General features: G+C 44.2%; 3 protein-coding genes across 4 annotated transcripts; 1 reads left to right on the top strand and 2 right to left on the bottom strand.

The window, feature by feature from the left end:
• Positions 1-81,150: 81,150 nt before the first annotated feature.
• Positions 81,151-101,696, bottom strand: ppp4r2b (protein phosphatase 4, regulatory subunit 2b). The gene is made up of 9 exons (XM_084316769.1): positions 101,577-101,696; positions 100,677-100,755; positions 100,111-100,281; positions 96,243-96,336; positions 96,090-96,127; positions 95,751-95,825; positions 95,292-95,432; positions 83,634-83,920; positions 81,151-81,849 (listed from the first exon to the last, which is right to left on the bottom strand). The coding sequence occupies exons 1-9, from the start codon at positions 101,611-101,613 to the stop codon at positions 81,437-81,439; spliced, it is 1,335 nt and encodes a 444-aa protein (XP_084172895.1). The 5' UTR covers positions 101,614-101,696; the 3' UTR covers positions 81,151-81,436.
• A 9,670-nt stretch (positions 101,697-111,366) lies between these two features.
• Positions 111,367-167,965, bottom strand: gxylt2 (glucoside xylosyltransferase 2). The gene is made up of 7 exons (XM_084317180.1): positions 167,563-167,965; positions 145,673-145,868; positions 138,396-138,527; positions 130,725-130,976; positions 127,550-127,673; positions 114,504-114,676; positions 111,367-112,963 (listed from the first exon to the last, which is right to left on the bottom strand). The coding sequence occupies exons 1-7, from the start codon at positions 167,856-167,858 to the stop codon at positions 112,778-112,780; spliced, it is 1,359 nt and encodes a 452-aa protein (XP_084173306.1). The 5' UTR covers positions 167,859-167,965; the 3' UTR covers positions 111,367-112,777.
• Positions 167,966-168,173: 208 nt separating this feature from the next.
• On the top strand, positions 168,174-270,551 carry shq1 (SHQ1, H/ACA ribonucleoprotein assembly factor). 2 transcript variants are annotated; one of them, XM_084317449.1, is made up of 12 exons: positions 168,174-168,297; positions 169,622-169,807; positions 171,538-171,602; positions 190,325-190,453; positions 194,982-195,142; positions 196,985-197,097; positions 205,744-205,835; positions 223,490-223,647; positions 231,694-231,747; positions 247,233-247,356; positions 254,944-255,064; positions 269,501-270,551. In XM_084317449.1, the coding sequence occupies exons 2-12, from the start codon at positions 169,665-169,667 to the stop codon at positions 270,219-270,221; spliced, it is 1,881 nt and encodes a 626-aa protein (XP_084173575.1). In that variant the 5' UTR covers positions 168,174-168,297; positions 169,622-169,664; the 3' UTR covers positions 270,222-270,551. The 2 variants fall into 2 exon arrangements, with proteins under 2 accessions (XP_084173575.1, XP_084173576.1); XM_084317450.1 differs by lacking the exon at positions 231,694-231,747.
• The last annotated feature ends 17,807 nt before the right edge of the window (positions 270,552-288,358 follow it).

Below are 288,358 nucleotides of genomic sequence, written 5' to 3'. Positions count from 1 at the left end.
CGGTGATTCTACGTCTACTGCGCAGGCGCACCAACCGACCTGTAGGAGTCGCTGTCCACAACGTCCGATCCCCACCCACCAGCTTCCCACCCCCTAATACTGCCAATTGTATTAGTATGAACGACCAGTCAAGCTGGTAGCAACGCCGAATACTCATGATTACCTGACTGTTAAACTGACACCATAGTTTTCCTGTTCTGGATGTTTTGTTAATGGCTTCAATGAAGACAAAGATGGCATATGTCAAAACACATTGTTGCATTATTCCGAAGTGTGTGTGTGTGTGTGTGTGTGTGTGTGTGTGTGTGTGTGTGTGTGTGTGTGTGTGTGTGTGTGTGTGTGTGTGTGTGTGTGTGTTAGGGCTGAGCCCAAACGTTCGAACCTTCGTTCGTTACGTTCAACATTCGAATTTGTAATTTTTTATTAAAAAGATAATTAAGATATATATATTATATATATTTTTTTTCATTCTGGTTTTTCTTCACAGTTGCAGATAAAGATTAGGCTACACTAATATTATAGTATTAAAAGAAACTGATGAGTTATATTCATTAAAGAAAGTTGATTTAATTGATTTAGTTGGCTGGGGCATCTCCCTGGGCTGGGTCTGGGGCTGGAAAGTTGATTTAATAAAAATAAAAAGACTAATTTAATCAGATGAATCACTTTATTCAAATTGAGGATTTAGTTTGAGGATATAAAAAAATATATATGTATAAAAAAGAAAATGTGATTTTTTTTGGAAGTTTTCTTTTTTTATTAAAAACGAAGGTTCATTCGAAAAACCCTGACGAAGTTCGAATCCCAAAAACTGGCTTCGGGGACAGTGTGTGTGTGTGTGTGTGTGTGTGTGTGTGTGTGTGTGTGTGTGTGTGTGTGTGTGTAAACTTGACTGTCAAAGCCATCAAATATCCCATGGTTGAAGTTGTCACACATGTGTCTGGCTACGATGTTGTAGGCCTAGTGTTGTTGTTCACAATAGCCCTAAATTGTGAGATGAAAAAGAGAAAAGATAATTGAGCTGAAAAAACATCAGTTATTTATTTGCCTTCACCTGGCTGCCATCTTTATTTTCAGAGATCGCTTTGAACTCATTACAATGAATGACTCAACACATGTCAGTCAGGTAATCATGAGTTTATAATTTTTAGTTTATAATTCCAATAGTGTTATTCTACCTACTGTTTTCACTATTTCGGTTCTCAAAGTGGCATGTTTTAACACTGAAGTGAATGGGCATTTGTTTTAACACTGAAGTGAATGAGGTAGTCTTAGCTTTACTTTGACATGACTGGCCTTGGCCCGCATCACGATAACAATTTACAAATCAATACCAAATAGGCTAAAGAAGGCATTTTCTATCGTTGTCATACCAAGACAGTAACAATAGTTAAAGGTGCTATAGATAATATGCAGCCACTAGATGTAGAGCTCCAGCTTGTAATTTATCCAATCAGGTGCATTCCATGTGGGGAAATGGGAAGTAGGGAGGGGATACATGCCTGCAACATGTAAACATTTTAAACAACATTCTTTTTTTTTTGGTTTTCCAAAAAATATATATTATAAATTCATTGATCAATAATCTTTTGAGGGGAAAGCAATACTTTTCTCTATGTATTATAGTAACTGTGCCACACACCAACTTAGTGGCTTTTCTCTATTTATTATAGTAACTGTGCCACACACCAAATTAGTGGCTTTGCTCTATGTATTATAGTAACTGTGCCACACACCAACTTAGTGGCTTTTCTAGGAGCTCTCCGACACAGCGACACAGGCGATGATGGTACAAGCAGACTGCTTTATGTTTACAAGCCAGAGCAGATGGAATATTGTCGTGATAAATGCTCTCTCCTATGTGTGTGTGTCTATGTGCAGATGGGTGATTTAACATGTGCTCATCGATTGCTCTGATGCACAACAGGTGCGCAGCCACTCTTGCTCCTGGGCCCAATTAACTCCACTCAAGACAGGTGTGGCTGCTTGGGTTTCACAACATGTAATGCAATTTGTTTTTACTACATTTTGCAGTAGCTTGCTGGCAGTTCAAATAAATTCAAATGAGTTGTTAATTACTTTTTTAACTGGAACTACAAACTGACATCTTGATTAAAAGGTCAAATGTGTTATTTTCACTTCAAGTTGCATTCGATTCATCATGGCAGCACCCAGTAAACAGACACATTTTGATAAGTTGGACCAACTTCGGGGAGTGTTTGACAAATAAGTGGCCCGGATTTTGTGTTTAGGTCATAAATGCTTCTGAGTAAGTATAATTAAATAACATGACATACCGTTGCATGACATGACATACCGGAGATGAAGCAAGCCAAACGTAGCGTACATATACAGCCGTGAATCAGCAAGTGAAGACTTGGATTACATCAGGTTAGACTATTTAGTGTTGGTTCATACAACCTCTTGATTTTGGTGACCCCTATGACCTTTCCTCTAGCACCACCATCAGGCCAGACTGAAAACTTACAGTCAGACTACCATACAATTTGCTGTGAACATTCATGACCACCAGAGGAAGAAACCTATTGATTTTGGGGACCCCATGACCTTTCCTTTATCACCACCACCAGCCCAAACTTCAACCTTTCAAATGAATTATCTCCTTACAGAAATGAGGAGATAACGTTTGACAGAAATGATAGACAGAGATGCGGCTGCTCAACCTATTTGCCATGAGGACCTACTGTATGAAGTCCACCACACAATCTCACCACGAAGTACAGCACAAGACGTCCCATCCCCGTCCCCCCCCCCCATATCACACAAGGCCATCTCGTCTGATCAAATGTCCCCGAAAGCACAGTGCAGTCAGTACGGTACAGTATAGCACAATTACCATGCCATCTCTAAAAACATACAAGTAATCATAACTAGCCAATGGCATGGTGAAAAATATACGCCACCAATGCGTTTACCTGCTATTAACCTCAGGGCCATCACGGTCAAACCAAAGCAGACCTCCTCTAAAGAAGTCCAACAAATAAAATTAGCTTTCCTAAATGTCAGATCACTGAATAATAAAACATTCTTAGTAAATGATCTGATTAAAGAAAATAACTTAGATTGCATCTGCCTAGTAGAGACATGGCTAAATAATGACACAGCTACATCAATAATGATAGAAGCTTGTCCACCAGACTATAACTTTTTTCAAATACCCAGAAAAAATAAAAGGGGCGGAGGAGTTGCAGCAATCTTCTCCTCAAAACTCTTGTTTAGAATCACAGAACTAGGCGAGTTCATGTCAATGGAATATCTTGCCATTGAACTAAAAACAGAATCAACTATTATTGTCACAATATACCGCCCGCCTAGACACTCACCAATATTTATACAGGAGCTCTCTGAACTGATCTCACTATGTGTTACCGGATATGATAAGGTGATCCTAAATGGAGACCTGAACATCCATTTTAATAAGAAAACAGACTCCAAAACTATGGAACTAAAAAATCTACTGGATAGCTTTGACCTAATACAGCATATAACAAATGCAACTCACCGGCTTGGGAATACACTAGACTTAGTTATAACAACAACTGGGCTAAGCATAACAAATATCTCAATAACTGAATTACCTCTCTCCGACCATCACTGTATATTTTTTGATACTCAAATAACCCTTACTAAAACAAAAAAAGAAATCATAGTTAAAAAGAGGCTCCTAAACGACAAAGCTGAATCAAAGTTCATTGATCTTATCAGACTACATGAACCACACAATCATGACAGCTCTCTAAATGAAATGGTAGAAAATCTCAATGATGCAATGTCATCTATATTAAATTCTGTCGCCCCATTAAAAACGAAAAAGAAGAAAACTAGAGCCTCGCCCTGGTTAAACTATAATACGGTCAACAAAGAAAAAAGGAAATGTCGTGCAGCGGAGCGAAAATGGAGAAAAACAAAAACCACCATATGCTGTGATATATACAAAGATGCTTTAACTGCTTATAATAAAACCATCCGCTTAGCAAGGAAAGATTACTTCTCTAAAATCATTACAGAAAATGCTGGAAACTCCAGAATCCTCTTTTCCACTATTAATGTACTACTCAACACTGCCCCTACACCTCCTCAGTCATCAACGGTTAAGTGTGAAGAACTTGCACTATTCTTTAACAACAAAATAACCTTGATCAGGGCCAGCATTACTCATGATGGAAATAAAGTTGATTGCGGCAAACCGTGCAATGTAACCATGAGAAGTTTCACATGCATCACATTAGATGTACTCTGCAAAACTGTCTCAGAATGTAACTCCTCCACCTCAGACATTGACCCTATACCTACAGCTTTCTTCAAACGGGTATTTAATAGTGTTTCAAGCCCTGTGCTAGATATCATAAACACTTCCCTTAGGACTGGTATTTTCCCGGATGCCTTTAAAACAGCAGTTGTAAAGCCATTACTAAAAAAACCTAACTTGGATAGTAATGAAATGGCAAATTATCGTCCAATATCCAACCTACCATTCATTAGTAAAGTACTTGAAAAGATAGTTTCAGTTCAAATAAATTCCTTTCTTGAAGAAAACAACATCTTAGAAGAATTTCAGTCAGGATTCAGAAAATATCACAGCACTGAAACTGCCCTCACCAAAATAATCAGTGACCTCAGACTAAACTCTGACGAGAATAAGATCTCCATCCTTATCCTGTTGGATCTCAGTGCAGCATTTGATACAATCGATCATGATATTCTAATCGATCGTCTTGAAAACCATGTCGGTTTCTCAGACCATGTGCTGGGCTGGTTTAAAACATACATCAGAGGGAGGAAATTCTATGTTAAACTAGGAGATCACATGTCTGATATATACGACAACAACTATGGAGTTGCACAAGGGAGTTGCTTAGGTCCTTTACTCTTCTCCCTTTACATGTTACCGCTGGGTGATATCATCAGAGAACATAATGTAGATTTCCATAGCTATGCGGATGATACACAACTGTACATATCTGCTGAACCAAATGATACAGCGATTAGCTCCATTACAGACTGCTTACTGTCAATAAATAAATGGATGAGTAAGAACTTCCTGAAACTAAACGAGAACAAAACTGAAATTCTAATTATCGGCTCCAAAACTAAAAAAGAAACATTAATAAAGAACCTGGGGGGACTAACCCCTTGGATCAAATCTGAGGTCACTAGTCTTGGGGTTATCATAGATTCAGAACTGAACTTCAATTCTCATATTAGCAAAGTGACGAAAACATCGTTCTTCCATCTCAGAAATATAGCAAAAGTACGACCATTTATTAATCAGAACGATGCTGAGAAGCTAATTCATGCATTCATATCTAGCCGGTTAGACTACTGTAATGCACTTTTCACAGGTCTCCCTAAGAAAACCACAGAGAGGCTTCAGCTAATCCAAAACTCTGCAGCCCGACTGCTAACTAGAACCAAAAGGAGAGAGCACATTAGTCCAGTCCTAGCCGCTTTACACTGGCTTCCCGTAACATTTAGAATTGACTTTAAGGTCCTTCTCCTTACATACAAAGCTCTAAATGGACAGGGACCTAGCTACATCGCCAACACTCTAATAAATTACACACCAGCAAGAACACTGCGATCATCAGCTGCTGGACTACTAGAGGCTCCCAGAAGCAGTCAAAAGAGGATCGGTAATGCAGCCTTTATCAACTATGCCCCAAAACTATGGAACAAACTACCCCAAAACATCAGGGAAGCCAACTCGCTAGACATCTTTAAAAGACAGCTTAAAACCTATCTCTTTGCTCAGGCATTTCACTGATAGTTATCTGCTACCACCTAGTGGCAAGAGGAAACATCAGGGATATCCTGACACAACTTGTATTTATTCTTACCCTGCCTACTCTTTTACACTGCCTATCAAATTCATGTGTCGGTTACTGCACTTTTTACTTCTTACTGATGACTATTTTTAAACTGAATCATTTTAAACTATTCTTATTTATTGCTAGATCCAAATGTGAAACACTGCGGGTTGTGACGCACACACACACAGTCACACACACACAGTCACACACACACACACACACAATCACACACAAACACACACACACACCGACATACACACATACACACACACACACACACAGACACACACACCGACATACACACACACACACACACACACACAGTCACACACAGACACACACACACCGAGTTGTAGTAGCGTTGTAGTTGTAGATCTAGGTTAACTGTGTCCTGGTAGAGTAGTAGTAGATCTAGGTTAACTGTGTCCTGGAGTGGTAGTTGTAGAGTAGATCTAGGTTAACTGTGTCCTGGAGTAGAGTAGTAGTAGTTGTAGCGTTGTAGTTGTAGATCTAGGTGAACTGTGTCCTGGTAGTTGTAGAGTAGTAGTAGCTGTACACACACACACACAGTCACACACAGACACACACACACCGAGTTGTAGTAGCGTTGTAGTTGTAGATCTAGGTTAACTGTGTCCTGGTAGATCTAGGTTAACTGTGTCCTGGGGTAGAGTAGTAGTAGGTAGTTGTAGAGTAGATCTAGGTTAACTGTGTCCTGGAGTAGAGTAGTAGCGTTGTAGTTGTAGATCTAGGTTAACTGTGTCCTGGTAGTTGTAGAGTAGTAGTAGCTGTAGTAGTAGTAGATCTAGGTTAACTGTGTCCTGGAGTGGTAGTTGTAGAGTAGAGTAGATCTAGGTTAACTGTGTCCTGGAGTGGTAGTTGTAGAGTAGTAGTAGCTGAAGTACAACCACACACACACACACACAACACAATAAACACACATACACACTAAACAACGATGCATACAGGATTATTTATGACTATTTTTAAACTGAATCATTTTATTCTTATTATTTGCTAGATCCAAATGTGAAACACTGTGATTATTTGTTCATGAACTACAGGAGTATTACTGAATAGAGAGCCTATTAAGATGCTAGATCCTAATGTGAAACACTGTGATTTGCCATATCTTGCTATGCTCGCTCATGCCTGTATTTTTTATGTCCGTTCTATTTTATAATTTTTTGACTATTTTTAAACTGAATCATTTTAAACTATTTTTACTATTTGTGTTACTGAAAACTGTAAGCGGAGAGCCTATTGGGATGCTAAATCCTAATGTGAAACACTGTGATTCTACCCATCTATCTTTTTATGCTCGCTTATGCCTGTATTTTTTACTGTTGTGAAGCACTTTGAACTGCAACCTCTGTATGAAAAGTGCTATACAAATAAAGTTATTATTATTATTATTATTATATTGGATTTTCCGCTATTTTGATTTTATTGTTCCACAACAATATTAGTAGAGATTGTAGTCTGTTCTCTTGGGTGTAGATTCATCTCTTCTGGCTTATTTTATTATCTTTATTTTAACTCATTCAGCGCCAGCTATTACCCTCATCCCTGTCAATGCGCCAGCTATGGAGACATAGCTATACAGTCACTGTCACTACAGTAACTATCTCTCGTCCAACATGTAAAAAAGAGTACATTTTTTAATGTATACGTTTGCATGTTATCACGTGGTGAATATTGTATAGTTTCAGAGTGATCCTGGCTAATTCCTGAAAAGCTGAGTTATGGAGCGCTATGTGAATTTTGCTTAAGTCGTTTGCGTCGCTCGCCTGGACATGTTACTATTTCAAAATCAAAAGGTATATAATAGGTTGAATAAAAATAAGGAAGTTCCAGGCAATCTTCTTGTATATAAAAAAGGCTTTAATAAATAGCTTAGTTCATATTAGAACCATTAGCACCAACATGTTTCGGCCTCTCTATCGGCCTTCTTCAGGGCATACAGACATACAAATGAGTAAACAGAGCTATATACAAGGTGGAGGCTGTGCTGATTGCTCTATTGAGCTCAGGTGTGTGTACCTAGTCAGCCTGAGGTCTAGCTGTCACAATAGTATGTGCCTCTAGAGGTCCTCAAACATCTAGAGACCAAAACAAGCATAAATCATCATATATACAATTTTAAACTAGAAAGGCAAAACACCAACACAAATTATTCCCATATTTACAAAAAGGACACCATATATAGTATCATTTATCCCTGGATATGACATGGCTTTAAGTCTATATATCCAGCGACTCTCTAGTTGGTTTAGTGCTCTCTCCCTATCCCCTCTTCGAGGATTGAGGGGGGCATGGTCGATTCCTAGAGCTGTAAAATAAATAGAACTGTCAGCATGTTTATCCATAAAATGTTTAACTATAGCATAATCACAGTTTAGAACCTTAGCTGCATATTTATGCTCACTGAGGCGGTCCTGTAAACGGCATTTGGTGCGGCCAACATAGAAAGCATCACATCGAGAACAACACAATATATAAATAACATGGGTAGTTTTACAGTTTATAAAATGTCTCGTTGTGTATACCTGCTGTGTTCTGGGATGGGTAAAGCCCTTACATTTCACTACAATGTCACACTGTTTACAGTGGCCACACTGAAACGTTCCATTAGGGACTTTAGGTAGCCATGTGGTTCTTTCCTCAGCTGGTAAGTGGCTGTGTCCTAATCTGTCCCCTAGAGTAGGAGCTCTCCTAAAGGAACACACAGGGGGCTCTGGAAATACTTCTTTCAGCGTTTCATCACATTTGATGATGTCCCAGTTCCGTTTGATAATGTTCCGTATAGCGGGAGCCTCTGTACTGTATCTAGTGCAGAAATACACCTGGTCATTCTTAGGGCTAGGGGTGGGCTTTCTGGTTAAAAGTGATTGGTGTTCTAGGGTGCTGGCCTTGGAGAGAGCTGAATCTAGGATCTTAGGGGAGTAGTTACGCTCCCTAAAGCGGGTATACATCTCTCTGCTCTGAGTTTCGAAATCCCTGTCATTGTCATTATTCTACGGAGCCTTTGGAATTTTCCAAACGGTATGTTCTCTATCAGACTATCTGGATGGAAGCTATTAGCATGGAGTATGGTGTTTTGTGTGTGTCTTTGCGATAGATAGTAGTGTGTAAATAGCACCTAGTATCTTTACTGATTGTAAGATCTAGGAAGTTGATTTTATTTCTATCGTATTCCAAAGACAGTTCCACATTGCTATTTGTGCTGTTCAGATACCTATGAAATAACTCCTCTGTTCCATCCCACCATAAAATCACATCATCTATGTAGCGAGCCCACCAGATTAATTTGTCTCTGTATGGATTACGTGGATGAAACACAAAATCTTCTTCCCACTTGCCAATATACAGACCTGCATAGGAAGGACTAAAACAAGCTCCCATGGCACATCCTTTCACTTGTTTGAACAGATTATCCTGAAATAAAAACACATTGTAGTGTCCATTCTGTGAGGTTTACAAGGAAATCTGTGGGTGGTTCTTGTGGCTGTGGGCGTTTGTCCAAATAGTGTCTTAAGGCAGCCAAACCTTGTCTGTGGTCAATTGATGTATACAGCGCTGTGACATCCATCACCGCTAATAATGCATTCGGGCCAATGTTGTTATGTTCCTTGATTTTAGTAAGGACGTCCGTAGTGTCTTGTATATAAGCCGGGAGGGATGGAAGCAACGGCTTGATGTAGAAGTCCACATACTTCGAAATGGGCTCTGTGAGGGAGTCATTTCCAGAGTTGACAGGTCTTCCTGGTGGATTTGTAAGGCTCTTATGGACTGTGGGTAACATGTAGAAAGATGGTATACAGGGATTGGGTTTAAAAAGGAACTTAAACTCCTGTTCCGAGATCAAATCTCTGTACCCAAAAAATCCAAGCCTGCTTGCCTCAACGACTACCGCCCTGTAGCTCTCACCTCCATAGCCATGAAGTGCTTCGAGAAGCTAGTAAAGGGCTACATCTGCTCCTCCCTCCCCATCAACATGGACCCCCTGCAATTTGCATACCGCCCCAACAGGTCCACGGAGGACGCCATATCCCATGTGCTGCACACAGCAGCATCACACCTGGACAAGAGGCAGGGGAACTATGTGAGAATGCTATTCATCGACTACAGCTCGGCATTCAATACCATAGTCCCCTCCATACTCATAGCCAAGCTCAGGGACCTGGGCTTGGGCTATGACCTCTGCCAGTGGGTCTTGGACTTCCTGACTGGCAGACCCCAGGTGGTGAGAGCAGGCAACTGCACCTCCTCATCCATCACCCTCAACATAGGGGCCCCCCAGGGCTGTGTTCTGAGTCCCCTCCTCTACTCCCTGTACACACACGACTGTGTGGCTCAGCGGAGTAGCAATACAATCGTCAAATTTGCTGACGACACAGTGGTGGTGGGCCTGATCTCTGCCAACGACGAGAGGGCCTACCTGGAAGAGGTCAAGGTCCTGGCGGGATGGTGCCAGGAAAACAGCCTCTCCCTGAACGTCAGCAAAACAAAGGAGATGATTGTGGACTTCAGGAGGTCGGGGGTCAAGGACTACAGCCCCCTCAGCATCGACGGGGCACCGGTTGAGAGAGTCAACAGCTTCAAGTACCTCGGAGCCTACATATCCGAGGACTTGACATGGACCACACACATTAACAGTGTGGTGAAGAAGGCACGACAACGCCTCTACTTCCTCAGGCGCCTAAGGAAGTTCCAAGTCAGCCAGAAGATCCTTAAGAACTTCTACTCATGTACAATAGAGAGCATCTTGACCGGCAACATCACCTCCTGGTTTGGGAATAGCACTGCAAAAGACCAAAGCAGACTACAAAGAGTGACACGTTCAGCCGAACGCACAATTGGAGGGGGGCTCCCCACCCTCCAGAACATTTACTACAAGCGTTGCAAGGGCAAGGCTAAGAGAATCATTAAAGACTCCAGTCACCCGAACAACTGCCTCTTCGAACTGCTGCGGTCAGGCAAGCGATACAGGAGTCTCAAGGCGAGCACAGAAAGACTCAGAAGTAGCTTCTATCCCCAGGCCATCAGGCTGCTAAACGAACAATGAATGAACACTACACAACAACAACCACCAAACGCACATAGCACACACATCCACACGCACACACTCACTTTAAACAAACACACTGTAGCACCCACTCCACACACTTTATAGCACACACCCACTTTAAACAAACACACTGTAGCACCCACTCCCCACACTTTATATTTATGGATGAAGGATTGCACTACAACTCGTACACCTTACTGTAAATTGTACCTAAAATTGTACCTCATCCCATTTCTGCTTTGCACTAGATAGTACTGTACATTAGTACACTGCATAGTATTGTGTATTGTATATTATATGGTAACTCAGAACATTGTACATATGTCTATACCGAACACTGTGACCTCATTTTCTTCTTCTAAATTCATGCTATATTATGTTATTATGTTATTTGATACTATCTTGTCTAGCACAGTCTCTGGAGCGTAACAGTAAGAAGCATTTTGTATGAAAGTATTCTGTACTTCTGTATGACAACTATTAAAGAACTTGAACTTGAACTTGAACTTGAAATCTTCTGCTTTGGCTATAGAAAGCAGCTCTTTTAGTTCACCCGTTAGTGTCAATAGGGGATTCCTAGCTAAGGGGAGGTAATGGGTAGGTGTTATGTTTCATCATGAATGCATCAAAGGAGGGGGGGTCATTTTTTGAAGCTCTGATCGTCAGCAACGGCATACGTTTTGGAGTACGTTACATATGATCGTTGCGATCGATGTTAAATCATTGTTGGATCAAAGTAGGATTGATGTCATATAGTCCTTACCTTTACTAGGATGTATCCCAAAAAAATTATTCCAATTGTCTGATTGCGATTTCCAGTATTGATGTCCATCGGGTCCCTGACATGAAACGGCACAAAATATGCATGAAGTGTGCTGAACGCGTTCCAAAGTGCTCAGATGAAGCGATGCACTTGGCTTGGTCTAAATTCTCCGCCCGGACCATATACAATGTAACACACAGTGTGAAATAAGGTTTCAAAGGGTAGGCAATACTGCCACCTAGCAGGATTCGGCCGGTATTGCACTCTCTGAGTCTCAGAATGAGTTCCAATGATACACCGAGATCCGTGAGACTGTATATGATATTAAAATCGAAAAATAGGAAAACGGACCAAATAACGTATATATAAGTTGTAACTGAGGGGTACAATTCCCTGACTGTATTAATAAGTATGGTATCATTAAACCACTACTGTCTTATGTACATTACTACTGGCCATACAGTACACAGGTATATGATGAGAACACCTCCACAATGACACGGTTCCACACAAAACTGGGTTTAAGAATATTTATTAGCAGCAATGATAGTACATAATATACTTTACTTTGGATGCGCTTATAAGGCAAAGGAATGTGCGTAGGCAAATCAATAACGTATGTCCATTCTCATATTACGCAGGAGATAATAATACAACCTGAATCTTAGGAATTATATCTATGGTACTCTGGTAAGATAGCGGGAGATACTGGTAGGGTCCCTCCGGTCGTAAGCCAGCAAGGGGAGAGGATTTGTCGGTAGTAGAGTCTGGGTCAACGATGAATAGAGAGACTCCAAGTACAGGAGACGGTGCAATAATCTCTTGATCCGCAGACGAATAACAGCTGTTCTCCGTGGCATGCAGCTCCGCATGGAAGAAAGCTAGCCGGCCTCAGGCTTCTGAGAGGCGGGCTCGACGTGGCTCCTCACAGGGTAAATCCCACACAATTGTGGGTGTAGGCGATTCTCCGCTCCATCAATTACAGGACCAAAAGCAAATATAATCCAGCCGAAAAGGGCTATGCAGTCGTCGGTAGGTTATCCAGTGTACATGATCCACACGGTCCTCGTCTAGGGCTCCTCGGGTGAAAGCGCCAGGGTAAGCAGCCCAGCCTGGATAAGCACACTAGCTGGTACGAGGAAACGTTGGTGATGCTGGTCACTGTAGAACGGTAGCCGCACGATACACTATACACAAATAGACTATTACTGAATTAATAGAATAGGTCGAACTCGACGGTACAGCGTTAAACTCTGATACTTCAGTTATTAATTCGCACGCGGTCTCAATGCTCTATTTGGGGCCAAACAGGCCTTACTTCACCGCACGTTGTATCGTGGGTGAGGCTTCACTTGGGTAACTCGAACTAGGTTAACTAACTGCTGTATCCACCTGCGCCGTATTTATACGTTAGGTGAACAAACTAGTACCAACCCTATTTCTGTCTCGTATTCCTGGGCAAAGCCGGGCATGTACAGACAAGTCTGTGGCGGTGACTTTGAACTCGGCATTGGGGGTATGGCCGTGGCGCCTAGGGGACCGCTGTCCAATAGGAGAACGAAATATTATGGTCTGTACTAGGTTAAAGGGATATTCCGTGTATATGTACAAAGAATACACAAGGGATATCAGACGATATACAAATATTATGCAATATATATCAATCAATAAATATATATATTCGGTTTAATCTGATCCTTCGTAACAGCCGCCTCCTAATTAGTCCCACCTAATTAGATAAGCAGAGACAGATTAACCGCACTGTCCACTACTCAATGTCTGTTGTGAGGGTAGGCAGTTCACAAAGTCAGGGGGTCATGGTCGTCATCAATAGTGTCGGGGAGCCTTGGCAGCTCTATCAGCCTCGCCACGGGCCGGGTGTATGTCCGCCCTTGGACGAGCACTTCTGCCGCTCTGACCTTTCCGTCGGCACCAGTGGTCACTTTGCTTACGCGGCCGGCCGGCCACGCAGCTCGGGGTAGTGACTGGTCTATGATCATGACGACTGGACGGGATGAAGGGGGGTTTAGGAGGAAGCGGGCCTGAGACTGCTTTGATCTGTGCTTGGCTGTGCCTCCTCCTCCTCCGTCTGTTTCTCTTGTTTGCTCTGTACCCCGTCTGAGGAGGGGCCGGTTCCGGCCGCCCCGTCAAGGAGTCGCTTGGGGTGCTAGGTTCGAGGTCAGCTACGTCTGAAGCGCAGCTGAGGGGGGTGGAGTTCCGAACTCCCTCTTGTGCCCACGGTTCTCTCACAGGCCTCTCGCTTAATGTCAATAGCCTCTCAACGGGCTGTACGAGGGAGTGGCCGGTGTCGCTCGCCTTTGTGTGTAGGCAGCGTGTAGACGTGGGTTGACTGTCAAGTCCGTAGAGGGGGCCCTGGAGCGTCCATCCCAGTCGTGGTCTGAACCGCGACTGGGCATCCTTTGGGTCCGATGTGGGCCGCCTCAATTGGGAGAATGAGGTCCGCGTGGTCGGAGCCGATGAGCAGGGTCGGTGTGGCGCCGTCGATAAGCGGTATAGGTAGTTGACGTAGGTGCACATACTTCGCCATCAGCTGTGGGATGGGGTAGGTGTACTGAGACAGACCTATGTCGTGGCTGGTGAAGACGTTGGTTATACTATACTGCTTCTCGGGCTGGTCCACCGCTGCTATCTTGAAGGAGACCTTTTCACCTTTTATGGTCTTCTGGTCCCTTCTGATGGTGCGTATGGTCATGGTACCTTTGGCACCCCGCAGGCCCAACTGGGCTGCGGCGGAAGCGAGGAGGAGAGTCTTTTCAGACCCATCGTCCAGGACGGCGTAAGTGTCCAGGACCTTGTCCTCGTAGCTCAGGAGCACTCTGACCACTTTGATGAGCACTCGGGGGGTTCCGCTATGCTGGTCAATGTGGAGCACTCCTGTTGGTCGGTTGCTTTGGATCGTCTGGGGTGGTGCCGACTCGCGGTCGTCCGAGTAGCACCGTGACTCCCAGTGTCTGCTGTAGCAGTCGGGACACCAGGGAGCGGTCTGGTGGATCTTTGGTACTGGTGCCACCGCCTCGGCATGGTACATTACCGCGACGGGCCCACTCTGTTGTCCTGGCTGACGCTTGTTGATGTCATGCAGGACCTCCAAGTGGGTGCCGCCGCACCTGCCGCACTTCTTCTTCAAGCGGCACGCAGCTGCCATGTGGCTGCGCGCGCAGCGGAAGCAGCGGCGGTGGTCCTTGATCCACTGACTCACCTCATCCGTGGTCAGCTTCTTGAAATCGTCGCATTGATACAGCCAATGTCCCCCTTCACAGTACTGGCATTCAATCTTCCACTCCTCTTTCGTCGAGGGGGTGTTGTGGTTCTTGTGCTGCGGTACTGATTCGGCTTGGTGCATAACGTCACCGACCGGCGGTTATCATTTAATCCCCGAGGTCCTGGTCTTGGGCTTGGTCCACTCCATACGAACGTGTCCAGTCATAAGCTGCTGACCTCCCTGGTGAGGAACTTAGACAGGTCTAGGAGGGATGCCTCTGGGCCGTTGGGGTCACGGTGGTCTCTCTGCCGCCGAAAACGCTCTTGTCGGGCGGGAGGGAGCTTCTCTAATATTCTCTCTACATTAGAGTTAGCGTACAGTTCGTGTATCCCTTTTTCCTTTTGGGACCCCAGCATCCCTACCAGGGACTGTACCTTGATAGAGAGGTCATCCAATGCTCTGTTGTCTCTGGCTGGGGGGAGACGGTCAATGTCTCTTATCTCCTGTATCACGTAGTCCCATATGCGTCCATAACGTTGGTCGAGGGCTACTAGAGCCGCGGTGTATGGGGTAGTAGAGTTGGAATATGCCAGCGCTATATTGTGCGCTCTGGGCACCTTCAGGTGCTTGAGTAGGATAGCATACTTGTACGTTCCATCCGGTACATCGGACATCATTGTCTCTAAGCACATTCGTAGCTCTGTGTACTGTGCTCTGTTCTCGTGTGTGAAGTCCGGGAACGTCGGTGTGCCAAGGTACGATGCCATGGATGGCTGGCACATCGGTGAGCGTTGGGGGAGAGGCCTCCTGGGCGAGTCTCCCCGTGCGTGTCGTCTTGGGCTGGTACTTGGTGGGTACCGAAGGTCGGGTACCCAGGTGCTGTTCCTCGGGGCTGGCGGTGCGTCAAACTCACCCGTGAGTTGAGTCTGGGGTTTGTAGCGCAGTGCCTCGGGGCTGACGTCTGGGCTGTACTGGACCTCCTGGTCCAGAGTACGTTGCTGCTGGTCGGGGCTGTACTGGGCCTCCTGGTCCAGAGTACGTTGCTGCTGGTCGGCTTGACATTCCTCCTCTTCCTCTTCCTCTGCTAGGTCCTGGAGTCTTCTGTTCAGTCTCTCGGCGTGGTCCGGTTCTTCCCGGTTGCTGGGTCTCGTATGGACCGGCCGGGGAGGGGGTTCGGAGACGTGGACAGGATCCTCCTGTTGGCGGGGTCCCGGGTCGCTTGGTCGGGTAGGGGAATGTGTCCTAGACCCCTGTCTTGACGATCTCCGGGAGCTCCGTGCGGATTGAGGGGGTGTCGCCATGGCAATCAATTTGTCCATCAGCTGCGCCTGCAGCCGGTCGCGCTCTCCCTTGCGCTGGGCATGGGCGGCGTCGCGCACTGCTTCGCGCTGGGCATTGGCGGCGTCGCGCTGCGCATTGGCGCTGGCATGGGCTGCGTGGAGCTGTGCATTGGCGGCGTCGCGTTGTGCATTGGCGGCGGCGTGCTGCGCATCGGCGCGGCTTCTCTCAATGTTCTCTTCCGTCTGGAGGCGTCTGGTCTCTAGTCTTATGCGGTCGTCTTCACTCCTTTGTTGCGCCTGGAAGCGCTCTCGCTCGGTTGTAGAATGTTCGCGTTCACTGAGGGCTTGCACTTGGAGTTGCGCGTGAAGGCGCTCTCGTTGGTCTGCAGCTTGTTCGCGCTCGCTCGTCTGTTGCGCTTGAAGTCGATCGCGTTCGGTGGAGGCTGCCAGGGTGGCGATGAGTGCCTGCGCCAGCATCTTGTCCGCTTCGCTGGGGGAAGACACAGGCGGAGGTGAACGGCTTCTGGCAGTGCTCGTTGGAGATCCGTTCTCCTGTCGCGCTCCGAGGAGATCCATCTCCTGGGTGTGCGTCTCTTCTGGTCGTGGGTCAGGTTCCGTCCCTGGAGCGCTTTCTTTATCCTGGAGCTCTCCGGGGACTACCTCGTTGGCGTCGGCGGGGGGTAAAGTCATGTCAGATCCCTCCTGGTCCCCCCCGTGAGCTTGGTCAGTTACGTTAGAACCCACTAAGGTCTCTACTGGCGGGGTCGCCTGGTCGTTAGGGTTTGGCATACTTTTACTATCCGCTTTAGTTACTTTATCCGTATTTAACTTCCTTTTAAAGCTAGGTATTGGACTGACAACGTAGTCCTCTAGGTGAAGAGGTGGCTGCCGTCTGCGCTCCGGGCGATCTAGCTTAGGAGAACCGTTTGTGGAGTGTTCATCATCGGCCATGTTAATATTAATATTATATTAATATTACGCTAATTCTTATCCGGGGCTCGAAGGACCAATTGTAACTGAGGGGTACAATTCCCTGACTGTATTAATAAGTATGGTATCATTAAACCACTACTGTCTTATGTACATTACTACTGGCCATACAGTACACAGGTATATGATGAGAACACCTCCACAATGACACGGTTCCACACAAAACTGGGTTTAAGAATATTTATTAGCAGCAATGATAGTACATAATATACTTTACTTTGGATGCGCTTATAAGGCAAAGGAATGTGCATAGGCAAATCAATAACGTATGTCCATTCTCATATTACGCAGGAGATAATAATACAACCTGAATCTTAGGAATTATATCTATGGTACTCTGGTAAGATAGCGGGAGATACTGGTAGGGTCCCTCCGGTCGTAAGCCAGCAAGGGGAGAGGATTTGTCGGAAGTAGAGTCTGGGTCAACGATGAATAGAGAGACTCCAAGTACAGGAGACGGTGCAATAATCTCTTGATCCGCAGACGAATAACAGCTGTTCTCCGTGGCATGCAGCTCCGCATGGAAGAAAGCTAGCCGGCCTCAGGCTTCTGAGAGGCGGGCTCGACGTGGCTCCTCACAGGGTAAATCCCACACAATTGTGGGTGTAGGCGATTCTCCGCTCCATCAATTACAGGACCAAAAGCAAATATAATCCAGCCGAAAAGGGCTATGCAGTCGTCGGTAGGTTATCCAGTGTACATGATCCACACGGTCCTCGTCTAGGGCTCCTCGGGTGAAAGCGCCAGGGTAAGCAGCCCAGCCTGGATAAGCACACTAGCTGGTACGAGGAAACGTTGGTGATGCTGGTCACTGTAGAACGGTAGCCGCACGATACACTATACACAAATAGACTATTACTGAATTAATAGAATAGGTCGAACTCGACGGTACAGCGTTAAACTCTGATACTTCAGTTATTAATTCGCACGCGGTCTCAATGCTCTATTTGGGGCCAAACAGGCCTTACTTCACCGCACGTTGTATCGTGGGTGAGGCTTCACTTGGGTAACTCGAACTAGGTTAACTAACTGCTGTATCCACCTGCGCCGTATTTATACGTTAGGTGAACAAACTAGTACCAACCCTATTTCTGTCTCGTATTCCTGGGCAAAGCCGGGCATGTACAGACAAGTCTGTGGCGGTGACTTTGAACTCGGCATTGGGGGTATGGCCGTGGCGCCTAGGGGACTGCTGTCCAATAGGAGAACGAAATATTATGGTCTGTACTAGGTTAAAGGGATATTCCGTGTATATGTACAAAGAATACACAAGGGATATCAGACGATATACAAATATTATGCAATATATATCAATCAATAAATATATATATTCGGTTTAATCTGATCCTTCGTAACATAAGTGATTGGCACTCAACGGTTGGCGAGCAAACGCGTATATATACTGTATGTTAATGGCACAGAAAGTGTTAATAAACAAGATGTCAGTGACATAACACCTGTTCCCTTTATCAGGTTAGTCAGTTCAGAAAACACAAAACCAATAGTCAAATTCAGTGAAGAACATGAGGAATTTTTTAAGCAACTGATTCTATAATCATAATACTATTCTAATATGTAGCAATGGTACAAATCCCCCAGATTTAATCCCAAGGCAAGAGAGTATCAAACCAGCATGAACATAATAATCCAACGAGAGGCCCCTCCCCTCCAGAGTTGAGCATTTCCAGGGTATGGGGACGGGGTCAGCGACCCAAAGCCACAGGGACTGTTCGCCAGTGTGTTCTCAATATACTGTAGAAGACTTGGGCTGTTTCTGTTCTGGTCATCACATGAGTACCTGTGTGTGGTTAACCCTTTCACTGCCACACTATAGAAGGTTAACCCTTTCACTACGGTTAACCTTCTGTAGTGTGGTATGATATGATATGATATTAGCATTTATAATGCGCCCCCCTGCCAATTTTTACATCGGTCCGGGGCGCAGCCCGGGGAAAAAAAGAATACGAATAAATGGACAGGACAAAGAAACAGGGAACCAGGCAGACGGATAGACAGAGAACATAAGAACACATCAGACACACAACACAACAGCAAAATAACTAGTGATCATCCAGAGCGAAAAGGTGGGTTTTAAGCAAGGCCTTGTCTGTACGGTGTTGGCAGACTTGATCTTGAGGGTGAGCTTATTCCACAGTGTCGGCGCCATCACTGCAAAGGCCCGGAAACCCTTTGTCACCAGTTTGGCCGGCGGGACCCTCAGACACAGTTGGTCATTTGATCTGAGGGACCTGGAGCTGATGTGTTGGACCAAGAGTTCCTCAATGTAGGCCGGAGCGGGACCATCGAGGGATTTGTAGGTGAAAAGCAGAATTTTGTAATTGATTCTCTTCCTCACTGGGAGCCAGTGGAGAGAGACAAGGACTGGGGAGATGTGGTCCCTCATTCTGGTGCCTGAGACCAGCCTGGCAGCAGCATTTTGAATGCGCTGGAGGGGGAGGATGGTTTTGTCCGGGAGACCAGAGTAGAGGGAATTGCAGGAGTCCAGTCGTGAGAAAATGAGCATGGTGATGACTTTATGAAGGTCGCTGGCGGAGAGGAAGGACTTGATTTTTGAGATGATGCGCAGTTGGACGAAACAGGACTGTACTACTTACTTGTTTATGGAAATTGAGATCAGAGTCAAATAAGACCCCAAGGTTTCTCACATTGGGTTTCACCAAGGAGGAGAGGCTTCCCATGTTTCTGGAGCTCTGAGTGACTGTGGTGGGGGTGCCAAACAGAATGATCTCACCCTTGCTCTCATTTAACTGTAGGTGGTTTTGTGACATCCACTCCTTTATATTGCCTAGGCAGGTCTTCAGGCGGTCTAGGCCGGTGGAGTCAGCTGTTGTGAGTGGGAGGTATATCTGAGTATCATCGGCATAGTGAAAGGGTTAACCGTCTGTAGTGTGGTAGTGAAAGGTTAACCTTCTGTAGTGTGGTAGTGAAAGGTTAACCGTCTGTAGTGTGGTAGTGAAAGGTTAACCTTCTGTAGTGTGGTAGTGAAAGGTTAACCGTCTGTAGTGTGGTAGTGAAAGGTTAACCTTCTGTAGTGTGGTAGTGAAAGGTTAACCTTCTGTAGTGTGGTAGTGAAAGGTTAACGTTAGGTTATGTATATAACCAAGTTCTGTGAATGCTAGTGACGCTCAGCGTCATATTGCATATATCTCGCTTCAGCGTATATAGGCCTACACTGAATACATTTCAAAATTTCATCTGGCCACACCCCCATCCGCTTACCTACATAAGCAGGGGTGGTGCCACACACTCATCTCCTTCCCAACAAATTTCACCACAATGAAAAATCAAGGGCTGCAGCGGCGTCTAGACGCTGAGCGTCACTAGCATTCACAGAACTTGGTTATATACATAACCTAACGTTCTGTTTCATGCTAGCTGCCGCTCAGCGTCATATTGCATAGCAGGAGCTGAGCGGGAGCTAGAAGCTCGACAAATGTACCCCGCTGAGGCCCCCCACAACCATCAGACCAGGGAGGACCGAGCCCCCCCGACCCTCCCTAATGGAGGATACCCCCCCTATTGGAGGTTCACGGGGGGGCGACGGATCCGACCGTGCGAAGAGGCACTCAAGCAACTCAACGCACAGGGTGAGCAGACCGTGGCTTGACCCCACGACTACACACACGCACAACCCGCATGCCACCCGGGAACGAACGGAAGGAACAACCTCGTTACTGCCCCCAGAAATCACGGGGTCAAGAGCAAACCCAACCCCATGGCAAGGCCGTAGCAGCGGAGCGCGAAGGAAGACCCAGACCCACTGAAGGGACTGGATCCCCTGGAAAACGGGGGCCCGGAGAGGTCAATGACGCCAGGCATCAAGACCCCACCAGGCGGTCACTTAGTGACACGCCCCCCACATCGCCAGCGTATTTGGATAAGGCCCCTCCAAGAGCGGGCCCTTTCCCCCCAATAGCACACCGCCTGGCACACTGACCCTGCAGAACAGGCAGTCAGCATAGCCGTAAGCACACAAAAAAGGTTAACCAACGGAAGCAGGCAGCGCACCGGGGAAACCAGGCAACAGGCTGTAACCTGAGCCTGGAGCAGTGCGGACGAGACAGGCGCCAAAGGAGTCAGCTGAAAACAGCCCCCCCGGCGGAAGGGGCGTATGCTGGCGTTGTTGCATGACAAAGCCTCCATTAAAAAAAACCCATCCAGAGGGGTTGAGGCAGAGAAGGCTGACATGATTGGCAGACGTCATGAACGTGCAGGGGCACACTCAACCGGGTAACCCGGGAGTTGACTCTGCTCCAACACACCAGGGAACCAACCACCCTGTCGTTACCATATGCGGTGGTTGTTCCTATAACCCCTCAAGAAAAAACTCCAAAACACACCTGCGGGCATACACTGGCTATACCGCAGTACAAGTGTTTCAGTTTTCAAAAAAGGGTTATCCCCGGCCTACGGTATCAACAAAACTTTACTTCAGACCGGGCCCGGCGGCACGGGAAGCACAGGGTTACCAGAGGAGGTCCAAGACCACCCCAACAGCCCCCTCTTCGCCATGCGTGAGAGAGGAGCGAAAAGAATGGAGAACCAGCCCTAAGCACACCGCACTTGGTATTCCCAGGCGGTCTCCCAACCGAGTACTAACCAGGACCGAACCTGCGTAGCGTCCGAGATCGAACGAGATCGGGCGTGTACAGGTTGGCATGGCCGTAAGCCATTACGATAGTGCAGAGTACAACATGTACCCAACAAAGGGTCTCCATAGCGCCTAACCCTGTGACACCCGGACCGACCTGGCATTTTTCCCCCCGAAAAAAGCACAAGTCCCTCAGGGTACCAGAACAGCAGATCTGCATCCCCGGCGGACAACGGGTTAACTGACCTGGACCAGCGTGACCAGACCAGTCCCATGTCCTAACCATGCCGACATGCCCACTCCAGGAGAGGGGGTAGGTATGCGTGTCGATCTAAAACATGAAAAGAGGGCGCCACCCAGACGGTCCCCATTTAGACCGTGCTCAGTGGCCCACCCCAAGGGCGTGAGACCCCTCTGCCTGTAGCTGTTCCGCAACTGTAGCTATTTCCGGGGTAGGCCTGATTGGCCCCGACAGGCACGTGACCGCCGCGGCCACGCCCCGCGGCAGCCCCGCGACGCGGCAACGAGGCTGCTGTGGTTCACAGGCGCTTTCCGCCTTCAACGCCGCCCGCAGCAGAAGGAGTTTGCGGCGCCTTTCACTGTCATCAGTCATAATAATATCATCAGTCATCTCTAATAATATTAATCACTGTTCAATGTACTAATATACAATACGGCTCACTTTTCCCACTTCAATGACAGAGCCGCTGTTTAATAATATTGTCGCGGCGGAGCTCCGTCGCGGCAGCATTATGTAGCAGTAATCCCCCCTTTTTTACCATTGACAAACTAGCTCAATTGGTAACGCTGCTTGGCTGTGGATCCTAAGTTTGATTCCCTTAAGTTTTTTTTTTTTTTTAACGTGCATAGCGTATTGTATATTGTATATTGTATGGTACAATTTACAGTAAGGTGTATGCGTTGCAGTGCAAATGCTTCTTACTGTTGCGCTCCAGAGACCGTTACTGTACCATACACGCTATAGTGCAATGCACGTTAAAAAAAAAAAAAAAAAAAAAAAACTTAAGGGAATCAAACTTAGGACCATGGGATCCACAGCCAAGCAGAGTTACCAATTGAGCTAGTTTGTCGATGGTAAAGAAGGGGGGATTACTGCTACATAATGCTGCCGCGACGGAGCTCCGCCGCGACAATATTATTAAACAGCGGCTCTGTCATTGAAGTGGGAAAAGTGAGCCGTATTGTATATTAGTACATTGAACAGTGATTAATATTATTAGAGATGACTGATGATATTATTATGACTGATGGCGTTGAAGGCGGAGAGCGCCTGTGAACCACAGCAGCCTCGTTGCCGCGTCGCGGGGCTGCCGCGGGGCGTGGCCGCGGCGGTCACGTGCCTGTCGGGGCCAATCAGGCCTACCCCGGAAATAGCTACAGTTGCGGAACAGCTACAGGCGACCCCTCTACCTATGTTCAGACCTATTCCGTTAACATCCCCCAGATATGAACGAGAATTCATCGAGACAACCTAGTAAACTGGCGCTCGGAAGAGACAAAACTCCATCCCAGTTGCCCTATAAAAACGCTGTTTTAACAAGCAACCAAGGCGCACTTAGCCCCTGTGTGATTCTGTCACAGAAACACACCTGAGCCAGCACTATGTATGCGTCGAGACCCAAACACATCAATGGATAGTCTAGCAAGACACCAAACATTGTTCCTCCACGTCGCCTGGGAGAATGACACGGAGCCGTCGTGCTTCATGTACCTTCCTCTTTTTAATCAAAAAAGAAAGAACACAGACTGACATGAATCCCTTGTGACGCCGCTGGGGGTAAAATGTTTTACATTTTTACATCCCACCACCCTCCCATAGGGAGGAGACGGAAATCCCCAGAGAGACTTCCCACGCGAGCTGTATAGATTGAAAAGAATATATTGCAACATTGAGCCATGTAAAATTTCGGGTTAGGGCTCTCCGAGGAGGAGGCACTGAACCAATACACACTCAATAATCGAATTGAATCGAATACACACACAATAGAGCAGGAATCCTTTTTGAAGTTCTACTCACCTTGACAATCTGAGGAGGAGGCTCTGAACTCTGAGGAGGCTCCCTCACAGGGAAGGAGAGTCCTAACTCACAGAAGGCCCGAGTAGGAGCTTCGTGAGGAGGAGCCCTGACCACTCCCTGAAACAGATCCATCATATGGACCTGAACAGCTCACGGAAGTCTTACCAACAGAGACGCGCACAGTGACGTACTCTATGGCGGGGGCATTTCTGCGGTGCACACGCCCAATTTTCCAGGGCGTGGGACCAGGAAACCCCCCCCCCTCTTACCCTGTAACGTGCCGAACAGCAACGTGACAGGAACCTTGAAGGACAGGAGGTTGTAACCCCTGCCCATCAAAAGGGGAGGAAAGGATTACCAGTTCACCCCTTTACGACCCCACACCCATGATACGATGTAATGACAAAAAAGAGCATGACACAGTCACAGTCACCTACATGAAGTGTCTAACAGCTTCACACAGCTCATGTGCTAACCTGCTATCTGATTTTTACTAAGGAAAAAACACAGAATAGAGAGGGCCCCCTTAAGAGCCCCGGTACCAGACTTACACATGTGCTTCTGTGGCCAACCTAACCCAGTTGTAGATCACAAGACACACCCAACCCTTTATCACCACAAAAAATGGCAAATACACTCTACAGAGGAACGCCGTTTTTCATAATGAGAGAATACACAATTCTCGATTAGTATCGGCCACAGGCCTTGCTAAGCACACACGAAAAGTGACCAAACAATCTTTTCTTTAGGAAAATATAGTTTCTCAAGCTGTTTTAGCACAACCCCAGCAACCAAGCTAAGGGTTACATCGTATCCCACAACACAGTGACACAATATGTTGTAAACAACATGTCTGAGAGGAGGGTGGGGAAGTCCCCAGGGAACCTTAATACGGCCAGTTGAACAGGTAAACCTGTTAATATGTGAACACACTGTTCATTGTCATTACAGGCTGAGAAAGAAAAAGAGATGTCAACACAGTTTACAACGGTGATTTTACCAGACATCCGGCGGAGCCAGCACAAGTCCCATCTGGGTTGCAGCCGACTTAAACATGGATCTTCCGATAACGAACATCCATGCCCACATTTCCTCGTTAGGGTATACTCTCATTTGTATATGAAAGATGGGGCCTACACGGTGACAGAGAAGCATCCACTCGTCCAGAGAATCCTGGGATCACCAGTTCCTGGTCGTGGCCCACTAGTTGACTATAATGGGCTTCAAACCAAGATCCTCCGCCGTCGCCTAAGAGGCTGAACAGAGGACCCTAATCTGGGGCCGGTTTTCGTAAACATTGTCAGCTAGCCCCCATAGCACTAACAGACAAGTGGTGCTCGCAAGCAAACATTACTCACCCAGGCTTGAAAACCAAAAGTCCCTCACAACAGACTTCCACAGTCCAGCTGCATAGCAGGAGGGTCGAACCCATCCAGGCACAGCACAGGAGGACTGCAGTTTGGGGAGTATATTAGCGACGCGAGCCCCTAATACAAAAAAACGGTGGAGGTTTTAGAATGATCATCATCTTCCAGACACTCCAGTGACGAAGACAATATCGCCGTATTTTCTCGAAAAAATAGTGAGAGAGAAAATAAAGATATGATGTCAACGTATCTCCTTGTTCTTCCTTTCCTCAGAGTCAATATTTTTCTCCACGTCAAGTGGCATGTGAGCAGCACGTAGCTTGTGGATGAAATTTGAGAAGGAGATGAGTGTGTGGCACCACCCCTGCTTATGTAGGTAAGCGGATGGGGGTGTGGCCAGATGAATGCTGGCATGTAAAGGTACATTTTGAAATGTATTCAGTCTATATACGCTGAAGCGAGATATATGCAATATGACGCTGAGCGGCAGCTAGCATGAAACAGAACCGTCTGTAGTGTGGTAGTGAAAGGTTAACCGTCTGTAGTGTGGTAGTGAAAGTTTAACCTTCTGTAGTGTGGTAGTGAAAGGTTAACCGTCTGTAGTGTGGTAGTGAAAGGTTAACCTGTTAGGATCTCTGGGTAACAGTACTGTATATTTGCATATCTTTATATGTCACAAATGTAACAGTACTATATACCTGTATGTCCCTATGCCATAAATGTCATGATGTCATGTATGTTGTGTATGTCAAAATGTCACTATGAATTGAAAATGGGGGACCCTGATGTAAACAAGACAAACGTCTTTCTCTGGTCTGCATCCCCTTAACAATTGTGTGTATTGAGTCGTACTGTATTGTACGCATTCTGCAATCTGTTAAATAAAGTTTTCATTCATTCATTCATTCATTCAACCTTCTGTAGTGTGGTAGTGAAAGGTTAACTGTCTGTAGTGTGGTAGTGAAAGGTTAACCTTCTGTAGTGTGGTAGTGAAAGGTTAACCGTCTGTAGTGTGGTAGTAAAAGGGGGAAATTCTATGTTGGATTTTAAATAGCTTTCATTGTCATCAGGGTCATGGATATTTGCCGCTAAAGGAGGGCCAGTGGATACTAAATGAAACAAAGAAAGTATGAACACTTTATTGCATTATATCACACGAGACATGCATCATTTTATTTGTATATTCTTAGCTTAATGCATCAGTACTTAAAATCATGTCATGGCACGTGAAAGGGAAGGGAGATGGGTAGGAGATGAGTAAGAGCTGGGTAAGAGATGGGTAGGAGTTGGGTAGGAGATGAGTAAGAGCTGGGTAGGCAAATGTTCTGTCATCTAGTGCCTCATTTGACTCCATGTAGATAACACACTGATGTTTGGACTTGATATCTGACTTGATATCTGATTCCCTGCAGCAGGACAGAGGGACGCTACAATGTGGCGTGTTATTTGTCCCCTTCACAGAAGGCCTACTACTATACAGTACTAGTTGTGACACTGTTTCTTTAAAATCAAATTTACTTTTATTATGAAATGGTTAACATAGTGTGACGAGCCTGGTGGTGTTCAGACTCGTATGAGGTAACAAGGGTAACAAGGGTAACTGGGTAAAACCCAGTGTCATAGACGTGAAGCTAACTGGTCTCACACAAAGACTATGGGCAGATTGACTAACCGTGGGCGAGGTAGTGGCATTGCCAGTCATAGAGGTGCTGCTTGGACAGGCGGGGAAAGCTGGCATGAGGCGACCCACACACAGGGTAATATCTTTTTACCTCGCTGAGGTAATGGTCTGTGTGTCTGACAGAAGGCTCAGACCATCTGTTAAGAGACACCTGGTCCCCTCACTCCCATATGATCTTGCCATTAGCGGCCTCATTACTGGGGGACAAGAGCAGTTCAGTCCTTCTGCTTTAAAGGTCCAGCCAGTGATCCAAATGTCAACAAATAGGTAGCCCCGTCACCAAAAATAAGAAATAAGAATGGAGACATATTTTCATTCTCTAGTTGATTGACTGAGCTGTTGATACTAATATACAGCAGGGAAATATGCATTTCTAATTGTATTTGCTGTGTTTTGTGGCTGTAAATGGTTGATTTACATTGATAATGTTTGTAAACACTGACCAATAGAATAGAATAGAATAGAATAGAATAGAATAGAATAGAATAGAATAGAATAGAATAGAATAGAAAAGAAAGCTTTATTGGCATTGTACCAATACAATGAAATTAGGAGTGCTACTCCCGATCAGTGCAGTTAAAAACAAGGTAAACAGGAGGACAACTACTGCTTCACCCCTCCATAATAAACATATCACTAACACCGTACCTATAGTTCCTCACAATACACATGCCATTGCTAAAAGTGAGTAGAAGTGCAGGTCAGTATAAAACAGTGCATAGACAGATATCAATATATATAAATATTTAAAAAATATATATATTTTATATAAAAAAACATCGAAATGTTTTATTTACAAAGAAGACATTTCTGATTATATTATTTTCCATCTACAGATCAAACTCCTTAACAATGTATGTGAATAAACCCCAAATATATATGGTTTAAAAAAATCACAGATTGGGACTTTAAATCTTTCTCTTGCCATTTTTACCTCTCAGCAAAACTATCCATTGACTTCATAAGAGGATAGCAGGTGGCGTTCGGATGCATTGTGCGCGTTTATTCATTCAGTTGTGATCCATTCCGTTACTATTTAGACTGATCAGCATGTTTTTCAGATTGCACACTCCATTCAGTTTGTTATATGCAGTGTTTCTAACATGAAACACTGGAAAACCAGTGTCAATACGTGCCAGAATTGGGCTTATGGGGATATTAGGCATGCAGTGGAGGGTAAATCCACCTGAACTCAGTTTAAACCCACGTTTATAAGAGCTGTGGCCCAAGGGAGAGCCTCTTGGTCATTAGTGTTGGGGGAACGTTGTTGATGCACCAGCCAGTGGTCCAAAGCGCAATTCTGTCTAGTTTTGCATCAGAGGACATGCACGACTAGAGGCTTTTAAATCGCTGCTTAAAACGCACCTTTTTCCCCTGGCCTTTGACCTGCCACCTGTACATTACGTTTGCTGTTACTCTGGACTTTTTATCTATTTTTCTTGTGTTTTCTTAGTGTACTATACCTTTTTCTATAATTTTAGTGTATTTTATTTGTTACTGCATTGTATGTGTTTTTTATTGTGTCCTACAGTACCTGTAAAGCACTTTGGTTGGCTTTTAGTCATTGTAAATGTACTATATAAATAAAGCTGACTTGACTTGACTTCAGCCAGCTGCTTTGGACAAATTTGGGGACAGGAATGCTCATTTAGCGAAAAGGTAAATTGTGCTAATAAATCTTTCTGAATGGCTTCTAACGTTTTATCTCATAGGGTGTAGTTTTATATAGAGACGCAGGGGACAAAGAAATTACAGAGTGAAAACTGTTTGATTGATTGATGGTCCCCCATTTTCAATTCATCGTAAGTCAAGTCAAGAGTTTTATTTGTCACAGCATACAGTGAACTGCGGGAGGTCATGCCTGCAGCGATTGTGCAATAATACAGTAAGTAATAAGAATAGGAATGCGAATAAGACATTTGTGCAATAATACAAGTAATAAGAATAAGACATAACAGGTATAATGTACATAAAGTTTACAAAAAGCATGGTAAGACATGCTAAGGTCCTGCGATAGTGCAATACAATGTTAGCTACGGATGAGGCACTGGGTCTTATGTACACTACTATACAATGCTATACAATCTAGTTATACTATATATCCTTATGCTATCTTGCTATATCCATCTATTTACTATACAAGAACCACTCCTGTTCTTTTTTATTAAGATAGAAATGCAACCAATTTACCAGGGTAAATTATTCCTAAATCATCAATCTCCATAAAAAACAGTATTGTTTCAATTGAGTGCTTGATTTAACCCTTTCACTACCACAATACAGAAGTTAACCGTCTGTAGTGTGGTAGTTAAATAAGAACGATATTCCATTTGTTCCATCCAGTTTAATAAAAGAAGAAAACAATATACAAACAAGTCTCGGACGATTGCAGGTGTATTTACAAGTAGCGTCTCAACTTCCTGTTCCGGTCACTGCGCTACTGTGCAGGACCGTCTGTTATAGAGGCGCTGTCTAGATATTCTCTATCTCCCCCAGAGTCTTTAACATACTGTGTAAAGGCTGAGAAATAATAATAAACGAACACACAAAAATGTGGACAAATACCTGTATAACCCACACCCAGGTTACGTAACTATAAATCATGTGTCCATTATGTGACTAGCCCATGGAATAGTCCCTGTGCCAGGCAGGCACTCTGGTCGCCCTGGTGGATCGGCGTAAGTCCGCCCTAGGTGCAGGGGACGACACAGTGGGCCCCGGTGGGGGATCGGCTCCCGGGTCCAAAGGGGCCGGTGGTGACGCCTGAAGGATCGTGTGCGAAGCAGGCGCCGGGGTTGGCTCGCCAACGTGAGTACCGGTGGCGATGTGGGGGACACAAGGTTGCAGTTGGGGTCAGGCAGACGTGGTGTCACAACGAGTGTTGGTGGTACGGTGACACGGGTCGCCAGGTCGGCGTAAATTGATCGAGGAGGTGGAAGGTTGTTGCGAACAGGGCTGAACCTGCGCAGGAACCTCCTGTTCCGAAGTGTGACTCTGCCCGAGCCGTCGATCTTGACCACGTATTGGTCATGCTGGCGTACCTCCACAACACTGCCTGTCCTGTCCCATTTGTGTCTGGTTCTGTACACGGACCATGTCCCCTACCATGAGTGGCGGGAGGAGTTTTGTGTGCTCCGCCCAGGCATCCGCTGTGCGGATGTGGCGTTTGCGGAGAGCTTCCTCCCTTGCCATCAGTGTCTCACGCCAGGTCTTGTGTGGTTTCAAGTTTCAAGTTTCTTTAATAGTTGTCATACAGAAGTACAGAATACTTTTATACAAAATGCTTCTTACTGTTACGCTCCAGAGACTGTGCAAGACAAGATAAGTATGAAATAAAATAACATAGTATAGCATGTAAATTAGAAGTAAAAAAGTTAAAAAAGTAAAAAAATTAGGTCACAGTGTTCAGTATAGACATATGTACAATGTTCGATACAGAATAGACGTAACTGAGTTACCATATAATATACAATACTATGCAGTGTACTAATATACAATACTATATAGTGCAAGGCAGAAATGGGATGAGGTGCAATTTAGGTACAATTTACAGTAGGTGTACGAGTTGTAGTGCAAATCCTTTATCAATAAATATAAAGTGTTTGTGTGATCTAAAGTGTGGAGAGTGGGTGCTGCAGTGTGTTGTTTGTTTAAGTGAGTGTGTGCGTGTGGGTGTGTGTGCTGTGTGCATTTGATGGTTGTTGCATAGTGTTTATTGTTCGTTTAGCAGCCTGATGGCCTGGGGATAGAAGCTTCTTCTGAGTCTTTCTGTGCTCGCCTTAAGACTCCGGTATCGCTTGCCTGACCGCAGCAGTTCAAAGAGGCAGTTGTTCGGGTGGCTGGAGTCCTTGATGATTCTCTTAGCCTTCCCCCTGCACCGCTTGTTGTAAATGTTCTGGAGGGTGGGAAGCCCCCCTCCAATTGTGCGTTCGGCTGAACGTGTCACTCTTTGTAGTCTGCTACGGTCTTGTGCAGTGCTATTCCCAAACCAGGAGGTGATGTTGCCAGTCAGGATGCTCTCTATTGTACATGAGTAGAAGTTCCTAAGGATCTTCTGACTGACTTGGAACTTCCTTAGGCGCCTGAGGAAGTAGAGGCGTTGTCGTGCCTTCTTCACAACACTGTCAATGTGTGTGTTCCATGTCAAGTCCTCGGATATGTGGGCTCCGAGGTACTTGAAACTGTTCACTCTCTCAACCGGTGCCCCGTCGATGCTGAGGGGTCTGTACTTCCCAGGTACAACCGGGATGAAGTCACGTATCGGGCGGCCGAAGACACACATTGCCGGAGATATTTTTGTGTCAGGGTCAGGTGTGTTACAATATTGCAGGATCGCTCTCTGCACAGCATCTGTGTCAAGCTCCCCCTTTGGGCCGTTGTTGTCAGTGATAAGGCGTTTCATTGTCTTTACCCCAATCTCAGCGCGGCAGTTGCTGTGGGGGAAGGCCACAGATGAGAGGCGGTGGTGTACGCCCCATCTGTATAGAAATGACCTGGTCTCGGTGGAGGTGAACTCTGGGCCCCTGTCCGATGTGAGCTCTTCTGGCGTCCCGTACGTCACGAAGGCCCGACGTAGGTGATTTATGAGGCCGGCGGCGCCCCCCGTCGCCTTCGAGATGATTGGCCAGTTTGAGTACCGGTCCACCGTCACGAGGTAGTGCACGCCCCTGTGCATGAAGAAGTCTGAACACACCGCCTGAAAGGGGTAAACAACTGGGATCGGCGGGGTTGGCGGCGCTCCAGGCTGTGAAGGTGCCATCCGGTGGCAGTGCTCGCAGTTCCTCCGAGTGGCGCTGATGTCAGCCGACATGCCTGGCCAGAACACAGAGGATTCTGCGCGGGCGGTCATCATCGATACGCCCTGGTGGGCAGCGTGTAGGGCGCTCAGCACTTCTCTGCGGAGTGAGAGTGGTATAATTACCCTGTCCTTGTACAGGACCACCCCATCAGTTGATGTGATGTTCTCACGGTACTGGTGGAAGTCACGGATCGTCGTCGGCATCTCGAACGCCCATAGCCAGCCGTGCGCCGCCCGGTGCAGACGGGGGAGCGTACTCCTCCCTGTCTGTCGATATATGACGCTGGCGTCATATTGTCCGTCCTGATCAAACACCGTTTGAGGACCAGAAGGACCGCCTTCAATACCAACACATTGAACGTAGCGCAGACCGGGCAGCATGGCTTGCCAGCTGCCCCCTACTGCGTTGGCCCGACGCGTCTCCAGCAAGGGAGGCGTCGGTGAAAAACGTGACGTGTGACAGCCTACTGCCCATAGGGACCCCCCTGGTGAGGACCCCAGGCCCTCCCCAGGGGGCGAGGTCCCCCAGTACTGACACGGGAACCTTAGCCGCTTCGACTTGCCTCTCACCGGGTCTATTTCCATACTGGGAAAAAAACCACCTCCGTAACCTCCTCCTGGGGTGAAGAGGAGGCCAAGAGGGACCATGGAATGAGCAGATGCCATCATACCGAGCAGGCGTATCACGGACAGCGCCGTAACCGTCCTAGGACGGAACCGTCCTAGGACGGAACCTCCCGAGCGTGTCGATAACACGCTCTGAGAGGGATGCCCATAGCACTCCACCCGTTGACTGGGAAGAGGAGTACTCTACTTCCAGTCTACAGCAAACGCCAGGCTGGTAGGAATTCCACCACCTGCCTGGTATGAGACCTGACGATCCACCTTGACCGCCAAGGACCAGAACGTTGTCAGGGCAGAATACACTTCGTAACCCCCGACGACGCAGAGGCCCCAGTGCGGCCTCCACGCACTTGGTGAAGATGCGGGGAGCCAGAGAAAAACCGAACGGCAGCCTCTGGTACTCATACGCTAAACCCTGCAAAGGAAGTGTAGGTAAACCCTAGGATGGAAGATCGGGGATGCGAATACGCATCCTACAGGTCTATGGAGGAGAACCAGGCCCCCACCTGACAGTGTTCAACAGGTAGGAGACGATCCAAAAAAATGCTGAACCTTCCCATGGGACAGGTCCAGCATGGGTCTGACACCCCCCCCCTCCCGATTTCTCGGGCAGCTGAGAATACCGGGAGGAAAACGCCACGACGATGGCTTGCTTCGTCCACAGAGATTGGATCTCGTTGACCAGAGCTGTCACTGCTGGTGACCCTGACAATAGGGTCTGTACCAAACCTGAAAACGGGTGGGGTTGTGTAAATACAAGTCCCCGCCTCAGCGTTCTCTCCATCCACTTCGACATATGGCACTGCTGAAGCCATATGTGATGATACTCCCAGAGCGCACCCGCCGCCATTCGGCGCTGGTCCGCAAGGAACTGTAGATAGGCGGCCCGGTCCCTCCCGCTGTGCGTAGCCAACTCTGAACCCGCCAACCGTGCAGGCAGGGCGTTCCGTGGATACGGTCCCTGATACAACCCACGAGGCAATCGCACCCAAGGGGGGACCCCGACAGAAAGGGCCGGTTTGATACGGGGGAAGCTGACATCAAACTAGGTGACAAAAGCTCCCCCACTGAACACCCCTCCAGAACATGCTGAGGAGTTGTTCTGCAGCTGGACATGCAAGGTGTGAGGCCCCCATGGGTTCCTACACACCGTAGCCCTGCAGTGATATTACTACCACCCAAATCACGCGCGCCTGCCAGACCACTGCCGATCTTGCGGGAGTGGGAGGCAACAACGTGACACCCGGCCTGGCGAAGGCGAGGTCGGGGAAGCCCGCACTGTTTGCCTCAAAAAGGTCTCGAGCCCCCCTGCTGACAACACTTGTAGTTGACAGACGTAACACCAGGCTCAACCAAACACAGCTTATGGTGTGGGAGCCGCTTGACAGCACAACATTCTCATGGACAGACCCAGGCTCAGCCATCAACTGGGTGTCAGCCCCTGTCCCCATGAGAAGCGAAACGTGGGGCCGCATGCGCTTCAACGAAGGCTCGCGGCCCGCAGCCTAATAGGAAACAAATCAGAGCCCCTTTTCCGCTGGTGTTGGGGAATGGAGTGATCGGAGAGCGGGCTGCTCGCGGCAGGACGGCGACGGTTTCTCAGGCCGTGCTCATCCAATATGGCCGATCCCTCGGCCGCCAAGGCTGTCGGCCTTGTGGACACCTGTTGACTCAACGCCCAGGTTACCTCTGGCGGGGAAACATGGCCGCCTGTCGAGGGCCTCGCCACAGCCGCTGGCGAGGCCGTGCTCTCACCTCTGGCTGCGCGGCGTGAGGCGGTGTGGGGCCTAGGTCCAAAACCGCCCACGCTCCAGCGGAAGACCAAAGATCCTCTGCGGAGAGGGGAGCCCTGAGGAGGGAAAATTTATTTTTAACTTCTCACCCCCTCAAAGGGAGACTAATCCAACCAAGATGTCTGTAAACAACCGTTGACAGCATCCTAGCCCTCCCTGCGGTTATAGCTTGTGGCTAGGTCAAAGCTAATAACGTCAACAACCTTGCGCGATGTTTCGACGTCGGCTGGCCTTCATGGCCCCTCCACCAGACACCATTTTTGACAGAAAAAAACAGCAAGTCGAACAAAGTTACTAATTGCTGCCAATTCCATACCGTGGCGGTACAGGCTTAACACAGCCCACCAGCCACTCGCTGGGCCGACCCACCTCATGGCGTCGGCCGGGCGGGGCACTGTTTCAACATGCCAGAGGCAAAGGACTGATGCTAAACACGGAGCACCAGTGGTGGTTGCAACCAGTAACCTCCACTGTGGTGTGCACCATGAAGGGGTTAATGAATAAATGAACTAAAAACACCACCAATATACTGTAGAATGGGCTAGCCCATACACACAACGTTAAGGGGATGCGGACCAGAGAAAACCAGTCCCGCATTCATTCATAATATTCACAAACAGCACACCAGCCCTAGACCTCAGCCCATTCACCCATGAAAAGGTAAACAAAGCCCCCCGCAATACTCCCACAGTAGACACCGATTGACCGTCAGCATGAATGGTTAAGAGGAGGGAAGACTTTAGACAGACATCCCTCAGCGGGGAGACAAACAGAAACAGTAGCCGCGCGCTCCAGGGTAACGGGGAAAACAACAACGTTTACCCAGATATCCTGCCCCTTGCGCCAATACACAACTCGGTTGTCTCACAGGACAACAAGCAGTATTATTAACACCAGCGTCAATGCCTGATGGCACAGATCCTACCTGAGTGCGAGGTAGCTCGATAGCTACACATCGCACGCTGTCCCTCAAGCTGCTGTAAAAGACGAGGAAACACAGGACAGGCCCGATGCGGGAATGCATCAAAACGCATCCAGCTGCAGGGCCGCAGAACCCATACGGCGCCGTTGGAACATGCCGAAGATTCCAGGGGCTGGAAAATCTCCGGGATTGTTCAATTTATCTTTACACTTCATACTCGCTATCACTAGTTACACAGGGTGCAAGCATCCGCCATGATGGAAAACGAAAAAGAGGAAGGGTGAGTGGTGACCACGCCCGGTGTCTTATAGTAAGCCACTGGGGCGGGGCCTGGTCAAGTGTTTGGGTGTTTTGTTTTCGTTCATGGAGTACAATAGGTACAGGAGATGAGGTATATCTCGATATGGCTTAAGAGCGGGACGCGATGCCAGTACGAGTATATAACTTTATTTATTTAATCCCTTGAACCATTTTCTTGGGAACTATTTTGCACTTTCTAATTTAAGCCTAAATAAAATACAGCTGGAGATACAATTGGAAATATGTCCCTTCAACCAGTTCATCTCCAGCTCCACAAATAATTAATATCTAAAACTAGTCATAAGTCATAATTATCTTGGCCACGATTAGCAAATCCAATAATTAGGGACAAACCAAATAGTCTGTCTGTCTGCCTAAACTCTACTTGGGAGGAGGGATAAAGTGAAAGAGACTGAGGGGAGGAAGGAGAGGAAAGTGGAATTATATTGTAACTTGGGAAACGAGATTGGAAGAGGGGAGGAGGAGCATTGTTAAAAGAAATAATAATAATTCAATCGAATTGTCTTTCTGCATTATCTTTATCACATTGATTTGCATCGGGTTGCTTAAGTACTGTAAGTTGAATCAACTTAATAGGAGTGATATTTCAGACAACTCGATATTTTAGATTCAGCAAGATGACAGCTGATGGGAAGATGGGTAAATGGGGGAGAAATCGCCTGATCACGCCCCGTAATAATAACACACCATCGTTTCTAGTTATTTGTGTTGAGTTGACCCACCATAGATCGTTTGTTGTCATTTTAATTTATAGTATAGATTCGGATTGATGTAAATTGCATGAAAATATGGTATTTTTCAGGAAATAAAACGAAATAATACTATTAAAATATATTTGTATAGTGGCGATTGCATGATTGCGATAATCTACTGGATAATAGTTTTTCCACCTTTTATTTTATCACTGTATCTGTATCACTGGATATTACGTACGTTTTGTTGAAATGTCATTAACTGTTAATGGCAGGAGTTTTTGTACACTGTTGTGTAGGAGAGACAAACAGGTTGTCATGTCCACACAGCCTCAAGACCACTTTCCTCAATGATAGAACTGGAATATTTGCCAAATCGGTCAACAATAAGTATTTTATGGATTAATTTCCATCATTGTCCATTCAAATATATATTCATTCCTATTGCCCCCTTGAGCTTGGAGCCTGTTTCTAACATCCTTCCTATGCTTCTTATCATCCTTCCTATGCTTCCTAACATCCTTCCTATGCTTCCTAACATCCTTCCTATGCTTCCAATCACCTTTCCTATCCTTCCTGACATCCTTCATATGTTTCCTAACATGCTTCCTATGTTTCCTAACATGCTTCCTATGTTTCCTAACATGCTTCCTATGCTTCAAACCACCTTCCTATGCTTCCTATTACCGTCTATGTTCACATGCTAACGCTAATAACTACAATTGGAGAGTGGTCAGTGTGTCTGTCTGTATGTGTTTTTGTGTGTCTGTCTGTGTGTGCCGCCTGGTGGAGATTTGCGCTCTACTTAAGCATTACATCACGCGCAGGAGTGGTTTGTGAACAATAAACCATGCCTAGGGGTGGTCCTTAGACCCCCCTAGGCATGGTTTATTGTTCATAAATCACGACTGCAAGTGGTGTAATGCTTTTATACAACTGCCACATTCATCCAACCTTATTGCTATACAATAAACACACATTAATCGAAGATTTATTGAAAAAACCACCCGCCAGAAAAAGTTGTTCCCACAACAACAAAAAAGACAATTTGCCTCCATGTGGAAGCAGCTCGGAAGTGCATCCAACCAACTAACACATCCAACTGTGTGTTATTGGAATGATTGAGAGAAGTTGCCTCATGTGGAAGCAGCTCGGAAGTGCATCCAACCAACTAACACATCCAACTGTGTGTTATTGGAATGATTGAGAGAGGTTGCCTCATGTGGAAGCAGCTCGGAAGTGCATCCAACGGATCCAACAAACTAACACATCCAACTGCCTTTCAACTAAGGCATCCAACCAACTAACACATCCAACTTTTCTTTAGTTTTTAATTATGAAGTTAGTGGTTATTGGAATGATTGATTGATTGATTGATTGATTGATTGATTGATTGATTGATTGATTGATTGATTGATTGAACATTTTATTACCAGATGCAGAATGGGTACAATACAGTACGGCTCAATACACACAATTGTTAAGGGGATGCAGACCTACTTTCTATAGAACTTCATTCTTAGATGCTTCTATTGAAAGTAGGTAAAAAAAAATAAAAACAATTGCAAATTAATCAATCAATCAATCAATTCGCACGATTTTTATTTTGTTCTACAATGACTCATGACCCATCAATTACATCATCCAACATTGTTTAAGCAACTAAGACATTGTGTGTGTGTGTGTGTGTGTGTGTGTGTGTGTGTGTGTGTGTGTGTGTGTGTGTGTGTGTGTGTGTGTGTGTGTGTGTGTGTGTGTGTATGTGTGTGTGTGTGTGTGTGTGTGTGGGTGTGTATGCGACCGAGTGAGTGTGTCTGGAAGCCAGACAGTGTGAGAGTGAGCTCTGGCAAGGAAGGGGAAGAAAAGAAAATAGCAAATTAATCAATCTATCAACTCAATAGGCCATGCTCACTTAGAACAGCGCAGCACTCAGCTGCTTCTACAGTCTGAGGCTGCGGTTAGACTTTCGTTTCATTTTCGTTTCATTGTCAGATGAGTTTCACCGCAACGTAGCGGGAGGCCAGTCACACTTTCGTTTTTGTCACCTGAGCACAGTGATGTAGTACACTGCCAAAGCAGTAGGTGGCAGTAGGTGGCAAACATGAAGGCAATTTTCAACCAATCAGAACTTGAATGTGCCAATACACTTCCTGCAAAGAAAATGTCAACAAGGCGGGCGCCACCATCTTTGCCTATTTACCCAATGCAGCACTTCTTTTTCAGCAAAGTGTAATAAAAGTGCAATAAACAAAACGGATACATTCACTGTGTGTTCTGCCTCTCATTTGTTGAGAAACAAAACTAACATCAACACAAGTGACCACCAAGAGCGGATAGTTTAGTCTCAAAAAAGATTGTGACGTTGTTAGCTACATTGTTAGCTGCATGCTAACGTGGATGGAATATGCCATTATAACAGTATAGCATTGTGGCTAGAAGCTAATGTTAGCTCACGCTAGTTAGCCAGCACCAAACTGATGATATCGGGAGCTATCAGTAGCTAGATAACATTAGAGACAACGCCGTGTGTATTAAACAAAGGTGAATAGATGACTGGGCCATTTTGTTTAATGCTTGTTAAGTTGAAAGAGGAGCTTTGAGCTAACAGGGTCTGATAGCTAACGCTAGCTCATGTTAGCCAGTGGCAGTGCTCATGCAATCGGTAATGCTAGCAGAATGAATGGATGTAAACTTTATTTAACATATTGCATAATGGGTACAATACAATACGGCTCAATACAAACAATTGTTAAGGGAATGCAGACTGTTGTAGCTTGGACTGGGGTCCTTATAACAATAACTTGACAACACATGGTAGCTGCAGCTATTTGGGACAGCTCTGTCCCAAACACACACACACACACACACTCTGTTGTCACCGGAAGGGCACGCAGATGGTATCTACTGCGCATGGGCGTTTTCGCAACAACGGCTCCGTGCAAATTACACAACTCTTGTCGGCGAGTTTTGGCGCTACTCCAAAACGGAAAACACAATTTAGCGTTTTCAGTAGGGCCACAACGTATCCGCCAAAAAACGCATTTCTGTGTAAAAGGGACAGCAAACGTATTCAAAAACGTATAAAAACGAGCACAAAAACAGTCAGTATAACAAGCGCCTGACTCTCCCCCGCCGTTGCAGAAAGGAGTGTGTGTGTGTGTGCGTGTGTGCGTGTGTGTGTGTGTGTGTGTGTGTGACTGTGTGTGTGTGTGTGTGTGTGTGTGTGTGTGTGTGTGTGTGTGTGTGTGTGTGTGTGTGTGTGTGTGTGTGTGTGTGTGTGTGTGTGTGTGTGTGTGTGTGTGTGTGTGTGTGTGTGTGTGTGTGTGTGTGTGTGTGTGTGTGTGGGTGGGTGGGTGTGCCAGGCAGTGTCAGGGGGAAGGAAGAAAAAAATGTAAAAGAAAATTGCAAATAATTGTGTAAGAGACTAAGACATTCGCCGTGACAGAATCTGTTTATATTTAGTCGTTATGACGCTATCAACATATCCATTTGTAGAGATTATTGTCCCCTCTCATCTCCTCCCCTCTCCGCTCTCCGCTCCCTCTACAAAGTCGAACAGCGGAGTGATGTGATTCGGTTGTGGGCGGGTCCTGGGACCAGGAGCGTGGAATTGTGAAGAATACATACGTGTAAAATGACTGTTTCAGCCAATCAGAATCGAGACATTTGCATGCCGTTGTATAATTAGTAAATATGCACCATTCCATGTTAACCCTTTCACTACCACTACCAAAGGGTTAACCCTTTCACTGCGACAATACAGAAGGTTAGCCCTTTCACAACCACACTACAGGTTAACCCTTTCACTACGGTTAACCGTCTGTAGTGTGGTAATGAAAGGTTAACCTTCTGTAGTGTGGTAGTGAAAGGGTTAAGATGATACTCTTAAATGTAAATAATCCAATATAATTTGAATACTGTACTCTCCGTCAGTGTCGAGCCGACTGTGTGGAGCCAACACTCATGCAATATTACCTTCAGGCTACTTATGGTCTGATCGACTTGGCCATGGATTCATGTTGGAGGAGCTACTTGCTGGTGGTGTCTGGGTATCAGTCTGACTCTGCATCTTAAAGGGGAATGATTATTATAATGAGAATAGCGAAGGCTGCATACGCTCAGTCTCTTCCAGTGTGTCCGCTAGGATATAATTGATTGCTCCTCCTTAAGCCTGAGCGAGCCAGAGCCCCGTGATTTATGTCTGGGTACGAGGCTTTGTACACACTCCTTTAATGGGAGATAACAATACAGCATGCAACGCAAACAAAAATCTCTTGCAATCAATTCTGGGATGACCCCAACCCAGCCCCCCCCCCACCCCCCTCCTTCTCCACATGGCTTTGTAGCTCCCATGTATTTTCTATTTATGTATTCTTTATCTTTGGGATTAAAGTGTTTGTTACCTAGCCTTGTTCTAGCCTGTGCCGTGTGTTTGTGCCGGAGAGCCGGGTCCATCTCTTTAAATGTCAGTGCAGAGAAATGGCTGACATTCCAGTGGACTCATCCACTGATAAGGTTTCCCTGCTCCGCGGCCTTGAAGCCTGGTGTTGTTTTTACCCCTGAGTGGAGACTGAAGAGTCCACTGCGGAGCCGCTACCTGTTCCATTCTATCTGCCGCCTAATATATGGGCCACATTAGCGAGCTGAAACCTTCTCAGGAGTAGGCTACATATTGAGAACTGAACCTTCGAACAATGATGTCGTAAAGGCGACTGGCCGACTGGCCGTAGACCTGGGGAGTCAAGTCACCGCCTGGTTAAGGACACATTTTTGCCTATGGTTTTTTTTACCATAGGCGTTTCTCAATGTAGATGGTTTATATATGGTTCCACTCATTCAATTGGTCTGACATTTGACGGGAGCATAATTGAGCATAATTCAATGAAATCTGCGTTTTTACATTACACATACAAAAAAAAGTGCAAGACTGTGTACCTAATGCAAAACGCCATCAGAGAGGATGGCGGAATCAAAATAGTCAAAACAATAGACATAATACAATATTGGAATTATATACTCATGATTATCTGACTTTTTTGTTTCAAAAGGCAGTCGTTTTCATGTTTTTTACGTTTTATTGATGTCTAGAATGTCAGATTAGTTTTGCTCTTGTGATTGGTCAAAGATTGGCAAGGCATGCCGAGGCATATGGGTACTGTAGTAGTTATAGAAACAAGTAAAGATTACAATATAAAACACATTTATTTTCTCAAAGATTAAGTTAAAACATTTACTTTTTATTGGTTGTAACAGTATAAGAATGAAATAATCTATACCTCCATCAAAGATTATGAACCTACACAATACGGTTTGGCTGTAATACCAGTATTTATAGTTTTGATCTTCAATGGGTGGCTACAATGTGGGGAAATCACAGGTGGAAACTCACTCCCTAGGTAACATAAACATAAAGGGTTAGCTTTTGGCGGTCAAAATATACGATTACGAATAAAGCTTTGGAACTCAATAACGTAGGATCTTCACAGATTAAACGTCACCACGCTTTAAATAACCAGCCGTCCCAAATACTTGGTACTATCAGACGGAATTGTTTCCTCCGAAACCATTTGACCTACATTTAAATGACTTGCTGCAGCGAACCCTTCAGGGACCGCAGACCGATTGATGGTTGAAACGAGGGGTTCAGCAGGTGTGGAAACTGTGTTAGCTGATCTTAAATCAGATTAAAGAGAACAAGCTGCTGGATAAACAAAAAGAAACGCTGATATTCATCTTCCTTCTTTACATCAGCCCTCAGTTTGTCGCTCAACATCGATCAAAGGAGCACAGAAGACTGAGATGTGGGGTTGCGCCCTCTGAGCTTCTCAGAATGTGACCTCCAATCTTTCTGTAGCCTATTTGCAACTTATTTATCTTCCTCCGTGTAGCTAATGGGTTGGTCTTTGCGCTCATGTCTGGCATTTTGAGTTGTTTAGGTATCCAGGGTAAGCCTTGTGACCTTGACTTAATCAGTTGTATTAGTGAACAGTTTTTAAACAATCCCTGGCATTAAGTCTGGGAGGTTTTGACCGCTAAGGATTTGTGTTTTCACAAAATATCTCTTTTTTGCCCTGAGACTAAAATAAATTCCATTCCAAGTATTTGTATGGATGAAATTAATGACTGGAAGTGTTTTTTGTGTTTTTTCATCCTTGCATCCCTGCATGCTCATTTTACGTACATTATATAAAGTATTGAGGACCTATTTTATGTGTGAAATAAATACTGAAACATTCACACCTCAGTCTCTGCAAAACCAATAACAGAGTCAGTAGCATTCTGTAATATATCAGAAGGATATAGCTGATACCAACTATCCTACCAAGGCAGGGATCACCATAGATTGAGTTACACACAACACATATCTTGTTCAGCTTACCCAGTGTGTAAAATTATATTATTATCATTTGTATCTCGAGCTACTTCATCTTACCGTCCGTAGCGTTGAGCCTGACATTTCTATGACTCCGGAAGAGACTAGACTACAGCAGTATTCACCAGCGTGTTGTCGGTCTTATTTCAATTCAGGAAAAACATGTCACTATGGGCATCATTCTTGACGAGCAGGATGGATGAGCACGCCTACACAGGTGACTAAATATATTACATACATAAAAATGAATAATAAAACCAGGACCATATTCTGTGTTATCACAGGCGAGAAGTGGAGACGTGACAGTGATTAATCTGGCGTGAGAGCGCGAGGGCGTCGCCGGCCACTCCAAGATTACATTTGAGCCTGCGACGTTAAGAGAGAACATCAGGACCCTGAGTGGTTTTGAAATTCAAAACACCACAACCCAACGGCAACAACTGTCCATCACAATATGAGCTGGAGTGAAATGTCAGCTGTTGGTATTTCAATATAATTAACTCTGCCGTTGTTTATGTGCCATACGAGAGCATGTTGCACCTTTTTAATCATAGAATGACACAGTATGTCACAATTCAATTAAATTTGATTCTAACTAAATTAACTGGAAAAACCCATAATTTAAGATAATGTCAGATTCATCACTAATGATAGATACGACACTCATCACTGTGTCCTTTATGAGAAGGTTGGTTCGTTGGTCCTCTCTCACGGAGAGGCGTAACAAACACTGGTATTTGATCATTTTTAAGACCCTTACTAGTAAGCTACCTCCTACTACATCATTATTGGAATGGAATTTTGGAACCTATGGAACCCGTTCTGTGACTGACTGGTCCAGAGTTGCTATGATGTCCCTAGCTCATGGTCATGGAATGAACTCCAACAGTCCATAAAGCTTGAGATTCTCAAGTCAAGTCAAGTCAAGTCAAGAGTTTTATTTGTCACGGCATACAAGTATACAATGAAATGCGGGTGGTCTTGCCCGCAACAATGTGCATAATACAATAGTAATATATAATAGAATCCAATAGAACGACATTGTGCAATAAAACAAGTAAACAAAGTAGGGCATATCGGTATATGTACATGAGTTATTTACAGAGCATGGTATAGGACATGCTAGGTCCTGTGGTAGTGCAATACACTGTTAGCTACGGATGAGGCACTGGGTCTTTATGTACACTGCTATACAATGCTATATTATACAATCTCAAGTTATACTATACTATTCTTAAAGTGACCTTTCCTTTTGTAAAGTGACCATAAGTGTGAGCGTGTGCAGCATGAGTGTGTGTTTGCTCATGTTAAAGTGGCTGCTAGTGTGTGAGCGTGTACAGTGTGTGTGTCGTGTGTGTGCTCATGTGTGCTTGTGTGTGGAGAGTTAAGTGTTCAAGGCTCTGATGGCCTGGGGGAAGAAGCTGAGCCGAAGTCTCTCTGTCCTAGTAGCTGGTGTACGCAGGCGTCTGCCTGACCGCAGCAGCATGAACAGGCTGTTGTTGGGGTGGTGAGGGTCTTTCATTATTCTGCAGGCTCTGGATTTGCACCTCTTGTTGTATAGAACCTGCAGGGATGGTAGTGCAATACCCGTGGTACGCTCGGCTGAGCGCACCACTCTCTGTAGGGCCTTCTTGTCCTGTGCCGTGCTGTTTCCATACCAGGCAGTGATGTTTCCAGTCAAGATGCTCTCTACAGCTCCGGAGTAGAAGGACTGGAGTATCTTCCCAGATACTCTGAACTTCCTTAGCTGTCTCAGGTGGTAGAGGCGCTGCTTCGCCTTTTTTACGACTGAGTCTATGTGTGTTGTCCATGTCAGATCCTCTGAGATGTGGACCCCCAAGTACTTAAAGCTGCTCACCCTGTCCACGGTAGCCCCGTTTATCCTCAGTGGTGTGTGTGTCTCCTGCTGTCTTCTCCTAAAATCCACGATCAGTTCCTTGGTTTTACCAATGTTCAGGAGCAGGCTGTTGTCCTGGCACCAGCGTTCCAGTACCTCAACCTCCTCCCGGTAGGCCTTCTCGTCTTTGTCCGAGATCAGCCCCACCACCACTGTGTCGTCCGCAAACTTCACTATGGAGTTGGAGCTGAACTTGGCCACACAGTCATGGTAGCACTTTATAATAACACCCTGTTATAATACATTTATAAGGTATTTGTAGATAATGAACTAATCATGAACAAACCATTTATAAGCAAGGGAGCTGCCTAGGACCACTCCTATACGCCATCTTCACAAACGACTTACCATCAGTTCTGTGTAAAGCAACTGTACAAATGAATGCTGATGATTCCACATTGTACTATGCTGCAAAAACTGTCAGTGAACTGGACAATGTTTTATCAGCTGAGTTAAATATGGTGTTTGATTGGATAAAACGGAATAAGTTGGTACTAAACATCTCAAAAACCAAATCAATTATCTTGGGTTCGAGTCATAAATTGTCATCAATACCAAAAATGAGTTTGAACGTGTCTGACAAACCCATAGAACAGGTAAATAAAGTAAAATTACTGGGCATAATAATTGATAGCCAGCTGTCGTGGGCAGAACACATTGATACCATAGTGAAGAAGATGGGGAGTGGTATATCCATGGTGAGGAAATGTCTTTCTTATGTCCCTACATATATTGTGGGACAGGTGGCGAAATCTTTAATTTTATGTCACCTAGATTATTGTGCACCAGTATGGTCCTCTGCATCCAAAGGTCAACTAAAGAAATTGCAAACTGCCCAGAACAGAGCTGCACGGTTAGTTTTACATTGTTCCATGAGAACAAACACCATCACTATGCACCGGCAACTCTCATGGTTAACGGTAGAGAATAGACTGGTTTTCAACACAGTTAAATTTTTTCTTTTCTTCTCAACCTGTTTTCTTATACAAACAAATTGTCAGATGCAGTCAGGTTCATTCTTATTTTACTAGGTCAGCTGATGATGGACAGATTATGTTACCACGTCCAAAATCAAATGCTTTAAAGAGGACTGTTGTTTATCGTGCCATCAATCATTGGAATAACTGCCCACTGAACATAAGTAAATTAAATAGTAAAGTGTCTTTCAAATACCACCTGAGAATGCACTACTTAAATATGTGAGCAAAATATTCTGATGTTGATAATGATGTCTACAATGTTTTACTGTTTTTAGATTATCATTGTTAATTGTGATTGTCATATGTATCTCATGTTATGTTTTGTGTTTTCTGTTGTCTTTCTGTGTGGACCCCAGGAAGACTAGCTCGCCACTTAGGTGACAGCTAATGGGGATCCTTTTTAAACAATAAACAATAAACAATATATACATTCATAAATGATTATTAAATCATTTATAACTATATTTGTATACCATTTACAAAGTATTTATAAATTATAACGCATTAGTGGATAATGAACTAATCATGAACAAACCATTTTTTTTTTTTTTTTTTTCTTTTTTTTATTATTGCAAAACAAAACTTATTAAAAGTCAGTACTCAACACACAATGTATAATGAAACTTTCAGTAAAGGTGGTTAAAATATATGCAAGTACAGAAACAGGATAAAACAAAAATAGTCAATAATAACATTTTAACCGTATACAGTGTATATCCAGCGAAGTTACAATTATATAAATGTTAGTATATAATATACCCCTAATACCTATTTTCTAAAACCCTACACACATATGCTCCAGCTCAAACCCCCCCCTCCCGGACCCCCTCTTGGATAGTGCCTCCATTATCCCTCACTCCTAACCAAACATCACCATTATAGGCTAGCTTTTATTCTCTCCACCACTTCTAACCACATTGACATTTTGGATTCATTGAGCCCCAGAATTCTTGCTGTAGATATTTCTTGATATATCACATCGAGATATGTAAGAAACCACACTTTCCGGCACATTTTTTCCGGTTGAAACCAACGTGATGCGATCAGTTTTTTAGCTACTGTGATACCCGATAAAACCAATCTTTTTAGTTGTGGATTCACTGCAAACTCAAAAACATCATTCAATAGCAATACCGCGGGGTGTACAGGTATATTCCAAAATACGAGTATTGATAATTGTTGGGACACATCTTTCCAGAATGCCTTAACTGGTGGGCAGTCCCAATACATGTGCATAAATGTTCCTTCGTCCCCATTTGTACATTGGGAGCATTTGGAGTCTTGTATAAGCCCCATTTTGCACAGCCTTATAGGAGTCAAGTATGTCCTGTGAATATAGTTCAGATTGATTTGTTGATGATCCGGGTTCCTTGATGTAAGTCGGACATTTGCCCAGGCTCCTTGCCAATCAAAGTCATTTTCCAGGTCTGGTATATCCCTCCTCCAGACATTGTCTAGTTGAAGGGTTTCATACGAGGACGTTAGTAATTGATAATAAAAACCTGATACAAAACCTCCCAATGTATCTCTTTCATAGAAAAATTTGTGGTATCTGTGGTGTTCAATTGGTATGTGTAATGGAACACCGTGAGATCTCATACAAAGTCGTAACTGTATGTAAAAAAGCCATGTGGACTCGGTGAGGTTAAACTTTATGCATATTTCGACATAACTACAGAGGCCCTTGTTATTAAAAATATCCCCTAATGAGTGTATGCCTCTTTCTTCGCATACAGGGAATCTTATAGGTCGTTTTCCCATTAAGAGAGCATTGTTATTGAATATGGGAGTGTGATTATGCCATACTTGAGGGTTAGGAAATTTCCTTTGTGTTTCCCGCCATGTCCTGATTGCATGGGTTATTATTGGGCCAAATTCTCGCTCACAATGCTTGATTGAAAGTTTAGTGTATGCTATGTCTTTCAATCTCTGTGGGGCTACTATGTTTTCTTCTAATTTTCTCCAAGATACCAAAGCCTCGGGGTCAAACCATATCTTCTTCAATGGTCTTAATGTGAAGGCATTAAAATATTGTAAAAAATCTAGGACTGCCATGCCACCGTCTGCTTTATTTCTCTGTGCGGTGGATCTTTTTATGCGAGGTGGTTTAAACAAACCATTTATATACATTCATAAATGATTATTAAATCATTTATAACTATATTTGTATAACATTTACAGATTAGTTCTACATTATTTATAACTCATTATCAACATTGTTTGTACTTGATTTGTTCATCATTAAATAATGTTGTTTAATGTGTAGTAACACATTTGTAGATGCTTTGAAAAATGGATATGAAAAAACGACTATAGTATATCTATTTATTTTTCATGTTCAACAAATGATTTGTTAAGACATTCATAAAACATCTATAAATCATTTGCAGATGCTATCGTGGGGGCCAATCTAAAGTGAAGCCTATTCATCATTAACAAGTGTCTAATACAGTTAATTATTTGTTTACTTTTTCATCACATGTTACAAATGTTGTAGGCAGCTTTCGGATACACCCTTCTTTGTGACATCAAACAGTGACAGAATTAGGACTAAAGATAAATGCAATTTTATTAACATATAAAATACATGTGCATGACATATAGTGTAACATCGGGGGCACTAGGACCCAGGAGTACCCTGGCCAGGTATTGAAGAGCATAGATATATGTATCTAGAGAGGAAGTCTCACGCGAGCGAGACTTGACGTCACGTGTGTTGCCGTCTGTTTGAATGGAAGCACAAGTTATCCGTGCTGCGTCTATACTTTCGCTTTTAATAAGGTATGAGCAGGTTAAACACCTTTTTTTGTTGGTAAATCTATTCCATCATTTCCGACCTACAAACAACTCTTATATGTTGTGTAGACGTTCGTGTAGATGTGGTGGCCGCTAACGTTACATTTGTGTGCTCAGTGTGCTCAGTGATGATGACACGACACAAATAATTATTACTCTTGTGTGTCGTGTCGTCATCACATACATACTGAGCACTGAGCACACAACATATTGTTGTTTGTAGGTCGGAAATGATGGAATAGATTTACCAACAAAAAAAGGTGTTTAACCTGCTCATACCTTATTAAAAGCGAAAGTATAGACGCATCACGGATAACTTGTGCTTCCATTCAAACAGACGGCAACACACGTGATGTCAAGTCTCGCTCGCGTGAGACTTCCTCTCTAGATACTCTTCAATAGCTGGCCAGGGTACTCCTGGGTCCTAGTGCCCCCCGCTGTTACACTATATGTCATGCACATGTATTTTATATGTTAATAAAATTGCATTTATCTTTAGTCCTAATTCTGTCACTGTTTGATGTCACAAAGAAGGGTGTATCCGAAAGCTGCCTACAACATTTGTAACATGTGATGAAAAAGTAAACAAATAATTAACTGTATTAGACACTTGTTAATGATGAATAGGCTTCACTTTAGATTGGCCCCCACGATAGCATCTGCAAATGATTTATAGATGTTTTATGAATGTCTTAACAAATCATTTGTTGAACATGAAAAATAAATGGAGATACACTATAGTCGTTTTTTCATATCCATTTTTCAAAGCATCTACAAATGAGTTACTACACATTAAACAACATTATTTAATGATGAACAAATCAAGTACAAACAATGTTGATAATGAGTTATAAATAATGTAGAACTAATCTGTAAATGTTATACAAATATAGTTATAAATGATTTAATAATAATTTATGAATGTATATAAATGGTTTGTTCATGATTAGTTCATTATCCACTAATGCGATATAGATACTTTGTAAATGGTATACAAATATAGTTATAAATGATTTAATAATCATTTATGAATGTATATAAATGGTTTGTTCATGATTAGTTCATTATCTACAAATACCTTATAAATGTATTATAACAGGGTGTTATTATAAAGTGCTACCCAGTCATGTGTGTATAGTGAGTACAGCAGGGGGCTCAGAACACAGCCCTGGGGGGACCTGATGCTCAGGGTGATGGTGTTGGAGGTCTGACCCCCCACCCTGACCGCCTGGGGCCTTTCACTCAGAAAGTCCAGTATCCCAGCTCGATCAGCTTGTCCACCAGTCTGGTGGGGACTATGGTGTTGAACGCTGAGCTGTAGTCAATGAACAACAGTCTCACATAGCCCCCCTTCTGGCTGTCTAGGTGAGAGAGGGTGCTGTGCAGTACTAGGGAGACCGCATCATCAGTGGACCTGTTTGGCCTGTATGCAAATTGCATAGGGTCAATATCACTGGGGAGGGAGGCACAAATGTGATCCTTGACCAGCCTCTCAAAACATTTCATGGCCACAGAGGTGAGTGCCACCGGTCTGTAGTCATTGAGACCTGTTGGGGAGGATTTCTTTGGTACCGGGATAATGGTAGACATCTTGAAGCAGGCAGGGACCACTGACTCCGCCAGGGATCGATTAAATATGGTGGTGAACACAGGGGCTAGCTGGTTAGCACAGGACTTAAGTATGCGTCCTGTTATTCCATCTGGGCCAGCAGCCTTTCTGGTGTTCACCTGCACAAATGCTCTTCTCACACTGTGTTCCGTCAATGTGAGAGCGTCCACGCCCCCCCCGCGGATGCCCCCCCCCCCCCCCCCCCTCCACAACAGCCGGCGCGCCAGTGACGTCACTAGCCGTTGAGCTAGCGGCGCCACTGTTTACACCAAACCGAGCGTAGAAAGAGTTGAGTTTGTCCGCGAGAGAGGCGTCGTCGCTCCCCATTGAGGGGGTACAGATCCCTATCTGTTGACCAGATTTACTCATGTGTAATGCTCAGTAGATTCTATTTCATTTGATAAACATGACTACTGTTTATGTACAGACTGGGTTTGATGTGCAAACCTTATCAATCCTTTTGTACAACATGTTTTACTATGAAATAATCCCTGTATGTAAATGCTATATCCACCTTTGGGCCCCGAGGCAATAAAATATGAGTTTGAATTAGAACTCTGTTGTCTGACTGCACTAATTATTCCTCTCTGGCTAGGCCAGAGGGGGACCTGTTTCTATCATTCTTCTTCTTCCATCCGGTTAGCAAAACCTGTATGCACTGTAAATTAACCTTAGAAATGTATAGAATATACGACACAGTGCTGACAGCAATGAAGGGAAAGTTTTTCATAATTTAGATCTCATCATGCTTTGAAAACAATGTACATACAGTAGCTCTAAAAAGTTTCCACGATTTGATGAACTCGGACTCTCATCATGTCCTCTTAGAGCAGACCTGGGCATTGTACGGATGATTCTGACCGGCCGGCGAAAGATTACATGATAATAATTTTATTTATTTTTTTATATATATATATATATTTTTTTTTTTACTTTTTTCTTTTCATGTCAACGTTCACACGCACAATATACGCTTACCTAGGATTTGACTTGATTCAACAACAAAGCAGTCGGGGCAAGCCGAAAACGGTCGAAAGTGTGGTTATTTGAAGTTTGAATTTCTTTTTTCACAACTGAGGTACTGTAGGTAGATTACATTTTTTGAGACTAAAGTACAGAAAAAAGGTACCGTTGGGTACCGGTATCGATTCACAGGTACCGGTACCGTATCGGTTCAAATGTGAACGGTACCCATCCCTACTGAACACACAACTGCAGGGCAAGGGCATTTTTGCTCATGAAATGCATAGCCATGTGAAAGCCTTCATGACAAAGTTGCAATTAATTTCAAGGCAACTAGGCAGCAACAATCTCAAACACATGAAAACCCTGAAAGAAGTCAAACCATCAGCTGATCACCGGCACAGGTACTCATCCATGTTGGGAGCACTGCATGATGAATTTTCAAGGCGTTTTCAAGATTTCAAAAAGGTTGAGGATGAAATGCAGCTGGTTTCCTCTCCCTTTACCTGCAGTGTTGATAGTGCACCCACTGATGTTCAGCTTGAACTCATTGACCTGCAGTCTGATTCACTACTGAAAGAGCACTTTAAGTCAGCATCACTGCTAGAGTTCTACTCTGCTCTCAAGGAGGAGAACTTTCCAAACATGAGGAGACATGCTCAGAAGATGTTGGTTCTCTTTGGATCCACCTACATATGTGAACAGACATTCTCAGTCATGACGTTTACCAAGTCCAGGTACAGATCCTCTCTCACTGATGAACATCTGGCAGCTGTGCTTCGCATCTCCACCTCAGACATGCAACCTGACTTTGATGGACTTGTTAAAGCTCAACAGAGACTGGATTTCTCTCACTGAATGAAAAAAAAGAACTGAAGAACACTAAAATGTGGAAATATAACAAGTGAAATGGGACACATGATATTTCTTTTTCTTTTTTTTGCACAGTTCTGAAAACATTAAATGTTTAATATAGGCATGTAAAGTAAAAAAGGCTACAAAACTGGGACACTTTTCTTTACACAGTTCAGTGACATGTCTTGTTTATTTTTGCTATAAGATGATGTGATGTCTTTAGAAAGCTAAGAAAATCCTTGTTTCAATAGTATATGAAACTCAAAATGCCCTTTGTTATTAATGTTTCACATTTTGTTTATAATTTTGGAAATAAATTATATTTGAATAAATTATATTTTTGAAAGCTAACCTCACCTTTTAATTGCCAAATAAAAACATACACTCTTACCAGGGGTCAAAACAATGCCATTTACTGCTTTTTATATAGAAATAAAATGTATATTATGCATAATTGAGTTTGGAATTTTGGCCCGGCCCCCCAACATATTTTCAGTTGCTCATTCGGCCCCCTGGGAAAAATAATTGCCCACCCCTGGTCTGACCGGTGGCAGTGGTTCAAGTGCATGTACTGTATTCATAGTGTTCTCATGTACAGTATCCATAGTGTTCTCATGTACTGTATTCATAGTGTTCTCATGTACTGTATTCACAGTGTCCTCATGTACAGTATCCATAGTGTTCTCATGTACTGTATTCATAGTGTTCTCATGTACTGTATTCACAGTGTCCTCATGTACAGTATCCATAGTGTTCTCATGTACTGTATTCATAGTGTTCTCGTGTACAGTATTCATAGTGTTCTCATGTACTGTATCCATAGTGTTCTCATGTACTGTATTCATAGTGTTCTCGTGTACAGTATTCATAGTATTCTCATCTACTGTATTCATAGTGTTCTCATGTACTGTATTCATAGTATTCTCATGTACTGTATTCATAGAGTTCTCATGTACAGTATTCATTGTATTCATAGTATTCTCATGTATAGTATTCATAGCATTCTCATGTAGAGTATTCATAGTATTCTCATGTACAGTATTCATAGTATTCTCATGTACAGTATTCATAGTGTTCTCATGTGCTGTATCATGTGTTCTCATGGCTGTATTCATAGTTCTCTTATACTGTATTCATAGTGTTCTCTTATACTGTATTCATAGTGTTCTCGTGTACAGTAGTCATAGTGTTCTCGTGTACAGTAGTCATAGTGTTCTCGTGTACAGTAGTCATAGTGTTCTCGTGTACAGTATACATAGTATTCTCATGTACAGTATACATAGTATTCTCATGTACAGTATTCATAGTGTTCTTGTGTACAGTATTCATAGTGTTCTCATGTACAGTATACATAGTATTCTCATGTACTGTATTCATAGTATTCTCATGTACAGTAGTCATAGTGTTCTCATGTACAGTAGTCATAGTGTTCTCATGTACTGTATTCATAGTATTCTCATGTACTGTATTCATAGTGTTCTCATGCACAGTATTCATTGTATTCATAGTATTCTCATGTATAGTATTCATAGCATTCTCATGTAGAGTATTCATAGTATTCTCATGTATAGTATTCATAGTATTCTCATGTATAGTATTCATAGTATTTGTATGTACAGTATTCATAGTATTCTCATGTAGTATTCATGGTATTCTCATAGCGTGTATATGGCCATGAGTTGTCATTTAAAGATAATCCATTTGATTACAATCACACATTTGCCTACTGTATACCAAGATGTATGTGATGGAATGTTAATGAAAAGCTCTTTCTTGGCCTTGAGATTGATGATGATTGTGTCCCTTTGGCCCCTGGTTGTTTCTCTGGACCTTCTGTGAGAGTTGTGAGGGTCCTCCTGTGTGCTAAGAGAGTAGCGGGCGTTACTCGTGACCTTTCCTTTGTTGACCAAGAGTAAACCACACAGGGTCACAGAGAGGTCCACCAGTGATGGAAACACTACTTGATTCCATTGTGATCTAAAAAGAGACACACCTAAGAAGCACGTGTTTGTCATCAAAAGTCACGCATGAGTAGATTTTCCTTTTTATTTTTAAGTTGATAATTGAATCCTTGCACTGAAGAACCATATAAGTAAAGATATTAGCCGTTTTAAAAATCAATCCAAATCACTTGGAGTGTGAATGTGATATATCACCAGAAAGTACACAACCTCTACTGTCTTCAACTATGAATGAACACAACACTCTAACTTACCATCTTTAGATCATAAAGTACTCCACCTCTACTGTCTTCAACTATGAATGAACAGAACACTCCAACTTACCATCTTTAGATCATAAAGTACTCCACCTCTACTGTCTTCAACTATGAATGAACACAACACTCTAACTTACCATCTTTAGATCATAAAGTACTCCACCTCGACTGTCTTCAACTATGAATGAACACAACACTCCAACTTACCATCTTTAGATCATAAAGTACTCCACCTCTACTGTCTTCAACTATGAATGAACACAACACTCTAATTTACCATCTTTAGATAATAAAGTACTCAACCTCTACTGTCTTTAACTATGAATGAACACAACATTCTAACTTACCATCTTTAGATAACGTTTAGTTTGGAAAGGTTGTTCCTTTGAAAATGTCAAACGGACTTATATGGTTCTCTGTCTGAGGTACTCAATTCTAAAGGTACAATGGTAATGGCGCACGTAACATTTGTTGCATATAGTGTGTTTGAAATAGGTTAGACATGACCTAAATGGTATTAATTTACCTTGTCCTACAGGATGCTTTAATTAAAATAGCATCACATTTATTATTTGATCTGAATATGTATTTTCTCTGAATAACATTGTCGCCTTTTTAGTGTCTGTTCAAAACTCCCAGAGTTCCTCCGTCTCTTCATTATGTAGTGTCTCTAATTTTGTGACCCTCCCCAGCCTATCGCAGAGTTGTTTACACACACCTGCAGCTGTCACCCAGCCTTTGACTGTTCTGCTTCATGTATTACATTACCTTACCTCTGTGATGTATGTATCATGTCTCTTTTCTATTTTTATTTAATTTAATATTTTCATCCCCTTTCCCTGTTACCCTCCGAGAGGCCCCTTTGTCCTCTTGCCAGGCCGTCATTGTAAATAAGAATTTGTTCTCAATTGACCTGCATCTCCTCCTCTCTGTCCATATTTCCTGTCACTCTCTAATGCAATGGGTCTGCTGAAATACATGTATATATTTCTTTTTTAACAGACCCACAGCAGAATAAATTTAATATATTATTGTGAAGGCTAAGAGGACAAATAATAGATCTTGCTTCTAGACAGCTGAAATACTAGCCTAGTGTTTTATTCAACATGTGTTTTTCACTCGAGGGGAGCTTTGGATGATGCTTCCGGAAAAGACGCACACTTTGAAAAACACTGCATGTAATTGCTTTGTCATAATTGGGAGAAATGAAGTGATTAAACATTTGAAATGATTAAAGAACATGTAACATGGTTTTATTGCCTTTATTAACATGTCATAAAAAAAAGTGGACGTTGACTCAGAATAGCAACAGTATTCAACACATAAACACATAGGCATAGTTTTATATAGGGACGCTAGGGACATGTTGCTACCAAAGCCACGAAAAAACACCAATTGTCCCTATCAAAAACATTGCAGAGTGAAAACTGTAGTTTTAGTATTATAATTCACAACATTGCGGTCTTGCAAACCAGAGCCTTTTTATCTGTTATAGGAAAGTGTAGGTCGACAGCTGCATCAAGAGCAAGAGCAAGAGCAGGGCTATAAGGCAGTACCAGCGCCTCCGCTAGGTAAATCAGATCACGACGCCATATTTCTTTTACCAAGCTACAAACAACGAGCCCGAGAGGCTGTTGTGTCGCGAGAGGTGAAGCAGTGGTCCGAGAGCTCAGAGGCCACGCTACAGGACGCACTGGGGGGCATAGACTGGGGGATGATACAGTCGAGCTCCAGTGACGTCAGTGAATATGCTGATGTTGTTGTTAGCTTTATAGCAACATTAGCTGACGGTATTGTCCCCACAAAGAAGGTGCAGGTTTTCCCAAACCAGAAACTGTGGGTGGACAATTCCATCCGAGTGGCCCTGAATGTTCGTACCGCTGCTTACAACTCGGGCCGAGCATCAGGAAGTATGGAAGAGTATAAGGTAGCAGCCTATATGCTACGCAAGGAGGTGCAGGCTGCTAAACGGCGATATGCAAACAAGATGGAGACACAGATGGCACAGAACGACACGAGAGGCTTATGGCGGGGAGTACGAACGATAACTGATTATAAAGTCAGTCCCCCCTCAATAGTAAGTGCCGACGCCTAGTAACATGGACCCACTGCAGTTTGCATACAGGGCAAACAGGTCCACTGACGATGCGGTCTCCCAAGTACTGCACAACACACTATCTCACCTTGACAGTCAGAAGGGGGGCTATGTGAGATTGCTGTTCATTGACTATAGTTCAGCTTTCAATACCATAGTCCTCACCAGACTGGTTGACAAGCTGATCGATCTGGGTCTCCGCCATGAGCGCCTGGATCCTGGACTTTCTAAGTGACAGGCCCCAGGCGGTCAGGGTGGGGGGTCATACCTCCAGCAAAATCACCCTGAGTATCGGGTCCCCCCAGGGCTGCATTCTGAGCCCCCTGCTGTACTCACTGTACACACATGACTGTGTGGCCAGGTTTAGCTCCAACTCCATAGTGAAGTTTGCGAATGACACGGTGGTGGCGGTGGGGCTGATCTCTAACAATGACGAGAAGGCCTATCGGGAGGAGGTTGATGAACTGGCACGCTGGTGCCGGGACAACAGCCTACTCCTGAACATTGGTAAAACCAAAGAGCTGATCGTGGATTTTAGGAGAATACAGCAGGGAGGGGACACACACGCCGTTGTGGATAAACGGGGCTATCGTGGACAGGGTGAGCAGTTTCAAGTACCTGGGAGTCTACATCACAGAGGACCTAACATGGTCTACACACATAGATTCTGTGGTGAAAAAGGCGAAAAAACGCCTCTATCACCTGAGACAGCTAAGGAAGTTCAGAGTATCACTCCTTCTACTCCGGGGCTGTAGAGAGCATTCTGACTGGAAACATCACTGCCTGGTTTGGAAACAGCACGGCACAGGACAGGAAGGCACTCCAGAGAGTGGTGCGCTCAGCAGAGCGTACTACGGGTATTGCACTACCACCTCTGCAGGACTTATATAACAGGAAGTGCAAATCCAGAGCCTGCAGAATTATGAAAGACCCTCACCACCCCAACAACAGCCTGTTTAAGCTGCTGCGGTCAGGCAAGCACCTACGGTCACACGCTGCAAGAACAGAGAGACTCCGACTCAGCTTCTTCCCCCAGGCCATCAGAATACTGAACTCTCCACTCACAAATACACATGAGCACACACAGACACAACACTCATGTGGCAACCGCTAAAAAAAATCACTTTAAACTAAATGTCACTTTAAAAAATAGAATCTTTAGAAACACTTTAAAAGAAGGAGGTACTGTATAGTTTAGATACAGTAAGAGTTAACATTGTAAATTGTATATTGCATAGTAGTGTATATAAGAACCAGTTTCTCAGGAACCTAGCATGTCTTTTTTTTTACCATGCATATCTTGTGTCTTATCTATTTAATTTTTTCTATGCCTATTTTATTATTGTATTTTGCACAATCAATGCGGGCAAGACCACCCGCATTTCACTGTATGCCCTGGTATGTATGTGACAAATAAACCTCTTGATTCTTGATCCTATTATCTGCAATATCCAAGACTTTCCTCCCTCCCTCACCTCTGTCCCAGTGAGTGTGTGAATATTTACTCAATTTAATGCAAAAAAAATCTTCTAATTCAAGTGCCCCTACCAAAGCTCATCAAATCAAACCTACGTCCCTGACATAAATGTCTCTATTAGACTCTTGAACTTAGTATGGTCTTGTTAAAGTTCAAAGGTCTCTGTGGTTGTGCTCTTTTGCTGATGGTCTGGTGAAGTCATAACTCACCGCACTCTGCCCTCCCATGTCTTCTCTCTCTCTCTCTCTCTCTCTCTCTCTCTCTCTCTCTAGCTATTCCCACTGGGTCATATCATACTATGCCTCTCTTTGCATAGATTTACTGGCTGACAGCTAATTTATCCGCTCTTACACATTCCAGATTATAGGCCTGGGTCAACTGGATGAATGCAACAGAACAGGGAGAGGAAAGGGAGGAAGAGAAGGGAAGGGGGGGGGGGGGGGTGGACAGGCGGTCATTCCTCAAATACCACCCCACCCCCGTATCACTCGTTCTGGTGTTGGGCATATCAGTATTGAGCTTCACTCTGTAGAGCGTGATCCGGTGTGGTGATCCAGAACACCCATTTCATGAGGTGTTAAGAGCCGTATTGTCTTGAGTTACCGGACAAGCGGATAAATAGTTATGGATGTGTCTCGTCATGCCCAGCGTTTCCCAAACACTATATTATAGCCTGAAAGAAACCCTGTGCCCCAGGGCTGTCTCCAGACTGTCCTGCCACCAGCCACAGCCCACTAAACCAGAGCCAGAACCCCACTAGAGCCAGTCCACAGAACAGAACAGAACCGAGCCAAGCCCCGGGTCCTCTGGCCGCAGGCTGTGTGGTGACAGAACTGTCGGGTAGGTGAGAGGGCCAGGCTGGTTTCCTCTGGCTGTCTGCTGACAGTACACTGTCTTCATGGGCCAACGTCAGCAGCAGACTTCTACTTTATGTACAGAGACCTGAGGAGCTGGCCCTGTAGCCAGAACCGCAGTCCACTGAAACTGTGTTCCAGAGAGACTGGTGTGTGTGTGTGCGTGTGTGTGTGTGTGTGTGTGTGTGTGTGTGTATATACTGTATAATTGTGTGGTTAACCTGAGGGCCCTATAGACCATTATCACTCTACTAACATCCCTCTAGAGACTGAGGTAAGGTTGACCAAAGCACCACACAGTTAACTACATCCCCTCAGTAAATCCAGACTCTGGCAGGTTTTAACATTTCCCTTCCACCCCTCCGAGTGCCCTGCTTGTAACATGCATGATGTATGCGCCATTACGTATCGCCCCATAATGATATTGCTGGTCTTTTAATATGCTGATCTTTAGAGCTCTTTGGCGCGACGACAGATATACCGCTCTGTACTGAGCAGGGAGCAGGTTGATTTAGGACACAACAAGCAGCCCCTAAATGTGACACCGGGTCTGTGGTTGGTGTGAATTATCTGGTCTCATATCACACATTCTTCTTGGAGGTCTCACCCCCCCCCCCCCCCCCCCCACACACACACCCCTACCTCCAGAGCTACAATCTCCATCCACCCGTAACATGTTCTCACAAGCTCACGTTTCAACTTTATGTCCTCCTGAGAGAGAGAGAGAGAGAGAGAGAGAGAGAGAGAGAGAGAGAGAGAATCAAATCAACGCAACTCAAGTGGGCCGGCTAAATAGACTTAGATAGGCTTTCATCATAAGCTCTTTTTATTCTCTTGAGTCCAAGTGTGATTCATTTCTAAAATGATAACAAACAAATATTAAATATGAGGTATTATATATTATATTTGTTGTTACTGGTTCAACCAAGACAGTAGCTAAAACAATAGCCCTTTTTAATTATTTTTTTTCTTTGATCATTTTAGGAATTAATCACACTTGGACTCAAGAGAATAAAAAGAGCTTATGATGAGGGTTTAGTCCCAGTGATGTAGTGGATGATTTTACAATACAATATATATATATCGAATTAAAGCCATATTTGTTGCCTGTCGATAGCCGTTTGAGGTGACAAAATCCATTCAGCGGTTCTTGAGTTACATGCCGATATGTGAGGTGTGCGCCAAGTAAACGGTATTGCGCAAATACCACTCCCGACTCTCAAGCCTCTACCTCCGTCAATCAAATTTGGCGATCTCGAAGATTATTGGACATGGTTGTAACCAATGAGTAGGGCTTTCCAATGGTACCCGCGGTGGGAATGAGCGAATACGGGATCTAGGTGAAAAGTCACGAGCCAAAACGGGAAGAAAATTCTCTGTCGAATGCATTGAAGTCTATGAGGAAATAGTTTTCTGAGCCCTCTCACCTTTTACCAAAACCACTTCTAATCACTCATTTCTGAACGTCTTTTCAACCATGCCAATGTTTTTGGAAATACTACTTCTGGACTACTAACGTGAGTAACAAGTTTTTCAAGTTCAGACCTATGTTACTCTATTTCATTATAGCAATAAAAGTGAGTTTCCTTTATTGTACCAGAAACTTCAGAATGGCATCTTTCAAAAGAGACCAGGCTCATGCATATAAAGTATAGTATTTTGGTTTGCAAAAAAGTATGCAGTCCTCAAAAACTAAAACTAAAATGGCCAATGTTGGGGGGCGACCCGTTCTGGGTGCTATAGTAATTAGTACCAGACTGATAGAGGTTATATCAGGGTATTCTAAGGGGAATCAAAGGTTCATCGTTTACCCCACCCTTTTAATTGACCACTGCATGACTCACTGTGGTATCACAGGGTAGAGGGGCCTCTACTGACCCAGTGTGCCCTCGTCATTATAAAACATCAACTACCCTCCCTCTCCACCGGCAGGACACACATGTACACAGTCACACACCAGTATCACACAGATCCGCTCTAATTGGTCTTTTATTAGCCTCCCGTTCACACTTTTTCTTTTTTTACAACCCCAGCCCCCACCCCTCACAAAATGGCCCCTAAAAGCCTCGGCTGTGTTCTAAACAAGACCCTTCAGTACCATTAGGCTGAACGAGAGAAAGAGAGAGGGAGAAAGAGAGAGAGAGAGAGAGAGAGAGAGAGAGAGAGAGAGAGAGAGAGAGAGAGAGAGAGAGAGAGAGAGAGAGAGAGAGAGAGAGAGAGAGAGAGAGAGAGAGAGAGAGAGAGAGAGAGAGAGAGAGAGAGAGAGAGAGAGAGAGAGAGGATTATGCAGCAGATGCTTAACAACACACTCAACTAGTGTGTTTCATTAGACTGTAGTGTCGACTCCAGGAGGCCATAACATGGACAAGCCCCTTGTTAATCAAGGGAATTAATTAAAGTTTTCATTTAAAAGGTACACGATGTGGAGTCAGAGAAGTGAATAATTTATATAACAAACTGTACTCAGAGGATAATTGGATTTCTGGGACACTGTTTGAAGCTAGATATTGCACAGTGCACTTTATTTTCTATACATCTGTTTAGTTGCATTTTTTATTTACAAACTTTATACATTTTATTTTTTTTAAGAACAGAAAATGAAACATAAACACCCACAACTTGACTCACTGTGGACCCTCTACTGATCCAGTGTGATTTGATTTACAAAACAAGTAAACCAACAAAAGAGATGACAAAATACAAAGGACAAACCAAACAAAACAAAACAACAAAACATCACTCTCACACTTTCTTTTTCTTTTGACCTCGCTTTGCCTGGAGACTTGTTTTGAGCAACACAGGGGCAAAAGGGGTGAACTGAAACCAGCCGGAAAAGACTTGTTCACACCATGTCACCCATGGGGTTGTGTGGTTTTGCAGGATATGCTGGTAACAAAATATTTCAAAATAATTAATCTCTAGCTGAGGTTAGGTGTGAGGTCACCAGGAAAGTTAAGGTTAGGGTTTAGTTTGCAACTGCCGTCAAGGCCAGATGGCATAATTCCCAAATTTGGTATCCTCTTTTAAAGGATTTATACAATGGTTTAAAAGATGGATGACATTGACAGCAACCCAAATGCTGTCAACATGTCTTCCCTCTCTTCCTCTCTCTCACTTTCCGTCTCATGAGGCCAGTCTGACAGGCAAGTGGAAGTTCAAACAACAGCTACCTGATAAGTGTTCCACCCCCACAGATTGAGGAACCGCAAACCAAGCCCCGGGTCCTCTGAGCCTGGGCATTGGGGGGGAAATCCCACCCCTCCTCTCTCCTTCAGAGCATTTCAGAATATTACACAGTATTTCTCACCATGAACCCTCGCCACTAGGCGGCTCAAGTGAAGTCGTAAAGTTGTACCATCCATCTGTCTGCCTGGGGCTTCCTCTTCTGCTGTCGTCTTTACGCTTTCCAGGTGCGCCTGGTGTCCGTGAGGGTGGAAAACAAACACTTCGCTCTCTCTTTATCTGTCTCTCTCTCTGTCTCTCTCTCTCTCTGTCTCTTTCTATGTCTCTGTCTGCCAAGAGAGCAGACAGCTCCCGCCCACCAGAGCTACTTGCCATTTGTCGGTGTGGTGCAGAATGTTTGACCCTGCTGTTTGCCAGAGAACTTGACATTGACCCAAAGAAAACAACCAAACAAACAAAAAAACGGTGTATGCTCATGCCTGTAATTCTCCACCACAAAGACACTAGCATGCCTGCTTGTATTGCCATTCTGACAGCGGAGGTGGTTTGTCATGTTTCCTATTCATGTGCTCCACACCATTTTTAGACACGGCACCAAAGGGGAGCGTATTAATCATGTTAATATAAGCTTTCACCCTACCTAAATGAATGAGTCACACGAGAGTGCGTCTTGAGGACTGAGCTGGATCAGGTCAGCATGTCTGCCTGCGGTTTAAAAGGAGGGTGTGTGCTGGATGTGTCATTCATTCCTCCTATCAGCGGCAACATCCCGGGGACTCGGTCTGCATTCTGATTTCGTGTCTGGCTGGGAAATTAGACAGTGCCCTCTATTGGATGACACAGAGATTGCACGTGGTGGTGGTTGACCCTGAGAAGGAGGACCTGTTGTCAATGCTGTTGCTGCTGCTGTTGTTGTTGCTACTCTGAAGTCTAGACACTCTGCACCGTCTGTGACCTTTTAGTCCTTTTCCAACCATTCACAGAGAACTGCAACTTTCCATCACTGTCGAGTGTTGAGAGAATTCTGCTAGAGGCCTGGCACAGAATGTTTGTGTAGTTTTCTTTCTTCCAGTATAGCTGCCTGTAACCATTGGTAACCGCTTTCAAAAGACATTACCTCATTTCTGTGCAGTGGTAGAGTAGGTAAAACACTGGAAAAGCATGGTATTACTGTTCTATTGTGACTAGTAATAAGACACCAAATTAAAAAAAATTGTATGTTGATGTATTTTTATTTTTTTATTTTTTGCACAACCGTTGTCTCTTCCTTTATACAAAACAATGGTTGCTATGTTACAGGCAGCCATGCTGGAAGAAAGAGAACTACACGAACATTCCATACAAGGCCTCTATTAATTTTTTTTTATAATAATAAATAAATGAAAAAGAAAATATATATATATATAATTGAAACTCTTCATATGTGACAATATGTGATTAACCGTTTTCTAATTTTCTCATTTTGTTCTGTCTGCATAAATGTCAAAGCCCCACAACACATTTCATATTCATATTTACTTTGAAATAGAACATTAATTGTAATTGTACATGTATTGTACATTCTTACAATTATTTGTCATCATATATTCATATATCTTAAACGTCATCATAGATAGTTTGAATAGTAAATAAACATAAGTCTAGAGACGATACGTCTTTTAATAGTAAATAAACAAGTCTAGAAAATAAGTCTATGTAAATATGTTTTACAAAATCGCGGGCCCTGTCATTGTAAATAACTGAAACAGTCACCCCAGTCTGACTCCAACTTTGTGTATTCAGTTTTGATTCAGGGATTTTGTGTAGTAATTTTTTCGACTTCTCTTCTGAGTTGAGCTTTAACACCGTAGCCTCCGCTGCAGTTTCCATACTGTAGAGACAGGCGAGCCTGTTCAGGCAGACGACAGCAGTTCAACACAACATCATCATTCTTATTTACCTCTGTGCATTCGGTAACCTTTAAAATGGTCTTATATAAATCACCTGCAGTGTCAGAGATATGTGGGGCAAGGTTGATTGTGGAGTGACACGTATATTATGTGTGGCTTTTGTTTATGGAAGATGATGACTGGAGAGCCCAGAGAATGCATATGTGGTGTCCTTGAGAGACGTATTTAGCTCAGGCTTTCAGTGTGTGTGTGTGTGTGTGTGTGTGAGAGTAACACGGTATCAGTGTTTCTGTTAGAATAATTTTTTTTGTCTGATAGGCAGGCTATATAAAGAATGACATCCTCAAGGCATGTAGATTTATAATATTTTAACTTAAAACTAGGCTACTTTTGCGTATAAAGTCATTATATTCCAAATAAAATAAGTCCCGAGTCGAGACTCCGTGCTGCTCCCATTGCAAACAGCGGGGCTGGATGCTGGATTTTGCTAGAAGCATATGTAGCTGCAGAGCCGCAGAGCCAGGGGCGCTTTCAGGTCTGGTCACAGGCCCGCTCAACAGCGCCCCCCCCACCCAACGGCTGAATTGCCAATGGCTGAATTGGAGTATTGCACAGTGCAATACTCCAATTCAGCCATTGGCAATTCAGCCGTTGGGTGGGGGGGCGCTGTTTGACGGGCCTGTGACCAGACCTGAAAGCGCCCCTGGCTCTGCGGCTCTGCAGCTGCATGCTATTCGCAAATCCTCTGCTGCAGCCGTCGTTATCATAACACTACACACATATCGTAATGTTTACAGCAAACTGTAGTTGATCACCAGGTATGTTTTATTAACACTTTGGTTGCCTAAGGTTAAATTCATGATATACCATAGATTGCCAGCGCTATTTGTCTATGGAGAAAGTCCCCTTCTTTGCAGGGCTATAACTTTTTAAATTCTATTGCTACATTGCCATTATTAGGGCCCATTCAAAGTCCTATATGTATTGTTCATTGTGTAGCAACGTTAAACTTTTTCATTCACATATTCATAGTAAAGTATGGTCTAATGTATAAGTATGTTTTCATCTCTTTCTGCAGCTTTCTCCAGAACGTGATCTATAGCCCCAAATACATTATATTGATGATGCAATACAGTTTTATGGCAATCAGCGCGATATAAAAAATTACAACTAGACGTACTTCTAGAAGTTACTACACGTCATCTGATGTTGACCGGATGGGCTAGGGGCCGTTTATAATTCCGTGGGCAGCGTTATACCAATCATCTAATGTGGGTCAAATGTTGATAATAGCAGTTAGTATCGAAGACGGTAACGTTACACGCTGAAACTCACCCCAGTCTCCGCGCGCCGTTGGCCGATCATCGTAGAGTTGAAATCTTATCATTATGGGATGTAAATTTACCCGGTCCATCTCCAGCTTGTATAATGGTATATACGTCCAAATCATGTTGTTTATCGAGTTATTGGCAATCGATCACTGTGTAGCGTGACGAGCCAGAGTCACGGGACCTATAGCGAGCGCCCGGAAGTACTACGGACGTAGCACAACCTCTATGCCACTTCCTGTTAAAGCGATTGCGCCGATCGGCCACCAGATGGCGCTCCTGAACCGCCAGAGAGCTCAGTGGGTCCTGCTGGTGGATCTCAGGCCAGCGGAGGGGACATATGAATCCGATCGCAGATTTTTGAAATATTGATATAAGGACGCTGTACAGCGTCCCCCGGCAACTTGAGCATGGCCAGCAATGACGTCAAAACACGTTTCATGGCAGTCAAAGTGTTAACGTAGAATAATTCATATAAGAAAAACGATAGGGAAATCTCTTACCTTTCTCCACTGGTTAAAAATGCCAGGAACTGAAATTGAAACTTGCTGTGCGGTGATATGTGTTTATTATGAAATGACAATTGCGTGTTGACACGGCCACTGCGCGAAGCCTCCTAAATAACTTTTTCTAGTTTGCACATATCTATTATCTATGACTAATTCTATCTATTTTTAGGGGCAAATGCGATTGAAATAGTCGCGCTGTGGTTACATGACGTCATTGCTATTTTAGAGCTGCTCTACTGGTTACACGGTATAGTCAAAATCCATACCGTAGAGCAAATTAATACCGTTTATACCGTATACCGTTTATACCGTCCACCCTGTATGTGTGTGTGTGTGTGTGTGTGTGTGTGTGTGTGTGTGTGTGTGTGTGTGTGTGTGTGTGTGAAAACAAAGAGTATCTGAACAAAGGGTATGTTACATAAAACTTTCAAAAAACACAAACCGATTATATCACCACAAATTAAAAACTACTGAAGCCAGAAGCCTAAGCCTGCTTAAAATGAAATTAACAGAGATCTCTGCTGTTTTGCTTGGTTCTAGTGACACGCAAAGGTTGGATCAAAGACCGGCTTGTCATTTGCAATCAGTGGGTTGGTTACTTTCCACTTCATCCCAGTTAAGAGTCATGCAAAAATAAAAACAAATTGCTTTTTTTAATTAGCCTACACAATGCAGGAAGCAAAAACTCTGAAATAACAGCAAGGAGTGAAATTCCTAACATCAATAAACTAATATAGTTGATTATTATACTTCACATCCCCTCATTAGATGATGTGATCAAAAGCATTAAGAGTTGTGCTTTTCTGAAAAATATGGCGAGCTACAAGGAGGACTGCTGGGCCTTCCGTGTTCATTGAAGCCTTTGTGATGTATTTTGTTGGTTCTGTGAGAGCTGGGTGGTAATAAAGCCTCCTCTCAGTTCTGACAATAAGGCTGGTGGGATATTTACTTTATTTCCCCCCACGTTTTATCCCCAACTAATGAACGCTGCTCCCCTGGGATCAAAACAACAAAGAACCAATATATCAAACATAGTCTTGGATGTCGGTGCAGAAATAACGAGGAGCATCCAAAGCAAACTGTTAACAGCATGATGGCAGGAGGAGATAGAGGTAGAGAGAGAGGTCGACTAATAATCAAACAGGTTTGATCCTCAGGTATTCCAGTTCTGGGCTTGTGGCTGGAGGGTGGCTGGTGTTACATCTCACCACCATTTCTGCCAAAGCCTTAAAGGAGCTATAGGCGGCCATTGATTTTCGGCAGAACTTCCTTAAACCAAATTCCACAATGGAAGGCTCCTAATCAGAATGCATCAGGAGACACGTCCCTGCAAAAGCCACGCCCTGCTAGGTAGCTAGCAGGCAGCTATGCATTAGCAGCATGCCTTGTGTATATGTGCAACTGTTATGCGCATAACAAGCGTCTATGGGTTTGATAGACAGCTTGCTCATTCCAATCATTTGACTTGGGGCGACAGTGACTCAGGAGGTAGAGCAACCGTCTGGTAATCCGGAAGTTCCCGGTTCGATTCCCGCTCCTCCCGGGCAGCAACCCCTAATTGCTCCCGATGAGCAGGTTGGCTCCTTGCATGGTTGTCTCTGCCATCGGTGTGTGAATGTGTGAGTGAATGGGTACAAATGTTGTAAATTGTAAAGCGCTTTGTATAAAAGCGCTATATAAAAATGCAGCCATTTACCATTTACTTGGTAGTTTGTTTGATTAGATGTCGTTGTTTTAGCTCGTGCCCCTTTTATTTAGCATTTTGGTGTCAAACATCTTATTATTTTCAGTACTATCGATTACTGTCAAGATATAATAAGATCCTTGATCTTTTGATCCTTTAAGCAAGGCACTGGACCTAACATGACTGCTCTCCATGGGCAACACTGTGCTCTGACTGCTGACCTCTTTGAATTGTGCAGGGAACTGTATCTATGTGTAACTAGGAGGGATACGCGAAAAGACACACGTTTCAATTGCCATGGGTACTTAAGTATTACAAGGTGCAACTGGGAAATGCTGGCTTTTGGCGAAGAGCTCTTTGTGGGTCACAATTTCTGCAAATAGACACTGCTTTTGAGTTTTTCATTTTGCCCTTTTGAGCGTCACAAACCAAGTGCCATTCAGCTCCAGTATCGGAGTGACGGCAGACATCTCTTGATTAATTGATTGACTACGTTATTAATAGATTGCAGAATGGGGTACAATACAGTACGGCTCAATACAAACAACTGCTAAGAGGATGCAGACCAGAAAAAGACTTTCATCTTGTTTACATCAGGGTCCTCCATTTTCAATTCATCAAGACATTTATGACATACAAATACTATACTGGATAAGAAAAATATATCATAAAAAAATATATACATCCGAAGGGGAAGAAACTGTACATTGGAGGGGGTTGGGTGGGGGGGGGGGGGGTTTGGACATTTACCGGGGCCAGTTTATAATTGCAGTCACCTGTAGGTGCTCTTTGAGAGCGGTTTTGAAGGAGGGTAGGGATTCACATTCCTTTACGGCTGTGGGTAGGGCGTTCCACATTATTGTGGCATAATTGCGAAACATGTTTAGTCCCTTGTTTGAGCCGAATCTGGGTTGAACATGATTTGTGGAACTCCCTCTGGTGTTGTGGTCGTGGAATTCACTGACCGCTGGGAAGTATTTCGACATGTACATGGGTATCTTAGTGGTGTAGTGTATCTTGTAGACCAGGCCCATTGCAAGTTGCTGTACTCTGTCGTCTACTCTAAGCCATCCTAGGTGAATATCTCCAAAACTAGGCGAATCACACCGAAACTATCTGGACGGATAGGTAGCACTCTGGGTTTTTCTTTTTTTGTGTGAACTGCCCATTTAAGAAACCCTGCTCAAAAGGCCTAATAATAACCTGAGCCATGGAGCAAAGGAGCAAATTAATGATTAATTTTGAGTTCAAGCTGCTCTTAATTCCCCTGGTGACCGCTGTTTTTTTCCAACGAGACGAGACATCAAAGACCACAGTTTAAACACCGGCTCCTGTGGAACAGAGCTGCCCGGTCCTGGATATCTATGCAATCCGCTTTTTATTTCCTCTGAGAGCTCGGGCAAATATCAGCAGCCAAAAGACAGTGGTGACACACAATAATTGTAAGCTGACATACAAGAGGACCGTAGGGGCACAGATCTTATTTAGTCTAGAGAAAACCTCTGCACGCATCGCTCCTCAGGGAGTACTAACGTACACCACAGTTCACAAATCTGTGAAATTGGCGAGATCCTACACATGAGCCCTGACAACACTAACGTGCCATTTAAAACACAACTCCTTTTGGCGAAAAATCTACTGCGATTATTATGAAGTATGTGGTCTCAGAGGTTCTCTCGAGTAAACGACCACAAAATATATACGCATTGGCCTGTTTGATAGGATATTGCCCCAGTGACCCCCATCTGAGCAGATTCTTGTTGTTAGATGTGACTTAGTCCTGAATCCCACAGTGGTCTATATTGTAGGCTGGGGAGATAACACACACAGCCATTCATAAAACATTCTTCATTGGTAGAACTTCTATTCAATTAAGAAACAGTTACATTTAAATATTCCCCAGTTTTCTTAGGGACCCCCTGGAACATCCCTCAAGGACTCCTAGGGGACTCCACGTTGAGAACCACTGCTCTAAGACATATTCCTCATCAATTTGACCAGATTATTCAGGGAGGCACACAACAATAGTATTTCATTATGGATAGAGCTTACTGACAGAATGACATGTTGCAACACGGAGAGACCTAGGTTACAGCAATGGGCCTTATCGCCTAGAGCTCTAAGGGCGATCTAACAAAGTATTCACTGGATACAAGAGAGTAGACAAAACTAAGTGGTACCTTGACGTACGATGAGATGGCCATGTGGATGTAAGTGTGTGTGTGAAAGAGGGAGAGAGAAAGTGTGTGTGTGTGTGTGTGTGTGTGTGTGTGTGTGTGTGTGTGTGTGTGTGTGTGTGTGTGTGTGTGTGTGTGTGTGTGTGTGTGTGTGTGTGTGTGTGTGTGTGTGTGAACATGGTATGCACAGAGAAGGCTACGTGGATGTGAGTGCGTTTTATGTAAAATATGTGAAGGCTATGTGGATGTTAGTGAGTTTGATAGAGAGAGAGAGAGAGAGAGAGAGAGAGAGAGAGAGAGAGAGAGAGAGAGAGAGAGAGAGAGAGAGAGAGAGAGAGAGAGAGAGAGAGAGAGAGAGAGAGAGAGAGAGAGAGAGAGAGAGAGAGAGAGAGAGAGAGAGAGAGAGAGAGAGTGTGTGTTGGCAAATGTCCATGTTGGCACAATTATATGATAGATTATACATTCTTGTAATCCAAAAAACGTTTCTCCACTTTTAAAATATGCTATAATAACAATTGTGTGTCGAGCACACAATTGAGCACATAACAATTCATGTTGATTAGAATCTTAATTTGTGAAAATCTGTATTTGTTTAAACTAGGGCTGGGACTTTATCGCATTAATTTCGATTAATTAACTACAGAAAGAATTCAGTTCAAATGCATTTAATCGCATGATGATTACACAATGTTACCTTTCAAATGAGACCAGACTCATGCGAAACTCAAGTATAAAGTATAATAAATCGCAAATAACTTTTTTTCTTAGTCTGGTTTGTTCATAAAAAAAAATTAAATAAGAGAAATTGAGATCAATCAAGATTACATTTTTTTCAATTGTCAACTGTTCTGGAATGTACTTGAAAGTACTGCGTTTAACTTTTACCTCGAAAGTGCTTGAGTTTACAAAAGGTCCTTTGCGCTATATATATATATATATTATTCCTAAAATTGCTGCACTTTGTTAAAAATTGCATTGATCTGTTGCTGCTTAAACGTATGTATAATGTATATTCATTGATTTACTCGTATACCAAAATTCATTTGAATTGAAAATTTTTGCTTTTCGCATCTATTATTGATATGCGATTAAAATGTGATTCATTTTAATTAATTAACTATAAAGTCTCAAATGAATTGGATAAAATGTTTTAATTGAGTCCCACCACTAGTTTAAACGTTTGAGTGAAATGTCAGGGATCACGTGAGCTCACAGTGAAAAAGTGTGGTACATATTTGCAGTGCCGTCTGGGAGAAATGCGAGGCCCCTTGCAAGATTTAAACGCGAGGCCCTTTTTTAAAGGTTAAAAAACAACGTTTTTTTATTTATTTATTAATAAATATTAAAATAATTTTGCATACAGTCAACGTATTCTTAAATAATAGCGCTGCCCGAGGCTGGGTATACAGTCAACGTATTCTTAAATAATAGCGCTGCCCGAGGCTGGGTATACAGTCAACGTATTCTTAAACAATAGCGCTGCCCGAGGCTGGGTATACAGTCAACGTATTCTTAAATAATAGCGCTGCCCGAGGCTGGGTATACAGTCAACGTAATATAAAAAATTGCAGCTGTGGAACACACCCAAGTTTGACAGAAAGTAACGTCAGCTAGCAGTAGCTGGCAGTCTCCATCCCCCCTGGCTGAGCTAAACACAGACTGGGAGCTTATTAAATTAAATAGTCGAGCTTATTAAATGACGTCTCTCGAATGACAACCTTGTTAGCTTTCTGTATCATAACGTTAGCTTTCTGCATCATAACGTTAGCTTATTAAAGGACTAGCTCACCTGATACCTTGTTAGCTTTCTGCATCATAACATTAGCCTTCTGTATCATAACGTTAGCCTTCTGTATCATAACGTTAGCCTTCTGTATCATAACGTTAGCTTATTAAATGACTAGTCTCACCTGATACCTTGTTAGCTTCAATTCATCATGAGAGAAATATGCAGACGCACTTGGTTGGCTAGCGCTGCTAGCAGTGTGTTAGCATTCGGGTGGCTAGCAGTAGCAGCAGAGCCACTTAGCCAGTTAGCTTTCTGTATCATAACGTTAGCTTTCTGCATCATAACGTTAGCCTTCTGTATCATAGCGTTAGCCTTCTGTATCATAACGTTAGCCTTCTGTATCATAACGTTAGCTTATTAAATGACTAGTCTCACCTGATACCTTGTTAGCTTCAATTCATCATGAGAGAAATATGCAGACGCACTTGGTTGGCTAGCGCCGCTACCAGTGTGTTAGCACTCGGGTGGCTAGCAGTAGCAGCAGAGCCACTTAGCCAGTTAGCTCCCACTAGCGATTTCTAGCACTGTAGAATACGGCGATTCCACTCAGAAAACATTAGCGTTTAAATTGCACAAATTGCACTTTCCTTGAGTTGACTGTCGGCATCCTCCTGATGTGTGTATCTCCCTCCGCCTCGGTCTCACCTTGACGTTGAATCAACCACGCCACGCGGGCACTTCTCTATGCGTTCCATATGGAAACGTCTGTCCTGGCGGTGCCCGTCCGGTATAACGCTGATTCCAAAAAGGATGTCCCAGTTATTGATCGCCATCTGGTAGATCGATATGTCCATTGGCTGATGCTATATTCCTTTACTGCATACTGAATTCAGCGTCGCAATAACTAAGTATTCCATGGGGCTGGGGGCAGCCCTGGTGCTGCTAGCTTCTTCCCCCCACGAGGCCCTGCTGTGGCTGTGGCTGCTTCGGTCGGGTCGCTGTTTTTTGTCATAAATTTATCCAACGAACCTCTCATCGAGTTATTGAACACTTCTTTTTTCTTTGACTTCTTTCGTTGTAAATTCCCGGAGCCAAATTTCCACCATTTATCGCGTTCTCTCGTCGACATTGTGGGAAAAAAAATTAGCACCACTCTGACTCAGTCATCCTACTCTACACACCTGTGAGTGACCACCACTGCCACCCTTCAGATAGATGACGCACGCATCACGCTGCCTGTCGCAGGCATAGTGAGGAGTCTAATGTGAAATATATAAGCATGGATGTAAGTCACATTAGACACCTGTAAGCAAAACTAGATTTACGGTCTGTGATGGAAAGTGATTGTTAACATAATATTTATTTTTATATAAAAAATTTAAATAAAAAAAAGATAATAATTTTTTTTTCTTCTCTTCTTCTAGCGAGGCCCAGTGCGGTCGCACTGCTCGCACACCCCTAGCGGCGGCCCTGCATATTTGGTCATATTCCATACAAACCAAAGGTCTCTTACCATTCGGAACTGTTACATCATTGGTGCCTTAAAGGGAAAGTACACCCTAAAACAGAATCTACATTGTGATCTTAAAGGAGTACTTTGACATTTCAATTTCAGTTGATTATTTTTCTTCATTTGATGCTCGTCTCACTGGAGGGAAAAGTTTACACATACAGTATGTTTTTCAGTTTCCCTTAGAAATGGCATTCATCATTGAAACCAAGGGACACAGCTAGCTGCGTTATGCTAGTATGAACCCTTCGTTTCAATGAGAAATGCTAATAAACAAAGTACTCCTTTAAGACTGTTAAATAACCATGGGTACCGCCAATGTCCTGGGAGTTGTTCCGTCATTTACCGTCTATGAAGCATTTCCAGGATTTGTCTCTTAACACTTTAACTGCCGGAAGACGTGTTTAGGCGTCCTTCCCCGCCATGCTCAAGTTGCCGAAGACGCCGTAACTCGTCTTTGATATCAATATTTCAAAAATCTGTGATCGGATTCATATTTCCCATCCGCTGGCCTGAGACCCACCAAAAAGCCCCACTGAACCCTCTAGCGGTTCAAGAGCGCCATCTGGTGGCCGATCGGCGCAATCGCCAAACAGGAAGTTACTTGGACGATGTGCTGTTCAACCATATTACTTCCGGGCACTCGGTATATGTCCCGGCACTCTAGCTCGTCACAATACATAGCGATCCGTTGCCAATAACTCGATAAACAACATGATTTGGACGTATATACCATTATACAACCTGGAAATGGACCGGGTATTCCAACATCCCATAATAGGAAAATGTATACTCCACGCTCATCGCCCAACTGCGCGAGGAAGATACGGTAAGATTCAGCGTTATTTTTCAATGTCTTCTATACTAACTGATCTGATGAACATTTGACCCACATTAGATGAATGGTATAACGCTGCCCACGGAATTATAAACGCCCCATCGCCCATCCGGTCAACATCAGATGACGTGTAGTAACTTCCAGAAGTCCGTCCAGTTGGATTTTTTTAAATCACGTTCTGGAGAAAGCTGCAGAAAGAGATGAAAACATACTTATACTTTAGATCATATTTTAGTATGAATATGTGAATGAAAAAGTTTAACGTTCATACACCCTGAACAATACATATAGGACATTGAATGGGCCCTAATAATGGCAATTTAGCAATAGAATTTAAAAAGTTATAGCCCTGCAAAGAAGGGGAACTTCTCCATAGACAAATAGAGCTGGCAACCTATGGTATATCATGAATTTAGCCTTAGGCAATCAAAGTGTTAACACATTGTGTGCCGGCAGGGGGTGCGCTATTTATCGCTTGTATGCCAGCGCTTTAGTCAATGAGAGGACGGGGATATTTGCGAACGCATAAACTATATCTTAAATTATGGCTATGTGTCTAATACAACTGTCGCTTATCAATGACTTGCTTGCAGTCAACATGTACGAAACAGATTTTTTCATCCCGTTTTTTCATACCGTTTTGAATACGAGTATAGTTTTTAAGATTTCTAGTGATTCCAGAAAAATCCGCAAAAATCGCCCTTTACTGGAATACACAAAACACGTTGTCATTTTTCGGCCTATTTATGAATCGTTTTCAAATAAACGCTTGATTATCGATAGTATATGTGTACTTATGCACGCTAGAGAAGCGGGCTGAAAAATCAATTATCTATGCCCTGCCTGGCGCTAACGCCACACACACACACATATGAGACACGTTGTGAAATGTGAAAAAACATCGGATTACCCCAAGACTGGTAAAATAAAGTCCTTACCTCACATCAGATGTTCTGCAAAAAGATTAATCCAATTCCTGATCGCCATTCCAAATATCGATCGCGTTTATTGATCCAACGTTAGACCTCGAAACAGATAATCCATGTTGCTTTCGGTTGCCTCAATGAATGCAATAGTCTCAGGTTACATGGCTCAGAAGTAAAATGTGGAATCCGGAGTTTTTTTTTCTCATGCATTTCCATTGACTCCAATCCAATGGGTGCAATACCATCCGGGAGACGATAGGGGGCGGTATTTGCCCTTTTCGAGGTCAGAGCCAATCCCAATGATAATGTGAGGCTGGATGGATGAAAAATGTATGGATATCGCTAATAAAAGAAATAACAAGAAAACTCGTTGTTGGCACTCAATGCATGGCGGCCAACAACGAGATTTCTCGTCGTTGGCAGCCAATGTGTTAAGCTAGCTAAGTGGTTAAATCCTCAGTTGGTTTCTGTGCCACATGTTCATATAATCTATGTAGCACGTGCAGGAACATTCACCCTGAAATATAATTCACATGTTATTTCTATACTACTGTAAGGTCAATTTTGATTTGTGAATCAGTTCGAAGAGACAAGATTTTAGTGATGTCATTAACACTTTCCGTGCCAGCCATGTGGTGCCTAGGAACCCTGTTGTGTGCCACCACCCACTTCAATGACAGAGCTCTCATATTTTCGAACACATAAACTATATCTTAAATTATGGCTGTGTCTAATATGGCTGTCGCTTATCAATGACTTGTTTGCAGTCAACATTGTCGAAACGGATTGTTTTTTTTAATCGGTTCATTTCCGTTTTATACCATTTTGAAAAATGCTTGTTTTTTTAAAGTTTCAGAAAAAATTAAGATTCTGTGATAAACGCCCTTTACTGGAATACACAAAACACGTTGTCATTTTTCAGCCTATTTATGAATCGTTTTCAAATAAACGCTAGATTATCGATAGTATATGTGTACTTATGCATGCTAGAGAAGCGGGCTGAAAAATCAATTATCTATGCCCTGCCTGGCGCTAACGCCACACACACACACACATATGAGACACGTTGTGAAATGTGAAAAAACATCGGATTACCCCAAGACTGGTAAAATAAAGTCCTTACCTCACATCAGATGTTCTGCAAAAAGATTAATCCAATTCCTGATCGCCATTCCAAATATCGATCGCGTTTATTGATCCAACGTTAGACCTCGAAACAGATAATCCATGTTGCTTTCGGTTGCCTCAATGAATGCAATAGTCTCAGGTTACATGGCTCAGAAGTAAAATGTGGAATCCGGAGTTTTTTCTTCTCATGCATTTCCATTGACTCCAATCCAATGGGTGCAATACCATCCGGAAGACGATAGGGGGCGGTATTTGCCCTTTTCGAGGTCAGAGCCAATCCCAATGATAACGTGAGGCTGGATGGATGAAAAATGTATGGATATCGCTAATAAAAGAAATAACGAGAAAACTCGTTGTTGGCACTCAACGCATGGCGGCCAACAACAAGATTTCTCGTCGTTGGCAGCCAATGTGTTAAGCTAGCTAAGTGGTTAAATCCTCAGTTGGTTTCTGTGCCACATGTTCATATAATCTATGTAGCACGTGCAGGAACATTCACCCTGAAATATAATTCACATGTTATGTTATTTCTATACTACTGTAAGGTCAATTTTGATTTGTGAATCAGTTCGAAGAGACAAGATTTTAGTGATGTCATTAACACTTTCCGTGCCAGCCATGCGGTGCCTAGGAACCCTGTTGCGTGCCACCACCCACTTCAATGACAGAGCTCTCATATTTTCAAACACATAAACTATATCTTAAATTATGGCTGTGTCTAATATGGCCAGGGCCGGACTGGGGAAAGAATTCATACCGGGAGATATAGCGCAAAATATAGCCCCAATCAGGCCACTTTTTAAGCGGGGGGTCTGGGGGTCCCCCACCAGGATTCTTTTTGTTACAAAGACTTACTTTCCTGCATTCTGGTGAATTTTAGTGCATGTGAATCACAAACTAATGAGCCAACAATTGCTTAGTACAATGTACTGTTATGGACCTCAAATAAAACTGTTGTGGCACTAGCAATGCTACTCTCTCCACCTTCAAAAAGAAAAAAGCAAGAGCACAACATATTTTTCTATTTACTATTATAATACAGTTAACCACTCTCTCCTGTAAGGGCCTTTCTTTTTCTTTGTTTTATCCATCTCTCCTCCACCCTTTCTCTTTCTTCCACTGTCCATCTTGACATCAACGTTAATTGACTTTCGCTCTACTGTATCTCTCCCGAGTCCCTCACAACCCCCTCCAATGTACAGTAAAAATGACCAAGTATGGTCTTGTCAATATCCCAATGTACAGTGTTGCTTGTACAGTTGTACAGTGTCCCCCACCCACCCCTCCTACCCAACCTCCCCCCACCCACCCAACCACCTCCAATGTACAGTACCCCCCCCCCCCCCCCACCTACCCTACCTCTTCCAATGTATAGTTTCTACGTCAAATGTATATACTTCTTTTCTGGACTCTTTTCGTATCACAAACAGTACTGTATTTGCAAATCTGGTATGTCATAAATGTATAGATGTAGCAGTACTGTCTATCTGTATGTCATATATGTTACGATGAATTGAAAATGGGGGACCCTGATGTAAACAAGACGAAAGTCTTTCTCTGGTCTGCATCCCCTTAACAATTGTATGCATTGAGCTGTACTGTACTGTACCCATTCTGCAATCTGTTAATAAAGTTTTCAATCAATCAATCAATCAATCAACCTGGCTCATTGCCTGGCTGTTATTCTGCATCTGAGTGCCGTCTGCCATTCCATTCGCCGCCTCCGCTGTCAATCAGTTGTATCGCCTGGTCCCGCCTCCACCAATCACAAGCGGCAGCACGGCTCCATTGTGATCCACGTGAGGGAGAGAGTCAGATAGTTCTCCAACTCTGTCGCAGACAGTGAAATCCTGGTTGTTCCCCACCCACCTAGGTTATCTACCTATCGCGCCGCGCCGCCGCCACAACTAGAAACAATGGCCTGGCAAAAAAAAATAAAAAAATACAAAAATTATAATAATTTTTTTTTTCTTTTATCTGTGCAGGCCAGGCCACCGGGAAAACTCCCGGTGCTCCCGATGGCCAGTCCGGGCCTGAATATGGCCGTCGCTTATCAATGACTTGTTTGCAGTCAACATTGTCGAAACGGATTGTCTTTTTTAAATCGGTTCATTTCCGTTTTATACCATTTTGAAAAACGCTTGTTTTTTGAAAGTTTCAGAAAAAAATATAGATTCTGTGATAAACGCCCTTTACTGGAATACACAAAACACGTTGTCATTTTTCGGCCTATTTATGAATAGTTTTCAAATAAACCCTAGATTATCGATAGTATATGTGTACTTATGCACGCTATAGAAGCGGGCTGAAAAATCGAATATCTTATTTCCTGATCGCACACACACACATGGCACACGCTGATATATAGGTGAAAATAGCTCTGATTATCCCAAGACTGGTCAAATAGATTCCTTACCTCAGATCAGATGTTCTCCAAAAATATTATTCAAAATATCAATCGCGTTTATTGATCCAACGCTGGGTACTGGAAACACATTCTCTGCTGTTCTGGTGGTGGGCAATGACTTGGATCGTCTCCAGTTACTTGTCTGACAAGAAAAAAGGTGGAAGCAGGACTTTTTTTTCTCTATGAGTTTCATTCAATCCAATCCAAAGGGGTGCAGTACCATCCGGAGAGACGATAGGGGGCGGTATTTTCCCTGTTCGAGTTCAGACAGATCCCCACTGGTAACGTGAGGCTAGATTGATGAAAAATGAATGGAAATCGATAATTAAAAAAAATAACGATTAAAAACGAGATCTCTCGTCGGCTGGCACTCAACGGTTGGCATGAACTAACGAGCAATCTCGTCATTGGGACTGAAAGTGTTAAAGTGACGCTCTGCATCTTCTGGCCGCCTTAGACCTACTCCTATCCAAGCTCCAGGAGGGTCATCAAAGAGAAGCCGCCTATTCTGTCCTTGCCCCACAATGGTGAAATGAACTACCTACCCACCCCAGTTAGGACAGCCGAATCCCGTCCAATCTTTCGCCGTCGACTAAAGACGCACTTCTTCAACCATTATCTGAAATAAAATGATTAAAAAAAATCGAACCCTAACTAACCTCTGTCATGCACTTGTCCTAATAAACTAAACTACACTGTAACACGCAACATTTTGATGAATATTGTTACTCAGCTGATAGAGTTGTATCCTTCCTGATGACCTGTCGTACAGAACTTGTAAGTCGCTTAGGATAAAAGCGTCAGCTAAATGTAAATGTAAGTGGCACTACACCAATAAACAATGTATTTATTTTGCACATAATCTCACATTAATATAGTTAGTTATTGAGAGTAAACCAGTTTGAATATGGCAACCAGTGATGTCATTGGGGGCATTGAAAGTTAATTATATTAATTACTGCTACCTTGTAATTTCATTGAGCTGCAAGATTTCAATGTCTCCGATGCCATCACTGGTGGTGGCCATATTTAAACTCAATTATTCTCAATCGTCAAACTAAATTAATGTTTAAGGATGTGTGTAAGATTATGTGCCAAATAAATCATTGTTTTTTGGTCAAGTGCCTCTTTAACACATTGACCGCCAGCAGCAGGGAGCGCCGATACCCCATTCATCGCCAGGTCTTTATTCAATGGATATAGTTTTAGACTGACATTTGAAAGTGCTTAAAATATATCTTATATTATATCTATGGGTCTAATAACGCTGTCGAGTCTCAGTGAGTTGCTTCTAGTCAACATGCCCTAGACGGATTGTTTTTTCATCCGTACATTTTAGTTTTATACCATTTTGAATAGAGTATGGTTTGGGTGTTTTTCAGTAATTCCAGGAAAAATATGAGAAAAAGGCATTTTACTGTAATCCAGTCATCACGTTGTAATTTCTCAGCTGATTATCTAATCATCCTGAAATCAACGCTAGATCATCATTATTAGGTCTCCTCGTCCATACATGAAATGACCGTCGTAGCGTAATCTGATAGGGGAAGGACATTCAGAACATAGGCAGAGTAGCCTTTCACACCAGTACAGAAAATACTCTAGGACGCCTTGTGGGCAAGCAAGCAAGACCACCACACGCATAAAAATGTTAACATTTATTGCTTTATCTGAATACCGCATTGAAAGCAAAAAGCATTCAGAGTCAACACAGAAATTATACAATTATATATGGTTTTTCACAAAGGCAGTGAACATATACCGTATTACAATCTACAAAAATCTACTTTACAGAAATTTAAAATTCTAAATATCAAAAAGTACAGCTGCAGAAAACGGGTGTAGTAGAACTGTTCATCCTGTTAACTGCCCTGGATACCTGCCAGTGAAACAACTTAGGTGACATCACAATACAAAGAAAGCGGAAGTCATCTTTGTACTTACAGCTGGTTTTGGAAACTAGAACTGGCAGACAGGGGGAAAAAAGAAAAAGGAAAAAAATAATAATAAAAAGAAAAAAAACTCCATAAGAACTTGAAGTCATTCGAGTTGAAATTAGGGCCGGGGCGATATGGAAGAAATCAATATCACGATAATCATAACAACCTTTTCTCGATATATCATATCGGCAACGTACGCAAAAAAATTAACCGGTTATGCAATCCAGTTGGGTGTTAATCTCATTGAACTGTGTGGTAATGTAAAATGTGACATAAAAACCCCAAAACTGTAATTTTCTAAACAACATTCCCTCGAATATTTCAGATAAAATTTTGTGACCAATATGTGCTTGTTATCATCAATTCAGACAACAGAATTGTGTATCACAATATCTGATTTCAACCACGATATGATCCCACTGTGAGAGACCATAAATTATCATATTGAATTATCGCCCGGCTCTAGTTGAAATGATCATATAAATTATGGTGGTTCAATGCATCCAAAAAGATATAATCTTACATTTCAGGACGCCTCTAACTAAAAGGTAAAGGTAGCATTTCATAGTATTCTTCAGTGGGTAAGGAGGGGGGGGGGGTGGTAGTGTATCATAGCAAAGAGTATAAAGTACACAATGGAGAGAGAAGAAAAACTACATCAATGTAGTTTAAAAAGAAAAGGGGGAAAAGACGTATTTTCTCCAGTCAGGTGGCAGTTGAGCAAACCCATAGTGGTGGCGGTGGGGTTGGGGGTTCAATGCTCTAGGTGTGTGCTTCAGTCAAAAAAAAACAGAAATGATGCTAGCAGCCTATTCATCTCTGGGATGAGCACATTAGTAACGAGTGGCTGGTCTGGCATTGTTCTGACCCTGGTGGTGTGGAGTCGATAAGCCACTGAAAACATGAGGCTGAAGTGGGTACGAAACACAGGCCTCTATCATCTCCCCTGTTCAGATGGACAGAACCAGAAACACAGGCCTCTACTATCTCTTGTCCAGGTGGACAGAACCATAAACACAGGCCTCTACCATCTCCCCTGTTCAGGTAGACAGACAGAGAGAACCAGATACACAGGCCTCTACCATCTCCCCTGTTCAGGTAGACAGAACCAGATACACAGGCCTCTACCATCTCCCCTGTTCAGGTAGACAGAACCAGATACACAGGCCTCTACCATCTCTTGTCCAGGTGGACAGAACCATAAACACAGGCCTCATCTCCCCTGTCCAGGTGGACAGAACCATAAACACAGGCCCCATCTCCCCTGTCCACATGGGACAGAACCATAAACACAGGCCTCCTCTCCCCTGTCCAGGTGGAGAGAACCATAAACACAGGCCTCTACTACTATCTCCCCTGCCCAGGTGGAGAGACAGAACCAGATACACAGGCCTCTACCATCTCTTGTCCAGGTGGACAGAACCAGAAACACAGGCCTCTACATCTCCCCTGCCCAGGTGGAGAGACAGAGAGAACCAGATACACAGGCCTCTACCATCTCCCCTGCCCAGGTGGAGAGACAGAGAGAACCAGATACACAGGCCTCTACATCTCCCCTGCCCAGGTGGAGAGACAGAGAGAACCAGATACACAGGCCTCTACCATCTCCCCTGCCCAGGTGGAGAGACAGAGAGAACCAGATACAGGCCTCCATCATCACCCCTGTCCAGGTGCAGAGAAAACCACAGCATCCTAAACAGCATCTTCAAAATACACCATCTCTTAACCCCTACCCCCCCCCCCAGGTTTAATCAAGGCTGGAATAACCCCCCTTTGGAGACACACACAAGCCTTCAGGGAAAACTTAAAACAATAAAATTAAAGGGTAATAATAAAAAATATTCCAGTAAAAAAGAAAAAAAAAAAAAACTTCAATTGAAAATATAATGGTATGCCCACATCAATGCCAGGTAGCCGGTTTGGAGGAGTGTCCAGAAGCGAGACAAGGCGTTTTATCATTAAGTACGAGGTGCAGGTAATCCCTCGTCCCCCTTGCGACGGTCAAGCTGGATTCTGAGGACAAGGTGTCTTGTTGTGGTCACAGATGGCTGCGGAGGCCTTCAGTCTAGTCCTGTTCCATGGGCTCCTCACTGGTCCCAGTGTTCGAACTGGCGCTCTCCCCGGCGCTCTCTGTGGGGGGCTCCGGTGTACTGCTGGAGGGTGCCGGGGCAGAGTCTTCTCTGGACACCGCTGCGCTCTCCTCACTGCTGCTACTGCTGCTGCCGTGGCTGCTGCTTCCACTGCTACTGGTACTGCTGCTGCTGCTGCTGACGGGGTCACTGGCGCTCTCCTCACTGTCCCGGCTGGTCTCGGGGCTCTCCAGGGTCCCGGTGGGGGCCTGTTGTTCTGACTGGTCCATGTCGTTGCCCTCCTCCTGGGAGCCGCTCGGGACCTCTCTCTCTGCCTGCTCCTCGTCCTCCTCGTTGTCCTCCGCCTGGCCCGGGCCTGCAGACACCTCGGCCTGTGTGCTAGTTGGCTCTGTTTGGGGACGAGGAGAAAGGAGTTATTGAACTGGTTGAGTTGCCCGAGAGTAGTTTGATTTAATTTACATATCAAATATATATATAAAACGGGTCATACACTACAATACATATAGGGTACTGACGGAGAGGCGCAACAACACTGGTATTTGTTAATCTTTAAGGCCCTTATTTATTAGTAAACTACCTCCTTATACTGCATTATTGGAATGGAATTGTGGAACCCGTTTTTGTAACTGGCTTGAGATTCTCCCTTCTCTTGTGGAGTTTAAAAGTCCTTACTTTTGTCTCGCCTTGTTGACCTGAGAGAAAATGTCAGTTATTAGCTAATTTCTGTATGTACACTCAACGTGACTGTAAATGAGGGAAACCTCAGGTTGCCTGTCAAGTTTAAATATTTTATCCACACACTCGCAGACAACCAGCCACCTCCACACACCCGACAAAGCGGCCACTCCATTGGGTGCACCCAGCCTAAATGAGGTGGGGCTGTCCTCAGGGGTTGGGGCAGCGGTGGCCTAAAAGTCGCCGGTTCGATCCCCCAGACCGGCAGGAAAACTATGGAAGGGAAAGTAAACGAATAACACTCTCCTGCCCCTCAATAGCAATGGCTGAAGTGTCCTTGAGCAAGGCACTTAACTCCCAAATGCTCCAGTCGACTAATAGTTACTGGATTTATCAATTGTGATTTAAGCAATCACACCAGTCTTAGATCTAGTTAATTGGGAGGAGGTGTGGCTGTGCACCGGTTGTGCATCAGAGCAATCAGATGTGCACAGGTTAATCACCCATCCTCACACAGAGAGCTTCTGGCATGACATGTTTCCATCTGCTCTTGGCTTCTACCATCTTGCCACCTCTTCAATAAACTAGTCTGCTGCTGTTTACACCATCTGCCTGTGTCGGAGAGCCCTGTAGAAAGCCAATTAGGTGGTGTGTGGAGGGGCAACTGCCACAATCAAGTAATGGTTCAAGATCAACATCTGTATCATTTGAGTTTCCCCACATTCAGCAATGCAGAAGGACCTCTTCACATCTAGTGCTTACCTTAGATGTGCCTATTTTAAATCTAGTGCTTACCTTAGATGTGCTTATTTTAAATCTAGTGCTTACCTTAGATGTGCTTATAATTTTTCAGTGAATAGTTAATTCAGTGTGGAATGCTTGGATTTTGAATGGGTTAATGGCAACAATTAATTGAAAGAAACAATTATGTAACGGATGTCTAGCTGCAGCACCAAAGTCAAGGCTGCTCATGGCTGATGCTTCCCAAAGCTGCCACACAATTTCTCTTTAACAAGCAAACAGACATGGCAATCATTCTCATATTGTTCGACTTATGTTTGGTTCTCAGCTTTCAAAGAAAATTAAAGAACATACAGGTGGTTGAGTTGCATACAGTGTTGTACAAGGGCTGAGCAACAAACTGAAAATGTCCCAATACTTTGCGGTATTCCTCCACTTAATTCTGTGCCCCTTTAATTCAAATTAATTAATGTACAACAACAACCAATCACAATCAAAGAAAAACATTACAAACATGTTGACAGAGCGACTATATGTCCTTGTCTGAGAAGAACCAATTTTCAAAAAAAGAATTGCACTATCATTTCTATAATTATTACATTATTGTGCTAATGTAGGCAACTCTTTGGGAGTGGTAAACAAAAAGCATTCAAATAGTGATTTTGGCAGCTTCAAACTATTCCAGCCAGCCCTAAACTGAACTGTATTTCTTTTCATAGCTAATCAGTGTAAAATGAAGCAGCGACCCGCCCTGACCTTGGTCTTCACAGATTCCAGTGCTGCTGGCAGCCTCGTTCTCCTCTTCGTCGTTCTCCTTCTCCTGCACCATAGCCTCGGCCTCCTCCGACAGGCATTCGCCATGCGAGGGTCTGAGCGCGTCCCCCTCCTGCTCATCCTCGTCCTCCTCCTCCTCTTCGTCATCCTCATCGTCGAACTTGAGTTTCTTCACTTCGTGCTGCTCGGCCTCCATGTCCTCCTCCTCGTGGTGTTTGTTTTTCACGGAGCTCCCCAGCGCACCTGCTCCACCCGACGCAGACACCTCGCTGGAAACAGAACCAGGGGGTGGAGGGAGAGAACATTGGTTTGATTAATCATTCATCACCGTTGGACCAGAGAGCCTGGGCGATAGCAGTGGGGGAAATAACTAAAATCCAATTCTAGCTTTCGCCGATTCTGCATCAATTTAAATAATCGATTTTCAAAGTCCAGTTTACTGGGTCTTTGGATGCGTTTATTCTCCAGGCGAATTTAAACCCTCATAACAGTAACTGAAGTAAATTCAGTATTTGATTGTTTTTATTCACAAAGTGCAACAACTATACTTAAAGATACTGTACACTAGTGAACTGGTGTAGAAGGGAAATCACTGAATGGGATTGAAACAGAGATTGTGATTAGGGCTGCACGATTAATAGATTTTAAATCGAAACCGCGATTTGGAACGATGCAATTATATAAAAATAAAAAAAAACGCAATTATATTTCTCATTTTACTTCTTTTTAATTTTTGATTTATTTAACCAGGAAGTCCCATTGAGATACAAGATCGGTTTGGGAGAGGGAGGTAAGGGGTTTTAGATTGTGTGTTGTGAAGTTTAGACTTCAGAGAGGGAGAGTAAAGTACAGGAAAAAAAGGTACCGTTGGGTACCGGTATCGATTCCCAGGTAAAAAGAAACATTTACAGCTCGGTGTCCTGAAAAGACCCACCGCGTAGGCCAGATGCAAGCCGCATTTTACAATAAACCTCTGTGGGGCTTAATCGCAAATTTAATCACAATAGCAAAATTAGTCAGAAAAATCGCAATTAGATTAATTCCCAAAATCGTGCAGCCCTAATTGTGATGCACCAAGAATTGGTTGATAAAGGAAACACAGCCCTAATGAATGAATGCATCTACCAACCAATCCAGAACTAAATTATGAGCCATCCATCATCAAATCGTGAGTAGGGCTTAGCCCAAACGTTCGGACCTTCGTTTGTTACTATAACAACGATTAATATAGCGACTAATTTATTATTATATGTATGTTATGATACTGGAATATCTTAATTTCCATTAACTACCTTGAAAAATATCAATATTAAATACCATTTTAGATACCACAGGGCCTTATCTTCCCATCTTCTTCTGTTCAGTTTCTTACTTGAAATACAGCTAGTAGTGCGTTTTAATTGCGGGTTGATTCTCCTCAACTTCTCTCTCGTAGGCTAACATATTATAAAAGAGAAATATCACATGTAGATGTTCGAATCTAATATAATCCAAATTAGAATAAAATGAACATGTAGGCTCAGGCTGTAACATTCTTGCTATATTATAGAGGTGTACTGTGGGGGCTGGACGGTATGGTCTAAAATGTATATCACGGTATAATTTGAAGTATAGACGGTAACAGTATATATCACGGTATATTAACTTACCTTAAAATATCTATATAAATGCTTCTGAAGGGGTAAAACACTGTTATGGCAGCTATTACTATACTCTTTTATTACTAGGACATATTTCACATAGTACAGAGGTATTTTAAGAAAATTTATTTTGCACAAGTGTCTGCTGGCAGGTAATGCATATCTTGGATCGTGTTTTGACCATGTCTTTAAAGCCCTTTCTATCGACAGTTTGAAAAGGAACCATGTCCTTACACAAGTAAACAGTGACAGCGTTTGTTATGTCGGTCCACCGCTGGCTTTTTTTTGTCGTTGTTGAAACATAATAAAAATATTCTGTTACAGCTGCTGACCTATAGCTAATGTCCATCAATATATTCCATTGGAATGAAATAGGTTCAAGAATCAAATCAGGATTGTTAGCAGAGAGAGTGAGAGAGAGAGCTGCAGTGCTAGGAGTAGCCAACGTCAGCTTGCTGAGGCTACATCAACAGGCTGCTAGGAGTGGATCTAACGTTAGCTTTCTGAGGCTACATCAACAGTTAACATTACTTAAGATTTTAGCGCGACGTGGGCATTCCAGAATGGCGAGGATGCAAAGCATGTTAGACCATTGGATCCGTCGCAGAGTTTACATTACACATAGAAACTGTGCGACTCGCGAGAGAAGACGTTGTCACACAGCTGTGTGCAACACAGGGCTGAAGAGCTCGTTTGCTTCTAGAATTGAAGGTCCGCTCTGTTCCGTGTCTATTATGAAATGACAATTGCGCGTTGACACACCCACTATGCAAAGCCTCTGTGCTCCACACTGTGGTTACGTCATTGCTACTTTAGAGTTGCTCTACCGGTCACAAGGTATAGTCAAAATCCATACCGTAGCGCAAATTCATACAGTTTATACCATATACCGTCCACCCCTTGACAGTATGACAACATCTTACAAAATGTATTTACTATTGAACATAGTCAAGTATTTTCATATCTATTGCAACGCGTTCTTATTTCTCAGGCCCGATAGCTCTGAGGTATTAGCTCATCGTTCTGGGACATCTTGTTTTAATGCTTCAGTGATGTTGAAATAATTTTCTAGACTAGAGAAAATGTCAGTTATGAGTATAGACAACGTCAATGAGTCACCCTGACCGTATTAGTGAGCCGTCCATCCTTCATCAAATCATAAGGGCTGTCCATCCTTCCATCATCAAATCATAAGCCGTCCATCCATCATCAAATCATATGCCATCCATCCATCATCAAATCATAAGCCATCTATCCATCAAATCACAATCCATCCATCCTTCCATCATCAAATCATAAGGGCTGTCCATACATCAATCATCAAATCATAAGCCGTCGATCTATCATCAAATCAAAAGCCGTCCATCCATCATCAAATCATAAGCCATCCATCCTTCATCAAATCATAAAATGTCCATCCATCAATCATCAAATCATAAGCCGTCCATTAAGACTGTCCCCGAAGCCTGTTTTTGGGATTCGAACTTCGTCAGGGTTTTTCTAGCAGACGTTCGAACCTTCATTTTTTATAAAAAATTTTTTAAGAATACATAGTGATTAATCTGATTAAATTAAAAAAAAATTATTAAATGAACTTCCCAGCCCCAGACCTAGCCCAGGGAGAAGCCCGAGCCCAACTAAATCAACTTTCTTTAATGAATATAACTCAGTTTTAATACTATAATATTAGTGTAGCCTAATCTTTATCTGCAAATGTGAAGAAAAAACCCATTGGTTTAAACAGAATGAATAATATATATATATTTTTTTTAGGGCTGTCAGTTTATCGCGTTAATTAGATTAATTAATTACACAGCAAATTATCGCGTTATGAAAATTAACTCAAAATTAATTACAAAAAAAAGTTTTTTTTTTTTTTTTTTTTTTTTTTTTAAATAACATTTTTTTTTATCTCATTCATTCCATAAGAACGTAGAATACACATTACAGACTTTTTTTCTATATGGTCCATTTGCATGTTCTTGGTATCTGATTCTAGGGACATCTATGGATCTCAGGGAATGTATTCCCAGTGTCAGAAATACTGTGTCTGTTACTAGGCTTGAGTAAATTGTAATGAACCAAATGAGAATATCAATAAAAAAAAAAAATTATCTTTGACTGAATAACACTATGCTCAAATTGACCAGACCTGAAAAATCTAAGCAAATTAATAGATGGAAGATGAAGGTTTTGTAGATACAGTACTGAATTCTGCCATCCGGACACATGCAATTTGAAATATGATTATAGAATATAGAATATCAGGCATAAAATGGTTATGCGATTAAAATGCGATTAATTAGATTAATTAATTACAAATCCTGTAATTAATTAGATTAATTTTTTTAATCGCCTGACAGCACTAATTTTTTTTTAATAAATAAAAAATTCTAATGTTGATTTAGAATTGGAATGCCAACGTAACGAACGAAGGTTCGAACGTTTGGGCTCAGCCCTACCGTCCATCCATCATCAAATCACAAGCCATCCTTCATCAAATCACAATCCATCCATCTAGTCCTCAGTGAGTGAGAGCAGAACGCTCACAAGAACTCATGTAACTAGGGTTATAGGATAACCTTCATTACATTTCGTTCTTGCTTCACGTTCTGCTCTGCTGGGACACAGGAGCGGAGCAGGACACGGAGAGCCCGACAAATGTACCCGCTGAGGTCCCCTTAACAACCATCAGAACATTGGCCTTCCTAGTGAGGGGTGGGGGGACAGGACACAGACTGTGCGAAAAAAGGTGACAGCACCCAAAAGACGCACAAGGTGAGTAGACCGTGGGAAAAAAGGACCCGCGTCTACACCGCTCGCTACAAGGGACGTACGCAAAGCATAAGCTTGTGTTACCGCTCACACACCTTGTGGGGTTGGGGTCATTAAACCCAGACTCTGCCCAGAGGCGTCTCGTGGGAGAAAATGGTGGTTTTCTCAATGTATATTTGGTTATAAACTGATATAAAGAGACGCTTTAAGAGGGTAATATCATTATCATCACGGGATGATATTGACGGTGGTGGAACCAGTGGTTTCACAGGCACAGGCCGCGTCAGCGAGGGTGTTTGTTTTGAATTCCTTGTAAGAACAAAGATAACGGAGCGGTACAGAGCGAGGGAGAGGGGTGACCTCTTTAATGCAACAGTGAATGAAACGTTTTGAAATGTGTGTAAAGGTTAAACGCGGTTGTCATGACAGCGCGTCGCCTGACAACCAGAAGAGGGGCGGGGCTATCGTTTCTATGACGAAGATCCTATAAAGCTGACAGTGCAGGCCTGTACACTGCGATGATATGATCGCAAATTGCCCCCTAATTTGGTCCGTGCGAGTTTAAAATAATATCTGGGGGCAAGCTTGCGAGTGGTGATTTCAACCCTTCATTCGCATTTCACTCCTAAATTAATCCATACAAATTGTAGTAAAACATTAGCCTACAACCAGGGCTGTACAGTGCAATATAATGTTGCGGTTGTAATTTCATTAGACAGACCAGCGCGGACCTTTAATAACATGCAATTTAATTGACACGAGCAATGAGCTAACGGTAGCTTCTAACCAAGGTCTCCATTAGGATTATGCTAAGCTAACTAGCGATCTCTGCTAACCCTGGAAAACGGTCAAAGCGGACTCCACAAGACTAGTTCCATTCGTGAGGAAAGGGGGTGGGTTATATTGACAACGCTTGACAACAGAAGTTTAAACATAACTTCATATTTATTGGTTATTCGTTTCTGTATATCATTCAATTCCCATCTCCGTGTGTCTCCATCTCTTCCTGTTTACATTCGAGTGTGACGTCATCACCTACGGCAGCTTAGACGATCAAAACCCGAAGGCTCTCTCTCTCTCTCTCTCTCTACATTCAATGATTTAAAGTAGCCAAATGTTACACACAGTATAAATACTAACTGGATAGTTGATGATAAACATTTAATTTCATTATCTGAAATATTCTAAAATCATTAAGTCTGTGTGATTATTATTTTCTCACAGTAGTGCGTGTATATATATGTGTGTGTGTGTGTGTGTGTGTGTGTGTGTGTGTGTATATATGTGTGTGTGTTTGGCTAAAGTGGATAGAAAACACAGTACTGTGTAAAAGGCACCCAAGAGTTTTTATATAAATTGTCTTAGATGTAAATAATTTTTTTTATTAGTGTGTCAGTAGACTACTCTTAGTACATTTTCATTAAATTATTTTTTAAAGCATCTTCATGGTTTAATAATGCAAACATATGTTGCAGGGACTTATTATAATCATCATATTGGCGTGACTGTATGCATCAAAGGGTTCAATCAAGCATTTTTAAGTGCTTTAGAGGAAATGTCAAAATATCGCGATATCATTTAGAGGCCATATCGCCCAGCCCTACTATAATGGTAAAATAGTTATTTAAAAATGTGCCCCTAAAAAATATTCTTTGCCCCTAAATTTCTCATTTAGGGGCAAGTGTGCCCCTAGTGAAAAAGCTTAGCGTACAGCCCTGCAGTGGTTCCGGGTAGGGCAGACTAAAAGCTGACTGAGACTAAGAGGGAAGAAACAAGAAGAGACTCTCTCTCCTCTCATCACGGAGGGGGGGGGGGGGGGGGGGGAGAATGACACATCATCATTAGCTTCGGCTACCACGAGGATGGTCTTGGCTAACGACCAGGCCTGATCACCATTGGACTGAATAGCAAGGACGATACAATTTGATAACATCTGATTATGAGGTTTCTGTTTATTGAATAAGCGTACGCTTCTCCTTATAAGGTATTTCACGTTGTCGAAGTGTCGAATTCTTACGGAGGTGGAGAATTATTATGGTTTGCGGATCGTACTAACGGGGAGAGATAATGGATTATATTCAGCCAGTATCTGAGACGTCAGGACCATTAAAAGTACACAACGCAGAGGAATTGGATGGGGAGCCAAACAGACGAAGACGTGATACTGGCTAGATTGATCAGGATCTAACAGTTGGTTGCCGATGACAGCCGGATTTGCAAGAGTTTTAAAACAACGGAAAAAGACTTTTTCAATAATGGGCTCACAGTGAACAACAGTCATCGTGTGTGGGAGAATCATGATCTAGCAAGGCCGGCCAGCCCTGGGAGAGAGCGTCGAGTCGAGCGGTCATGAGGCGAACCAGCGCTGTAGGAGAAACAGGGCTTAGGAGAAAGATGAGAGTTCACTGTGCACACACGGTTGTTTTGATCTTTTAAGCCAAATAAAAACGAACAGATAGTGCATCCGTAAACATTTCTAGTTTGACACAGAGAGAATGCCAGCTGTAATAATATGAGCAGAGAGCCATGGTAAAAATCGAGGGTGTTATCTATAGAGTTGTTCCGATAGCGATACTGGTATCGGAAATGCCGCCGATACTGCCTAAAACGCTGGTATCGGTATCGGCGAGTACACGTAAATTCTAGCCTCCGATCCCATGATGTAATTTATCTCCTGCCGAGTCCTGCGGAGAGTGAGGATTATAAAATGAACATGTTTTAAAGTGTGATGCTGTGTCATTTTAACAGCAGATACACTTTCTTAAATTCCATTGTCCCCGACAGTGCGGTGTGACGGGGAGCTCGGACGGGAATCGGGCTGTGTTTGGCTGGTGTTATGATAGCATTAGCTGGAAAGATAGCTAGTTGGAACAACATCCGCTTTTAACGTTACATCAAATCAGATGATCGCCTGTCCTTTCTCCAGGACCTAACACTGTCCGTGACCGTCTATCAACAATAATGCACCCACGGTGAATTGTATTTAAGTTAAGTAGCTACGGACTAGCGTTAGCTGACTATTACTAACGTTATCAATGCGGGAAGACGCGCTAGGTCAGTTAGCTTAGCTTGATAACGTTACCGTGTCTAAAGTTGGTGCTATTCACATAATCCAGCAATAATGGCTGCAGACCTGCAAGCAAAGTACAGCAAGTGCCAAAGGATAAGAGTCTGAGGCGGAGTTTCAAAAGAGAATGTTGAATATTTATTTTGCATCAAAAACCACAACATGAACGTTCTATCTGCCACTAGCTTACAGACTGAATAGGGTATATCTGCAGAGCCACTGAGTAGCGAGTGCAACACCGTTTAATGTCCGTGTGGATCATTGGAGTAGGGTATATCTGCAGTGCTGCAGCCCATACTCATTGATTAATGATACTAATACAAATCTATACAATCACCTGTTGTTGAATAAATACTATACGTTCTAGTTATTACTAAAAAACAGTATAACAGTATCTGAAAAAAAAAAAAAAAAAAAAAAAAAGTATAATTTATATAATTTTTTTTTTATGCACTGGTATCGGATAAATATCGGTATCGGCCGATACCCAAAGCTTAGGTATCGGAATCGGATCGGAAAGGGAAAAATGGTATCGGAACATCTCTAGTTATCTACAGAGAATGAAAAGCAAACGAGGCAGGCTGCACAGTTTTGGTTTGCGGATGGTACTAACGGGGAGAGATAAGGATTTTATCAGCCAGTGTCGGAGACGTCAGGACCATTAAAATGACAACGCAGAGGAATTGGATGGAGAGCCAAACAGACGAAGACGTGATACTGGCCAGATCGATCAGGATCTAACAGGTCAGGGTACCAAACCCTGACTCCGCCAGCAAAGCCTTAGCAGCGGGGAGCGGAGGAGGCCCCAGCCCCCTGGACCACTCAAAGGCAGGCCTGCCGCAGAGTCCAGGAGCTAGGACCTGACCAAAGTGACCTGGTGAGGTCAACGAGGCTGTGGCATCGAGACCTCTCCAGGCATTTACTCGCGACACCACCCTTTACACCGCCAGCGCACGGAGAGGACACAACAGGTGAAGGCCCTTCTCCGCCTGGTACGGCGCGAGGACCCCCTGAGGAGGAGGCTCTGTGAAGAGGCTCTCTCTGAGGAGGAGGCTCTGAAAAACTCCCAGAGGAGGCTCTCTCACCGAGGGGGAGGCTCCGAAAAACTCCCTGAGGAGGAGGCTCTGAAGCTCTCAGAGGAGGCTCTGCCTCATAACCTTGTGGGGTCAGCTGGCATACCGGGGGGGAAACCAAGGCCCTTCGGGTTAACAGAATATATTGTACGAGCAGCACTCGCCTGTGACCCGGCGGACACCGGGTTGAACTGATCCGGCGCGACCAGGATGAGTACCGGGTCCCCAACGCCGCCACCCCTCTTTAAAAAAAAACGTTATTGGCACGGGAGGTACACGTTTTGATAATAAAAAAAAACACAGGAGGCGCCACACAGACGGACTGTCCTGGTTCGAAAAGGAAAAAAGAAAGTGGTCTCTGCTTGGCTGAGGCTCTCGTAGCCGCGGCCCTGATAACAGCGCTAGACTCGTAAAACCTGCGAACGGCGTTGGGCAAATTTCAATAAGAACCCCAACCCATAGTCTCTCCCCTCTATTTGGGTAAACCGGGGGGAGACCAGTCCTCGCAAGGATCCTTGACACAGGATTTATACACAGAGCCTGGGAAAAAAAACACTGTCACTAATTCTGCTCTCACGAGAGGGGAAGAAGCCAGTTTATCCCGCAGAGACCCCACTCGACAATGCGAGTTGGAATCCAAACCATGCAAGCCCCAACTCACGGGCATTGTGTAAAAACGTGTCCACATGAATCCCAGTGGCTCAATTTCACAAGCAAGAATTGGCGCCCGCCATTTTTTTTTTTTTTTTTTACTTTTATTTATAGCATTTTCAGCTTTTTCTGGCCACGCAGGACCGATAGAGGGAGAGACAGAGAGGGAGAACGGGAGGAGAGGTAGGGAAGACATGCGGCAAATGGTCGCCGGGACTGGGAAATGAAGCCGGGACGACCGCTTCACGACTCAGCGCGCTATGTGGTGTGCTACTGGAGCGCCCCGCGCCTGCCATATTCTAACTGTACCAGAAAGAGGCAGCAGGCCCTCATTGTTATTCCGTACGAGGTATACACAAAACACATTTTCGTGAAATGATAACACGTTGTTTCAACAAAACTTGCCACTCTCACAGAGGGTCTTTTTATTTGCAAACATAGTATTTTGGAGGGGGGGGGGAAACAGGGCGTTAGGTGAAGAGGAAAAAAGGGGTAGAGGGAAAGGGAACACAGGCACAGCCTAAGCCTAGTCCTGCGAGCGGCGTCCTCGCTTGCCCCTCGGGGGGACGGGTCGGGGGTGCAGCAGGAACTTGCAGGTCCCTACCTGTCCACCCGAGCGCAGGGTAGGTGGAGGTACCAGGCCGGGCTCTCCCCCTCGGCTGCGGCGCATCTTCTTGTTGGCGCTGGCGCCCCGGGAGGCACTTCAGGACCTGCTGGCTGCAGCCTTGCGGCGCCGTGGGTTGGGATGCTCCCTGGTCCCCGACACCGGGAAGTGGTGGCAGAGGACCGACCGCTGCTCCTCCATCTCCCTGCAGGCCATCCTCGGAGAGGGGGGCCAGGAGGAGGGGCAGTCTCTTCCGCTCGTCCAGCGATGCCTGTTCCAGCCACAGGTGCCGCTGGATCAGGGTGGCCAGCACTCTCGTAACTGTCTCGATAATGCAGTGTTCCCTGTTACAGACCGGTGTTTTTTTTTTTATGAATGAATGGACTTTCCTGTTAGCCTGAAGCTATGCGTGTAGCCGATGGCCTGGAATAGCTTTTGGGACGCTGAATTCAGTATGCAGTAAAGGAATATATCATCAGCCAATGGTCATATGGATCTACCAGATGGCGATCGATAGCTGCTCCTCCATCTCCCTGCAGGCCAAGGTCACCTCCGAAGAGGCCATCCTCGGAGAGGGGGGCCATGAGGAGGGCAGTCTCCTCCGCTCGTCCAGCGATGCCTGTTCCAGCCACAGGTGCCGCTGGATCAGGGTGGCCAACACTCTGAGCTTCCCCGCAGCTATGGCCTGGAGCTGCGACAAGTGCAGGGTCACCCCCAATGCCTGGGCGAGGATGTGACGCTGGTCGGGACCCAGGTCTCCCCCACGCGTCATCAACCCAGACTGGAAAGCCACCAGCTGCGCAATGTTGGTTGTGGCCGCCAGGCTCTGCGTCGAGGCGATGTAGACCTGGTCGGACCATATCGGCAGCTGGCAGGCCGACTTTCCCCTCGGCATTGGTTTTTTCTTCGGCTCCCACACCATATCCGGGTAAAGGACGGCTGCCAGCGGTTTATCAAGCCACGGCACACCGCCCTTTAAGCCCCGGACCAGACCCTCCCCCTGCGTGAACGGCAGGTAGGTGGAGGTCAGGCCTGTGATGCGGGGCACCACCTGTCCCTGAGCGAGCCACGTATGCTCGGCCTGCTCAGCAGGTACCGCTGGAACACGTAGCATATGGCATCGGGAATAGGTGTCGGCGAGGGCGTTGGCAACGGAATTCCATTAGCCAGCGCCGCAAGCTCAGGGAAGAGCGAGCAGCTCCAACTGCTGTTTCTCTTCCTCCGCGCTCGCATCTCTTGTGTTCGGGGTGCTGAACCCTGATGCTGCCAAAGAGGAGTCTTGCCACGGAGCTGGGGAATCTAACAAAAGAAAACTATACCGAACAAAACACTGTGACCCAAAACCGCAATACGAACCGAACCGTGGATTTTGTGAACCGTTCCATAAGCCATCCATACTTCCATCATCATCAAATCACAAGCCATCCATCATACTTCCATCATCATCAAATCACAAGCCATCCATCAATCATCAAATCATAAGCTATTCATCCTTCCATCATCAAATCACAAGCCATCAATCAATCATCAAATCATCATAAGCCATTCATCCTTCCATCAATCATGGTGAGACATCTATCAGTCATTAAACAGTGAGTCATCCATCCACCAGTCATTAAACAAAACAGTGAGCCATCCATCCATCAGTCATTAAACAGTGAGCCATCCATTTACCAGTCATTAAACAGTGAGCCATCCATCCATCAGTCATTAAACAGTGAGCCATCCATCCATCATTCATTCATTAAACAATGAGCCATCCATCCATCCGTCAGTAAACAGTGAGGATCCAGGTGATTCCCATCTGAACATTCAGTGCTGCAGACGTACCTGGACTCTTTGTCATCGTCTTGCTCCGTTGAGGGCTCTTTGTCGTCTGTGCTGTCTGGCAGACCGTTTGTTGCTAGCGAGCTGGCCAGAGACACCTTTGGTCGGTTCAGTGGTCGAGGAGTTCCTGGGCCATTCACTTTCCTGAGAGAAAAAAAAGGGAGGGGGGACAGAATTAAGGAAGATGAGTAAAATAAATCAAATTAAAAAGAAAAAGGGGGGAATCATTTTAAAACAAATATTATCCAAAGCAATTTGTCTTTATAACTTTACCCTAGTTTTACAAAATTATCAGGGGATGACCGTGGCTGGGAGAAGTAAGCCAGGATTAAAGGCAGAGATATCCTACTTTGGAGTTGGCTAGTGTGACACCCTTGACGGTTAACCCTATAGGTTAATTAAAATAGCATACAGTGTGAAAAGCCCGATTATGTGATGGACTGAATCTGTCTGCAGAGGTACCTGTCTGTAAAGGCAATTGCATTCCCAGGGAGCATCACACCATTCATTCTATTTACACCACTACATCCATTTTTCCTGCAAAAGTGAGACATGTTCAGAAAGATTAGAATGCAATTAAAACTAATTCAATAGCATTTTTACTTTACTGGGCTGGGTGATATGGGCAAAATCCATAAAATATTTAGAGTTACACATTACACTATGGTGTGATATCTTCATGTCTTTTATAGTAGCAAAATTGTCCCGGTGGGGCTTTGAAACCACATGACATACCTTAACAAGAGTTTTGAATGCAAGTACAGTTCTATGAATTCAGTCCTACATAGAAACAACACTTACTCTGAGGTTGGATGCACAGAGCTAACCACCATTACATTCTATGAAAAATAAGAAGAAACAAATATTTTCAATTAGACGACAAGTGTTTCAGGAGTATTATAATGTCAAACTACTTCAGGAGAATTAAGAAAGGCTGTCCTGCTCAGTACCCACCTTCTCCACCCCTCGCAGAAACTTTTCTGTTCCCGTGTAGTTCCTCTTGGGCTCTGTAAGCAACTCACACAAGCGCTGGATCGTAAATGGGATCCTGAGACAGAAAAACAAAAGAAAACCCACAAAAACAGACTTACTATACAAACACCAGCAGGAAGAATTAGGCTGCCATTTTACACATGGGGTCACAAATAACAGTCTCCTTGCACCCCCCCACAACATTAAGAGATAGTGCAATTATATATTTTTATATTCTATACCCCCCTGTTTTATTAATGTTATTTACGCCCCACCCTGTTTTTATGTTTTTATATTTAACACTGTTTAGGACTGTTTTTATTCTTATTTTACTAGCACCTAGGGTTGCATTTTTAATTTCGTTGTAACAACTGTAACAATAAAGATCTATTCTATTCTATTCTATTATTCTATTCTATTCAAGTCATTCTCACTTTGACAGTTCACTTTAAGACTATTGTTGGACCAGCTTGCAAAATACAAGCGGGGGTATTGAAATCACTTGTGTGTGCTAGGGCTGTCCCCGACTAAGGATTTGTATAGTCGACTTGTGGTCCAAATGGTCCGATAGTCGACTATTATTATTTTTTTTTTTTTTTTTTTTTTTTTTTTTTAATATATATATATTTTTATCATTCCATTTGGGCTGTGGGGGTGCTTAATGTCTGAAGGAGTCGACGGAAGGCTTCTTGTTCTCTGCAAAAGCATGCAATTGGTCCACTGATTCTGAGTCTAGCAGGGGTCTCAAACTCAATTTACCTGGGGGCCGCTGGAGGTAGAGTCTGGGTGAGGCTGGGCCACATCAAATATTCCACAAAAAAAGGGTTTCAAGTACCGTATTCCAAAAAAAGTACAACTGATCCAATCTTCTCAATCTTTAGCAATAACATTTCAGAACATGAACGGTTCTTCAGAACATGGGCTTCTCAGTGGTGTCAGTGGACTCATCCACAGCTATGGAAATGCACTGTGCATTTTTTTATTCTATCACAAAGCTGTTTAATCAAATCACCAGCCAGTATTTCAGTTATTCTGGTTGCTGTGCTATCTGAGGGGGATTTGCTTTTGTTTGCCTTCAAACATGGTCTCCATCACTTCAGTCATACATTATTTTATTATGTATGCATCAGAGAGAGAGAATGGCTTCTTGTGTTTAGCCAACACCCATGCACTGAATTTTGAGGAAAGGTTGCATTAAAATAACTTTTGTTTCGTAGTGGCATTTCAAATTGCCACCCTTCACAAGAGCTACCGTTTCTTGGCATATTAGTCACATTGGGTTGGTGCTGGGACTCAGGATGAACGCATATGTTTCAGTCCATTCACCTTTGAAGTGCAGTCGACTTTTCTTTTACTGACCATCTTTGAACATGCCATATTTTTCTGCTGGCTGCCTGCTGGCAAAACTAGGCTACATTTATCTCACAGAGATAAAACTGGGAGCGAGGCTACTGTAGATGCGCTGTCAACTCTGCTCTGACTCGGACTGTTTAAAACCCGCCCTACTCCCCTACTCTGCATCTGATTCGCAAACTGTGGGTGGGGGAAAAAACGCTGACGGGACGCTGAATGTGATTGGACCAGAGCAGAGTACTCGAGTACACAGACGCAGACAGTGTGGCAGTGCATCAGGACATGCAGAGCACTGCTCGCAGAGGAGATAGCGAGGATGCATTTTCCTTCCACTTTACTTGGCATCACTCCTGGAATCACGTTTCAACCAAGTCACTAACGTAACGTTGCTGTCATGAGCCTGCGCTATGGTAGCCTACATGTGATAAAATAAATAAAACGTCCAACTCTAACGCAACGGCTCGGCAAACAGTTGCGTGCGGGCCGCACTAACACTAAACTTTGATGGCAAGTAGGGGGCCGCAAAATATCATCCAGCAGGCCGCAATTGGCCTGTGGGCAGCGAGTTTGAGACCCCTCTAGTGTGTTCATTAGATGGGTGAAATCCTCTTTCAGTGCCTCTGTGGCTGTTTTCTTAGGCAGTTAGACTCTGGTATGTATGCATGCCATTAGGGTTAGCCATGCTTCTAGGCCTCTTTTCTTTTGGAAAGAATGATACAACATTTATTTATTTTTTGCATTCGACTAAGATGTTGGCAGTCGACTACGGCTCCTTTCGCTGCTTGGTGGGGATGTGAGCGTGGTTGACACAAGGGCTAGTTAGGCAACATAATCAGGGTTTCCGCTAGAAATAAATTGGTGCCGATCCACATGTCCGAGAAGATTTCAATGTCCCAGACAAATGGGAGAAATTCCAGTCAAATATGATCGGTGTTTATCAGCTTGTTTTAAGAACGGCAGATTTCTTGAGGAAAAAGTGTTTTGGTACAGCCAGGATGTCTCGTGTGTGGGTCCATGCTAACCACGACCTAAGCGCATCAATAGTCTATGAACTCTAAGCAAAATGTTGTAGGCACAATTTGGGAACGCACAAACACAAACCATTGTTTCCATCTTTTAGATAATGCTATGGTAGCTGTATTCCAATGCAACACACGTTTTGTGGCAACACTCCTCTCCAGTCTAATGCTTCCAACTTCCACTGGTCCGTTTTCACACCCGATTTCAGAGCGAGTGGCATAAAAAAGCACTTTTAGTGGACATACATTACAGCTAACCAAATTTATTTTAAAACATTTTAATAAGAAAGGGAATTCACCGGACACATTATGACCGGATTTTCCCGGTAAAAAAGCGATAATTACAAGAGAATGGAAACCCTGATAATATTTATAAGTCTGCTTTGTATTCTCCTACATGCTCATGACTATCTATCAACTGCAAACTCCCCACACTGGACTCTATACACAAACACCATACCATCACATGTGCAAACAAAATCATCAGTGACCCTCTGCACCCAGCTCACCACCTATTCTAACGCCTCCCCTCTGGTAGGAGGTTCAGGTCACTGGGCAGTCGAACTGTGAGGTTCAACCAGTTTCTTCCCCAAGGCCATACAGCTGCTCAACTCCTCCTAATCTTCACCCCATGCTTGTTATGTTCTCTGGTTTTTTGTTACGTTGCACCTGACGTTTGTATTTTTTCGTACTGTACTGTTCCGTTGTGTATTTTTTTGTTGGTGTATTTCTGTACTGTACTGTTCCGTTGTGTCTTTTATGTGGTGTATGAATTCCACTGGCCTAGTGGCCGTGTGGCAATAAAAGGAACTTGAACTTGATGACTGGGGGGCAGGTGTACAAGTCGACATGCGCTCTAATATTGGTATTGCATCTCTGAGTACCATTCTAGCTCAGGAGGTAGAGCGGTCTTATGGTAATCGGAAGGTTCCTGGTTCGATTCCGGCTCCTCCCGGCAGCACATTGAAGTGTCCTTGAGCAAGCCCCCAACTGCTCCCAATGAGCAGATTGGCACCTTCCATGGTTGCCTCTGCCGTCAATGTGTGAATGTGAGGAATAAGTAGTAAAGTGCTTTTGGATAAAAGTAAATGCAGTCAATTTTCTATTACAGGGATATTTGGCAGCCATTTGGTACAGATACATAAATTAGCCCATTGTTAAACTGAATCCTATTGTTCTGTCCTCTTCAGAACATAATGACTAAAAGCTTCTTTTAAAAGGGGAAAATAAAACAAATGATCACAATTATACAAAAAGGTGCGAGTGTCAAATATGGTGTCACCAAGCAGTCACCCATCACTGCACAACATGCAAAATATTGGACATTTGGTAAAGCCTCTCCAGTAGATGGCGTTATTGAGTTAAGGTGGTGACAACAACCACCATAATGATGACCTTTTATGACAGTATCACATGACTGGAGGGGAAACAGTTAAGCCTGTCATACAGAAACAAAACGGCTGTAGCTGGATATCTACCCATTGTAGCCATTCACTATCTTCAGTATCCTCTCCTTCATGTCTTCGTATGGGATTGACTCCACGTTGGGATTAGCTGGAACCCTTTGCTCGGGTGCCGAAGCGCTGAAGTCATCCATCACTTTCTCCAGTTTGAAGAGGAAGTAGTTTTTAAACTGAGACCACTGAACCCTGGAGTAGAAATGACAAACGGAAAAAAATACATTCTTCAAAACTGAAACTGCAGAAGAGCTCAGGAGATGGCAGTGAATTTAGGTTAAAGAAAACTATGGTTAACTGACAAATGCAAGGGGCACAAACGGCAAGCACTTTAGCTGCATGTGTGAAAATGCAGATACAGCAACACCTACTTACACAAATCAATTAGAGGAGAATAAATAAAACCAATTATATTACACATTGTAGAATGTATGCAAGAAAAACGGCAAAAACGCAATTGTGATCAGAAGAAGCATCACATGTATGTAGGCTTCCTTATATAACCATAACTTTATTTCCCATTGTATTTTTACTACCACTACTTGACAACTGCACGATAATGGCCAGTATCTTGAGGGTCAACTTACAGGGTCTCTCCAGTCTTGGCAATGTGACATAGAAACTGCTCCAGAGTAGGAGAGGCCTCCTTCTTCCCTTTATCAAACTCTGATGAGAAAAGAAGTCGTTGTCAGGAGGCTCAACAGAACAGAGTATAGCCTGTCTAGCCTGAGACACTCATGGGCTTCGGTTCACTCAATTAGGAAGATACATCTTATGAAACAAGACGGGATGCCAGCAGAGAAGAACATCTTCTCGGCTAAGCTAGTCACTCGACCTGGTTATCGTTCAACACATCACACTGTGGCTAAATAACGTTAACATAGCCATGTGTTACATCATTATGAGGCTGGCTTAAGACATGTTGTAGTAGCGAGCTTCAATTAAGTTATCTGCTCATTTTAGCTGGTTAGATTAAGGCAATCAAATGGGTTGTTAGTTTTAACAGTTGTTAACTTAGCTTGACTAACGTTAGTAAATGTTGACCCAAGTCCCGGGTAAGATAACGTCAGCTGGCAATAGTGGCCAATTTGACCAAATGACAAGTGGTTATCGTTGTGTCTAAACGGTGAAGGCAGTTAAACTAAATTAAGTGACGTTAACGCCAAGCATGATAAAGACAGCCAAGCAAAAACATTTACGCCAACATTAGCTATAGCGTTACTTAGCCTGGTGGGCTAATGTGTGTGTTGGATAGCTAACGTTAGTCATTTCCGTGAGAGAGAGAAAAAAATGCTTGCAAGATTAGCATTCGCCGGCTACTAGCTAGTTAGCTTAGCTACGTAGCAGGAAGCTAACGCTAACGTTTAGTAACGTTTGCTCGCGAAATACAATCAACGTATTTGGACAGAATTAACCACCGTACGAGAAGGAACACAACTCGCTCGTCTCAACGGACATACTGAGATATCAATAAGAAGTTACACGACCTTTGAGCGCCTCTTGGATTGAGTCCATTTCCATCATGTCGTTGCTAGAGGCAGACTGGCGGCTAGCTAGGTAGCTGGTTGTGCCTCCTGCCAGTGAGAGGAAGGAGCATTTTAATATGGCGCCCATGAGGTCACTGCCTGTTGGGTAGACAGACAGACAGGGGAGAGAGATGTTTATTACCTGGCTTTTCCCACCACATTGTCAATGTAGATCATAATAGCTGCTAATTATCAAGTATATATTTGTATTCTAGTCTAATGTATTAGTAAATTGCTTGCTGTTGAAATGAAGACACAGAAAGAAGAATCACAAACATTTAGAGGGCCAAGGGCCAAAGCATTTTGAAATTGATATACAAATGTAACAAGTAAATGACAATAGCTTAGGTCTCAAAATATGTGTTCCTTGTAATAATCAAGTTACTTCAAAATAAAAGATAAAGAAAGTCCATTAGAGAGTACCAAATCTGAACTCTTATAATTTCCTGGAACCCTTTGGAGGCCAAAATTAATGTAATTAAAAAAAATTGAAATAAAAAGCATGAAGAGATGAATGAAGACACTGTTATGTATGATTCATTGACCTATATATAGCTTGATGAAAACGGACTGACCTGTACATAATGAAAGCAATCCTATTTCTAATCCACTCAGCGGTATACCCCGCCCCCCATTCATATTCCCAGACGTATTGATTACATCATAGGTTCAAGTCATAGTCATGTGGTTTTTAGCTTTGGGAAAGTGCTGTTAATTTTCACAATATTGATTGAATTGTCCTAGACCTTAACAATAACAGGATATAAACTCTTAAACTGAATGACACCCCATTAAGTATCTGCTTTTATTATATCACAATTATATTTATTATATTTAATTACACTTAATCTGAAATATGGTTTCTGTCCTCATATCTGATACAAAATGCAGTTAGAATTCAAAAGGGTATCTACTGTGGGAAATAGACAAACACCATTCGCAGTGTAAATGGATTGAGAAAAAAAAGTTTCACCAAAGTGATCCATCTTCAGACTCTTTATAATAATATATAATAATGCAGGACCTCTTTAGAGGTCTTTATTCAGCATGGTGTTTTCACTTTTAAAGGGGACATATTGTCTACAGTATGTTAATATTTAGTTGAACACAGTGTTTCTGGTAGGCGTGATCACATTTTAAAATAATTATTTTCTTCCCTGCTGGCTACCTCACACCCAAGAGTGAAAAAACATTTATAAAATGGGCAGTACATTAGGTACGCAGTGTTCCTGGCTCCAAAAAGCACAGCTAATTGAGTAATCTAATTCATCCCATTGTGATATCATCAAGGGATAAGCAATTCTGAACAGCTTGTTTAGGCTTGTTAATCTTATTTTAAGACTTCAAACCCTGGCCAATCAAGGAGTACATGTTATTTCCTCCAGCACCTATAACATCTCAGACTGCCAAATCCATACTAAGCAAAACCCATTTTCCATAATATGTCCCATTTAAACTTCCACTGCAAGCGTGATGACCATGCATTTATGCATTCACATCCACACACAAGTATGTTGCTACTATTACTATAGTAATATAGTGTGGTTCAGCTTCACATAGGGCACGCTTCTTGCTTTCAGTTTGTAGTCCTTGACACACTTAGCATGAGACTATCTAACTTATGTAGCCCAAAACAGTCACGTCCACATTGGTCAAATTTAAACATTGATAAGCTCTGTATTGGGTGTGTCTTTGCAGTGTTTTACACACAAAATGAAGAGTTAAAGGTAGAATCTGTAATGCCGTCAAACAGCGACTTCTAGGCAAAAGAGCCCTGCTTGGTATTGCGCTTTGTTGACTTTCTTATGTTTTGGTCTGTTTTATTTATGTAGTTGTTAATTTTTATTGATGTATGTTAATGTTTTTTTTTTTTTTTAAACTTAAATTTTTATTGAACATTTATAGACAAACATCACAACATATACAATAACATCAACAACACTATTAAACAGACATAAATAATAAAGAAAAAATGTAATACCCAAAAGACGAAAAATAAAAAATACTGACTTAAGCAAATATTCACATACATAAATAATGAAGTGGAAAAAACATAAAACAAGTCATATCTTAAACAAAATAAAATTAGAAAACATTAAGTGTGTGACATGGGTTCAGAGACCCTCTTTGAACCTCTTTCCTCCTTTACCCTTCGCCCTCTTGTGATGTATTTGGTTCTTCCTCTGTGATGTCGTTTTCGTTCCCCTTGTAATCCTCCCACTTTCCCCATCTTTCTCCAAATTTCTCTTCCTGTAACCTCAGCATGTGTGTTATCCTCTCCATATCCTGTATCTCTTCCACTATTCCTACCCATTGTGCTATTGTCGGTGGGTCTTCTTTGTACCACAGTCTTGTTATTGCTTTTCTGGCCGCTATCAACATTATCTTTATTAAATATTTGTCCCCCCCTTGTATTCCCTCGTGTGTCAGGTCTCCTAAGTAAAGCACCAGTCCTGTTTGTGGTAACCCGTATCCTAATATTCTGATCATTGCCTCCCCTATCTCCTCCCAATACCCCTTCAGCTTCTGACATCCCCAGAATATGTGCGTGTGATTTGCCCCCTCCTTCCCACACATCCTCCAGCATGCTCTTTGTGTTGGTGCATATTTTCCCTTCAGCTCTGGGGTTATAAAGAATCTGATTATGTTTTTCCATCCAAACTCTTTCCATATCCTCGATCCTGTTGTTGAATGTTGCACCTCGCATATGTTCCCCCATTCCTTCCCTGTTATTCCTATCTCTAGTTCTCTCTCCCATTTCTCCCTTATATAATTGGTCGTGTGTCCCTTGCTGGTCATTATAGCCCGGTACAGTGCTGATATTACCCTTCCTTTCCCTCCTTCGTATGCCCTTACTATCATCCTAATTATTCCATTCTGTTCTTCTTCCTTGTCCCCTCTTATTTCTTTATTATAGTAATCTATAATCTGTAGATATCTGAAGTGGTCCTTGTTTTCTAGTCCAAATTTCTCCTTTAATTTTTGTAGTGTTTGCATTTCCCCCTTCTCTATCATTTTGCATATCGCTGTTGCCCCCCCCCCCCCCCCCCCCTCTCCCACCTTCTGAATCCATGGTCCAGCCTCCCTGGTTTGAATCTCTTGTCATGTGCTATCCATCTCAGAACCCCTGACTGCTTCTCTAATTTGTGTGTTTTTACTACTCTGTTCCATATGGTCAAGGTGCATTTGGTGATAGGATCTAACAGTCCCTCTTTTTCTTTGAACAGTTCCCTATCTCCCACCAGAGCTTGTACCTTGTATCCCTCCCCTTCTTTTTCAATGTCTTTCCATCTTGCCTCATATTTGTCGTTACACCAGCACGTCACTGCTCTCAGTTGCGCTGCATAATAATAATCTTGTAGGCTGGGTACTGCCATCCCTCCCTCTTCCTTTGGTAGTTGTAGTGTTTTATATCTGACCCGTGGTCTTCTCCCCGCCCATATGAACCTCGATATCAGTCTGTCCCACTCCCTGAATTGATTCTGTGGTATTTGTATCGGTAGTGACTGGAACAGGTACAGTAACCTTGATAGTATGTTCATTTTAATGACCTCTATTCTTGAATTGAAGTCCAAGGGCATTACTGTCCATCTCTCTAAGTCTCTCTTGATGTTCTGATTTATCTGTGTATAGTTCGCCTCAAACAGTTTCCCCACCTCTCGTGATGTTCACCCCTAAGTATTTAATCTTGTCCATGTCCCATCTTATCCCGTACTGTTCCCTAATTTCCGTCGTTGGGGTATAGTTCCATGCTAAGGTCTGTGTCTTTGTCACGTTTAGTTTGTATCCTGAGTAGTGGCCATAATCCTTCAGTAGATCCATCAGTGCCGGGAAGCTCTTGTCTGGTTGCCTCATGTATACTATCACGTCGTCCGCAAATAGGCCTAGTTTATATTCCGTTCCCTTTATCCTTACTCCCTTAATGTCCTCGGTCTGTCTGATCAGTTGCGCCAGTGGTTCTATGAAAACAGCGAAGAGCGTTGGTGAGGGTCTGGTAGCCCTCTCTAATCTGATTCTATCCGTCAGGCTGCCATTCACCTTAACCCTCGCTGTCGGTTCTTGATATAGCGCCTTGATCATCTTCATCGCCCTCCCGTTCAGTCCGAACCTCATCAATGTTTTATATAAAAATGTCCAGCTCACACTGTCGAATGCTTTTTCTGCATCTAGGCTAATCAGTACCGCGCTACCACCTTGTTTTTGTATCTCCTCTACTATGTGTAATGTCTTTCTCACGTTGTCCTGTGTCTGTCTCCCTTTAATAAATCCAGTTTGATCTTCATCTATAATGTCTGGCATAAACGTCTCAAATCTCTTTGATATTATCGATGTATACATCTTGTAATCCACGTTGAGTATGGACACAGGTCTGAAACTACTACATAATTCTCTATCCTTCCCTTCCTTCGGTATCGTGGTGATTATGGCTTCCTTCCACGAGGGGGGCATTTTGCCCTCTTCCATCGTGTGTCTGAACGCCGCCCCTAACATGGGTGCCAATTCCGTTCTAAATGTCTTGTAGAATTCCGATGGGAATCCGTCGCTCCCCGGAGATTTGTTGTTTTTAGCTCTACTAATTGCCTCTTCCAGTTCTCGTTCCGTAATTATTTTATTTAATTCTTCATTCTGTTCTTTCCCTATCGATGGTAACTCTAGCTTCTCCAGATATGCTTCTATTTCCTCTTCTCCCGCTGCTTTTGGCTGTGTGTATAGTTTCTCATAGTATTCTCTAAATGTCCTCTCTATTTCAGCTGGGTCTCTCAATATTTCATTAGTCTTTGTATCCCTTATTGTGTGTATCGTGTTCAACTTCTGTTGCGTCCTAATTCTCCTAGCCAACAGTCTGGTCGCTTTTGGTCCCCCTTCATAGTACGTTTGTTTCATGAACCTCGCTTTCTTTTCTATTTCCGTCAATAATTCCCTATTTATCCTGGCCTTTACTTCTTTGATTTCTCCGAGCGTTTCCTGTTCTTTTGATATCTGGTGTCTCCCCTCTAGCTTCTTCAGCTTCCCTATCAGATTGTGATATGTCTCCATTCTGGCCTTCTTCAGCATTGCTGTCTTCTCCATCAATTTCCCCCTTATCACCACCTTCAGTGTGTCCCATAGAATGTTCGGATCTACCGCCCCGTTGTCATTTTCTTCCTTATACCTGGCTATCTCCTCCTTGATCTGACTCACCACCCCCTTGTTATTTAATATTCCTAGATTTAGTCTCCAGATCGTGTTCCTCCGTCTCCCTTCTAGATCTACTGTCAGATATATGGCACTGTGATCCGATATGTCCGCTACTCCTATTCTGCTCTCCCGTACCCTGTAACTGTCCCCCGTCGTCATCAAAAATGTGTCTATTCTCGCATATGTCACGTGCGGGTGTGAGTAATGTGTGTATTCCCTGTCCATGGCGTGCATCCCCCTCCAAACATCTGTAATTCCCATTTCCGTCATCTGAATATTCATATATCTACCGATTGGTGCCCGTCCTTTTCTAGTACTCGTGGTGTCTAGGTCGTGATTCAGTACTACATTAAAATCTCCCGCGCATATCAATATCCCTTCTAGTTCCATCACTATCATATCAAAAATGGTCTCATATAAATCCCTCTCACTCTCTGGGGGTGCATAAACATTCACTAACGTAATCATTTGACCCTCCATTTTTACCTTCACCAGAACAAACCTTCCCTCCTCCTTGTCTCTTATTTCCTTGATCAATTCAAATTTGACTGTGTTTTTGATTAACGTGATTACTCTTCTCCTCAGGTTCCGTTTAAAGGAACTATAGTATGCATTTTCATATCCAAATCTCTTCAGTTTCTCATGATCCTGTGCTACCAAATGTGTCTCCTGCAGAAAAATCACTTCCATCTCACTTTTTTTACATTTCAACATCACTTTGCCCCTCTTTATCGTATTATTCATTCCATTAACGTTTAACGACATAATTTTTATACCTTTAACCATTGTCATCTTTCTTCTTCTTTCGTCTGTCAGTCCCCCCCATGTCACATTCATTCCCCCCTCCGGTTGTAGCCTCCGCTCTCTTCACCGAATACATATGATGATTAACATAAATAAAAAACATAAACTTTACATAAAGTGCTCCCAAGTGCACTTTATGTGACCGCTCGTCATATTTGTCCAGCCTTCTTACTGTTTTTATTGCTGTCGAGCTCCTGGTCAAAAGCGCTCTGTCCTTCATTCTGATCAAAGACCCCCATTTCCTAGGTCCCTCTCAATGTGGCTCCTATGTTCCAATGTCCCTCCTTCCTCCCAAACCCCTGTGTGGTGTCTTCTGTGTACCCCTTCTTACTTTCTTTTCCTCCCCTCTATTTTCTATGTGATGTCCATTTATCCCCTTAATCCCTTCCAACTGTGTTACTCGCAGCGTGTGTCTATGTATTTGTTTCAATATGTTCTGTGTTCCGTCTATCATACCTAATTATATTTCCATTTATTTCCTCCATCAGCATGTGTATTATGTGTCCATGTATATGTTATGTTCGTTCCTATATCCTGCCTCTACCTGGGAATGTGTGTTTATGTATATGTTATTTCAGTTTCTATATTTTGTCTCTATTTGGATAGTTTTTTCAATCTCTTGTGAGTGTACTCATCCGTTCGTCTCCTCCCGCCTCCTCTCCCCTCCTTCTCCGTCTCTGGCCTCCTCGTCCGTCTCCGCCTTCGGTCTGTCACGTCTCACCTCGGCCTTCTCCTCTCTTCTCCCTCCTCTCCCGGGTTTCGATCTCCTACTCTGGTCCATCTGTGTGCTTTCTCCAATCTCTGCTGCAGGCTCAGCGTCTGGCCCTCCTGTCCCCTTCCTTCTCCGTCCTCCGCCATCTGCATCCCCGTCGCCTCATCTCCTCCGCCGCCTCCCGCGCCGTCGCGTACGTCACCGTCCCTTCCTTCCAGTGAATCCTTAGCGAGGTCATGGGTGATTGGAATTTCATTCCGTTTTCTTTCAGAATTCTCTTCAGTCCCGCGTAGGACCTGCGTGTTATTGCTACCGCTGTCGAGTAATCGTGATCAAACGACAGTCTTTTCCCCTCGATTTCTATCTTCTTGGTCCACGCGGTTCTGAGTATCAATTCCTTAATCTCAAATCTCAGAAAGTTAATAATCACCGCCCTCGGAGGTCTGTCCGGTTTCGGTCTCGGAGCCAACGCCCTGTGGGCCCTCTGTATCTCCATTTTTTCCAGTCCCGTCTCCTCCAGTTGTTCCTTGATAAGCTTTTCCACATATTGGATCACCGATTCCCCTTCGACTCCTTCTTTCAATCCCCATATTCTGATGTTATTTCTCCGTGACCTCCCCTCCATGTCCGATATCTTTGTCTCCATCTGTTCTTGTATCGCACACGTTAACACCTCGTGTATCTCTGTGTTCCATTCCTCCGTTTGCGCCGTTCTAGTCTGTAACTCTGTTACGTTTCTGTCCTGTTCCGCCATCTTCTCATCCACCCTTTTGAGTTCTGTATTCATTTCACCTCTGAAGTCCTCCTGTTCCTTCCTCAATTCCTCCCGTAACTTCCCAATATCGTTCCTTATCGTGTCCGTGTTCAGTTTTATCGTCGCTGTTATGGTCTCCAATATCCCGGCCTGCATGACCACGGCCCATCCTGGCATTCCCGTGTCTGCCTCAGCGGGACCTCCCCCTTCTTCCGCCTGTCCCTTCTCGGCTTCGCTTCGGGGGCTCCGTTTCTTCAAATTCTCCTCTTTCCTTCACAATCGTTGTCTCTTCCTTACTTCTCGTGTGCATCTTTTTATTTTTAATCACTTTTCAGGTCTCTATTTATCCGTTTTTTCGCTCATTTGACCAGGAGCTCTACCGCACGTGTGTTACCCGTCTGCTCTCATACCGGAAGTCGTTAATGTTTTTTATTAACATTTATTTAAAATGTTACTTGAAATGGAAACTATTAGAGTCCTAAAGTGGTTCTACTCATTTAGCAGTAATTTATAATGACGAGGATTCTATTTTGCACGATTTCAAATGTGAAAAATACATTCAAATGAACTACAAACAATTACAACCCTCATTCTTACTGTCTTTTACTATTATGTACTATGCTACTATGTCTATATAGTCTTTATCTACTATGCCTATACTACTACCTACTATGCACTCAGAGTGAAGCACTCAAGTTCGGCACTGCTTGACAAACAATACCACTTACCATTAGCCGCCAGAGGTGTACCCCTCCTGCTGACTTTTTAGTGTCGGATAAATTACTAAATCTAAATGTAAAATACGTCTTTAGCAAAATCCCATTCAACTGATAATGTTCCTGGGTCCACTTCCTGGAATTTCCTAACATGTTCTACCTAACTGAATTTAAGCTTATTTTTTTTTTGATCTACTTTTTCTTCCATTTTTCAATTTTTCTCCCATCCCAATTTCGTATCGTCCAATTCTACCCTCCCCTGTCTCGAACGCTGTTAGGCCATGCCTCCCACAAGCCGGCTGCAATGTGGATGAAGCCTTACATCACGTGTCCCCTCCGGTACTCGAGGAAGCAGCCGTCGCATCTTTTCACCTGCACAGCGCGATCTCTCAGCGGCGGGGGTCTGCGTGGGAGGGACACGCCGCCCCCGTCGCTTCCTGATTCTGCTGCGCAGGCGCACCAACCGACCTGTAGGAGTCGCTGTCCACAACGTCCGATCCCCACCCATCAGCTTTCCCACCCCTAACACTGCCAATTGTGTTAGTATGAACGACCAGCCAAGCTGATAGCAATGCGGAGAGCTGGGCTCGAACCCAGCGTCTCCTGCATTGGTGGCAAGCGCCTTGCCCACTACACCACCTAGCCGCCCCCTGAATTTAAGCTTTTAAATATATTATTCCTATGTATACAGGTGTTTGCTCTGTGAGAGTTAACATTCACTGCTGTATCCCATAGCCAGAAACAAGTGAGGAATTTAATCCCACCCACTACCATCTGATGAATGCTGGCTGATGGCCAAACTGGCAGCATTATCTGATAAATAATTAATTAATTATGTGTGCATGACACATACAAAATACTGCATTTGACTTTCATTTGCTGAACAGTCGGGCTACATAAATACATATATGACTCCGCTGTCCCTAAAATAATCTCTCATAATAGAGTTCAGCAATTTCACATTTTTTTTTTTAAAACTTTGACCAGTCGGCTGGTTCTTTTAGCATTTATCGCTTTTTCTGGTCAAGCATGACCGACAGAAACAGGTTGAATGGGGTATAGATCGGGGGAAAGACACTCTGAGAAAATACGGCGAGTCCGGGAGTCGAACTCGTGTACCCCAGATCCGTGACGCGCACGGTTGTCCCCGACGCCGAAATAGCGTCCGAGGTACGCGGTGAGCTACTGGAGCTCCCCAATTTCACACTTTTTAATTGTACAGGTTAATTACAAGTGCAGCCTATAAAATGTGTGTCATAGTATGGATCTAGTAATTCAGGGCAGCTGGCAAAGTTAGCAATGAAAACCAGTCCTTCTTTCTTATAGTGATTGCTGGTATCCAGGTATTCAGTACGCTTGTGTCGACACTCCAAAAGAAACAGGCAATCAAAATAAGATGTATAGCCTACTTGCTGTGTGTCTGTGAACAGGGTACAAGGATATATCGACTTCCAATTTTCCTTCCTATTAAACTCTATCAGCATAGTTAATAGGCAGCAACATTTGTCTGACTATCTCTGAGAACAATAGCATATATTGTCCATTGCCATTAGGAAAAACTAAAGTCACGTAAAAACCAGACACCAATACATTGCATTTTCTTTATTTATAAACAAATAAGTCACTGATATGCATGGTTATCTGCAGGCCTACAGTAATTCTCAGCCTCCAATTCAGTTTGAATGATTTGATATAATATGGACCATCTCACCACATTCACTGTAAGATAAAAAAAAAAAAACATATTGCCCTCGAGTTTACACCACCTACCTTACATAATATTAGCAGACAAAGTTTTTCATACTCACAGGACTCCACGTCATCCATTTTCTTAAACATCATCACAGCATGTGACTATGGCACAATTCATTATTTTCTTTTTAAGTGCTAGCACTTTTGGTTTTGATTCACTTGTCAAGTGTAGTGTAGCATCTACATTGAACATATCGTGTACAAACTGTCATAGTGTTCTAATTTGCAAAGGTTTTACTACATCAGTCCAAAAGTGCATTTTAAACATTCAATTAATGTTTTCTTTTTCTTTCTGCTTTACTGTCTGTACACGTATGTACTGTAATACTGTCAGTGGCATTTGGCAGCTGCAGAACGGACAGAGGTCTACTCAAGACTTTCTCATTCACACATGTAGGCTACATATTTCAAGTTATTTCTTGGTAAAAACATTCACATATATTCGTTTTGTTTTTAGTAATTTTCTTTTTTTAGAAGTGGCTTATTATCACGCCATGTCAAGTTGTATTATTTTCCAAAGCCTGCAAATCGACTTGCTCAAAATAAAATATTTCCAATTACGGTCTTCACCAAAGGCAGAGGGGACTATTTATAAAAAAATATTAAACATTAAAAAAAAAACAAAAAAAACAAAAAAAAATTCACAGGGAAAAACAAGAAAAGAAAAAGCCTTTTGAGCCACATTCTCATGCATAAAAACTTGGTTAACAAATAATATCTTCACCTAAAAACTTTACTAGTCCCACATTTGACCGCAGATGCTAGAACAAGTGTTGGCAATAAAACATTTCATACTCTCTTTCAATAAGGCTAGCTTTCCAACATTCATTTGACACGTCATTCTTTTTTTTTCTTTGACCTGTAAATCAGGTTATGTACAACATAAGAAGGTATTTAAGGCAAACGTCTCCAGCATCACTGACCAGCACTGTATGCATTGTCCACCCCGTCCAGGACCGTAACCCATACCAACTTTTACAGCGTTGTAATACTGGTGACAGCATTCCGAAGAACCAGAGGTCTCATTTCTGACCCGCTATGTGTTGAATCGTAGAAATAGAATTATTCTATATCCATGTCTTGAATATACTGTAAACACGTTCCGATTCTACAGCTTAATTCCCGGAGCCACACACGTCATGCTGGCCTGGGAGCTCCTGATGTGTGGCGCATGTCATCCATAATAATAATAAAATAAAAAAAATGTAAAGTTCATTTTGAGTCACTGAGTCCATTTCCTCCCCCATCATGCCGGATGTTTGCGTGACTTCACGTGACGGACTACCTTCTTCTCGTAGATGTTCCTCATGGTCTTCTCCACCTGCTTGAGGAAGACCTGAGGGATTCTGCCACAGAGTGTGTTGACGGTGTCCAGGAACTTGGTCTGGAGTGGGAAGAAGAGGGACTGGAACAGGTTGTCCTCGAAGGGAAACTGCAAAAAAGAATTTTTTTTTACAGTACAGCAAGTTTCTTACTGTAGATTTAACACTGCCAAAAGAAAACCTCCCAACAGGTACGGTACCTCAAATATTATTTTCTTACAAGATTCAGTACAATGAAAAGCACATTTTTCAATCTTTACAGAAGGTATGCTGCCCAAAATGTTAAAGATGTTGTTGTGAAAATTAAGCCCATTGATTTCTATCCCCCTGGATATCAACCAAATCAAGCCATTTCAGATATCCAATCTGCTTCCTCTGAAATACACACGGGTTACTCTGATTGGCCCATCAGTCACATCTAGGCAAGCATCTATAGGGAGGTGTAGCCTGATGTCACTTTGGACCGTCCGCGAGGTCCACCCGTATAGGGATTTATCATTGGGAAAATGGATTATCGGCTATTGTAACAATTCTGCCTCATGAACATTGAAAAGCTTTCCATTTTTGCACTAAATGAGTTCCCTTCTATCACTAACATTATTGTTTAAGCATTTGTGGTTGAAATAAAATTTGGCGATTTATTTTTACAATTAATTGTGAATATTTTCATGTTGAGCTATAGATTGTGGATGAATATGCACATAAAGGTACACCATGCAAATGTTCATGCTTTATTTGTTTTAAACGAGACAATTTAGAAATGGGCAATGGGAAAATACATTGCATTTTCAAGATGGTGGACCGGCCGGAAACAGCAATGACGTAACCACTACACCTCCCTATAGTGGACAGAAGGCCACACCCCCTCAGCCTACTGAGAGTTGGCTGTGCTCAGAGAGGGTGACCTAAACACTTATAACAAATCAAATTATACATCTGAAGCTGAAGAAATTACACTCATAACATTAATAGTCCAAAATAAGCAATGTATGACTGTATTAAAACATCATTGTACTGGATCTTTAATAAAAGTGAAGAAATCTGCCAATGGGGGTATAGTAAAATAATTTCACTTGTTCAAATACAAATTAACTTGTTACAAGGATTTGACCTAAACAAGCTATATTATCTTGAAATGGAAGGAGTGAGTGACCTGCTTTATTCAAGATATGTCACTTGTTCAAAAGTCACTAATTCATTGTCAATGGACCAATTACAAAAAGCGCCACCCGATAAAGACATGCATGGTAGGCAGGGACTACAGATGAAAACTAGCTCATTAGCTACTTCTGGCACATTTACATTGATGTGGAAACTGAATATGTTGATTAATGTGCACTGTCCCTGGGTAAAAAATTAATAAATAAACTTAATTCCAAAAAGCGACACCCGATGACATCACAGATCCAAGATGGGGGGGGGGGGGGGGGGGGCAGCTCAAGTTTCAAGTTTCTTTAATAGTTGTCATACAGAAGTACAGAATACTTTTATACAAAATGCTTCTTACTGTTGCGCTCCAGAGACTGTGCAAGACAAGATAAGTATGAAATAAAATAACATAGTAAAATAGCTGTCTTTGTTAATAGATATCGACTGAAGTGTCTTAAGATCATTAGAACAACACAATGGATTTCATGGTGGCTCACTCACCTCGTGTATTGCATCGTAGACTACCTTGAAGGCGGGCTGCTTGTCATCGTGATACACCCCCCGGTTACCATGGAGAATGGACACGCCCTCCTGTTCAGCGCCTTTGCAGTTGCTGCCGTACATGCAGTGATCAGGCCTGTAGTTCCACTGGCAGGGGAACGTGAAGAGACACTCTAGAGACAAAGAGGAGGAGAGCATTATTAGTATATACTCAGTGTTGCGATGCTCATATCAACACTGGTTGCACGCATGCTAATGATGCCACGTGCACGCGCGCTCCCAGGCGCGTGTGCGCGCTCCCGCGCATGCGCATAAATGTTCCCTCGCATAAGGACAGACTAAAAACAGTGCCTAATTGCCTCTACGAATGGAATGCAACACCTGACGACCGGCGCTATTGATATGCAAAGTAGCCAGGTGGGTACTGCGAGTTGGCGCATCAGTCGAGTGCAGCGCATTCCTGTGTGCACGCGCGTGCACATCCGTGCGTGCACGCGCTTCTGCTCACAAAACCTTCGTTGCACGGAGTGCAACCTCGTCCCATGAGCAACGCATCACTGTATATACTGCACCTGTGTAGTTTACTTTACTTACTCAGATTCTAAGTGTTTTATTGCCCATATTTATTGTAACGTATAATATATCCGATAGGACATACAGACTCATCTGCACCTTTGATTACACAGTTTACTTGCTCATATCCTTATATTCAGAGTCTTATATTGTTTACACTGATTATTTTTACTATAATCTTCTTGCCTATATTTGTCTTTCTACTATTACCCTGCCCATACCTGTACCTCCCCTCCCCCATGCTGCTATGACGCCCAAATTTCCCCAAGGGGATCAATAAAGGAATATCTTATCTTTTTTTTTATAAATGTATTTATTAGTTGTCAAAGGTACAGTGGAATACAATACACATTGAATGGCACATTTGATATCCCCCCTCCAGGGTTCCCACAGACATTGCAAAATTGTATTCAAGGACTTTCTCATTTTAAAAAGGATACAGTTCACTTTTAAATGCCGTTTTCTATAGCAAAAAAATAAATAATCGGATCCAATATTTATGGCTCAAAGCCAATCTCAGACAATTAGCCACACCTTAATAAAAAAAATCTATTTCTTGATTCAGTACAATTCTATCATGGATGAACAAAACCCTCAATGTGAATGGCCGATTTGAATTTCAAGGACTTTCCAAGCACCTTGTAAAAAAATAGCTGTTTTCAAGGAATTCCAGGCCTTGATATTTTTTTGTAAAAAATCAAGCACTTTAAGCACTTCAAGGACCTTGTGTGAACCCTCCCCCCTCAGGGCTCCAGACTAACTTTTTACATTGGTTGCACCAGTACGCCTAACATTTTCATTTAGGTGCACCAGCACATCATTTAGGTGCACCCAAACATTTTCACTGCGCCTTTTGCTGCTGCAATAATACATCTTAAGCGTTACCTTTACCTTTTTTGTCAGTTCCCATACACATTAGTAATTTGTTAAGATGTTATGTAAATGATTGTAAACAGGAATAAGACGGGTACAAGCATGCAACATTTTTCTTTACAAAAAAATTATCTATAGTTCTCTTCATTTTAATTCAATTACGAGCTTGTAGCTACTAAGTGAACTTGTGGTGTCGCTCAATGAGGAGTGGGCACGGTTTCAGGTTTCACAGTTGCACATGGCTATTTTGTTTACCCCGTCATTCAGCGAATAAGAATGTCAGGGTGATGATCAGCGCCAATCAAAGGCAGAGCGGAGCGGGTCTTTGCAGAATGCACATGGCCATGGCCATGGGGGGAAAAAGACGTTACACATACACACTAGGGGTGTAATGGTACACAAAAACCACGGTTCGGTACGTACCTTGGTTTTTAAGTCACGGTTCAGTATGGGTTTTCGGTACAGTGGGGAAAAGTTTGGCTTTCCATGTTCCACTCAGGGGTGATGTAGTGTGCAGTTACTGTTAAGTAGGGCTGTCAATGAATATTCTATATTCAAATTAATAAATCGACTTGACATTTTTTATTTGATCTCCGATGAGACAGCCCCTTCCACCTCATGCATGAGAGAGAGAGAGGGTGTGTGTGTGTTCGCCACACTATGAGGCTATGAAAGCTCTCAGTGTTGTGCATGGGTTGAACGAACACCTGGCACTTTGCGCAAATAATATTTTGGGAAGGGGTGAACTTGGGAGTTTTGAATAAAATTCTGCACACAAAAAAAAGTTCTGCATGTGTGTTCCGCTAATGTACCGTTGCATTTACTCAGTACACAGCGCTGGAATCTGAGGTGCACCGGTGCGAAAAAAGAAAATATTCAGTTGCACTCTGGAGCCCTGCCCCTCCCATTCTCCCTACCCTGTCCTACCCAATCCTACAAATACACAACAGAAAACAGAGAACATACAAACGCATATCTCTCTCACTCATCCTTCCTTCTCATTGTCCTATAGTGTCTTTAGCTTGGCTATGTAACCAGTAAAAGGGCCCCATACTATTTCAAACTTTTCGCTAGACCCCCTTAGCAGTCACTATTTAATTACGAGTGGTAATTACAGAGCGAGCCGTGTATTTCCGCCATTGGTGTCACAGCGCATGCGCACCAGGCAGCTGCGCATGCGCTGTGACACCAATGGCGGAAATACACGGCTCGCTCTGTAATTACCACTCGTTTTGTAACAATGATTTAAAAGGTTTATTAGCAACTCCGAGCTTTCAGACCCCAGCGTTTCACTGTGTTAAACCCATATTGTACGCTGGGTATCTTTGAAATTCATATCGGATATATTTTTGACCCACCCCCAGCTCAAAAGCAGCGCTTGGTACTTAATATGAGCCTGGTAGCAGCATAGCTGAGAGTGACTGCGGATACAAAAAGCCCCTGGCTTGCAGATCGCAGTCACGTAAGGGGCTACGTTTTACCATCTTCACCAGTGGTAATCAAAGTGTTAAGGACCTCTAGTAGATACCCCCACTCCACCCTATCAAATGCTTTCCCCGCATCCAAGAAGCCCACCACCTCTGGTGTCTCACCGGATGCAGGAGAGTGAAGAATAATTAGAAGGCACCGGATATTAGAGAAGGAGTTGCGGTTTTTCATAAACCCAGTTTGGTCTGATGATATGATACCTGGCATAACCGAATCTAGTCATTATTTATTACATGTTGCGTTACAGCAGACTTCTCACACACGTCTGAAGCAGCGCCAGTGGACTGCAACACGGGCATGTTTTAGATGGACTACTTGGCTACTAGCCTGTTCCGAGCCCTAGTCCCAGACACTCAGAGCGAGACGTGGGTGCTGTGATGGGAATGTTATCTATACATCGGTGTTAAAATACATATTCTATCTTTGTACAGCTTGACTGGTTCAATATGACCAACTAGTATAAACAGCCCAGACACTAGGATAGTCTGTGTGTGTCTCTTTAAGGACTCCAAGGTGCCAAGGTTATTTCTCTCCCTAGCTAAGCCGCCCATAACAAAGGCTATTGAGCCAGTATTGTTATTGATTTCCCTAACTGGGCCCATTTTGTTTACCTTTCTGTCATATCTGAATGTCTAGTGTTACGTCATTTCAATTGTGTATTAATGTACGTCTGACCAGACCTCTTGGTCACTTTCTGGTCAGACGCTCGTGTGTGAACATGACGTGTCTTTCTGTAAACTGATCACTTTTCACTGTGGCCACAGATGAATAAACTATGTTTCTTTTTTTAATAACTCGACACAGCGGCTCATCCTTTGTTTTTAATAATTTCCACAACAGTGCCAAGTTGAAAAAAGTAAAACATCCGCATTGAAAAATGCAGTAATGTCGAAGTGATGCCATTTAGACCAGTGGTTCTCAAACTTTTTACACCAAGTACCACCTGAGAACGTAGCTGGCTCTCCAAGTACCACCATATGACCGGCGTTAAAATACAATCTATTCAGCTATGCACAGTTCACGCAGGAGGCAAATGTATTCCTAATACCATTATTTATTGTTAACTTTTGTCAGACACAGCCACAATGTACAAAGGGATAGCACTAGAACTAGCAAACGCTTCCACACAACTCATACAATGCAAGCGGCATTGAGAACATAATAACTAACATTCTCACATAGCAAGTGAGAAAATTAAGAACAACTGTATTTCAGCAAATGTACTTAATTCTCTCTCTATCTCTCTCTATCTCTCTCTCTCACACAGCAAGCAATTGTCCGTCACACACACACACACACACACACACACACACACACACACACACACACACACACACACACACACACACACACACACACACACACACACACACACACACACACACACACACACACACACACACACACACACACACACACACACACACACACACACACACACACACACACACACACACACACACACACACACACACACACACACAATTATTTTGTTACAAAAACTTAATTTCCTGCATTCTGGTGCAGGAATTTTTGAATTTTTACCCTTTAAATGCCAGTTTGTGTGATGGCATCACAAATTATTGTTAAAAAAAACACAAAAAAGTTAAATATTTTCAATATATCAAATGCAAAGTACATTTTTCTGGGGGGGATTATTACAGGCTAGGCATGTGTCAATGATTAGCAGCAACACAGATTTTGATGGATTTTTTGTAATGTCAGATTTAACACCAACTCTTTTCAGAAAAGTGGGAGTACGGTACTTCATTTTTTATCTGACATTACAAAAAATCTAAAAATAAATGGTTATGATCAGGGCTGAAGTTGAATTAAAGATTTATGACTGTTTAGACTGCATTACTCTGTCATAGTGATCTCCTGGTTGTTCCCCACTTAGGTTATCTAACTATCGCGCCGCCGCAACCAGAAACACTGGCCTGGCCTGCTTCTAAGTTCAGTGGCCTGAAGAAAGAAAAAAAACATATTTTTTTTTTGTGTGCTTTTTTGGAAATGTTTTCAAGTACCACCAGCAGTACCACCAAGTACCACAGTTTGAGAACCACTGATTTAGACAATACGGGCTCACTTAAATCTACAGTACCAGTCCCCATCAAAATATATACAGTATAAACGGTGTAAACAAATGATCAAAGTGAAAACTCCATGCCAGTTGCTTTGAACTGCATTTAGTTTGTAGATGGATGAAAGCATTCCCTTAAGCTCGAGGAGAGACCAAACAATGCAGGGATTGACTGAGTCTTCTAATCTACAAGACACAACCACACGAGTCAGACAGACAGACTCACACAATCACAGTCAAGGGAGAGACATTAAAGGGATAGTTCTTATTTTCATGCCCCTAACTCTATTTCTTAACTACCAATGATGACGTTGAGTCCTTTTTCAGCGCAATCTATGTTGTTCCTCATACTACTGTAGCTCCAGATAATTAGCCACAAACCAATGCAAAGTCAATGGGGACAAGCACATGCCTATACAAGCTAACCAAGGTTCACTGAAGTAAACCCCATTGACTTTGCATTGGTTTGCTATCTATTTATAAAGAAATATATAAAAAAAGAAAATCTGAGCACAATAACACAGAGCGATTGACACACTACATGGTTGTGTTTTTCCATTTGTTGCAGCTTCAGGGAGTGTATGTTGTCAGACAAACAATGGCACTGCCAAGTCTGCCTATAGCTTTGAGCACTTAATACCCATGTCTGCACATTACATGGCACCTGGCACCCAGTCTGCTGCCCACCGCCACCAGCTCTAGGATCTATTTACCAAACCAGCTACAGTACATAACCAGAACCCCACTTATAGAACATCACACGTCTAAGATGAAATACTTAGGGGTGAACATTACATTTACATTTAGTCATTTAGCTGATGCTTTTATCCAAAGCGACTTACAAGTTCTGTACGACAAGTCATCAGGAAGGGTACAAGTCATCAGGAAGGGTACAACTCAGCTGAGTAACAATGTTCATCAAAGTGTTGCGTGTTACAGTGTAGGTTAGTTTATTAGGACAAAAGGGGTGGAGAAATTCTATAATGCAAACTATACACAGATCGATCAGAATATTAACTCAATTCAACGCCATAGCCAACGCCCATCTCTGCTCTCTGACGCCAGCTTTCCATTGCCTATTTTCACGACATTTCACGATCTTTGCGGATCTATTGTATATTCTCTATATGGAGAAAATAGTCTGGCTCATTTGACAGACACTATTTGTAGTCCAATATAAAAAAAAAACTGTACATTTTTTCATGTATACATTCGCGGTTAACCGCTGGTGGCCAATCACGAGTATACTCGTGATTGGCGCAGAAAGTGTTAACACATTGACTGCCATCTTTGTAATTAGTGTGCCAGCGCTGTAAAGTATAGGGATTTTCACTGTGCGTTGTGGTGTTTGCAGGGCTATATCTATATTCTATATTATAGCTATGGAGACAATACTATGGCTCATTTGACATTAACAATCCATCGTTCAACATGTGAAAAAGAATAAATTTGTTCATGTATATGTTCGCGCGTTATACCGTGGTGAATATTGTATAGTTTCAGAGTGATCTTGGCTAATTCCTGAAAACGGCGCTATGGAGCAATACGTGAATTTTGCTAAAAGCTTTGGCGTTGCTCGCCTGTACACGCTACTATTTCCAATTCAAAGGTATATAATAGGTATTATGTTTCATCATGAATGCATGAAAGGGGGGGGGGGGTCGTTTTTTGATGCTCTGATCGTCATCAACGGCATTCATTTTGAACACCACACATGCTGATCAGCTGGATAGATATGAAATCATTGTAGGATCAAGGTGGAATTGACGTCGGATAGTCCTTACCTTTGATCGGGGGTATCCCAAAAAGAATATTCCAATTGTCTGATTGCGATTTCCAGTATTGGTGTCCATCGTGTCCCCGACATAATCCGGCACAACACATGCATCGAGGGGCAAGGATGCGTTCCAATGTGATCGGGTGAACCGCTAGGCTTGCCTGTAACAAAATTCTGCGCCCGGAGGGGTTTAGATGTAACACACGGTGTGAAATAAGGTTTCAAAGGGTGGGAGATACTGCCACCTAGCAGGATGTGGCCGGTATTGCGCTTTCCTATAGTAACACAGAGGTTTGCGAAGATATAATGAATAAAAAAAATCGAATAAAAGAAAAAACTACCAAAACCCGAGAAGTCTCGGGTCTGGCACTCAACACATGGCGAGTTAACCCGAGAAATCTCGGGTCTGGCAGTCAATGTGTTAAGAGGGATTTAGGGGGGAGCTCCAGTAACGGAACGTAGGCCAAGTGCGTCCACATTTTTATAGGATTCTATCACATTTTCATAACAATAGCACCCTGCGCCGTTTTCATTGAGGTTTCTTACAAATTAACGATGCTTTATCTTGTCCTTTATATGCCGATTATCATTAGAATCTTAAATTGTACCATATGTCCCCCTTTAGACAACATATGTAATGCTACCAGCGCACTTTTGTTAAGATAATTAGTTGGCCATTCGCGGTCACTATACCGAGGTTGCAGTAATAGTTTAACGCTGTTCAGATCACGTCGGAGAATATAGACCCATCCCAGTGACCTGCGACCTGTGCTAACGCTCTTGGGAAATGCAGTGTTGTAGTTCTCAACATTTTCAGCCTTTAATTTTAAACCAATGCTGCCATCTACTGACAACAAAAAAGTGTTGTCTAATCGTCACCTTGAGAGCTACTTCCGTATACAGCGCCGCCCCAAACCCATTCTAGAGATTCCCACTTTTTGCTGGGAGTGGGGCGTGGCCGTATTTGGTCCCAGACAATAAGAGTGGCTGCAATTGGTCACCGTGACGTTAGCTCACCACGTACCGCGAGTGCTATTTCAGCGCCGTGGACAACCGTGCTCGTCACGGATCTGGGGCTGAGCGAGTTCGAATCCCGGACTGCAGCCGTGCCTTTCCCAGAGTGTCTTCCCCCCCATCTGAACCCTTTCAGCCTGCTTCTGTCGGTCGAACTTGACCAAGTATAAATGCGATAAACGTATAAAAGAGCCAGGGAAATGGCCAAAGTAAAAAAAAAAAAAAAAAGAGGGATTTAGGAAGGTGGTCAGTACTCCCCCTGGACTTCAGCTCAAGGATTGAAATAGTTAAAATGAACATATTGCCACGGTTGTTGTACCTCTATCAATATTTGCCCATACCAGTACAATAAAGGCAATTTAGAGAGAGGGATAAATTGATTTCAAGGTTTATTTTGGGGTGAAAGAAGCCAAGGACTAGATTCGTGACTCTGCAGATACCCAAGGAGAGAGGAGGAATGGCAGTGCCCAGTCTCAAGGATTACTACTACGCAGCACAGCTCAGACCTGTGTCATGTTGGTGTAAGCACTAGTAGGGGATAAGAAATTATTTAGGAGACAGGAACATTTATTAGACCCATGTTGGCATTACAGCAATATGTACGATGGTAGAACAAGGGGAAATGCAGAGTTTTCAATATCTGAAAGATAGGTTTGATTTGGAGAGAGATCATTTTAGATACCTACAAACTAGGGATTACTATGAAAGGGGGAAAAAAACTGATATGACCAATGAACAAAATGGGGTAATTAAGGTAATGAATTAACGTAATGGTTAATGCATATGAAGGGAGGAAGGGTAGAGTGATCTCAGCTCTTTATCAGGCTCTGGTGGGGTGTAGGGGTAATTCAACAATGTGTATAAAAGAAAAGTGGGAAAGAGAACTTTGGATCGGGATGACGGAGGAAGAATGGTACAATGTATGCAGGGTGCAACACTCAGCCACTGGTTCAAGGGTATGGAGGGAGTTTGGCTGAAAAATATTATTAGGTACTTCATAACGCCAGAGATTATGGGGAGATACGCACCAGAACAGAATGTATGTTGGAGGTTGTGCGGTCAGGAGGGGGCGGATCACACACACATATTTTGGAAGTGTCAAAAGATAAGGGAGTATTGGGAAGGAGTATGGGAAGTATTAAAGGGGATATTGGGTTATGAAGTGCCTAAGACGCCGACGGGCTTGGTCTGATCTGGGGAATCTGACACAGGAAAACATACAAGGAGGGGACAAATACCTGGTAAAGGTACTACTGGTAGCCAGTAAGAAAACCATAACAAGAGCATGGTACAAGGTGGATCTACCTACAAAAGAGCAGTGGCTGGGTGTAGTGGAGGAAATATATGACATGGAATGATTTACACACATATTGAGGGTGCAGGGGGAGGAATTTGGGTCAAAATTGGAGAAATGGGTTGAATATGAAAGAAAAGTGAACGACACCGGGTTGTAATCAGAACATGATGTCACATTTTAAATAAGGGAGAAACATGTCACCATGTTACTGTATTGTTTTGCTTTTGTCTTTTGTTTGTTTTTGTTGCATGCTTGTTTTGGTTCAAGACAAGCTTTGTGGGCCTTTAATTCGATTGTAATTTACTGAACAAGTGTTTTATCATTTATAATACTGTCAAAGATTTCTGAAAAAAAATAAAATAATAACCTCACATTTATAGAACTGTCCTAGACTAAAGAAGTTCTCCCTTGACCAGCAGTAAGTCATGGAATTTGACGACTAATCAAATTTAAATCGACAAATCGCAATATTCTGTTTCCCACATGCAGAATGAACTCTTAAATCTAGAGTTTACGAGAAATATCTTTCAGGAAATACCTCGTTCATCATGAAAAAAAAAGGATAAATTTACTAACAAAGTGTCGGTCGACTAAGATCAAACTGACATTAGTCAACCAACTCGGCAAAGCGGCAGCTGTAATTGGAAGATCAAGAAGAGAGGGACATAGGTCAGTTGACTAGGAGGGGGCATCCCTACACATGTCTGCCCTGCCTGGTCGACAGAGAAGGCATTATGCACTGATAGTGAGTCACTGTTAGAATGTGATACATGCACTGATAGTGAGTCACTGTTGGGATCTGATACTATGCAGCTAAAGGCATTCGAGCTGCAAACTACACTGTATTTCAGAATATGTGCCTACGCAGGTTTAGATGTTATTTCCATGTCTTGTTCGTATGTTCCAGTGTTTTGAGCACATTGGTCCTCATTCTCGAAGGGACATAGGTAAAAGTTACCAAGGAATTCCTTCGTAACTCGATTTACGTACTTATTCGGCATTCTCGAACGGCTTCGTATTGTAAATTCTTTTTAGGATTTACGAACTCGGAAAGGCAGTCGTAAGTCAGACAGACCGGTGTGCGCCCGTGTTTTCAACAGCTTTCTCCGGGACAAGTCATTGGGGATTGCAGATACTAGTACAGACATCCGTGGAATTAAATAATTATAATGATAATTAATACGACAATATTTGTATCATTAACTCATTCAGCGCCATAAACTGTCCCCATCTCTTAAAATTGTAATTTTCGCGGTGTTTCACAATGTTTGCAGAGCTGTGTGTGTGTTCTATATTATAGCTGTGGAGACAATGGTGTGGCTCATTTGACAGACACTACTTGTAGTCCAACATGGAAAAAAAGAGATTGTTTCTACACACTGTAGTTTGTAGTTTATTACACGCTAAACATCGCACATTTCCAAGATAATCCAGTCTTTTTCCATAGATCGCGAGATAAAACGCGTTATATGAAATAAGCCCAAACCGTTTTGGTTGATCCCCTGAAACCACAAATACTCCCAAATCAAAAAGGTATATACCATGTACACATGTACCTTCACAAAATCATCAAGTGTGGGGGTCGTTAGAAAAACATGTTTCAGGTTCGGTAAAATAGACATAGAATATACCTTACCTTAGCCAGGAGGTATTCCAAAAAGAATAATTCCAAGTGATCACATCGCCATCGTGATTACCAGTGTATAATGTCTATACACGTTTTGATGGGAAATATGCTTCGGCAACAGAATTTCGAGGCGATCGCTGTGAATATCTGTTCAAGCAGGAGGAGGAGCCCTTAAAAGGTAGGCGATACTGCCACCTGGTAATATTCGATCAGCATTGCAATTCCAACGTAGGCAAACAAGCCAGGGACGGCTAGAATGATCCGGATGATGATTTAGAACGGGGATCAGAGGAAAAAGATCAAAGGATCTAAAAACGTATTATTACGTTTTGGCACTCAAGCGTTGGCAAGGAAACACATAATATTACGTGTTTGGCACTGAATGAGTTAATAATTACGTTTTGCATTACACACACACACACACTGCAAACGAAGAAGAAAGAACTAAACCGATCGCTGCGGATATAGCTACTGTATAGTGCAATATACTCTATTAACACTGGTTCGGTTCATTTCCGTTTTATAGCATTTTGAAAAGCCCTTATTTTTCAGGAAAATATATAGATTCCGTGATAAACGGCATTTACTGGAATATTCTGGAATACACAAAAAACGTTGTCATTTTTCGGCCTATTTATGAATCGTTTTCAAATAAACGCTAGATTATCAATAGTATATGTGTACTTATGCACGCTAGAGAAGCGATCTGAAAAATATATTCTCTCATTTCCTGATCGCACACACACACACACATGGGGCACACGCTGATATCTCTGTGAAAATAGATCCGATTACCCCAAGACTGGTAAAATAAATTGCTTACCTCAGATCAAATGTTCTCCAAAAAGATTATTCCAATTCCTGATCATCGCCATTCCAAATATCGATCGTGTTTATTGATTCAGCGTTGGGTACTGTAAATATGCATTCCACGCATTTTCCGGCTCGCCAATCACTTCGGTCTCTTCAGATACCTCGCCAAAGAAGTAAAATGAGGAGGCTGGACCCCCCCCCCCCCCCCCATCAGTCTAATCCAATGGGGTGCAGTACTATCCGGAGAGACGATAGGGGGCGGTATTTTCCCAATGGAGCTCAGAGAGAGTCTGCAGCACTAGCGTGATGCTCGATTGATGAAATATGAATTCAAATCGCTAATAAATTAAAAAAAACGACAAATAAACGCTATATAGCGTTGGTGGCATTCAACAGTCGGCATGAACTAACGACAAAACGCGCCTGTGGCACTCAAAGTGTTAATATACCATATACTGTCTTCTTCCCTATGATATTATTTATTGTTGGTTTGATGTATTCCTATTGCTAAACGAAATAAATGTGTGGAGAAACGGCTTAGTGAGGCAGCTGTATACGTGCAAAATTAATCGTTCCAGCAAAGTAGGCTTCTTGTTACAGCCACAGCCAGAGCCTTTCTCTCACCTGTCTGTCAGCAGGTCTCCACGGCTTTATATGGGTCTCTTCCTGTTCCCGCCTCACTCTGCCTACCTGGGCCGGCCTACACACCTGAGAACCCTCACATCATCACAGAGCCAGTATACGATTAATTTAGCACGTATACTGTACGTGTGTGTGTGTGCTCGCGCACTGAGGCTGCCTCACTAAGCCGTTTCTCCACGCATTTATTTATGGAGCATTTATTTATCCACTCTGGTTGGATGGTGTATTGTACTGTATAATAACAATACATTTGAATCTAATCTCATTTTGAGATCAGTAGCAAATCGCTTCCGCGCTACCTGTTGAATGGATCAGCATGGTGCCGTACAATGCCGAACCTCTGCTGTTTTGCACATGCCTCATTCGCCTTATAAGGAGCTGTCGGGGCGTGTCTGTATGCAAATTCAATGAACGAGAACGTGCATTTCAGTTTAAGAATGAGTGACGTATTTCATTCATGGGAACCCACCTGCGAAGATTTTTACCAGTTAGACCGTTTCACACGTTCAGGAATCCCGAGGATTTCCGTAAATCTGTTGGTACAACATTTTTACCAAGATATTTACAAAGGCACTTACATGAACATGTTCGAGAATGAGGACCATTATTGTCATGTGATATTACGATGATATCATTAAGTTTACAAAGTACATATAATCTTACAAAATACTGTATTTTACAATATAGCTACCCTTATTTTAGTCTGGGATGAACACAGATAAGTGGTTTGTGACTTGAATACTTGTACAGTATATTTACAGGAGCAGGAGTTATGATAAATATCGAGAAACGGACTGTACTTGGGTTGTAATGGAAGATGATGTTGAGCAAGTCTTAACCTAAGAGAAACAGACCGTACCTGGGTTGTAATGGAAGATGATGTTGAGAAGGTCCTGATCCCCCCAGGTTATGTGGTTCTTGTACTTCTGGTAGAGTGGATGTAGGAGGTCTTCCCACGACAGACCACCGGGTATCATACTGTTCTGAAATACCAACAAGTTTAATTTCTCTCTACAGCCAGAGGACTAGCATTTTTTTTAATAATTTTCTTTTTTACACGCACGCGCACACACACACACACACACACACACACACACACACACACACACACACACACTTCTATCCCCAGGCCATCAGGCTGCTCAACGAACAATAAACACTATGCAACAACCATCAATTGCACATAGCACACACACTCACACGCACACACTCACTTAAACAAACAACACACTGCAGCACCCACTCTCCACACTTTAGATCACACAAACACACTTTATATTTATTGATAAAGGATTGCACTACAACTCGTACACCTACTGTAAATTGTACCTAAATTGTACCTCATCCCATTTCTGCTTTGCACTATATAGTATTGTATATTAGTACACTGCATAGTATACGTCTATTATGCATCGAACATTGTACATATGTCTATACTGAACACTGTGACCTCATTTTTTACTTCTAATTTACATGCTATACTATGTTATTTTATTTCATACTTATCTTGTCTTACACAGTCTCTGGAGCGTAACAGTAAGAAGCATTTTGTATAAAAGTATACTTCTGTATGACAACTATTAAAGAAACTTGAACTTGAAACTTGAACACACACACACACACAATCAAAGGGGACACATTTACATTTTAGCTTCATCTTGCAATTCCCTGCTCTTTACGGAGTGCTGCTGGAGAAGTGCTACATTGAGTTGTGAAGGCTGAGAGCTGTGAAGGCTGAGAGCTGTGAAGGCTGAGAGCTGTGAAGGCTGAGAGCTGTGAAGGCTGAGAGCTGTGAAGGCTGAGAGCTGTGAAGGCTGAGAGCTGTGCTGGTGGCATGGCAATCAGCAAGCTTCAATCAAAGCCCACTCAGGGCACTCTGCCTGTTGAGGCACACTGACTCAGACTCAGTGTTCTAATACAAGACTAGGCACTTTTGACTTGTGTCCTGAAATGTTGCAGTTGTGGAGCGTTGCCATGGATACTTGTGGTTTCACTTTGCTTTTAGTTGTAGCTAATATTTGTATACGTGGAGGGAACACAGGAAACATTGGCGGAGCAGAGAAACACAGTTGGGAGGATGGTTGTTACCATAGAGACAACAGAAAGAAACCTTCGCTAAAAGCATACATGAGAAATGTTGAGTGATACTTGAATTCCTGTTGAGCGAGCTAGCATAAAGGAGCCTTAACGGCTCTTTGTTTGAAATGGTCGGATTCAGAAGTGAAATAGGTATTTTGGTACTTCATAATAATAGTTAATATCATATTAAATAATATATAATAATTAGGGGTGGAACGATACGCATTAGAACTGTACACCGTCCGATATGACCTCCACGGTTCGGGGCATGTGTGTTTTGTTCGGTTATATAACGTTAGCCTCGAGCTAGGCTAACGTTACGTTAGCTATGAGCTAACCAACTTTAGCAGAGAGCTAACTAACGTTAGCCGCAAGCTAACCGTGGAAACGCTCACAGCGAAGTGACTCCACGACACCAGTTCGATTAGTGGGGAAGGGGGATATATTGACGAGGCTTGACAACAAAGGTTCAAAGATAACGGTTTGTGTTCAATAAGGAGCCAGGAGACTAGAGCGTGCGTGTCGACTGCGTCTGTATTGCCAACCCATAACATCCTGGTCCCTGGCACGTACCAATTCCACACACGACTGTGGGGGGGTTTATATTCTCCATTCCCTTACAACATTCCTTATAAATTATAAATTATTATTAATACAAGAAACCCCATAAATGTCCTTATTTAAAACCCTAATCATCTTTTCTGTGACTAAACTTTTTTTTGTATCCACTTTTTCTCCTCGTTTTAATTTTTTTTCTCCCATCCCAATTTCGCTGTGCCAATTCTCCCCTCCTCTGTCTTGAACGTTGCTCGCATATGCCCCCCACTGGCCGGTTGGAGGGAGGATAGACGCCTTGCATCACGTGTCCCCTCCGATACACGAGGAGGCAGCCTGTCACATCTTTTCACCTGCGAGCGCGGACTCTCATTGGCGAGGTGTAACGTGTGGGAGGCTCACACTACCCCCGCCATTTCCTGTCTCTGCTGTGCAGGCGTCCCCCAACCGACCTGTAGGAGTCGCTGTCCACAACGTCCAGATTACCACCCATCGACTTCCACCCGCTAACTCTGCCAATTGAGTTAGTAAGACGGCCGGCCCAAGCCGGAGGCAACGCTGACAGCCGGATTCGAACCCGGTGTCTCTTGCGTTGGTGACGAGCGCAATGTCCGCTGCGCCACCCAGCCGCCCCATTGACTTTTACTTTTTGATAAGAAAGTCTAGTGCTGGTTGAGCATTATGCATACTTTATGTTGGCCTTTGTCTATAATGTGGCCACAAAAATGGAAAGGTTTAATTATTTTGTTTGTTTGCACTAAGTTAATACTTTGACAAATGTTGCCTATATTTTTCAGTCAGTTCTGTCTTTGTGTGCCAAACATTATTAAAGGTAAACTTTTCTTTTACCAAATAAATGAGAAGCATGTTTAAATCAGCAATGCCTCCCCTCTTGCTGTACCAAAATCTCTCCTAGCTCTAACCATGCCTGATGTCAAATGGCCTCATTCTTTCAGTTTTTGCATGACAACGTCCTTGAGAATAACTGAAAAGTTGGATTATTTTTAGGCTATATATCTTATGTATGGTATTTTTAGAGTGTTAATTTGTTTTTAAATAAAAAACGTATACCGAACCGAAAACCGTAAACCTAAAACCGTGATACGAACCGAACCGTCGATTTTGTGAACCGTTCCACCCCTAATAATAATATATCATGCCAGTTAGGGTACCTTGTGTATACTGCACCTTGTGTATACAGTTTACTTTTACTCATACTCATAGTATATATATATATATTCAGATTCAAATTCTTTATTGCCTATATTTATTTTAACGTATAATATAACCAATAGGGCATACAGACCCTCATCTGCACCTTTGTTTAGTTTACACAATACATTTTTTCTCTCTCATATTTTTATAAAAGATGAACGGTTTTGATCGAAAATGGCTCTCACTTTGAACAGCTGGCCGCGGATCCTGGTTAGGTTCATGAGCATGACGCCGGAGTTGACCCCGGTGACGCCGTAGAAGGGGTGGCGCGCGAAGCGGCTGTACCAGCCGATCTTGGGGATCTCGTGCTCCGGGGCCATGGCCGCCAGCTGAGTGGCGTTGAAGTCCTTGAGGAAGGCCCAGATGTCGTCCATGGGCCTCAGGAACAAGACGTCCGTGTCCACGTAGAGCAGCGAGTCCACCTCCTTCAGAATGACCTGGCGGTGTAAGTGGGTTAATGTTACTTCACTTAGCGTATAGGAACAGGCGTGGAACACGTGTGTCGTCCAAATATTTGAATACAAAATCAAATACGTGAATCTCGTAACAACGTAAACACTTGGTTTCAAATTATTACTTGCGTGGGGAAAATAATCTGCCGATTGAGGCTGGATTGCATCATCGCTATTGATTGATTGAAAACTTTATTAACAGATTGCAGAATGGGTACAATACAGTACGGCTCAATACAAACAATTGTTAAGGGGATGCAGACCAGAAAAAGACTTTCGTCTTTTTGACAGACTGATTACTTTCAGGCAACAGAAAAACACCAATGGATTTTTTCTTTTGCTCGTTACATTGTCAGCAAGCCATTTGTTTCTTCAAAAGAATGTCAGGAGAGACAGAAAATCAATGGATGGACACAGCCTGGTCTTAATGAAATTATCGGATTCTGTGTCTCTGGGGACTGCTTGTTCATGAGATGTCACGGAATATGCGTAAAAACATCAATAATCATGCTAGAGTAGAGTAATTGATTATAATCATACATTGCAAGGAAAGGGGCAACAAAAGACTATTTACTGCAATTACTGGAAATATACAGACAACCAAAAAAGCTGCCAAGTGATGTACATACGAACAGGTTAAAGCCCCAATCTGTGATTTCTCTTTTTTCTTTTACAGCCACACAGCAAATACAATAAAAATAATATTATCTACCTGTTGTCTGTGAAGTTACAGCACTTTTGTTGATAAAGCTAGTTTTAAAGCAAGGCTTCCTTTGCACCATGTCCCTTCAGCACAACTCATCTGGCCCGGACGAACAGTATCAATAGCAAATAGAGGATAATGATGGACTTTGATCACGTCACGGTCGCAGCCATTGTCTTTCAGTCTCTATCGATCTCAAGATGTCTCTGCAGTAACCTTGCCACGGCACAGACAATGGGCCTCATTCACGAAGCGATAATAAGAACAGATTTCCTCTTATTTTGTTCTTAACTAGCATTTCTTCTTATTTTGTTCTTACCTGGGATTCAGCAATGTTTGAGTGGTCGAGAGCACACATAATAAACTCTTACCCAGATAAAAAGCCTACCATTGGTCAATTGCCCCCAAATACGACTTTAAAACCCCAGAACTTTTCAATAATAATAATAATAATAATAATAATTATTATAACTTATTGCGTGCGTTCTGCTTCTGAAATGGATTATATATTGCTGTTAGAACAGTTAGATGCTCTGGCCGCCCAGGCCGTACGCATAGAACGCATATTTAGAGTAGAGATGTTCCATTTTTTCCTTCCCGATACCGATACCGGAGCTTTGGGTATCGGCCGATACAGAGTACTGATCCGATACCAGTGAAAATAAATCAAATAAAATGTAATATATATATATTTTTACAGCTACAGATACTGTTTTAATATACAGTTTTTTAGTAATAACTAGAAAGTAATGGTGATTGTATAGATTAGTACTGTGCTCAATGAGTTAGGGCATTTGCCATGTTGTATGGCAAAACACATCATGGGAATACTATGACTAGAAAGAAAATGGCGCCGCTACGTCCGGCTGCCTGTCTGTGCGCTCCGTCGAGATTGTGCTTACTTTTGTTAATATTTATAGTTTTAAGAGTTTTGTCTGTACCAACAGTAGGTGCATTTAATGTGTATGACCGTCAGTCACTTATAGACATCGGATTACGGGAAACTTACCGACTAGATTACTCCCTGGATCAGCTTTCTGAACCGCAGCAATGGCCTGTGGAGATTCGGAGGACAATGGGACCAGATCCTGACCCCAGGAACAAAGGAATCATCAGGCGGAGAGGGAAGAGAGCTGGGATCCGTAATAGACTGAGAACCAGACGACACCGAACGCCACTACCCAGTATATTGCTAGCCAATGTACAATCAATTGACAATAAACTGGACGACATCCGAGCAAGGATTCAATTCCAGAGAGACGTTAGAGACTGCAATGTTCTCTGCTTCATTGAAACGTGGCTGTCGCCAGGAACCCCAGATCACGCCATCCAACCGGCCGATCACTTCTTCATCCACCGCAAGGATAGAACAGCAGAGTCCGGCAAACAGCGTGGAGGAGGTATCGCCTTCATGTTTAACAACAATTGGAGCGATCCAGCCAACGTGAAGGAATTATCGAACCACTGCTGCCCCGACCTGGAATATATAACCATCAAGTGTCGTCCTTTCTTCCTCCCGAGGGAGTTAACGGCGATCATCCTGGTCGGAGTGTATATTCCACCGCAAGCCAATATTGGTGCCGCGCTCTCCAGACTCCACGATGAGGTAAATAGAATCCAAGCAGCGAACGTTAACGCCGCCATTGTAGTAGTGGGTGATTTCAATAGCGCCAATCTGAGAAAGGTTTTGCCTGACTTCTATCAGCATGTGACTTGTAACACCAGAGGCGGTAACATCTTAGACCACTGTTACACGCAATTCAAGGGTGGCTACAAGGCTCATTCTGATAGTGGCTTTGGTAAGTCTGATCACGCGGCCATCTTTCTTTCACCAAAATATAAACAAAGAATCAAGAGCACTCCTGTAGTCTCGCGAGAGGTGCAGAAATTAGATGTGGAGTCGGGGGATACGCTCCAGGCTGCGTTTGAGTGCACAGACTGGAGCGTGTTCCGCGACACAGATAACATTAATGTCTACACGGAGACAGTGCTGGACTTTGTTCGTACTTTGGTAGAAGAAACAATCCCCACTACCACAATTAGAGTTTACCCAAATCAAAAACCCTGGGTAGACAAATCCGTCGGTGAAGCTCTGAAAGCGCGCACCAAAGCATACAACGACGGCCTGGTGGCAGGCAACATGAATGACCACAAGGTGGCGCGATACAACGTAAGGAGGACAGTGACAGAGGCAAAACGGCGCTACAGGGATAAAATTGAACTCCAGTTTGAACAGGCTGACTCCAGAGCTATGTGGCAGGGGCTCAAAACGATGACAGACTACAAAGGCACCTCCCTCAAACTGAACAGTGACATCTCCTTAGCAAATTACCTCAATACCTTCTATGCGAGGTTTGATGCTGGTAATAACAACACCAGCCCACAAGCCACGGCAATGGGGGGGGGGGGGGGTCTGCTGCTGATGGAGACTCAGTGTTCAGGGTAACAGAGCATGAGGTGAGGCGGACCTTTAAAAAAGTGAATATCAGGAAGGCAGCAGGACCGGACGGCATCCCTGGCCGCGTCCTAAAAGTCTGTGCCGACCAACTGGCCCCGGTATTCACTGACATATTTAACCTGTCCTTAGAACAGGCTGTCATCCCCACCTGCCTGAAGAAGTCCACTATTATCCCTGTACCCAAAAAATCCAAGCCTGCTTGCCTCAACGACTACCGCCCTGTAGCTCTCACCTCCATAGCCATGAAGTGCTTTGAGAAGCTAGTAAAGGGCTACATCTGCTCCTCCCTCCCCATCAACATGGACCCCCTGCAATTTGCATACCGCCCCAACAGGTCCACGGAGGACGCCATAGCCCATGTGCTGCACACAGCAGCATCACACACCTGGACAAGAGGAAGGGGAACTATGTGAGAATGCTATTCATCGACTACAGCTCGGCATTCAACACCATAGTCCCCTCCAAACTCATAGCCAAGCTCAGGGACCTGGGCTTGAACTATGACCTCTGCCAGTGGGTCTTGGACTTCCTGACGGGCAGACCCCAGGTGGTGAGAGCAGGCAACTGCACCTCCTCATCCATCACCCTCAACATAGGGGCCCCCCAGGGCTGTGTTCTGAGTCCCCTCCTCTACTCCCTGTACACACACGACTGTGTGGCTCAGCGGAGTAGCAACACAATCATCAAATTTGCTGACGACACAGTGGTGGTGGGCCTGATCTCTGCCAACGACGAGAGGGCCTACCTGGAAGAGGTCAAGGTCCTGGCGGGATGGTGCCAGGAAAACAGCCTCATTAAAAAATAAATATATATATATAATTCTTTAAATTTTTTGTGCAAAATCAACTCTGCCTCTCTTTGTTAACTCATTGGGGGCCAACAGCTCCCTCTGCTGATGGCCCTTCGGTGCCAGTGCTTTATCCAATGGAGGATAGGACTTATTAGCGAGTGCTTAAAACATATCAAATATAATAGCAATAGATCTAAATAACACAGTGATCGTCAATGAGTCAACATGCACGAAACAGATAATTTTTTCATACATACATTTCCATTTTATACCGTGATGAATATCACACATTTGAGTTTAAGAATGAGTGGGATTCATCATTCAAGACACCTGGGTAAGAACAGATTTGGACGTTAACACTTTGAGTGCCGACAACGTGTATTGTCGTCTTATCATGCGCCCCGTTGAGTGCCGACGACGTGAAATGTCGTTTGATTTCTTTATTAGCGATCTGAATTCATATTTCATCAACCGAGTCTCCCGTTGGTACAGCAGCCCCTCTAGGAGCCCCGATGGGAAAATACCGCCCCCTATCGTTTATCCCTGTGTAACTGGAGGTCATTCGATTATACTGCTGGATCCCTGTGGGGGGAGCCTACTGGCTCCATTATGCTGGCGAGCCGTCTGATGAACATGGAAGTGATCGCGAGATGGAAAGCAGCGTGGAATATATATTTACAGCAGCCAATAATCAATCAATAAACGCGATCGATATTTGGAATGGCGATCAGGAATTGGAATAATCTTTTTGGAGAACATCTGATCTAAGGTAAGGAGTCTATGTTACCAGTTTTAGGATAATCAGAGCTGTATTCACTGAGATATCAGCATGTGCCGTATGTGTGTGTGTGTGTGATGTTGAGGAAATTAAAGAATAGATTTTTCAGCCCGCTTCTATAGCGTGCATAAGTACACAGACATATACTATCGATAATCTAGCGTTTATTTGAAAACGATTCATAAATAGGCCAACAAATGACAACGTGTCTAGTGTATTCGAGAATATTCCAATAAATGCCGTTTATGGGGGAATCTTTCAATTTTCCGGAAATTTTCGAGAGAATGATAGCTTTTCGAAATGCTATAAAAAGGATATGAACCTATTAAAAAACAATCCGTTTCGACAATGTTGACTGCAAACAAGACATTGATAAGCGATGGGCAGATTAGACACATAGCCATAATTTAAAAACATAGATTATGCGTTTTTAACGCTAACATTGAAGTGGATGATGGCATTCAAGGGGGTAAATAGGAAAATACGGCCGGCACTGATGGTGTTAAGAACGGGTTGATGAATGCGGCGGTGACTTTTCTTATTTTTTCTCTTAAAGGGGACATGTACTATAAACGTCATTTTTCAGTCTCTAGCATTGTATTATAGTAATAGGAGTTCGTATCAATGTGTTTTAGTGTCTAAATACCATATTGGCGGATTGCTCTGATTCAGCTCAGATCATTTCCTTCTCCAGTAAATTAGGCCATCCTGATTTGAAGGCCTGAATGACGTTACTCAGGCTCTGGGTAGCAGACAGTGATGTGATTGGCTCTGTGGTTGTAGCTAATGCCCGCCCACAATCTACATAGACTGACTGTACACAGCGAGTGAAAACCACTTCCTCATACTCTGCATGCACTAGTCTGGAGGGAGAGAGAGAGAGAGAGATAGAGAGCATTCAGGAGCACTTGGGGGGGGGGACCTGCCGCGCGGAGGTCCGCGCGACACATACCTCCGAACGGGAGAGTGATAGAAAGAAAAATAGGAAGAGAGAGGGAGGAAGGGAGGGAGGCCCCCCCCCCACAAGCTGCCCCGAGAGGCAGAGAAAAAAAGAACGGCCTCTCTCTCTCTCACCCCCTCCCTCTCACCCCCTCCCCAGGGTTTCCGCTAGAAAAAATTGTTGCCGGTCTCTGTGACCTGCAAGATTTCAATCTACCGGACAAATGAGATTAATTCCGGTCATAGTTTATTGAGCTTTAAAACAATTGATAGGCAGGCTATATAAAGAATGTCATCCTCAAGGCATGTAGATTTATAATATTATTACTTAAAACTAGGCTACTTTTGCATATACAGTCATTAATATATTCCAAATAAAATAAGTCCCTCGATACTCCGTGCTGCTGCTGACTTGAAATAAAATAGACCGCGTATGTGGGCAGTCGGTGACGGTCCGACACTAAACAGCAGTCTGTTATAATCACATTTTTATGAGCTAACGAATTCCGTTATATTGGACATTTGTATTAATTATATCAAGCGAAGAACTGAGAAAGCAGAGAGACGGCAACATTATCGTGGTTTGCGTGACGACTCTCTCCACCTCGCAACGACTTATTTGCAAAGAGTATGGCGCTGCAGAGCAGCTGATTCAGCTGTTATTGGCTCTTTTCTGGGAACCGCACAGCAGCGCCCCCCACCCAACATTGGCTGAAAATGGCTGAATTGGAGTACTGCTGGAATACTGCATTGTGCTGCTGCTGCTCTGGCTCTGCAGCTTCACAAAAGTTCGCACACCCAGCACTAAGCTCTCGCTGACAACGTCGTTGTCATTATTAGAAGCAACGAGGAAACAAATGTAATGATCGTTTCGTTCATCGCATAGGCTATTTAATTTTAGCCTATTTTAATACAATTCAAATAATCAAATTGTGCTTAGACTCAGGGAATTATTTTCACCGGACATTAAGACCGGAGAGATTAAATATGTCGGACTTCAACAGATTTTGCCGGTCAAATACCGGTAATTACCGGCTAACGGAAACGCTGCCCCTCCCACTCCCTCCCTCCCTCTCTCTCTCTCTCTCTCTCTGTCTACCAGTCGCAGACTGTGTGGACTGACTGTCACTCAAAGTGCTTATGGGCGGAGCCAGGCCATAACAGCCTGAAATCTTGAAGCTGAAAAATGATGGTTTTGAGTACTTGATTAGAAATATAAAACAATGCATTTTTTTTTTTACTTTGACCAGTCAGCTGGTTCTTTTAGCGTTTATCGCTTTTTCATCGCATTCATACTTGGTCAAGTTCGACCGACAGAAGCAGGCTGAAAGGGTTCAGATGGGGGGGAAGACACTCTGGGAAAGGCACGGCTGCCGTCCGGGATTCGAACGCGCTCAGCCCCAGATCCGTGACGAGCACGGTTGTCCACGGCGCTGAAATAGCACTCGCGGTACGTGGTGAGCTACTGGAGCTCCCCCAATGCATTTTTTTTTTAAAGAAACGTACAGATGTCTTCAATACACTCACAGGAATTGTGTAAAGTTGCCCAAATAGTGCTAGGAATAGCAGTACATGTCCCCTTTAACAGACGGTTAAGAAAAAATATAAGAAAAATAATAAGAAGAGTATTGGTGAATGAGCCCCATTGACTTTATGATGATATACTGATGTAAAAATATTCCCTAGTGGCTGCTTTAAATGAGAACATTAGAGATACTGTAGAACTGCGGCCTTACGGGGAGGAAGAGTCTCTGAGCGGCACAAGGCTTGAAGAGCTTCTTCCATTCCTCTGCGTCCCCGACGGAGAAGGTGATCGGATAGACACTGTACTGGAACTTGGTTGAGAGAATACGAGGCCACTTGCCCAGCTGGAAGATAAACGATACAGTGTTAGCCTACACATCATGGCCATTGGCTGGCTTTTGCAGACAGCATACCGGGGTGAGGGGGCATCTTTCAACGTGCCCCTTACTATCAAGGACTTCAAAGGAAGGTAGAGTCAAGGAGATGGGTTGGAGAGGGATCAACGACACACCAAGCTGAAACAATCATTATTCTGAATCACAGGCAGCCAGTGAGCTTAGGTCTGTGGTGCTATGGAGAGAAGATGGCACACTGCAGCCTTTTCAGCACAAATAGCTACATTTTAACAAGTAGACAGGAAAGTCTTGACAATTCAATTGATTGACTCAAAATTAGCATCAGCTTGGCTGGTCGTTCATACTAACACAATTGGCAGTGTTAGGGGTGGGAAAGCTGGTGGGTGGGTCCTGGTCGTTGTAAACAGCGACTCCTACAGTTCGGTCGGGGCGCCTGCTCAGCGAGGATAGGATCTAAGGGGGGTAGTGTGATCCTTCCACACGTTACACCCTCTCAGTGAGAGTCCGCGCTGCCAGGTGAAAAGAAGCGGTTGATTGGCTACACGTGTGTCGGAGGAAGCACGTGATAGCCTCCACTCTCCCAGACCGACTGTGGGGAGTAGGTGCGCAGCGACCAGGAAGGGGATTGGGAATTGGCATAACGACCAACATTGGGATGGGAGAAAAACGGAGGAAAAAGGAGGGGGAAAAATATATAAAAAAAAGAAAAAAAAAAAAAAAGAACAACAAGACAGCAGGAAGGGTACAACTCTATCAGCTGAGTAACAATGTTCATCAAAGTGTTGAGTGCTACAGTGTAGGTTAGTATATTAGGACAAGTGCATGACAGTAAGGTTAGTTAGGGTTAGATTTTTTATTTTATATATTTTTTTTAATTTCAGATAATGATAGAAGAAGTGCATCTTTAGTCGATGGCGAAAGATTGGACGGGTTTCGGCTGTCCTAACTGTGGTGGGAAGTTCGTTCCACCATTGTGGGGTAAGGACTGAGAATAGGCGACTTCTCTTTGATGACCCTCCCGGAGCTTGGATAGGAGTAGGTCTGAGGCAGCCAGAAGATGCAGAGTGTAGGGGTCTTGAGGGTGTGTAGTTAGAGACCATTGACCGGAGGTAGGCGGGAGCCGTTCCCTTCGCCGCACGATATGCCAGGTCTAGGGCCTTGAAGCGGATTTCTGCGGCAATTAGGGATGAGATAGAATATTCGAATTTTCGATGCCAGTCTCCACATTCGTTTTTCATGTCAGAGTCGATTTGAAATATAATTAAAATATATATATATATTGGCGGCTAAGTGCCGCAGTGGGCAAGGCGCTCGCCACTAATGCAGGAGATGCTGGGTTCGAGCCCAGCTCTCGGCGTTGCTTCCGGCTTGGCTGGTCGTTCATACTAATACAATTGGCAGTATTAGGGGGTGGGAAAGCCGGTGGGTGGGGATCGGACGTTGTGGACAGCGACTCCTACAGGTCGGTTGGTGCGCCTGTACAGCAGAATCAGGAAGCAACTGGGGTAGCGTGAGCCTCCCACGCGTTACTCCTCGCCACTGAGAGATCGCGCTGTACAGGTGAAAAGATGAGACAGCTGCCTCCTCGTGTACCGGAGGGGACACGTGATGCAAGGCTTGGTCCACATTGCAGCCGACCAGTGGGAGGCATGGTCTAACAACGTTCGAGACAGGGGAGGGTAGAATTGGATAATACGAAATTGAGATGGGAGAAAAATTGAAAATGCATATATATATATATTTAGGGCGGCTGAGTGGCACAGTGGGCAAGGCGCTCGCCACTAACGCAGGAGATGCTGGTATCGAGCCCAGCTCTCGGCGTTGCAACCGGCTTGGCCGGCCGTCATACTAACACAATTGGCAGTGTTAGAGGGTGGGAAAGCCGGTGGGTGGGGATTGTACGTTGTGGACAGCGACTCCTACAGGTCGGTTGGGTGATGCCGGTACGGCGGAAACAGGAAGTATCGGGGGCAGCGTGAGCCTCCCACGCGTTACTCCTCGCCACTGAGAGTTCGAGCTGTTGCGGTGAAAAGATGCAACAGGCTGCCTCCTCGTGTACCAGAGGGGACACGTGATGCAAGGCTTCTATCCTCACTACAGCCGACCAGTGGGAGGCATAGTCTAGCGACGTTCAAGACAGGGGAGGGAAGAATTGGAAATACGAAATTGGGATGGGAGAAAAAATAGAAAATAAGGAGAAAAAGTGGACAAAAATATATATATTTATTATTTATTTTTATATATAATTTTTTTTTTTTATTGAAGCAAACCACTTATTTAATTCCTTTTTATATTTAGAGGCAGCCTAATTTTTATAGCCTAATTGATCTAAAAGATGCACATGCTACCGTTTCTGTTTGTTTATTAAAACCGGTTGATAGGCCAATGCAATGCTGTTATTATAGGCTACGATGGTGAATGGTGTCATTTGATTTATTGTCGGTCAGCTGAGCCGATCAATGTTCTGAAGGATTATCTGAACACAATAGAGAGCATCCTGACTGGCAATATCACCTCCTGGTTTGGGAATAGCACCGCACAAGACCGTAGCAGACTACAGAGAGTGGCCCGTTCGCGTGAATATTAAAGGCAACCAACTTGTTCAGCCTTGCGTTCAGCGTTTCTCTGATTGGCCACACGGCCACGTGACCGCGCGGCAGAGAGTTGCAGCGGCCGTCTTCCGTTGTAGTATTGTTTACATCAGGGTGAACGCTATTGTATTCGCAAATATGAGAGCCAGCAAATACGCAGCTCCAGTTAACCTAATTTATACCGCAATGAATAATTAAAAAAATATACCGTTAACTGGAATATGTTGTTTCTTTACACATATGTTGGGATTATGTAATTGGTTTGTCATGACAAAACAATAAAAATCGCTACTTCACATCAGGGTGAACGCCGTTAGTAACGCTGCCACCACCCACTTCAATGACAGAGCTCTCATATTTGCGAATGCATAAACTATATCTTAAATTATGGCTGTGTCTAATATGGCTGTCGCGAAGTCATTGATAAGCGACAGCCATATTAGACACATAGCCATAATTTAAGATATAGTTTATGCATTCGCAAAATATGAGAGCTCTGTCATTGAAGGGCTTCTACAACGGAGCACGGCCGCTGCTGCGTCAAGCCGGCGCCGGTGCACGGAAGCCGGGGACGCACCACCGCATCGCCCCGCTGGCGCTTCAGCAGCCTCCACGGGCGAAATAACATATAACGTTACAGCGTACAGTTCCACACTGATGTACAGTGACACCCAGAGTTTCTAGTTACAGTAGTGACGCGTGAATCGAGATAGTCCTAACAGTGTTTATTATTAAGAGTCAGATAGTCCGCACAGTGTTTATAGTCCTAGCCGGGGACAAACCACCGCATCGCCCCGCTGGCGCTTCAGCAGCCTCCACGGGCGAAATAACATATAACGTTACAGCGTACAGTTCCACACTGATGTATAGTGACACGGAGTTACAGTAGTGACGCGTGAATCGAGATAGTCCTAACAGTGTTTATTATTAAGAGTCAGATAGTCCGCACAGTGTTTATAGTCCTAACAGTGTTTATTAGTAAGAGTCAGATAGTCCCAACAGTGTTTATTATTAAGAGTCAGATAGTCCTAACAGTGTTTATTATTAAGAGTCCTAACAGTGTTTATTATTAATTAACGTCATAAACCAACTACCAGATTTATTTTGCACCAGGGAACTTGAAGGTTCCTGCCGCTTGCGCTCGCGGCAAAAGGGGGCGGGCTAGCGGCGTGGGGTCGTGGCCAATCAGAGAAAAGCTGAACACAAGTTGGTTGCCTTTAATATTCACGCGGCCCGTTCAGCCGAACGCACAATTGGAGGGGGGCTTCCCACTCTCCAGGGCATTTACAACAAGCGGTGCATGGGCAAGGCTAAGAGAATGATCAAAGACTCGAGCCACCCAAACAACTGCCTCTTTGAACTGCTGCGGTCAGGCAAGTGATACCGGAGTCTCATGGCAAGCACAGAGAGACTCAGAAGAGATTCCCTCAGGATGCTCAACGAACAATAACAATATGTAACAACCATAAAATGCACTCACAGCTCACAGCACACACATCCACACGCACACACTCACTTTAAACATACAACTCACTGCAGCACCCACTTTAGAACACATAAGCACACTTTATATTTATTGGTAAAGAATTTGCACTACAACCCATACCTCATTACACCTTACTGTAAATTGTACCTAAATTGTACCTCATCCTTTGCACTGTATAGTATATTGTATGGTAACTCAGTTACTTCTACTCTACATTGAGCATTGTATATATGTATATACTGAACATTTTTGTCTACGTACTTGACTTCCATTTTATACTTGCTATACTTATTTTATACTTATCTATTTTTGCCTAGCACAGTCTCTGGAGTGTAACAGAAAGAAGCATTTTGTATAAAAGTATTCTGTACTTCTGTATGACTAGGGCTGTCCCCGACTAAGGATTTGGATGGTCGACTATGATTGGCCAAAATTTGCCGTTAGTCGACTATTGGTCGGCATTTTTTTTATAAAATATATATAATATATATATTTTTTTTTTTTAAGATTTTCTTTTTTTGGCGTTTTATCGCTTTATTTCTACTGGGCAGTCCAGTAGGGAGAGACAGATGAGGAATGGGAGACAGAGTGGGGGGAAGACATTCGGCAAATAACGACGGGTTCGGGAGTCGAACCCGGGTCGGCCGTGTCGCGGCTGAGCGCGCTATGTGGTTCACCACTGGGGCGCTCATATATAATATCTTTAATATTTTTATTTTTATTTTTTTTATCATTCCATTTGGGCTGTGGGGGTGCTTAATGTCTGAATGAGTCGACTGAAGGCTTCTTGTCCTCTGCAAAAGCATGCAATTGGTCCACTGATGGATACATCTTGATATTTGTCTAGTCTAGTGTGTTCATTAGATGGGTGAAATCCTCTTTCAGTGCCTCTGTGCCTGTTTTCGTAGGCAGTTAGCCTCTCGTATGCGTGCCATTAGCGTTAGCCACGCTTCTAGGCCTCTTTTCTTTTGGAAAGAATGATAAAAAAAATACAAATAAAAAATAAAATTATAATATATATTTGTTTATATTCGACTAAGAGGTTGGCCAGTCGACTACGGCTCCTTTCGACCAATTAGTCGACTAATCGACTAATAGGGGTCAGCCCTAATGACAACTAATAAAGAAACTTGAACTTGAACTTCAGATTCTGAAGTGCCTATTTATGTGCAATACCCTTTGATTTTAATGATCCATTCTATTAAAAAGAATAACTGAATTTAACTGAAACTGAACATTTTAACTGAATTTAAACTGAAACAGAAAATAACAATATATTTTTATATAATAAATTAAAAAAAAAAATATATATATATATATTTTGGGGGTGGTTGGTTGGGGGCGGGGGGGGGGGGCGGGGGGTCGAATATTTGAATATTTGGTCTTAAGAACCAGAGATTTTCGAATAGCACTTTTGCTAGAAAGTCCCATCCCTAGCGGCAATGGGGAGCCAGTGCAGGTCCCTGAGAAGTGGGGTGACATGGGCTGACTTCGGTAGGTTTGAGATCAGACGGGCGCTAGTGATCTGTTCTGCATGTTTTTCCATTAGGTTTATCATATTGGAAGGGGAAACTCGCGAGCACGGGGAGAACATGCAAACTCCACACAGAAAAGCCTGGGAGATACGATACCCCACCTGAGTTCCTGGCAACCCGGTCCCCAAGCGGGAATCGAACCCAGGACCTTCTTGCTTTGAGGCAACGGCACTACACCACGTGCCACCACGTTAGAGTGTTCTCAGTTCTGAAATAGAAATGATCTATACCATCTTTCTAAATTCATCGTCTATGGAGCAGACTTAATACCTAATGACATTATAAATTAAAGTTTTAGCACTCTTGCTAGCTGTTCATGTTCACTAATACTTTTGAACCGTCTTAGACCACATGAATAACGTGTATGAATTCTTAGATTGGGCGTAGTCCTGTCAAAATAAAAAAGGCTTGGAAAGTCACTCAATATAAACCAATGAAGTCATGTCTTGCAGTACTGCAGGGGTGTCGCACACAATGCTACCAGCTGTTGCTATAAACACAACATTGACAGTGAAACTAAACAATGAGAGAGATAGAGCCTAAGGCTTTTACCCTCTCAAAGCCTGCAGTGTATCACTGAAGCCTGTGATTATCTGCTCCGTTAGGCGCCGAAGCCCTCCATAATAGTCAGCATTATTAAACAATTTGGCTCGAGAGAGTGAGAGGGCAGCATAAGGAACTGGCAGGGTTTGTGCTGACAAGGAGGAGAGATCAAAGAGAGCCAGATTGCGGCTAACGCAGCCCATCTCCACACAGCCCCTCCTCCAACACTCCCAACTACTGCAGCTGGACAGGAGGTTCTGGCCTCGGCACATGTGCGGTTAGTTTAGGCCTAACGAACACAAGTTCCTGCATACCACGAGGGCTTTATCTACGTCTGGGCAGATTCCCACACACATTATGGTGAGAGAGGATGCAAGCATAGCGATTTAGGGTTTTGGATTTAACGCTTCGCGTTGCCGTTAATTGAACCGACACTTAATATATTGGTGTTAATAGAGCAACGCTGTGCCAGGTCTCCTCGGGTTCTGGGAAACATTTGTCTCCATGGCTGTAGCCGGTGGGCAAAAATTTATATTAGTTACGGTTCCCCGGATCGTTAAGTAGCAGCACATATTGGGTCCTGTAGCTGTGAGCCATTACGATATCAGTGGAATAAATCAAAGGCACGCAAGGCTGAAGGCTTTGCATCACATCTGCAACGGTGACTTTGAAGTGATGCCTGGTAACGCAGAGTAAAGCAGAATGTCTGGGTGATCTATGTGCTCACCTTGAGATAAAAGGTTCAAATGCCTGTAAGATGTGAGAGAGGGAGTCTTGACAGGGAGGAGTCAAAAATAAGCTCTGATCTAAGTCTTGTCTAATACAGAATGATCATGAAACGTTCCATCCACTGATGCTCCGGGAGCGCCATTACTCCTTTGGCCTTTGGATTTACCTCTAATAAAAGTAAAAAGAAATAGCCATATATTGTGCAATTAGTCAAGTGTTGTGGAACCGGATGCCTGCAGAGGCACTTACCCCTTTTTCAAACTGCGGAGACAGGGGGTCCTCAGCAAATATGTGAAACTTGATCTTCTTGATGCTGAACAGGAGCGCCGACTTGAGCATGGTGAGGGTCTCGTCCAGTCTGTTCCCACAGGCCACCACAGCCAGGTGCATGTACTCCTCCACGCGGACGCGTTTGGACACCGGTCGCCCCGCGTCGGCCCTGGGTCTGTGATTAAAGAGGAACACACACAGAGATGAACAAATCTCAGTATAAAGCACATTTGGGAGACCGTTTCAGAGGAGAAAGCCACGTTGTAGCGCTGCTTCATGGACACATCGACGGAAAGGCATTAAAGCCCCAATCTGGAATTCGTTTTGGCCATATGCATACAGTACATATGGGATATATTTACATTAATTCTTGAAGAGTCTGACAAATATATTCTTTCCCCTGAACATTCTTAATCCCATTCCAGTGTTTTACAAAGATTGCTAATGTAAACAAACTTTTTTACAGACACAAAATACTAGCCTGGAAGCCAAGCACATACTTTTGCACTTCCATGCTAATAAAAATACAGCAAATACAATTAAAGACTCACGATTACCTATTGGCTAGTGTTAGTCCTTGTGTCAAGAGCTCAGTCAACCAACTACATAATGCACATTCTCTATTCCTATTATTTTGTAGCCTAATGTTTGGTGCTAGGGCTAGAAAGAAAAACTCCCCCACACGCTCTTTAGCTTCCAAATAGGACTGTTTTCATGAGGAAAGGGTCTTCTTACAGGTCTCAAGATGCACAGGGCTACCCGTGTGTTTACGTGAGGATTACAGATTGGTCCTTTAAGACGTGGAAACATGAGGCAAGGCAAGTTTATTTATACAACACATTTCATATACACTGAGGCCATTCACAGTGCTTTGCATAAGGAATGAAACAGATGAAAAGAAATTCAGGGAGACCATAAAGACCATAAAAAAGATAAACAAATAATAATAAATGAAAGTCGAAGTGCAATTTAATATAATTTAATTAGAGGCAGTGGTGAACAGAAGGGTTTTTAGCTCGTCAGAGTTGGGGCAAATCTGAGATCTTCTGGAAGTCTGTTCCAACTACGTATAGCATAACAACTGAACATGGGGTCGACAGTGGAGGTAGAGCAGTCGTCTGGTAATCGGAAGGTTCCGAGTTCGATTTTGGCTCCTCCCAGCAGCATGTCGAAGTGTCCTTGAGCAAGACCCTTAACCTTAATGTGAGGCATAAGTTGTAAAGCGCTTTGGATCAAAGCTCATGGCATTTTTCATGAGTGCAGGAGGGATTAGTCATCAACAATGGGCAAATAAACTATCTATTATTATGGTTTTTTTGTTCATGAAATCACTATCTCTCTCTAGATGTAATTGAAATTGGACTTTTTCTGTGTGGTTCCAGATGCAGCGTTTCTACACAGTGCTTTCTGCTGGCTGCAGACACATTCCTGCTACAGCACTTCATCATTCCCTCTCTTCTCCCCCTGACAGCTAGCCAAGGTGCACATCCAAGCCCTCCTCAGACATCTCTGGCTGTCTGTATCCCCCCCCCCCCCCCCCCTGTCTCTCCACATCTCCTCTATATACTGTAGTTCTACATGTTCCCCCACAGGCTTTGTTCTCCCATGCTCAAAGACGAGGAGTTTCTTTATCTGATGTAAGAGGAAAAAAATGTCTCTCTCTGCAGAGGCAGGACTGCTGTTGAATTCAAATCGACCTGGCACCACAGAATATCTTACATTATGAAAAGGGAAACTTTTTACCGTAGGTTGGTAGGTAGTCTAAAAGCCAGGGCCATTTTGATTAGCACATCCTCTACTTCACAGCGGGTCTGGTTTTAATGACACGTGAACATGTCAATGTTGGCACAGGCGTAGGGAGAGAATACTGTTACCTTATTGTCAAACCAAGAACAACAGGGTCTTTTGTATCCACCGTCTGAACACTACCCCAAAGGAAACTATTTTGCCAGAGTGTGCCAGAAAGAGAGGGATTTCCTTTGAGGCAAAGAGTCTACTACTGTAGAATCACTGGGAAGGTAGAGGAGGTAAATCTGACAGGTGTGTTACAGGGTGGTCGCCAAGCGTGACACTTCGTTTTCTGCATGGCTGACGGACAATCATGTACCACAGATTAGGATGAATGAGAAGCCCCCCAAGAAATCTGTCCTCTATGCTTTAAAGACTCGACAGTCCTTCAAGGTGGTGGATGAACCCACAGGTATATTGACCTATGAATGTGCGATTGGGTTTTCTTTTTAAAGATATAGGCAATTTTTCTTTTTTTTTTTACTTTTTTTTTTAGCGTTTATCGCTTTCCTGGTCAAGCATGACCGACAGTTGCAGGGTGAAACGGGAGAGAGAGCAGGGGGAGACATTCGGCAAATGACGGCGAGTCCGGGAATCGAACTCGGAGTCAACCAGATCCGTGACGCAGCACGGAGTCCCGCGCGAGCGCGGTAACATGGTGTGCTACTGGAGCACCCAATATAGGCAATTTTTTCTGCTTTATTAGATATTATAGTACCACACTGTATACATTGAATAGTATCACATTGAAAAGTAACAGGAAGCATGGGGCATTGCAACAAGGGCTGGATTTGAACCCACGGCGTTGCAATGATATGCTTTTATGCATCGTAGCTTGGTGAGCCTGAAGGATGTCCCAGATGTGTGATTAGGTTGCGGCCGTGACGCCCCCGTGTCCCCCTATTGTCTCTCTCCTTGTTTTTCCCCTGCAGATGTCCCTAGCATTCCCTCACGTACAGTCAAATCTCTGTCACCAGCTGTAGCCCATCAGCTATCAACTCCCTGTGTATTTATGTCTGTCCCCCTCAGTCAGTAGTCTCTACCTGTCGCTACTCTTAGTAGTTTATAGTCTGCCTGTTTAGCTAGTTAATACCTCCTCTATTGTTCCTGTAGCTGCCTGCCTGTTTCTTATAATAAAATACACAGTCAATACTATGTACAGGACATATAGAGGATCGAGATTTCTTTCTCTAAAGACCTACAGTGTACACAAAATATATATATAAAAAAAACGACTACAATTAAGAAAAACATGCAATAGAAAGTATTCACAGGATGAAACATTTAGCAGCATATTCCATAAAATATAAAGTATTTGTGCAAAAGTGCTTAGTGAATATTAGTCCAGACCTTTTTGGAGTAGAGGGGGGAGTGGTTTGGTTATTTATTTCCAAAGTGCTCGGTGCATTACAGTCCTGACTTTTTGGGGGCAGGGAGGGAGAGAGTTCAGCATCCTGACAGCCTGATGGATGAAGCTGTTGCTCCCATAGTTTGGTTTCTTCATCATCTGCATCCTGCCTGTTTGTCTGACACAGTGGACATGATTCGGCAGCTGCACGCAGCCACGCAGGCCCAAGCTACCATGCCGAGCGTCACGAGAGCTGAGCACCAGCTACTCACCCTCCATCTCAATCAGTATCCACGCTTACCTCCACCCGAGCGGTACCATGTACCGCTCATAGTAGCTGTCCTCACTCAGTACTCCCTGAAGTTTGAACTGCAGCCATCCATGTTTTACTCTGATCACTCCCGTATCGTTTACCTCATCACCCTGCCTTCTGGTAAGGCCCTAGCCTGGACAATAGCGGTGTGGGAGCAGGAAGAAGCCTACGGTCTTTTCCAGTTACCCCTCGTTTGTTTCCAAAAATGACAAGTTTTTGATCACACCGTCTCAGAGAAAGAGGCATCAATAAGGCTCTTGAATCTTCGCCAGGGTCATCGTAGCATGCCAGGGCCATTGAGTTCCGCACCCTCACGGCCGGAATCAAGAGTTCCTGTTCGGTGTCTTCCAACGCGGCCTGACCGATATCAAAGACTTGCCAGACGAACTTAATGACCTTATTGGTCTTGCCATTCACATCGACAGCCGTCTCCATGAGCGTTGTATGGGGAGGGGCTCTGCGTCAACGTCATGCCTTCTTCCGGGTTCCTGCTGGTAACGTGCAGGTTGGGTCGGGCAGTGGCGACGTTAGCTCATCGGCTAGCGGCGTCACTGACGCGCCAGCTACCGCGACGGACGGACGGAGGAGTTCCTCCACTGGGGAGGAACACAGACTCTCTGTGACGGAGCACAGCGTGAGGAGAGCGTTTATAGGGGTGAACACTATCCTTCACTCTGTCATCTTTCATCCTCCCATTCCTAACTGCAACCATCAACTCCTCCCTCAACTCGGGGGTGGTCCCCACCTCCCTAAAACAAGCCAGAGTCACACCGCTCATAAAAAAACCAACCCTGAACCCCACCGTCATAGGCAACTATCGTCCTGTCTCTCTTCTCTCCTTCCTTTCTAAAACACTTGAACGTGCTGTATCCAACCAACTTACTGCTTATCTCTTACAGAATGACCTCCTAGACCCTAATCAGTCAGGCTTCCGGACTGGCCACTCCACAGAAACGTCCCTCATTGCGGTCACAGAGGCACTTCACTTAGCAAAAGGCCTCTCCTCTGTCTTGATTCTCCTAGATCTATCTGCAGCCTTCGACACAGTCAACCATCAGATCCTCCTCGCGGCCCTTGCAGGAATGGGAGTGGCTGGCTCTGCGCTGACATGGCTGACATCATACCTCAATGACCGCTCCTACCAAGTGTCATGGAGAGGGACCCTGTCGGCCACTCGCCCCCTGCGGACGGGTGTCCCCCAGGGCTCGGTCCTAAGACCCCTTCTCTTCTACCTCTACACTAAATCACTGGTTAACATTATCACATCTCATGCCTTCTCGTATCATTGTTATGCCGATGATACTCAACTCTTCCTCTCCTTCCCTCCCTCAGATATCCACGTCTCTGAGCGGATCTCTGCCCGTCTGTCCGACATCTCCGCCTGGATGACGACCAACCACCTCAAACTGACAGTAGTCCACACACACACACATGTGCATTCAGTTAAGTTGGAATATGACTGTAATACAAACAGTTCAGTTTGTCAGGTACATGCAACACAGATTACAGTGTTTACATCTGTCTGCTTGAGAAAATACCATGTTCTGCAATAAAAATTATTGAAGTGAGATGAACAGACTGAACTTTATTTTATAAGATAAAGCATGTTGACAAAGTTTTACTTTGCAGTTGAAAAAAGGTAATAAATAAAATTGTATTAAAAATAAATAATAAAAAAAAAAGTCGCAATACTCAGCGTATCGCGATATATTTAGTATCACGATACTATCGTATCGTGACGCAAGTATCACGATAGTATCGTATCGTGAGGTCTCTGGCGATTCCCAATTTCCCACCCCTAGTTAGTATACTTATATATAGTATAACTGTATATTGTATAGTATATTGTATAGTAGTGTATATAGGACTCATTACCTTTAATTCGTAAGCTTAGCATTGTATTGTATCTTAGTACTTTTTATCATGTCTATTTTATTATCTATTCTATTTTATTCTATTATTATTTGTATTTTTTGCACAATCAAGGCAGGCATGGCCACCTTTATTTCACTACATGTCTTGTGTATGTACAGTATGTGACGAATAAATCTCTTGAATCTTGTTATGCCGCATTCAGCTGCCCTCGCAACAGCTGTGGGGGCCCGAGCTCTCATCGCCGGAGGAGCCTATACAGTTGGGCAGGACACAGGCTGCCTCCTGCTGAACCCAAGCAGAGAATTACCCAAAGACGCCGACTTTATTGTGGCCAGGTCACAGCATTCCTGCCTGCCTGTTAAAGAGAAGAGGCTCACTAGTAGGAGGAGGTATACTAGTGAGTCGATCCAGTATCCAGTCTGCCTACCCTCGGTTCTGCTTCCCTGTTACTGTCATCTGGAAAGACTTTAGACTCATCCTCTGCAGGCCTTTCTGGACTCCTGTACTGACGACAGGTCATCAATTCGGCCCTGGTGCGTCAGCGGGGCATTACCACCTTGCCCATGGAGTTCTGGCTGGATTGAAGAATCATCAGTTCTGTCAATCATCTCACTGTTCCACTTAACCCAATGTCTATGGTAATCATCACAAGAACATCCAGTTTTATCTTATGGATGCCCCGTTGACTGCCATCGTCCTGGGTCTGCCCTGGTTGGAGAAACACAACCCTCGTATCAACTGGACCACAGAAACTGGACCACAGACCGGTGGTGGTAGAGGGAGGAGGGGTGGGCTGGGACATGGTGGCTGCAGCCTCAGCCTGATGACGATCTATAAAAAGTTGTCATCTTTCAAATATATTTGTAGCTAAACAATTAGCTAAGCAATTATATTTGATTCATTAGCCTATTCGTAATAATTCGTTATTAGCCTAGCTAACTCCGTATCTTGGCTTACCTGCAGTGGACGTGGATGGAGATGGAACACTGCGAGCAAAGCAGTCGAAAACGGCGCATTTCTGCAGACTAATGTTATGTTTTGACAACAGATGTTTTGACAAATTGCTTGTATTGCCAACCTTACTTGCAAATGTTTTATTGCACTTGTGGCAACGTGCGTTGTCGGCATCGACTTTCGTAAAGTGTACCCAGACTTTCGTTTTGTTCTCTCCGCCATGATGAGGGCAGAGCTCAGTCTGTGTGCTGCACGCTTCAGCACGGAGCCAAGTACCCGTATGTGCATTTGTGTGAGTGTCGCTCGCGAGTGTGTGTAAACTAACAGCCCCGCTTCTCCTGCAGAGAGAGAGAGGAGAGATAGTTTGCAACATTTAAATTCCTCAAAAAAAAAAAAAAAAAACTCCATAATGTCTCGAGTATCAATAGCAGAACCGAAAACGTCGGAGCTTATCAATACTCAGTTTTTTTTCTAATTTAGTACTGGTTCCCGTTTAGAACCGGGTTTCGGGGGGGCATCCCTACTGACTACCCCCCCCCCCCCCCCTCCCCCTACTGTCTCTCCACCTTGTGTCAGCGGTTGCAGGATCATCATTAGTAGCTGCTACTATTAGTAGTTTATAGCCTGCCAGTTTAGCTAATTCCTGATCTACTGTTCCTGTACCTGCCTCCACGTTCCTGCCTGGCAATTGCAGTTGCACTTGGAATTGTGAAATATGATATCACAGGTGTTGGATGAAAAACCTTGCATACATTTTGGGAATTTTCATGTTTTACTGGAATTCAAAGTTGATATGGTTCTCTATGTTGTGAGAGTTTCATGATCGAAACCCCCATGTATAACTTCAACACTACATGGATGAAACTGAACTGCATCTGAAACGGGGGATCTTAATCCCTTTCAAGTTCATCCTTTTGGATACAAGATTTCCGCCTGGCAACAGCAACTATGTGTGTCCTTGAATTTCTTTTTGTGTGTGTCAAAAACGACACCAGGCCGATTCCTCTTTGGATAAAAGCACATTCTGTACAGAGATGAGGTACATTGTGTTACAGTGGTATTGCACACATCTGGAAACAATCACAACGCTCGGATAGGGTACAAAAGGATTGGGTTCATTACTGGTTTAGAGGGAGTGTGTATAAGAGTACTCTGTGACTACAAAGCCCTCCAGACATCCCCTTTAAGCCACGAGGGGAGGAGGAATAACAAGCACATTCTGAGAATTCAGTAAACTAGAATAAAATACAGTAAGACTATACCCTTTTTTAAATCCACCGATTTCTATGCCTTCAGTAAGTCAACAGGGAGTACTATCTTTTCGTAGGCTCTTTTATCCAAATCCTTCTGGGTGGCACTGGTGGGAATTAAAACCTGTGTTACTACTAGGGCTGTACCGAATGCTTCAAAGCGTCGATCATAATGTTGACATTCAAATTCTAAATCAACATTCAAATTTGTCATTATTTTTTTTGTCTATTCAATCTGTTTAAACCAATGGGGGTTTTCTTCACAGTTGCAGTTAAAGATTAGATTGGATTATTTATGTTGATGAAACTGATGAGTTATATTCATTAAAGAAAGTTGATTTAATAAAAGAAAAACTAATTTAATCAGATTAATCACTTTATTCAAAAAAAAATTGAAGTAAAGAATACTTCAATCGAAGCTTCGAATGTAAAAAAAATTACATTCGGTACAGGCAGCCCTAGTTACTACTGTGCTCTACCACTTTGAGATAAACATTAAACAACGTTATTTTTTTGTATTTTTTCCCCCTTCTGTTTTCTTCAGTGTAGCCAATCAGAGCTCTCCTGATAATCCTCCGACTGACATAAAAGAAAGCCCACCCCTGGCATAGTCCAGGCGAAAAAGGACCATATCATTCAGAGTTACCTAAAAGCACTCACATTGATACACATGTACAACTTGATGCCCTGCACATTTTCCAAATTGGAGTCGTTGCAGAAACGGTACCCGGCAGCCGTGGCAGCCATTCCTCTCTCCTCCATTCCCAACAAATGGGTTTTCGCTCCATATCTGCTGAACTAAACGGGATGCGATTACCCCCCCCCCCCCCTAGCATATCAGTCATCACTTGAGCTTTTGGCTGTGAGAAAAGATGTTGAGGGCACTGCGAGTGCATAAAAGCATCACTTAAGTGAACAGCACTGAGGAGACCGTGTAGAATAACTTTCTCGAGTACAAAAACGATTCATTATCAACAACCTGTTCCTGGTTTTATAATAAAAGCCCCTTGCACTGTGAGGGGAAGCTGCATTTCTTGGCTTGATTGTCTTTAATAGTAAAATGGCAAATATGTTCTCTGCGCTTTAAAAACGTTTGCATTCCATAACCTTGAAAACATGGATGCAGACAATGGCACATGTTTTTGCAATCCTATCAGTTCTGCAGATACGGAGGAGCACCTGAGAATGCTGAGAATTTGCTTTGGCTGAAAAGAAAAATGTTCGCCATGGCCACTGTGTACTGCGCTTTCACGACGTATTCCAATACCGACGATGTTCACATCAAACCGTACATGTGTACCAATATTGGCGCTTTTAGGTACAGCTGGACAACTCATCTATATTTGAAATAAATGAGAGCTTGCTCTCAATGATCCATTGGGATTAAATCAAGATTTGTGCATTGGCATATTTGGAAAATACAGGAGAGAAAGAAAGGCCAAGTCATATGACGAATAGGCCTATGATTTAGCTTGTCAGGGGAAAAGGTTGATTGCCCAGTATTTCTGAAAACATAATACTTCCTGCTCCTGTAACAGTTTCTTTCCTTGTGCCATTTCGGATTTGCAGCCAGTGCTGTTTTATTAACTTGGCTGGAACAGCTGGACATGCGGTGCTACAGGAGAATAAGATGAACAAATTATCCAAGGACCTGTGATCCAGAAAGTAGGGCAACCCAAGATAGATTATTACTGTATGTGAGTAGCAATGCAATTTGTCTAGCTGACATCTAGCTGAATGGCTAAAACCAAAATTGGGCTAGGTGTGTGTGTGGTTCTTTTGGCTCCGTTTGTGAAAGTTCCTGGAGGCTTTAGCCGGGTCGTTAGGTAGTGCAGTGGTTCCCGAGGACTTTCCCTCAGAGCCTCCCCGACTCAGTCCAGTGATAAACTTTAAAGAAATATCTTATTTTACTTATTTATTTGGCTGTATCACATCATACTTTATCTATTTAGAAGTTATATGATAATGATCAAGTACATTTTTATTCAAAATATATAAAATAAATATACAGATTACATAAAATGTACCTTGCCACCGTCTGGAAATGTTACTACAACCAACAGCCGTGTGTACCAGTTATATAATAGCAATGTAATGTGAAAGAACTATTGCCTTTTTCTACCAGTTTCTGACGGCACTCAGCTTTATCTTTCAAACCCAGTTCTGTTTAATGATCCCCCACACACAGACACTGCCAGTCTCCATTATCGCAAGCAAGCTGTCTCATCAGCCTTTCCGACGTTAGAAGTGAGTAAGCCTACTACCTCTGCCTCTTACATGACCCACAAAAGCAGTCTCTCCAATCAGACCAGGCAAGCAAGGAGGCGCATTTCCAAAGCACCGCAGGCAGAGCAGTCTTTAGTCAAGCAAGATGACAATTTTATTAGTGATGCACGATATATCGGCCGCCGATAAAATATCGGCCGATATGGCCGTTTTTTTACACATCTGTATCGGTCCGATATCAAGATTGGGCCGATATTACATTTTTTTTAATTCTTTTTTTTTTTTTATCTTTTTTTTTCTTTTTACATGTTTTGGCCTTAAATAGTTTCAAAATATCAGTCATTTCTGAAAATAAGTTACAAAAGTGTTTTCTATACAGAGATAGACATCGGTAAATATCGGTATCGGCCAGAACAGCAATATTAATATCGGTATCGGCCACAATTTTCACATCGGTGCATCACTAAATTTTATAGCTACTGTAGTCATAATGCCACTGCAACAGAGCACCTTATTTCCCTGGAGGTAAACTGCACTTGAGATTATAGAGCGAGGTATTCGTTTAAAGTGGATAGTTAACATTAACACTAAACTTAAACTAAACAGCCTCTATTAATTTTGATGCAATAGTCAAGGCAGAGAGGCAGCTTTTGTGGTTTTCAAGGAAAAACATGCTGAAATTAAGGGGAAATACGCCCAATTTAACAATTCATAACCCTATGGACTACTGAGACAGTCCAAATATATTTGTGATGTCATCAGGTATACAGTCTGGTATACAGTCTGAAGCTGCTCCATAGACAGTGAATTGGGAAAGATGGTAAAGACTTGTGGGTGGTGTTGTTGACCTTTGATAAACTAAGTGATGGATGTGCATGTAAAATGCAAATAAAACCTATTTGGTGTAGACTATTTGTTTCGGCGAGGTGATGAAGTGGATTTCAATTCCTGCAGTATTTTGCAATAGTAATGTCAAGGACCCCCACACCGTTACACACTAGGCCATCCATTTGATAAGGTTTGGGTTGTTGGATATTGATTATGTCCAGAAGATAATAATAGAGAGTAGGGATGCCCCGATCAATCGGCCAGCGATCGGTATCGGCCGATATTCAGTATAAATATGAGATCGGTGAATTCCGATAATGCTTTATTTTCGCTGACCGTGAAAACCGATCGAAATACATGATCCAATTCTCAGCGGAGATCTCACTCGCTGACTTCTCTCTGAGGCAGCTGTGTGCCTGCTGCAGCGCACTGCCCCTCCTCCTCCTCCTCCCCCTCCCAGACTCATGTCAACAGAGGCTCCATCCTCCGTGAGACCTACGTGAGCTAACGTTAGCTACCTAGCTAACGTTACTGTTTAAACAAAACTACACAGTCAACTATTCACTTTAGTTTAATACATGATGCATTGTCTAACTGGCTAGCTACTGATAGCTCCTGATATCAACAAATGCGCATTTCAGTTTAACACTTTCAGTGCCAGCAGGGGGCGCACGATTTAGTGCTTGAATGCCCACCATCCACTTCAATGTTAGCGTTAATAACGCCTAATCTATGTTTTAAATTATGGCTATGTGTCTAATCTGCCTGTCGCTTATCAATGACTCGTTTTCCAGTCAACATTGTCGAAGCGGATTGTTTTTTTATCGGTTCATTTTCATTTTATAGCATTTTGAAAAGTCCTCGTTTTCAAGGAAAATAAAAAGATTCCATGATAAAAGACGTTTACTGGAATATTCTAGAATACACAAAAACTTTGTAATTTTTCGGCCTATTTATGAATCGTTTTCAAATAAACGCTAGATTATCGATAGTATATGTGTACGTATGCACGCTGGGGCTGCGAGCTGAAAATGTATTATCTGAGTTCCTCATAAGCGATCGCGCACACAGCCACACACACATATAGGGGAGAAGCTTATATCTCCGTGAAAACAGGTCTGATTATCCTAAGACTGATAAAATAGATTCCTTAACTGAGATCAGATGTTATCCAAAAAGATTATTCCAATTCCTGATAGTCATTCCAAATATCTATCGTTTTTATTGATCCAACGCTACATACTGTACATATGTATTCCACGCTGTTCTGAGGGTCCACAATGAATCCGATCGGCTCGGGTTACATGCCTGAGAAGTAAAATGTGGATTCCGGATTTTTCTTTTCTCATCCATTTTCATTAAGTCCATTCCAAAAGGGTGCATTACCATCTGGGAGACGATAGGGGGCGGTTTTTTCACATCTGAGCTCCTACCGGGGCTGCATACCAACGGGAGACTCGGTTGATGAAATATGAATTCAGATCGCTAATAAAAAAATAAAACGCTAATAAACGTCGTGGGCATTCAGGCATTGGGCTGATAAAACGTGTTATGACGTGATGGGCACTGAAAGTGTTAAGAATGATAGGGATGCCCCGTGCCAATCGATCGGCCAGCATGAAACCTCCGTTAGCTAGGTAGCTAACGTTAGCTCACTGTTTTAACGAAATGACCCAGTAAACTAAATAGTTCACTTTATTTTAATACATGATGCATTGTGTAACGTCTAGCCGGCTAGCAGTAGCTACAGATAGCTCCTGATATCAATGTCTTATAACATAATTGACATTATTCATTTTTGCAGCTGAACATTGGCTAATTAGCTATCATGCTTCATAACAACACTGCGAAGATGGCAATGCTGAATGTGATTTGACCGACCAAAGCAGAGTATACACACAGACAGTGGAGCTGTTTGCAGATAGCGAGCATTTTGACTTGTTGCGTGGTGGCGATGTCTCGCAGATAATACAACTACAAGTATAATTATATATATTTTATAGAAATATTTTTTTTATTTATTATATATTTAAAAAAGATATATATAAAACCAAAAACTATCGGTATCGGTCGATATGGCTCATAGACGATTGGTGATCGGTATCACTGGCAAAAAACGTGATCGGGGTATCCCTAATAGAGAGAGAGAAACTTGATCAGAATAGTCACTTTACACAACGTGTGCATGGTCTCATGGAGCTAAACTTCTAGTGGATGAAATAATAATGAGGTTAAACTATTCCCTGTTTTTCTCAGGACCCCCTGGAAATTCATCAAGAACCCGAGGTTGAGAACCGCTGACCTACACTATCATGACTGGAGACAGCTGGAGCTCGTCTCTCCATTTTTGTCGACAGGAAACAGGGTCACGTGTGAACAGGAAATGATATGATCCTAAAAGGTATGCAACAGGAAGCCTGTCCACTGCTACTAAGACCTGGTCCACACGTACTGTACATGGGTATTTTGGAAAACAGGGTTTTCCATCCACACCAGCGGCGTTTTAGAAAATCTGTCCACACAATGCAAAAAACGCATCTCTTAAGGCCTCTACATGCTACAGCAACTTCAAAGCAACTTCAACACATCAGCGCGATTTCAACGCGCTTGTTTTAGAGGGTCTTGTAGACTGTGTTGCGAGGACGTTGCGTACCTTTCACCCAAATCTAATCTAAACAACCGTTGCGTTGATATTGCGTAGCAGTGATTGGTTGGTAGTGAATGGGGGCGGGGCTGTCATATAATAATATTGGTCCCGCAGCGAGGAATACCATCCGCCATTGTTGTAGCCAGCCAGCTAGCGTTGAACTTGATGCTATTCAATGCTCTATCATACCCAACTAATGTTAATGCCATTCAGAATTTATTAACATAGCTACAACAACACACAGTAACGTTAATATAATTACATGCATCATTGTTTACAATGAACGGACGGTGGGGCAGTTCGAAAGGACTGGACATGGACAAGTTGTTAAACAGCAATCAATTAATTTAATATAACAGGTAGTTCGAGCTGCATTTTCGTGCCTACAACCACAGCCACAGGGATATATCCAGCTTTGACGAGCTCTCTCTCCTCCTGCCGATTAAATTCAGCAGCTCTTCCTCGACCTCGAGTGCCTGTAGCTGCCAGCTAACGTTAAAACTAACCTAAAGTTACACAAGCAGAATACATCACAAATACTTCCGGTCGGGGGATTTCAAAATAAAAGAGCGACGTCTAAAAGCACCGGAAATACGTTTATTTTGTACATTATCTAACGTTAACACGAACCTAAACTAACTTTAGTTAAACTAACTTTGCGCGTCGATGTTGCAGAAGCATAAATGCAGAGTGTCTACAACACCGTTGCTTTGTCGATGTTGTGGTGCAGTTGCTTTGAAGTTGCTGTAGCATGTAGAGGCCTTTAGTCCCAACAACAACACAAAAACACATCTTTCAGTCCACTCCCCACAACGCAAGAAACGCATCTCTTAGTCCCCACAACAATGCAAAAACACATCTCTCAGTCCACACAACAACGCAAAAACGCAAAAATGGTCCCATGAAATGAGGCTGCAGGGAGCTCCCCATGGTCCCGATTTCAGAATAAATACTAGATTAAAAAAATATATGTGGCATTAGTCATGATGTCAGCGTTTTCAGCACCCGTCCACACGAATAGACTGTGTATTTTTACACACAAGTTACAACACAATTTTCGTGCGAACGAAAGGCCAAGCCAGTTTCAAATATACCTGCGTACGTGTGGACAAGGCCTAAGTACAGGGACCAAATTTAGAGCCCGCCGCCCGCCATTGGCGCTCAGTTTTTACGTTTGGCGCCTCCCACTGAGAGGTCTGCCCGCCGTGTGGCGTGTAATCAATCAATCAAGTTCATAACGATACTCTTATTTTGAAAATCTGTGCGGGTCTCATTTCCGCCCCAAGCGCATCTCCAGTCATAATATCGATGGCTCCGGCAGTTAGCAATATAGTGGCTATTTACAAACAATTTTGTCTTTCGTATTTGCCACTTCCACTCCGGGGATAGCTTTAGTCTACGCGCACATAATAAAGATTCTGATCCATCCTTTGGCTGTCACAATGAATCAATCATTTATTTCTAATAAGCAAAACAAACAAAACTCGTATATCTAATACATGCGTGCGTTGCGTGCAGTGCGGTACAAAAACAGTTTGCTTTCCCGGTCCACGTCTCCCACGCAAGCCACCACCCCTTATCAAGGTAGACTACACAGGTGGATAGCTCAGGTAGGTCTCTTTAAAGGGAAAGTGCACATAGTTTCAAATCATAAGAATTGTTACAATAAGATAATCAGTGTAAATAATATCATGACTTGTCAATCAAATTATCAGTTTTCGTTTTCATATTTCGTAATCCATAAAGCATTTTCATAATTCAAATAATTGCATGATACAAACTCAAAGATTAAATAACTCAAGAATGGCTCCTACAAGCAACATTCGGTTCGTATGATACTCTTATTTTGGCAACGAGTCATATCCGCCCATCCCTGCAGCGGGATACTATTGGCTAAAGGCTTCTGCTCATATCAACACAGAGGCAGTCTGCTCTAGTCTAGAAGAGCGGACCTCCATGAGCTACCGTTACTGTTTAAACAATGACCCAGTCAACTATTCACTTTTAGTTTAATATATATATATATATAACGGTATCTAGCTGGCTAGCTGCTGATATCAACAAATGCTCCAGCAATAGTCGACTCGAGTGCATAATACCTCCGTTCCCTCGTTAGCTAGCTCACGTTAGCTAGCTCACGTTAGATCTATATGTCCCAGTAAACTAAATTGTCTTAACGTTATCTAGCGGGCTAGCAGTAGCTACAGATAGCTCCTGATATCAATGTCTTATAACATTGATTCAATGCGTATTCTAGCTGAGGGCATGTTGAATGTGATTTGACCAAAGAACCGTAACATTATACCAATAGGGTCCAGCTGCATCGCCGGAGAATCCTTGCATGCTGAATGTAGGGTCTAGCTGAATATAGGGTCTAGCTGCAGCGCCGGAGAATCCTTGCTGGAGCTGGAGGCTACTCAAGTATACACACAGACAGTGGAGCTGTTTGCAGATAGCGAGCATTTTGACTTATTGCGTGGTGGCGATGTCTCGCAGATAATACAACTACAAGTATGATTATATAATATATATTTTATTTAAAAAAAAAATTATATAAAATATATATATATTTTTTTTAATCAAAGAAAATTTGGCAGGTAAGAAATATGCTTGGCGGGTAGATTCTTCCCATCTACCCGCCACTGGCCGGTGAGTCAAAAAGTTAATTTCGCTCCCTGCGCCCAAGCCTAGCGTGCAGGCTGTTTGCGTTTTCCTTCGGTCATGGCGTGCTTTATCGGGGGGTGTGTCTTGGATGGGGATGTGGTAGGGATTGATGTGTGAGGTGTTCGGGGGACTAACTGTTCCGGGGGGGTTCACAATCACATGCCTTCGAACGGCATTGTACTATACTTATTTTATGCCTATTCTTAAATCTGCATGTTCACATTGCACTACTTTTGTCTTTTATACCTATTCTTATATCTGAAAATGTAATGTATGCCATTTTTGTATTTTGTCAATGTGTGTGCTGATTTTATGTCTATGTTCATTTTATACTAATTGCTGTGGTGCACTGTGGACTGCGGTCCATGTGTGAAGAGTACTATATATAGTTATTCATATTTATTATTATTATATTGTAGAAATGTGTGCATTGAAATGTCTGTAAAGTCTCGACGACATTGAAAATGAGGGTGATCTCAATTGTAATTTCGAGAATAAATAAAGGTTGATGATGAATGATGACATGTTATTCCTATGGTCTAAAAATATGAGTGAACACGGAACAACTTCTTCCCAAATCCAAAAACTAGAGTGCTAAAACTCAAACTTGTGATGTCATCAAGTATAAAGTCTGGAGCCACTCCATAGAAAATTAATTGGGAAAGATGTTACGGGTGACAGTGAGAGCACCCAGTATAAAAACTCCACAAAATCAGTCTCCCATTCATTGTCTACGGAGCAGCTCCAGACTTTATACCCGATGACATCATAAGTTAGAGTTTTAGCACTCTAGTTTTTGGATTTGGGACGAAGTTGTTCGTGTTCACTCGTATTTTTTGTTTAGTTTGCGGCTTTGGGAGAAAGTAGCCCATGTTCACAAATATTGATTGAACTTTCCTGGGCCATGGAAATAACATATTGGATAATTTGGGTGGTGTTCCCCTTTAACACTTTCAGAGCACAAGCTTAACCTTGATTTACCGGTTGAATGCCCACCATCCACTTCAATGTTAGCGTTAAAAACGCCTAATCTATGTTTTAAATTATGTGTCTAATCTGCCCGTCGCTTATCAATGACTCGTTTTCCAGTCAACATTGTCGAAGCGGATTGTTTTTTTATTGGTTCATTTTCGTTTTATAGCATTTTGATTTTGAAAAGCCCTCGTTTTCAAGGAAAATATAAATATTCCATGATAAAAGACGTTTACTGGAATATTCTAGACTAGAATACACAAAAACGTTGTAATTTTTCGGCCTATTTATGAATCGTTTTCAAATAAACACTAGATTATCGATAGTATATGTATACGTATGCACGCTGGGGTCGCAAGCTGAAAAATCGATTCTGATTTCCTCATCAGCGATCGCGCACACAGAGACACATCACACATAGGGCAAACGCTGAGATCTCAGCAAATACAACTCTGATTATCCCAAGACTGGTAAAATAGATTCCTTACCTCAGATCAGATGTTCTCCAAAAAGATCATTCCAATTCCTGATCGCCATTCCAAAAATCGATCACGCTTATTGATTGAGTATTGGCTAAGTGTGAATCAGTGGAGGTTTCTCTATGACAACACGTGAAACACAAATTCACTCATAATTCATAATTATTATTCATTTATATATATATATATATATTTTTTAATTATTATTATTATTATTATTTTTCTAAATGTTACCTCTGTAAAAGAAATGCCAGTGAATTATTTTTTCTTCAAAAATGGCCAAAATTGACAGCTCTGAGCAGGCCTAATGACTGCAGTAAATATTCGTGCAGATGGCTGCACAGGTTGACCCAGGATTAAATAAATAATAGCCAATCAAAATAGGCTATTAACATCATCTAAGCACGGTCCGTGCATTTAAACTCTTGCCATTGAATGGGGGATTGAATGATTGACAGCCTTGACATCCAATCAGAGTATGTGGCATCTCTGATGCTCTGCAGCTAGACGGAGGTTGAATGATTGGCAGCCTTGAGATCCAATCAGAGAATGGTTTCTCTTCTACGGCTCTGCAGTGCTTTGTTTACGAAATCATTTTTATCTCAGTTTAAGAAGCTAACTTGTTGGAGCTAATGTAGCTAAAGGGCTACCACCGCAGCTACCAGGCCCAGGGTGGAGTGTTTTGTTATTGTTCATGAACTTATTGTGCATAGTTTGATGATATATATATATTTTTTTTATCTCAGTTGTTGTAAAACGAAAGCCTGCAGTGCTTAGCCTGGACGCTAACGCTAACGTTAGCCAGCCGAAGTGTAGTAGTTCTAACTTCACTCGGGAGACAAAAACCAAACATCAATTTGATGCAACAAGCTGGCTCGTGATGCACTATTGTTTACATTTTCCATGGGATTAATGCACGCGGCTCGAGTCGGACTCGTCACATGGAGAAGCTGCACTATTCAACGATAGATGAGATCATCGAGATACCGTCTTTATGGGTGTCTTCTTGGCTATAGAATGTCAGTTTGTGTAACGTTACTGTAACCTAATTGAAACCGCATCATAACTCCTACATCGACCATGTCACTTTTCAAAAGGCATGAATGAATGAAAACTTTATTTAACAGATTGCAGAATGGGTACAATATACAGTACGGCTCAATACACATAATTATTAAGGAGATGCAGACCAGATAAAGACTTTCGTCTTGTTTACATCAGGGTATAACGTTAGCTAAAGTTGGTAGCTAACGTTATATTGATAATGTTTCAATATTATCAGGTTGATATTATTAGGTTGATAATGGTGTCAGTGTTTCAGATAGCAAGGTGGAGATCTTTGTTAACTAGTAGAGCTTTGGTTGAGAGAGATTACAGTGCTGTCTCTTAAAACTCATAAACAAGTATTGAGCAAGACGAGTTAGTCTGTTGTGTTGTGCGTATTGTATGGGAGGGATATGATGACTGTGTGTAACTAGGAGGGATATGAGGACTGTGTGTAACTAGGAGGGATATGAGGACTGTGTGTAACTAGGAGGGATATGAGGACTGTGTGTATGTGGCACTGAATTGATGTAAACAAGACGAAAGTCTTTCTCTGGTCTGCATCCCCTTAACAATTGTGTGTATTGAGCCGTACTGTATTGTACCCATTCTGCAATCTGTTAAATAAAGTTTTCATTCATCATTCATTGTCCTTGTGTCACATAAAACCCATCTGTGTCCTCGTGCAGAGGAAGGTGGTAAATACATGTTAGATATTCCAATGTACAGTTTTGCATACCATTGACTCAGAATGGTCTGTTTTATTGAAATCGTCACAGCAGTATAGTTTGTTTATACTTCAGAAGTATGATATTTAAACATGGTCCCCAAAATGAATGGAAGCGAATGAGGAGCCTGACACCTGGGAGGAATGGGGGTGTTGCAGCGTTGGGGATGTTTAAAAAATATAATATAATAATTTGTGCTTCACAAATGTGGTCAGCAGCCTCCACTGGTGTGAATATATATTCCAGGCTGATTCCCGTCCCGCGATCAGTGGTGCAGTCGTGGTCACACCCGGTTACACGCCGTGTTACCAGATCACTGAGGCAGAAGTACGCGCGATCGCGCACGGATGTGTACTCGCGTGTACGCGCACACAAAAATGCGCTGTATCCATTCGTTGTGACTAAGTACCCGTCTAAGCGACTGACCTGCAGTTACACAGGGATAGACGATAGGGGACGCTTTTTTCCATTCTGAGCTGCTGGAGGAGCTGCTGTACCAACGGGAGACTCGCTTGATGAAATATGAAATCAGATCGCTAATAAAAAAATTAAACGCTAATACACGTCGTGGGCATTCAGGCATTGGGCTGATAAAACATCATATGACGTCATGGGCACTGAAAGTGTTAAGGAGTATTGTTTCAATTCAAATTTGTCACAAACGTACGTCGTATACATTGCAGTGAAATGCTCTTATTCAATGGTTCTTTGGTCCGGCCAGTCTGACAACTAGGTGAAATGCATAAGGTTTCTCTGGGTTAAAATAAATATATATATTATATATATATATTTAGCTAACCACTCTAAATGAATGGAAGTCGTAGGGTCGACGATGTGCGTTTCATGTTTAGTGCAACATCGTAGCCTACTCGCCATCAAACAAAAGTCTTGCTGTTTAATTAAATCAGTGAACCTAAATACCTGTTGCACTTGCCCCACCAGCAATTTTTATTTTGATTTTTTTTAATTGAGACATATTTTCAATAGTTGATTGACTGAGTTCTTGATTCAAGGACTGATGTTAGACAACATGTAAATATATGTTTTCAAATGTATTTGCTGCTGTGTTTTGTGGCTTTAAAAAAGTTTGTTTTATGTTGGTAACTTTTGTGAACCTATATATATATTCACATTTACAATGAAGAGAAGAAAGTTCAAAATAGCTGTCTATGGCTCAAATTATTCAGAGAATGTATGTGAAAATGTATAAAAAGTGAAATAGCTAAATCACAGGTTGGGGCTTTAAAGCACCGACATTCACGATAATACGCAGATGTAGGGAAGTGCCGTTTCCCTGATTAGTGCTCTCATTCCTGTGTGTTGCTGTTGCCAAACCCGTCGTTCTCTACAGTCACCGGTGACCCCTTCACCCCGTCTCCCTTATCAGAGCCGTGCACACATGCAGGCTGGGGAGGGAGGGAGGGGTTTCTGGGAGGACACTCTGAGGTCTTCTCTGATGCAACGCATTCACGCCTTTCATCCTCTCTCACGGCAGGATAGCAAACATCCAAGCAGACGGTAGAATATAGCAGACACCGCCTTTCTAAACCACGTTCGGGAGATTATGTTACTGGTGGCGTTCGACAGAGAAGGGAAGAAAGGGTGTATTATTTATCTTAAATTAGACAACTGGGAAGACAATAAGACACAATACAGATGTTGCCTACCACCCATGAACAGAAATAGAAAACAACAAAGCAATACAAACAGAAATGCAATTACTAAGAGTGACACCTTTTTTGATGATTTGACTCAATAATACCTGACAGCTTGTCAGTTGTAATTTGATTATGACATTAGCATTTTCACACACTGCATTTCCAGTTGGCACATGAGTGTTTCGGTTTTCTACTAAACACATAACGTTTAATTAACATTAGAGTGGCCAAAAACATTAGATATAATAACCAACCCGTAGTTCATTCATATTACTTCTTAACTACATTGTAATTAATGTATTTCAAGGTGTCCTTTACCCTTTCAACCTAAAAAAATGGCATTAGCCCAATGAAAACATTGAGGCTCACATAATTTAGATTTGGAGGTCATCTGCAGATTGATGACATTGTGAATGAATGAAAACTTTATTTAACAGATTACAGAATGGGTACAATACAGTACGGCTCAATACACACAATTGTTAAGGGGATGCAGACCAGAGAAAGACGTTTGTCTTGTTTACATCAGGGTCCCCCATTTTCAATTCATAGTGACATTTATGACATACACAACATACATGACATGTATGGCATGTTACGCTCATATTTGTATCTTTCCTTTATACTGGGTGCAATTTCGACACAATCCAACCCAGCCGTGCTAATCCAGCCCAGTCTAACCACGGTGGAAGAGTTGTGCAGGACACGACTGCAACATTTGCCACACAGACCTCTAAAAATAACAAATCAACAAGATGATGGCAATGCTATCCTGCCAATTGCGTGTGCGTCCTCGCTTGATAGATTAATATATTGCAATGCCCGTGTCTTTTAGCACAATTGACTAGAGAATATGATTTATTTGTATTTTTCCCCCTTTCTTTTTGGGGGGGGGGGGGTGACGGGTCCTGCTGAAATAATTGAAAAAATTATAGACTCATCCTGTAACTTCCAGATGACAAGACGGATGCAGATGATACGATTGCAGCACAAAACAAAAAGTGTGATTTTGTGTGCAAAATGGAAAAATCTGCAAGGCGTGGATTAAAGAAATCACATCAACGCTGTGAGCGACGGTGCGAGAGAATTCCTCACCTCCTTGCGTTCACATTGGCCCCTTTATTGATCACTTTCCTCTCCTTGCGCTCCTTGCGTGGCTGCTGCTGCTGCTGCTGCACGCGAACATTAATAAGTTCATCTCGTGTAAGTTTTTTGGTCAACTTTGATGCAACATCGCGTCCCGGCGGCGGCGACGACGGAGAAGAGTTCTCCTGCACGGTGGCAACTTCTCTCCACAGCGGATCGTCTGCAGGATTCCCCCCCAAAAAGTACAAAAGTAGAAAAACTCCGAAACACACGGCGATCACAACTACTTTGCAATGAATTCGCATCGTGGGGCCGCGTTCTGGTCGTCGGAAGAGCCCCCTCTCATCTCTGCGAAGGGAGAATAGCAGCTAGAGTTGACATGTTTTTGTTCCCACTCCTCGATTGCATTGAACGCAGATGATCGAGAGGAAAGAGGAGCTTCTGCAACATCCATGAAAGATTACTCACTTGGAGGAGGCGCTGGTGGCCCCGCCGTAATGATGGGATTATAAACGCGCTCTTGTTTATGTCATGTGCTATTTCGCTGTAAATAAAATAATTTAGGGATTTCGTTTATTAAAGGAATGTAAAGTGGTGCTCCGTCGACGAAACTGGCTGCGTTGGTGGTTTAAAATAGGACATGTTTTAGAATAATATTATTGCAGGGTCCGCGTATACGTTAGTTTACGGTAAACATGGACGCTGGACCACAGTGCTGCAAGTGAAGCTGGCGAGGCGCTACCTGTGAGTATTTACTAATAGCAACTATAGACAACAATATCAATCATACGTGCTGCGTTTCAGTGGCGACAGTATTTCATTCACATGTGTAGATTGATGTAGATGTGTGTGCTTTGAGAAGGCAACAGCTAGCCGTTAGCGTTGTTAGCCATAGCAGTTTGAATGGTATAGCTTGGCTAACGCCAGTGGCTAGCATCTTGAAAGTTTAGAGATACACGTGTGTGTGTGATACATGATGAATACGTTGCTACATGTGCTATTATTGACAGCTACGTTTTCATATCGCATAAATAACTAACAGGTATGTTGTAGGCCTACAGTACATAGGTTTGTCTACTGTTTTCCCTAGTGAGTGGTGTTCTACACACACATGTGGGCTGCTGCTGCTGTGTGCTGGAAACATGTGACGATTATACTCAACAACACGAAATCAACCACAGGGTGGCGCCGTTTCGCTTGTTGTTCTTACCTGACGGAGAGAGAAGCAATACATGTTCAGTTACAGTCAATACATGTTCAGTTACAGTCAATATACATGTTCAGTTACAGTGTTTCTCTGAGTCTGCGCTTTAATGAGCATTGAGAACCACTGGGTACGGCTTGCATTGTTACTTGAGTGAGTCCATGAAGCCTCAAAGGGCTAGGAGCAGGTGGGGCTGGCACTGTCTGGGACTGTCTGTATGTGAATGATGACAGGTGGGGCTGCACTGTCTGTATGTGAATGATGACAAGCTCAGCCTGGAGTGGACCTTAATGTACATGTACAGAGCTAAAGCAAAGTTACTCCCGGACGGTGTGCAAAGGTTTTTTTCAATACATGAAAGAAAATATGATTTGAGAGATATTTGTAAATTTACTGTTAAAAAATCTAAGAAAGGGATTCAAAGGAGGTGTATTTCTATTATTGGGGTGTGGAACAATGCTGATATACAGTTAAGAATGAGTAATTCGCGTTTGGTTTTTAAGAAAATGGTTTGTATATTTATTTTTGAAGATTACAAATGTGAATAATACTTTTTGTTGTTTTCTTTTAGAATACTGTTTTGGAGTCTTAATTTGGTTAAGAATATAGAACAGGCATGTATAAGCATTATGCTTCAGTCTGTACCTTTTCAGTCACTGCCAAATCAAATATTGTTAAATGATTGTGCATATTGTATTGTCTGTGATGATGACTGAATAAAACTACTACTACTACATGGGTGGGTGACGTGTAAATGTATCTGGGTTGGCTGCCCAAGTAAATTATACTTGTGGGACACCATGTAGTTATAGCTGGAGCGTGAGCTGTTAGCCTAATGCTCTTGCTTTATATTTGATTCTTCAGGTCAGTTCTGGTTGGTGTGTGTGTATGTGGGTTGTCAGTCATCATGCTCACACCAGTGTTTGAGTTGAGCCAGGATCCTCAGTTTCTGATCTTCAGCATTCGAGTGCCATACACTAGGACGTCTGAGTTCGACCTCTACATCGATGGGGATGAATTCAAGTTCTACGCCAAACCCTACTTCCTCAGGTGAGTCAGACTGAATTTCAACTAGGTTATTTATAGTGTTCTGATGATATGTCATGCATCTTCCCTACATGGGGGCGACAATGGCTCAGGAGGTAGAGTGGTCGTCTTGTAATCAGAAGGTTCCCGGTTCGATTCCAGCTCCTCCTGGCAGTGTGTCGGAAGTGTCCTTGAGCAAGACACTTAACCCATAACTGCTCCTGATGAGCAGGTTGGCACCTTGCATGGTTGCCTCCGCCGTTGGTGTGTGAATGTGTGAGTGAATGGGTGAACGTGAGGCTAAAGCGCTTTGGATAAACTATATAAATCCAGTCCGTCACCATTTATGTACACAATGCTTTAATCACAGCCCAAGGCCTAACAAAAATAATGGTTGGTTTCAGGTTGCCGACCGACCCTGCCGATTTAGGTGCGACCCAATATATTTTATGAGTTTTAAAAAAAAATTATATATTAAAAAAAAAAAAAAAAAAAAAAAATCCGATTTTTTTTTTTTTTTTTTTTTTTTAAGAATAAAGTTTCATAGAAATCTTAGTCAAACATTTAGTATTATGGATATTAAACATGCTGGCAGAGTACATGCATCCATGTTGTTGTGAACATTTTAATTAAATAAAGAAATTCCCTATCCGTGGGAAAGAATAAAATAAAAAAATAAAATAAAATAAATTCCCTACCTACCCATGGCCAAACTGACAACCAACCTGAAACCAACTATTATTTTTGTTAGGCCCAATCATTTGTTGTTAGCCTACCATGATGTCTGTAAAGAATTAATTGCATTTATATAGCGCTTTTCTAGAAACTCAAAGTCCTCTAATTAGGGCTGACCTTCAAAGCTTTTTTTGGCAATCGAAGCTTCGGGGCCGAGCTTCGATTTTAATTCGAAGCTTAGAGAGAGAAAAAAAAAATATATATATATATATATATTAATTATAATTTTATTTTATTTTATATATTTTTTTTATCTTATGTTGTGGGACTTGTACAGCACTTTGGTGAACTTTGTTGTTTTTAAATATGCTCTATAAATGAAGTGGATTGGATTAATTAATTAAGTAGCCCCTTTCGTGACTGTGACAAGGTTTCACTCGGCTGCGCTGCCTGGGTGCAGTGGGACTGCTCTCACAGCCAATGACATGACATTACATAATTATGTTGCAACCTTTGTCTATCAAGCAAACAATTATATTATATTTAATTTATCATTTATAATTATATCAGACAATGCACCTACAAAAGCAAATGATTACAATTAAATTAGCCAACTTGGTAACACATTAGTCATAGCAGCATAGGCATAGCCTTATTAATGTTTTGTGTGGCGTCGCCGTCGTGTACAACGATACTTACGTTTTTTAGGTGATTTGACAAAGTTGTTGTAGAGTTGTGATATGCCATTTTCTTCTGGCATATCTGGCACTCTGCTTTTTGGGCATTGTCTTTGCATATTTTAAAGTGTAACCACACGTAACCACACGTAACCACACGTTGAACTTGAACTTGTAGGCAGTAGATAAGTATGGATTTGAGTTTAGAGTTCAGAGTTCAACAGAGTTGAAGGGAAGAAGCTGTTCCAGAGCCTGATCACGTAGAGCGGGAATTGCCTCCACCACCAATCGATGATGTAATGGAATACTTTGAATAGGGCACTGTTCAGTTTTAGTTGCAAGTTGCAAACTGCCAGTGAAGCTTGGGTATTATTCTCAAGTCTGCATTTCCCCCCCCTCTAGATTAACTCTTCCTGGAAGAATAGTGGAGGATGGAAGGGAGAAGGCCACATTCGATATCGATAAAGGTACGTTTCAAGATCTTATAACACATACTGATAGTCAAAACCATTCAGACCATCAAAAGGGATATGAGGTCAGCTACACTTGTATCATGACCCTGAGACGTGCATGAATCTACAGTAGTAACAGCAGAGACATTTCAAAGAGAACCTCACTTCCTGTAATGTGTCCCGTGAGCTACACAAGGCGCAGGATTGGCTGGCTTACTGCCTCCCCACTCACCTTAGGAGACTAGATCAGCACAGGATCCATTCACCCCAATGAGAAAATGTAGAGGTTTTGGCAGAATGTGGCAATTTATTTCTTTGCCATAGGAATCAAGGTAAATATTGTACCTTAAATACAGTAAAACTTCAATTAATAGCCCATGCTCTTATTTCCTTCAATCACTGAACTCAACCGGCCTATAAACTACACTAAAAAAGCCCCCAAAAAAAACACTAACCTTCTTACTGTCCTATACTACCATGCACTCCTCCTACTATACTAATTAAGCATTACATCACACGCAGGAGTGCGTTATGAGAATTAGAGCATGCCGAGGGGTGGTCGTTAGACGCATGGTGTAATGGCTTTTATACAATTGGCGCAAGGCATTCCATCTAAGAATGAAGTGAGTGTGTGTTATTGGAATGATTGATTGAAAATCTTATTACAGATAGACAGTGCTTACATCTTTATACAATTGCCGAATCCACCCAACCTTATTGCTATACAATAAACACATTAATTGAAGCATAATGGAGATTTATTCACAAAACCATTCGCAGAAAAAGTAGGTTAGGTGGGGGGGGGGGGGGGGGGGCGCGCGTTATTCAGGCGGAAGTAAACGCAACAGTGGCAAAATGTGCCGTGTGCAAAACGGCTTCAAAGGTTAATTAGATTAAAAATAAAATGTATTGTCATTATAAGTACAAGTACAATACACCATCCAACCAGAGTGGATAAATAAATGCTCCAGAAATAAATACATGCATAAATGAATGAAATAAAAAAAAATCTTGTCAAGAGCCAATCGTGCAGTCGTTCAGTATTGACATTACTAAATGAGATGTCATGCTAATATGTCATGTTCTACAGTAGGACGTACTACTATAATAGGTCTAATAAAACAAGTCATTAGAATAATAGAAGCCTACTTTGCTGGAACGATTAATTTCGCATGTATACAGTACGTGTGTGTGACTGTGTGTGCACTCGCGCGCTGAGGCTGCCTCACTAAGCCGTTTCTCCACGCATTTATTTATTTATGGAGCATTTATTTATCCACTCTGGTTGGATGGTGTATTGTACTTGTGCTGTATAATAACACATTTTAATCTAATCTCATTTTGAGATCAGTCGTAAATCACTTCCGCACTACCTGTTAAATGGATCAGCATGGTGCAGTGCAATGCCGAACCTCTGCTGTTTTGCATACGGCCCTCGCCGTTTTCGCTTGTCTTCACAGCCTAGAATATGACACGCCCACTGATGGTGTCATTGTTCGCAAGGAAAAAAACAACTATTTTTCGGTTCCAGCTGAGAACCGACTTTTCAGGTTCAGAACCAATTATCTTCTGTCTGAATGCGCTGGCCGGTTCAAGATTAGGTTCCGGAACCGGCACGGAGCCCTGGCAGTGTGAAAGTGCTATCTGTGGTGTAGATTTCTTTCATCCTGATCATCTTCGGGAGACTCTGAGATGTCGTGCCCACATGCTGTGGATCCACCCGCACATGTTTATCTCCAGCTCATCGCTGGCCTCCTTCCTCCTCCTTAGGCCTGCCGCGATAAGCAATAAATCGATTAATTGCCGCGATAATTAAAATTAATGCAATGATTTTGACGGGCGCGATTAATTGCTATTTGCGCGTTTGTTTTAATGAGGCGGAACCAGTAGTACCCCTCGTCAGTCACTCCGTGTGGGGGGCCGCTGGCCTTACTACAGAGCACAGCACGGGAGCTCCGTGGGGCACTAGCAACGCCACATATAGCTTAACTACATTTCTCAATAGTGTTGCTCCTTTTAACCAAATAGCGTTCTTTGTAGTGTAACGTTAGCTATTTTTAGACCCAAGTAGTTACTCGCTACTGCCCGGAGAAACTGGACTGCTAAATAAAGATTAAAGATCTAGTGTTGATGCTCATTCAATGCCAACAACATTAGCTAAATAGCTAACAAACGAAATACAACGTATAGCATAGCTACAACACAGAATAACGTTAATACAATTACATGCATCATTGTTTACAATGAACGGGTGGGACTAGTCAAAGGACTGGACACGGGGACAAGTTAAACATGAATACATTTATTATAACGGGTAATCGAGTTGCGCTCCCGTGCCTACGCACCACAGGGCTATTCTATTCTATACGGCTTTGACGCTTCCTCCTCATCGTTGATTGCCTGTAGTAGCTGCATCTAACGTTAGTAGCTAACGTTAAAACTAACCTAAAGTTAGTTGCTCACCAACAATCTCAACATTTGTTTTATCATTAGCTCAAAAACACAGAACCGGACGAGATGCTGCTAGGATAATAACAACAATACTTCCGCTCCGGTCGGTGGGCTTCAAAATAAAAGTCTAAAACCGGAAAAGACGGAGCGGTGGGCTTCAAAATAAAAGTTTTGGGAAATAAATTTCAAAAAGAAAAAAATATCTAACCGGTCGCAATAATATCGCTTATCGCGATATTTTCGGGGGCAATTAATCGCCCAGCAAAATGTGTTGTCGTGGCAGGCCTACTCCTCCTCCTCCTCCCACCACGCAGTCTGGCCCTTTTATCCTCTTCCTCGGACAGACGTTGAAGTTCAACTTTATTTTTTCACGGTTTCATTTAATACGCTTTCATTATAAACCGCAGAAGATTTACACCTAGCGATCACATTGCTCCACCGTCTTTGAGCTCAGATGGGCAAATTCACAAAGAATGGATTGTGCGGAAGCTAATAGCACCCTTAACTGCGCACGATTTGCGCATGGTATCTGCTTCGTCTTTGCGTGCTATTCACTAAAGATATTGCGTGGATGAGATACTAGCGCAAACACGCCCATAGATGTGCAATTTGCTCCAGCGCAGTTTGCTCACGAGCAATCTGCACCTGACGGCGCTGTTGTCAGATATCAGGAAGGGAGACAAATAAACCTGAAATGAGGGAGAGGGAATTAAGCTCTTAAATCCAATGCACACAGCGGGAAATTCTTGACAGGCTGTTACATTTCGTTACTTGCTCCCGTTCTGCTCTGCTATGGGAAGTATACCTAGGTATACCACGTTACTTGAAAGATTCCGCTGCATGCACTTTGCACTTGCCCGGCCACGCCCCTGTCCGCCTACATGTATATATGCGAGGGGTGTACATTCGCCTTCCCGTTTCTTTCATTCTAGGAAGTGTTTGCTACAGACACACGGCAAGTGGGTGATTTAGTTAGGTTTTAGATTCGTTTTTTGTATTGCCTTTTTTGTGAACGAGAATGGCATCACCACCGGGTCCCGGGAAACGCTTTTCTGGGCTCCACCAGCGGTTCACCGTCGCAACCTCCTCCGTGCACCGCGGGGGTTCCCTGATCCCACGCTCGTGGCGAGAGGGTGAGCCTCCGCGGCGTGCAGAGCTGGGTGCGCACCGCTCGGAGGCCGTTGAGCGTCTCACCAGTGAGTGTTGCCGGGGAACAGATCTCCCCAGACAGGTTCGGCCTCATCGTGGAGTGATGAATCCGGTGGGCTCCCCCTCGTCGTTGTCCTCGTTGACCGGGCTGGAGTCTTCCTCTGGTAGGGGGTCGGTAGAAGCCTGGGGGTCCACCTCGTGTAACCTGCACATCCGTGTCCTTCGTGTCCGGGCTCTGGTCGGCGTGGTGGTGGACACTGTTCTGGGGGGACAGCGCCGTTTGGTCGCCAAACTCTCCCACAGCGGTCAGAACAATGCACAGTCAGTTCCGATTAATACTGCTACTGGGAGGTTTTGATATTGTCTAGTCTCCCCATGTACACAGGTGACTCCCACAGGTGACTTTTCCAGGAGGGGACTGTCCACCAACTCTGGTTTTACCAGTCTAACGGTGCGGTCGTGGTTATTAGCTCTTACTGGAGTGAGAGTCGACACGGTTGTGTCCTCCGCCCAACAGGCAGTCGCAAGTGCACACGGTCGGGACAGGTGTGGTTCAGCTGCAGAGGGCATCGACACGTCATTTCTATATGGACAGTCTCGGGAAATATGGCCCTCCTCACCGCAGTTGAAACACCTTCTTCTGTCATTATATATTACAGGTTGTCCCAACCTCCCCAACTAATGCGTTTACCTTGTCTGTATTCCCAGCGGTCTGTGTGTTATCTGCATTGTGTCTCGAGCCATAACCTCCATTCACTATCAAATAATATGCTTAGTTGTGCGTCATGTGTGTTCGTTTCTACAGTTTAGTCTAGTATGTGTTATTTGTATTATATGTCCCCCAGTGGTCTGTGTGTTGTCTGCAGTGTGTCTCGAATCCATTCACTATCACATTATATGCATATGGTATTGAATCTTGGTCGGTGTGTATGACCTCAGTGCTCGAGTCCTGCTTGGTGTGTGAAACCTCGTTATTCAAGTTCTGGTTGCTCTCGGTGCTCGGATCTCGGTTGGTGTGTGTAGCCTCTGTGTTCGTATCTTGGCCGGCCCGGGCGACCTCCGCGCCTGCATCTCGTGTGCGGATGGTCCGGCCGACCTGGGTGCCTGAGTCCTGGTTGATCCGGTTGTATCCAGCGCCTCCCCGTCCCTCCCCTGGGGGCCGTCCTTTTCACCTCTCCCGAACCAGCTTGTACGCTGCGCCGTATTCTTCGTCTTAGCTTCCATGTTAGCTTGCAGCTCCTTCTCCAGCCAGGCCCTGCTGCGGTCCAACACCACGCTAGCTTGTATCCCCCGCTGCGTCATATTCCCTTTGTTGACTTCCATGTTAGCCTGCAGCTCCTTCTCCAGCCAGGCCCCACTGCGGTCCAACACCACGTTAGCTTGTATCCCCCGCTGCGTCGTATTCCTCATTTTGACTTCCATGTTAGCTTGCAACTCCCTCTCCAGCCAGGCCTCGCTGCGGTCCAACACCACGTTAGCTTGTATCCCCCGCTGCGTCGTATTCCTCGTGTTGACTTCCATGTCAGCTTGCAGCTCCCTCTCCAGCCAGGCCTCGCTGCGGTCCAACACCCCGTTAGCTTGTATCCCCCGCTGCATCGTATTCCTCGTGTTGACTTCCATGTTAGCTTGCAGCTCCTTCTCCAGCCAGGCCCGCGTGCCAGCTTGGATAGCCCGTATGTTAGCTTGGAAAGCTTGGTTAGCTAGCTCGTTAGCCCGTGTGCTAGCCCGCATGTCCTGGGCGATCTGCAGGATGTTGGCCTGTATGTTAGCCTGTATGCTAGCTGCCCACTGCGGCATGCTAGTCTGACTAATCTCCAGCGCCACCATTTGTACTCCTTCTGGGGTCTCTTTTCTCTCGCCTTTTCTCGTGTTCAACCCTCCTCCTCTCTTATATCCTTGAATTGTCACTTCTTATTTCGCTTTGAATTATTTTACTTCCTTTTCTTGATATTCACCGACCGGGAGCTCTTTCATGTGGCTGTTCACCAGAACGTCGCAAACCGGAAGTCCTCAATATTTACTTTTCATCATTAACTCATTCAGCGCCATCGCTTAATGCACCAGAGGGCGCTAGAACGCCATCGCTTTAATCAATGGGGAGACTGCGAGATTTGCGAGCGCTTAAAATATATCTTATATTATAGCTATGGGTCTAATACACCCGTCGATTGTCAGTGAGTTGCTTCCAGTCATCATGCACAAAACAGATGATGTAATGCAAAAGAAATAATCCAATTATCTGATCGCCATTCCAAATACTGCTCGTGGAGGTCCGTCCCACATTACCAAGCGTTACACATGAACGGGCAGGCGGGGTTACTGTTCCATGCCATAGTTGTAAACGCTCGTCCTGCCGGAGTATTTAAACCCCGCCCGCACGGCTCAGATCGGCCCCGAAAAGAAACTACACCATTTCTAATAGAGTGCAATACCGGCTGGAAGGCATAGGCGACGGTATTTGCCCTTTTGCGAGCTCAGACCCATTCCCAATGATAACATCAGGCTGGATGGATGAAAAATGAATGGATATAGCTAATAAAAGAAATAACGATTAAAACTCGACTTTACTCGTGATTGGCGTTGAATGAGTTAAAGGTGCTATAGATAACATTCAGCCACTAGATGTCACTAGAGCATCAGCATGTAATTAATCCAATCAGGTGCATTCCACGTGGGGAAATGGGAAGTAGGGAGGGGATACATGCACGCAACAACAACATTAAATGTTCAATTCTGGGTGGCGTAGCGGAGATTGCGCTCGTCACCAGTGCAAGAGTCTCCGGTCTCGACTCCCCGAGTCAGCACTGCATGCGGCTTGGGCCAGTCGTCATACTATCTCAATTGGCAGAGGTAGCGGGTGGTATATATATATACTGTATATATCACCCAGTCTTTGCTCCTGTGAGTGACGGTGACCTTCGTCGTTAGGTTCTGTCGCTCCTCCTGTGAGCTTCTCTCCATCATCATGACCCGTCTTTCAGTTCCCGTTTAAGGTGGCATGTCCTAAGGCTCCGACACCCTCGTAGCCCCTGTGTCAGTGCAGCCTTGTTTGACACAAATAAGCCTATCAACATCTGACATACAAATGGGTGTCCTTATTTAGACTTATAATTAGCAATCATCATTACGATGCCTCTGTTGAGTTATCTTGCCTCGTTAGGGACCCACAAACAGGGCAATTAGTCCTCTGTTGGCATCCAGCGTTTTATCACTCTCTGACTCTCTGATGTGTTAAAACTTTGATGAGGTCTTCAGACTACTTTGAAATTACAGCTATGTTTATGAATGAATTATTCAAATGAATGGATACTTCTTTTAAAAACTTTATAGATCCCCTCTATTTAAATTTTTTTTTCTTATGCTTAACGCCCCTTCTTCTTTTTGTTTCTTTGAAGCATCACTGCTATGACCGTTCCCCATTTCTTTACACAGACCTTTGCATTTCTATAGAACACTGCAAGGTCTTTTGAGCTGCAAGGGTTGGGTAGTAGAGGGCAAGCAAGCAGTGCTCCATAGTATGGTCTGCTTCTACACATTCACAGGTGGTTGGGCCAGTCTTGTAGCCCCATCTGACCAGGTCAGCTTTTGATTTGATTTGATTTTATATGTTTATTTGCAAAGAGACAGTGCAAGTTAACACTTTGAGTGCCAGCAGGGGGCGCACGATTTAGCGCTTGAGTGCCAGCGCTGTAGTCAATGGGAGGGCGAGCACATTTGCGAACGCATAAACTACCGGTATATCTTAAATTATGGCTATGTGTCTAATACCCCCGTCGCTTATCAATGACTTGCTTGCAGTCAACATGTACGAAACGGATTGTTTTTTCATCTGTACATTTCCGTTTTATACCGTTTTGAATACGAGTATAGTTTTGGAGATTTCTAGTAATTCCAGAGAAAGACACGATAATAGCCCTTTAGTGGAATACACAAAACATGTTGACATTTTTTGGCTGACTTATGAATCGTTTTCAAATAAACGCTAGATCATCGATAGTATATGTGTCCTCATGTACGAAGAGAAGCGGGGTCTGAAAAATCGCTTCTCCGTACTTTGGTTGGCGCGAAACACACACACACACACACACACACACCCTCCGATGGCGGAGAAAGGAACATCTGATTACCCCAAGATTTGTAACATAAAGGCCTTACCTCACATCTGATGTCATGCAAAAAGATTAATCCAATTCCTGATCGCCATTCCAAATATCGATTGCATCCATTGATCCAATGTTATAGTCCAAAACACAATGATCCACGATGCTCCCAGTCCCCCAGTCAATGCAATAGTATCCAGCTGCATGCCAGAGAAGTAAAACCTGGACTGGACTTATTTCTTTTACGCACAGTCCCAGCCAATCCAATCCAATGATGTGCAATACCATCCGGGAGACGATAGGCAGGGGTATTTGCCCTTTGCAAGCTCAGGATGAAAAATGTATGGATATCGCTAATAAAATTAAAACCCGACTATACTCGTGATTGGCACTCAAGCGATGGCGAGTTAACCCGACTATACTCGTGGTTGGCACTGAATGGGTTAAGGAAGCAAAATATAACAAAATCTCTATCGTCGGAAAAAAGCAAAAAGGCGATCTCGGGGGCACTGTCTCGCCTTAAAACACTCTGCCAAAAGCGGCTTTTTTACGTGTTTGGCTGCCGACCGTTGAGTGCCATAAGTGTAAAAAGTCGTTTTTGGATCATTTGATCTTTTTACTTTGATCCTACTTATTTTTTTTTATCCACTTTTTCTCCTTATTTTTCTATTTTTCTCCCATCCCAATTTCGCCGTTTCCAATTCTCCCCTCCCCTGGGAATAAATTCACTGAGGTCCATAGATGTCCCTAGATACAAAGAATATGCAAATGGACCTTGTAGAAGTGGAGCAATATTCCATTTACTAGGTATGTATTTTAGGCGGATTTTCTGAAAATAGGGCTCAGGGCTAAAGAGGTTAATGACTTGATGTCGTCATTTAGAAGGTACTGTATGTTGATCATTTGGTCACACGTATTCATAGGCGGATTAGGCGGTCATCATTTTTAACAGTGATTGGGCTGCACACCAACCAGTCCTTAAAATGTCTAGCTGGGTGAAAATCATAGCCAGCTAGGGAACTCTGAGGGTTATGTAAGGTTACTATACATAGGCACTGCTTAATTGGATGCAAGGCTCCTTACATCAATAGGGCAAGTCAGGGCGCCAAAAAATAAGCAGCAAGATAGTAGCCGGCTAGAAATGTTTTAATGATCAGCCATCCAGCCGGTAGTCGGGTGTTTGTTGAACACCCTGGAGTGATGCCCTGTGTTGTCCTATAGTATGTCACACTTATTAGTGCCCACCTTTCTTGGTAGCTAGCTTACCATTGTAGCTTTCAAGGGGCCACCAGGTGCAACGTAGCCCTTTCAGAAGCTCTGTAATCCAGCATGGAAAAGCAGTGTCATTTTAGAAACTTTATAAAATAAATGAATCCAACTGTGAATGTCTGCTGTGATAATGTATCCTTGTATCCATGTTGAAAGCAGCCGCTGTGTTTGCTGATCCCTGTACTGGGCAGATGAAGCCTACACTGAGGGGAATATGTATCCCATGATGCATTGTTTGAGTCTATCGATGAATCAGAGGCTGTGTTGCTTGTGTTGCTCGATATGGACATGGATAAGAGAATAACATGAGAATCACCTCATTTGCTTTTGTCTGATATTTGGGCAACAGCCCAAATAATAATAATAAGATTAAGTTTAGCACAATACATAATGTGTAGATTCTCCTTTGTGCATTTAGAGAATATTGTAACATGCTATATAATGTGGATTAGTGTTGTAAAAAATATCGAAGTATCGATACATATCGATACTGAATATTTAAAACGGTTTCGATACTCATTTCCCGAAATACCGATACTTTCTGCAGTATCGATACCAGCTGGCTTGCTCGCAGTGTTCTACCGGAAGTTGTTGACACGCTGTTCAGAGCACGCTTGCCCCTCCGCCTCCTCCAGCCCTCCCCCTCACAGAGCTATCTTCAGTTTGTAAACAAACATTTTAGCTGAAGATGGCAAATGCAGAGCCTCCGCAACTTGTGCTTGTGGATAAAGAAAACAGCAGAAGTGCTGTTTGGAAGTACTTCGGGTTTGAAGTAAACAACGAAGGACAAGCTAAAGATGCCACGATGCCCATTTGCAAGCGGTGTTACAGAGCAGTGCCAACGAAAGGTGCAAACACCTCAAATATGGCAAAACACCTGAAGGACCGGCACGTGGATCTCCATAAAGAAATGAAAGAGGTTCGTGACAGCTGCTCTTTCAACGTCACTGTGACTGAAGCATTAAACCATTAGTTTAATACATGATACGTTGTCTACTGATGGCGCATAATATCAACAGCTGATTCGTTGTTAGTAACGTTACAGCTATTAGCTAACGTTAGCTACTGCTAGTCGTTCCTCCGTTAGCTTATGCTAGCTAGCCGGCCACCTTTATAATTCACAATATAATAATTACTGCATGGAAACGGAGTAACATTACGTTTTAAACGTTATGTCGAGGTCATACAATACTACACTCGACATGAGGTTAACGTTACCCCGTTTCCATGAGCATAGCTCCGGAGAAATCTCTCTCTCTCTTTCTCTCTCTGTCATGAAAATTGTTGTAGTCATATATTTTAGTCTTATTAACTAAAATATTTTAACCAAATAAAAAGCAGCAGCACTATTGCATAACTGAGTCATGTTTGCTATGTATTTCTTTCTTTAGAGAGAAACAAAGGGTTTTAAAAGTGTTATATTTCTCTTCTCTTATAGTACCAGAGAGAAGCTGAGGAGAATCGACCAGCAACTAAAGCTAAATTTGTTTAAAAAAAAAAGAAAAAATATTATTATTATTTTTTATTTATTTTTTGGTATCGAAATGGTATCGTATCGAAGTCGAAATTCCAGTATCGTGACAACACTAATGTGGATGTATAATTGTTATTCCATTTGTATCATAGAATTATATATATATATTCAATTTTTTTGTATACTAAATAATAATAAATACTGAGTACCAAGGCTTAGAAGTATTGTGTACTATTGTTCTTGGGGTGATTAAAATATAATTCTGAGAGATTACATTTCCGTTTTCTTATTTATTTTGTCTTTATGGTCATAACAATTTATACATTCATGTGACACCATTGCAGCATACCTATTCTGATAGCCCAGTTTGTCCTGAAAACAAAGATGTTTATAACATAATTGTGCAATACAGTGTTGATGTTATACATGCATTATTACACAATTACACCAGGCAAACCAAAAATAGGAAAAAATGGCTTGGACCCCAGTAGGGCTGGGCGATATATCGAGTATACTCGATATATCGCGGCTTGTTCTACATGAGATGTAGTAAATTACTATATCGTGAACATCGAGTATATGTTGTCACGTCGCGGCTGAGATGAGACTTGCTTTAGCGCAGAGCTGTCCTCATTTTCATTATAGACACAGACCAGCGCGGACCTTAAATGACATGCAATTGTAATTTCATTAGACACAGACTAGCGCGGACCTTTAATGACATGCAATTTAATTGACGCGAGCAATGGCTAACGTTAGCTGCTAACTTATCCCATGACTAGGCTAAGCTAACTAGTGTTAGCTGCTAACCCTGGAAACGCTCAAAGCGGACTCCACGACACTAGTTCCATTCGTGAGGAAAGGGGGTGGGTTATATTGACGACCATAGGCGGCGGGTCTATAAGGCCAGGGGGGCGCTATGCCTACCCAGAATATTATGCTGGGAATTTTTTTAATGTATATATAATATATGTGCGCAGGCTGCTGGCTATTGTGTGTCTTGTGCTGCAGCCCGCTGGCCGAGGTGTCAACGACGAAGGTGTCAGTCGGCTAGGTGGCAGCGTTTAACATTCCAGGTACAGGCAGTAACCAATCACGCATAGGCTCAGGTAGGGCTGGGCGATAAAACGATAACGATAACTATCGCGATAAATTATTTCCTCGAAATAAACATGAAACGTGGTCGCAAAGTTTCTATATATCGATTTTCCAAGCTTGGCTCCGTTCAGCCTCGGCTCAGCACACTCACTAACAACAACCAACCTTACGTGATGACGTGCTACGCACAACAGCTAACAACCAATCAGTGAAGGAGATGGCCGAGATCGACGGAGACCCGGAAGGAGACCCAGAGCGGTAGGACTCACTCAACAACAAGGCTTGCTAGGCTAATTAGCTTGCACGGCGTTGTTTTATATATTTACGTGCCGAGTATGTGTGTGTGGTGAATTCTGAGGCCACGTTTATAGTAGTGGGGGTATACAGTGGTAGTCGTTTCAATATATTGTGGCGGAAGAGAGTATTTTAGTGTGATATTTAGCACATTGTCATGGAATAAACCGCGTAGAAGCAACAGGCTGGCTAGGTTAACTAGCTTGCACGGCACTGTTTTATATATTTACGTGCCGAGTATGTGTGTGTTTTGAATTCTGAGGCCACGTTTATAATAGTGTGGGAGTGGACGTCGTTTCAATATATTGTGGCGGAAGAGAGTATTTTAGTGTCATATTTATTGTCATGAGATACTCCGCTTGTCGGCTAACTGCTAACGTGCGAGGACTGATGACGACATCAACTCGACTTGAGACATTCGCAGCAGCATATTAGAAGTTAATTAAACTTGACAGACATTATATCGACGATAATTATCGATATCGAATTATATGAAAATAATTTTATAATTTTATCGCGATAACGTTTTTGGTCATATCGCCCAGCCCTAGGCTCAGGTTAAATAATGTAGCCAATCACATCATGCATATGATCATCCTGATCCCGCAGTAAAGCAAACATCTGCGTTCTGAATCTTCGCCCGCCGATCGCTTTGTAGCGAACACCAGCGCGCTATTTTGAGTCAAATTTCAAAAAGCAAAATGGATATATGGTATTTTCCCAAGGCATATAAACAAAGTAATTTAGAAGCTGCACCGGGTTGGCCCTGGGCATAACTACACGGATCACCTGAGGCTATATGTTGCTTTATCTTGGCAAACAAGGGCATGCTCTAGTAAGAGGACATGATGAGAGTCAGAGTTCATCAAATCGTGGAAACTTTTTAGAGCTACTATGTACATTGTTTTCAAAGCATGATGAGATCTAAATTACGAAAGACGTTCCCTTCATTGCTGTCAGCACTGCAACTTGTGATTCAAGTTGTGAACGGTCTTTCTCAGCAATGAGGCACATCATATCCAAAAGAACAACAATGCGCCAGTCTGCTTCACATTGAAAGTGATCTCACAGACAAAGTTAAAGCAGAAAAGATCATTGATGCCAAGAAAGACGAAACGTCGCATTTTGCTGCATTAAGGTAAGACAATGGTTAATCTATTATTGGATGCCTTAATTTGAACACTTAATTTGCACTGTGTATTGACAAAAAAGGGAAAAAAATTGCGATATAGCCTACCCGAATGTCCGGTTCACGCGCCGCCTATGTTGCCGACGCTTGACAACAGAGGTTTAAACATAACTTCATATTTTTTGGTTATTCGTTTCTTTATATTGGGCATCCAGTTCCCATCTCCGTGTGTTAAACTCTTCCTGTGTTGACATTCGAGTGTGACATCATCACCTATGGCAGCCTAGACGCTCAAAACGCAAACCTAGAACAAAACCCGAGGGGGGGGGGCTCTGGCTCTGGCTCTCTCTCTACATTCAATGATTTAAAGTAGCCACACGTTACAGTATAAATACTAACTGGATAGTTGATGATATAAACATTTAATTTCATTATCTGAAATATTCTAAAATCATTAAGTCTGCTATAAGCCATTATCCCTTTGTGTGTGATTATTATTTTCACACAGTAGTGTATATATATATATATATATATATATAATATATATATATATATATATATATATATAATGTGTGTGTTTGGCTAAAGTGGATAGAAAACACAGTACTGTGCAAAAGTCTTAGGCACCCAAGAGTAGGGATGCCCCGATTGATCGGCCACCGATCGTTATCGGCCGATAATCAGTATAAATATGCGATTGGTGATCGGTGATAATGCTTTATTTTCGCCGATCGTCAAAACCGATCTCACTCACTGTCTCAGTTCTGTCTCATACACCGGGTGGTGCGGCGTCTGCTCATCCCTCCAGCCCCTCCCGCACGCATGTAAACACGGGTCTAGTCTAGTGGGACGGGACACGGGAGGACGGCGTCTCCCTGAGCTAACGTTACAAAACTATTCACTTTTAGTTTAATACATGATGAGGCATTGTCTAACCGAACGGTATCTAGCCAGCTAGCTACCGATAGCTCCTGATATCAACAAACGCTCCAGCAATAGGCGTTCGGGCGTTGTGGACAGCGACTCCTACAGGTCGGTTGGTGCGCCTGCGCAGTAGAATCAGGAAGTGTCGGGGGCAGCGTGAGGCTCCCACGCGTTACTCCTCGTCACTGAGAGATCGAGCTGCGCAGGTGAAAAGATGCGACTGCTGTTACCTCAAGTACCGGAGGGGACTTGTGCTATGTATGACTTAGTCCACATTGCAGCCGGCTTGTGGGAGGCAAGAAACAGCGTTCGTGACAGGGGAGGGTTGAATTGGATGATACGAAATTGGGATGGGAGAAAATATAGAAAATAGGAGAAAAAGTGGATACAAAAAAAACACTGATTCGACTCGTATTCGAGCTGAGGGCATGTTGAATGTGATATGACCAAAGCACAGTAACGTTATATCAATATGGTCCATCTGCAGCGCAGGAGAATCCTTGCCGTAGCTCGAGGCTACTCGAGTATAGGGCCAGGTGCAGCTCCGGAGAATCCTGGCAGTAGCTGGAGGCTACTCGAGTACACACAGACAGTGGAGCTTGTTGCGTGGTGGCGATGTCTCGCAGATAATACAAGTACAAGTCTAATTATATAATATATATATTTTATAAAAAAAGAAAAAAAATTATAAAATAATTAAAAAAAAAATTTAATCAAAAACGATCGGTATCGGATCGGTATCGGCCGATATGGCTCACGACGATCGGTATCGGTGGCAAAAAACGTGATCGGGGCATCCCTACCCAAGAGTTTTTATATAAATTGTCTTAGATGTAAATCTTTTTTTTTATTAGTGTGTCAGTAGACTACTCTTAGTACATTTTCATTTAATTATTTTTTAAAGCATCTTCATGGTTTAATAATGCAAACATATGTTGCAGGGACTTATTATAATCATCATATTGGCGTGACTATGCATCAAAGGGTTAAATCAAGCATTTTTAAGTGCTTTAGAGGAAATGTCAAAATATCGCGATATATATATCGTGATATGGCCAAAAGATATCGCGATATCATTTAGAGGCCATATCGCCCAGCCCTAGATCCCAGCTACCTAATGTCATCCAGCATTATGGCATTACAACATGTTAGAAGTGTCATGGACCCACTTACTGGAGGTGTCATGGCAGTCATGCGCAGGGTTCATTCAATGACTGTACTCCACCGAACACTATTCCATAATCCCTGCTGAAAAGTACAGTGTTTGCAGCTGGGATCATATCACATTGATGGAAATGTCAATTCCTACTCAAATGTACATTATTGAATGGTCATTGTGCATACATGTATGCATTAAATGGCTGACAAAGACTTGATGATGTCATGATGCAAAACAGTATCCGTTTGATGCATGGGAGCTAGAAAGCTGGTGTGTAACCATTACAGAAGGAGATGACCCTATCTGTTCCAGTTCTATGACATTTTTAACTTGATGTGGTCATCTGTTATGCAACAGCCAATCGCAGCCTTAACACTTTGGATGCCAGCCACGACATAACGTGTTATCAGCCCGCCCCCTGAATGCCCAGCACGACAATTATCGTGATTTTTTTTTTATTAGCAATCTGAATTCATATTTCATCAACCAAGTCTACCGTTGGGAAACCAGCCCCATCAGGAGCTCAGATGTGAAAAAAGCGCCCCCTATCGTCTCCCAGATGGTAATGCACACTTTTGGAATGGACTCAATGAAAATGGATGAGAAAAAAAAAATCCGGAATCCACATTTTACTTCTCACGCATGTAACCGGAGATTATCCCAGTCATTGTGGACCATCAGAACAGCGTGTAATATGTCTTTACAGTATGTAGCGTTGGATCAATAAAAGGATAGATTTTTGGAATGGCGATCAGGAATTGGAATAATCTTTTTGGATACCATCTGATCTCAGGTAAGGAATCTATTTTACCAGACCTGTTTTCACGGAGATATAAGCTTTTCCCCTATGTGTGATATGGCTGTTTGGCTGTGCGAGCGATCAGGAAATATATCAGATCAGATATCAGATCGCCTATATAGCGTGCATACGTACACATATACTATCGATAATCTAGCGTTTATTTGAAAACGATTCATAAATAGGCCGAAAAATTTGAACGTTTTTTTGTGTATTCTAGAATATTCCGTTTATTATGGAATTTCTTTATTTTCCTTGAAAACGAGGGCTTTTCAAGATGCTATAAAACGGAAATGAACCGATAAAAAAACAATCCGCTTCGACAATGTTGACTGGAGAATGAGTCATTGATAAGCGACGGGCAGATTAGACACATAGCCATAATTTAAAACATAGATTAGGCGATATTAACGCTAACATTGAAGTGGATGCTGGGCATTCAAGGGGGTAAAAAGGAAAATACGGCCGGATCTGAAAGTGTTAAAACAATTTAAATAAATGTGTATTCTATTTATTTTTGGGCTTTCTGTATTTTTCACCCATCCCAATTTAGTCGTTATGCCAATTCCCTTCCTGGTCGTTGCGCGCATTGCCCCACTGTCGGCCTATGGAGGGTGTAGAACTACCACATGCCTCCTCCGATACATGTGGAGTCAGCCAGCCATTTCTTTTCACCTGACAGCGAGGAGTTTCACTGGGGGAACGTAATGCATGCAGAGGTTTCCCACCCACTAACACTGCCAATTGTATTAGAAGAAGAAGTCTTTATTTGTCATGCAGATTTGTTAACACACACATGCGATGGGCGACCCACAGGAACACACACACATGCACTGAGTCGCTGATGAAATGTTCTCTGCACTTCATAGGCGGCGGGTATATAAGGCACGGGGAGGCAATGCCGACCCAAACGCCCCAGTCTGCGCATTATTATAGGCAGCCTAGGATACGATATTGTGTGTGTGTGGGCTGCTGCAGCCCGGTGGTGACAATACGCAAGGGTCGGCCAACCAAGGTGTCAATGGCAGTAGGTGTGGTGGCCGTTAACATTCCAGACTGCAGGCAGTAACCAATCACTGCTCAGTAACCGATGTCAGTCTGGTCTTCAAAACCCTCCATGGTCTAGCCCCACCCCCACTTTCCGATTTTTCACCTCCAGGTTCACCAGAACTGTTGTACCGGGTGACTTGTACATTTAGCAAAGCAAGACCTGGAACTCCATTCAAAGTTACATGCCGCCTGGGCATAACACGGATCACCTGAGGCCGAGGGCATGATGAGACTGAGTCAGAGTTAATCAAACCGTGGAAACTTTTTAGAGCTAATATGTACATTGTTTTCAAAGCATGATGAGATCCAAATGACGGAAAACGTTTCCTTCATTGCCGTCGGCACCGCAACTTGTGAACGGCCTTTCCCAATGAGGCGCATCCGAAACTGGCTAGAACAACAATATGCGCCAGGAGAGACAGTCAACTCTGAGTCCGCTTCACATTGAAAGTGATCTCACAGACAAACTTAAAGCAGAAAAGATCATTGATGCGCGAAACGTCGCATTTTTTTTTGTTGCATTAAGGTAAGACAATGGTTAATCATATTGGATGCCTTCATTTGAACAATTAATTTGCACTATATGAAATGAGTGGGGCTCGCTGTAGTAGCCTAGTTGTGTGTGTGTGTGTATATGAAATCAGAACCTGGACAGCACCGTTTGCGTGCAAGCAAAAAAGAAAAAGGGAAAATTTTGCCCGCGAGGTCCATCCCATAATAGCCTACCCTAATGTCCAGCTCACCCGCCGCCTATGCTGCACTTCCCATCCTGCCGTCCTTCCCCCCCCCCCAAGGGCAGCCGGGAGCAGACATGGGCTTCGGCGTGGGCCGCGCCCGGCGACCAATCCAAGTGCTCCTGTCCGTCTTCGTCAGGGACGTGACAGCGTTAGCGATCTGTTGTGCATGTTTTTCTATTGGGTTCATCTTATCAGGAGGGGAAACCCTTTGCGAGCACGGGGAGAACATGCAAACTCCACATAGAAAGGCCCGGGAGATACCCCACCTGGGTAACTGGCAACACGGCAACCTGGTCCCCAAGCGGGAATCGAACCCAGGACCTTCTAGCTGTGAGGCGACAGTGTTAACCACTACACCACCGTGCCGCCATTTTAGTAGGGACGACTGACCACGCCGGAGGTACCGCTGACAGCTGGATTCGATCCCAGAGTCTCTGCAGTGGTAGGCGAGTGCTTAGTCCACTGCGCTACCCAGCCGCGCCTAATCACAGCCTTTTCGCAGCCTAAAATGTAACTAAATAAGAAGACCTAAATGTGAGATTATTTTTCATTATTACTTGATAGTTATCTTCTGATATATTTGGTATAGTTTGCATAAGTCAATACTGATGGCTCAGTATTTAACAGGCTAGTGTTTGAAAACAGACCATGATTTGGCAATCATAGTAAACCTGATAAAACTTAAATGTCTTTCAGCCTAATGGTGTTGATATTATCTCCTTTTATCATCATCATGAAGCACAAACTGCTTTCTATAACAGCCGTGAAGAAAGATGTAGGTGTGAACAGAAGGTGGATTGGCATCTCACCAGAGCTGAATTGAACCAGAAAAGGATCTGAATTCTCTTTCAAGATGGAGGACAATGTGAACACAAAGAGGACTTAAAAAGTTCTATTTGTGAAAACCGTATATTATATTTGATATTTAATTTAATTTAGCAATTATTGCAATAATTGTCCTGCGACTCACCCAGAAAATATGTTAAAAGATTGAAAATTGTAAGATGCCTCCATCAGCTTCTCATTTACTTGTCTATTTCATTTATTCACTTGGTTTATACAGAGAATATATCCCTGCATTTTCCCCTTTCTCTTGTACTCTAGGTCTGTTCACTCTTCGGGTCCCCAAGGAGACTGCTGGAGAACACTTTGAAGGCCTCCAGATGCTGACGAGTCTCCTTGCTCCTAAAGGCTCTCGATCAGCTAAACCATTGGTAGAAGATGTGACCATGGGTAAAGTGAATTGATCATGTCTGTTGAATTTGGTGACTTTAGTCTTTTCGGAGAGTGTACGGATGGTAAAGGTAGGATGATATTGTAGCGTCAGTGTTGCCTCTATGTTTTTTCAAAGAACTAGAAGATTGTATTCAGTAGAGGGCAGACCTCTGACAATCAGGCCTAACAATCTCCCCATTTGACATTACTTTCTTAATCTCTTTATTTTACTGGGTAGATTACTGTAGAAACAACAGTCCCAGCCTATGAATCCATATGGTGGTGCTGGAGAAAATGAACACTCAACAGCTTTCTTCCTCCTTGAGGTCATGTGCACACCACACTTGTTTGAGCTATCTCATTCACAAGACTACAGACTTACTTACTAACAGACCAGGAACAATTACATAACCTCTCTGTCTTTGCCTTGGCAGAGGTAACAATGCCACCACAGCTAGGAACTTAACAGAACTTCATAATCTGGTTCCGTTTCCCCTCAAAACTGCAGTAATCATATATACATATTAAGGCTGTCAATTGATTACAATATTTAATCTGATTAATCGCATGATTGTCCATAGTTAACTCCCGATTAATCGCATACTTTTTATCTGTTCTAAATCTACCTTACGGATCTTTTTCAAGTTTTAATACTCTTATCAACATGCGAGTCAACAAATGCTTGCTTTATGCAGCCATTTAACACAAAAGGATGACCCTCATGCATTGCAAATTTGCATCAAATTACAGTGATGCACAAAATAACTTAAAAGAAAATTATAATTTAAAACAATGAATAAAGTGTGCATGAAATAATAGGGTAAAGAAAACGTTAGGAAGTTGTTACATTCACCCACACAAGGGCTGATTAATCACACACACCCCCGCTCTCTCTCACAGACACACTCTCCCAGCTCTCTTTCTCTCTTGCCCCTGCCTCATCTCTCTCTCTCTCTCTCTCTCTCTCTCTCTCTCTCTCTCTCTCTCTCTCTCTCTCTCTCTCTCTCTAATTTTGTATTTTTTAATATTTGTTTTTAAACATTAATCTTGCGCTAAAAAAATAGTGGCGTTAAAAGAATTGTACGTTAACTTTGACAGCTTTAATACATATCCGTCTGCATATAATCCTCCTATATACCTACTTATACACCTGCATATAACCCATATAACTCTGTATGATAGCATGTACAATAATGCTGTATATACCGATATATATATATATATATATATATATATATATATATATATATAAAGCTAAAAGATGAATACCTTCAAAAGAAAGAAGGGGCGCACACTCCTCAGGACTGGTTTTTGCTTTATTTTTTTATTATTTTTGCAATATATATATATATATATATATTTATTCTTACCGTGTATATATATATATATATATCCACCTGTCTGTACATACCTGCACATCTGTAGATAGTTACTATATATATATCTGTACATTATATCCATTACATACGTTTACTAGTTACACTGCTGGGCCAGTATGACTATGACCATACTGGCAGTAGTAGTAGTAGTAGTAATTAGTATTAGTGCTAAATTTATATATTTTATACCCAGTTTAATCACGTGTACATTATTTTCATTGTACAGTACTTGTGCTGTATAATTACAATACATTTTAATCTAATCTAATCAAGTATCTGAATACAAACCGTTTTAGTGCTGCAGTACAACCTGCTCTAGAACTAAAACTAGGACCAACAGAGAGTGAGGAACAACCTGCTCTAGAACTAAAACTAGGACCAGCAGAGATTGAGGTGCTGCAGTACAACCTGCTCTAGAACTAGAACTAGGACCAAGATTGAGGTGCTGCAGTACAACCTGCTCTAGAACTAGAACTAGGACCAAGATTGAGGTGCTGCAGTACAACCTGCTCTAGAACTAAAACTAGGACCAACAGAGGTGGAACAAATGCCAAACATGTCCCTCTGCCACCGCTACTGCAAAGCAATTACAAAGTAAACCATGGGCGTAAATAAACCAACGGATCTAATCCAGGCCCCTGATTGGTCAACCCCATTTACCATGGCTTACTAGGTGAACAGCCTCTTAGCAGTTCTAGCTGTACATTGTACCAGTTCTATATTACACAGCTGCACATTGTACCAGTTCTATATGACACAGCTGTACATTGTACCAGGGGGGAAGGAACTGCTACATGTTGATTTCTGCTGGGCAATGGCACTGGTACTGAAGATGATGATCAACCTCAACCTAGGAATATTCTGTGTACCTGAAACACCTGAGGCTTACTGTGTCTCATAGCCGGTTGACTTATTACCTCTTATCATTGGCTACTGTGTGCTTTAGTGATCCCTGGGGACAACGGATAATTGCTGGGGTCAGAACCCAACCGATTTAACATAATTGGTGTGGTCAGAACATGGACCTTTTTAGGACGATTTGCCCACGGCACTTTGGCGACCACTAGTGGCTCGGGTGTGCATATTTGTAGGCTGTCGTTAGCGACAAAATCCGACAAAATCCGTTCAGCGGTTCTCGAGTTACATGCCGGTATTTGAGGCTTGTGCAAAGTACACGGTCGGTATTGCGCAAAATACCACTCCCGACTCTTGGGGCTCTAGTTCCGTCAATCATTTGGTGATCTCGACGAAGTCTATGAGAAAACTGAGTATTTCTTTTGTACACAGTTTACCAAAATCACTCCTTTTTGTATCCACTTTTTCTCCTCCTGTTTTTCTGTATTTTCCTCCCATCCCAATTTAGTCATTATGCCAATTCCCCCCTCCCCTTCCTGGTAGTTGTGTGCATGTGCCCCCCACTGGTCGGTCTAGGGAGCCCTGAAGTCTATCACATGCTTCCTCCGATACATAGGAGACAGCCAGCAGCCTCTTTTCACCTGACAGCGCGGACTCTCATTGGTGAAGTGTAACGCGTGGGAGGTCACACTACCTTCACCATTTCCCTCCCTTGCTGTGCAGGCGCCCTGACTGACCTGTAGGAGTCGCTGTTTACAACGACCAGATTACCACCCACCGGCTTCCCTCCCGCTGACACCGCCAATTGTGTCAGTATGACGGCCGGCCAAGCCGGAGGCACCACTGACAGCCGGATTCGATACCAGTGTCTCTTGCGGTGGTGACGAGCACTTAGTCCGCTGCGCCACCCAGCCGCCTAGTCAAAATCACTCCTAATCACTCATTTCTGAATGGATCTTTATGAAATTTGGACATGTACTACATAAGGCTTCAGGCTATGGATCTCGGGAGTTTTTTAAGCCATAGCCCCTTCTGGGGAAATACTACCTCTGGACTACTAACTACTACAGAAAAACTTGAGTAACAAGTTTTTCTACAACTCAAGTTCAGACCTATGTTATTTCATTAGCACTAAAAGTTAATTTTCTTTCTGGAATCAGAAACTTCAGAATGTCATCTTTCAAGAGAGACCAGGCTCATGCATGTGCTATAAGTATAAAGTATGTTGTTTTGGTTTGCAAAAAAAGTATGCAGTCCTCAAATTTGTTTACTGAAATGGCCACTTTTGGGGGCGCAGGTTAAGAGTTTAAGGAATATTCTGTGTACCTGAAACACCTGAGGCTTACTGTGTCTCATAGCCGGTTGACTTATTACTACCTCTTATCATTGGCTACTGTGTGCTTTAGTGATCCCTGGGGACAACGGATAATTGCTGGGGTCAGAACTAGGGATGCTCGATATTGGCTTTTTTACCGATACCGATATACCGATATTGTCCAACTCTTAATTTCCGATACCGATATCAACCGATATCACATTTTAATGCCGATATCGGCCGATAATATCGGACATCATTTCTATAGAAATGTAAAAAAAAAAATTGAAAACCGATACCGATATTTTCCGATATCACATTTTGATGCCGATATCGGCCGATAATATTGGTAGGCCGATAATATCGGACATCCCTAGTCAGAACCCAACCGGTTTAACAGATAATTGCTGGGGTCTGAACCAGACATGTTTTTACTGATAATTGCTGTGGTCAGAACATGACTGGTTTAATGGATAATTGCTGGGGTCAGAACCCGACAGGTTCTTACTGATAATTGCTGTGGTCAGAACCCGACAGCTTCTTACTGATAATTGCTGTGGTCAGAACCCGACAGGTTGAACAGATAATTGCTCTGGTCAGAACCCGACAGGTTTAACAGATAATTGCTGTGTTCAGAATCCGACAGGTTTAACAGATAATTGCTGGGATCTGAAGTGAACCCAACAGGTTGAACAGATATTTGCTATGGTCAGAACCCAACAGGTTGAACAGATAATTGCTATGGTCAGAACCCAACAGGTTTAACAGATAATTGCTGTGATCTGAACCCAACAGGTTGAACAGATAATTGCTGTGATTCTGTCTTTTAATTTTTTTTTATATTGTAAATTGCTACACATTCTTATGTCAATGCAACCCTGTTATTTGTGCTGCTTGGCCAGGATGCTCTTGTAAAATAGATTTTTAATCTTAGTGAGACTTTTTTACCTGGTTAAATAATTTATTTTGAATGATCCATAACTGGATTACATTTCAGAAGCATGCAGTGGAGATGGTGATGATGAAGAGGAGGAAGAGGAGGAATTTGACTGGCAGGTTGAGCAGGAGGTGTATGTGGAGAGCTCAGAGGGAGAGCTGGCATCCTTCCAGAAGTATGGCTTTGGCAACCAGAGATGTGGTGTGTTTGCTAGACTGCAGGTAAGCTCCTACTGCAGGGCTTAATATTAAGGCTGTCCCCACGTCCCAGGGACGATAAAAATGGTCTTGGATGGGTCCAGGACGGTAGCTGAAAAAAACCCAAATTAATTTACAACCATATTTTGGGGGGTAGTCCTTTTCAACAAGTTAATTCAGATATTTTGAGGTTCCCTAAACATGTCTTTGAAGTTGAAGAACACTCAGATTATGCATTCTAACAGCCTCTATATACTAGGGATGCTCGATATTTGCTTTTTTACCGATACCGATATTGTCCAACTCTTAATTTCCGATACCGATATATGCAAGGTTTCCCCCCCCCCCCCAAAAAACGGAATAATTTCAGGTACATATCTCTTGTCGTGGAATTAACACAACATTATGCATACTTTTGACAATAAATAAAATCAGAATCTGTTCTTACTTGCTTGCCTGGGTAAATAAAGGTTAAATAAATGTAAAAAAAGAAATATTTGAACACCGATAGCGATATTTTCCGATATCACATTTTAATGCCAATATCGGCCGATAATATCGGTAGGCCGATAATATCGGACATCCCTACTATATACCCCTCTGTTTCTATCCTGCTCTCAACGGGCAGTTTTCTGTTTTCGGTTCTGTTGTTTTCTGAACTGCTTTTATCACTTTTTATTAGCTATATATATTGTCTTTCCATTACCCTGCCCATACCTGTACCTCCCCTCTCCCGCGCTGCTATGCCATCATAATTTTACCAATGGGATCAATAAAGGAATATCTGATCTTATCATACAAATACGATTATCGTATGTCTAGCAATAGTGCGCATGTAACATCGAATAAACGTTTTGGGTACAAATGTAGGTATATACAAGCGAGCTGCCATCTTGTAAACACACATTTTTCCAAGATCTCTCCATATGCACATACATGCATGTTATTAACAACGTAGATTGTGGATGCAATTCTGAATGGCTTATTTCAATAGGGAGGGTTCTGGTCACCGCTGAACTATGTACATATTTGCCGATTTCTTAGTGTTCAAACAACACCTCATTGTGTCAAAACAAACATTCTGAGGTTGATGTGAAAAAAATAGTATTATAAGTAAGCCTAGGATTACTAATGTTCCTGAGGGCAGACGTTTCACACGCTCCAACCAACACACACAAAAATTAACTGTAGGCTTATCCGGTGCTCTCAGGAGTAGGACAGGCTTGAATGAATAGGGGACACACTTCAGAGAGATTTGGTCCAAAGTGGAACGCTGGAGCACACAGATAGGACAGATAGGAGCACACAATAGGACAGTGAAACTGTTATTGAAGAGTAACATTTCGACACATGATGCATAGTTTTGACTCTGGTGAAGATGCACCGTGGGTCAAAGCATTAGTCTAAAGTTCATTGTCCTATATATCCGTGTTCTACTTTGCCGTCTCTGAAGTTTGTCCTCCATTACTAATGTTCCCCCATAGCTGAGAACCCTCTCTCCTCTTCAGAAATAGTTTGCTGAGTCATACATATAAAATCAGTTCAGTTCCGATCTTTATTGTCCCACAAGGGAAATTAAGCTTGCAGCCTAAAAACAGTAACAAAACACAATGTCATGCAGTACAAATACCAAAAGAACCCACACAATAAACAGAGTTGAGTGGTGGGTAGATCAATACATATGCAAAGAGATGAATATGAAACTTTCTACACTATGATTAGTCAAGAATCAGGATCAGAATGATATTTGTTGCCAAGTAATGTTCATACAAGGAAAGAATTCATCTTGGAGAACAAAACAACACATCTAGTTCATATGAAACACCAGTGGACCTTACGGTTATGTAACTGGAACTATCGTTACAGGAGGAACTGAGTGATGTCATTGACGTCAAGAACCCAGAAGGAAGCACAGCAGCAGAGAGGAGACAGGCTCGCCTGGATGCAGAAACCTTCGCATTCTCCCAAGACCACTACCTGTAAGTTACCAAACAGACCTCCACATTCTCCCAAGACCACTATCTGCAACTTACCAAACAGACTTCTGCATTCTCTCAAGACCACTACCTGCAACTTACCAAACAGACACCTGCATTCTCCCAAGACCAGTACCTGTAACTTACCAAACAAACCAACAAATTCTCTCAAAACCACTACCTGTACATTTCCAAAAGGGTTTGATTGATTGAATTGATGAACTTTAACACATTCAGAGCCGGCCGGATATGACCAAATTAGCGCTTGTAGGCCAGCGCTTTAATCAATAGGAGGACAGGGATATTTGCGAACGCTTAAACTATATCTTAAATTATGGCTATGGGTCTAATACACCCGTCGCTTATCAATGCCTTGCTTGCAGTCAACATGTACGAAACGGATTGTTTTTTCATCAGTACATTTTATACCGTTTTGAATACGAGTATAGTTTTGGAGATTTCTAGTAATTCCAGAGAAAGACGCGATAATACCCCTTTAGTGGAATACACAAAACACGTTGTCATTTTCGGCTGATTTATTAATCGTTTTCAAATAAACGCTAGATTATCGATAGTATATGTGTCCTTATGCACGCTAGAGAAGCGGGCTGAAAATCGCTTATCCGTGCATTGCTCCGCGTCAACGGCACGCACACACACACGTTGTGACTGCTGTGAAAAAAACATCTGATTAACCCAATACTGGTAACATAGATTCCTTACCTCACATCTGATGTTCTGCAAAAAGATTAATCCAATTCCTGATTGCCATTCCAAATATTGATCGCGTTTATTGATCCAACGTTATAGTCCAAAACACATAATCGATGCTGCTCCCAGCCTCCCCAGTCAATGTGGTAACACGATACTGCTTGCCTGAGAAGGGAAACCCGGACCGGAGTCTTTTTTCTGATGCACAGTCCCAGCCAATCCAATCCAATGATGTGCAATACCATCCGGGAGACGATAGTCGGCGGTATTTGCCCTCTTGCGAGCTCAGACCCATTCCCAACGATAACATCAGGTTGGATGGATGAAAATGAATGGATATCGCTAATAAAAGAAATAACGATTAAAACCTGACTATACTCGTGATTGGCACTCAAGCGATGGCGAGTTAACCCGACTATACTTGTGGTTGGCACTGAATGGGTTAATGAACAGATTGAAGAATGGGTACAGTACAGCTCAATACACACAATTGTTAAGGGGATGCAGACCAGAGAAAGACTTTCGTCTTGTTTACATCAGCGTCCCCCATTTTCAATTCATAATGACATTCATGACATACAGATATAAAAATCGAATCTAATCATCTAATCTAATCATGACATTTATGACATACATTACATACAGATATACAGTACTGTTACATTTGTGACATACAAGATATGCAAATATACAGTACTGTTAAACAGAGATCCTAACAGTAAATGTATACATACGAGGGCAGGGCTGTACACTGCGATGAGATTATCGCGAATTGCCCCTTTAATTGGCCGTTGCGATTGGTAAATAATATTTGGGGGCGGGCTTGCGAGTAGTGATTTCAAGCCTTGCATTCGCATTTCACTCCTAAATTATCCAAGGCTGAGCACTCACTCTGATAGACTGGCTGACTGTCTGATTTAGCTATGAAGAAAAGTAAAGTTTCTTCATAGCTCATTTCTTCATAGAAAGTCACAGGCACCTGGAATCGCGTGCCTGTGACTTTCAATTCCCTTATCGCTGCCACTGTTGCCAGGTTTTCCCGACCGTTATAACGTTAGCATGTAGCTAATGGCAGACTATTTGATTCCTTAAGGCAAGCCAAGGGCTCGAAATTGCCTGGGTTTTGGTTATATACTCCCGAAATGCTCCCGCTGTTTGGCTACTTCTATGTGCAGTGAAAACTACTCGAAATGCTTTAGAACCATCATTGATTTAGTTCAGGGTTAGCCGCGGAGCTAACGTGAGCTAACGCTAGCTAATCAAGCTCACAGAGAGAGATAAACAGCTGACAGCAGGTAGTACAGGTACAAATACAATAAAACAAGGGGTGGGGGCTGTTGTGTAAACCTTGTACTCTTTAGTTCACATAATAGACGGAATGTTTGTTTACTAGTCTGTATCTATGGTCTACTCTGTAAGCCAGGAAGTACCATGGTGCAACATACAAATGTGTCCGTGTAGCAACACAAGCCAATACCTTACAGAGGCCCGGGGAGGGAGCTCTCTGTGTGTGTGTGTGTGTGTGTGTGTGTGTGTGTGTGTGTGTGTGTGTGTGTGTGTGTGTGTGTGTGTGTGTGTGTGTGTGTGTGTGTGTGTGTGTGTGTGTGTGTGTGTGTGTGTGTGTGTGTGTGTGTGTGTGTGTGTGTGTGTGTGTGTGTGTGTGTGTGTGTGTGTGTGTGTGTGTGTGTGTGTGTGTGTGTGTGTGTGTGTGTGTGTGTGGAAGAGAGAGGGAGAAAGATAAACAAAGAGCATGATTTAGTGTATGTCTTAGAGCTGTGTTGCAGTGTGCAGCAGATACTGACTATGAACACTGTTAATACACCGTTATCAATGAAAGAAGAAATGTTTGCAGCTGTGGTAATACGAAGTTCAGTTGGTTCATTATAAAAGATACAAACCTGACAACAAAAGCACTTAAATGTTAAATAAAAGGACCACAGTAATGAGGCAGGAGGAACATATTTTTTTTCACTATAATGGTAAAATTGTTATTAAAAAATGTGCCCCTAAAAAATATTTTTTGCCCCTAAATTTCTCATTTAGGGGCAAGTGTGCCCCTTGTGAAAAAGCTTAGCGTACAGCCCTGGAGGGTGAGGGAAATGTACATTCAGAGGGGGTGGGTGTGAGGGTGTTCGGACATTTACAGGGGCCAGTTTATAATTGCAGCCTCCCGTAGGTGCTCTTTGAGAGCGGGTTTGAAGGTGGGTAGGGATTCACATTTTTTTTACGGCTGTGGGTAGGGCGTTCCACATTGATATGGCATAATTGCGAAACCCAAACGTGTTTAGTCCCTTGTTTGAGCCGAATCTAGGTTGCACATGATTTGTGGAACTCCCTCTGGTGTTGTGGTCGTGGTATTCACTGACCTTTGGGAAGTACCTCAACATGTACATGGGTACCTTAGTGGTGTAGTGTATCTTGTAGACCAGGCCTATTGCAAGTTGCTGTACTATGTCGTCTACTCTAAGTCATCCTAGGTTGTCAAAATGGGCTGGGGTGAGGTTTGTTTTAGGAGTAAGGTCAAGCAGTAGTCTGACCAGTTTGTTTTGTGATGTTTGTAATCTTGTTCTTTCAGGTGCTTTGGTACCATGAGGTGCAAGCATAGTCGTATTACCCTTGAATGAGTGCTCCAGGGTAGAGTCTTCAGGGTATTCTTGTTTACCAAAGAGGAGATCCGGTACAAGAATCTTGTTCGTTGGTTGACTTTTTTGATTACATTGTTTGCCAGTCACAGGAAAGATTTGCCTCTAGGATGGACCCCAGGTATGTAATTTCATCTTTTCTTGTGACAATATTGTCACCCACTGTAACAGAGAAGCCGTTTGTCTAGCTGAGTTTGTTATTTGATCAGAAGAGAATGGACTCTGTTTTACCCAGGTGTAATAATAGTTTGATATCTGAGAGCCAGGTGCATATTCTGCCGAGTTCCGAGCTGAGGGCTTTTTCAACCTGCAACTTGTTCTTGTCAGAGTCATCCGCGAACAGGAACAAGTTGCAGTCACAAGCTGACGACATTTCATTTGCATAAATTAGGAAGAGTAACGGTCCTAGTATGCTTCCTTGTGGAACACCACAGCTCACTTGGGGGGGGGGGGGGGGGGGGTAGTGTACCGTTGGCGTTTACCTCCACCATCTGTTCTCTCCCCTCCTGGTAGGATTGCATCCAGCTCACTGATAAACTCAAAACCTATTGTGTTTAGCTTGTCAATCAAAATGGAGTGTGTCAAATGCCTTTTATAGGTCCAGCATGACAATGCCGCAGTATTTGCCCGCATCCACCTCTTGTTAAATGTGGTCGATCAAATAGAGAAGGCATGTGTCAGTGGAGTGGGATGTTCTGAAGTCAGATTGGAATTCGTAGATTAGATTTTTTTCCGCAAGGTACTTTTCGACCTGTTCGTAGACAATTTTTTCCATAACTTTCGAGATGGAGGTAAGAATAGAAACAGGGCGGTAGTTGCCTGGGTCTAATTTGCTGCGTTTTTTGCGCAATTTTTAAGTATTTGGGGACGTGTCCCTGTTTTATGGAGAGGTTTATTATGTGTGTGATGACTGGGGTGATGGTGGCTGCTGAGTCTCTGAGGAATTTGGATGGGATATTGTCATGGCCAGTGGCCTTGTTAGATTGAAAGGCGCTCAGTTTTCTGAGTACCTCAGGCTCAGCTGTTGTTACCATTTCAAGTTTGAAGTTGTCTTTGTGGACCCCTAGGTTTTTGTAGTAGGCTAGGATGTGTTCTACCCCAACTTGTCAAGGCTGGAAATACCACTGAACTTAAATCTTGGGCATTCATTTAAATCACATGTATTAAAGCTACAGTGTGTACATTTTCAATCGCAGATATTCTTGTTAGAATTTTGCTCCAAAACATATCTTAACGTGGGCACATTGACTCAGTCTACTGTGAGCGAGTTTCATTGACCAGCGTAACGGCAGGTATTTCATAGATGCTCGCCATTCTAACCAATCAGAGAAGTTCAAACCTTTATCTTTGGTTTGGTATTGAATGTTAAATGTTCTGGGACGCTAGAACTAACTGTTGGACTTCCTGACGGGCAGACCCCAGGTGGTAAGAGCAGGCAACTGCACCTCCTCATCCATCACGCTCAACATAGGGGCCCCCCAGGGCTGTGTTCTGAGCCCCCTCCTCTACTCCCTGTACACACATGACTGCGTGGCACAGCGGAACAACAACACAATCATCAAATTTGCTGATGACACAGTAGTGGTGGGCCTGATCTCTGCCAACGACGAGAGGGCCTACCTGGAAGAGGTAGAGAATCTGTCACAGTGGTGTCAGGAGAACTGCCTCTCCCTGAACGTCAGCAAAACAAAAGAGATGATTGTGGACTTCAGGAGGTCGGGGGTCAAGGACTACAGCCCCCTCAGCATCGACGGGGCACCGGTTGAGAGAGTCAACAGTTTCAAGTACCTCGGAGCCCACATATCCGAGGACTTGACATGGACCACACACATTGACAGTGTTGTGAAGAAGGCATGACAACGCCTCTACTTCCTCAGGCACCTAAGGAAGTTCCAAGTCAGTCAGAAGATCCTTAGGAACTTCTACTCATGTACAATAGAGAGCATCCTGACTGGCAACATCACCTCCTGGTTTGGGAATAGCACTGCACAAGACCGTAGCAGACTACAAAGAGTGACACGTTCAGCCGAACGCACAATTGGAGGGGGGCAGGGGGAAGGCTAAGAGAATTATTAAGGACTCGAGCCACCCGAACAACTGCCTCTTTGAACTGCTGCGGTCAGGCAAGCGATACCGGAGTCTTAAGGCGAGCACAGAAAGACTCAGAAGAAGCTTCTATCCCCAGGCCATCAGGCTGCTAAACGAACAATAAACACTATGCAACAACCATCAAATGCACACAGCACACACACCCACACGCACACACTCACTTAAACCACACAAACACACTTTATATTTATTGATAAAGGATTTGCACTACAACTCGTACACCTACTGTAAATATGTACCTAAATTGCACCTCATCCCATTTCTGCCTTGCACTATATAGTATTGTATATTAGTACACTGCATAGTATTGTATATTATATGGTAACTCAGTTACGTCTATTCTGCATCGAACATTGTACATATGTCTATACTGAACACTGTGACCTCATTTTTTTTTACTTCTAATTTACATGCTATATGTTATTTTATTTCATACTTATATTGTCTTGCACAGTCTCTGGAGCGTAACAGTAAGAAGCATTTTGTATAAAAGTATTCTGTACTTCTGTATGACAACTATTAAAGAAACTTGAAACTTGAAACTTGACTGTCGAGCCTTCCAGAGATGTCGTGGCCCCTAACTTGACGAAACACAACAGTGAAGGGAGGTGCTTACTTGATAACCTGGTGATGTGCTGGCTCACTGCCTATCTGTGTTGGGTTGTGGTGGCCATTCAGGGTCATGTGGTAGGGTATATGGCATATATCTATCTACATGTTAGGTTGTGGTGACCATTGGGTGATATATTGATCAGATCGGTTTGCTCACAAGGAAACTCACAATTGGGTTGAAAATAACGTTATATTCCTCTTACCGTGGGTCAAAGAGACTGGCGGTGAAAGATCCCAGGTATACGACGCCGATCGCCTAGGTCCATTTCCGGTTTGTATGTCGCAATAAACGCCGAAATCATATAGATTATTAAGTTTAGAAAGCAATCCATTATGTACATTGTGTCTGTCGGGAGTCATGCAACGATATCTGACGGCCGGATGAGTTTAATCGACGCACATCAGCCATATCCTGTAGGTGAGTGTAACTCGCCCGACCATCCACCAGGCGGCGGTATTGAGCCGTCGTTGCCGTCACCTATAGGGTCCAGCTGCAGCGTTGCGGGTGTATATATGAATTATGAATGCCATGGCGAAAAAAAGAAATATTGATCTCAATAACGCTGTACAGCGAGGTCTGGCACTCAACGCATGGCGGCCAATGTACAGCGGTTTTGGCGGAGAAAGTGTTAATGTATTTTTCATGTATACAAATGGCTACGGAAGCGTATTGCTGCCACACCAGAAACAGAAAAAAAATATCAGTATCACCTTTAGGGCTGCAACTAATGACTATTTTGGTAGTCGACTAATCTGTCGATTATTTTTTCGATTAGTCGACTAATCGAAAAACAATTATATAATTTTTTTTTTTTTTTTTTTATATAATTTTTTTTTTTTTTTTTTATATAATTTTTTTTTTGCACTACCTATCTTTGTGAAAGTGGCTTCTCAGCTCTGGTCCAGCTGAAGACAGAGCAGAGGAACAGATTGGACATTGAGCATGACCTCAGAGTTGCTTTGAGACTCTTGTCAGGACCAAACAACATCCCCAGTTATCCCATTAGTTCCCCCAAACTTGCTGTCGGTCTGTTATGTTAAGCTAAGAAGTCTTCAGCTGGCTGGACCAGAGCTGAGAAGCCACTTTCACAAAGATAGGTAGTGCAAAAAAAAAAGATATTATAATTTTTTTTTTTAATGACTAATCGACGCAACAATTCCTCGTCGACGATTTTTTATAATCGACGTTGTCGATTATGTCGACTAATCGTTGCAGCCCTAATCACCTTATAACGTGAGAACTTGTTGTTTTAACAAAGTGTTTCACGTTATAATGTGATAACTTATTGTTTTACTTTTAACATAAAACGTTTCACGTTATGTAAGGGATAATGTATAGCTACGAGGTCATTGTCGCAAAATAATTGACCGACACAGAGTTTAAAATACCGAGCCGCCTCGGCGAGGTGTTTTAAACGTCAGTGAAGGTCAATTATTTTGCGACAATGATCGAGTATAGCTATACATTATCCCGCTTATTACATGGCTAACTTACTAACAATATACCTAATACATTTTACATCGACTCGCAATAGTAACACTGGTTCTGGCTCTGCTGAGTGCTCGTCGCTCCGCCCCCCAGCAGCTTCCCCGGCAGCCGGCAGTTTGCACTGATGTCAGTGGGCTTGATTGCGAACAGCTGCGCACAGCGGTCATTATTGTGGGCTTGATTGCGAACAGCTGCGCACAGCGGTCATTATTGTCTGATAACTGACCTCTGACGCGCGCTATTGACCAATCACAAGCAAGCATTTCGGCGAATGTGAAAACGCCATGTAATAAAACGTGATAACTTGTTGTTTTAACATAAAACGTTTCACGTTATAATGTGATACCAACTTATCATGTTATAACGTGAAATGTTTTATGTTAAAACAATACGTTATCACATTATAATGTGATGCTGATCTTTTTTTCTGTTTCTGGTGTGGCAGCAATACGCTTCCTTATCATCATCATCATCATCATCATCATCATCATCATCATCATCATCATCATCATCATCATCATCATCATCATCATCATCATCATCATCATCATCATCATCATCATCATCATCATCATCATCATCATCATCATCATCATCTTTGTTTTACGTCCCTATTTTCCCACTACAGTGAGGTTGGACGGTTTTGGTTTGTGGCTAGTTTTATACCTCGGATGCCCTTCCTTACAAGTAACCCCATTGTCGGTGAGGACCTAGCCTTTGCGTATTCCTACACACACAAGGCAGTGTGGTTTTCTTTCAGGGTTTTCTCCTTTAGCCTTTGCGTATCCCTACGCGCACACACAAGGCAGTGCGGCACCCTGTATCCCTAGGTAGGGAGGCTAGAGAGGATACTAACACTTGCCCAAGGTGGACCCTCAGACTAGTGGAGGGAAGGAGTTGTCTTAATTCTCCATTCTAGTTCGGCTTCCGCTAGAACTAGCCACTGCCCGTAAATAGCAGATAAACTTGACGGGCCACTGAACGTAAATAGCAGATAAACTTGAATGTGATTCCAACATATCCTAAGACATGGCATTGTGCTCTCTGACATCGTTTTTTTTTTGGTCTGACTTTGACCTGTTCCAGAGCTGATCTGTTTGAAGATGAAGAGATTCAGCGGCTTCTGAGATTCCGTCCATGGTGGGCGAAGCTGAACACGTCCCCAGAGGAAGAGGAAGGTGAGTGGAAGTCGTCCCTTCACAGTCTTTGTTTACCTGTATGTATCTATTCACGGCGGTCTGCCACAATCTCAGCCAGATCCACCACAAATACAAGTGATCCTGCATTAACACATTGTGCGCCATAAACGGCGTAAGTCGTTATTGCCCGCTGAAAAGGAGGGCTAGGGCCTCCACAGGGTGCGTTTGATAGAGCTGGCGGACACTATGGGGTTGTGACTCCGATTAAAGAATCACACAGAGGCGTGCTGCAGTTAATGATTGTATTTGGGAATTTGCATGTGTGGTTGTCTACAAAGGAATACAATACAGTATACATTAGTAAACACAGTAGTGACGTACATAAACATAATGTCATAAACATGTGGTCTATAGCTACAATAATATTCATTAGTAATATAGTGCAACTAGTAACTAAGACATTCACTTAACCAGAGTTATTATATATAACCTACATAGCCTATGCAGGGAATTACTCGTGCAGTACATGTAAACAATATAAGTAGGCAGACTGTAAACCAGGTGTAAAGATACATTCTATTCACTAACAGTAATGAGTGAGTTATATTTATATAGCCTAGGGTAGCTAACATGCGGCTAAGCTAACAACGCAGCACAGCAGCATCTCACTAGCAGAGGTAGCCTAGGCTAGCTAACATGCGGCTAAGCTAACAACGCAGCATAGCAGCATCTCACTAGCAGAGAGAAACAACATCAACAGAAATAGATCAATGTGAACATACTGTAAGTGTAGGGTAAACTGAATGAATGAATTAGGCAGGAACTAAACATAAGTACTGTACTCACGTCTGTCATTGACGCACACGTTCCTCAAAGGGACAGAAGTAAACTACTGCCACATCGTCATACAGCTGAACTGAAACCAGACTTGCGCGACGTTAGAAGAAGAAACTCTTAAAGGGCCAGTAACATTATCAGAAGACTAGAGTGCGACACTAGCTGGAGCACATCACGCTGAACGATTACACTGGCATAAATCAATTACCCTTTCCTGTCAACAACAACATATTAATGGGCTATTACAGAACAAAGTAGTCTTATTAACAGGGCTTGAACGCCAACAACGGCGTAAATCGTTTTTGGGATCAATATTTAATTTTTTAGCCATGGCATTCATAATTCATCCAGCCTCCCTCCGGACTGCAGCGGCACCCTGTCTGAGATTGCAACGCCTCAATACCGCCGCCTGTTGGATGGTCGGGCGAGTTACACTCACTCCAAACCGGAAGTGGCGATCGGTGCATCGAGGAAATCCCTCCAGCAGTCATATCTTGTTACGTGGGTCCAGACAAACACTCGAGTGCATTTGGATCGCTTTTGAAACGCAATAATCGATATGATTTCGGCGTTTATTGCGCCATACTAACCGGAAATGGATCTAGGAGATCGACGTCAAATAATTGGGATATTTTTCCTCCAGTCTCATCTGCGAATGGTAAGAGGACACTAACGTTATTTTCAGCCCGATTGTCCATTTCTTTGTTTGCAATCAGTCTGATCAATATATCAACCCATACTAAATAAAGCCGTTACTGACGATCAAGGAATTATAAACGACCCCACCCCCCTTTCCTTCACGCATGATGAAGCATAATGTACCGATCATATACATTTGAATTTTTTAATATAGCGTGTATAGGAAAGAAACGCCAATCGATAATCTATCATATGCGTCAGGGCCTATAACTAGCATTTTTGGAATTACAGCAGAAAAGCTTAAAAACATACTTATATTCTTGACGGTATTAACACAACAATGTATGAATGAAAAAATATAACGTTCCCACATCTGGAACGATAGATAATCGATGTTGAATGGGCCATAGTAATGCAGATATAGCTATAATATTAAAAAAGTTATAGCCCTGCAAAGAAGGTAAACATCTCCATAGGCTTACAGCGGTGGCAGACTGGGTATAATGATGGGCACAATGCCCGGCGCCCAATGTGTTAAAGGAAAAATACACCCTAAAATAGAATTTACATTGTGCTATCAAATTATCTTGGGACGGGTTCCCTAGATCAGTGGTTCCCAACCTTTTTTGAGTACTGTACCCCCAAAGCATTTCAAGCCAACCTAAAGTATTTTCATGTACCCCCTGGGGACCACCCACGTACCACTAGGGGTACGCGTCCCCCCGGTTGGGAAACACTGCCCTAGATAGTCAGCTCCCTAAGCTGGAAAGCGCAACATAAACACTTACATTTATGATGTCATCAGGTGACAGAATCTGTTGGCTCATAGAATTTCTGTTTGAGATTTTTCATCCAAAATAGTTTTATTTTAAGTGTAGAGCTTATGGCTCTGAATCAGAAGATATACCCATATCCCGGTATAATCACCATTGGTACCTGTCCTAGGAGTCCAATGGCTGGAGCAACTCAGAGATTTACCTCTCGATGACATCATCTCTCTCAGCCTAAGGATAGACTTGTCCAGATCCCCATAATCAAAACTGAGCTGTACAGTATTATAGTAATAACATATGTGAACTTTCATTTTAGGGTGTATTTTCCATTTAACAGTACTCTGTGTATTTATACAGTTATTCCTATCTCACCCTCCCTGCCCTCCTACCACCACACATACCCTAAAGCCTAGGGATGCACCTCTACCCATACTGGTATCTGATATCGGTCCGATACCAGGCTAAAATAAGAGTCAGAATCGATACTAAAATCTATATTAAAATCCTGTACCAAGAAACATGTCTAAACATGCCAGAAATCAAAGCAAAGTGACTTGATTTGCTGCATTTTTTACACACAGAAGAATGTTAGATCTCTCTAATCTCTCTAAAAAAGTACAATATTATATCTCAATAGGTTTTGTCCAGTGATCCCACACTGATGGTCTATGTCTGTACTGTTCACTAAAAACAGTGGATGGAATCGGTACTTGGTACACAGCACACATTCATAGTATTGAGATATTGAAAAATAGCCAATGAAGCAGTAACATATATGCACCAGCAGGTGGGGTGAAGTTTCAAAGATTGCCAGAGGGAGGAGACACTTGTTGCATGCTGATTTGAGAGCAAATTACAACTGTGCCCCTAATTACTGCTGTCGGCTTTGTCCAGGAATTGTGCCGTTTTCTGAAATTCTTTTTGCTGATTCAAATGGAATAGAATCAAATGGAATAGAATCCAATTTAATTAACTTGGTTTTTCCAGTTTCTTTTCCATCTCACCCAGTTCTAACACTTAAATTATTTTGACAGAATTTAAGATTACAGAATTCGATATGCTGCAACTCACAGAGGTTATCTTTCTGTCTGGACTGCAGGTCCGGTCTCCCTTTCCTTTTCCGTCTCCCTCCCTATCACACAGTCAGTCCCCAAGCCCGGCATCGTCTCGCTCTCTGGCAGAAGTTCACTCTCTCTCAGTCATCGGCTGCCATCTAAAAACCAATGGCTCATTTTCCTTAGGAGTGTGTTCAGGCTGCGGGCCTCTGACGCTTGCTCTTCCTCTGACGCTTGCTCTTCCTCTGACGCTTGCTCTTCCTCTGACGCTTGCTCTTCCTCTGACGCTTGCTCTTCCTCTGACGCTTGCTCTTCCTCTGACGCTTGCTCTTCCTCTGACGCTTGCTCTTCCTCTGACGCTTGCTCTTCCTCTGACGCTTGCTCTTACTCTGACGCTTGCTCTTCCTCTGACGCTTGCTTTTCCTCCCCCTCGGCTTCAGTCTGGTCACATCAGAGCGACATGGGGCCTCTGCACTGCCAGGGACAGCTTCCCTAACAGCTCCCGCTAATTTCAGCACTTCCAGCGCTTCAGCGAACACACACACGGGCACCAAGGAAACTATAAGAAGGAAGGGTCGTCACGTCAGAATATCAGCGCTCTATGCTCTGCTTGGTGCCAGACTTTGGTGCCAGGCCTATTGAAGCCTATATTAAAATTCTAAATATACACGCTATCTGAGGAAATATACATCAACCAATATATCAAACGTTGGCTAGCTTAGTTTACAGTGCAACACATTTCCAATGATTCTGACATCCAAGTTAATATAACCTGTTTAAATGAGGAGATGGCTGATCCCATGCAACTCTATGTTGGGCGAACTGAAGGTTTCCAAGGTTTCTTGGCATGTGCATTCACACGCTACACAGTGACATAATAACCCTTCCTTCTTTTATAGTTTCCTTGATGGGCACAGCTTATGTTAGCACGGGATGACGTGGGAGAGGATTCAGATGAAACAGATAGCGTTATCACGGGGAGGGGCGGGATGAGCTCGTTCTCTACCCACCTTAGCGAGTAAAGAGCCCCGCTGATAAGCAGCCATCGCTCAATGCTGTAGAGCGCTGAAACACAGGCCATTAGCATCAGGCTGAGTCTAGCCACTGAAGAACATTAAGGCCCCCCATCTCATTCGGCAGTCTGAGACAGAGCACCCCGGTCGAGAGCCCCAGCGGGGATAAATGGGCCAAATTAAACTTAATGGCTTGATTGACAGGTTGAATAGCATTAGCCTCCGCTAACGGGTGAGGAATAATGTGTGTCGGTCGGGAGATTTAACTGTTTGCTCTCAAATCATGATGGCGTACTCGTGATTTTAACTGTTTGTCATATATTAAGGCGGGGGGTGGCTGAAATTCTTCACTTATTGTTTTTGGGTTGGGTTTTTTTCTCCGCTAAGGCTGATATATATGTCAGCCGACAGATGGATGTGGACACAAGTGCTAATGAAGTAGAAACCAGCCCCTTTGTGCCCTCTTCGTGTCGGGGGCCAGTGCCTTGACAGGCCACAGCTGTCTAGAGGAGGCCCGTATTCACCCACTGGCCCAGGCTAAATGGAGCTGACAGCTCTGTCCATCTCTCTCTCTCCCTCTCTCTCTACCTGCACTACTTTGTTATGTCTGAGCTGAGACGTCAGTGGCGATCGGTGATCTTTTGACCAAATTGGATGTTCTTGTTTTTTTTAAGGTTACCACACTGCCGAAAGATAACTTTTAAATAAAAATACAATAGTTAGTTGTAACGAGCTATTTGATATAGGATATCGGTTGCTTCTGGAAAGCAATCTTTTCTAATATCCCAAGGTCATACCTTGAACCCTTGTTGCTCCAAAGTTATGAGAGCGTGTTCCGTCCTGTTGTGGGGATTTTCAGGGAGCAATATTTCTTTACTCTCAGTCAGTGGGGCCATCTGGACCTGTGGAGAGCGGTGACAGGCCAGACCGCCGCTCCGACTGGAGGAATTAGGTCAAAAATGAATCTCCATCTGGACCCACTAATGCCCATGAGAATCGATTGGGCTCCAATGTAAGAGAGATTAAGATCTACTTTATTGTCAATGTACACCAGGCAATTGAAATATGTCTTTCCTCACATCTTTCCTAGTTACACATACACACGGTGCCCCACACGTATGCATCTCTCCAGAGACGTCCGAGCTCAGGGTTGCACTTACATTTTTATTTTGAAAAAAAATTTAAAAAAAAATTTGGCACTGTGGCAGACATGGTGGGCATCATAGATGTAACACCAGCCACCCTCAAGCTGCTAGCTTGCAGCTAGAATTTACCCTTCTGTCTGCATTGGGGATAGAACCAGCAACCTTTCTGTTTCTAGTCCTTTGGAGAGTGCTCCCCCACTTCTTTGTATTTACAAATGATAAACCTAATGTTGTCACTCTCTACACTTCATCATAGTAAGACAGTGGGTGCTCCTCCCCCACACTGACTATCACTTCCTAAGCGCTCATTCACATCTCATTGGATAATTCAGCGCCTTGCCGCAGGGTGGTGCGTTGGTGTGGATGGGCCATTTGTGTGATAAGCTGTGAGCTTTTTAAGCCCCCCCCCCGTCTCTCATCTTCCGCTGTGTTGGATTGGCCACTACAGCGTGGGGGTGGGGTTGCATTATGGCAAAAGTTGACTCTAGTTCAACTTTTTTTGTGCAACGTCGCTCCCGGTTTTTCCGAGCAACTCCATGCAGTGACAACTGTCGGAGCCCAACGCAACTATCCCCATTCAAAAGAAGCAACTACCCCCATTCAAGAGAAGCAACTACGCCCATTCAAGAGAAGGGGAAACTTGCATTTTCCCCCTGCATTGTCTAATTACATGTGAATGAGCCTTAACGCTTTCAAGGACTCCTGAGGGTCCCCAGACCCCACGTTGAAACCCACTGCTCTAGGCTGTGTTTTCACCCCATCCCCCCACAAGTAGAGATGAAGGAGTGTGATGGAAGAAGGCTTATTAGGTCTGATAGGACTAAATCTAGTTTACATTTACATTTACATTTAGTCATTTAGCTGACGCTTTTATCCAAAGCGACTTACAAGTTCTGTACGACAAGCCATCAGGAAGGGCACAACTCTATCAGCTGAGCAACAATGTTCATCAAAGTGTTGAGTGCTACAGTGTAGGTTAGTTTATTAGGACAAGTGCATGACAGTACGGTTAGTTAGGGTTAGATTTTTTTTTTTTTTTTTTTTTTTAATTCAGATAATGGTTGAATAGTTCATGCCTTGTTTGCGTTCAAGAGTCTCTTTATGTTTTCATTAGATCATTGGTTCCTGATTGACGGTTTAATGGACCAGCAGCAGTTATCTAACTTCCACCTCATTAAAAACTGTCCATCTTTCTTTTAGAAATTAGTTGCATATAAAAACGGGCGGCACACTTCCAGTTGGGGAGATTTCCCAGTTTTGATTGTTATGAATGATGGTGTGCAGAAAACGGTATTGATTGTTATGAATGATATGCAGAAAAGAGTATAGATTGTTATGAATGACGATGTGCAGAAAACAGTATTGATTGTTATGAATGATTATGTGCAGAAAACAGTATTGATTGTTATGAATGATTATGTGCAGAAAAACAGTATTGATTGTTATGAATGATTATGTGCAGAAAACAGTATTGATTATTATGAATGATGATGTGCAGAAAACAATATTGATTGTTATAAATGATGATGTGCAGAAAACAGTATTGATTGTTATGAATGATTATGTGCAAAAAACTGTATTGATTGTTATGAATGATTATGTGCAGAAAACAGTAGTGATTGTTATAAATGATGATGTGCAGAAAACAGTATTGATTGTTATGAATGATCATGTGCAGAAAACAGTATTGATTGTTATGAAGGATGATGTGCAGAAAACAGTATTGATTGTTATGTAGGGCGATGTGATTGATCAGTGAGTTTTAGAGTTTTATGGTAAAATACTGGATGGTATCAATATTATGGCCGCAAAGTAATATAGAAAATGTAATTGTTTAATTTGAATTGACTCGGAACAGAAATCCCAAAATAGATTTTTTTTAATGTATGCCTTTTAATCAGTGGATGTGTGAAGATCTTCTATGCCATCAAGCCTGAATCGATAACAAATCGAATTGATCAATATAGTGGTGAAGCAGAGGGCTTGTCTGAATGCTGCCTCACACAGAGACGGACAGCTGGATGTGGGCTAGTGGGACGCTCACTCTATCCTTGGGGGCCTGGTCCATCTCCTAGGGAGACTGTGTGTGGGTGGGTGGGTGGGTGGGTGGGGGTGTTGTGTTGTGTGCCTACAAATAGCCGGTCTCCCCAAAAGGAAGGCCAAGCAGTTAGCCAGGTACTGCTCAGTATCAGCAATTATAGGAAGCCGCTCAATTTGGAGGAGGCATTGTTTCCTTTTCCCATGATTCTGCCGTCCATGCACCTTGTACCTGACTGTTCTTTCATAATTTCTGACTGCACTGGCAGTGTTTATGTCCTTTGTATGAGGCCTCCTTGTACTTCTGTTCATGTGGACATAAATAAACATTTCAAATGTGTGTGTGGATGGGGGGGGGGGTTATCTTTGCATGTGTTTTGATCTGTGTTTGTGTTCTGCTTGACTGTGTGTGGTTTGTGTGAATGTGCACATGTGCTTGCATCTGTGAGTCTGCATTTTGCTTGACTGAATATGTGGGTGTGTATGTCAGTATACGTGTGGGGTGTGCGCGTGTGTGCGTGTGTGTGTGTGTGTGTGTGTGTGTGTGTGTGTGTGTGTGTGTGTGTGTGTTTTTCTTCTGCCTGGCTCTGCTGCAGCTGTACTGCCCAGGGACTCGGGTAGTGTCTGGAGGATCAACCCTGACGTAATGCAGCAGGAAGCTACCTCCCAACAGGCCCCAGTTCACACTGCAGACAGGGAGGGAGGGATGGGGGTGAGAAGGAGGGGGGAGAGGGAATGAGCGAAAGAGAGAGAGAGAGAATATTTGTAGGAGGAGGCAGCTGAGAAACAGAAAGAAACGGATATGACAGAGAGAGAAATGGAGAGACAGCAGAGAGAAAGAGAGACAACAGAGAGAGAAAGAGAGACAGCAGAGAGAAAAACAGACGGCAGAGAGAGAAAGAAACAGATGACAGAGAGAGCAAAAAACAGAGCAGAGAGAAAAACAGAGCAGAGAGAGAGAAACAGATGGCATAGAGAGAAACAGACGACAGAGAGAGAGAGAAACGGAAAGAATCAGAGATGAGAGAGAAACGGAAAGAATCAGAGATGAGAGAGAAACGGAGAGAGCAGAGAGAGATAAACGGAGAGCAGAGAGAGGGAGTGTATGTGTGCACATGGATGGATGTTTGCGTTTCTGTTAGGGGTGGGACGATACATCGATCCAGATCGATACATCGATGTAATGATCAACGATCGAATCGGATCGATGCGATGTAATAAGATCGATTCATATCGATACTCTTATTTTGAAAATCCTGTGGCGAGTCTCATAACTGATTGTGTTAAATGGGCATATGATATCATCTCATATCGATCGCAGGCACCTGAATCTAATCGTATCGTATTGTATCGTGAGAGACTTTGTGATATCGGTAAATATCGTATCGTTGTCCAAAGAATTGATATCGTATCGTATCATGATGAAACTGGTGATTCCCACCCCTAGTTTCTGTGCATCTGCATGTGTGTGTGTACATGTGTGCAGCAGCTCCTCCTGGCTCTTCAGGGGTTCTGTAGGGGCTGGCTGGCTGGCTCTCAGCCCACTTGCATCCCTCTCATCGGGCAGAGAGAAGGATTGCTTTCAGCTGTTTTATAAGCTGCTAGGGTGGAAAGAAACTGCTGAGTTAAAGTTCCTCTTGCAGACATACGGCACTTTCTTTCCTTCGCCGCAGAAAGATACAGATAGCTTAAAAGGGATTGAAGTGTGTTTGTCTTGATCCATTTGGGCTTGTGGTAGATCCTCATTAAACTGACGTGTCTCTCAGAAGACAGGCAGTTAGTGTAGTTAATTTTTCGAGGCATGTAATGCTCGGGGCTTCCTCTGCAAACCTTGGTTTAGACCTGGACACAATCAGCGTTGTTAGTGCCGCCACTAGCACGTTGGAACGTGTAGGGCGTTCTCACTGCAGCGTTGAGAGGACTGACTGTATAACTGACCAATCAGTTGTGAAGGCTGACTGTATAACTAACCAATCAGTTGTGAGGGTGGACTGTATAACTGACCAATCAGTTGTGAGGGTGGACTGTATAACTGACCAATCGGTTGTGAGGCCTGACTGTATAACTGACAGTTGATGACTAATGCAGTTCTAGATTCATTAATTTCATTCATTCCATCCTCAAGATTCAAGAGATTTATTAGTCGGATACATACACGAGACATGTAGTGAAATGAAGGTGGCCATGGCCGCCTTGATTGTGCAAAAAAATATAAATAATAATAGAATAAAATACAATAGATAATAATAGACATGATAAAAGGTACTAAGATACAATACAATGCTAAGCTTACAAATGAAAGGTAATGAGTCCTATATACACTACTATACAATATACTATACAATATACAGTTATGCTATATATTTAACTATACTAACTAACTATCCTATACAAAAACATAGTTATGTTTTTTAATGTGACCTTTGCTTTTTCCTAAAGTTACGTGTGTGTGTGTGTGTGTGTGTGTGTGTGTGTGTGTGTGTGTGTGTGTGTGTGTGTGTGTGTGTGTGTGTGTGTGTGTGTGTGTGTGTGTGTGTGTGTGTGTGTGTGTGTGTGTGTGTGTGTGTGTGTGTGTGTGTGTGTGTGTGTGTGTGTGTGTGTGTGTGTGTGTGTGTCACTTCCGCGTCGGCAGCACGTCTGGCTGAACGTCAATGTTGTTTTTGTAAAAAACTTAAACAACCGCACCCGTCGTAACTGCCATCGTTAATGTAGTGATGTGCAAGATGATTTTGTGGAGAACAGTCTGGACAATGTGCCTGCAAGCACTCCAAAGTAGGAGAGTGTATGAGCAACCGTGGCTAGCCCACAACCCGACGCCGGGTTCCCTGCTGGGTGTGGAGCTGGCATCCACGGATTTCTCTGAGCTGGTGAACCCCCTGACTGAGCCGCATTGGCTGGCCTTTCAGGTAAAAGAAAGACCCTTCAGGAGCAGTTTGGTGAGTGGACAGCATGTGAAAAAACAATACGCTGCATCAGCAGACCCTGGGAGTTGGATCCGTCTCATAAAACTCCTGATCGGAATATTTTTCAACAACGGAGTCTTTACAACTGAGAGCCGCCGTGGAAAGCCCTTTGGTCTCCCCCTTCTAAAGTACGTAGCACGGATACTGAACAAGCTACCAACGAAGCAGCCACTCCTGGTGGCAGTAACGCCGGCTCTAGCCTCTGGTTGGATCGAAGCGCAGTTGTGTTTTCTCCGGGACACAGTGCAGCCCTGGCTGACGTCTACGAGGCAACAACAGCGGAGGAAGGTGAGCCGAGACAAGCTGTCATATCTGTGGCAGCACAGACAATCTGATGAAATTAAAATCATTCTGAATAACAGTGAATTCCCCACCCCCCTCCTTGCCCTGATAACTGTGAGCTGGTGCAGTCACATTATCAGAATAAATGTCGTGGGCAAACACTCATTACTGACCCACTTCCATCACCACCCTGGCACTCGGATATACAGCCCTCGGAGCCGGCCTATCTCCCTGCTGTCCTAAAAAGACGAAAGGTCCCCCTGGCGTGTGGTTCGGACCTAACTTCCTAGGCTTCAAGAGAAAGCCGAATGGAAAGCTGGACAGTCTTTCCTGGCTTCGGTGTGTGGTCAGACTGGCCGGACCTAAATTACATGTGTTGCTGGGCTGATGTTACCCTTGAGTGGGTGGGGTCTAACTCTGAGGCAGTGGCTGTCTCAGATAATATTATATCTGACCCCAGTATCTCTGTCAGAGCATCTATGACTGTGTGTGGAATGGATCACCAACTTCCACTGACTAATGCCCGAGGTTGCCTCCTGAGGGCACAACAGCAAAGACAGCAGGAACAATGGACTGAGTTGAGACTGCAGGGGAAGACTGCGTGTCTCCCTGTTGCGGACCATTCTGTCTCTCACTCTGTGTTAAATTTTTTTGCCATTGATGACTGCATTGTTATCTTTACTTTGAAAGCGAGATTACAGGTCTTACCATCTAAACTGAATCTCTCCATCTGGTTTCCAGGCAATCATGCTCCTCACTGTATTCATCATGGCAATGACCAAATAGCTGAAACCATGTCCCACATCTTAAATGGTTGCCATGTATACACAGGGGCCTCTACATAAGTAGGCATGACAGAATAGTAGATTTGATAGCGAAAGATATCTCTTCTATTTTTAGGTCCTCCATCACGCTGTTTAAGCATTCTACTGTGAAGCCAAGCATGTTTAACCTGTGCAATGATGATTCTGTGTTCTCTAATATTACAGCTAACACCCCTGATGTCTTTGTTGTAAATGAACACCTTAGGGAGGTGTCCATTCTTGAGGTTGGCTGTACTTTTGATTACAGCTTAGAAGAAGCCTTTCTAACCAAAGTGTTGAAATACCAAAGTATGTGCGGAGCAGCTGGCAGCACCGCTCCAGCATCTTTTCAACCTCTCCCTGAGGCTGGAGAGGGTGCCCCAGCTCTGGAAGACCTCCTGCATTGTCCCGGTGCCCAAGAAGGGACGACCCAGCACCCTCAACGACTACAGGCCAGTCGCTCTGACGTCACACGTCATGAAGACGTTTGAGAGACTGGTCCTGCAACACCTCAAGCCCCTGGTGCGTGACTCCCTCGACCCCCTGCAGTTTGCATACCAGGCAAACATCGGGGTGGAGGATGCCATCATCTACATGCTCCACAGAGCGTACACGCACCTGGAGAAGCCGCGCAGCTCAGTGAGGTTATGTTCTTTGATTTCTCCAGCGCCTTCAACACCATCCAGCCGTCACTGCTAGCGGAGAAGCTCTCCGCGATGCAGCTGGAGCACGGCTTGGTGGCCTGGATAAAGGACTACCTCACTGAGAGGCCACCTGCAGAAGTTCTCAGACGACTCCTCCATCGTAAGCTACATCACCGACGATGATGAGGAGGAGTACAGAGCCCTGGTGGAGAGCTTCGTGGGGTGGAGCGACAGCAACCACCTCCAACTCAACACCAGTAAGACCAAGGAGCTGGTGGTGGACTTCCGGAGGGGCAAGAAGAGCCCCCCCCCCCGATTCCCATCTCCATCCGAGGGGTGGATATGGAGATGGTGGACTCATATAAGTTCCTTGGGGTACACCTGAACAATAAACTGGACTGGTCGGATAACACAGAGGCCCTCTACAGGAAGGGACAGAGCAGGCTGTTCTTCCTGAGGAGACTCAGGTCCTTCAATGTGTGCAACAGACTGCTGCAGTCTTTTTACCAGTCTGTAGTGGCCAGCATCCTCTTCTATGCTGTGGCATGCTGGGGAGGCTACATCAACTCAAGGGACACCAACAAGCTCAACAAGCTGGTGAGGAAGGCTAGCTCCGTGGTGGGAGTCGAGCTACCTAGACTTGAGGTGATGGCAGAGAGGGGGATGATAAGGAAGCTGGCTGCCATCATGGAGAACCCCTACCACCCCCTCTACGACGAGCTAGTCAAGATGAGAAGCTTGTTCAGCCACAGACTCATTCCCCCCCGACACTCAACTAACCGCCTCGGACAGTCCTTCATACCAGCGGCCATCAGGCTCCACAACAGTGGGCAGCGACTAGCAGCCTCCAGGCTCCACAACAGGGGGCAGCGAATGCTACCAGACATTGACCTGGGACTTATAGGAACCCAAGGAGGACAACCTACACTACCTTAGGCTTACTGCACCTTATGTGGATACTGTGATACTGTGAATAATGTATATTTCAGTGGATACTGTGAATAATGTATACTCAGTAGATAGTAAATTATAACACTACCTTATGCATACTGCACCTTATGTGACACTGTGAATAATGTGAATATTTTCTTCAGCTAGTCAGATAGTAAATTATATTGACCAAATTGTTTACACTGCCTGTGTTGTTTTTACTACCTGTATCCCCCCCCCTCCCCCCATGCTGCTATGATGCCTGAATTTCCCCAAGGGGATCAATAAAGGAATATCTTATCTTATCTTATCTTACCAACAGCTACAGCAGACCATCTCACAGCTAGGCTACAGATGTAAACTTCTAGTTTGTATCTTTGGCAGCCTAGGGCATGTGCACAAGTTGGTTGTGAGGGGCCTACAAATAGCCGGTCTCCGGCCAAGCAGTTAGCAAGGTACTACTCAGTATCAGCTATTATAGGAAGCCGCTTGTTATGGAAAATATTAAAGGACAAAAGATGAGCCGTTGTATAAATCATTCTGAGTCGAGTTATTAAAAAATAGAAAGCATAGTTTAATTATTTCTCTGTGGCCACAGCAGAAAGTTCAGTTTACAATCAGAGACCTCATGTTCTTACACACAAGAGTCTGACCAGCAAAGTGACAAAGCGGTCTGGTCAGAACGTATATTATACACACTTGCAAGACGTAACATTATACATCAGATATGATGATGAATAGTAAATAAAAATGGTTCCCAGTTACGGGAAGTAATAACACAACCTTGCTTTGGCTGGCTGGGAAGATAACCTTGGTACTTTGGAGTCTCTTAACACATTCCTTGCCATTTATTGTACCCATCATTGTACCCAGTCTGCCAGCGCTATAAGTCTATGGAGTGGCTCACCTTCTTTGCAGGGCTATTACCTTTTAAATTTTATTGCTATATTGACATTACTATGGCCCATTCAACATCGATTATCTATCGTTCAGGATGTGGGAACGTTATATTTTTTCATTCATACATTCATACAAAAATACCTTCTAGAATATAAGTATGTTTTTATCGTTTTCTGCAGTAATTCCTAGAACGTGAGTTATAGGCCTAAACGCATATATAGATTATCGATTGCCGTTTCCCCCCCATACACGCTATATTAGAAAATTCAACTGTATATGATCGGTATACGTTATGCTTCATCATGCGTGAAGGAAAGGGGGGGCGGGGGGGGGGGTGGGTCGTTTATAATTCCCCGATCATCAGTAAATGCTTTATGTAGGTTGGGTGATATGTTGATCAGATCGGTTTGCTCACAAGGAAACTCACAATTGGGTTGAAAATAACGTTATATTCCTCTTACCGTGGGTCAAAGAGACTGGCGGTGAAAGATCCCAAGTATACGACGCCGATCGCCTAGGTCCATTTCCGGTTTGTATGTCGCAATAAACGCCGAAATCATATCGATTATTAAGTTTAGAAAGTGATCCATATGACGTACATTGTGTCTGTCGGGAGTCCTGCAACGATATCTGACGGCCGGATGAGTTTAATCGACGCACATCAGCCATATCCTGTAGGCGAGTGTAACTCGCCCGACCATCCACCAGGCGGCGGTATTGAGCCGTCGTTGCCGTCACCTATAGGGTCCAGCTGCAGCGTTGCGGGTGTATATATGAATTGCCATGGCGAATTTTTTTTATATTGATCTCAAAATCAATCCGTTTTTGGCGCAGAAAGTGTTAAAGAGACACACACATATATATATATATATATATATATATATATACTAGCTGGTCATATTGAACCAGTCAAGCTGTACAAAGATAAAATTATATCTCAACACAGATCTATAATGACATGATAATATTTCCTACGACACGCTCAATTTGGAGGAGGCGTTGTTTCCTTTACCCATGATTTGTGTCCGATGTGTCTTGACAAGTAGTTCAGCCATACTGTATGTAACAGCGTTCTGCTGTCCATGCACTTTGTAATTGGCTGTTCTTTCATACTTTCTGACTGCACTGGCAGTGTGTATGTCCTTTGTATGAGGCTTCCTTGTACTTCTGTTCATATGGACATAAATAAACATTTCAAATGTGTGTGTGGGGGAGAGAGATCAGTGTTCAGTGTTCTGATGGCCTGGGGGAAGAAGCTGAGTCTGAGTCTCTCTGTTCTTGCTGCGTGTATGCGGAGGCGCTTGCCTGACCGCAGCAGCTTGAACAGGCTATTGTTGGGGTGGTGAGGGTCCTTTATTCTGCAGGCTCTGGATTTGCACCTCTTGTTGTATAAGTCCTGCAGGGGTGGTAGTACAATACCCGTAGTACGCTCTGCTGAGCACACTACTCTCTGTAGAGCCTTCCTGTCCTGGGCAGTGCAGTTGCCAAACCAGGCAGTGATGTTCCCAGTCAGGATGCTCTCCACAACCCCAGAGTAGAAGGACTGGAGTATCTTCTCTGATACTATGAATTTCATGAGTTGTCTCAGGTGGTAGAGGTGCTGCTTCACCATTTTTAACTGAGTGTGTTGTCCATGTCAGGTCCTCTGTACTTAAAACTGCACCCTGTCCACAATAGCCCCATTAATCCACAGTGGCATGTGTGTCCCCTGCTGTATTCTCCTAAAATCCACGATCAACTCGGTCTTACCAATATTAGTATTTTTTCATAGATTGTGAGATAAAACACGTTATGTGCAACAGGGTTAGAAATTTAAAAAAAAATTCAAGGGCTTTTTTTGCCCCCCTTAATTGATTTTCGGGGGCTTTTTTTTGTATTTCGGGGGCACTGAATTTTTATGATAAACGGTAGGGGTGGGACGGTTCACAAAATGGACGGTTTGGTTCGTATCACGATTTTGGGGTCACGGTTTTCAGTTCGATATACGTTAATTTTTATTAAAAAAAAATTTAACACTCAAATCTAAACATGCTTCTCATTTATTAAAAATAAAATAAAAGGTTTACAGTGTTTACAGCCTTAAATAATGTTTGGCACACAAAGACCGAACTGACTGAAAAATATAGGCTACATTTGTCAAAGTATTAACTTAGTGCAAACAAACAATATGCTCAGCCAGCACTAGACGTTCCTTTCTTTAATTAATATAAACACACAAAAACAATGTCAACCATGTTTAAATTCCCTGATTGTCAGTTCTTAATGGAAAGATTCGTTTTCTGCTTGAAGTTATTATGTTTCTGTCTACATTTATTTAGACTAACATTATTTAAATATTGAATGCAACTGTGGTGGATTACGTAATTCGGTGAGTTGGAACTATCTATGGGTTGGCGCCGGGTCCCCACGGACATTTTAGCGTGTGGCACCTTCAGCTCCGGTCACGTTAGGAGCAGTTCATAACATCAACAAGCAGCGCGAAAGCGATAATAGTCCCGGTTGGAGTTAGTAAAACACAGTTGTATGTTAGCCTTCTTGGATGTTAAATAAACGCCTATCATTGTCTTTAAACACCCCGCCTCTCAGACTCCCATTTCCTCCTCTGCTACAGTAGCTAGTAGCTACGGTGTTAGCTGTTGTTGTGAAGGGCTAGCTAGCTAACAGCTACAAACATTGTACAAACTGCTAACGCTATGGCAAGATGTGTGTAGGCCTATGTAATGTTAATGGCTATGTTTTTAAAGTCGTAATGAAGATTGATTTATATTGTGTGTGCCATTTTTACACAAACTGACTAGCACCTGGCTGGCTGGCTGCAGTGCTGCTGCTGCTGCCTGCAGCCAGTGCAGAACACCGGCTCCGCCAAATGAATTTTTTTATTTGCGCGTCATCTGAACCGTACGATACACAGACGCTCCATTACCGGATAAATATATATAATTAGTAAACTGTCGGGGGCATTAAGTGCCCCCCTTAACTGATTTTCGAGGGCATTTTGTCCATTTTCAAGGGCATTATGCCCCAAGCCCCCGTTAATTTCGAACCCTGATGTGCAATAACCCAGAACCGTTCTGGCTGATCCCATGAAACTCCAAATACTCCCAAATCAAAGGTATATGACATGTATATATATACCATCACAAAAACACGTTTCAGATTCGGTAAAATAGACATAGAATGTACCTTACCTTAGCCGGAAGGTATTCCAATAAGAATAATTCCAAGTGATCGCATCGCCATCGCGATTACCAGTGTATATGTCTATACACGTTTTGATGGTCAAATATGCTTATGCAACGGAGGCGAGCACTGTGCATTTCTATCCCAGCAGAAGGAGGGGCCACTAACCTAGGAGAAAATGAAAGTGAAGCTGACTATCAACCCCCAAACCATTGCTGTTCAGACACGGACGATACTGCCACCTGGTGATAGTCGATCAGAATGCAGTTCTAATGTGTGGGGACGTGCCTAAATGATGCAGATCGCTCCCGGCAGGTCTGTAAGCGGGGATCAAAGTTAAAAAGATCCAACGATCCAAAAACGTATTATCTCGTTTTTGGCACTGAACGGTTGGCGCCCAAACACTTAATATGTTGTCTTTGGCACTGAATGTGTTAAGCTGTGTTATCTTGGGGATAAATTGTTGACATTAAAGTAAATGTTATTTTGCAGCTGTATCCTTCACAGATGATGAGAAGGAACAGCTGAGGAAGTTCACCAACCGCTCCTACCTGCTGGACAAGGGCTCCCGCCACCAGGTCTGGCTCAGCCTGGTGGACCTCCTGCTAGCCTACAGCTATGACCTGCGCTCTACAGAGGGAGAACACAGCGTGAGTTTGTGTGTGTGTGTGTGTGTCAAGTCAAGTCAAGAGTTTTAATTGTCACGGCATACAAGTATACAATGAAATGCGGGTGGTCTTGCCCGCAACGATGTGCAATACAGTGGTACAACATATAATAGAATCCAATAAAAAACAACATTCTGCAATAAACAGGTAACAGGTAACATGGTGTGACATCTCGGTATCTGTACATAGTTATTTACAGAGCATATAGGACATGCTAGGTAGCTTTGGTAGTGCAATACACTGTTCTTGTTATTCTAATTTAAAGTGGCCTTTCCTTTTGGCCATAAGTGTGCGTGTGTGCGTCATGAGTGTGTGCCCGCTCATGTTAAAGTGTTAAGTGGCTGCTAGTGTGTGAGCGTGCACAGCGTGCGTGTCGTGTGTGTGTTCATGTGTGCTTGTGTGTGGATAGTTCAGTGTTCTGTGGCACTCAATGTTCATTGTTCAGGGCTCTGATGGCCTGGGGGAAGAAGCTGAGCCTAAGCCGCTCTGTCCTAGTAGCTGGGGTTCGCAGGCGTCTGCCTGACCTCAGCAGCTGGAACAGGCTGTTATTGGGGTGGTGAGGGTCTTTCATTATCCTGCAGGCTATGGATTTGCACCTCTTGTTGTATAGAACCTGCAGGGGAGGTAGTGCAATACCCGTGGTACGCTCGGCTGAGCGCACCACACTCTGTAGGGCCTTCTTGTCCTATGCCGTGCTGTTTCCATACCAGGCAGTGATGTTTCCGGTCAAGATGCTCTCTACAGCTCCTGAGTAGAAGGACTGGAGTATCTTCCCCGATACTCTGAACTTCCTTAACTGTCTCAGGTGGTAGAGGCGCTGTTTCGCCTTCTTTACTACTGTGTCTATGTGTGTTGACCATGTCAGATCCTCTGAGATGTGGACCCCCAGGTACTTAAAGCTGCTCACCCTGTCCACGGTAGCCCCGTTAATCATCAGTGGTGTGTGTGTCTCCTGCTGTCCTCTCCTATAATCCACGATCAGCTCCTTGGTTTTACCAATGTTCAGGAGCAGGCTGTTGTCCTGGCACCAGCGTTCCAGTACCTCAACCTCCTCCCGGTAGGCCTTCTTGTCGTTGTCCGAGATCAGCCCCACCACCACCGTGTCGTCTGCGAACTTCACTATGGAGTTGGAGCTGAACTTGGCCACACAATCGTGTGTGTAGAGTGAGTACAGCAGGGGGCTTAGAACACAGCCCTGGGGGGACCTGATGCTCAGGGTGATGGTGTTGGAGGTCTGACCCCCCACCCTGACCGCCTGGGGTCTTTCACTCAGAAAGTCCAGTACCCAGGCGCTCAGGGCGGAGCTCAGACCCAGCTCGATCAGCTTGTCCACCAGTCTGGTGGGGACTATGGTGTTGAACGCTGAGCTGTAGTCAATGAACAACAGTCTCACATAGCCCCCCTTCTGACGGTCAAGGTGGGAGAGGGTGCTGTGCAGTACCTGGGAGACCGCGTCGTCAGTGGACCTGTTTGTCCTGTATGCAAATTGCATAGGGTCCATATCACTGGGGAGGGAGGCACAAATGTGGTCCTTGACCAGCCTCTCAAAACATTTCATGACCACAGAGGTGAGTGCCACCGGTCTGTAGTCATTTGGACATGTTGGGGAGGGTTTCTTCGGTACAGGGATGATGGTAGACATCTTGAAGCAGGCAGGGACCACTGACTCCGCCAGGGATTGATTAAATATGGCGGTGAACACCGGGGCAAGCTGGTTGGCACAGGACTTAAGTATGCATCCTGTTATACCATCTGGGCCAGCAGCCTTCCTGGTGTTCACCTGCATAAATGCTCTTCTCACACTGTGTACCGTCAATGAGAGAGCGTCCCCGCCCCCCCGCGGATGCCCCCCCCCCCCTCCACAACAGCCGGCGCACCAGTGACGTCACTAGCCGTTGGGCTAGCAGTGCCACTCTTTGCACCAAACCGCGCGTAGAAGGTGTTGAGCTGGTCCGCAAGGGAGGCGTCGTCGCTCCCCATTGAGGGGGCGCTGACTTTGTAGTCAGTGTGTGTGCGTGTGTGTGTATATAGTCACAACAATGCCCAGCTTGCCTACGTGACTGGTGTGCAGATAGGGATGCAACAATACCGAACTGATACCAGATGGGGTATCAGTACTGGAACGCTGGTGCCAGGACAACAGCCTGCTCCTGAACATTGGTAAAACCAAGGAGCTGATCGTGGATTATAGGAGAGGACAGCAGGAGACACACACACCACTGATGATAAACGGGGCTACCGTGGACAGGGTGAGCAGCTTCAAGTACCTGGGGGTCCACATCTCAGAGGACCTGACATGGTCAACACACATAGTCACAGTAGTAAAGAAGGCGAAACAGCGTCTCTACCACCTGAGACAGTTAAGGAAGTTCAGAGTATCGGGGAAGATACTCCAGTCCTTCTACTCAGGAGCTGTAGAGAGCATCCTGACCGGAAACATCACTGCCTGGTATGGAAACAGCACGGCACAGGACAAGAAGGCCCTACAGAGAGTGGTGCGCTCAGCCGAGCGTACCACGGGTATTGCACTACCCCCCCCTGCAGGTTCTATACAACAAGAGGTGCAAATCCAGAGCCTGCAGGATAATGAAAGACCCTCACCACCCCAATAACAGCCTGTTTCAGCTGCTGAGGTCAGGCAGACGCCTGCGAACCCCAGCTACTAGGACAGAGCGGTTTAGGCCCAGCTTCTTCCCCCAGGCCATCAGAGCCATGAACAATGAACATTGAGTGCTCAGAACATTGAACTGTCCACACACAAGCACACATGAACACACACACGACACGCACACTGTGCACGCTCACACACGAGCAGCCACTTAACACTTTAACATGAGCGGGCACACACTCATGTCGCACACACGCACACTTATGGCCAAAGGAAAGGACACTTTAAATTAGAATAACAGGAACAGTGTATTGCACTACCAAAGCTAACTAGCATGTCCCACATGCTCTGTAAATAACTATGTACAGATACCGAGATGTCACTCCATGTTACCTGCTACCTGTTACTGCACAATGTTGTTTCCTTCTTTTGATTCTATTATATGTACCACTGTATTGCACATCGTTGCGGGCAAGACCACCCGCATTTCATTGTATACCTGTATGCCGTGACAATTAAAACTCTTGACTTGACTTGACTTGTATCTGCAAATTATCTAAAACCCAATACTTAGAACTGAGAAGCATGTTAGATCTCTTAACACATTGACTGCCACGCTTCTATCCATCAATGTATGATCACTGCCACTAGTCTAAGCCTATGGAGATGTTCACCTTCTTTGCAGGGCTATAACTTTTTTAATTGTATTGCTAAATTGACAATACTATGGCCCATTCAACATCGATTATCTATCGTTCAGGATGTAGGAACGTTATACTTTTTCATTCAAACATTCATACGAAAATACCGTCTAGAATATAAGTATGTTTTTATCGTTTTCTGCAGTAATTCCTAGAACGCTAGTTATAGGCCTAAACGCATAATATAGATTATCGATTGCAGTTTATTCGCGATACACGCTATATAAAAAAAATGCAACTGTATACGATCCTAAACGTTATGACTCATCATGCGCGGATGAACGGGGGGGGGGGTCGTTTATAATTCCGTGATTGTCCGTAAATGCTTTATGTAGTATGGGTTGATTTATTGATCAGATGGTTTGTAAATAAAGAAACGTACAATCGCCTTGAAAATAACGTTACTGTCCTCTTACCGTTCGCCGATGAGACTGGAGGAAAAATATCCCACTTATTTGACGTTGATCGACTAGATCCATTTCCGGTTTGTATGGCGCAATAAACGCCCAAATCATATCGATTATTGAGTTATGGCAGCGATCCATATACACGGATGTGTGTCTAGAGTCCCGCAACTATATGTTACTGCTGGACGGATTTACCAGATGCACCGAGATCACCAGATCCATTTCCGGTTGTAACTCGCCCGATCATCCACCAGGCGGCGGTATTGAAGCGTTGCACTGTTGTGCAGAGTCCCACTGTCTCAGCAGAGGCTGGGTGGCGGAATTATGAATACCATGGCGAAAAGATTTAATATGATCTCAATAACGTCGTACGCCGTGGTTTGGCAGAATTCGCATGACCAGCAAACCCATCGTACGCCGTTCATGGCGTTCAATGTGTTAATGGAGAAAAATAATATATCTCGTAAATTTTTGTCCAATGACCCCAACCTGGTGGTCTAAGTCTATCCTATTCAGCAAAAGTAATGGATAGGATTGGTGCTTGGTATCAGCCGATACTGCAAGCCGATACACACTTCGACAGTGAAACGGTAGTATCGGTCCAGCTCTATCTGCAGACAACGTCTTGACAGTCCCAATCACGCCCACATCTGCTCAAACTCACTTGGTGAAATGGCGGCCTGAGCACACATGCCTGTTTGTTTAGTATTATCTTTAGTGGGGCTGCTGAAATCTTTTTAGAATTGATGATTATCGTCTCACAAAATGTAATCGTCTCATTCGGCTTAAATCCAAAGTGTGCCCAGGTTGGTTATGTCGTATTAACTCAACTGTGGCACATTGCAGCGATAACGTTGGGGAAGCGAGGGGGAACGAGGGGAAGTGAGGGGTCCCGGTGGTAAACTTCAAAGGGTTTGTGTGCACACTGAAGCGGCATCTCACCTCTCCACAACCTCCCCTGTGCACACAGCAAGGCTGTTGGAACGGGAAGCTTGTTCGGAATCTTAAGTAATGACCAAGTGGATGACGGGATATATGTTTTGACAAGCAAACATAATTAGTTAAAAATGGAAGGAGGAAAAAATTCTAAAAGGAAAAATATATTAATAATAGGGTTATTATTAGGTTATTGTGGCGGCCCTATAATAATACATTTTATTTATTTAGCACTTTTCAAGGTACTAAAAGACACTTTACATGAGAATAAAGGTAGAAAGAGAAAGATATTATCATAAAATCATCATTCAAATGATAAAGGCAGTAATGCTATCTGACAAAAAAAACAAATCTTCGTACTGTCTTTTACCATCATGCACTTTGCTACTAAATAATCTACCTTGTCTTTATTACTACCTACAATGGTAATCTGTCTATACTACTATGCACTCAAGACTATGAAGCACCCAAGGTCAACACTGTTTTATGAACATTGTTACTCAGCTGGAACATTGTTACTCAGCTGAAGAAAGAGTTGTACCCTTCCTGCTGACTTGTTGTACAGAACTTGTAAGTCACTTTGGATAAGTGTCAGCTAAATGACATGATGTAAATGACATAAAGCTTAATAAAAAAAACTAAATAAAACAAGAATACTAAGAGAAAGCATAGGATAAAATAATAAGACACAAGAGAAAAGACAAAAATGACAAGGCACAGATCAATGTACTGTAACAGACAGAGGAGGAAAAGGCTCGGAGGTTAACAGCAGTCTTGAACAGATGGGTTTTAAGTGAGGCTTTGAAGGTGGAGGGTGAAGTGGAGTCCTGGATGTTTTTTAGGGAGGGTGTTCCAGAGGGAGGGAGCAGCAATGGAGAAAGCCCATATTTTTTTGTCCTGTCCGGGGGGGGGGGGGGGGGGTTATGACGAGGAGGATGGAAAGCTAAGAGGGTAAGAGGGGACCCGGTTGTGAAGGGCTTTGTTGGTGAGGACCAGCACTTTGAACTGTATGTTTAATAGGGGTGTGGAAATGTCTCGATTCTAAGATGCATTGTGATGCGGACGTGGATGATTCTGCATCGATGCAGTGACGGAACATAATCGATTATTAAAATTAAAAGAAATTACTCTTGCTAGCTTTCATGTTCTTTTACAATGTAGCGCTTTGGGATTTGCTCCACAACTATAAAGCGCCCTACAAATCAAATATATTATTATTATTATTGTATTATTAACCCATTGAAACCGGGAAACACATTTCTGTGTATATGCAGGCTATATAATGCATTTCTAGCAGGCGTTTTAGGTCTAAATGGGTTAAAGCTAGTGCTCTGGTCATGCATCCACTCAACTAATAGAAAATACAGCATCAGGCTATTCTAAAAGTATTGATACTAATAAAAAAGAGTTGAACCGTTTTTCGAGATACCTTTCTAGTATCTATCATGCAACACTAGTAAAGACATTTATTTTGACATTCTGATTTAAGAACTTTCTAAATAAAAGTACATTTATCTGCTTGTATTAATTGATGAAAAAGTAGCCATGTGCAGTAATATAGATTATAAAATTGAGGATGTAATATATTATCGAGATGCATCGAGATGCATCGTAGAATCGAATCAAATCGTGGACAGCTGAATCATAATCGAAACGTGAGGCCAGTGAAGATTCACAGCTCTAATGTTTAATGAGAAGCCAGTGGAGGGAGTGATGATGGGATCTCTGATATAACATGGGGGTAAAGCAGGCAGACGGCAGAGTTTTGAATGTATTGCAGTTTACGGAGAATTCTGGTGAATGTGCCATAGCTGTTGCAGTAACCCAGTCTTGAGTCGGTGAATGCATGAATGAGTGTGTGTTTTTTTAAGTGAAAGAAGGCTGTTCAAAGGAGAGGGTAGGATGGAAGATGGCACCAAGGTTACGGATATGTGGGGAAGGGAGAACAGTGGAGCTTTGTGAAACAAAGCAAATTATTTATTAGTATTCTCTATTTTCAGATCTGATCAGATAATAATACTAGACAATACAAGTAGGTGTGCTTTGGTGTGTGATTTCAGATTTCAGATTTTTTTTAATGTACTGATACATTCAGAAAAACATGAGATGCTTGTTCTTCTTCGCTTTTCAACTGTACTGTAGTAGTTTGGTAGATAAAAATACACAACGTTCTATACAATACAAGGTATAAAAAAAAGTGGATAACATATATACACTATATATATTTTTTTTTAATCGACAGTGTGCGAGTGTAATATGTGTGCTTGTGTGGCGTGTCAATGTACAGTATTTGTTGCGAATGTGGGAAAAACTTTGAAGAAGCGTCACACTGTACATGAGCATGCTGGACGTAATGTGTAGCCCAGTTGCGTCAGCAAGCAGGGCAGTGTTGTGGCTTTGTGTGTGAAGAGGCATCTCTTCAACAGCACTTGGCCTTGAATGACAAAGCTCTCTATTCTCAAATCCTCCAGATCCCTCCATTTCATTCAAAGCCTTAAGAGATTACCAGTAGATCCAAGAGCTCAGCCCAGGCCTCCCACTTCGACGTCACTCCTCTGAGGTAGCTCTGGGCAAGACGCAGCGAAACTATGGCCAATCCCATCGATATAAATAGACGTTAGACGGCGTGCGAGCGAATACATGGCGAAGAGGAGCCAGCAGTATTTGATCCAGTGGGGTTTCTAATCACTAGCACAGCTGTGACAACAAAAGGCGGCGCTGAAGTTTCACATGTGAACACTTTGGTTAAAGGGCTGGAATGTAATGACCTGCAGAGGTTCTTGGAACACTTTCCATATTTTGCGTCGGATTGTTCTCAAGCTGCTTCCCATTATAGATGCTGGGGAGGTCTGATGGTGATAAATGGCAGGTGTCGTGTCCAGGTCACACGCTACTCTCCATGCGTTTTGTCTGAGCAAGGTATGATCGAACCCTGTGTGGTGTTTTACTACCTGGCTTCTCGGTAGGCCTGAAGGGATATGAGCAAAACTAAACAAAAGAAAATCACAATTATTTTGAGGAGGTTGAAATATGCAAAATCGTTTATTTTAAGGTCCAGTCTTAAAGGAACACGGCAGCATTATGGGAAAAGGGTCGTCTCCAGAGTCGGACAAAAAGAGAGATTTCCTCACCACGCGTTCAGTTGAAGGCTATCTGGCTGCAAGCTAGCCTAGCTTAGCACAAACGAATGGAGGCGGACACCTTTCCCAGAATGTTAAGCTAGGCTAGTTGTCTGTATCCGGACACCTCTCCCAGAATGTTAACCGTCTCTGCTTCCGCGGGCCTCTGGTGATTCCCACCCCTATTCTATTGCTAAGCTCTACTTGTCTGTAACGGTATTGAGATTGATGTGTGACCACCTCCATCCACTCTGCAGGTGGAGTCTCCGTGGACCATCAGGAAACTCAGCGGGACTCTCTGTTGGCTTGAGGTAAGGCAGGCTATTACTATAGAAGAGGAGAATAAGGAGCAGGTTAATGATCTTGGACAGTTAAGTCAATACTTAAAGGAACACTCCAACATTTTGGGAAATTAGCTTATTTGCCATCTACCCTGGAGTTAGACAAGAAGATATACACCCTTTTCTTCTCTGTGCATGCAGTAGGAGTAGGAAGACGTTGGGAACTAGGCTAATGGAGGAACCTACTTCCAGTGACTGACGCTAAGCTAGGCTAACGGTGCGCGGCTTCCTACTCCTACTGCATGCACAGAGAACTCCAGAACTTGTCTAACTCCAGGGTAGATGGCAAATAAGCTAATTTCCCAAAATGTTGGAGTGTTCCTTTAAGTCAATACATAGAGAACTGTCGAGCAGAGAGTGACTATCCGTGCTCCAGCTGACAAACCTAGCAAAACTCTCAGAAATGGGACAGAGTGATCTAAATCAAGACGTGAATTCTGGAGCACACGTCAGTTAGACCAGTGGTTCCCAAAGTCGGGGTCGCGACCCAAAGGTGGGCCGCGAGCAGCCACGGGTGGGCCGCGAGATGATTTAAAAAAAAATAAAAAAAAAATATTTTTTTATTTTAAATTTTTTAATTTTTTATTTTTTTATTTAAATTTTTTTTGTCAGGCCACTGAACTTAGAAGCAGGCCAGGACAGTGTTTCTAGTTGTATTCTAAAATTCTATTCTATTGTATTCTAAAATGTGACTATATGGTTTTATATTAACTTAATAAATAAACAAAAACGAAAAATCTACTTATTTCAACCAACATTTCAAACTAAATAACAGATTATGCACATAAAACGCTGAAAACAACCGAAGCAACAATAGTATTTTAATGAGGCTATTATTATTATCATTATTATTTTGCAACAAGTTAGCCCTCTCATAAATAGCACATATAAATGAATAACTAACTTGAACTAACTTAATAGGATTGAAGTGATATTTGGCTTAAAAAATCGGTCGCCTGGCAAAAAAAAAAAAAAAAAACGCCAGACGATGTGCATTGGGCCGCGGCTCTCTGACGCCTTATTTTCTGGGCCCCGGCCTGAAAAGTTTGGGAACCCCTGAGTTAGACCAGTCGGTGCAAACAGAGTGTCTGATTCAGAGTCAGTTGAACTGGTAGAAGACAGGGCGGAATCCACAGAGAATGGATTGCACCAAGCAAATTGCTTCCACGGAGCCTGCTCTGCGTCTGGGAGCTATCCACGAAAGCACATTGCGTGATGAGATACCAGTGCACTGCAGACATGCCCAATATGTGTGGCTCGCGAGCAGTCTGCACTCTGCACCCCTGACAGCGCTCTTGGCAGAAATGTATTGTAATCTGTATTTAACGTTTATCTATTCGGTGAAGACCAGTTATTCTAATTAAAGAATTTACATTATCTATCTGTCCCACTTTGTCCCACCAGAATCTTACTGTTCCCCCCCCCCCCCCCCCCCCCCCCCCCCCCCATCCATTAACTCAACTGGACTGTCACTGTACTATTTATTTGCACTAGCACTATTGTACTTGGGTCATTGATATTATATTATTGATATTATTATTTTGTACATGCTATATTCAGTATGTTTGTATGTGGTAACTCAATGTAACTCAATTTCGTTGGACCAACAATGACAATACAGATTCTATTCGTTTGCACTCCTCTATACATTACGAAGTAAACAAAATACAAAACAAAATGAACGGAATACTAAAGGAAATAGATCTTATGAGTTATGAACAGTATCTAACTTGTTCGAGAAATATAAAGCCGCTTGCCAATAGCCTTCGCAACGCGTGATTTAGAAATAAGGCTAAGCACTGACATTTCAAATGCTTGTTTCTGAGATGATCAATACAGTAAACATTTATTTCTGGTATAGGTGCTGATCAGCAGTAATCCAATGTCATGATTATTATTATTCTGAAGTTATTATTATTATTAAATTTAAAATGTATTAATAATGAATTAATAAGAACTCCTCTCCTTCACTATAATCTAATTATGAAATCAGATATAGGCCAGGGCTTTACAACTTAATAAAGAGATTGAATATATATTAAATGGGATAGAAACGAAATTAGAATTAGACCACTATATTCTTTCACTGTATATGGTATACATTTAATTTAGTTTCTATCCCATTTAATATATATTAAATATCTAAATCACGCGTTGCGAAGGCTATTGGCACGTGGCTTTATATTTCTCTAACAAGTTAGATTCTGTTTATATACGAGCATAACGCCAAGGCCCACAACGTTATATAACGATATTTAATGATTGCATGGGATCGCTGCATGTGCTTGATTTGATATTGTCCTTCGAAATATTCAATTATATCTTTCACGGTCATGCCTGTCTGCACAATTACTGCTGCCATGATCACCTGTTTAGAGCCTCATTTACATAGAAAGGGGAGATGTTCCGCCCATATTACCTCATTTAAATATACGGCAATTGCACGGACACAAAGCCGACGTTACGCATGAGCAACCTCGATTCACTCATTTGAGAGCGAGATGCACCGGCTCTGCTTCGGAAAAAGCCGTGCAAAGCCTTTGTGGATTCCACCCATAGTCGTGTTGAAACATTTAGGCCCTGTCCACGCGAACGCGGGGTGTTATGTAACCGAGCCTTAACACTTTGAATGCCCAGCAGGGGGCGCACATTTAGTGCTTGAATGCCCACCATCCGCTTCAATGTTAACGTTAATAATCTATGTTTTAAATTATGGCTATGTGTCTAATCTGCCCGTCGCATTATCAATGACCCATTTCCAGTCAACATTGTCGAAGTGGATTGTTTTTTTTATCTGTTCATTTCCGTTTTATAGCATTTTGAAAAGCCCTCGTTTTCAAGAAGAAAAAAAAGAATCCCTGATAAACGCTGATGTACTGTAATATTCTAGAACGTTGTCATTTTTCGGCCTATTTATGAATCGTTTTCAAATAAACGCTAGATTATCGATAGTATATGTGTACGTATGCACGCTGGTGCCGCAAGCTGTAAATCGATTATCTTATTTCCTGATCACTCGCACAGTCAAAACAGCCATATCACATATAGGGGGAAAGCTTATATCTCCGTGAAAAAAGGTCTGATTATCCTAAGACTGGTAAAATAGATTCCTTACCTGAGATCAGATGGTATCCAAATGGATTATTCCAATTCCTGATCGCCATTCCGAAAATCGATCCTTTTTTATTGATCCAATGCTACGTACTGTAAAGACATATTACACGCTGTCCTGAGGGTCCAGCATGAATCTGATCGGCCCCGGTTACATGCGTGAGAAGTAAAATGTGGAGTCCGGGTTTTTTTTCTCGTGCATTTTCATTGAGTCCAATCCAAAAGGGTGAATTACCATCTGGGAGACGATAGGGGGCGCTTTTTTCACATCTGAGCGCCTGGGGTGGCTGATTTACCAACGGTAGAATCGATTGATGAAATATGAATTCAGATCGCTAATAAAAATAAAAAAACTGAAAAAACTAATATTCTCGTTATGGGCATTCAACCCGTGGGGGATAACCCGAAATATCTCGGTTTGGGCATTCAAAGTGTTAATGTGCACGGTTGCACTGTTCGTCCACACGCAACCAGGTTTTTGGAACACTGCAACCGTGGTCTTTGAAAACCGGAGTCCAGGGTGGAGTTTTGGGCGCATCCCGGTTGCATTGGTTGCGTGTGGACATAGTAACCAAGGTTATTTCCAGTGTTTACAGCAGAGCTGTCCCAAGTAGCTGCGGCTACCAACTAAGCTCATGTGTTGTCAAGTTATTGTTATAAGGAACCCAGTCCAAAGTCTGCATCCCCTTAACAATTGTTTGTATTGAGCCGTATTGTATTGTACCCATTCTGCAATCTGTTAAATAACGTTTCCATCCATTTATTCTACTAGCGTTAACGTTACTGCGCTAATGTACGCTAGCCTCAATGCTAACTATTATAATGAAAATGCCAATCACATTAGCATGTAGCTAACAACATCAGAGTCTCTTTTTGTGAGACTAAACTCTCCGCTCTTGGTGGTAAATTGTGTTGATGTTGGTTTTGTTCCAACAAATGAGGCAGAACACAGTGAATGTATCCTTTTTTTGTTTATTGCACTTTTATTGCACTTTGTTTCTTGCTGCAAATAAAATGCTATGTTGCTAATGGTTCACGCGAGGTAATTTAAAGATGGCGGGTTTCTGTTTTGAGCAGGACGTGCAGTGACGCGTGCAACCCTTCTGATTGGTTGAAAATGGCCTTCATGTTTGAACTACATCGCCACCTACTGCTTTGGCATTGTACTACATGTACATTACATCACTCTGTGCAGAGTTTAAACCAGTCGTGTGGACAGAGGTTTCTTTTTTTGAATAATTTAAAAAACCTCTGTGTCAAAAATACCCGTGATCGTGTGGACTGGGCCTTAGTCTGTTTGCACCAATAAAATAGCTAAATTGACCATGTGCTCCAGAAGTCGTGTCTTGATTTAGATCAGAAGATCAGAAAACAGTCTCTCTATGCTGGAAATCAGAGTGTCCGGGGTCCATTGATGATGAATTAGTCACAGACTTTGTGTGCTCAAGGATTTTTTTTTTTTTATCCACTTTTTCTCCCATTTTCTATTTTTCTCCCATCCCAATTTTCATATCGTCCAATTCAACCCTCCCCTGTCTTCGAACGTTGTTTCTTGCCTCCCACAAACCGGCTGCAATGTGGACTAAGTCATACATAGCACGAGTCCCCTCCGGTACTTGAGGTAACAGCAGTCGCATCTTTTCACCTGCGCGGCTCGATCTGTCAGCGTCGGGGGTCTGGGCTTTGGAGGGGCCCCGCCCCCGTCGCTTCTTGATTCTACTGCGCAGGCGCACCAACCGACCTGTAGGAGTCGCTGTCCACAACGCCCGATCCCCACCCTTCAGTTTCCCTCCCCGTAATACGGCCAATGTGTATTACTGTGGACGACCAGCTAAACTGAAAGCAATGTGGAGAGCGGGGCTCGAACAGGAGGCATCCTGTTCGAGCCTAGTCTCCAGCATTCGTTGCGAGCGTGTGCTCAAGGATTCTTTTTATTTTCACGTTTAAATGAGTGCTTACAGTCTGAAACTGAACAAAAATGTACCAATATCTCAGTAAAATCACCATGGTTACTGTGATAGTGTCCTAGGAGTTGTTCCACTATTCACTGCCTATGGAGCAGCTCCAGCATTTGTCCCTTGAGTCTTGTCTCTCAGGTATTCAGATTAAGGAGAGACTTTCACAAATAAAAAGTTGAGCTATACAGTATTGTAGAAATAACATGTGAATTCTATTTTAGGGTGGATTTTCCCCTTTCAATGATTGACATTGACAAGTCACATTTTGTAAACACATCATCTCTGTGAATAAGATTATGGACATCATTTCATTAAGAGGTCATAGAATTAATTAACGTTATGGGTCTGTATCGATCCTGGCATGTTCATGTTTTAGCAGCCTCCCTACACTCTGTTGAAGATCCTGTTGCTTTGTGGAGCATCTTTCTGCTTGATATAGAGTGTTGCTTTTAAGAGGAACTAGGGTTGCAATGTTTAAGCAATCGTTCACGACAGGCCGTGGTATATGGTTATTATATCACAGCTAAGTGACATTATTCGGCCAGACAGCCCCTTAGCTGTTATATAATTACTATGGCTGTCAGTTTATCGCCTTAATTAGTTACACAGCAAATTATCGCGTTGTGAAAATTAACTAAAAATGTATAATAAAAAGATAAATAAATACACATTTACAGAATTTTTTTTTATATGGTCCATTTGCATGTTCTTGGTATCTGATTCTAGGGACATCTATGGATCTCAGGGAATGTATTCCCAGTGTCAGAAATACTGTGTCTGTTACTAGGCTTGAGTAAATTGTAATGAACCAAATGAGAATATCAATTAAAAAATGTTTTATCTTTGACTGTGAATAACACTATGCTCAAATTGACCAGACCTGAAAAATCTAAGCAAATTAATAGATGGAAGATGATTAAACACAAGGTTTTGTAGATACAGTACTGAATTCTGCCATCCGGACACATGCAATTTGAAATATGATTATAGAATATAGAATATCGGGCATAAAATGGTTATGCGATTAGAATGCGATTAGATTAATTAATTACAAATCCTGTAATTAATTAGATACATTTTTTTAATCGCCTGACAGTACTAATAATTACCATATATACCACGGCCTGAAGTTAATTATTGCTTTTATAAAAGGTCGACAAGAACGGCAATATGAATACCTGGCAAGGTTTCATAAAATAAACACACAGCAACAGAAAATGCAATAATTTATTGATGACAATATCATTATTCCGCCAAGCGATGTAGTTCTTCAGACATTTAACAGAATGTTTGCCAAGCAACACACAGACGCAGTGGAAAGCATGCGTCTTGATCTTTTTCTAATGTCATGCTGGCAGGCGTTATGGTTGCTAGCATTGCATAAGATTTGCAAACTGTATGTTTGACACTAACGTCTAATTTAAAGCAAAAATCTTCCTGGCTTGTTTTCAGATGTGGAGTGATTTGCACTGAATTGTGCAAAGGAATTAGACGTCATAGCTGTGGTATATGGTATGATATGAACCAATCAGATTGCTTGATTTGAGATACCTGTTTTATAATGTATATTAGACCTGTGTGCATTGCAGGAGTGTGAATATATTTGTGTGTTCTGTGTGTTTTTGGTGCATTAACAAACCTTTTTTGACCTCAAAGAATTTTTTTTAAAGAAAATCCCTCCCTTCCATATAGACCTCAAGATCTTGAATAACACTTACAATCCTCAGGGACTGTGGCTGTGCACTGCTCCTAAATAGTTGGGATGGGTTAAATGCAGGGGACAAATTGGGTATACGGGTAAAATGTACTTAACAATTAAGATCTTAAATGTTTATGCTGTGATATTAGTAACTTTTGACAAACAATACACTCTCTTATTGGCCCAGATCTCAGTTTATGGGTGTATCATTCCACAATGTTGTGTTTAACCTGGATGACAAGTAGTTGTATACAGTGCTGTGTCACTCACATTGAAGGAGCTACTGGGAGTACGGAGTGAAGGAGTACTGAGTACGAAGTATATTGCTATGGGGTTCAAAAGTAAATATAAAAGGAGAAAAGGTACAGAATAGGGCAATACGTTACTTTCTAGGAGTCCATAAATTCACCCCTGTATTGGCAATAACGGGAGATATGGGATGGGAACCGTGTGGAATAAGATGGAAAGGCAGCATGTTAGCTTTATGGAACAGATTTATAAAAATGCCAGAGTCGAGTTGCTAGGAACATTTTCAACTGGGATGTAACTGTAAAAGGTGCATGGGATAAGTGAGATAGAAGACACCCTCAGCGAAATTGGAGCATCTGACCTTTTCCACAATGTAAATACTGTTAACATCTCCTTGGTTAACACTTCAGGGGCCACTGGGATCCGTCTAATCTCACTCTATAAGGCCAGCTTCTCATAACATAAGTATTCACTGTGCGTGAGGTTGTTTGTAGAGCTAAATCTATATTTTATATTATTGCTATGTGTCCATTGTCATTGTCAATTGACACTATAAACCTTCCCTTCAATATGCCATAAAGGGAAAAAAAATTCATCAATCCCATTTTATAGCGTTGTGAATATAAGTGTTATATGGGAATGGTCTAGGGTAATTCCTGCAAGGCTAGTTATAAGGCTAATAGCTAATAACGTTAAATCGATTGGCGTTTCGGCCATACACAAGCTAGAGTTAAAAATTAAAATGCATATGATCGATATCATGTTCCACCATGAATGCATGAAAGGGGGGGGCGGGGAAGTCGTTTCTGATTGATTCTGATTTCTTGTCTGAAATAGCTCTTACCTGTGGGCGGTTGGACTGCAAAAAGGATGGTTATTGAGTGCCATCTGGTAGATCGATATATCCATTGGCTGATGCTATATTCCTTTACTGCATACTGAATTTGGCGTCGCAATAAGTATTCCATGCAATCTGGGGAAGCTATAGCTTCAGGCTAACATAAAAAGTAGCCCAGACTGGAAAAAAAGCTACATCCGTTCTGCCACAGGGAACACTGCATTCTCGCGACAGCGCCACTACCAGGATCTGGCCGGTAATGCACTTTTCCGAATCCCAAGAGTAGGGTATATCTGCAATGCCGCTCCGTGACATTGAGTAGGATATTAAAATGCAATAAAAGCAAAAGCGAGTTTACCACTTATATATACGTGGTTGGCCCTTTAACACTTTCAGTGCCGGCCATTAACGTTGATTAATGTCCTTGGATGCCAGCATCCACTTCAATGATAGCGTTAAAAACGCATAATCTATGTTTTTAATTATGGCTATGTGTCTAATCTGTCCTTTGCTTATCAATGACTTGTTTGCAGTCAACATTGTCGAAACGGATTGTTTTTTAATCGGTTCATATCCTTTTTATAGCATTTCGAAAAGCTATAGTTTTCTCGAAAATTTCAGGAAAATAGAAAGATTCCGTCATAAACGGCATTTATTGGAATATTCTCGAATACACTAGACACGTTGTCATTTGTCGGCCTATTTATGAATCGTTTTCAAATAAACACTAGATTAACGATAGTATATGTGTACTTATGCATGCTGCGAGCTGAGAAATCGATTCTCTTATTTCCTCAACAGCACACACACACACACATATACACATACGGGACACGCTGTTATCTCAGTGAAAACAGCTCTGATTATCCTAAAACTGGTAACATAGACTCCTTACCTTAGATCAGATGTTCTCCAAAAAGATTATTCCAATTCCTGATCGCCATTCCAAATATCGATCGCGTTTATTGATTGATTATTGTCTGCTGTAAATATATATTCCAGGCTGCTTTCCATCTCGCGATCACTTCCCTCTTCATCAGACGGCTCGCCAGCATAGTGGATCCAGTATTTTTTGATCACATGGTTTTTGCACTTGCTGAATATTTAGAGAAAGCTTGGGATAAAACGCATGAAAATAACATATATGTGATGTATTTTGGGCTTTGGTCTCTGATGATGTGCATGGTGTAGCTTAGAAACCATGGGAAGTGATTGTTATGTTCAATTGTTGTTTTTGGTGTCTTATAATCCCGTCGGACATGACACGAAAATTTTATTGCATTAATTCATTCATTCACTCATATCATGACACATGGATGCAGTTGACATCTTTGGATCCACAAGACTCAGCTTTATACCCAATGTATGCAATTTTAAGAGCGTTTAGGGACCACACAGGATGCAGAAATTGGCCAAAAGAATAAACTTTAAAAAGCTAAAATAACATTTGTACTGCATGCAAATAATTTAATAGTGTTGTCCCTAAAGTACATGAGACTAGCATACATTGTGCATGGATGTAAAGGGGAGACATTGTGGTTCAATTGAACCCATTGTCATGCAGATGCCTCAAGGTGAAAGGTCAAGGGACCCCTTTGAATATGGCCACACCAATTCTTCACCTAAAAAGTAAAAAAAGAAAATAATAATTAAATATATATATATCATATAATGAAATTGAGACCACTACAGCCTCTGAAATATAGTAACATTCTCAGAGAGTTAATAATAAATAAATACAATTGAATGTTGCAGCTGTATTAGAAATAATTTGTGATAGAAATGGGATGAGAAATGGGATGAGAATAGATCATTTGAATGAAGTTGCATCCTGACATTTGTATGCAGTGGTCCAGCCCCTTCTGAAAAAAAAACCCAACCTACACCACCCAGCTCAATAACTACAGGCCAATCTCCAAGCTCCCATTTCTATCAAAGGTCCTTGAAAAGGCTATTCTCTCCCAGTTGTCTCCCTACCTGCACTTGAACAACATCCAGTCAGTTTTCTGAGCCAACCACAGCACAGAATCTGCCATGCTTAAGGTCACCAATGACCTGCTCCTCACTACCGACAACCGCAACTGTGCTGTCCTTATGCTCTTAGACCTCAGTGCAGCTTTCAACACTAGACCATGCTATTCTCCACCAGGCAGTTGGTGTCAGTGGCACAGCCCTATCATGGTTCACCTCCTACCTCAGTGATAGAAGCTTCTCCGTTAATATCGGAAACTGCTCCTCCCCCTCCGCCTCTCTCTCTTGCGGGGTTCCACAAGGTTCCATCCGCCGCCCTATCCTATTCTCCCTATACATGCTGCCCCTTGGTCTGATCATTAAAAAAGACAACATCTCTTTCCATTTTTATGCCGATGACACTCAGGTCTATCTCCCCATGAAACCCAACAATATAATCAATCTCGACAGTCTTCGTTCCTGCCTAGACGACATCAAATGCTGGATGGCACACAATTTCCTACAGCTCAATCAATCAAATTGTGAAATCCTCCTTTTCGGCCCTCCAAACCAAACCAGTGTCATTGCCAGCAGCCTGGGTAACCTGTCTCCCCTAGTCAAGCCCTTCGTTAAAAACCTGGGCGTGCTCTTTGACCCTGAGTTTTCCTTCAATAGGCAGGTAAACTCGGTGGTGAAGGGGTGTTTTTTCCAGCTCCGGTCCATAGCCAGGATCAAGGCCATTCTCTCCCCCTCAGACCTGGAAAGAGTAATTCACGCCTTCGTATCTTCACGCTTACACTACTGTAACTCCCTGTACCTGGGGCGTAATTAATCCACCATAGCCCGTCTACAACTACCCCAAAACGCTGCCGCTAGACTGCTCACAGGTACCCGGAAGAGAGCTCACATCACCCCTGTACTTGCCTCCCTCCACTGGCTCCCGGTGCGCTATAGAATAGACTTCAAGGTCCTCCTATTGGTCTACAAAGCCCTTAATGGTAAGGCCCCTGCTTACCTAGCAGACCTCCTCACCCCCTATACCAACGTCATGGCCCTTAGATCGGCTGACAAGGGTCTCTTAACCACCGTAGGTCTAATTTCAAGTCTAGGGGGGGGGCATGCTTTTGCGGTCGCAGCCCCTGACCTCTGGAACAGCATCCCCATGTCCATTAAATCTGCCCCCTCCATCGAGTATTTTAAATCGAAACTCAAAACCCACCTATACCGCCTGGCCTTCCCTGACTCACTTTGACTCTTGCCTTGCTTGTTGGTGTGTTGTTTTGTTTCCATGTCTATCAGTTTTCTTTTCTTTTTTCTGTTTATTCTATACTTTTCTTTGTTCTTAGCTATGTGAAGCACTTTGGTTGACAAGTGTCATGTCTAAATGTGCTATATAAATAAATCTGATTGATTGATTGACATTTGTATTAAAAAAAAGTACTTTAGCCCTTCTGGGTAAGCTAGAATTATGGGATGCATCAATGGATGTGATCTCTAGTTTCATATGCTACATTATTTTGCGCCAGCATTCAAATTGAGCCAGCTAGACTCCGCGAAAGATGGTAATGTTGGCCAATACAGACATTTTAAAAATGGCCGAAATCATCAAACTGATATATCAGTGGACCACTAGACATTTCCCTGCTAAGAGTCCAGTCAACAGCAGATACGAGTTTCATTTCCCTGCTAAAACAGCAAATGATGATGTGCAATATCTGTCTGCTGAAAAACCACCCCTTCCTAATCAATCATGAGGCTGTGTGTGTGTGTGTGTGTGTGTGTGTGTGTGTGTGTGTGTGTGTGTGTGTGTGTGTGTGTGTGTGTGTGTGTGTGTGTGTGTGTGTGTGTGTGTGTGTGTGTGTGTGTGTGTGTGTGTGTGTGTGTGTGTGTGTGTGTGTGTGTGTGTGTGTGTGTGTGTGTGTGTGTGTGTGTGTGTGTGTGCGTGCACACACACATTTGTGTGTGAATGTTGAATGGTACCAGAAGTGTGTGTGTGTGCGCGCACACGTTTGTGTGTGAATGTTGAATGGTACCAGACGTGTGTGTGTGTGTGCAGCTCGTATTACACCTCTGGATGCAGCAGGTCTTAATCCCCTCCATTTAGACTGTAAACCTGACAATGAGAGTGGGGTGTGTGTCGGGGGGGGGGGGGGTGTTGTCGGAGAGGCTTTGGCTGCTGTGTGAGAGGCAGCAGTTTGTCTATAGTGGTGATAATGATAGTCTCCAGCTGCCCAGGAAGCTCATCACTCACTCAGTTACTCAGTCAGCTAGCCACTCACTCACTCACTCACTCACTCACTCACTCACTCACTCACTCACTCACTCACTCACTCACTCACTCACTCACTCACTCACTCAGCTACTCAGTCAGTCAGTCAGTCACTCACTCACTCACTCACTCACTCACTCACTCACTTAGCCAGTCAGTTACTCAGCTAGTCAGTCACTCAGCCAGTCCATCAATCACTCAGCCAGTCGGTCAGTTACTCAGTCACTCAGCCAGTCCATCAATCACTCAGCCAGTCAATCAATCACTCAGCCAGTCGGTCAGTCACTCAGCTAGTCAGTCACTCAGCCAGTCCATCAATCACTCAGCCAGTCGGTCAGTTACTCAGCCAGTCAATCACTCAGTCACTCAGTCAGTCACTCAGCCAATCACTCAGTCACTCAGTCAGTCACTCAGCCAATCACTCAGTTACTCAGTATGTCAGTCAGCCAGTCAGTCAGCCAGTCAGTCAGTCAGTCAGTCAGTCAGTCAGTCAGTCAGTCAGTCAGTCAGTCAGTCAGTCAGTCAGTCAGTCAGTCAGTCAGTCAGTCAGTCAGTCAGTCAGTCAGTCAGTCAGTCAGTCAGTCAGTCAGTCAGTCAGTCAGTCAGTCAGTCAGTCAGTCAGTCAGTCAGTCAGTCAGTCAGTCAGTCAGTCAGTCAGTCAGTCAGTCAGTCAGTCAGTCAGTCAGTCAGTCAGTCAGTCAGTCAGTCAGTCAGTCAGTCAGTCAGTCAGTCAGTCAGTCAGTCAGTCAGTCAGTCAGTCAGTCAGTCAGTCAGTCAGTCAGTCAGTCAGTCAGTCAGTCAGTCAGTCAGTCAGTCAGTCAGTCAGTCAGTCAGTCAGTCAGTCAGTCAGTCAGTCAGTCAGTCAGTCAGTCAGTCAGTCAGTCAGTCAGTCAGTCAGTCAGTCAGTCAGTCAGTCAGTCAGTCAGTCAGTCAGTCAGTCAGTCAGTCAGTCAGTCAGTCAGTCAGTCAGTCAGTCAGTCAGTCAGTCAGTCAGTCAGTCTTCATCACAGAGCCTCAGGCTCAGTCTCCTCCCTTTGTTTCCTGCCCTACAATAGATGTCTCTGTCTGTCTGTCTCTGTCTCTGTATCTGTCTCTCTCTCTCTGTCTCTCTCTCTCTCTCTCTCTCTCTCTCTCTCTCTCTCTCTCTCTCTCTCTCTCTCTCTGAGTGTCTGTCTGTCTGTATAATCAGTCAGTCACTCAGTCAGTTAGTCAGTCAGTCAGTCACTCAGCCGGTCAGTTACTCAGTCAGTCTGTCAGCTAGTGAGTCACTCAGTCTGTCTGTCAGTCATTCTGCCAGTCAGTTACTCAGCCAGTCAGTCACCCTGTTAGCTTGTCATTCAGTCAGTTTGTCAGTCAGTCAGTCACGCAACCGGTCAGTCAGTCAGTTACTCAGTCAGTCAGTTTTCATCACAGAGCCTCAGGCTCAGTCTCTCTCCCTCCTTCCTTTGTTTCCTGCCCTACAATAGATGTCTGTCTGTCTGTCTGTCTGTCTGTCTGTCTGTATGAATGCATGCACACTCAATCAGTCAGTCACTCAGCCAGTCACTCAGTCAGTCACTCAGCCGGTCAGTTAGTGAGTCACTCAGTCACTCTGCCAGTCAGTTACTCAGTCAGTTACTCAGTCAGTCAGTCAGTCAGTCAGTCACTCAGCCCGTCAGTCAGTCAGTCAGTCACTCAGCCCGTCAGTCAGTCAGTTACTCAGTCAGTCAGTCAGTCACTCAGCCAGTCAGTCAGTCAGTTACTAGTTACTCAGCCAGTCAGTCACTCAGCCGGGCAGTCAGTCATCCTGTCAGCTTGTCAGTCAGTCACTCAGCCAGGCAGTCAGTCATCCTGTCAGCTTGTCAGTCAGTCACTCAGCCAGGCAGTCAGTCATCCTGTCAGCTTGTCAGTCAGTCACTCAGCCAGGCAGTCAGTCATCCTGTCAGCTTGTCAGTCAGTCACTCAGCCGGTCTGTCAGTCAGTTACTCAGTCAGTTACTCAGTCAGTCAGTCTTCATCACAGAGCCTCAGGCTCAGTCTTTCTCCCTTTGTTTCCTGCCCTACAATAGATGTCTCTGTCTGTCTCTGAGTGTCCGTCTGTCTGTCTGTCTGTCTGTCTGTCCCTGAGTGCCTATCTCTCTCATTCTCTCTATCGCTCTCTCTCCCTCTATCGCTTTTTCTCCCCCTCTATCTATCTCTCTCTCTCCCTCTCTATCGCTCTTTCTCTCCCTCTATCACTCTCTCCCTCTCTATCTTCCCCACCCTTGTCTCCTTCACACCAGTACTGTCACCATATCTCCCCTCTTTCCTCCCCCGTATTCATCTCCATCCCCCATCCCTCCCACTGCTGTGTGTGTGCTCCTCCTCGGCCCGGCGCCCAGGCTGCTGTGTGCTCGTGCGTGGCAGCGCTCCACTGCAGGAGCAAGTCTTATTTACACACTCCTGATAATCAGCCCTGAGGGAGCACAGTGCATGATCCCTGATGACACACACCCTGCGCTCCCAACACAGACTTAACAAGCCACGGAGGGGGGAGGGAGGGGGAGGGAGAGGGGGGGGGGGAGAGAGAGAGAGACTCCTTGTCCACCGGCGCAGAAAGAATCCTTGAGTTAACATTGTGATTAAAGGGCCAAGCTGTGGAGGTGTTTAAAGAGTTCCTTCCTTTAAATGAGAACTTATTAGCGCTCCAGCGACTGCAGATCACACCTGCCTGGCTCTTTCTGGTCCGTACCGCTACGCCTTTCTCGCTTCGTGTCACAGGCTGGGCGAATGAACATAGACCGACATTAACCTTAGATCTCCCGGAGAGACGCTATGTCATTTAAGTTGACCTACTCGGAAGGATATCATATCATCTAAACATAAAATCCAGGCCACTTCTTTTTCAAACACTTTTCCCCAAGTTGTTGAAATGGTCTCAACTTCTCAACATTTCAAAGGAGAGTCTTTCCGTTTACTGGGCGCTGCCGCGATGAATCGAATGCGACTCGGGAGTGAAAATAACAACGTTTAACGTTCTAATCGAGATGTCAGCCCCCAGGAAACGGACAAGACTCTCCATTGAAATCCTGAGAAGTTGGAGCATGTCAACAACTTCAGAGTAAGTGGCCCGGGTTTTATGTTTAGGTCATATAAAATGCTTTTGAGTAAGTCAAATTGAATTACGTTGCATACCGTCGCCCCGGGAGTTCATGTTCATTTGCCCAGCTGTGATATGAAACAAGCAAAGCGTAGCGGTACATACACAGCTGGGAACCAGCCAGACTGAGAGAGAGAGAGGGTGATAAACTAGCCATGAGGTTAACGTGTCTGGCTGCCCAGTCACTTGTCACTTGTATTGTCTTGTCTGTCTTTATTGGGATGAACAGGCTCCTTAATGAACGTCCTGCTTCCTGTCTTTCAGACGTACAGCTCCTTGCAGGAGGTGCTAATGTGTTTCGGGAGGAGAGTCTTGTGCTTCCCGCTCTACAGACACTTTGACTTGGTCTCTGCTGCTGTCCACGATACCAGTCTGATCCTGCAGTCAGGTGATCCCTCCCACACACACACACACACACACACACACACACACACACACACACACACACACACACGTATACACACACACACACGTATACACACACACACACGTATACACACCACACACACACGCGTATACACACCACACGTATACACGCTCGCGCGTATACACACCACACACACGTATACACACCACACACACACGTATACACACCACACACGTATATACACACACACACACACACACGTATACACACACACACGCGTATACACACACGTATACACACCAAATCAAATCAAATTTATTTATAAGGCCCGACAACACACCTTAATGTCCCCATGGGCCGTACAAGTCTTCTTTAAATAAGTCAAGAAGAAAACATAACAATAAGTCAAGAACAGAACAAGAACACCATAAGGTCCAACAAATTTAAAATAAATGCAAATAAATGAAAGAATGCAAGCACTCCCAGACATACCCCACACGAAGGTATGGAAAAACTCACTAAAACCTAACAATAGGGAAAAATGCTCCACAGGCAGTGTGGAGGAGAGAAACCTTAGAAGGGCCATTCAAGGGGGGATCTCCCTTCTTAGATGTCGGTGATAGTAGTGTTGCAGACTAACAGTTGGTAAGCATGCACTCATGTGTGTAGTGAAACACAGATGAGTGCATGCAATAGCAACTGAACATTTTGAAAGATTGAAGATAGAGCTGATAGCGAATCTATTTGACACGCGCGTATACACACCACACACATGTATACACACCACACACACAGGTATACACACCACACACACGTATACACACACACACGTATATACACCACACACACGTATACACACCACACACACGTATACACACCAGACACACTCACACGTATACACACCACACACACACACACACACCACACACACACACACGTATACACACCACACACACGTATACACACCACACACACAGACGTATACACACCACACACACACGTATACACACTACACACACAAGTATACACACCACACACACACGAATACACACCACACACAAACACACAAGTATACACACCACACACACACATGTATACATACCACACACACACACACAGGTATACACACCACACACACGTATACACACCACACACACACACACACACGTATTTTCATACAAATATACATGCACACTGTCACCACACACTTTCATACATACAAACACACACACCGCACATTCATACAAACACGCACACACATATGCCGCACACACTATCCCAGTGACCTTTAACCCTTACAGACCGGTAATGACCCCCAGCAGTCTGCACCGCTTAAGACGCGTCAATGACCTCTTTGTTTGCTCTGATCGGGGGTCAATACCAGCGACCACAGTCGCATTCTGAATCTCTCAATATGGCTCCACTCGCCTCCACTGTGGGCTGAATGATTAGATCTAATTAGACATAATTGATTTTAACGCACTCTGTGGTTTCGTCTGTGCAATGCGATTAATACGCTCCGTAGTTCTACAGTCAAGACAGCAACATCTCCTGCCCGTCTGGAAGCTGTGGGGATGTTGAAGTTGTTCTTTCTCTTTGTGCACAGGGATACAACTGAACTGAGGCTGGTAAAGAGACAGTCTTGACGGTCGAACGTGCACTCACTCACAAATTACAATGCACTCTGTCCCGTAGAAACAGAACTGGTGCAACAGGCTGAGAAGACAAGGCGAGAGAGGGAGAGAGACTCAAGGCTCCTTGTCCACTGGCGCAGAGAGAATCCTTGAGTTGACATTGTGATTAAAGAGTAGCGACAATTAAAGGGAGGTGTTTAAAGAGTTGCAACCGTCTGAAACCCCTCAGAGGGCCATGTGTGGATTAGTTGAGAATGGACTGTTGACTTTGATATCTCAAAAGCACATAGTAATCTTTCCACGGAGAAGCCTCTGCAGGTTGAGACGCTGCCCGGCCAGTGTAAATACAGTGAGGGTGTGTGTTGAGGGGCTTGAAGATTATCCCGCTTGTGATGATTTTAACGCGGGTAATGAGGGTAAATTGAAAGCTTTTTAAGCTCCAGATTAGCAGCTCTGCGCCTCATTAAGTAAGTAGGGAGACGAGGTGATCAGAAGAGCCCCCCGGGGCCTGGGGGGGGCTGGAGTCACTTTCCCTCTCCATCACTTCAACTTTCAACAGAAACACACACTTCACCTGCTATAATGAGCCTGTTTCACTTTGGCTCCCGACCCCTGGAAATCTATCCAAAGCCGCCTGGCGACTGAAGCTGCCTCATACCTTGGCCCCGTCCCGTACAGGGCTAGCCAGCTGCCGGTGCCAAGTCCCGACTCAGAGCAAACAAACAATGGCGAGGACGGCAGGTTTTATTTGTCTGAATTTATCGAGGGGAAACTCGCATCTTCTGCTAATGTCTGCAACTTCTTTATTATTATTATTGTTATTATTATTTGCTGGCAGTAGGGAAGTGTGAGTAATGGGTATTTCCTTAATGAACTGTAACGCTGCAGTAATTCAGCCCGGCGTACGACCGCGAGCCTCAGCGCGGCATTCCTCCCCCCCACCCCCCCCACCCCGTAATTAATTTGTCAGGATAAGGCGCATGGAAACGCGCTCTCCAATTTGAGGCACTTCATTTAAGCGGCTGTGAAAGCAAACATTCATAGGTATTAGGAAAACAAACCCATTAATGACCGCGCGCAGGTTAGGGCCTTGGAGGAAATGTTATCCGGGGGTAAATATTTGAACAGCCCTCTGGCAGCGTGGCGAGTATTCTCAAGGAGCTCTTCCAGCTGCCTGCTAAGTGGCCTTAACCAATGGGCCAGCGGGCTGGCGGGTGGGCGGGGGGGGGGGGGGTCGTTGGGTAGAGGGAAGCGGGGAGCGGAGCAGGGGGCCTCTGGCTGAGGCGATGGGGGAAGTGTCCAGGAGGACCCGGGGGTTGTTCCACCGCTGTCATGTTCTGGAAGACTAACTGGGATGAGATGGAAAACAATCTGTCACTGAGTTCTAGTCCCCACAGCTCCCACCTCTCTGCACATCACTGAGTTCTAGTCCCCACAGCTCCCACCTCTCTGCACATCACTGAGTTCTAGTCCCCACAGCTCCCACCTCTCTGTCACTGAGTTCTAGTCCCCACAGCTCCCACCTCTCTGTCACTGAGTTCTAGTCCCCACAGCTCCCACCTCTCTGTCACTGAGTTCTAGTCCCCACAGCTCCCACCTCTCTGTCACTGAGTTCTAGTCCCCACAGCTCCCACCTCTCTGCACATCACTGAGTTCACTGAGTTAATTAATTAATTAAAATTCTCATGTGACATTATAATGTTGGTGTCATCAGCTAACAAGATCGAGAAGACTCTAGGAGATACCCAAGCAAAATCATTTATATAAATCAAAAATAAAAGGGGGCCAAGTATAGAGCCCTGAGGAACCCCGCAGACTAGCTTTGCCCTGTCAGAGTAATCGCTATTAATGGAAACAAACTGTTCCCTATTATAAAGATAGTCACTGAGCCATTGAATCAAGTCGCCAGCCAAACCATACCTCTGAAGCTGAAGTATTTTATGGTCCACAGTATCAAAAGCTACCAATACCAATTGAAAATTGCTTATTGTCTAGTGCATCTGTGATCAATAAACTGTAAGAGAGCCATGTAAGTAGAATGTTTTTGTCTGAAACCGTATTGATGTTCATATAATATATTATCTCTCCTGTCCTCTCTTTCTCTCTCTCTCTCTCTCCCTCTCTCTCCTCTATCCTGTCCTCTCTCCTGACCTATCTTTCTCTCGCTCCCTCTTTCATCTCTCCTGTCTTCTCTTTCTCTCTCTCCTTCTCTCTCCTGTCTCCTGTCCTCTCTTTCTCCCTATCTCCTCTCCTGCCCTCTCATTCTCTCTTTCTCTCTCCTTTCCTGACCTCTCTTTCTCTATTTCTCTCTCTCCTCTCTCCTGCCCTCTCATTCTTTCTCTCTCTCCCTCTCTCTCCTGCCCCCTCTTTCTCTCTCCCTCTCTCTTCTCTCCTGCCCTCTCATTCTCTATTTCTCTCTCTCCTGCCCTCTCATTCTTTCTCCCTCCCTCTCTCTCCTGCCCCCCCATTCTCTCTTTCTCTGTCTCCCTCTCTCCTCTCTCCTGCCCTCTCATTCTCTATTTCTCTCTCTTGCCCCCTCATTCTCTCATTCTCTCTCTCCCTCTCTCTCCTATCTCCTGTCCTCTCTTTCTCCCTCTCTCCTCCCCTGCCCTCTCATTATCTATTTATCTCTCTCCTGCCCTCTCATTCTCTCTCTCTCTCTATCTCTCTCTCGCTCTCCTCTCCTGCCCTCTCTCTCTCTCCTCTCTCCTGCCCTTTCTCTCCTCTCTCATTCTCTCTCCCCTCTCATTCTCCCTCTCTCTCCTCTCTCTTGCCCTTTCTCTCTCTCTCTCTCTCCCCCTCTCTCTTCTCTCCATGCCACATGATATCAGCTTGTGTCTACTGTAGGGCTGGGCGATATGGCCTACAAATAAAATCTCAGATAAAAAAAAAATTTAATACGATTTATGATTTTAATCGACTTTTTTCTCTTGAAAACTAAAAAAGCCAAGGAAATCATTCAAATAACCTTTGTTTTTATTTGACACAAAAAAAATCAAACCAAGATGAATTTTCCTATTGGGATTGAAGTGCAAACCTAACTTTCACCAATCTTCACTTACAAAAATAATAATTTTATATATATATAAAAGGTTACTCTTGATCAAACAAATATGAATGTCCCTATTGGGATTAATAGTGCAATAACTAGCTTTTTCACCAAACTTCACTTAAAACAAATAAAAGGTGCCTCTTGATCATCAAACAAGAATCAATTTCCCTATTGGGATTAATAAAGTGCAAATCTAACTTTCACCAAACATCACTGTTTGTAAAATAAAAGGTGACTCTTCAAAAAATAAAAATAAAATCGATTAAAAAAATTCGAAATCGTCCTAAATCATTCATTCGAATTAATCGAATTAATCGATTAATCGCCCAGCCCTAGTCTACTGTATGTGTGAGGGACTCTCAGCTCTGTGGTAGAACATGAAGCAGCTCAGCCTGTCATCATCTTCATTGACAGCAGCAGGAGACTGGGGGAGAGGGAGAGATGGGAAGAGGGAGGGAGGGAGAGAGAGAGAGAGAGAGAGAGAGAGAGAGAGATGGGAAGAGGGAGAGAGAGAGAGAGAAACAAATAAAGAGAGGGAGAAGTGGAGGCTCAGCCACAATGCCTGGAGCTGAGCTGAGCTCTGTCTTTCCCCCTTGTGGTGCTCCTGATCCCAGAGCTCCTCTCTCTCTCACTCATTATCTCTCTCGCTATATCCCTCCATCTCTCTCTCTCTTTCCATCCCCACCCCCTCCCCCCGCTCGCTTCCCAACCATCCCGTGCTTAAATAGGAACCAAATGTTTGTCTAAGGTTTTCCCCTTGCCAGTGCGCTGTTTGTTTTGATTGGGTTGGAATGTCTCTACCCTCTGCCAACCACCCAGCTGTGTGTGTGTGTGTGTGTGTGTGTGTGTGTGTGTGTGTGTGTGTGTGTGTGTGTGTGTGTGTGTGTGTGTGTGTGTGTGTGTGTGTGTGTGTGTGTGTGTGTGTGTGTGTGTGTGTGTGTGTGTGTGTGTGTGTGTGTGTGTGTGTGTGTGTGTGTGTGTGTGTGTGTGTGTGTATTGGGTCACACCATGGGGGCCGTTGTTATGCCTGATTTCAGAGTGGAGTGTTGAGACAGGAAGTTGTATGGATCACATAACTCTTCTTCGTTTCCTATCTATATGTAAAGGTTTAGTTTTACAAGGACGGATACGAGATCAATAAAATGTTTGCTAATGTTGGCTACATGTCCTCGGAGCAGGTTGGTACACATATTTATGCTGGGTTAGGTGTTCTTGCTCAGGGGCAAGTCGGCAGTGTTGGAACCATCAGCACCGGGGATCCTGGGATGCTGAACCTTGAATATAATTTATGGAACAATGACTTGTTAGTCTTTAAGAGGTGCTTAAGGCTAAACAAACATGTAACCATTAGTCTGGATTCCATCTGACTGTGTAGCCAAGGTGTAATTGTAATGCATTACAACATGTAAATGGTAAATGGGCTGCATTCTTATAACACCTTTTTTCCAAAGCTGTTATATGCCTCGCCTCACACTCACTCAGACATTCATTCACACACCGATGTTGGAGGCAACCATGCAAGGTGCGAACCTGCTCATCGGGAGGAGTTGAGGGGGTTAAGTGTCTTTGCTCACGGAGCTGGAATCTAATCGGGAACCTTCCCATTACCTTCCCCCAGACGACTGAGCCACTGTGGCCCTGTGTCATCACGTGTTGTGTGTAACTGTACTGTTATTGTCAGTGTGGATTATGTAACTGTACTGTTATCAGTGTGGATTATGTAACTGTACTGTTATCAGTGTGGATTATGTAACTGTACTGTTATTGTCAGTGGATTATGTAACTGTACTGTTATCAGTGTGGATTATGTAACTGTACTGTTATCAGTGTGGATTATGTAACTGTACTGTTATCAGTGTGGATTATGTAACTGTACTGTTATCAGTGTGGATTATGTAACTGTACTGTTATCAGTGTGGATTATGTAACTGTACTGTTATTGTCAGTGTGGATTATGTAACTGTACTGTTATCAGTGTGGATTATGTAACTGTACTGTTATTGTCAGTGGATTATGTAACTGTACTGTTATTGTCCGTGTGGATTATGTAACTACTGTTATTGTCAGTGTGGATTATGTAACTACTGTTATTGTCTGTATGGATTATGTAACTACTGTTATTGTCTGTATGGATTATGTAACTGTACTGTTATTGTCAGTGGATTATGTAACTGTACTGTTATCCGTGTGGATTATGTAACTGTACTGTTATTGTCAGTGTGGATTATGTAACTGTACTGTTATTGTCTGTGTGGATTATGTAACTGTACTGTTATTGTCTGTGTGGATTATGTAACTGTACTGTTATTGTCAGTGGATTATGTAACTGTACTGTTATTGTCAGTGTGGATTATGTAACTACTGTTATTGTCAGTGTGGATTATGTAACTACTGTTATTGTCTGTATGGATTACGTAACTGTACTGTTATTGTCAGTGTGGATTATGTAACTACTGTTATTGTCAGTGTGGATTATGTAACTACTGTTATTGTCTGTATGGATTATGTAACTGTACTGTTATTGTCAATGTGGATTATGTAACTACTGTTATTGTCTGTATGGATTATGTAACTACTGTTATTGTCAGTGTGGATTATGTAACTGTACTGTTATCCGTGTGGATTATGTAACTGTACTGTTATTGTCAGTGTGGATTATGTAACTGTACTGTTATTGTCTGTGTCGATTGTGTAATATACACTGTGTATGTATTTAAGTGTATTGATTGTAACCTTCCAAGCGACTGCAGATGAACATGTACATGGTCGCTTACAGATAAATTAATTAATAGAGATCAATAAATAAATGTAGATATAACATAACATGATTTGATAGACAATGCCTTTTGGACTACTCACTGTTACCATGTGAGGATAACGCTGCTCTCTCTGTTTGTATGCCTGGTGCGTCTGGCTGTTCAGGGAGAGCCGGTGTCCTCAAGTGCCTGCTGGATGTTCACAGGATGTTCCGGAGCAACGAGCCGGCCTACATACTGAACGACCTGTACCTCACCGACTACTGCGTCTGGGTCCAGAGAGTCAAGTGAGTACCCTACATGCACGCACGCACACACACACATACACATACAGATGCACATAGACACATGCACACACACAGACGCACACACACACATACAGATGCACATACACACACGCGCACACAGACACACACAGACGCACGCACACACACACACATACAGATGCACATAGACACACGCACACACAGACGCACACGCACACAAACGCATGCAGATGCACATACACACGCGCGCACACAGACACACACACAGACGCACGCACACACACACACATACAGATGCACATAGACACACGCACGCACACAGACACACACACAGATGCACGCACACACACACATACAGATGCACATACACACGCGCGCACACAGACGCACGCACACACACATACTGATGCACACACACAGACGCACACACACAGAGATGCATGCTCGTAGACACGCACACAGACACGCACCCAAAGACATAGACATACCGTATATAGAAAAACGTATGGACACGCATACACACACATACATACATACATACATACATACATACATACATACATACATACATACATACATACATACATACATACATACATACATACATACATACATAGACAGATGCATGCAGGAGACATAGACACGGATGGATGGATCCATACACGCACACACGCACAAAGACATGCATAGACAGACGGATAGATGCACTCACACACACACCCATAGATGGTGCATGCACACACACACACGTTCTCTCTCATTCACTCACTCATTTAGTCACTCATACACACACACACACACACAAGTTGTCCGCCGAGAATTATCTTCAGGGCCAAGGAGGAAAGTGGCTCTCAGCTCCCATGATGCATCAGTGGTCTGGAGGAGAGGATTAGCGGAGTCATTTGTCACCGCAGGGCCAGCTGAATGGCAGAGGCAGAGAGATGCAATCTACTTGTATCCATTGTCCTGTGTCAAAAGTGCATTTAACGTCTTACCCAGAGGACCGGCAGAGAATCACGCTGTGCCAAGTGTACAACTGGCAATGCATTCACTGTGCGTGTGCATGTGCATCTGTGCACACTTGATTGGGTGCAACCTTTCCACAACCGATATCGGGAGCTGAACTGGCGATGAAAGTGCTCAGCTTTCTCCTCTAGATGATATAGGATCTCTCCCTCACCCCCAGTACATATTTCACAATTACTTACACGTTTCAAATGTGAGCCCGCGAGCACATTATTCAGTAATGAGCTCTGTTTTACTCTTGGCCAGGATTCAGCCGAGTGGTGTGCTCGTCTGGAAAAAACCCAGTTGAAAAATGTGCGCCTGATGTTGTAGGCCCAACGCCCAGATGCAGACACGATAAAAGGTCTGCAGGGATTCAGTGCTGCTTTTTTTTTTTTTTTTCTCCTCTCTCTCTCTATCCCTCCCCCCTCACATTCTGCTTTCCACATTCTTCCAACAAAGTCCAAAATAATAATCGTCTGGAACAAAAGCACCGTGGACGCCCAGTTAATAATAGCAGGGTAAAGAGAAATCAAAGACTTCTGAGATTCCCCGGGGCTGGAGAGCTGTCCGTCCATCTTGTTTTTACTTCCTGTCGAGGAAGAGGAGGAGAGGTTGCTGTAACACAGAGAAGGGTATTTGTCTGGTCCGTGAGCTGCTGCCTCTGTGAGCTGCTGCCTCTGAGCTGCTGCCTCTGTGAGCTGCTGCCTCTGAGCTGCTGCCTCTGTGAGCTGCTGCCTCTGAGCTGCTGCCTCTGAGCTGCTGCCTCTGTGAGCTGCTTCCTCTGTGAGCTGTTGCCTCTGAGCTGTTGCCTCTGAGCTGTTGCCTCTGAGCTGTTGCCTCTGTGCTGTTGCCTCTGAGCTGCTGCCTCTGAGCTGCTGCCTCTGTGCTGTTGCCTCTGAGCTGCTGCCTCTGTGCTGTTGCCTCTGAGCTGCTGCCTCTGTGAGCTGTTGCCTCTGAGCTGCTGCCTCTGAGCTGTTGCCTCTGAGCTGCTGCCTCTGTGCTGTTGCCTCTGAGCTGTTGCCTCTGAGCTGCTGCCTCTGAGATGCTGCCTCTGAGCTGCTGCCTCTCTGAGCTGCTGCCTCTCTGAAGCCCTTCCCATAGTCGAGCGCACCGTACACGGAGCAGACTCCCGCGGGCTCAAAGCGGACCCAAAGCAGAGTCCAAGTGCGAAGCTCCTATTTTCTGACGCGCGGACGTCCGCGGCGCCCACTTGGTGTCACACAAAACGCTGCTCGGGTTTTGGTTGACATCGAACTGCATTTAATGTGACGCCGATCTGCATTTTACTCTGACCACTCGCTCCGTGCCGAGAGAGTAGGGCTTGAGATGTTTGAATGGCTTTTCTAAATGAAGTGTGTAAAACTGCCCGTTTTATTATCGAAATATTGGAAACGGAGATAACATACTCTTTATTTTTACATCGGATGACGACGACATGACAGAAGTTGAACAGCGTGGGGAAAATTGTGTAAACTGGCGCGAGACATGTAGGAAATTGGTCCGCGGAGGTCCGCTCGACTATGCAAGCTCAAAGAGTCCAGCAGACCTCCGTGGAGTCCAGTCCGAGTACAGTCCGCTCGACTATGGGAGCACCTTGAGCTGCTGCTGCCTCTCTGAGCTGCTGCCTCTGAGCTGCTGCCTCTGAGCTGCTGCCTCTGTGAGCTGTTGCCTCTGAGCTGCTGCCTCTGAGCTGCTGCCTCTGTGAGCTGTTACCTCTGAGCTGTTACCTCTGAGCTGCTGCCTCTGAGCTGTTGCCTCTGAGCTGTTACCTCTGAGCTGCTGCCTCTGAGCTGCTGCCTCTGTGAGCTGTTGCCTCTGAGCTGCTGCCTCTGAGCTGCTGCCTCTGTGAGCTGTTACCTCTGAGCTGCTGCCTCTGAGCTGTTACCTCTGAGCTGTTGCCTCTGAGCTGCTGCCTCTGTGAGCTGTTGCCTCTGAGCTGCTGCCTCTGAGCTGCTGCCTCTGTGAGCTGTTACCTCTGAGCTGCTGCCTCTGAGCTGTTGCCTCTGAGCTGTTGCCTCTGAGCATATCTGCCTCTGTGAGCTGCTGCCTCTGTGAGCTGTTGCCTCTCTGAGCTGCTGCCTCTGAGCTGCTGCCTCTGAGCTGCTGCCTCTGAGCTGCTGCTGCCGCTGCAGGCTCCTGTCAGCCCGTTGGGAAACGCAATCAGTCTCACCTCAGCCTGAGTCAAGGAGATGAGACTGGGGGGGGGGGGGGGGGGGGGCATCTGAGGTCGAGCACTTCCCCATCATCCACCCCACTTGCCCCCCCCCCCCCCCCCCCCCCCCCCCCCCAACCTCTCCGCTCCTTGACTCCGCTCCGTATGTCTGAGTTAAATGTCAGCTTGACCTAACATGCTGACTGCGACTGAACACGGCATCGATCATTAAATGGATTAGCCGGCGTTCCCGTGGCTTTGACCTGTGATTGAATTGTTACATTTCCCTTCTCTGTTTTTTTTCTTTTCTTTTCTTTTCCTGTCGATAAACAAAGCAAAAAGGCCTTTGTTTCCTCCCTCTCGTGTCTGGGTCATATCAGCCATTGTGACAGCGCTGTGCAGAGCGAGCGGAAGGCGCTCCTGTTGCAGCCTCTCCTCCTGCCTATGGGCAACTCTGCAGAGAGAGGGAGAAGAGAGCGTTCGCAGTATGGATCTGTTCCCAGACGTCTGGTGCAACTCTTTAGAAATTCAACACACGCTCCCGTGTCTTTGTTTCTGTTTTGTTCTCGAACCCACTTCCCTTTGTGTTCGGAGTGCGACAGTAAAAGATAGCGCTCTGGTGAAAAATGCAAAACAGCCGAGGAAGGCTAGGGCCTGTTCTTTGAGCACGCAACTCTTTAGCAGTCGCGGCGTTTGCATACAGACGAGGCTCTGCTATCACAGATGTGTGGTTTGTTGTGGCAGGCCTTGTCTAGTGTGTGTGTGTGTGTGTGTGTGTGTGTGTGTGTGTGTGTGTGTGTGTGTGTGTGTGTGTGTGTGTGTGTGTGTGTGTGTGTGTGTGTGTGTGTGTGTGTGTGTGTGTGTGTGTGTGTGTGTGTGTGTGTGTGTGTGTGTGTGTGTGTGTGTGTGTGTGTGTGTGTGTGTGTGTGTGTGTGTGTGTGTGTGTGTGTGCGTGCGTGCGTGCGCGCGCGCGCGCGTGCGTGGTGACAGGTTTGATGACAGATTGTATAGGCATTGTTCTCACTGCGAGATGGTCCCCAGTGCGGGATTTGTCATTCCTGCTAAGTGAGGCATCTCGGAGAGCGGGGTGGGAAGATAAGATGTAATCCATACCGCCGTTGCGATCCTGTGTCCCGTCAGTCCAGCCTACCCGACGAGGCAGGCGCGATCAGTCGCTCATGATGGACACAGCGATTAATGAATGTTTTGCTGGCTGGGGCCTGATTTATACGGCATGGTCTCCATCCCACATGCATTCCTACTCCTAAAGTTCCTCTGACTGCTGAGACATCGCTCTCAGATTTACGGTCTCGTAAAGACCTCAGTGTGATTTAGAGCGCGGGGCCGGCCTCTCCTCCTCCTCCTCTTCGTACAGAAGAGGCAGGAAGTCGACCCCCGAGCACTCTGAAACCGAGAGCATGATCTAGAATCGAATGACCTCTCCTTCGCCGTCTCCCTCTCCGCGTTGGCATGGAACTTTGTTTACTACGGTGGTCGGGTTCCAAAGTTCTACACGCGCTTCCCTTTGTGGAAACTGTGTCAGGTTCACCCCAACCCCCCACCCCCCAGCACTCCCAGTTCCTCACCAATTATCTCAGGGTTGTTCGCGGAGAAGAGGACATTGTTCCAAATGGAGCAGCTTCTCCAGTCCATTAGTTTCACTCTGTGTGTGTGTTGTTTTTTTATGTCCCCGCTCAGATGCCAAAGCTCCTGCAGAGTTGCTGGACTGCAAAGAGAAAGCTAGTCTCCTCCTTTTCTCCCTCCCTCCCTCTCTCTCTCTCTCTCCCGATTCCCTTCCCTTTTATCGAGAGGCCTGGAGAGACGCCAGCGGAGACTCGCGGCGGCAGGCCAGCTCAACAAAAGCCCATTCGATCGGTGTTGTGTTACTCTACCTTAGTGGAAGCGGTGGGGGATGGAACTTCCTCTTTCGGTGCCAGTTCACTCCTCCCCCTGTTTACCCCAACCCCCCCCACCACCCACCCCCAATCATTAATTGGGTCAATTAGATTCCAGGGCATAACCATGGCAACCCTTGCGCTCAAGGGTTTAGTAGTTCTCCCTGTCCCTGCTTTCTAGGGCTGCCACCTCCCTAGTTGATTTGTTTGATTAATCGGTCGGTCTGGTCACAGTCGACAACACTTGGTTAGTCGATAAGTAGTTTTTCGTGAGTTATATCCTGGAAAATAATGACTATCTCTGGTAAGCACTTAATTAAAAAAACATTTAAAATGTTCCTTCTCCATGACTGCATGTGGTAACCAACAATTTCACAGATTTGTCGATATAGATCAACTATTGGTCGACAGAGTCCTATGACTGTCAGTGGGCTTTAGTCCAGGGCAGCCCTGCTGCTTTCCCTCTCCTCTTTCATCCTCTGTATTGTGATGCATGACAATGGTCGGAGGGGGAGAGTTTTATACATCTCCACAGGGGGTTCTCAGGAGACTGCAGCCCCCCCCTCCTCCCCACGGACAGAAAAGCAGTGGGTGCTCAAAACAACTGGGACCCTCCCAGGTCATAGGGGTCAAGCAACAGGGGGTCAGTGTGTCAGCTAAGCTCCGTGGTCGTGGTCGGATGCCTTTGGGAATGCACTTGTGTGTTGTCACTTTGTGTTAACACTCACTGGACGGGTCTGGCTGGTCAATTCACCTCAGTTCACCTCTTTCTGTGTGTGTGTGTGTGAGTGTGTGAGTGTGTGAGTGTGTGAGTGTGTGAGTGTGTGAGTGAGTGAGTGAGTGAGTGAGTGAGAGAAGTATGGGGCACTTAGTACCCAGAGGTTCCCAGCAGCTGCACACTATAGCCCGGTAGGTGTTCATATCTGACTTGCGCTGTGTGAGGTTTTCCCACAGACTTGAAACAGTATGTTACAGGTTGTTTCTGTGGTGTAGGCTTCAACAGAAATAGCTCAGTCTGGCTGAAGTGGACAGTATGCAACTGTGCGAGAGAGCTTTCTGGTCTCGACAACAACACGAGGGGATTACGAGTTTCTTTTCCACAACCGTCCAGAAAAAAACATCCTAAATCCCCCAAAATGTGGTTTGTAGCTCTTTTCTTATCTTCCCCCCCCAGGCCCCCCTCCACCCCTGGGATGTTGATGCATTCATTTCAAACCCTTGAGACACACGTTTTATGTGACTCAGCTGACATGACACAGACAGTGAGCAGGGAAGGTCTTTCCTTGACCCACAGACACGTCACATCTGTCATGCATGTGTCCCGGAGCCTTTTGATGTAGCGGATAGCGCTGCACCTCCATCTGACGCGAGCCTCGGAGCGAAGGAGAGAGAAGATCCTAGATTCCCGCTGGGCAGAACAAAGACACAAGTGTCTCCCAGCGAACAGGGATAAGTAGTACATATTTCCTCTCGGCATGAGGCCTCTGCAGCCTTTGTCTGTGTACGCTAACCCATCTTAGACACACACACACATATGCACCCTGTTGTGTTTGCATAAGTAGGACACTAATGACGCAAGCGTGAGCGAAGCAATTTCCTCATTCCACGTTTACTTTTTTTTTGTAATGGAGAAGTATAGTTTTGGCGATGTGATTAAGTCGACGTGCTGTCTAGACTACAGCATACAGGATGTGCCTATGGTGAGTAGGCCTGTACATGGCTCCTTATAGACTTGGTGTGCATGAAATATTAATAATAATAAGAATTAATTGCATTTATATAACGCTTTTCTAGACACTCAAAGCGCTTTACAATGTAGGATGGAAATTGCCTCCTTTCACCACCATTCAGTATTTGAATGTGATGGAAAAGGTATGAGGCAGGGCTGCCCCCATCTTACAGTACGTGCAGGTTTCACCAACAGCAACGAACGGTGGTTTTGGTTATGTGTAGCAAGTGGTGGCTGGTATCTTCATTCAAAGATTTTGCGAGAAATACTGGAGCACATCAGAGCAATGGCTCTCTGATTGACTACTGCTGCTCAAAAGTCATTTTGGAGCAGCAGTTTGGAGCAGAGGTTTGAAGCGCAGGTTTAGAGCAGAGGTTTAGATCAGAGGAGAAGAGCAGTGGTTTAGATCAGAGGTTTAGATCAGAGGAGCAGAGCAGAGGTTTAGATCAGAGGTTTAGATCAGAGGAGCAGAGCAGAGGTTTAGATCAGAGGTTTAGATCAGAGGAGCAGAGCAGAGGTTTAGATCAGAGGAGCAGAGCAGAGGTTTAGATCAGAGGAGCAGAGCAGAGGTTTAGATCAGAGGAGCAGAGCAGAGGTTTAGATCAGAGGAGCTGAGCAGAGGAGCAGAGCAGAGGTTTAGATCAGAGGAGCAGAGCAGAGGTTTAGATCAGAGGTTTATATCAGAGGTTTAGATCAGAGGAGCAGAGCAGAGGAGCAGAGCAGAGGTTTAGATCAGAGGAGCAGAGCAGAGGTTTAGATCAGAGGTTTAGAGCAGAGGTTTAGATCAGATGAGCAGAGCAGAGGTTTCGATCAGAGGAGCAGAGCAGAGGTTTAGATCAGAGGAGCAGAGCAGAGGTTTAGATCAGAGGTTTAGAGCAGAGGTTTAGATCAGAGGAGCAGAGCAGAGGTTTAGAGCAGAGGTTTAGATCAGATGAGCAGAGCAGAGGTTTAGATCAGAGGTTTAGATCAGAGGTTTAGATCAGAGGAGCAGAGCAGAGGTTTAGATCAGAGGTTTAGATCAGAGGTTTAGATCAGATGAGCAGAGCAGAGGTTTAGAGCAGAGGAGCAGAGCAGAGGTTTAGATCAGAGGAGCAGAGCAGAGGTTTAGATCAGAGGTTTAGAGCAGAGGTTTAGATCAGATGAGCAGAGCAGAGGTTTAGATCAGAGGAGCAGAGCAGAGGTTTAGATCAGAGGAGCAGAGCAGAGGTTTAGATCAGAGGAGCAGAGCAGAGGAGAGGTTTACATCAGAGGAGCAGAGCAGAGGAGAGGTTTACATCAGAGGAGCAGAGCAGAGGTTTAGATCAGAGGAGCAGATCAGAGGAGCAGATCGGAGGAGCAGAGGAGCAGAGCAGAGGTTTGGAGCAGAGGTTTAGATCAGATGAGCAGAGCAGAGGTTTAGATCAGAGGAGCAGAGCAGAGGTTTAGAGCAGAGGAGCAGAGCAGAGGTTTAGAGCAGAGGAGCAGAGCAGAGGTTTAGAGCAGAGGAGCAGAGCAGAGGAGCAGATCAGAGGAGCAGAGCAAAGGTTTAGAGCAGAGGAGCAGAGCAGAGGTTTAGAGCAGAGGAGCAGAGCAGAGGTTTACATCAGAGGAGCAGAGCAGAGGTTTAGATCAGAGGAGCAGAGCAGAGGTTTAGATCAGAGGAGCAGAGCAGAGGAGCAGATCAGAGGAGCAGAGGAGCAGAGCAGAGGTTTGGAGCAGAGGTTTAGATCAGATGAGCAGAGCAGAGGTTTAGATCAGAGGAGCAGAGCAGAGGTTTAGATCAGAGGAGCAGAGCAAAGGTTTAGATCAGAGGAGCAGAGGTTTAGATCAGAGGAGCAGAGCAGAGGTTTAGATCAGAGGAGCAGAGCAAAGGAGCAGAGCAGAGGTTTAGATCAGAGGAGCAGAGCAGAGGTTTAGAGCAGAGGAGCAGAGCAGAGGTTTAGATCAGAGGAGCAGAGCAAAGGTTTAGAGCAGAGGAGCAGAGCAGAGGTTTAGAGCAGAGGAGCAGAGCAGAGGTTTAGAGCAGAGGAGCAGAGCAGAGGTTTGCAATACAAATATGGGGTTTCATTCCTGCAGCAAATCCCCACCTGTCCACACTCCTCATCGCTGTGTTCCACAGGCAGTCAATGGAAACTTGATTAATTGTTACTATTCTTTGCTGGTAGTGAAAATGTCACATTAATAGTTTCCACATGTCGACTGATTGTTTGTGTTTTAGTTGACTATGATTTTCTTTAGGCGATTAAACATTTCTATGTGATCTTTATTTTAGGGCTTTTTCAGCTGCATTAGATAGTAGAGATTGTCAGGGAATATGGGGAAGAGAGAAGGGGGATGACGTGCAGAAAAGGAAACACAATTTTATAGTTGTGTCACTTAAATTGTGCAAGATCTTTTTTAGAAGGATGATCTTCTGTAGCCAGTAGAGAATAGGAGGCTGGTATAGAGCTGAATGGATCTTCTGAAACCAGTAAAGAAGAGGAGGCAGAGTGGAGGCTGAATATAGTCTGTGGTGTAGCCTAGATCCCTCTCTGTCTCGTCCACTTCCTCTCGTACTCCAGCAGCCCCAGGAAGCCATGAAAGAAAGAAAAAACAGCATGTGACAGTCATCCATTTTTAAGTTCACATATAAACAAAACAAGCAGCCGTGTCGCAAGCGTCTAACCTTAGGGTTAAATCATATTCCGGTGTTACTATGAAATGTCCACACATAACTCGAGTTTCAATGCCGCTCAGTCTGGACTCGAAAGGTGGATTGTTAAATATATACAATGAATAAAGAGTGGGAATGGAATCCGACCGCCGTCTACTGTTAGAGCGCTCTGTCACATGGGACATATCGCATCTTACGGTGTTGGGGCTTATCCGCTTCGGTGAGTGAATGACTCGTTCGCAAACACAGAAGGAAATCTGTTACTCGTATTACACAGACCTCTACATCTGAAGAGGAGCCTTATCTAAGATGTTTGAAGAACGGAGACGCGTTGAATGACTCACTCTTTCATCGAACAAGAGGCTGATGAAAGAAATGTCAGTTCGTAAGTTACCTCGGCTCCTGTCAAGTCAAGTCAAGTCAAGAGTTTTAATTGTCACGGCATACAGGTATACAATGAAATGCGGGTGGTCTTGCCCGCAACGATGTGCAATACAGTGGTACATATAATAGAATCAAAAGAAGAAACAACATTGTGCAGTAACAGATAGCAGGTAACATGGAGTGACATCTCGGTATCTGTACATAGTTATTTACAGCGCATGTGTGACATGCTAGTTAGCTTTGGTAGTGCAATACACTGTTCCTGTTATTCTAATTTAAAGTGTCCTTTCCTTTGGCCATAAGTGTGCGTGTGTGCGACATGAGTGTGTGCCCGCTCATGTTAAAGTGTTAAGTGGCTGCTCGTGTGTGAGCGTGCACAGTGTGCGTGTCGTGTGTGTGTTCATGTGTGCTTGTGTGTGGACAGTTCAATGTTCTGAGCACTCAATGTACATTGTTCATGGCTCTGATGGCCTGGGGGAAGAAGCTGAGCCTAAGCCGCTCTGTCCTAGTAGCTAGGATTTGCAGGCGTCTGCCTGACCTCAGCAGCTGAAACAGGCTGTTATTGGGGTGGTGAGGGTCTTTCATTATCCTGCAGGCTCTGGATTTGCACCTCTTGTTGTATAGAACCTGCAGGGGGGGTAGTGCAATACCCGTGGTACGCTCGGCTGAGCGCACCACTTTCTGTAGGGCCTTCTTGTCCTGTGCCGTGCTGTTTCCATACCAGGCAGTGATGTTTCCGGTCAGGATGCTCTCTACAGCTCCTGAGTAGAAGGACTGGAGTATCTTCCCTGATACTCTGAACTTCCTTAACTGTCTCAGGTGGTAGAGACGCTGTTTCGCCTTCTTTACTACTGTGCCTATGTGTGTTGACCATGTCAGGTCCTCTGAGATGTGGACCCCCAGGTACTTGAAGCTGCTCACCCTGTCCACGGTAGCCCCGTTTATCATCAGTGGTGTGTGTGTCCCCTGCTGTCCTCTCCTATAATCCACGATCAGTTCCTTGGTTTTGCCAATGTTCAGGAGCAGGCTGTTGTCCTGGCACCAGCGTTCCAGTACCTCCACCTCCTCCCGGTAGGCCTTCTCGTCGTTGTCCGAGATCAGCCCCACCACCACCGTGTCATCTGCGAACTTCACTATGGAGTTGGAGCTGAACTTGGCCACACAGTCGTGTGTGTAGAGTGAGTACAGCAGGGGGCTCAGAACACAGCCCTGGGGGGACCCGATGCTCAGGGTGATGGTGTTGGAGGTCTGACCCCCCACCCTGACCGCCTGGGGTCTTTCGCTCAGAAAGTCCAGTACCCAGGCGCTCAGGGCGGAGCTCAGACCTAGCTCGATCAGCTTGTCCACCAGTCTGGTGGGGACTATGGTGTTGAACGCTGAGCTGTAGTCAATGAACAACAGTCTCACATAGCCCCCCTTCTGACGGTCAAGGTGCGAGAGGGTGCTGTGCAGTACCTGGGAGACCGCGTCGTCGGTGGACCTGTTTGTCCTGTATGCAAATTGCATAGGGTCCATATCACTGGGGAGGGAGGCACAAATGTGGTCCTTGACCAGCCTCTCGAAACATTTCATGACCACAGAGGTGAGTGCCACCGGTCTGTAGTCATTTGGACATGCTGGGGAGGGTTTCTTCGGCACAGGGATGATGGTAGACCTCTTGAAGCAGGCAGGGACCACTGACTCCGCCAGTGATTGATTAAATATGGCGGTGAACACAGGGGCCAGCTGGTTGGCACAGGTCTTGAGTATACGTCCTGTTATGCCATCTGGGCCAGCAGCCTTCCTGGTGTTCACCTGCATAAATGCTCTTCTCACACTGTGTTCCGACAACGAGAGAGCGTCGCAGGCAGACACGCACACACACCGTCCCCGTCCTCATTCAAGGACTGTGTCTGGCAGATGGAGGCGTCTTTGTCTTCGACAGAAGTTCTCCAACCTTGAAAAAGCCGCCCCTCCTCAGTTTAATGAAGGCGAGCCACAACAGTGGCACGGTAATGACTGGATTGTGTACAACATTATCCCTCCCCTCCGAAAGGAGCCTTTGTATTCACCGCAGGCCCAGCTTCTCCCACCGCAGAGTGAGGGAGGGGGGAGAGAAAACAAGCGCGCCTCTCCAATGCTAACTCAATAATGACTTCCCACGGGGAGGGGGGGGGGGGGGGGGGGGGGGGGCGTGTTTGAAGTGTCTGTTCCGCAGGAGACTCTCAGCCTGGACCTCGCTGCAGGAAGTTTTCTGGAGGCTTTTATAGAGCCAGAGGATGCTCCATATAGGCTCTATAGTATACACACACACACACACTCACACACACACACACACACTCACACTCACACTCACACACTCACACTCACACTCACACACACACTCACCACTCACACTCATCGTCATCATCAGGATGGGGGGGGGGTTACATTAACGTCTAGGCATCCTTTACTCATCGCTAGAGATTATTTTCTTCCATTCCCAGCCAATTCCTTACTCATTGTTAGTGTTTGTTCCTTTAGGCTTGTATATGACTTAGGAGTCCATTGTGTTTGCCCCCCCCCCCCCCATGAGGCCTTCCCTCCTCCTGTTCCTTGTTTCCCCATTTTTCAGCTGATCAGTTGAATTGGTGTCCTTTTGATTCAGCGCAGCTATAAGATCTGTTTACCCAGCCTCCCAGCCCCAGAGGTCCTAAATTAATACACAGCCCTCCATGTTGGCTCCATAAATGCTTTCCTCCCCGGAGTGGGAGCCTCATTAGGACCATGAGGTAATAAGGAGCCATCTTGGTGCACAGCGGTGGGTTAATTGGGCCTCCTGTATGGTGGAGCAGTGTGAGGTGGAGTGGAGGAGGTGGCGCAGCCCCCCCCCCCCCCCCCGCTTAAGGCATATCCCACATTATCCTTCTCTGAATGGATGAGGCCAGAGCTGCACAGGAGGTTGACCCCCAGAGGTCAACTTGTAATCACCATGGCAATAGGCACGGCACACTCGCCTTCACCGCACCGGGGGAAGAATAGCGACCACTTTCTTTTAGTTTTGGCTACATTGTGGACATTCCCGGGCATGAATAATGTATAGGCAGGAGCTTCTCTCCCCAACCATCCAAATGACTTCACATGAATGGGCCTCGTAGGAGATGACATTGATCGGCGATGAAACGGCCTCTCTTGTCGGAGGAGTCCCAACGTCCTTCTGTACTTACTTACCTATAAAACCCAAGGTACACAATGGGAACAAGGTTTAGTGTGTGTGCCGCTTTATTACGAGTGCATTCCCCTTTAATGAATTCATCTTAGTCTCTTCAGGTAGGGAGACATTTAGCTCCAAGGCATTCGCTCGGGGGCCTCCTTAGTCTAGACGGTTATTGACACCGCTGCAGCCGCTCAGGCGTGTGCCGGTCAGACGTGCCGGTCTGCAGCGCTGGTTCTTCAAGGTTCACATCCCCAGAATTTATTCTTACAATGTGGTTTTACCTCTTCTTGTTGTCTCCCGCTGCGGTGCGGCTGTCGAGCAAAGCCGACGGGAAGAAAAACCTTGAAAACACTTGTGTGTCGTCCCAGACTTCGCCGACCTGTTTGAAATTCATGTCCGACTACGTATATGAATCTCTCTCTCTCTCTCTCTGACATGCATTATCGGCCGAACGCCCAAACCCTCATTACAAGAGATTCAAATAGATTTGTTGGCCACTCAGGAAGCCTCTTGATGTCTTTTAATGAGATTGTGGTGTCTTCATTAAAATTATAGCCCGTACATGGTGCTGTATGAAACACTCTGCTTGTCTTCCTCCACAGGTTCTCTCTCTCCCTCCCTCCCTCCCTCCCTCCCTCCCCTGTCTCCTCCAGCCATACTGTGCTCGCTCTGCACCGACAGCAGCCCTGACTATTGTGTCAGCCTGTCAGTGTGTGTCTTGAGCACTCACGTGTGTGTGTGTGTGTGTTTATGAGTGCCTGTGCATGTATAGTGTGAAGAGGGGGAGCCGTACATCTCTCTCTCTCTAATCCGTCTCAGTCTCTTATCACTTCTCGCTGGCAGAGCAACCGTGGGGGAAGGAGAAGAGAGCACAGCCTATGTATCTCTTTGGCTCATCATTACATTATTAAACATCCATATTTCCATATTCTATTGAGCTCGGGAGCCTCTGCAAATCGTTGTCTACTTAGCATTCAGATGGGAATGGGATTTGGGTATGGCTGCTGTTAGATTTGGAGATGGTTATCCTGTGGTTTTATCTTTTGGTACACAGAGAAGGAGACGCACGTTGGCTGATCGACTGCACTCTCTACTAGTAGTGCTGATGAAGTTGGATCAGACGTCTCTCTACCTCTCTCTCGCTCTCTCTCTCTCGCTCTCTCTCTCTCTCTCTCTCTCTCTCTCTCTCTCTCTCTCTCTCTCTCTTTCTCTATCTCTTTCTCGCTCTCTGGCTTATCCACTTACCAGTTGGTGAATGGAGAAAGTGAAACATTGCTGATTAGATGTGTGTGTGTGTGTGTGTGTGTGTGTGTGTGTCTCTCTAGTGCTGATGAAGTTCATCAGACATCTCTCTCTCTCTCTCTCTCTCTCTCTCTCTCTCTCTCTCTCTCTCTCTCTCTCTCTCTCTCTCTCTCTCTCTCGGCTTATCCACGTACCAATGAATGCAGAAAGTCAATGCATGTGTCTCTCCCTCTCTCCCAGGTCCAGGAAGGTGAAAGCCTTGGCCGATCCGTTAAGGAAAATCTCCCTGCAGAAAAAAGACCTGGGACTGGAGCTGGAGGAGCTGGAGTCAGCTGCGGTGATGGTGGAGGAGGAGGGAGAGGGAGAGGAGGAGGGAGAGCAGAGAGGCTCCGGCAGTTCTCCCAAGTCCCACAGCGAGAGCAGCAGCGGCGGCAGCAACTCTTCTGACGAGACTGAGGATTCTGAGGCTGAAGGGCAAGACTGTACTCACTCAGCTGAGAGAGGAGGAGGAGGAGGAGGAGGAGGAGAAGGAAGAGGAGGAGGAGAGAGAGCCCAGGCCAGCCCTCTCCAGCCCCGCCCCACCTCCCCTCTCCCCAAGGAGCCCCGGGCTAATCTCACATCAGTGGAGAGGAAACCCGACTCCTTTCCCTCGGCCACGGCCAGCCCCAAGCAGCTGATCCAGGAGCTGGGGGAGCGGGTGGAGGAGGGGCTGAGGATCTCTCAGGCACAGCAGCCCGGGGCCAGGCATTCCAGGAGCAACGCTGCGAGCGCAGAGAGAGACTGTTCACAGCCCGCTGCTGCTGCTGCCACCGCTGCTGCAGCACAGACTGGAGCGTTGTCAGAGGATGCCACTGTCGGCGGCGCAGGACCACTCCTAGAACTGTGCCCTCGCAGAAACCCTCTGCTCATTGTCAGAACCGAGGTCGATGCCGATCTGGACGAGGATGACTTTTGCAGCTAATTAAAAGAGTGAGATGTCTGTTATGGGACATTTGTTGCACAGTGGGACCTGTGATGATGATACAAGGAGGGCATGGATCTAGGTGCATCCTGATAATGTGCAAGTCGGCAAACGTATATGTTTGGTTATGTTTTTGTATTTGGTTTTATTATTCCATACATATCTACTGTCGTCACTTGATGTATTGAGGCTTTCAGCTCGAACTGTAGATGAGACTTTGAGCTACAAAAGTATATCAACACAAAGATACTTTTTGTACCAGGAATAGTATTTGTCCTGATGAAAGTGCAAAACATCATTAATAAAATGCATATTGCATGTTTTTCTTTATATGCTTTTCTCATTCAGATGTAGCTATCTGGTTGCTTTATTAGCTAGCTTATGTCGTTAGAACATTGTGTTAGGGGCTCAAGCCCCGCCCTCTTTTCTTGATCCTCAAATCAACTGTTGCTTCCCTTGGACAAAATTACCACTCAAGAAGAAAGAGGCTGATTGATGATTATAAAACAGCTAATGCCTGTCCGCTATTGGGAGCAAAGGGAACTTTACTTGCAAAGTACATTTAGCAGCAATGTATCCTCTCCATCTCCACTCCAGCAGACGTATGTATCTAGCAGCATGCATGTCTTTTTATGGTGTGGGAGGGGAACCCACACGAACACAGGGAGAACATGCCAGGATTCAAACCCAGGCCCTTCTTGCTGTGAGGCAACAGTCAAGTCGAGTAACGTCAAGTGTTCCTTTATTAAGCCCCTTGGGGAAATTCAGGTGTCCTACCAGCATGGGGGAGGTACAGGCAGAAATAAAATCAAGATTTTGTGTGAAATATAAATTATAATAGTGGAACATAATAATAATAGAATGGTAGTATATTATCTCAATAATAATAATAATTGTATACATATATCTAGTAGTAGCACACTGTGCCAGAGGCTGTGCAGTGTTTATTAATTTAGAGTCAGACAGTCCTAACAGTTTGCAAGTTCTCCAGCTGTTAGTTCTCCAACTGTTGGCAGCAGTCCATGCCCCGGGATGTGGATGAATACTGGCACGAAGAACAGCACTAACCACTGCACCACCATGACACCCACTAACACCCACACTCACACAAGCAAAGCGTATTCTCAAAATACCGACATTCCTGCTAATATAACATTGTGAGCCTCAGAGTTTTCTCATAACATCCCAATACTATATTTGTAGCCATAACCTGAGGCCGCAGATGGATCAATACTGAAATGTTTTCCTTTGCTCATTGTAATGTTATCACTTGGGTTCCTAGCAGCAGTAGCCTCCGAGAGACCTATTTTCCATGGAAGCCATAAAACCACTAACCCCTCATAGAAGCTCCGCATTGATTGAAGCAGAGGAGAGTGTCTGCTCACAACAGGGACGTGTGCTTCGCACGGACGGGAGTGATTGATTCATCCGGCGTGGTGGGGGGGGGGGGGGGGGGGTGTTGCCGTCGACGCAGCTCAATATCATCAGCTGCGTCTCGCAGGCGAGAGAAAACAAACAAGGAAGCACATGTCAGGCAGATAGATGAGGGCTGTGTGCGGAGCCGCGGCATGGGAGCCGTTTGTTTGAGAGATAAGAGCGCCCCGGGGCTCGAGGAGGCCAGGAGACAGAGGAGCAGGAGGCCAGTGGAGAGACTAACGGCTACTCTGACCAGGCCAGACACGCTCTGTCCTGGAGACGCACACAGTGTGTCACACACACACACCACTAGCCTTACTGTAGTAGCAATAGCCACATTTGGTCCGGAAATTTTATTTAATAATACACAAAAAAGCTTTCAGTTCTGTGGAAACGCTTAACCTGAGGACGGCGAATTACAGCAAAAGGAGAGAACCTTTGGGAGAAGAAGAACATTTGTAAGGGGACGTGTGATGTTGATTCATGTCCCTACGTGGGTGAGGGAATGAATGATGTGGTGATGTTGCCTCAGTTTAGCCCATGGCCCTTTTTCAGGCCTTTCAAAAGGATTTCTTCCGGTGTGAATGAAGGAAGTCAGGGGAGCCGGCTCCCGGTGATGATGGCTTCTTTAGGCTAGGCGGTCTCTCCAGCATTGTGTTACGGAGATGGATGGTGTTGTTAAGCGGGCGCCCAGGAAGAGGCAACCTCTCCGCAACCCCCGCAGGAGCACCATCATCCCCTCTTGAAGGAGATGAGTTGCGGTGTGAGAGTCTGCCCCATTTAAAGCCCCCTTCATTCTGGGGACGTGAGTCCGGGGACCGTGTGGCCCCGCAGGCTACAGGCTTCCTCTCCCCACTGGGGTTTTCACATTGATTAAGTGACACAGGGCTCTGTTGCCGTTTTTCATCTTTAAAGTGGCCTCCATATTCTCCCCATTAGTGCAGCCATCTCGGGGCTGGAACGGGGGAGGCGCAGCCAGAGTTCCACACTTCAGTCGCTTCTTCCACCATTACCCTCCTCGCGGAGGGACATTTTTCAATGAACCGCACCGTGGTTTAATTAATGTGGCTGATAAATTATACAAGTCATTAATACAGTATGCTCTATTTTGACATAGATTTGATAAATCGGTCCCGCGTGCCAGGTGTGAGCATGCCCTTTGACCCTCAAAGGTCAACAAAATGCGGTTATTACTCTGTACCCATGACTTGATTTGGAATGATTGCCCCTAGAATGCTTGCCTATTTAATTAGCCCTCTGGCGCACGCCGGTGCAAAGGGGGAGAGCGGAGTAGGGTTGGTGACTCCGTCTGGTGAGCTCCCGTGGAGAGAGTTTGACCACATCGACTGCCGCGGGGGAAGAGGATCCATTTAAATTGATTCAGGTTAAATGTGTATGAAGACATAATAATCCGCTAGGAGAGGGTCGTTGGTGGGCGGCTCTCACCTCTCCCTCTTGGAACGGAACATTGACTGTGACCTTGTTCTTTAGCGGTATTAAATACACTCCCACAGGGGACATCCCACAGTGTATAGAAACTTATGAATTAACCCCCTGACAGGATAATGCATTCCCTGCCTTGTTTTCCTTTCAATGGGAAGGCAAGGACAGTACCGTCAATGCCCCCCTTTCCCTCCACAGAGAGAGAGAGGGGGGGGGGGAAGCAAGAGCTTGGTTGATTGTAATAGAAAACTCAATCTCCTCTCCCCTTCCAGAGAGGCAAAGTGATTCTGGTGCTTGAAAAGATTAATAGCCCTCAAGAAGAAATGAATCAGGCGGTCTCCGGAGCTCCACGACTCCAATGGGCGTGCAAATAGAATTTCTTTTGTGCTCTTTCTCCCCCTCTCTCTCTCTCTCTCTCGCACGGCTATGTCGCTTGCGCAGCTCCGCTCTCCCCTTTTGTGGCCACAGCGGATCGTGTTTCTCCAGGCTGGGGCTCCTGGCAGCGTGACAACTTAGGGCCCCCGGCTCAGAGCCCCCAGTGAGGGGAACCAGGTGGCCATTCCTCCAGATCATTTCTCTACAGGCTTTCTGTAAGTCTGTCCTCCTGAAATGACTGGCGAGTGTAAACGAGAGGAGCAAGTGCGCTGGTACACGTGGGTCTCCCTCAGCCAGAAGATAGCACTGACGGGGGAGGGATTATCCAAATGGGGAATTTTCATGCTTTTAATCACAAAAGAGATGGTAAAGGACCCCCCTCCTCCTCTTCTACGGTGTGTGGGAGAGTGTGTGTGTTGACAGCACCGGCATCTACTTGTCCTCGGCAGCGCTGCCTGCCTGAATCAGTCTAATTGGTGTGAGCAATGTCCATTAAATCACTCCCTACTCTCTGCGGACATGTGCTATCAGGCCGCTTAATGCTGCAAATTACCTCTGCCATGCTGGGGCTGTGTGTGTGTGTGTGAGAGAGAGAGAGACTCAACCCTCTTTTCCTCATCATCATCATCATCATCATTACAGCTTCTCGTCTCATTAGGCACTGTGGGCTTGCGGTGGCAGTGCTGTTTTATACAGTAGAGAAGAGTAGTCTTGAAGGGTGGCCGTGCGTGAGGCTTTAAGCTCGACTCCCTCACACTCTGACCTGCTACTGCCCACCAACACACACACCCACCTGCTCTCCCACTTCAAATAAATGGTTTTCCGAATAAATATTCTTACGACCCTGAAACTGATTCGGCAGATTGTCGTGTGTAGACTAACGGGACAAAATGTATGCTTTTAGACTGCTAAACTGCTAGCCTACACTAGTGTTTTATTCAACATGTCTTTAGACTGCTAAACTGCTAGCCTACAGTGTTTGATTCAATGTGTCTTTAGACTGCTAAACCGCTAGCCTACAGTGTTTGAATAATCGCGTCTTTTCAATTGCTAAACTGCTAGCCTACACTGTTTTATTCAACATGTCTTTTAGACTGCTAAACTGCTAGCCTACAGTGTTTGAATCATTGCGTCTTTTCAATTGCTAAACTGCTAGCCTAGTGTTTTATTCAACATGTATTTAGACTGCTAAACGACACAGTGGTGGTGGGCCTGATCTCTGCCAACGACGAGAGGGCCTACCTGGAAGAGGTCAAGGTCCTGGCGGGATGGTGCCAGGAAAACAGCCTCTCCCTGAACGTCAGCAAAACAAAGGAGATGATTGTGGACTTCAGGAGGTCGGGGGTCAAGGACTACAGCCCCCTCAGCATCGACGGGGCACCGGTTGAGAGAGTCAACAGCTTCAAGTACCTCGGAGCCCACATATCCGAGGACTTGAAATGGACCATACACATTAACAGTGTGGTGAAGAAGGCACGACAACGCCTCTACTTCCTCAGGCGCCTAAGGAAGTTCCAAGTCAGCCAGAAGATCCTTAAGAACTTCTACTCATGTACAATAGAGAGCATCTTGACCGGCAACATCACCTCCTGGTTTGGGAATAGCACTGCAAAAGACCAAAGCAGACTACAAAGAGTGACACGTTCAGCCGAACGCACAATTGGAGGGGGGCTCCCCACCCTCCAGAACATTTACTACAAGCGTTGCAAGGGGAAGGCTAAGAGAATTATTAAGGACTCGAGCCACCCGAACAACTGCCTCTTTGAACTGCTGCCGTCAGGCAAGCGATACAGGAGTCTCAAGGCGAGCACAGAAAGACTCAGAAGTAGCTTCTATCCCCAGGCCATCAGGCTGCTAAACGAACAATGAATGAACACTACACAACAACAACCACCAAACACACATAGCACACACATCCACACGCACACACTCACTTTAAACAAACACACTGTAGCACCCACTACACACACTTTATAGCACACACCCACTTTAAACAAACACACTGTAGCACCCACTCCCCACACTTTATATTTATGGATGAAGGATTGCACTACAACTCGTACACCTTACTGTAAATTGTACCTAAAATTGTACCTCATCCCATTTCTGCTTTGCACTAGATAGTACTGTACATTAGTACACTGCATAGTTGTGTATTGTATATTATATGGTAACTCAGAACATTGTACATATGTCTATACCGAACAACTGTGACCTCATTTTCTTCTTCTAAATTCATGCTATATTATGTTATTATGTTATTTGATACTATCTTGTCTAGCACAGTCTCTGGAGCGTAACAGTAAGAAGCATTTTGTATGAAAGTATTCTGTACTTCTGTATGACAACTATTAAAGAACTTGAGAACTTGAACTTGAAACTGCTAGCCTACAATGTTTTATTCAACATGTCTTTTAGACTGCTAAACTGCTAGCCTACAGTGTTTGAATCATTGATTGATTGATTGATTGATTGAAAAGTTTATTAACAGATTGCAGAATGGGTACAGTACAGTACAGCTCAATACATACAATTGTTAAGAGGATGCAGACCTGAGAAAGACTTTCGTCTTGTTTCCATCAGGGTCCCCCATTTTCAATTCATCATAATTGTCTTTTAGACTGTTAAACTGCTAGCCTACAGTGTTTGATTCAACGATGGACTTGAAAGGGGTTTGGGGACCCATTTTACTCTTCCTGATGACCCACACATGAAAGCCTTCGCCTAGGCGGCTGGGTGGCGTAGCGGAGATTGTGCTCGTCACCAATGCAAGAGACTCCGGTATCGAATCCCAGTCTCAGCATTGCCTTCGGCTTGGGCCGGCCGTCGTACTGGCTCATTTGGCAGAGTCAGCGGGTGGAAGTCGATTGGTGGGGATTTGACGTTGTGGACAGCGACCCCTACAGGTCGGTTGGGAGACGCCTGCACAGCAGAGACAGGAAGTGGCGAGGGTAGTGTGAGCCTCCCATGCGTTACACCTCGCCAATGAGAGTCCGGGCTGGCAGGCGAAAATATGTGACAGGCTGCCTCCTCGTGTGCCGGAGGGAACATGTGATGCAAGGCTTCTATCCTCTCTACAACCGACCAGTGGGGGGCATAGTCGAGCAACGTTCAAGACAGAATTGGATACACGAAATTGGGATGGGTGGAAAAATTGAAAATAAGGAGAAAAAGTGGATAAAAAAAAGAAAAGCCTTGGCCTATTCCTCTATAGACTTACATAACGGGCCTAGGGCTTTGGGACACTGTGGAGATAACGAATACACTGCGGCAAAGCAGAAGCCTCGTCCAATGACGTTGCACTTACATGATTCCAGTTATTCCAGTTAGCAACCTTTCTGCCTTAATTAACTCTGTCTAAGCTGCGGCGTGTTGTACATTGCCACACTCTCCAAAAGCTAGGTTCTATGTTTGTTTTCATAGTTAAAACGGCTGTCAAACACGATTAATATTTCAGTGAGAGACTGGAGGGAGCCTATACAGTAAGTGCTGGGGGAGTTGGATAGAACAAACCAACACGGCTGCTTTCCGTCCCTCCTCCTGCTCCTGCGCTCCATCTCTCTTTCTCCTCTCTTCTCCCCTCTCTCTCCCCTCCTCCGGTTTCATTGAACTGAGTGGTTCTTTTACGAGTTCTGAAATTAACCGACGCGGAGATGAAAAATCAAAATAAACCCGGGTAGCGCTTCCGCGGAGTCAACAAGCTCTTGATGTATCACTTCATTTTAAGCCGCGGCAGATTTTTACAATCATCATAAAGGTGCTTAAACGTTTCAACACACATTTCATCTTCAGGAGATGAGTGGAGCAGGAGCTTCGTTAGAACTGAGAGAGAGTGTGTTTCGAGGGGGTTTACTCTGTAGCAAGTCCAGGGGATGGTACCTTTGACCTCTCTGAGAAGTGCCTTTTTACTCTCCCCTCCTCCTCTCAGCACAGAACAGCCTGAGTCAAACTCTAATGATGCCTTGCGGACGTTAGCACGATGCTAACAGATGGGGAACAAAGGTTCTCCGTGAGCACACTCCACCCGCTCTGCAGACAAGCTCCCCTGACGTTAGACACAGGCTCTTGGCGCCGATAAAAGACTCACACACAGACAAACACACACACAGACAAACACACACACAGACACACATGTTTTCATGTGTTGTGGGGACATACATTCCCTAACTCCTTACCTTAACCATAACAACTACATGCCTAACCCTTATTCTAACCTTAACCTTACCATAATCCCTAAACCTAAAATAGCACCTTGTGGGGACTGGCAAAAGTGACCAAAAGAAATGTGTTATTTTCAGCATTTGTGGGGACATCTGGTCCTCACAACGGTAGGAAAACGAGGATACTCTTTCTCTTCTCTAAACTCGCCCTGCTGCTCCCGTTTCCCCCGACATGCGCTAAGCAAACAAGCGCGTGGACTTTCCACACTGATAACATGACTTCAGTCTGTCACGTCTCCTCCAGCTCCATGGACCTGACTTCAGTCTGTCACGTCTCCTCCAGCTCTGTAGACCTGACTTCAGTCTGTCACGTCTCCTCCAGCTCCATGGACCTGACTTCAGTCTGTCACGTCTCCTCCAGCTCCATGGACCTGACTTCAGTCTGTCATGTCTCCTCCAGCTCTGTAGACCTGACTTCAGTCTGTCACGTCTCCTCCAGCTCCATGGACCTGACTTCAGTCTGTCACGTCTCCTCCAGCTCTGTAGACCTGACTTCAGTCTGTCACGTCTCATCCAGCGCCACTCTACTCTCTTGACTTCCAGTTAGTCCCTCCGGTCCCTCTGCACCTCCCTCACCTGTCCTTTCCTCTGTCTCTCCTCACTTTCTACCTCATATCCGACTCCAATTTACTCCCCTCCCAAGTCTCTTCACTAGGGTGTCAGTCTGTTTCTGGCCACTTCTCACATGTGCCGCACCACGCCACGTATCACGGTGCTACACCACCTCTCAGTTTCACCCCTGTGCGCATCACAAGAGGCGCCCTCGCCATCCGCACCCCCGGGACGCCGGGTATGAAAGCGGATCCCCTCGTGTGTCGCTATGCCGAGTCTGTCAGCCTGTCACGCATTGGCCGCCCCCTCTGCGATTCAATCGCTGCGCTCTCGGCACTGAGAGGTGTGGATTACATCTGCGTGCTACACCATCGTGCCTCCCAGCTGACACGCCGCATCAATGAAGTGGAAGGCAGGGAGGGAGGCGGAGGCAGGAGGGCAGCAAGTCCTCATCAGCATGACACGGCACTTCAAGGTGTCACACGGCTGTCTGGGCGTCTGCGAGAGGGTCCCACAGATACATACCGCTGATACTCATCAAAGGACTAGAGACCCAAGGCTGATATGAAATGCACAAATAACATGCAGGTTACACAAAGAGAACGAGACCATGCAGGCGGGCGAACGGGAGTCGAGACGTCACCTCTTTAAGTGGATTCGTGGAACCGGAACGCGGCTCTGCATTCTGTTCCGCTGATCGACTGCCCTAACTGTAGCATGACTGGCAGTTCATGGAATTTTCCTGACATCAGAGTGACGGAATACCCATGTAGTATGCTAATGGCGTATGAGACTACATTGTGTCAAGCTCTGGAAACCGTGTCAGATGAGATAAGGAGAGCTAATGGGTAATAAAAGCATCTGCAGGCGGTGGCTCCTCCGCAGGGAAAAGAACATTATTGGCCAACCAGCTCTTACATAAATGTTGATAAGGTCTGCTTGCTGGATCCATTTACTCTTTTCAGGAAGCCTATCATCGACCTCTAAACCCTGGCAGAGTGGTTGTTTGGACTGACCTTTAGCTGCACTAAATTGAGTCGGGTGATAGCGAAATGCCTCCGCGTGCAGCTGAAGTGGGATTTCCTTCTCTGTACATGTCATGAGGTCAGACTGCCTTTTCTTTGGATGTGTTTGCTCTCATGAAGTCTGGTTGAAAGCTCTTCTTATCACTCTGTGCTGTCTGGAGAACCGATCTGCTTTGATTCTGCTGTCGGGTAGGTAGCAGAGAATAGGTAGTAGAGATCTGAGGCAGAGGCACACACACAGGCAGGTATTTGCTGACGAAGCAGAGCAGATAGGTAGGGCTTTAGGATGTGAACAGTCACTACAGAGGAATCCACTCTTGACTCGTCTTCATAGCTGAACGTTTCCACATACATTGAAGGAACCAGATCAGTCCGGACCAGCCCAGACGGGCCCCTCCTCTGATGTCAGAGTAAGGGAGGAATTTGCTGTATATAGGGCTGAAGGGGTATGTTCCACTCTAATATATCCCAGCCCTGAGTGTGTAACCCTAACGTGCGCTAATCTCTCCGACACAAAATCAATGAGGCACCCACCCACACAACATTCATCTCCCATGGTTGAATGCGGGCTCCCCGCTTTCCAGCCTGAAAGAGACTCCGACACGCACACATCTGTGGGGTGTTAGCTGCACTCGCAGATTTACGAGGGTGTCGTGGAACCACGAGTACACATACACACAGAACACACACACACCTTCCCCCAGTCAGCTGGGTTAACACCAGGACACACACACACACCCTTCCTCCAGCCAGGCGGGGTAGCACCAGGATACACACACACACCCTTCCCCCAGTCAGCCAGGGTAGCACCAAGGCTAATATATTGGAGGCTATTGGTCACCAGTAAGCCACCCAATGGGAGATGGGGTTACGGCACATGCTCTGGAGGGGGGGGGGGGGACAATGGAATGGAAATGCAGATTTTTTTTTAATTGTGTGTGTTACACCCCAGTGATATGACACAATGTGACATAGTGACATCTCCTTGGGCACCAGGACACACTGCAGGCACTCGAGGCGTCAGCCAGGGTGCTTATTTCAAGCAGTGTTTATAGAAACATGATAGCTACTTTTCTGCACAGGGCCAAGTGGGACGTGTCAGGGTCAGTTCAGTGTAAATTACTCGGAATAGAAAGCAGGTTTTGTTTAAAGTACAATATAGTCCAACTGATAAATCATATCTGTTGCTGACAAGGTATGTAAAAGGAATTACAGAAATGTTGCTTTAGGAGAAACTGGGTGACATGAATAATGAGGTCCTGTTTGGCTCTGCAGTGAAGACACGGCTAATGGCGCTCTCATGAAATGGAGAAAAACATTCTGACAGAACGAACACAGTTATTAATAATAATAATGCAGGGCCTCTTTAGAGAGAGGTCTTTATTCGGCATGCAACGACACGACATGCAATGGGCGGCACACACACAGAGGAATACACACACACATACACACATGCAATTGTCTCTCAGGGTCGCCGATGCGATTGAGCTCTGCTCTTAACCCATCCCGTCGTCCTTCCCCCCAAGGGCTGCCGGGAGCAGACAGGGCGTCGGCGAGGGCCGCGCCCGGGGACCAATCCGAGTGCTCCTGCCCGTATTCGTCAGGGACGCGACAGCGTCAGCGATCTGTTGTGCATGTTTTTCCATTGGGTTTCTCTTATCGGGGGGGGGGGGGGGGAGAACATGCAAACTCCACACAGAAAGGCCTGGGAGATCCCCCACCTGGGTACCTGGCATCACGGAAACCTGGTCCCCAACCTGGTTAACCACTACACCACCGTGCCGCACGGTATTTATCTCAGTACCAGTGCACCTGTTAAGGATCAGGTTACATCTAGTCCAAACTATGAGTAAATGTATCAATTGTTAATAAACACATACAGGGAATTTGTGCTCGACTGTGTTCTTCCATTCCTGTCGAGCAGATTATCTGAACTCCAGAACCCCTGTAGCTTCGATGCACTGTATGTGTCAAGGAGCTCGAGCAATACTTAGCATTCAACTCGGGCGGAGACACATTCCAGCTCTTGGGTGGCACACGGTAGAGGATAAATCCATGAGAGGATGATTGTATTTGTGAGAGAGAGAGAGGGGGGGGGGGGGGGGGGAGAGAGAGACAGACAGACAAGCATAGAATACGGCAGCCTCCGGTGCCAAAGTCGATGCTGTCTCTCTCAGAGCCTCCCATTCTTGGGAGACGTGCAGCTTGGCAGCGTTACATCTAGCGGCCTGCCTGAAAAAGCGAGCATGTGAGAGGCAAGACGGCATCGTGACGAGCTCTAATCGTGAACACAACTTGATTCTCGGATCTCCCGCGTTGGCCGCAAAAACAAGCATCTTGTCATCCTCTGATGTAAATTTAGAAGTTAATATAGAAAGCAATTAGCTACTGTCTCCGGGAGACGAGAGACATTAATCAGTGAAACTGACACGAGAGATAAATTATGCCTGTTGATTTCATAGATAAAGCCCTGTGTCAACGCGCTCTCTGACGCTCAACAATGTTCAAGCTTCGGTGTGAGTGTGCTTGGCAGAAGAATGGGAGCGCTGTGTGGGATTTTCCAACTGCAGTTTCATGGATCAACGCATCACACATGACCTGCCCTAGGCACATGTTTTACTGTGCAAACACTCGCTCCAGTGGACAAGCCACAACCTCCTCTTAACGCGAAGGACCAGCGGGCTGTGTAAAAGCCTGCTCTCTCTACCTCTCCCTCTCTCCCTCTCTCTCTCTGAGGCAGCCGTCGGAGTTCCTTAATGGTGTGTTTCTCCTCCCATGACAGCTTTTCTCACAATGTTATGACCCAGGCTTGTTCACACTACGTGAAACCATTCGAGGGTTGTGCTCATGGAGGATGTGGTCTGATGGCGCCTCTGCGGTGATATGCATTTCTATACTGGTGCATGTGGGAGTTATGTGTAAAAAAAAATAATAAGATTTACTTTGTCACTTTACACCATTGAAATGTGTTTCTGCATATCCCTCCTGGTTAGACATACGTACACACCCACACATGCATACTGTATGTCGTCTAGTAGTGGTATGAGTGTGTAACTGGGATGTGTAAAGAAATGTATAATTTCCTTCCTATGGTAATTGAGTGTCATAAATTCTTACATTTCCTAAAAGACAGATACAAATGCATAGACTTCGATTTGGATTAAAGTGTAAGTTCTGAATTTTGGACCCCTAGCCATATTTCCTACTTACCGACATAGATCGGTAACAGTTCTTTCTCAGCACATTCCATGCTGTTCTTCATGCTGGATACCAGCAGCCCAGGCTAGTTTGCCACACGACCAATGCAAAGTCAATGGGGCCACGCTGTGGTCTGTACAAGCCCTGAAATAAATATTGAAGTCTAGTCCATAGTGCACCCAACGTAAGATTTCATCAAATCGGTCATCGAGTGACTGAACTAGCTGACGTGATTCTACGAGTGGAATTATATTAGACACAAACCCAGTTTGTCTTTATCACTTGAGTTTGTGTTCAACTAGCACAGTTCAACAGCAAGCTAACATGTTTTTGTGTCTGTGTACTAACGTTAGAGCTGGTATCTAGCCTATTGCTAATCTATTGGCAACACTACCATGCCAGCTCTAACGATAGTTATATATCATCTGGCTTCGCGTCTCGCTCTACCTTCTGAGATAAACCATTATCTCCAGCACCTAGTGTGCTCCGGGGAACAAAACAAATGCACCCACTTGCACGTGACCACGCGTCCCCTATATTATGCCGGAAGTGGTCACGCCTCACCCTTCCTCATTCGTTTCCAACGCGGAAGCAGCTCAGATGCACTTCTGAACTGGAGATTGTTATGTAGAAAAAGATTACGCAATGTTGGGCTTCGCCAGAAGTACGCCAGCCCCCGGATCCTTCTCGGCACGTCCACAGCACGGCGGTCCTATCCTGTGTTTTTTCCTCGTCGCTTGACAGCGGGCCGATGGACTTCGCGTGACGTTTAGCAGTCGAGCTACGTCGCGCTCAGGTAGGACCTGCGCTAGCAGGCATTGGTACTGGCATGGGTAATACTGCTCGTTGTCTCGTGAGATGACCGGGTGATGTATTGGCGCAGGGGGCGGGATATTTGGATAAACGTGGTCATTATGACTCACTTTTGAGATGTTTTTCCAAGTATCCTAGCGCGCAGCTAATGCTAATCCTACAATGTTGGGGCACCGTTCCCATGTACCCCGCCGGGGCTGTCTTTACTCTCCCTCCTCTTAACCATTCATGCTGAGGGCGGCTAGGTTGTGTAGTGCGCAAGGTGCTCGCCACCAACGCTGGAGACGCTGGGTTCGAGCACAGCTCTCGGCGTTGCTACCAGCTTGGCTGGTCGCTCATACTAACACAATTGGCAGTGTTAGGGGTGGGAAAGCTGGTGGGTGGGTCCTTGTCGTTGTAAACAGCGACACCTACAGTTCGGTCGGGGCGCCTGCTCAGCGAGGGAAGGATCTGGAGGGAGGTAGTGTGACCTTCCACACGTTACACTCTCCCAGTGAGAGTCTGCGCTGCCAGGCTGGCTGCACATGTGTCGGAGGAAAGCATGTGATAGTCTCCGGCCTCCCGGACCAACAGTAGGGGGGGGGGGGTGCGCAACGACCAGGAAGGGGGTTGGGAATTGGCATAACGACTAACAGTGGGATGGGAGAAAAATCGGAAAAAGGAGGGGGGAAAAAGATAATAAAATAAAAAAAACATTCATGCTGACGGTCAATCGGTGTCTAATGTTGGGGGTTTAGCGGAGGCTTATTTACCCTTTACATGGGTGGATGGGCTGACGACAGGGCTCAGGGCAGGTGTGCATTTTGTGAATCTATGAATTGAAAATGGGGGACCCTGATGTAGACAGGACTAACGTTTTCTCTGGTCTGCATCCCCTTAACAATTGTGTGTATTGGGCTAGCCCATTCTGCAATATGTTAATAGAGTTTTCGTTCATTCATTCATTTATCCCTTCACGGGTGCACACCGCAGTGGAGGTTGTTGCATGGCTGCTAGTGGAGCAGTGCTTCACTAGTATTCGACTTTGGTCAGCAGCCGCCACTGGTGTTCCGTGCTTAGTGGAGCAGGTGGCATCGGTCCTTTGGTGGAACGGTATCCCGCCCGGCCGACGCCAAGAGGCGAGTCGGCCCGGCAGGTGGCTGGTGGGCTGATGAAGCTTATACCGCCGCAGTACAGAATTTAGCAGCAACTAACAACATTGCTCAATTGGCTGCTTTTCTGTCAAAAATGGTGTCGGGTGGTGGGGCCTTAGGACCAGCCGACGTCAAAAGCATCGCGCAAGGTTTTGAGGTTATTCAGCTTTTGACCCAGCCACAAGCTATAACCACAGGGAGGGCTAGGATGCTGTCAACGGTTGTTCACAGGCATCTTGGTTGGAGCAATCTCCCCTTGAGGAGGGGAGGGGTCTCCTCCTCAGGTCTCTCCTCTCCGCGGGTGGACCTTGGTCTGTCCACGGGGGCGCAGGCGTTATTTTACCTGGGCTTCACGCCGCCCCACACCGCGCAGCCAGAGGTGAGAGCACGGCCTCACCAGCGGCTGCGGCGAGGCCCCCGGCCAGCGGCCATGTTACCCCCGCCTGAGATACCCTGGACACAAAGGAAACAGGTGATCACAAGGCCGACAGCCTCGGCGGCCCGAGGGATCGGCTATATTAGATGGGCACGCCCTAAAAAAACGTTGCCATCTAGCTGTGTCTAGCACGCTCTCCGGTTACTCCCCCCCGCTACGCTACGGGACTCAGGGCTCTGATTTGTCCCCTTTGGCTGCAGGCCGTGTTCTTCCAGTGAAGCGCAAGCGGCCCCACATTTCGCTTCTCATGGAGACAGGGGCTGACACCCAGTTGCTAGCTAGGCCTGGGTCTGTCTATGAGAATGCTGTGCTGTCAAGCGGCTCCCACACCACACGTCCTGCATCTGTGTTTGGTGAGCCTGGTGTTGTATCTGTCGACGGAGCAGGGTTCCCTGTATCTAAGAAATGTTGTCAGAGGGGGAACTCTAGGCCCAGGAGGTCGCAGCGTGAGTTCCCCCCAGCCCCGCCCTCGCCAGGCCGGGTATTACGTTAGTGCCTCCCCCGTCTGGACTTCCGATCCCGCGGTGGTCAGCAGGAATGCGTAATTTGGGTGGTAGTAATATCACTACAGGGCTATGGTGTGTAGAGACCCACCCTATCGGGCAGTGTGGGACCACACACCATGCATGTCCAGCAGCAGAGCAGGCTGTCCTCAGCAAGCTAAGCCGGGAAGATGCTCAGCGGGGGAGCCTATGTCACCAGGGGTGATGGCCGCTCCTCCCGTATCAGACCGCACCTTCTGTCGGGGTCCCCCCCTTGGGTGCGATTGCCTCGTTGGTAGAGTCAGGGTACGATATCCCGGCTCTGCAGGACACCCTGCTCGCGCGGTTGGCGAGACCAGGGTTGACAACGCACAGCGGGAGGGACCGGGCCACCTATCTACGATTCCTAGCGGACCAGCGGCAGTTGGCAGCGGGGGCGCTTTGGAATTTTTACCACATATGGCTGCAGTAGTAGCCATATGTCGGTGTGGATGGAGAGAACGCTGAGGGCGGCGCTTGTGTTACAGTTTACACACCCCGCCCTCCGTTTTTGGTACAGACTCTATTATCAGAGTCCATGGCAGTGACAGCCCTGGCCGAGGAGATTCGTTCTCTGGCGGCGAAGCAGGCCGTCGTCGTGGTCCCATGGGAGGACGCGATGAGCCGCGTTTCCTCCCGATATTCTCTGGTGCCCGAGAAATCGGGGGGGGGGGGGTCAGACCCATACTGGACCTGTCCCATGGAAGGTTCAGAATGTTGACCGTCACCCACCTGTTAAGCGCTGTCAGGTGGGGGACTGGTTCACCTCCATAGACCTGTAGGATGCGTATTTGCATCCCGATCTTCCCTCCTAGGACATACCTACGCTTCCTTTTTCAGGGCTTAGCGTACGAGTACCAGAGGCTGCCGTTCGGCTACTCTCTGGCTCCTCGCACCTTCACCAAGTGCGTGGAGACAGCGCTGGGGCCTCTGCGTCGTCAGGTAATACGAATTTGATTCTACCCTGGACGACGTTCTGGTCCTCGGCCGGTCAGAGAAGATCGCCAGGTCTCATACCAGGCAGGTGGTGGAATTCCTCACCAGCCTGGGTTTTGCTGTAGGTTGGTAGAATAGTACTCCTCTTCCCAGTCAACGGGGGGAGTACTTGGGCTTATTTCTAAGTCCAAGGTCTATATGGTCATCCCTCTCAGAGCGGCGGCGAGTGGATGTTCTCTGCATGCTCGGTTCCGTCCTAGGACGGTTACGGTGCTGTCCGTGATGCGCCTGCTCGGTATGATGGCATCTGCTCACTCTGTGGTCCCTCTTGGCCTCCTCTTCATGAGGAGGATACAGAGGTGGTTTTCCAGTATGAAAATAGACCCGGTGAGAGACAAGTGGAAGCGGCTGAAGGTTCACATGTCAGTACTGGGGGACCTCGCCCTCTGGGGAGGGCCTGGGGCCCCCACCGGTGGGGTCCCCATGGGCAGCAGGCTGTCACACGTCACAGTCTTCACCGACGCCTCCCTCACGGGATGGGGGGGGACGTGTCGGGCCAACGCAGTAGGGGGCAGCTGGCAGGACCATGCTGCCCGGTCTGCACTACATTTCAATGTGTTGGAGTTGAAGGCAGTCCTTCTGGTCCTCAAACGGCTCGGCCACCTTGTGGTGGGCAAGCATGTTTTGATCAGGACGGACAACAGTACGCTCCCCCCGTCTGCACCGGGCGGCGGTCAAGCTCTGGCTATGGGCGTCTCTCAATCTGCGCAGCCTGAGGGCTCTCCATCTCTCTACGTCAGGAGCGCGGGACTTTGATCCTGGTCACACCGGGCCGGGGCTCGGCTGTGTGGTTCCCGGCCCTGATTCAGCTCTGCACGCTCCGTCCACTATGCGGCTTATGCAGGGAAGTGGCGTATGGTTCGAGAGTGGTGTGAGGTTGGGGGCTTGGACCCGGTGTCATGCCCCCTGGACTCGGTTCTGTCATTCTCCAGTCTATCCTGGAAGGGGGGTCGGCCTCGACAGTGAAGGTATATGCCGCAGCTATATCTTCTTGTCATGTGATGAGCTGGACATGCTTCTAAGCTCCTTACCGGAAGATGGTACCCCTCTCCTTCTATTGGGCGACTTCAACCTGCCTGACTCATCTCAGTCGGTCCCAGTGGTCTCCCTCCTACAACAATTTGACCTGACTCCCACTGCCATGCCTCCCACCCACAAAGCAGGCAACTCCTTGGATCTCATATTTTCCCGTAACTCCAGCATCATTAACACCACGGTAACTCCCCTACATGTATCTGACATTCCTTCATATCCTTCTCACTAACTCTCATGCTTAACCGAAAGGTCTTCACCCCAACTCAAACCATCTCACTCAGATGCAACCTGCCCTCTCCTCTGACATAATATCCGCTATACCTTTGAGTGACACCTTCTCTGCTCTCCCCACAGAGATGGCAACCTCCACCCTCCTCTTAGCCTTTGCAACCTCCTTCGACAAGCTCTGTCCCCTCGTTGAGAAACCTGCCCGCCGTTCCCCAGTCCATGGCTGACGGATGCAGTGAGAGAACAAAGACAGGTCCTGAGAGCGGCTGAGAGGAAGTATAGAAAGTCACGCCTCACTGCTGACATCGCACATAGCACACACATCCACACGCACACACTCACTTTAAACGAATACACTGTAGCACCCACTCCACACACTTATAGCACACACCCACTTTGGGCAAACACACTGTAGCACCCACTCCCCACACTTTATGTTTATGGATGAGGGATTGCACTACAACTCGTACACCTTACTGTAAATTGTACCTAGAGTTGTGCCTCGTCCCATTTCTGCTTTGCACTAGATAGTGCTGTACATTAGTACACTGCATAGTATTGTGTATTGTATATTATATGGTAACTCAGAACATTGTACATATGTCTATACCGAACACTGTGACCTCATTTTCTTCTTCTAAATTCATGCTATATTATGTTATTATGTTATTTGATACTATCTTGTCTAGCACAGTCTCTGGAGCGTAACAGTAAGAAGCATTTTGTATGAAAGTATTCTGTACTTC

This window comes from Notolepis coatsorum (genome assembly GCF_963971535.1).
Source record: "Notolepis coatsorum genome assembly, chromosome: 6".
NCBI classification, from domain to species: Eukaryota; Metazoa; Chordata; class Actinopteri; order Aulopiformes; family Paralepididae; genus Notolepis; species Notolepis coatsorum.
The sequence above is the reverse complement of the archived record's forward strand: the minus strand, read 5'-3'. Positions and strand labels throughout refer to the sequence as shown.

Coding starts and splice junctions, on each gene's coding strand:
- ppp4r2b (XM_084316769.1), bottom strand. CDS start 101,613: ATGATGGAAATGGACTCAATCCAAGAGGCGCTCAAAG. Junction 100,282..100,676: donor GCCAAGACTGGAGAGACCCT/GTAAGTTGACCC, acceptor TTTCTACTCCAG/GGTTCAGTGGTCTCAGTTTA. Junction 95,433..95,750: donor GCAATTGCCTTTACAGACAG/GTACCTCTGCAG, acceptor TTTTTCTCTCAG/GAAAGTGAATGGCCCAGGAA.
- gxylt2 (XM_084317180.1), bottom strand. CDS start 167,858: ATGCGAATTCATTGCAAAGTAGTTGTGATCGCCGTGTGTTTCGGAGTT. Junction 145,869..167,562: donor GCCAATGTGAACGCAAGGAG/GTGAGGAATTCT, acceptor CTTTAATCACAG/ACCCAGGGCCGACGCGGGGC. Junction 138,528..145,672: donor CTCCGCAGTTTGAAAAAGGG/GTAAGTGCCTCT, acceptor TTTATCTTCCAG/CTGGGCAAGTGGCCTCGTAT.
- shq1 (XM_084317449.1), top strand. CDS start 169,665: ATGCTCACACCAGTGTTTGAGTTGAGCCAGGATCCTCAGTTTCTGATC. Junction 169,808..171,537: donor GCCAAACCCTACTTCCTCAG/GTGAGTCAGACT, acceptor CCCCCCCTCTAG/ATTAACTCTTCCTGGAAGAA. Junction 197,098..205,743: donor TTCTCCCAAGACCACTACCT/GTAAGTTACCAA, acceptor GACCTGTTCCAG/AGCTGATCTGTTTGAAGATG.